Source organism: Cygnus olor, chromosome 8, assembly GCF_009769625.2.
Source record: "Cygnus olor isolate bCygOlo1 chromosome 8, bCygOlo1.pri.v2, whole genome shotgun sequence".
Taxonomy (NCBI): Eukaryota; Metazoa; Chordata; class Aves; order Anseriformes; family Anatidae; genus Cygnus; species Cygnus olor.
This window is the reverse complement of record NC_049176.1, coordinates 29,762,065-29,996,333: the sequence shown is the minus strand read 5'-3', so window position 1 is coordinate 29,996,333 and position 234,269 is coordinate 29,762,065. Positions and strand designations below refer to the sequence as shown.

Below are 234,269 nucleotides of genomic sequence, written 5' to 3'. Positions count from 1 at the left end.
TCTGCATGGCTTATCAGTACAGCTAGCTCAGCAATTATGTAAAACTCGAGTGTTGTATCAAGGAAGGGTAAAATTGAGCAGTCACTTTTTGTTTTCAGTTACAGCAAACCACGGGTCACGTGTAATGCAAGACACCAGCTACTGTGGCATATTACTAATTCAGGAAGGGCAGCGAGTGCTTTATTTGAATAAACCTCAAAATGAGGAGAAAAAAAAAAACTATGAAAGAACATTTTATATATCCTCATGCCAGGGGACTGGTTTTACTTCAGCATATTCTAGCTGGTGACACTTTGCCTTCAACCACTTAACACAGACCATTTCTCTCAAGCTGTATGGTGTGATGGAAGGCAGCTGCATCTACCTTTGTTTGCACTGTAACCACTATTTTGTTGCATATAACCCTATTTATTTCCATGGAACATTTCCTGTTCCTATAGCTGGGTAAGAAAAAGATGTCCTGGGTCAAGTGTGGAAAATTCAACTTCTGTTTGGAGGCTGAAATTCAGCAAACTCCCTGTTGCAGGCAGGAAAAAAAAAAAAAAAAGCATTCTTTAATGTGATTTGGCTATCCTTGCAAGGTAAGATTCCAGTTATTTTGGGTGATTTTTTTTTTTTTTTTTAAGTGTAAGTACGTCTTGTTTTAGACAATGAAATTAGTTAGTTAGTATGATTACAATGTTCTGGTATCTCATTGCATTTGTAATTCAAGAATTTTCTCCTCTGCAGAAATTATTAGAGACAGCTGTTCAGCATGAGTTTTTATACGCAACTCCCAGGGTACTCCAGCCTTTTTTACACTTAATATTGAAAGTACAAGTTCTCTAGGCTGAAGCATGTTTATCTGTTGCAGTCAAGGCCTGTACAAAAATCAGCATTCCACCAGAACAAAGATATTTTTCATGAGTTATCTCAGTGTTTATTACATTATAATAAAAGATTGTCAAAAAAAAAAAAAAGATTGGAGAATAAACCAGGTACAGGTTTCTAGGGCTTTTCTTGTAAATAATTTATATCTGAAAAAGCTTGAATATATTCTGAAAAATAGAGTGTACTTACACATTGGGTATCTTTCCTTGTCTGTGCAGCAGCACTCCATGTCATGTCAGCCACACTCTGACAACAGAACTTAGCATATGTCATGCCATGTATTTAAGATTCTAATTGTTTGCAGTTTACAGGATGCTGCTCAACATTTTAGCGTCTAATATATGAGTTTGGATTTTAATCTCTAGTATTTAAATGTCAAACATTTCATTTGTTTTTACGATCATCTTGGTTTTCCTTTCCCATTGCCTCCAAAAGCCTTACTCTAGTCATGAAGTCCTTTCAGCTAGGATGTGTGGTACAAGGATCAGTTAAAAACACAGAATGCTACTTCTTTAAAGCACTCTCATCTTCTCTTTCAAGGTGGATCATTTCCCAACCATTCTGTAACGGTGCCCAACCACTCCCACTTCCCCCTTTTTTCTCTCCAAAGACAAAGTCTGACTTAGTCATCTCTGATGCATATCATATTTTTTTTATTTCATATATACATTCTCAACAAAGCATCAAGCCAAATGCTTTCGTTTTCTCACCTCTCAGTGAGCTCGAAGTACAAATTGACTGTTATTAATATCACCACTAAATTCCAAACCCACCCAAACAGATATGCATATTAGAGGGCTTTACTCTTAAGAAGTACAAAAGTATTTTAATTACACTACACGCTCCCTGTTTTGAAGTATTAATCACACCTATTTACACTTATGCCCATTTAACACCTATGCAACAAGATGTAAATTAGAACATCAAACATTTCTATTAAGTTCAGCTCCTTCCAATACACTAAATAAAGCTGTAAGCCCCTTTTCTTGTGCTTTGGGATGCACTGAGCGGTACAGAACAGGGTAAGGAGAATGCCATCAGCAAACCACGTCTATTACTCAAAGACTATATATGAAGTATTACTTCGCAAGTTACAAAAATACACAACTTCTGCTGAAATCTGCTAGTTAATATACATTTACTCCAGAATATGAATACAAATAACTTTTATTAAAAAAAAGCTAATAATACAAGAGGCATGTCTGAGAACTAGAGCTGTGTTAAAACCACTACCGTGTATTGTAGGCATCATTCAGGAACTATACAAATCGGTACTCCTAAAAGATAATATCGCTATTTTCCAGCATAAAAGTTACTATGTGAGTTAAGTTCTAGGTCATGGTTTATTAATTCAAGTTGAGCCACTTACACAGAATGCAAAGACCAGAAAATTTATGATCTAGTAGCTTCAAAAAACCAAACATCTGTTTCTTCCAGGTAGTCCTGATGCAAACCAGACAATAGGTGTATGCAAATCCTTAATATTTACAGTCAAAATACAGTATCACTCTACAATTTTCTTATAAAACAGTAAGTAAGGAGTTGATGTAGATGACGATGTCGGAGAAAGAGAATTCAGAAAGTCCTTTTCCTCTGTGACCTTCACTTCAGAGTCATCAAAAAGCAGCCACTTTCCTTCATACTCTTTCAGGCTCTGCAATACGTACAAAGCTTTGTTTTCTAGTCCACTGGAAGCAACACCATTCTGATCGCTGTGTTCCGTACTGCACTCCACGCTTCCGTTAGTATTGCTAGACTCAGGGTTTCTGTTTTCAGTAACTATATTAAGAAACTTCTCAGCGTTAGCTGGTTTGTTATTGTACAAGTCACAGTCAGACTTGCTCTTCTGTCCCCCCAGAAGTCCAACAGCTTCCATGTTCTTTTTGTTCAGAACCTTCCCTGGCTGTGCATTCCCATTGACTCTAAAAGAGACTTCACCGTCATCGTAGTCTTCAGCGACAGTTCTCGCTTCCTCCTCGTTCAGTGGTTCTGGCTTAATCATTTCGTACATTTGGTCAGTGATGAAGTTTCCCTTGTCTATCTCTAGGCTATTAAGATCTGTAATTTTGACAGAGGCTGTGTAATGTCCACTGCTAATTGTAATGCCACTGTGCATTACCACGGCAAATAATCCATAGGTGTCATTAGTTGGCTTCGTGCTCCATTCTTCTAGCGACAATTTGAGAGGCGTCAGCAGAGGAGTGTTTATCTTGGACAGTCCACCATAGCAATCAAACCTTCAGAAGAAAAACAAAGTTAGACGTCTTGCCCCCTCAGCACACAATAAATCCTGCTTTAAGTGGCCCATACATTGAGCCTATATTCTTTTTCTTCTATTAGAAACATAGAGAGATGAATTACAGACATAGAGATATGAATGTGAAAAGCTGCTGCTTACTTTTTTTCTACTTGCTTATCATGAGCATCTGCCCCAGGCACCCGTTCAGCAAAGAGATTTTTGCAAGGATGCGAACTGGTAAGTCTTACAGCCTAACAGCCGTGTATTCTAACTATCTAAGAGACTTCCCTTTTCAGAAGTTGGTACTTCTTTACTTAAAGTAAGTTTTAAATAATGACAAAAATGAGTTTTTAATCGTTATCATTCATGCTTCTGTGATTATACGTCTACTACTTTGCAGACATCAGCCCGCTTACCAGCTTTGATAAGCTTCAGCATCCAAGGTACAGAGTAAGCAGGACTTTTTCCCTAAAGGTTTTGAAAAATTTACTTACTAAATGCCACCCAGAGAAACTGACTTTTTACTATAGTAGGTAATTTTTCTCAGATCACCTTAAAGCCCTGTAGTGTATTGCCAATGGTATGCAAAGGACAGTTACCTAAGGATAATTAAGTAACTTTCTTATTGCTAGGGATTGGTCATTAACTGTCCTATCTTAGTCAGTTTCAGTAATCAGCTAGCTGATTCACTTTGGAAAAGCATCTAGCATTTCTGTAACTATATAGCATTTTGTTCTCAGCTCACAAATTTACAATGAGCAAAGTTTAAGTCCTTTCATTTAGGATCTTCTAAAGAGTTTGGAAGGCAAAAAAAGAATCGGGACATAATCAGCTCTTTTGTGTATTAGCCTCTTTGAATCATTCAGCTTTTACATGATTTACAGACTGCATAGCCCAATATAATTAACCCCTTTATTTAACAATATTTTCTGGTGTCCCAATAGATTTCAGTGATGTTTCAGTCTTGGTCAAACATTAGGGTGTTGTAGGGAAAAACAGTGCGGAATACAGGCAAACTCTACTTTTGCTTCAAAGAGCCAACTACTATTATTCACCTTTACTTTTCCCATAATAAGGAATCGTAACTACTTTTAATTCAAGGGAAATGTGGATAGACATAACAGTATAAGCATGATTGGAGTAACAGAATATTACTTTGGTTTTACTGGGTTTAGTTTTGATTCTGCTGTACTTTTAAATGTTTTGCTGATGTTCCCAGCCATAAACCTTCATAACCACAAACACATTCACACATACACAGGTACCCTCAGTCACTCAAGTGGAATTAACTCTAATCTCTTCACATTGTGGACCTAGGTTTATAGTAAACATTTAACTGCACCAAAAGAAAAAGAGCAGATCATCAGAAATAAAACTTAAATTTTCTGGAAATCCCTATTATTAGCCAGAAAGAGATACTCGAAGAGAATACTCAGAAACTGCTTACTGATAGCCTAAGATCAGAAATGCAGTCCCACTCAAACACACTATGACAATCATATTAAAATAAAACATTAAAAACAGGCTCTACCTTTTTTCTGAATGAGATCCAGCATCAGAAAGATTTGGAGAGGAGGAAATAAGAGAGGAAATCTTTTCCTATTAGCTTTTTGTTCTTCTTAATGATAATCTGAAGACAGAAAAATTGCATGCCAAGTACTCTGCCTCCTCTGACTGCTGCACAGTAGTTCATACACAACAAACCTGACTTCTGCAATGATATCTTTTGAGGCCATAAATTCGTGGAACTTTACCCACTGTACTGATTTAATACCTCAAATTATTATAGACCTTAGAGGCTTAAGCTATTTTACTTCGACTCTTCTGACACATAAGACATTAAATAATCCAAATAAGGATTCTCCAGGGCATAAGCACTACTTTCACTGATTAGCAAATGTGACAGTTAAAAAACCCTACAGTAAGACTTCATTGAAAACAGTAAGTCACCTGGTCTTACCTGATACCATTTCACTAGTCAAATACCTCATTTTCTCTTCGATGCCAATTGCACATTGTGGACAGGCTTAATGGGATGTTACCGGGTACACGTTTCACTTAATAGCTTCCTCATCTGAGCGCAGGGCTGTTTACCCCCATGACCCAGTACTTCCCCACCCTTGCCAAACAGCATTACTCAGCCCCAGGCTAGTGGATGTTCACACTGGGTGCTTTAATTTTAAAAGCCACTTTGCAGGCCAGTCTAGAAAACACGGCGCAAAGCCCTCCTAACTGCAAATATTTATTTACAGTACCCTTGCTTTCCATTTTATTTTTCTTCACTTCTTTTGAACTCAGTTGTCAGAAAACTCAGTAGAGCATGACTGAGAAGCAGACGAGATTTCAAAGATTTTATTGGAGCTAGGAGAACAGTGATATGAACATTCTCAGTTTAAGCGTCTTAGTTAAAGCAGCAAAACCATCTGGTACTACTTTTTAGGACAAGTTACTGCAGTCTTGTCCATGGAGAACAAGTTTTTTTTGTTGGTTTTGGTTTTTACAATAAATATTACAAGTTAACTGAACTGGGGGAAGCTCCATCAAAGCTTATAATGCAAAACACGCCGTAATAACAGCAACTCTAGATACTATAGGGGAAGCCAGCATTTTTATTTACTAGCCTTGGCTCTTCTGGCTCTTTCCCCATTTGATTTGCAGCTGTGCGTTATTACTCCAAATCAATATGTTTAGAAATGACATGGTTTTGTCCAAGATAAAAAGTCCAAGCCAAAAACTGAGAAGCGATCTTCCACGCAGTTTGGTTCATCACTGACTCCAGGACTATGTTCGATTTTTCCACTTCTACTTCCTCAACCTCTGGCTGCTAGAGCTTGGCAGAAAATACAGGACACGTTCAAAGGGCACAGGAGGAAGACCACAAGAGGCTGGATTCACTCTGACCTGGGTACAGGTCTGAGTATTTTTGGAGCAAGGACCTGAAGATTGCCAGGACAGAAGAGGTAAGTGTCTCAGCAGATGGCTGGTTAGCCTGTAAGCTCCAAGTGCTTCCTAACAGAAACAGAGAGGTAGCAGATGTAGGCACAAACTGCCAGTAATGTCCAGGTTTTCTCTCTCAGGTTGTGTTTTTTGAATAACCTCTAATGATACCAGTATTCCATCTCACATCAAAGGTTATTCAATAACATTACAGTTGTCAGAAGAAACGTTAGCAGACTTTACACAGAGGAAGTTTTTTGCTTTCTGCTGAAGTCAGAAAGTTAATACTCCTAACAACAAGCACTAGAAATTGAGGGTGAGAATTCCACTTTCAAAAATCTTAGCAAACTACCAGTAAAAAATATCTTAATACGATCCCTGAAAATAGTTCTTCACAAATTGGATTTATATTGACCTCAGTTATCAGCACTTGTTTATCGCGTGTCCTGTGACAAGTCACTCAACTCATACTTTGTGTCTAGTGCCAAAGGTCCTATCCACTTGCAGTGGTGACACAAGTGTTAGAAAATGCCACTGAAGGCATTCTAATGCACGAAGCATTAGATTTCCTACCATCAGGATGGCTCTGAAGGTCTAAGGCCAACCAACAGGGAATGGCTGAGCACAAGGAACTTGGTGCATAAAAAAAGCCAAGCTAATTTGTGCCTAAATAATGTACTGTAGGTCACAAAGGAGCTCTGTTAAGTCTCAAAAGGAAGCTGTGCCACCAGAACACTCAGTTTATGCAGGGTTATAAACTGCGCAGGCTGCAGCACTGCAGTGTGCTTGGCTCTCTGAAACAGATGCCATCGGGGGGATACTCAACCAGCACAAGTTTCTCTTCTTTTGCAACATCCAGCAAAGTTAACACAGTGTGCAAAAGCTACGTTTTAGTGAGTACTGGAAAAAGTGGAAGGAAAGATCAAGTCTACAAGTGTTACTAAAATCATCTATCACTCAAAAATGCAAATCAGTCGGATACCAATTTTCTAAAGGATCTAGGGGAATATCGTATAGTTAAAGTTCTCATTTCTCATTATTTGAATCTCATTGGAGCTACTGCAAAATGCTGTGCCATAAGTTGTCTCGGCATTGTTTTATTTGTGTATCCTATTGGGGTGAGGGACAGGACTATATCCCTAAATTCCTAAGTACAAATAACGGTAAAAACCAAGGATTTTCATAGTACATAAACTGATTGCTTGGCAGTTGAACATGAATGACATTGATCTATTCCTTTAAAATAGAGTATTAGCAATTTGTCTGTAGGATGTGTTAGATCTTCAAAGTGTTGATCTACCCCCCCCCCCCCCGCCCCAGTTTTAGTACTGCTGTTCAGTTAAAGACCACAGCACCACGAGCTGTGAGCATAACGTTCAGTTTTGTTCTCATCACTTGTTCTGCTGAAGTACTTAAAAATGCCTCTATACTCTCACACATAGGTGATGTTCAAAATAAAGTTTTAAGAAGCATGAGAATATCGAGCTGTTCTAAGCACAGCGGTAAAGCTTTTTGGCAAGAAGCCTCCTAAGAGTCTATTTTCCTGAGGATAAATTTTTGTCACTGCTTGTAACAATAAAAAGCCCTTATGAAGCTACGTCAGTGGGACACAGCCCCTAATTTCAATCTAGAAACTTGCTTTTGGAGAATTTAAGGCATCTTCATCCCCCCAGTAAGATTTCCCTTTCAACAACACACTGTTTTGTACCATAGCGTATCAGCATACTCACTCTAAGCCACTAGCAGCAAAGCACTTCAAATGAATTGTTATAACTTCAGGCATTTTATCAAATAAAAGACTGCGTTCTGCTTCTGTGTAATGATGACAGTTCTCGCAGAAATATTTATCCTCTCCCACAATCCTTTCCACGGATGCAAACTGTGAAATTGCCCACTTAAGAGTCTTCATTTCTGTTTTTGGCTCTGGAGAAACTGAAAGAGAGTCATTACATTCATAGATACGTGATTATTTATACTTCCAATGCACCCCACCAGAAGAAAAACAAAATGAGATTTATAAAGTTAAGACGTGTTCAAGAACTACCAACAACGCTGTGAAGAATACCCAATGTGTGTGAAATAGAAAACATATTCAAATCTTTGAATCATTTCAGGAAATTATATAAATACCAATCAATGGATGCTCTTGCTTGAAATATACAGACCTACACCACCACCTACATTGCCTGTTAGCATTTAACATATAAACACCACCGCGTACACACGCTGAACTCGGGAGTGCTTCAGCAAAACAGGGCGGGCAAAAATAGTGAAAGCTGCTCTGAATTAAGTCTATGAGCACTAAAAATGATTTATTTAAAATTCTGAAATTCACAGTGTCTTGCTGCCACACTTACTGCTTACTTTTGAGAGTCGCTAAAAGTTAGGCATGGATTGCTACCAGCTGTGGCACACACCAGAGGACTAACATTTCCAAATGTAAAGCACACAGTACTAGGGTAATGACAAAAATGTTTTCTAAAAATAATTTTAAAAATAATTTTTAAAGCAAGATTCATTTATTTTAAGAAAAACAAAGAAAAAAATTCTTCTGCTTAATCTTGCATTTATAAGAATCTCTTACCAAGGAAGAAAGGGCAGACCCAAATCAAAGAAAATACCCATTTATAAGCAGGAAAATATGTACGTGAGTGAACGATTGTAAGCAGCCTATCATATGGTAAGATCTGAGGTGATTTTAATAGTGTCTGGATCCGTCTACGTTAACTTTAGACTTTGTAAACACAACACTGATAATCAGGACAAGAGATAACAGAACAGCCTCTAATTTTAACCAGCACAATCAAAGGACAGTGCCGTATTTATCAAGGAACAACGCCTTCCTCAATGGCTGCCTGAAACAGAAACAAGCCACAACCCTTTTCGGTAATTACTTACTTTCAGAACTTTCTTCAGTTTTAGAAAGTTCATCTTCTTGCACTGGAACGCTGATGTCCTGGAAGTCTTCTCTTCTTTCAGTGAAGCACTCGCACTCCAAGCATCTTGTTCTCAGTACTAACTGGCCCTGGAACAATTTCTCCACTAGTTCAAAAACAGCCAGCTCCGTACCTAGAGAGAGTATATGCCACATCACTTACCTAGCGTGCTTTGTTCAAAAGACTACAGAACCTGGCGACTCTTTATGGATAAAAAAATCAGTGTGTTAGAGACATGGTGCCTTAAGGATTCTACATAAGAATAATTTTTTTTTTTTTTTTAAAAACTGCTTATCACATGAGTTTTCACAGTATTGCTACTTACTACTGAACAGGAAGCCTCTTTCTCTTTGCTCTCAAACTTCTAAGTTCTAAGATTAGATCCTTCTTTTATAGTTGAAGTTTGTGTCACATTCTAGACAGTGTGTTTGCCATCAGCGCACTCGCTACCTTCTTTGTACGGACTGTCAGTCTCCTCAAGGAACATCACATTGTATTATTGCCTGCTTTGTATTGGGTCTCAGCTCCTCTCCTCCAATATTTTCCAAATTAGTTGGCCAATTTTAGTCAAATCTGATGAAGAAATGGGGATCTCAAAAGATTCTGCATTCCTTCAGACGTTTTCATAAAAATCGGTGGTTGGATAAGAAAATTCCAAACTAGTAACTACTAAGGCGTACTGTGCCCCTTCCCTCAACAGTTACCTTGCTCTGCTGACACAAACTTCACACCTGCCAGCCAATTTGCATACATCCTGTGGCTTTCCTAGTTCCTGGGAAGGCTGAAAATATGGAAGGACTAAAGAATAGGGAGGGAAGGTGAGAATATTGTTTGTAAGGGCTTAGGACACAAACCCATTGACCGTGGGGTTTCATTCTGTTTCACTCTTTGAGTAACCTCCCTTTATGTTTTGAATTCACTTCCTATTTCTATAGGTGACAAACGTTAGTGGGAGTATAAACCTGGTAATATGCTTCTTTTTTTATATATATATTGAACAACGATTACACAACATTAGTGAAAGGCCTATTTAGATCTAAGCTAAACAGACCAGGGTATAACACAACAATTACAAATGTATAAAACAAATTCAAAAAATCTTTTTCAATTTTTGAAAATGTAATTTTGTATTTAGAGAGCTCTGCTTGCAATGCAGTCTGAACATTGACTTCCAATGCACAGTAATTTCCTAACCATTCTAATTTTAAGCCCATACGCTTGTTCACCAACCTTCCTTTTTTGGTTCTTTTTCAGTTCCTTTCTCATTATGGCTTTCCACAGGAAATGCTGGTTCATGACCTTCTTCTTTAACATTATTACCATTTTCACACTTTACAGAAGACTCTTCAAGCTCACAGTCATCGTATTCTTTCGCTGGGTCTTTGGATCCCAAATTTGTCGTTAACTTTCCCAGACTATAAAATTTGGACAGAATACTGGGTTGTTTGCACGAAGATTTTAACCAGTTTAATCGAAGTCGTGACTTCTTCTGTGTTGGCTTTGCACTCTCGTTTTCAGTGGAGCACTTGGCAATGGCCTCAGTTTGATTTTCTAGCTTTTCTCCCGTTGCTTTCCTCTTTGACCTGGTTTGTCTCTGATTTTCTTCTGCTGCAATTTGTTCTTTTGATACTTTAGATTTTTTCTTTGCGTTGCCACCTTCGGCATCACTTTTTCTTTTCCCATTTCCTTTCAGCAGCTTATCTTCGGCCACCTCTCCCACAGGGCCACTTGGCTCACTGTCCTCCTCCTCGGCAGAGTTGCCGGTTCCACTGCTCTCGATATTTTCGTCAAGTTTTTCCTCCGGTTTAGCTGTAGGCTCTTCCAAAGGCAGTTTGTTCAATTCTTCCTTCTTCAGTAGCTGACACGTTTCTTGGATGTTACCTAGGATACACTGCAGAACCTCCTGGGCATCGTGCTGCAAGTAGCCTTCATACATAGGGTTGAGCTCTCTATTAAAGGCAAAAGTAAATGAGCAAAGTAATGACGAGCAGATGACTAGCTAGCTAACAGGACCAGATACTTAAATTAGAGAAGTTTTGCTATTAAAGCAGGGGAGGATCCCCTCCAGGCCTAGAGAGGGGTCGTCTCCCACAGATTCCCATGGGAAGGTAGTCACAGCCTTACGCCGAAGAGCACTTAAACACACGTTCAGCTGCAACCTCACAGCGGTACTTCCCAGGACAACAACAATACTTACATACTTCAGGCTAACCACTGCTTTAAATCCACCGTGGGGCTGAAATTATGTTCTGACAAAATCAAAATTTACTTCCAAACTTATGATACCACAGAGGTAGCAAGAAACACAAACCTCCCCTTTGATGTGTAGGGAAACTTCCTTCCTACGATCACATAATGATGCCCCAAATTTAAGATCATCTACCCCCCAAGGCTGTACCGTACAATCACAGCCGCCTCCAAACTTGAGGTGAAAATTCTGACAGTGTTTTAGATAACCTGTACCTCAGGGTATTGAGTAGCCTTCGTGGCTGAGTAGCAAGTTCATCGGTGTATTTCTCTGGATTTAAGAGAAAGCTGGCTTGAAGCTGCTCAATGGAAAGAATCAGGGAGTGCAGACTGCAGATCAGCTCATAACTTGCCAGGGGATCTTCTTTACAATTTCCCTGCAGTAACAATATAAAAGGAGAAAAACACTTGCAGTTTTGTCTGTAACAAGCAGTTAAACTTTTTCTCCCGCCCCCACTTAAGTTTTCTAACAGACGTGACAGATTTTCTGTCCAGTATGGGAAAGACGCAAGTTTAGGTCAATAGTCAATATACCGCTCTTCTGCCAGTAGAGAAGAAAGATGAAAGCCAGACTATACATTATGAAAACCCAAACCATCCCTGCCCAAACTCCGATTTCCGTCCGTTCAAAATACTGCACCATCATTATCTTAATTTCAGAAACGGGGCATGATAACTCCGCTAATTTCTGAGAGCTTAAGGCTTGCGCTTACAAGTTTACAGACACTCTGAGCACTGCCAAGTTCGAACACAAGTTCAAAACTTCTCACACTTATCTTTTACCTGAAATAGCACTACAGAAAACAATACTTCAAAACTTATTACAAACAGAAGGAAACAGCTCTACTTTCAGTACCGTCCTGGCACGTAGCCTCACCTGCACAAAGGCAAGTAAAGGAACACGTAGGGAGATATGTTACCTTTTCTGCTTTTTGCTCTCCTTCTTCTTTCAAAGATTCTTTCTTCTTTGAAATGATATTATATAAATGCTTTACTCCAGTTTTAAAACCAGGACAAAAATATAACACCTAAAAGCAACAGTTTAAAACAAAATAATAATTGGTAAGCTAAGTTATTTGACATCACACGTCCACACTTACAATCCAACTAGCTTTGCATCCCCCGAGGCTTCTGCACAGCACGCAAAGATGTGGGATTATTCAGGGCAGGGACGTGGCTGAAGTATGTAAACTGACAAATTAATCATCAAGGCAATCCGTGGTGCACACGCTTCTTGCACTATCGTCTTTTTTTCCCCCCACTGTAACTAGATTCCCTGTATACAACACCCAGACATGTTCTATACAATGTTAAACTAAGAATCTCATCTATTTGTGCTTAACTGAAACAAAAGGATCTTTTTTGAGGCCCCAAAACACGATCTTACCTGAAGGATGCTGTTCAGGTAACAAGTGTTACCAAGATTATTCAGGCCCACAAAAGGCAACATGTTGTCTTTCTTCTCACAGCTGACAAGCGACGGAGGCTGTGCTGCAGGAACAACCTGGTCACTATAAAACAGTGAAAACAGAATTAATGACTAACGAGCACAGATGAAAACGGTGTCAAGGCGTTTCTGAGAATCTCTACATGGCTACTCTAGGCACTCAAAAACAGGCCAACTCCACCGTAACCCTTCTTTCTAGTAACCTACTCAAAAAGAGGCAGGTTTACGAGAGGCGAGCGTGTCTGCCATTACTCCCAACGCCCACCTCTCAAGAAGCAGAGTGATTTAAGGCATGAGGAAAGCTCTCTTTACAATACTTTTGCGTGTTCTTTGTTCATTCCTAGGGCAGCACCAAGAAAAACGCGACGTGCGTAGCACATATTTTCTATTACTGTCCCTTGCTCCAGGTTCACATCACTTCATTGCTGGGAGCATAACAAGAAAATAAATATAGAAGGGGGGAAAAACAACAAAAAAACCCGGCGCATTACATACAGCGCTGATGCACTGTACTGATACAACAGAACCACATCTCAAAGCCTCCAACACGTTTATCGCAATGAGGCAATTTTCTTTCTCCCATTTCATTTCCTCACTAGCTGCAGGGAGACGAGTTGCTGAATTCACCCAGGGCTCAAACACCCAACAATAACGCCCTGCAGCGAGCAGTGGGCTCGGTGCTTTTACTCCCAGCATAGGGGACCTTCGATACCCAATGTTTTTTCTGCAGGATTCATTTTGTAAAAGCGACAATTTTAAAGTTTGGATACTTCAGCAGAAGGGGAATCACTTTCTATCGAGCTGAGCTGAGGGAAACTTTGCCTGTACCTCCCGAGGCAGCCGCCAGCAGCCCGGCCGTGCCGCCCCCCCCCGGCTCCCCACGTACACGTCGGCTCCCCGCGGCTCGGGGCTGCTCCCGCCGCCGTCCTGCGGCTCGGCGAAGTCCAGCGCCCGCTTGGCCTCCTTCTTCTGGAACAGCTTCAGCGACAGCCGGCTCCGCTTCGACGGGCTGCCCCGCAACGCCGCTCCGCTCTCGCTGGGGAGCACCCCGGGCATCTTCCCGGCCGGGAAACGCCACCTGCGGCGGGCACACACGGGGGGGCGTCGGACCGGCCCCGGCACCCCGGCACCCCGGGAGCGGCCCCGGCCCCTCGGCCCCGTCCCTCACGGCCCCGTCCCTCACGGCCCCGGCCCCGCCGCCCCCGTGGCCCGCCCCGGCCCCTCAGCCCGGTCCCGGCGCTCACCGCTACATGGCGGCCCTGCCCGTCCCGTCACGGCCCGGCCCGGCCCGTCACGGCCCCTCCGCCCCCGCCCGCCGGGGGCCGTCGCTATGGAGACCGCGGGCCCCGGCCGCGCCGCCCGCCCCGCCACGGGAAACTTGGCGCGTTTGCCTTGCCGCCAGGACCCCCGCCCGCCGCGCTGCTCGCGCCCAGCCGCTGCGGGCTGCCCGGATCAAACGCCCGACACGGAGTCGAAGGCGAGGCTCGCTGGCACCGCGGGGGCATGGTGGCCGTCGGGCTCCACCCGCCCGCTGGGTGGAGGAGGCAAAGCGATGCCTCAGAGAGCGCTCCGCCGGCGGTACCGGCGCCGAACCGCTGTCTCCGCCATCAGGCAGCGCGGCGGGCAGCCCGCGGGGTCCTGCCTGAGCGCGCGCGGGCGCTGGCAACGGCCTAGCCAAAGGCCCGGGACTCGCACCGGGGGAAGAGGAAGGGGGGGGGGGGGAAGCGGCTGGGCCGAACCATTCCGCAAGGACACCCCCGCCCCCCCCTCCGGAGGCGGAGGTGGATTGGTCCAAGGGAAGCCCCGCCCCTCCCCGCCTCAGCCAATCACAGCGGGAGGCGCCGTGAGGCGGCGGCCGGCCCGCAGCGCCCCCGCGCGGCTGGTTTTGGGGGGGGGGGGCGGCAGCTGCCCGCTGTGAGGAGAAGCCGGGCTGCCTCAGCGGCGGGGAGCGCGCGTTCGGGCTTTTTAATAAAAATAATTAAACTGTCTCCAACCCAGCGCCAGTCGTACACGAAACGAACATCTGCACAACACAGAACCGCCCTGTTTATTCAGTAATTCGTCCGTGGCTCCGCTTGCTGAGAATCACGAGCTCTCGCCCGCACATCCATTGCTGCTCTCATACTTCACAAATTTGGGGGGCTTTGAGAACTGGTCCATATTTACTCCTTATAAGGTCTATTTTTCACAGCTATTCTCTCGTGGGACTTAGCGTGAGATGGGAGAAACATGGCAATGTCACCACAGTAAATACTTCTTATGAAGCATAAATTGGCTATATTAGGTCTGTACACTACAATGCTATGTAATTGAATATTGCTCCAAAATGTCAGAAATCTTTTAAAGGTTCACCGTTTATCTGAGAACTAAGGAGTTCTGTGTGGCAGGCAAAGTTTTTAGGCACTGGTGTTACCAGTTGCGTTACGAGAAAAGCCTGGTAAGCCAGGACACTTGTTCATTGAGATCATATCTGTGACTCACGGGAAAAATTCAGTAAAAAAATCCAGCCTACTCACTAAGATATTTTACCCGTTTAGCTTCATAACTGACTTTCAGCCATGCCCAGGCATTGGCCTTAGCTCCACACCATTTTCCGAAAGCTGTTAGTGCTGACCCCATCCTCGCCACGTGCCTGTGTTTTACTCCCATCCCTTCAGGCAGCTCCGCAGTCGCTCATGTTTATGTCTTTGGGTTTCCTGCACAGCAATGTATAACTTTGCAATTTGCTGTGTCAGATGTGTAAGTGATAGGACAAAATTGGAAGCCTCGCTCTTAGACTAAAGAGTGTTTTTAAAGCAGTTTAATTTCAAAAAGTTCTTGGCGATCTTTTTGGATTTTTTTACCTCGCTACATGAATTAATTATTACTGTAAATCAATTTCCTTAAATATACATTTGAATTATGGCAGAAGCGATAGATACTCTGACAGTCATGCGCATACTTGCTACACGTATTTGGCTATCACTTACAGGGCAAAATACACTCATATGCCTGCATACGGACAGGCCCATCACCTGAGGAACCAAGGTTCAGAGTCTCAAGGTACATATTGAGCTAAAATCTTATTTACCTGTCCAGTGGGACTTACAAAGCCTCAAAGCTGGCTGGATAGCAAGCTCCCAGTGGAAGTTAAATGGATTTCGCGTTTGTCCAAGTGCCTCAGGGATCTGGGGTCCGCTGCCCTGCACTGCACCCGTGGGCAGATCCTGTATGGGTTCTGTTGACCCCACCAGCTAATAGACACCCAGCTCTGCAGAGGTTCTCTCGTATGAGACAAGAAGTGTTAGGAAGTCTTGTCCAGGTGGGTAGTGCCCAAAAGCCACGTTACTGCTTGGTTCCTTAATAACGTGTTTCATTAAATCTGCTTCATGCTACCTGTTTGAGTGGCCAGCTGAGCAGCCCCTTCAACAAGAGCTGGGAGCTGTTGGGCAATTAGGACCATGGTAGTAACAGGGCCATGCGACTGGGATGGGGTGAAATCTGTCAGCGTTTGGACCTTGAATCAATCCTGGGCTGGAGTAAACTCCAAGGGCAGGAGTCCGGTCGTTCCAGGCAGCCTTGGGTTTGATATGGCAGCGCTCCTGGCACATCTCTGTCAAATGGCACGACTGAGGCAGTTTATTACTTATTTGTATTGCATTTCAATAAAAGTCTACCCTGTCAAGTGCGTGGTTTGCTATCTGCTTTAACAAACACGATACAAGACCATTTACGTCCAAAGATTTTACAATCTGACAGCCTGATCCACATGTACCAGTGTTTAGGTGAGTTTTAGGCACACTTGTGAATACAAATAGCATCAGTGACTTCAGGAGGCTTAGCTTTGGGCTTAAAGGTAGGCTTGTGAACATTTACATGGTTTTCATTTCACGTGCAGTAACTGAGTGAAACAGGGAAGGGAGACATTAGCAGAAAGTATTTTTTTTGCAGAGACCGGAAGTGTCCACAGTTTTGCCCATGGTAATTCTGGGCTTTTGTTTTATGTATTACATTTTATTTGGCTGATGAAGTTGTCAATTCGATTTTAATGAGTATAACGGTTATCTTAATCAACAAGTGCATCTGTCACACAGGCAGTATTATCTGCTGAGTACAAGAAATAAGGTACCTCTCCAGATATTCAGATATATTCAGCACACCTTTAGAACAACTTTACCAATCATTTATTTCCCAGTGCGTGCTCTGTTTTCAAACACTCCCATTCAAGGATGCTTCTGTGTCATGCTTTGATGAGTCTGAAGTGCAGCCTGGTAGATCTCGGTGTCAGGTCTCCTCCTGAATGTGTTGGACTTTTTTAGTGGTAATTCCACGCCATCATTTATAAACCTTCTCCTGCCCTAAATAATTTCTCTCCCTTAACATGCTTACAAATTGCTAGCTAATTCCCCATCATCATTATTTTGACCAAACCAAACATAATTTTTAATCTTTACTTGTAAGTTAGTTCTGGTTTCTAAAGTCAATATAATTAAAAGAGATATTCTGGATGAATTATCTTTAAGTTTCCCTCACTGTTCATGATACAAAGAGCATCTTTTTAAACTAAATTTTGTATTCATTAAAACATTAATTACTATTGATTTTAGTGGATTTAATTTTAATTCTATGACATCAAATGATGATTTGAGGTCAGTGCAGTTACTGCATTTTAGGATTTGCTTCTTTAATCTCTTTATTTATTTATTTTTAACCATGAAAAAGGACAAGGGAATGTTCAGATGGATCTTGAGTAGGAATCAGCAAGATGAAGAGAGATGTCACGGAGATGAGTTTTTTTTTGGGTGGGAAGCCAAGGACAAGAAATTAAGGACACAGCGGAGGTGGGCTATCTGCACCAGGTGATCAGACCAACTACAACACCACCACGCTTGAGAGAAACCTCCTCTTCGCCAGCCTTTCGCACAAATTTTAATGCACCCTCTTAATATATGGCTCGCTGTCACCAGTTAATGCGGGGAAGTCTCTCCAGCGGGGTGGTGTTCTGTTTAAATGTAAGAAAATTGGTTTCTTTTCTGTATCTCTCCAAAAATAGAGCAACACCTAATTAAATATTTATGGCGGCTTAGCAAGCTCAATAAAGGAGCTGTTGTCTAGAGCCTCCACAGCTCAGGCTTCTTACAGTGAAGGAGTGTTTCGAACAGGGCCCAACGAGGGAGCAGGTGCAAGAGGTAGTAACTGCGTGCGTATGGTCCTGAGACACTCAAATAGGCAAGATTAAATTATGTCTAGTGCTATCGACTTTGCAGCCGTGTGTTATAAAAATGACTGCACTGGGAAACTAGAAATCTCCACAGACACAGCCAAAAATAACCAGATGAAATGCCTAGAAAGAACAGATTCCCACGGGATGGGATCTGGGGGACTCCTGGAGGAAGGCTCCGTTACAAAGCACTGTCCCCCACAGGGGAAAAGCCCCACAACCTCGAGTTGTTGTTGAGCTACATGAATTAGAGGTCCGGCATCTCCTGCCCTTGGCTCTCCAGCGGTCATGATGGCAAAATCTATTTCATTCTTGAGGAATACAACTCTTAGATAAATGCCCTATGGCTGGAAAAATAAGAAACCATTCACAAGAATGAGAATACTGACCAGAAAATACCACGTGGGTACACATGGGAACAATCTGGCCGCTGTAGAAACACAGAGCCTTTGAAAGAGGAGACTCACCAGGGCTTTGCCCAGTTTCCAGTAACTCAGGAGGTCCAGTTTGTGCAGCTTGGTGTCTGCAGGAGCAGAGCTACCGTCTCATCCTGGCGATGGGATTTTCCCCACCAAATCTGGCTGATGCTGAGGGCAGAGCCGCTTGTGCAGGGCATAGGCACCGGGAGGGAAGCAGGAGTTACACCAGCTCCAGTCCCTTCCATTTAAAACCTACCCAGAAAGTTTGACCTGAGTGTGGCCAGCTGTTGCCTAAAGAGCTTCAGATTAGGCACCCTTAAAGATACAGACTTTAGGAAATGCAGGAAATCATAAATCAGAACTTGCCACGGTTCTGTAAACTCCACAGTAAAGCCTGCAGCGAGCTCCTGTTTGTTTCAGCTGCCAAACGGCGAACTTCAGCTGGAGGCTTGAGCCACAAAACATCAGCTTTTCTGTACACAAACATCAGCTTTTCAGTAATGTGCTCCTCCGTGCTGCAGTTTGTCGTCGCTGAGATCAGGATCCATTGCTCCTGATAGCACAGGCAGTACGCGGCCATAGCTCTTGTTTGTCTCTTAGGAGAAAACAGTTGGATGAGATCTGTGAACGTCCTCGAGTCGCATGTGCATCCATTACACCTAAGAAAATAACAGCGTTGACACCCATAACATAGAGATAAAGCAGGTTACATCATAATAACACGCATGTGGGGTTCTGTGCACTGAAAATCTGCCAAACGCAGGAGGGTTTTGTGAGCAGGTCCCAGACAGATCCCCTCGCCCTGAGTCTTTCTGAACGCTAAGTCCTGTACTGCAGGGAAAAAACAGAAAATATGTCCTATAAGCAGTCCCGTTGCATTGTTAGGAGTATTTCCCCCATCTTTTGTCTGCCTAGGCATATTTTATTTCACAACTTGCAGGCTGCTGCTCAGATGAATGTAACATCTGGCTCCACAGCTCCGCTGGTAGCAGAAGTGCCGTTCTCCGTTATGGGCTGGAATACAAATGAGAAGCCAGGTGCTGTATTGCAAACCGTCATTAAAATAGAATAAAAATAAAATCTCTCCTTGTCTCTTTTTTATAAGTCGGGATAGCGTTTCCCCGAGCTGTAACTCGTTTCGGGAAGCCGAAGCAGGAGGAAATAAACCCTGCAGAACACAAACCCGAGCGTTCTTGCACCATCTGCTGGCAGCGTCTCTGCGCACGGACCCACCTCGACCAGATGCCATCGCTCGTCTCAAACCTGGGTGGTACATCCACACGCGGAGGTGTGAGACATCCAGGTGAGCTGGATTTGTTGGTTTGTTTGTAAAAAAGCAAACTTCAGGCACTCAGTTTGTTGAGAGCCATTTCTGCAGTTTGTGAGGAAACCACAGCAGGCCCTCCAGGAACCCAGCACGGCCGCACCACGGAGGGGACCACAGAGGCGGGCAAAGCCTGCGGTCTGAGAAAGTGCTGGGCCAGGCCTGGTCCCCTTCCCCATGCAAATCCCTCCCAAACGATTCCTGCAGGAATCTTGCAGCCGGGGTGGGATGCAGTGATGCTCGTTGGGCTCCTTGCCCATCGCGGACACTTCAGGTACATTAAAACACAGCACAGCACGATGTTACTGCCAAAGACACCGTGCTTGAGTGAGGTGAGATGAACCACCCCGGTAAAAGAGGAACTTTATTAAAGCATTTGTGATGGGAAGGGACGTAGGAGCAGCTCGGTGGTGATGGCATGGGCTCGATGACATGGGCTTGCGTGTCATCCTTTGGGGTGGAGGATGGAAACACAGGGGGCAGGAGGAAACGCTCTTATGGGAAAACGGCCCCCGAGCCTCCAGGTACCCAACCTGTGTGGTCTCTTTCACATGAAGGGTGCACACATGTGAAGCTGGATTGGCTTCACCCCAAAACCTGGGGCCATGGCCACACACGTGCCCACGCACTAAATGCCTCTCCCACTTGGTCACTGTCTCCAGCACAGCCGAGCCAGCCGGTGCTGTCCCCTGCCTGGGCGTCCCACCAAGCTGCCCTGCTGACATTCCCTGTGCCTCACAGCAGACATTTCCTGCTCAAGTCATCTAAATCCAGTTATTGGGTATATATTTCTGTATTTTCTACCCTTGTTTTAGTGCAGAAACGTGAAACGCAATCACTCCCTAAGAGACAAGCAGCGTTCAGAGATTCAGACTGATAGAAAACAGGAACAGAAAACAACCATAAAAGTAGATTTATGAAAAAAAAATGATTGTTGTACTTTACAAGATACATGTTTAACTGAAATAAAAATTTCCCTTTCCCTAAGTAGATTTGGGGTCTGCAAATGGATGTTTTCCAGCTGCACTGATGCTGACCATGCTCTGCGCAATGCCATTTATTGGCTATGCTTGCAAAGACAAAGCAATTTCTTTTAGGGCTGCAGCAAATTGATTTGACAGGCCGGCTCACGTGTTTCGGTTTGAACAGTGCAAGAGTCACCCATGTGCCGTGAGGAAAAGGAGCCTTCTCCATCCCTGCCTGGGGATCAGCGGACGTGCACAGCCCAGCACTGGGCTGTCGGCGTTTGACGGAGCACGAGGTTGGTTCCTGGTGGTTTCACCTTCTCCTACCAGCCATGGAGGTCACAGCTGCCCACCAAGCTTCTCCCCAGACCATAAAAGGCAGAGCTCGTGCGCACAGGCGAGGGGGAGCAGTTTGCATTTTTACTACAAAAATGGATGTTGGCACAAGTGCAGCATGCTATAGAACAGTGATTTGGGACTGCCTTGCCAAGAGGACTCAATCACATCAGCCCCTGGTCCCGTCGTTACAGATGGTAGAAGCCACATGGAGAAAAGCTCTTCCTCCCAGCCTCAGCCCGCTCCTGTCCGTTTGCACTTCAGCGCTGCCACAGAAAAGCCCACTGCAAAGCGGGCAAGGGCAGGTCTCCTGGAGGAATGAATCCCACCACCCGAGGGAAAACAATTTCCCTGAGGAACCCCTTCCCTAGCATCCAAACCGCTGCTGCTTTTAAAGAAAATTGCGAGCCACGGCTTCCATACGGGCAAAGGATGTGCAGTTTCTGCGTGGCACATGCTGCACACCGGGTTCAGATGTTAGCACTGCTCATGCTGAAAAACACCGCTATGAGCATCCGAAAGCTATTAAAGAGCTTGGAGCTCGCCCACAGCTTCCCCACCTCTGACCTCCGCTGCTCCTGCCCCGCCTGCTCGCTCCCCACCCGCAGGGGATATGGCCAAGCCCTTAAAAAACACACCTAACAAAAGCATAGCCGGGACTTGAAAGACCCTAGGGACGCACGGTTTGGTTGGTGGTGTTTTCCCCTCTTAGATCAACTTTTGAGAGGGGGCTGCTAAAAACATGGGCTGGTGCCAGCCATTGGGCAGGATCCGGCCGCAGGGTTTGGGGCAGCAGGGCCGGCAGGGGCCGGGCTGACCTCTTCCCGTGGAATTTCACCCAGCATTTTCTGCAGCAGGAAAAAAAATCCTCTGAGAGGCTTGTCTGGCTCCAGAAGTAATGTGAAGGGCCCGGGGCTTTGACAAATAAACATCCCGAAAGCCCTGAATGGCTCCCAACCTTTCCTAGGAGTGGGCGGCCTGTCCAAGACAAACGGGACAGGGGTTTTTTAAAAACTAAGTTTTACACGCATACATTTCCACTTTTGATTGCATACATGGAAGAGAGGTTCTTTGTTTCCGAGATATCGGGCGAGTAAAACCTAAATGACTGAAAAGGGGAACTCATTTTTATTTGGTTTGCTCAAAAGCACTTTTTTGGGTATCTGCTGTCAACCTGCTGGCCTCGCAGGGCCCGCTCGCAGATGCGTGCAGAGCTGCGAACTGCCACCGCTGTACTTCTTCACCCAGCTCCCCCCCGACTTTTTAGCATTTTAATCTAACCCCTGGGAAAAGAGAACAAAACACAAGCTCAGCCGAATGCCAGCAACCACAAGAGCTTCCTGTAGGTGCCCAAAGTGCCTGCTGCACGAGCCTCATCGCTCTCAGCACGGCTCGGGGACCCGCCGGGGCTCTGGGCACGAGCCCGGGGCTGGGCGATGGCCGAGCAAACTCAGGGCCCTGCTGCACTGCCGGGATGTGTTTGTTTGGGAACAGGAGGAGAAAGTGGTGTGGGAGTCATCTCCCACCTCCACAGACGGCGATGCTGGTGAAAAAAAACCTCTTTGCAGCTATGGGGAGATGGGAGCACTATTGCCAGCTTGGCTTGGGAAGCCCTGACCATGCTGCTCGCCTGCAGACGCCTTGCCCTGGGTGCTGGCTCTCGTCCCCTCTCCCTTTTCCATGGAGGTGTCATGAGGGCCAGGGGCCATATTCTGCAGCCCATAGCTCCAGCACTGTGGGGCCCAGCACCACGGGGCCCAGCACTGTGGGGCCCAGCACCACGGGGCCCAGCACTGTAGGGCCGAGCACCATAGGGCCCAGTTCCATAGGGCCCAGCTCCGTAGGGCCCAGCTCTGTAGGGCCCAGCTTTGCAGGGCCCAGCTTTGTAAGGCCCAGCTCTGTAGGGCCCAGCTCCATAGAGTCCAGCTCCATAGGGCCCAGCATCATAGGGCCCAGCACCATAAGGCCCAGCACCATAGGGCCCAGCACCATAGGGCCCAGCTCCGTAGGGCCCAGCACCATAGGGCCCAGCTCCGTAGGGCCCAGCTCCGTAGGGCCCAGCACCTTGGCCCAGTGGCCAGCTGAGGACGAGCAGCTGACAAGCAGGGAGATCACATGGAGTGAGATAAATGCCTGAGGAGGCTCAGAGCTCATGTCGTGCTGCCTTTAGGTTTTCTCCATGTTACCCCGTTAGGGTGTTGGTGTGGGACCCAGTTGGGGTGGGCGGTGCTGGATGGGTGCAGTGCGCGCAGATGCAGCCTGGCCCCCGGTTCCCCTTCCCGCTGCTTTTGATCTGCATCTGTGCAAACAGGATGGGTTGCTGGGCTAGAAAAGTATAAATAAAACATAAAAAAAAAAAAGGAACCCAGCACAATAACACATTCAGAAGGGAAAAAAAAAAAAGACGGGGAAAAAAAAGGAAAAAAGGAAAAAAGAGGGAAAAGGGAGGGAAAAAAAGGACGAAAAGAAAAAAAAAGAGGAAAAGAAAAAAAAAGTGCGTTTCTGTCCTGCTCCCCCCGGCCCCCCCCGGTGCCCGCCCCCGGCCCGCCCCGCTCCGCCCCCCCCGCGCCCGGGGCCGCCCGCAGGAGGCAGCGGGGCCGCGGCACGGCCGCTGCCAGGTAGGGCCGGGGCCGGGGGGGGGGGGTTAGGGGGGCGATCGGGGGGTCGTGGTCCCGGGGGGGCCGTGTTTGGGGCCGGGGAGGGGCGGGGAGAAGTGCCTGGGGTACTTTTTGGGGGCGCGCAGGGGGATGCGCAGCGCGCGGGGATGCTGCCGGGGGGTGTTGGGGTGCGGGGGGGGGGGGGGCCTCCGGTGTCCTCCAGCCTCTCCCCGTTCCCCACAGCAACTCCTGGCACCGTAACTCCTGGCTGCCTCCGGTTCCACGAGCCTCCTGTCCCGCGGGGCTTGGCCGTAGGTCCGGTACCGCCGCAGGCATCGCATCCTTGGGGGGGCCGAGAGCGGGGTCCCGCTCGTTGCACCCCACAGCGAGCGGAGGCACGGGCACAGCCTCCCCGCAGCGACCACCCCAGCACTCGCTTCGGGGTGCTCAGCTCGCCGAGACGCCTGGCTCCCACCGCCGAGCGTGAGCAGGGCGCTGCCGTGCGGGGCTGGACCGCGGTTGGGTCACTGAGGTCCGTGTGGCAGAGGCCAGGCGCTCAGATCCCCCAAGTGCCTCGGGCAGGCATGAGGTGGTGGCAGCAAGAGGGTGGAATGACTGCAAGAGCCACGCGAGTGGGCTCGAGGCGGTCGGCAGCGGCCCCGCGTGATGTGCACCTCCCCAGGGGCGCTCCCGCACGGGGCTGTCTCCGGTGCCTCCGTTCAGGACACGCAGACATAACCCTCAGCACACAGCTATGGGACATGGCACTGCTGGGAAGCGTTTCCTTTGTCCGCCGGCTAACCCAGAAATAAAATATTTAGCTCCGAGTGAAAGGTTGAGCATCCGAAACTCCATCACGCGCAGCGCAGGGACTGCAGCAGAGGGCAGGGCGAAGGGCAGCCCCGGGGGAAATACCAGCGTCCGCCTTTGCGCCCGTTTCGTAGTGCTCCCAGTGTCTCGCGTTCGATTTGGGATGGACTTGGCGGAAAAATCTGATCTCTTCCTCGAAACGGCAACTCAGAGGGGGGAGCCCGTGCCCTCAGGTCCGTGATTGATTAGCTGTCGCTTTGGCTGTAATACTTCAGAAATAAATACATCTGCCAGAATGACAGCCTGAGTGATGAGCAGCTCGCTGCATGAGAATTTGTGGTTGAGGAGCGATCAGGTGGCGGATAAATTAAAATAATCCTGAAACCGGAATACGAAAGCGAGTGAGCCTGCCTGGTGCTGTGCTCACGGGGGCCCTCCCATTCCCCGCTCTGAGAGTTTCCAAATTATTTGTGAACAGAAACAGCAGCAACAAACCCCACAGCTGGGAGAACCTGGGCCATGCCCTGCTGCTTCGGCCGTGGAGGTTTTGTACAGATTCCCCCTGGCACGTTGCGGTGCCGGGGATGCTCCTGGCTCACAGCACGTCTTTGTGGCTCTGGGTCCAAAGCAAAGGGATCGGCCAGCCCCCAGGGACGAGGGGCAGGGACTCGCCCCGCACACCACCCGATTTTGGCACCCGAGCGATGCTGGGAGCAGCGAGGTGCAGGTTTCGGTCGGTCCTGAAGAACACGTGAGCCTGGCTGGGGCGCGGGAGCGAGGAGTCCCAGCTCCAACTTTTTGCATGCGGCCGTCTCCGAGACAAAGCAACGGGGAGGAACCAGATGCAGAGAGCTCCTTCTTAATCCATATTTATTTTAGGCCTCGGTGGAATTAATGTTTCCGGAGTCTGCAAGTCCTACGCATCTGAGGTTTCACATGAAAACGAAGCTGGACCAAGTTATTACGATAATACGCTGCCAAAATGAAGGGTTGCTGGAGTCAGAAATGTGAAACATGGGGTGGCTCCGGTCTTCTGAATTAGCTTGGTTTAAATCTATAATTTCAGCCCATTCCTCCACTGAACATGAGCCTCAGCACCAGCGAGGGGAGCGGCAGTGTGAGCTGGGACAAAAATCTCAGCGCAGAGCCCCGACTGCTGCCCCCCTGCCCACCGGCACTGCGGGGCGGTGGCACGTCCGTCCCCTGCTGCCCCCATCAGCCTGCAGAGGGGTTTCCAGTGGCCGGGGTCCTGTGTAGCTGCAGAAAGGGTTTTAAGACTGCTCTGGGTTTAATCACCCTGAAGCTGATGGGACGTGCTGATGGAGGGACCTTTATCAGCGCCAGCCACAACAGAGCCCGGCTCCACAGCTCGCTTTGGGCAACCACAAGCGCGCTTTTTTTTTTGAGCTTTCTCAGGCTGTGGGGTTAGGAAGTGTTATTTATGTATCGCTGCGGGTTTGTCCAGTTCCACAAACGCAGAGTTTTCATCTCTGACTAAGCACCGAGGGGAGCGGACGCAGCAGGGCACCCTCCCTTCCCTTCCTCCTCCACCAAATTTGGGGGGCACCAAATCCTGGCCAAGCCGAGGACAGCCCCTGCTGTCATTGAGTCGCTGCCAGCTTCTCTGACCCCATGGATGGCCACACCTGGTAACAGGGCAGCGAAGGACGACATGTCCCCGGTCAAGGAGAAGGAAATCAGCAGCTTGGGCAGGGCCAGAAGCCTCCAAAGTGGGGGGATTGAGGCAGAAAGAGGAAACATGAGAAATGAGAAACTTCCGAATTTCTTTGCCTTCTGACTTTGGAGCGCTTTGGATTCATGTTTTCAGGTGGTTTTCTTTTTTTTTTGGGGGGGGGTTACCTGGCTCTGGGAAAGGAGACCTCAAGGAGAATGCCACAGGTTCAAGGAACGTGATAAAACCATGAGAACAGACCAAAGCCTTTCTGAGACCGTAGCTGGAGCGAGCTGAAGGTCAGCTAACAGAGGTTATCAGAGCAGGGGATGGATGTGATCATTTTCCCCTGCCAGTGAGCCATAAAAGAGGGGGAGCCGGGACATCTGATACTCCCCGTCTCGTCCTGAACCGTCCCTAATGGACGTGCTGGCAGGGAGCTCGCTGCTGTTATTAAACAGCAATAAGCAGCTTAATAAAATCGGGATATCCGCACCTTCAGCGCGCTGTTTGACAGGACGCCTGGGGCGGCCGTTTGAGTGCCGCCGGACTCAGAGGGCTGCACAGTTACCCTGGAAGCGATCGGGATGTTCAGTAAGTGGTGCTGGGCGAATTATTTGGCTGCCAGCATTCCTGCAGGCACGTCCATCGCTGCTTCTGTTGTGAGTCCCTCCAAGCGGGGGCACGGGGACCTTCACAAGCCACCTTCTGGCCGCTGAGGCTGCAAATGGCTTACACTGGAATCCTGCTTTCTCGCCCTTTGTGCGACCCTTTTTAATTACACCAACAAGCGAGGCAAGCCAGGCCTTCAGACTGCTTACATTTAGTTAGTCCCACGGAGTTTTCAGACTTGTATTTCTCCACCTGGAAGGAAACTCCTTCCCGTGCCGGAGCTCCCACCCGTGCGGGTGCCCCCGGCCGACTGGCAGCGCGCCGCTTTTCCTCCCGTGTGGTGAAACCGAACTGAAAATCCCTCCGGGAGCAATTCCCCGGGAGGGAGGCCGTGTCCGTGCTCGGTGTGCCCGCCAGGCGCTGTGCAACCCCGCAGACCGCCTGGGTGCAGCGCTTCCCGGCGGTGCCGAGCGGTCGCAGAGCTCCCCGCCGCAGCATCCGGCACCCCGGGGCTGCGGCGGGCCCGGCGGGGACGGGGAGGGACCGGGGGGTGTTTCGGGGACGTCTGGTTCCTGTCGTCCGCGGGAGCAGCCTGCGGAGCAAACCCCGTAACGTGAGGCAGCAGCGGTTTGAGACCGCCGTCCCCTGTCCTGAGTGAGCACAAGGTGAGAAGCGGCCGAGCGCGGCACGCGGGAGCCCTCTGGGTGTCCGAACACACGACAGCCCCACGCTCGCTCTGGCGGGGCTGTCGGGACCATGGCCCGGGAGAAATGCTCCCATCTCCTGTTCTGAGCAACGTACTCAGCAGGATGGCGCATGCAAGCAGGCAGGGCTGGGTGCCCTAGGTCCATCAAGTGCCAGTCCGTCGTTAATTCATTTGCATTTTTGACTCCGTTCAGTCGCAGTTGCCGCTTACATATGGGGATGCAGGCCTGAAGACCTCCAGTCCCATGGGGATTGAATCTGGCAGAAAACGTAGGTCTGATGTGTGTGACTGCAACGAGGAAATGCTACAAACCAAAGTTTCTTGCTAGGTTTTTTCAGTGGAAAAAAAACAATTCTATGAGTGTTACTTTAAAGTCGGTGCCGTACAGAAATGCGTTTATTTTTCCGTCCTGCTGCTCTGTATGGTGAAACCCCCGTCAATATGCTCAGAAAAGATGTGCAAGTGTAACTAAACCAGAGGAATCCGCCCCAAAATACTTGCAGAAAGCACTCGACAAGCCAGCGTGCTCCGAAGCTCGCTTTGACCCATGGGTGCTGACGGTGGCGGCGTGGGAAGGACGGCGCTTGGCAGGCTCCGGGGCTTGTCCCGCGGTTCTTCAGTACAAGTTAACCCGTCCGTGCCTCGGGCAGCGCTCGCGAGGCCGCGCTGCTTCCGTTTCTGCACGTTTCCTGGCTGTTTGGCTTCCTGCAAAGGCAGAGCTCTGCTTTTCTTGAAGCTGCGGCTGGCAAAGTCCCACTTTGCAGTCGCGTAAGAACAAGCAGACGGAGCGCCGGCAGCGCTGCCTTGCAGTGCCTCCAGGCATTTTCCCTGCTCACACGACTGCTTTGGTTACACTGTGTTATGCCCTAGGGAAGGGCGCTGGCCCCGCTTCGTGCTGCCAGTCCTTGGCGAAAGCCAGCACGTGGAGCAGCCCCGCTCCGAGCATCCTCCGTCCCGGCCCGTTCGCACCCTGGGTCCACGTGGGTGCGGGCACAGCTGGCATCAGCGGGCACTGCTGCCCGAAACTCCGCCTTGGAAAGCGCCAAGCTTGGGGAACTTCAGAGCAGAAGCTGACTTTATTTCTCTGTTGCCAGCCTGGGGGTGCCAGCAATTCTGCAAAGCCCTACAGAAACCCCGGGGCAGGAGCTGTGGGATGTGCACTGTCACGAGCAGGCAAAAGCACGCCGTGTCTGCCCTGTGGGCTGGCTCCCCACCCGAAATCTAAGCTGGCACCAGTACCCCCGATGCAAAAGGGTGGCTTGGTTCGTCTGGCCCCGGCAGCACGGGGCTGTGCCCCTGCCTCCCTGCAGCAGGGCAGCCGCCGCTCGCCCCGTCCTGCTCCGGTCGGCAGTGCCTGGGAGCGGGGCTGCAGCAGGACTGATCGCAACGCCGAGCCCGCTGCGGCTGCTAATCGAGAGGCTGCCTTTTAATTGTGGCAGCTGCTTGCGTTTCCGCGCCCGGCGCCGAGCAGAATAACTAATGCCTGCAGCCTGCGAAGCGCAGCCGGCGGAGAGCCAGCCCGGGGCGCAGCCTGCAGCATCAGGTATAATAGGAGGGGTTTCGTTAATAATTGACCTTTTTATACATTATTTTTCCTGATAAGGGGGACAAGCCGGTGGTAGCCCAAGCACCACTCGGTGTTTTTGTGGAACAGATAAACGCGCCGTGAAAAGTGGCTAATTTGGTGCAGCAGGCTCGAGCTGTCCTCAGGAAGGTCATGCGAGATCGATGCGCTGGCTTGCTGGAAAATTAATCCCTCTTTTGTGCTCCTTGTCGTAAACTTGTATTTGCTTTTCCAGCAAGGTCACCGGTCAGCTGACCAACTTTCTAACAACTGGAGCCGCGCGGCTGCGGCACGGCGCGCTCAGCCGCTGCCTGCAGCGCGGGGACGGAGCCCTCGGAGGGCGGCACGCGTGGTAGGGGCAGCACGAGCAGGTAACGGGACATTCTCCTTCTGCAACAAGGTGCGAACGCCGGTTGCTGCAGTGCAGGAGAAAACGACAAGCAGAGCTAAAAAAAAAAAAAAAATGTTGTGTTAGAGCTAATGAGGCTGTGTTAATGCGCTGCTCAGCGGGGGTGAGTTATCTGCTTGCTGTAGTCGCAGGGTTAAATGGTTCTCATTTCAAACCACCAGCAAGATGCTCACAGCGAATGAAATCTGTATCTATTCGTCTCTGCGGGTCAGTTAATTTGCTCTGTAAATCTTGCAGGCTGCGATGCTGCTCTCGTCTCTGCTGGCACGGGGGGTGGGGGCTGAACAGCGAGGGAAGGGTGCAGGGGAAGGAAGGGTTAAATGTGGCTGCAAAGAAGCAGCATCAGGCACGGCTGTGTAAAAGGCAGCGCACTGCCACTGCGAGCGGCTGCCCGCAGCAATGAGATGCCTTCGGTCAGTGCTGTTGCCTTCTTGATTTCCCTTTTTGTGTATATATTTGTGCTGCCTTGAGAAAGGGAACACCACTCATACCTGGGCTGGCCGTCCCCGCTGCCTTTCTGCCCAGTAAAGCTGAAATTCAGCGCTGCAGCGTGTGCGATGCTGCCTGCCCGGAGAGCAAAGCGGTGTCCTTCAGGGGGAGAGCCAGCAAAACCCAAAACCTGGCCCAGGCTCAGCGGAGCAGGATGGAGACTTACTAGAAAGTGCTGTCCTTCCTCGAGTCTTGGCCAGCCCCTCCTGCTGGATGGGTGGCGGTGAGGACGAGCGCTCCCAGAGCCAAGGGGGTGAGGAGAGTGGGTGAGGACACCGCCGTGCATGAGGACGCATCCATGCACGAGGATATCACCATGCACGAGGACATTGCCATGCACCAGGACAGGTACCGAGTGCACCCATGAGGGCCAAGGTGCTGCTGCTGCTGCTCCTGGATGGCTCAAGGGGGACACAGGAGCACCAACGAGCTGGCCGGGGATGCTCCACATCCTGTTATGAGGCGATTTTGGAGTAGATCGGTCAAAAGAGAAAAGTCGTAGCAGCAATTTGGACTGCAGAGTTGGGACCCAGCCAGTTCATAAAGGAACCAATTAGGTGTAATTATCTAGATATTAAGAAGCGTCCTATTGCTTGGCTTTTTTTTTTTCCCCTCCCTCTAAGTAAACGACCTAGAGGAGTGAAATGTGGCTGGTCGGACCATAGCTGGGATTCCTAATCGCTCCGTAATTGACTGTAATCAGAAAACTTAAAAAAAACAACATTTGAGGAAGAGGTTAGTGCTCGTTTTGGCGCCTGCTATTTATTGGCAGGAGACAGAAGACGTTGCCTTTCACAGCGAAAGCGCCGTTAATTCAGGAACGCACCGGGTGTCTGTCGGTCCGCGCGGCGCTGGCTCCACGGGGCAGGAGGTGCCGGCCCCGGAGGTGTTCCCGAGAGCGCTGGTGGTCTCCTTGCCTTGGGGACCCTCCGAACTTTCCATTTGGGCCATAAACTGGCCATGAACTTGTCTGGCGTAAGGACAGAACTGATGGTTCCTCTGACAGGTTCTGATCTCTCCAAGCATCCATCCCACGCTAACAACGCAGCGGGATGTGACGGCGTTTTCCCGGCTGGTCGCCGTTGTAGTTAAAACATCATTAAAACACATTGCAGTTAAAAAGTCATTTCAGTGCTTCCAGAAGAGAATAACAGCAGCACCTCTGTGCTCTGTATACCCTTACCCATTTACCTCGCCGTTTCCATCAGAAGAAAGCTACAAAAGGAGTTACAAAATGCAAAAAAGATCATGTAAGAAAAAGAGAATTGGGAAGACGCAGGCTGGAGAAGGCCAGCAAGGCAGAGCTTCTCCTGGGATGGGGAATGAGCCAGAGGTCTTGAAAGACAGTTCCAAACCAGGAAAACGAACGAGACCGGGGCCAGACACGTGCGGCATCAGGTGAAGCGAGGGGCAAAGGCAGCCTGAGCCCATTTATGGGGAGCCCGGGAAGGTTGGCCAAATGCTAGAGGTTATGGAGGCAGAACACGAAAAGCAGAAAATGAATTCAGACCCTGCGAGTTTGGTCAGTGAGGTGAATGTGAGCGGGGCTCTGAAATGAGCAGCCCCGGCGACCTTCCCAGCTGCCTGGCCAGCCTGGCGTGGGCTGGGGGCCGCGTGGCCCTGCCCTGCCATTCCCCTGGGGCCAGGGATGCACTTGGACAAGAAGCTTTCCGGCTGCTGGGAGACCGTCGCTGGCCTGGAACCGTGTTAGATGCTCGAAGGAAAATCTCCAACAGAAAAACTCACTTTTTGCCCCGTAGCAGGAATAAAGGCAGATCTCCACCTGAAGATCCTCCCTGATGGGAGCGTAATTTGTCTGTGTTTCAGTGCAATGTGGTGAGGTCTCAAGCTCTTTTTTTTAAATTTTGTTATAACATTACTTTAAATTTTTGGTTGTTAAGCATTTCTTTTTAAGATGGCAATCCAGTCACTTCTGTGTGTCGTTTATGTCCCTTGCTGTTTTCAGAGGAGATGATATTTTATGTAGGGTATCTGTTGCAGACTACATCCAGCTTACAGCAATCAGCAAAGAGCCCCTGTGCCATCTCTCAAACCCAACAGAAATTCTCCTGAACACCTCTCCATTCTCTTTCACAGTGAAAACCACCCATAATGCAGGGATATTTCATCAGAAGGAGCTCCCTGGGATGTGGCTGTGAGTGGTTCCCGCTGGCGAAGGAGCTATTGATTCGAGCACGCTCGGAAGTGCTGAGCAGGCACAGCCGGGCTGCAGAGCACAGGAAGCGAGGGGGGTCCTGTGAAGAAGTGGAAGGCTTTAAGGATGGATTAAGTTCAGATGATGGGGCTTTTTTACATTAAAATTGTTTCTTTTTTTCAAGGGCGAACCAGCTCATCTGCCGCAGCTTGTCAGAGGATGGGGCACTGACAGCCTGACCAGACCACATCATGGAGAAGACAGATGGTACGGCCGTCATGGGATGTTTGTTTCCTCGTTTGTTTCTTGAAAAACCCACACCAAAAAAAAAAAAAAAAGCCCGGAAGTAATTTTCTTACCAGAAATACCGTAGATTAACTGTTTTCTGTAGATGCACACTAGGGCCAGGAGTGTCAAAGCGGAACTTGTCGTGGTCATTTCCCTCCTGCTCTGAACACCTAGTTAATTCATGTTGTTTTTGATCTAGCAGCTTTCCAAAATTCAATCTTTTTTCTTTTCCCCGTGGTTGTTTCAGCAACCGGCCAGCCGCCCCAGCCCGACGGGGACGGGCAGCAGCCCCGAAGCCTCCCCTACTCCGTGGAGACGCCGTACGGCTTCCACCTGGACCTGGACTTCCTGAAGTACGTGGACGACATTGAGAAAGGGAACACCATCAGGAGGGTCCACATCCACCGCAAAGCCAAGCAGCCGAAATTCAGCACGCTGCCCCGAAACTTCAGCCTGCCCGAGAACGGCTCCCGCGGGTATGCGGCCACTGCTGGCCCAGGCTGGCTGGCCACCTCGTGCCGCGCACAGCGCAAGGCTTCGCTGGGGGCGGAGGAGACGCCGCGGTCCCCCGTGCCCGGCGAGGAGCCCAGCTACCGCAGGAAAGCCCTCCTGGCCGAGACGTGGCGGCACGCCGAGCTGGTGCGCTGTGAGGACGAGCTCCAGGGGCGGCCGCAGCTGCTGCGAGCCTCCAGCATGCCCGCGGCGCTGCCGCCCGGCCAGCCCCTGGCTGGGGATGGGTGCGGGCTGTGTCCCCTCCGGTCACCCTCCCAGCCTGGTGACAATGAGAGCTGCCCTGAAAGCACGTTTCGTCCCGCGCTGCGTTCACCCAACGGCATCACCTCGAGCCTGCCCCAGGACTCGTTCCTGCAGCAGCAGGAGCAGCCAGGGAAAGGCAGCCCCGTGCGGGAGGGCTGGCACGGGGAGGTCCCCAAGGAGAGGGCACCCACACAGCCCCCATGGCAAGGCCAGCACGCCGCAGTGCAGCAGCTGCAGGTGGTGGTGGAGAGCGGGGCCGAGGAGGGCGATGCTGCCGACGCGGTGTCAGCCTCGCCGGGTGCCCCCCAGCTCGCAGAGGGAAGCGTGAGCCTTGGGAGAGTGGAGGAAAGCATAAGTGAAATCGCTCCAAATGTGCTGAAGAAAGATGAATACGGGGGTGCCCGCACTCAAGAGGATGAAGAGGAGGGAGGAGATGCAGGCGAGCCTGGTGGGATCGCCGCTCTGAAGCAGCAGATTGCCGCGCTGGAGGAGCAGCTGAGCAAGAAGAAAGAAGAGCTGGAGCAGATTAGAGCAGTGTTGGAGCAGCAGGATCATGAGATCAAGGAAAAGGAGAAGAGCATCAAGTTACTGGCCAGCTCCAAAGCCCAGCTGGAAGAGCAGCTGTGCCGGGAGAACACGCAAGTGGCCACGGCACCGTCTGGGCAGCGCAGCAGCACGTTGCAGTACTACGATGCTGCGGTGAACACCGAACCCTCACACGTGAATGGCTCCAAGGAAGCCCATGACAAGGGTGTGAATGTAAATATCCCCCTCTCCACCAAATCCATCGGGTGCGGTGTGCACAGAGCGGACAACATGAACTCACGGGTGGTGGAGGTGAGTGCTCAGGGAGAGCAGGGATGGGCAGGTGGTGGCACAGAGGGACCTGGACATTTTGCTGAGCTCACAGAGACCGAAGCTGACCTGGGGCCTGGCCTTCATGCCCCGTGCTTAACTGAGCTGAAGATTGACGAGCAATTCAGCGATGACAACCAAAACCAGAGAAATAACTACGATACCCAGAGTCTCGCTGCTCATGCAGCGACTGCGGCAAGCTATCGAGCAACAAAAACTGACTCAAACACAGGCAAAACCAAGGCAGGCTTCGATGAAGACAAAACTGAAGATGGGATGGAAGATGACGGTCACCCTGACCACAAAGATTTCCCTGCTGTTGACCCCATAGGCCAATATGTAAAGAAAATCCAGGAGCTGCTGCAGGAGCAGTGGATGTGTTTGGAGCATGGCTACCCCGAGCTAGCAAGCGCTATCAAACAGCCGGCCTCCAAGCTCAGCTCCATCCAGAACCAATTAGTTAATTCCTTAAACTCGTTGCTGTCTGCCTACTCTACGCAGAGGCCAGCAGATAAGGAGAATTCGAACACGCACTATCAACAGTTGGGTAAATAACATTGGCATAGGTTTCAACGTGTCCGGGCTGAATCTCTCCCCATTTAATGGAGCGTCAGGCAGGTGCAATGCAGTGGAGCTCAGAGGTGTAACAAGTATGCAAGAGATCAGAAATAGCCCCTCCTAAAAATGTGTGTTTGAGGAAGGCAAATCTCCTCTCTTCATAAGCCATGTGACCTTAAAATAAATAAATTAAAAAGCAAACAAAAACGTGTAAAAGCTGATAAAAGCTGTGACTCAGTCATACAAAGGATCACTTCCAAAAGTGGCCATCCTTGTGGCTGTTCCATCAAATAACCCCGCTTGCCATTTTTCTCAACTGGACACCTCAATTTGCAAGCATGCAGGGATCAGATGCTCTGGGGTAAATCAGGAGTTCACCAGAAACAGAACCAGTTCAAGCTAACTGAGCAGCTAGGCTGGGAACAGACCTGTCCCAGTCACACAGCTGTTCAAATAGAATAATTTTAGCTTTATAAAGCTGAGAATCCAAAACTGAAGGCTCCCTGTTCACTGTCAGAAGGACCTCACAAATAGCTGTGACCTGTAACAGCAATACATAGTGAGACGATTCAAACTCCGATGGAAAGATTCATCCATATAGTATTATGGGCGGGGCTGTAACATAAATATTGGGAGAAAAATATTACAAGAGTAAAGCCTACTTATATTCGCAGAACACATATATAATTCCCAGTCACTTTCTATTCCCAGCCACTTGAAGATGTTTGAGACCTGTACTTTTAAGGTGTCAAGGCAGATTCAGATTGTGGCCAGTTGTATCAGCTTTTTTGCAAGGTGTAAAAGGAATCTTGTAAGATGAAGTACTAAGATGCTTACGGTTATGATTTGTAGTTTGTTGCTACAGGTTGGGAATAATCATTGATAATTACAGCACATCTGCTTAATTAATCTGTTATTTTGTATTTTGCTAGAAATCTCTCCAACCACAAGTCTTAAATCTATCATGAAAAAGAAAGGTTATGGTTTCCATGCAGGAGGCAATGGGACCAAAAAGAATCTTCAGTTTGTTGGGGTAAATGGTGGGTAAGCATCCGCTGAGAAGATAAAACTGCCTTTTAACATGTAACGTCCTCTGTATCGCTGAAGAAGTCATTCTTTTTCTCCTCTTTTCCTCTCCAAACCTCTTGATTAAAAGGCCATTTGAAATGGAGCCTCTTTTATCCCTTCTTTAACCTGATAACCTGTAAGTAACCCTGTAGAAAAGACCAGGATGTTGGTGTTTTCAGGGCACTCAGAGACACCTCTGGGGACCGATACTCTGCACACCAATCTTTTCGGGCTTCATCCAAAACCCAGCTGGGTCCATGGGACGATGCCCACTAACTTGGGTGGGTTTGGAGGAGGTCTGCATTGCCTGGGTGGGTACGCTGCCACTAACCTACCCCTGCACTCCAGCAACGGCCAACAAAAGTTGGTTCTGGGAGAGAGAAAAAATGATTTCAGTAAACGAGGAATTGTCCTGGGGTGAAGGAGATCTGTATTTTAGTTTGTGCTCCAATAAGCAGTTCCCTGTGTATCCAGTACCGAATTCGCTTCGGCCTTTGAGCTAACCGGATCCAACAACATGTGCTGTAGATGCAGCTCTGATTGCAGCACGGGCACCTCTTCTACCAAGAAACACTTGTGCTGGCATTGGAGAGGGCAGAAATTTCACTTTCCCTTTGCTGAGCACACAGCTATGTGTGCAAGTTTAAATGCTGGTTTCTGCTCACAGGTACTTCCCCACCCAGTTTCCAGCTCAGTGGCTATTGCTCTTGGCTTCATCAGGTTTTACTCACTCTCGTTGAGTAGAGCTTCTACTAACAGTCACTGAAATGTAGGGGTAAAATGTGTAGTAAGTAGAGGAATCCTGACAAGTTTGAGAAGGATCCATCAGAGTTAAATGTTCTGTCTCATGGAATATACTATTGTTATTAATACTTTTGGACAATTATATGAGAGATGTCTCTAGCAGGGCTACTTGAAAGGTGGACTCAAGTCCCTGCTGGAGGAGCAAGCAAGGTTTTTGCCTAGTGGTCCTCAAGTTTGCCACCCCCAAACATGCCACCTGCCCATATTTCTGGTGGTGGGTGGGTGGCATGGAGCCCTTGCCTGGCCATGGTGGGGCTGGTGTGGTGGCCATCCCTTCAAACCAACCAAGCAGTCCCTGAAGTAACCTTGCCTGCTGCTAATTAACTGCATCTATTGTGCTCCTGCTGCCTTAAGAAGACAAAAAAAGACTAACCCCAGGTTTGGCTGTGGCTCTAACCTTCTAACTTGTGTATCACACCGGGCTTCATCCAAGGCCCATTGGAGTCAGGGGGTGTCTTCAATGAGTCTTGGTCAGGCCCTGTGGTTGCCGATGGGAGAGGAGTGAGTAACATGTGGTGTCCTCAAATAGCTACGAAACGACTTCAAGCGAAGACACAAGTTGCGAAGACAGCCCATCGGAGGGGGACGCAGAGAGCGAGACTGAGAGAAGAGCTGGTGGTTTGGAGCCCACACAGGAGGAAGGTGGAGGTGAAAGCAAGGGGGCTTCATCAGGCACCTCCTCGGAGGAGAGACGTGAAGATGATGACCTGGAGGAGCCTGTGGCAGAAGCAACGCCTGGCACTGAGCACAAGGCTGACAGGTAACCAGGAAGCCAAGGAGTGAGCGTGCTTTCCATGGCATTTCTAAACCCCCAGGAGGTATGGCACTTTGTCTGGTCACTCCTGCAGGGCTGGGGATGGTGCTTCATGTCCTCAGTGGAAAGGCAGTTGTTGGCTTCTGGAGACACGGGAAAAGGCTTTTAAAGAGCTAAATATTTTCTGAGTTACTACACAATCTAGTGGGGATTGATTCAGGCCCAACAGTTGATTGTGGAAAAGGCGGAGTGAGTCATATTTGGTGAGAATTAGCTCATTTCTCCCTCCTCAAGTAAACTTTCTAAGTCAAGTGCTTTGCAGATTCAGGGATAAAATTTCTTTTTCCAGCTTAAAGATTCTTGTAAAAGATGAATTTCGTACAGATATGAGACTCTGGACTTAAAGACTTTAAAAAGTGCTTGGCTTTGTATCTAAAATCTGATTCAGGTCAATGGGACAACCTGTGTCCCTAAAGTTAAGTGCTTAAATAAGCGTTTAAAGTATTCTGACCTAAACTGCACATTATCCTTCCTGCCTCAATGCCACTTGCAAGTTCTGCTTCATGTTGGGCTTACAAAAGTATTTTCCCTCTAGATGCAAACCCTCTGAAGATTTCCTTGCTGACTGCCAGCTGCTCAGCCAGCACCTCTCGGAAATAAGGACCACAAGCGACAAGCATCTGGTATAGATATTTTTCAATCAAATTTCAAATGCAGTTCCCACTCTCTGTTATGTTTAATTAATAAGATTATCCTAACGGTGCATTACAGGCTGTGCCCTACCATGCCATGGACAGCTTGGTAAGGAGATGGGACAGGATAACCTCTGAGTTGGTTTAGAATAGCCAAAAAGAAAGGAAAAGGGGGAAAAAAAAAAAAAAAAGAAGAAGAAGAAGATGAAAGCTTTCTCTGATTACTCATTCATGTTACCACAGGAAATTCCTTTCCCCCTTAAGTTATAACAGCAATCACAAAACCACAAGCTAAATACTGGCTGGAGGATGCCAGAGCATAGGACAAAGTGGTGCAGGGCGAGGAGCCGGGGCAGCGGCAGGTTTGCAGGATGACAACCCCTCTGCTCTGCTGGGAAGGGATTTTTAGCACCATGCTTCCAAATCCACTCACAGCACCATTTTCTCCCCCATTTTTCTCCATCTGGACAGCAAGCAATTTGCCCCTCTGAGAAGTGATGGCACTGGCAGTACACACAGTTACAGGGAGACTCCCCGTGACTAATTGGTTCCAGTGGCTGCTCATTAAGCTTTAACATATTTTGGACTTTATTTTTTTTAAGGGTGGTTCTCTCATGAGGTGCTTTGCTGTATCAGGTGGAGAAGGAGACTGTCCGGAGCCTGGTCTGTGCCATGTGGGGTGCAGGCCCCAAACTGCGGCCTGGCTGCTCCTGGGGCAGGACAGCCCTGATCCGCCCCTGGAGGGCCAGTGGTCACCGTGGATTTCAGGTGGTGGAGCAATTTTTGGGTGTTTTATTGCTGTTATTTTGATAAAAGGAATTAATTTAAGAGCTAGGCTGGGTCACAGGTAGGTGCTTCACCACACAGTCAGCACGTGAGACACCAGGGCAGGCGGGGAGCGGGTGTTGGCTCGCCCAGAGCCTGGGGGTAAGGTGACGGTGGCATTTGCAGCGGCATGTCCTCAGCACCGTCTGCCAGGAGTGGTTCCGGGTGTCGAGTCGCAAGTCCTCCAGCCCCGAGGCGGTCGCAGCCTACCTCCAGGCGCTGGGGGCCATCCAGCCGCAGCTCCTGGAGGCGGTGGTCAACCTGGCTGACAGGAACGGCAACACAGCTCTTCACTACAGCGTCTCCCACTCCAACTTCCCGATTGCAAAGCTCCTGCTGGACACAGGTAGGAGCAGCAGCGCTCTGCTTGGCAATGGCTTTTGTTGGCTACGGGTGTGGAGGACATTTTGTGTTGCTCTCACTGGCAGGGCATGGTCCCACTGGGCCTGACCGTGGTGGGCAGAGCCAGGTAGCGGGGTCCATCGACACATGGCAAATGGTGAATGAGGTCTCAGGTCCCCCCGGGGAGTCCAGTCAGGAGCAAAGGGAGGTGGGCTGGGGACCAACTACAACCTACATGCCCGGGAGCCTTCCAGCAGACAAGCATGGGGCCATCCATGGTCTGTCCAGGAGATGTGCGTGAGCTGGAGACCAGCACCCTCCTGCATAGCTCATGGGTGTGTGTGAGGGTCCCAGCTGAGGCCCATCAAGAGCATTAAGGCTCATTAGTGTTGAGGGCTTTGGAAATGGCTCAGGGTTGCTGTGGGCAAGGGGAACGGATGGGATGGTTGCACTGCTTGGTCCCTCCAGGGGCTCCCCCAGCATCTTGTAGCAGCCAGTGCCATGTTGTGGCTTGGAGCTGGGGGCTCAGACCCGAGTGTAACAAAGCCCGCAGCATTGCAGGAAAATTGCATTTTAAACTATTGAACTTTCAGCTCGCATTGCAAAGAAAGAGACTTTCAGCTGAGAGTGTACTGGGGGAAAAAAAATGTATGCGCTTTCAGAAAGAATAGAGACACTTTGGCCTCTTTTCATGGGCAAGACAATCCGTTAAATGTTAGGGAAATGGCATATTATCATACACATCTATGTGCCCATTGTTGTCACAGGCTTGCTGGCTTGTTGTCACAGGAGCTTGCCCTGACCCAAAACACGGGAAACAGCGTGCTTCTGGAGAGCATGTGCCAGTGGGATCCTTGTAGCTGGAAATAGGCCCTTCAATTTGAAAAAAAATAATAAATAAAGTCCTTGAGAACAGCACGAGAAAGGCCTCAGAGTAAAAACTGCATTTTGCTGTGAAATTCATCCATGTCTTCAGTGATTAGCTGTGGAGATATCTGGTGGTCAGACTGCCAGCATAAGAGCCTCGCCTGGAAATTAAACAGATTAAAAACCAGGCCTGAAATCCCAGAGTATAAAACACTCTAAGATTTTTGGTGCCGAGAGGCTCAGCAGAGAGTGCTCCTTGTTGGGACACTCTTGGTGGCAATGCACACGATGGTGCTGAGCTCCCAAATCCCCTGTGGATGTGCCAGCCACCAGGACAGAGCTTAGAAAATACTTCCAGAGCTCCTCTGAGCCAGCAGTGCTAAACCCCAGTGATGAGCAAAGCGTGGCAAGATGAGGTGTGCAGCGCCCTTAGGTGACCTTCACCTTTCTGCTGCTCCCTCCTTTGAGGAGGTAAAACAAACAGCTCCACACCTGGTGGGTGCCCAGGGCATAAATTATCCACTATCATTTTTGTTTTAGGCTATAATTTGGTCATCAAAGTTAATTGAGTTGACCTCAGGAATTATAATTAAATGTAGCAACATACATAAAGGTCGTTTAATGCTGTGCTCACAAGACCCTTAATGAATGGATATGCAATGCAGATAAGGCTCAATCCTGTATAACTATGAAAATTGCTGCTGACCGAGCTTCGGTTCTCGGTCGGATCCTTCCCCCCCAGTGCAGGCAACACTGCTGGCCTTGCGGCCACAGCCACCTTCCCCTTCCACGCCGCACATCGCATGTCTCCCTTTTGCTCTCCCTTCCCTCGGCTCCCTCCTCTGGGTGGTTCCTGGCGGGGCTGAACCCTGCTTGTCCCCGCTGTGCCCCCCCTGCCAGGGGTCTGCCGCCTGGACCTGCTGAACCGAGCGGGCTACACGGCCGTGATGCTCACCCCACTGGCGGCTGCTGAGACGGGCGAGGATATGGCCGTGGTGATGAGGCTGCTGAAGGAGGGGGACGTCAACGTGCGAGCCGCCCAGGTGTGTGGGGTGCAGGGGGTCTGCAGGGCTCGCGCGGTTGGCAAAAATGTTCCCAAACCAAAGCCGGCCGAGCTCCTGCTCGTTTGTTTACGACCACAATGGCCAAATTCCTGTTGTTCCCACAGTCGGCTGGGCTGGAAGGAGAGCCAGGAGGTTTGGCCGGAGGAGGTGGCCCTGGGAGATGTTTGCTGAGGGTTTGGTGAAATCTGAGTGGGTGGGCAGCGCAGGGGGCGGGTGCGGCATAAATTCAGACTGTGGCTGAGCAAAACACGCTAGTGAGGGAATAACCCCCCTCAACATCGTGTCCCCAGGCACATCTCCGGGGGGGTGTAATTCCAGTGGCTTGTACTGCATGAACCGCAGGCTGAGGCTCAGAGGTAGATGTTGGGTAGGAGTTGCTGTTTCCCAAAAATTACGAAAGCAACCCCAGCGAAATTGCTCAGTGGCCACCCCACAGCTCCCTGCGAAGTGAGGTGAGAGCTAGATAAATATTAAGAAACAAACAAACAAAAAAAAAGGTTGAAAATTTTGCAAAATAGTTTTCTGGAGCTAGAAATTTAACATCTGCAGAAGCGGTACCAGGTTCAGGGTGGACCTCAGGTACGGGAGCTGGGCCTGCTTTCCTGGCAGGCGGCCATTTTGTTGTAGAGTCACACCTTTGGGTCTCAGCAGTGGCAATGCCTTCATCCAGCTCTGTTTTCAAACAGCCCTAAAAGTTAGTCTAGATCCAAGGTGAAGCGTCCAGTGGGGTGAGGGGGACCCGTGGCTGGGACAAGCTGGGAGCTGGCTGATTTTTTGCTGCTGCAAAGAGCCTCGGTGCAGCTGTGCTGCTAACAAGGAGAGGTGTGTTGCCAGTACCTCTGACAGCCCCAGTGTTATTTAACAGTAGTATGGAATAATATACAATAACGTGCAATTATAACAACATGTAACAATACTGTAACAATACATGGTATGCAATAAGAATATGCACGCTTATAATATAAATACCATAGGCTGTATGCAATAACATGCACTGCTATTATATATGCAACAGGAATGTGTGTTATAATAATATATATGTGGTAATAACAGGCGATATTGTTATATATGCAGTAGGAATATGCACTGTTATAACACCTGTGTGAGCGGGCAGGCAATAGGCATGGGGCAAGTGGTGCTGAGCTGCGGGTGCGTTCACAGGGAGGCCAGACCGCCCTCATGCTGGGGGTGAGCCACGAGCGGGAGGACATGGTGCGGGCCCTGCTGTCCTGCCAGGCCGACGTCAACCTGCAGGACGAGCAGGGCACCACGGCGCTGATGGTGGCCTGCCGGCAGGGCAACGCCGACATGGTCAGGCTGCTGCTGGCCCAGCCCGGCTGCCAGCTCGCGCTGACGGACAAGGTGAGGCGCGCGCGGCCCCCGGCACAGCCTCAGTGCCTCACGTCGGGAGGGCTCATGTGGGTTTGACATCCTAAGTGATACGTTTTAAGTGGGAAACGACAATTTCAGCCCACTTTCTACTGAGGGCACTGCTTTTAGCGGCATGCCCCTGGCTGGGGCACAGCAGCACCTCACATCCCAGCCAGAGCCCTGGGGCAAGGGGCCCAGCCTGGCGCAGTGCCCTCAGAACAGCCCCAGGGCCGCATCACTTGTGGGCTGATTATTTTGGTTGTGCTGATTGATTTTGGCCGGGGTTAATTGACTTTGGGTGGGCCGCAGCCACACGGGTTGCCCATCTTGAGTGCTGCCCACCTGTCCTTCCCTTAGGACGGAGACTCGGCGCTGTCCCTCGCCCAGAGGAGCGCTCGCGGGGACATCGCCGCGCTGCTGCGTCGCGCCCAGCACGGCCCCAGCGCCTCCGCCTGACGCCGAGCGAGGAGGAGGAGGTCAGGACGGAGAGGCTCGGCCTCACGGCACTGAGGGTCTTGCAGCACACGGGGGTTGATGACCCGCAGCCATGCCTGGAGCCTAATTCTCCTCATTAACCTGCTTGTGTAGCCTTAGCCATGCCTGTTGCCACAAGTGGCTCAAATGGTGGTTTGGAGAGTTCGATTTCCAGATTGCCTTGTGTTAATGCTCACCGTGCTCTGCTCTCCGCACGGCTCCGGCGGCCGAATTGAAGGAGGAAAGCCCATTAGAAAGCAACACTTAGTCGTGGTAGCCTTAGGTGGCGGCTGGCCTTTTAATCAAGCACTTACCTGTATCGCATTTAACTTGTAAGTTTGTGTCCTAATATTTATTATTAGCTCTTCCCCATGTAGAAGGTGGCGGTGATTAGTCAGTGTAGGTAACAACAAACACGAGCTGGATGGATTATGGGAGACATAAAATCCCGTTCATGTTTGCTCATGCGGGCCTGATGTAAGAATTAAAAATTAATGCTGTAGGAAAATATTTGAGTACAGCAGACCCAAACACACAGACATTGTTTTGCCTGGATTCATAATAACCATATGGCTCTAATTTTTTTCTAATTAAGCTCGAGCCGACAGGGAAACGTCACCCATCGGCATGCACGGAGCCTGGGCGCAGTGTGAGGAGCAGCGATCCCAGCCAGGTCCCTGCTGGCATCACCCAGCAGCTGCGTGGGGCGACACAGTGATGAGCGGGCAAACAGCCGCGCCGTGCCGTGCTTCCCCTCGCCCTGGGCTGCTGGGTGCCCACCTCAGCCCAGGAGGTGGGGTTGGATGGAGGGGTCTGGTCCAGCCTCACCCCCGCTAACACGTAGGGCAGGCTTTTTTCTTAAATCCTGCTGACAGAGAGCGAGGGAGGGCTCAGCCCCTGCCTTCCAACCAGCTCCACGCTGCCGTGGGTCTCTGCATGTCGCAGTGCTGTGTCATGGTGCCATGTCATGTCGCGGCGCCGTGTCGTGGGTCAGCACCCGCTGGATGCTCCCTGTAGGGCCTGGCTGTGGTCACTGGCCCCTAGCTGACAGCACATAGTACAGCTCCCTGACGGTGGATCTCCTCTGCTGAAAGCAGATCTTCTTTCAGCTGACATCTAGTGTCTGCTCCATTCTCTCTGCTTCCATCATTTTTTTAAGGAAGAAGCGCTCGCCACGCAGAACGTCCATTTGCCTTTTTTTACCCCATCCTCAGTGGAGTTACCTTCTTCCTGTATGAATAAACCCGAGTTAAACTTCACCTGTGGTTGCTCCTGTACCTGTTACCCTCGGGGCAGCACTCGCCGGGTGTGAGGCAGAAGGGATGGACAGACGTACAGGCAGACCTCCAAAAGCAAAAGGGCCGAGAAGGGAGCCCCTGGCGCACTGCACATACACACACTTCATTAAATCTCTCACTTTTCAGTGTCTTCAGGCACAGACAGTTTTTTTTTTTTTCCTTTACCTTTTTCATTTACCCTATTTACCTTCCTGGGCGCTGAGCACCCATTGCCCCTCCATGCAGCTTTACCACTGGCCCCAGCCGCAAACAAAAAGCCGCAATCCCCATTTCGTGACCATTTCCACCCAATTTTCCCTGTGGCTCTGGTGCTGAGGGTGCGGGAGGGATCCAGCACTGACCCCATTGCCCCCCAGCGGGAGCTGAAGTTCCCGGCTTCCAGTGAGGAACGTGGGAGAACCTCCGCAGGGGAGCGGGGTCGCTTTGGAAGAGCTGCCTGCCTGCAGGACCCCTCGGGACGCCGAGCTCACCCCCGCACAATTTGGGGACAGAACACCTGATTTGAGGCGTGCTGTGGCTCTGCGCCGAGGAGACGCAGTGGTTGCAGCCTTTCCCCTGCCTCCCCTCTTCCCTCGCATTTCTGTCCCCGCAGCCCGGGCTTCTCAACGCATGCAGCCCCCGGATGTTTATTTTCATTCCTCGGCCTCATATTTCCTCCTTTCCCCTCAAACTTTCTCCCCGGGGGATTTCTCAGCCTGCGGGACGCTCCCAGGGCAGGAGCAGCCCAGGTGCTACGTAAAATAAGGCAAAACTCATAAAAGCAGCATGCGACCCGGGGGGGCCCTTGGAGCAGCTCCAATTTGGAAAATCATCCCCAGGATCTCAATGTCACAAAGCACCCGAGAGCCAGCCCAAATTTCTGTATTTTGATAGCATGGTGGAAATCGAACTAAATATAGCCAAGCAAAAACACATCCCCAGCACGAGCTCTGAGCAGTACAAATGGAGACAATTAAGTCACAGCAAGGAAAGAAATTAATCTAATGATCTTCACAGGCTCACCAGCGAGCCCGATTAGCTCCAAAGGGGAAGAATGGTGAGAAACTCAACTGCACGTGCTTTTTCCACTCTCCTTACGGTCATTTCGAGCGTGTCCCTTCCCTTGGTGGCACGCAGGGGCGCAGGGAACCCAACGGCCCCATCTGGAGCATCTCCACGGCCGTGGGAACCGCGTCGCTCCGCGCAGTCCTCAGCGTCGCAGTAGGGATGAAACTGGGATGGCTGCCAAGGATTTGCTGTTTTTTCCTCTTGCTCATGGATAACCTTCACAGGAAGCCCTCTGGCACACAGACTTTGTCCCCCAGCCCCACGAGCACGATCCCGTCAGGAGTCCTGGGGGCACCAGGGCTGTCCATCCGTGCACTAGGCATGGAGCGGGTGAGTGGCAGTACGGGATGGGGAAACGCCAGGGGGGCAACAAAGCCCCCCGGGGGCTCGGGGACCAACGCATGGGGCTGCCAGGGCTCCTGCTGGGGTTGTGAGGCGACATCCAAGCCTGTGGGGGGCTGGTGGAGGTGGGAGGCCCCCGCACCGCCGTGACATCAGCCCCGAGATATGCGAGGAATGGAATCGCCCCGGCAAAGCGCGGCCGCTGCGACCAACTCAGGCTCCGTTCGTCCCGCGGGGGCACCGACACTGCTTGCTATCGCCTCGAGACCGTAAATTGCAGGAAAGGGGGTGAAATGATTGCAGTAATTTGCTAACATTGTCCAGGCTGCCTGAAACGTTGTGGTTGGCTGTTGTTAGAGGTTAGCTCATTTCTGGTGCTGCGCCCGCCAGCTCTCCACCTCCCTCCTGGCACAGGCAGCATGGGGCGAGGGCGGCCTCCGGCCCCCAAAAGGGGCCCGGGCAGCTCGGGGAGCGCCGAGCACCTCGCCCTGACCCCCACGCAGGGCTCAGTGCCATTAATTAAATTACTGGGCAGCTTGCGGGCCGTGCCTTGGCTCAGCTCCTTCAACATCTGCGGGCAGCAGCTGGGTGCTGGGGCGAGGCCGAGCTGAGCACGTGGCGCAGACACCGGGCGCTGCTTCCTCCTCCGCACCCGGAGGAAATCCAAACCTCCCCATTTATCAAGCAGAAACTGCCTGGTCAGCAGGCGGGATGTTGGTAGCTTGGTGACTGTCGGGAGAATTTCGGGTTTAATATTTGCAGGGAGATGAGCCTCTCGGCACAGGCAGATTTATTTGCTGCAGGGGAAGGCGCTGCTGCAGCGAGAGGCCAGGAGCATCCCAGGGCCACCCAGTGGGCGCCCCCGGGGCTGAAGGCAGCGGAAATTAAATATTTTGTCAATTGCTCCATCTAGTGACATTCCGGCAGAAAAAGCTGCAGGACCCTGCAGCAGGGACAGACACAGCTTTCCCCAGGGGTTCAGTGTGGATGTGTCCCCCCACACCTGAGCCCAGCAGCGCACAAAGCGGCCAGGAACACGCAGCAAAAACACCAAATGATTTCTTAAAACTTAAAAATGCTCCCAGGGAGTAGTTTTCAAGGATTGATGTTTCTTTGTGAGGGTTGCGGCCCCACGTTGAGACAGGTACGACACCTGGTGCACAGGTCAGCAGGGTAAGGCTGGCTTTCCAAACTCCCCGCCTGAAGCTGCAGCCACCAAGCCAGGGCCCCAAAATCCTGCAAAGGAAGCGGGGCAGGGACTGCTGCCACTGGCCCCACTCAAGCCCAAACGCAGCTTGGAGAAAACTGCAAAACACACACAGACAGCCCTCCCTCCCCCAAATCCATGCAGCTTCAAGCTTTTGTTGCTTTACAGTGGGAGACAGTTGGAGCTTCTGCTTTGCTACGCACAAATAAACCAGGACCTGCAGCAAAACAGCTCCCAGGATGCCAGGAGAAACCCCAAATCCGGCTTCTAACCTTACTGAGTTTTTATGTTAAGCACATCAAAGTGCTAAAAAGGAAGCAAAAAAGCCAGAAAGCCTCATGAGACTGGAGAGACCACTCGTACTCAAAGTGCAAACAAGCAGCCCTCCCCAAAAAACACGTTTTCTTCAGAAGAAACCTATCGCCGGGCTTTCACGGCCCTCTTCTTTTTTGTTCTAACTCCTCCTTGTGGCAGCTCGCTGGTGAGCCTCTAACAGCAGCTGAGCCCTGCATCACATCGTGTCAGGAGAGAACAGAGCTCGTCGGGCATGGCAGAGAGCGCGTGCCGTGCTCAGCCTGTGTGCAGGCAGCCCAGGGCAGCCTGGATGGGAAGCACAGCAGAATAACACACGTAAATGTGGTTTTAATTGGCACAATTACTTTGATAAGGATGTAATTTTTAATTTTGAGCGAGCGCTTACAGAGGCACACCACCTCCAGCAGAGGCCGTGGTGCCAGGGATGAGAAGTGCTCGTGCTGCCGCTGAGCCTTTCTGTGCAGGACTCAGGAACAAACTGCTTGAAGCCCTTTGCTTTGCCACGTTTGCGCAGGGAGCAGAGAGCTCAGGGGCCCATTGCGACGAGGCTGAAGGCGAAGAGGAGGTGCTCCTGCTCCCCTTTCAGCCTGGGGTGCTGCAGAACCAGGGCATCTCCGCTGTCACCACCCGAGGAGGTGCGGGCATCGCAGGGCTGTGAGCCTTAGAGAACAAAAAGGCCCACTGCTGCTGAGATGGAAACAATGACCACAGCAATGCTTAAACAGAATGTAAATACAGCTAAATTATGGATATGGAAGTACGAAACCGTGGAAAAAGTGATAATGGAATTATATATCAATGCTCGGCACAACTGTAAAAACTAATGTTTTATACATGTGTAACGTTAAATTAATCCATTCCAGCTCTTCCAGGCGAAGGTACATTAACTGCTCCATCTCAGCGTAATCGTGTTACCTCAACGGGCTCTCTACGTGTCGTACTACGAGGGTGGTAATCGCCCTTTGATTAATTACAGGGAATTTAGAGGCATTACAGCTATTCCTTACGCAGCAGTACAGTTTGACACAGGCCCCTCGCTACCCCTCTGCTGGCTGCCCGGCCCTGCCCTCCCCGCCGCGATGCATGGGGCTGCCCGAGCCTCGTCTCGGCGCGTGGCAGCGGGGTGATGCCTGGACAGACTCTGCGCCCTGGCATGCAGGGAGCTCACCTGGGGGATGACAAGTCCCAGAATCTAACAGGAGATGTAACTTGTACTTTTCTTGGCAGAATCAGCCTGGAAATGCAAACAGCCCTGACATGGCTCCTGGTACTGTTAAGGGTGTGCTTGATGCTGAAAGGAGGGACTGAACCTGCTAAAAGAAAAGGCTCTGACAAGGGAGTCCTCAGACCAAGGCAGGACGGCCCTTCCACCAGCACAGACGAGTTCAAGCAGCAGTGTTGTAGCACGTCCAAAAGGCTGTGAGCACACCTACAGCAGAGATGTTCCTGCTGCAGGCACCCTTCTCGTCAAGTCTGATCCCTCCCGTCACAACCCACTTGCTTTGGGCCTTTGCCTTCACTCCTCTTTTCTCCCCCCAGTTTTTGCTGCCTGCACACTACGCCCTTGGTCTCTCACGTGAGCCACCTTTTGTGAAGTTCCCCTGATTCAAAACCTTTACCAGGCAGGAGCCACCTGCAAGGCAGCAGTAGCCCTCTGACGGAGCACAGACGCACAAAGGCGGGCTGGGCTCCCTCCCCGTGAGGGTCTCGCTCCAGAGCGAGCCGGTGACCTGGGCAGGAGCCCCCAGCTGGCACCACGGCCTCTGGTCGCTCCTGCAGCTGCGGCGGCTCCTGCTCCCCTAGGAAGGCAATAATGAGCAAACAAAGACATCTCATGCAATACAATTTTGCAATGCCTTAAAAAAAAATAATGCACAGCTACTTATGTAACCGAGATTTATTTAGAATCTTTGAAGTCATAAAATGTCTTATTTTACTGATATATGTAAACATACAATCAGGAGGTTTAATTGCTTTTCCCTTGCACAGAAATAAAGTTTTAAACAAACCAGAACACCTCGACCCAGACAAGCGTAATGCAAATTTAATTATCTAACTTGGTCCTGTACAACAGCACACGCTTCTCCGCATGGTCACTGGTTTATCAATTAGTTGCAATATGATTTTTGGCAGTAATATATTCAAGACACAAAGTGCAAATTACAAGAAGCAGAAAATGTTATCTCATTCTGAGCAATGAGAAGTGCAAAATATCCCAGCCCATAAATCCTATTCTTTATGTGCAGTATGAACAGTATGTGCATAACAGGCTAACAAATAGCCATGTAAAACTTCATCGATTAAATGCAGCAACATCTTAGAGTAGGAATGCAACGGCTATAAAAACGATCAGAGGAATCATTACATTTTGTTCATAAATTCCACACGCTATTTCTGAGGGTACCTCTTCACATCTGACCTGCCTGCCTCAACTTCTGCATGCCTTGGACACTTCTGCCACCAAAAGCAGTCTGTTAAGAATTCCTCGGTTCAATACCATTAACACAACACCCACTAACTGCTCCAGCAGGCTAAATGCACTTTGTGATTTCCTAAGGAAAACTTTTAAATGAACTAAGGAAAACCTTTGCAGTGAGAGCTAATCGCAGCTTGCTTATTTCAGCGTAGTTCATCTCGCGTCAGTGTATGTGCTTTCCATAAAACGAGGGAAGAGCCACCCAGCTACAGCGCACAGACCAACTGCACTTAATGCTAAGCCTGGGCTACTCAGTTATTACAGTACAGCTTCTGAATTCTCCTTCCATTTATTTCTAAGGATTTTTCACGTCAAACAGCCAGTTTTGATCCCTCCCCCCCCCTTTTTCATTTCTCCCAGCTACATCATCATTATAAATTACACCAAATAGCCCGAATCAGACTGGGCTGCTTCCTCCAAAACCCCACCGTTCCTCTGCATGGGAAGATTAAACCACAATGACTGGCACTGCCATTAATCTGCCTGCCAAACTCATTTTCTAAATCGCCAAGGCCGCAGCCGTATAATCACTGCAGGAACGGCTGCGGCACGTAACCCAGTTACCGAATTTTGTCTGAACGCTGCTGCACCCCACCTCTGCCACACAGGGAGCCCCGGGAGGGCTCCTTGTGGGTTTCAGTGTGCTCCCTCCTGGCCAAGGTCAAAGCAAAGAAGTCAGGGGCTTCGACTGCACCGTCTGACCTGGGGGGCAAGGCTGGGAACCACCCCACCCGCTGCGTGCTCTGCCCCGGGGAGGACAGCTCCTCACCCTGCCCCAGCAGTTCTCTGCAGCGACCAGCTCACGGCTGCCTGGTGTTACGTGGTATTACCCAAACCTGAGCTCCGGCACCCCCAGGAGAGAGCCATCCTCTGTGATCCATGAAAACCTCCTCCTGCGCTATCTGTTCCCGAGGAGCCTCCTGGAAATGGTTTGCTGGTTTGGATTAACTTCATCTAGCCTTAAAGACAATGTGCAGAGGGACAGCTCGCCATCATTACCAGAATTATTGGATCACGTTGCCGAAGCAAACTTTTGTCTTCATTAAAGTTTCAGGATGAACAATTATGCTGCAACTTGGCACAACAACTGTCTTTGTATGCAACATGCCTGGCGTATATCAGCACATTTCTTCTTTAAAAATATAATTAGAACGAGATACGTTGTTGTTCATGCTGCTTAAATATCTGAAAAGGCTCAAATGTTTTAAAAGCCTAAAAAAAAAAACTCGCCTCTCCCCTAGTTTATTTTTCATGCTAAAGGCTGCAAATTGACACATCACAGTAATTACCTCTGACTAACTTCCATAGACCTACCCAAAGAGATAAACATGAGAAGTTCACATTTGACTATCAGACTTACTGTGCCGAGCACAAATAATTTCCCAGAGGAGAATTTGATATTTCATCATTTGGAACAGTGGTAATTTAATTACATTGCTAATGTTTTCTGGCATACTTGAAAGGACAATTAGCATAAGTAAATCACGAGTGAGATGACAAGTCACTCAGCGTTTATTTCTGCTCATCAGATGAGATCAGCTGATGATCTAAATTCTCTTTTGTGTGCGAACAGAGCCCAGGTTCAGCAGTTGTATCTGGGTTCAGACCGGTGGGGATAAACTGATGCAGAACGTAAAACTGATATTATTCTTTGAAGTTTCTTAATTAGACTTGTCCAGGGGAAACTTAAAAGCCACCAGAAGTAGGGGAGGGTGGGGTGAAAGGCTGATCGACGGGGAAGGCTAAATGAAGCTCAAGATGCACACTACCCATTCTGGCAATGGGGTGAATACTGATTAATTTTCGCCAGAGTTTGCTTTACATCCGGCTCAGGGCTGAACGGTATTATTATAGCTCTACTGATGTTCTAAAATAATTGTATTTATCTCTGCAAGTGCAATGACATTCATGATAACACCGTTAATGTCACAGTTCCTTTCTGGCGCTTCAGAATAGCTACAGCTTGCTCATGAGTAACACCTTCCAAAGCTTCCCCATTAACTGCTAAAATCTGATCGCCACGCTTCAGTCTGCCATCGTCCGCAGCTGCTCCCTGCAAACGGCAAAAGGAAACGTTAGCGGCTGGTAGCACGGAGCCCTCCCGCCTCTCCTAATGCTGATGGATGAAATGAGGAGGGATGCAGCTCTGGAAATCCCACCGTAGCTGGGTGGGGGACACAGAAAAGGAGAGAGTTGTTGTGCAGTGCCCAAATCTCCTGGAATGCTTGGACATTGCCGTCTTCTGACACTGCTTACCCAGCCCCTGCTGGTCTGGGGCAGCACGGGGAGGAATTACACCCCAGGGAAAAGGGGAATCAGCTCAGTCCCTGGAAACACCACAGTGTAAAGTTTGGTTCTGTCCTTTATAATTCTGCAGACACTTGTTAGAGCAGTATGTCAATGTATTCTGCACCTAGCGCTGAGAAATAGGTTAAAATGTGGGAAGGGAGATGCAGAGCTCGTGCGAGACAACAGCCTGGGCACTGCCCCAAGCCCCAGACAGAGCTGGGCTCGACTGAAGGTCCTGGGAAGCTGCACAGAGCTTTAGAAATGGCTGTTCTCCTTCTGAGCTCCTGAACATGGCTCCTTTGCCCAAATCCTGCCCTGCCCAGAGGCTGGCTCATGGTGTCTGGCTCTGTCCCGCGGCCCCGTCAGTGGCTGCGGTGGATCCCAGCTGTGATTTGGGGGTTTCTCAGCTGTGCTCACCTCTATGAGCCTGTAAATCTGAGCATCCATTTAAAGGCACAGTATCTTCTCATGAGAATAATTGCAAGTGGTGAAAAGACCAGGTATCTGTGGTTTGAACTTCAACACAAGGTTGAAGGTTTAATTTAATTTTATTTTTTAATATCACCTACCCTGTCAGAAATGCTGACACAACTGACAGCAAGTGGGCACAGGACAAACAATTTTGTGTGACTGACTTCAAGTCTCTTTATGTAAACTATCCCTAATTCCCACTGCTTTCTCCCCCCCGTTTCCAGAATTACATCAGTCCTGGTTCCATGAGAGGATGTTGCTGGCACATGCAGAGAGCATTCTCAGCAGCAGGAAGGGGGGGGAAGGGGGCACCTCTCCCTCCACATCTGTGGCCATTTTGGGGCAATTTTCCTCAAGACAAGGCTGTAAAGTACCAGTTCCTTGGTGGCCGGAGCCACTGCTGTACCTGGCAGTCCTCCCCTGACGTTCAGGGCCAGGGACCAGCTGCGGCAGCCGCACCGCGAGCAGCTCAGGCAGCAACCAGCCAGCACAGAGAGGGGAGCACTCCCAGAGGGCTTGAGAGCAAAGCTGGAAGCGGGGGAGAATAACTAAAGCCAGGACTGATGTGGAAGCCAATTCATCATCGAGCCACGTGGTATGGCGTTTTGTTCTTTTGGTGGTTTTCTCATTGAGCTGACCGTCTGAGCACAGGGCTTTGCAGCTGAAGCTCAGCCACAAGGACACGACATCTCTGCAACTGCCTCCTCTCGTGGACAGCAGGAAAAATGATGCCTCCACACTGCTTGGAAGGCACCGAGATTTGCAGATAGAAAACCGCTCTATAAATATTTTAATGTATAAAACCAAGTTTCCAAAGAACACAGACCAATTTTGCTGAGATAAAGTATCTTGTTTCAGCCATCAGCAACGTGAAATATAAACTGAGAAGCCAGCTGTGCGTTCTGGGGCCGCTCACATCAACGTACCTAGACAGTACATTTTGCTTTCAACTCCATATATATTATCCAAGCCAAATCTTACGTTTATTTTTAAAGATAATAAAGAAAAAGGGAGAAAACAAAACAAAAAGAGATACCTTGGCAAATATAGTCTTGACATAAATGGGCAGGTCTCCATGGGGACTTCCATACCCCCCTACAATACTAAATCCCAGTCCATCAGAGCCTTTCTCCAAAGTAATAATCTTAGGCTGAGGTGCTCTGAAAACACAATAAATATCACTTAGAATAACAACGTCTGTCTCTGGGGACTTCCTGCAGAAGGAACGCTTACAGAGATATTCATCTACCAACAAGTTTTTCATACAGTCACCGAGCAGGATTCTCGGCCTTGGGCTCAAACACACTCCTGCACAGCCCTGAGCTCGCTTCAGCTCGCGCAGGCTTCAGCTCCTCCCTTTGAAAATACTTACTTTTAAAGAGCTCACCAAGAGCACTTCTCTCTGATGCAGGAGTGCTGCTTCTCTAATCTGCAGTTGCTGCGCGTACATAAAGGAGCGTTTGCTTTCTTACCAGCCAGGCTGTCATCTTCAGTCTGGGAAAGTGGCAACTGCAGCAGCTTCCTTACAGCGTCATTTGATTTTATGATTTCACTGGGATGAGGCAGAGACAGGCTGCAGCCAGGAACACTCGTGTTTGTAGTCTCAGCTCTACTGCAAGGTCTTTGGGCAGTTTCTAAGAACTTTTATCCCACTCCATCCCTGCGCCTCCTAACCCCAGGGGCTGACTCCGGAGAGCCCCTCACTCAGCGCCTTGCTTAGACCCTGGACTGCCCTTCAGGGCTTTTACTGTCTGCATCGCAAGGTTTTTGGTGGAGTCCAGACCACTCTATCTATATACCTACCTTAAATCAGAAAAAATAATCTCTACATATTTAGAAAGAACTATTCTGGACAAATGCTGTTTGGCATCTGCCTAATTAAAGGCGCAGCTCATAAAGAGTCGTACCTAGCCATTTCTTTAGGACGGACTGAATGCATGCGCCTACCTAATTCTGCTTCCTATTTTCAAATTTAAATTTCCTTAGTATTTTGATATAAAACGAGAATACAGATCTTTTTGTGAAGTAAGCAATTCTCCTTTGAGAGCAGCAATAAAAACAGTTCCTTACACTGTAAGACTAGTGAATGCAGCATAAATAGCTCAAGTTTTATACTCAAAATCCCCCTGAGGTAGGGCAGCAACTTGCATCTCAGCTTCTTAAAGTAAATATAATGAATCAAAGAATGAAAATGAAGAACATAATGAAGCTAATAAACCAAAATGAAAATGAAATGAATTTCAAAATGGTAACTGGAATGCTATGAGCCGCCCTAAAAAGCACGTGATGGGTAATGATGCGTGGCCATGGGAGGGCTCGGTCTCTAACTTTTATCACCGTATAAAAGTGCTATAGGTAGAAAAAATTCAGTGAGACTTTTTAAGAACTGTACATCTAAAAAAAGACAAAGAAAGTTCTTGGACATGTTTTGAAAGATTTGTCTCCAATACCATTTTTTTTTTAATACCTCGTCTTGGTCTGCCAATGACAAATGATTTTGCATTGCTATAATCAGAACTCCTCTCAGGCACAGAGGCCAGCAGACAAATGCAGAACTACCATGTCAGCATAACCATTAGAAAGGACAAGATAAGGCAAGTGTTTGGAAACACATTTTGTGTCCTTACTTAGACAGTTTCTGTCACCAGGTAGAGATGGACACAGGTGCGTAATCAGCTTGGAGAACGTCACAGTTACCATTTTAAAGGTGATGGAAAATTAGAGAGAAAAGCAATGGAAAGAGACCTCCTTCACCACCCTGGCTTTTCCCTTGCATGGGGCACAGAAATCCATCTCACTTATGCAGACTATTACAAACTTACTCAGGATCTTCAGAAGCATGCTCAGAAGAAGAGTTGAGGTTACATCCTGCAGACATGCTCTCCAGCTGGGTAGCGATAGCACTGATGTTGGTATCAGCCACAACCTAAGCAGAAAGGAGGCAATGAAATGCTGTGTGTGCTCACTTAATACCAGAGACACTTTAGCTAATTACATAGAAAACAGCTAATAGGAAAAACGGATGTTTATGTTTTTCAGTCAAATTTCAAATACAAGTCCTACTTTCTTAAATTTCCTACTAATTCGACATTTTCAAATAACAGTGTTAAAAATCATTGAGAGCCACCTTTCTGGGGTTAAATGCAAACTTTGCTCTGGAGCTTTCTGTTGCCTTTACATGACCAGCACTCAGGTGCCCAGCAGAGGGAAATGGGCTTTCTGGATAATGGAGAGAAGGAGGTTCGTCTGTCAAAGAAGGAGGTGTGTCTCAGAGCCAACAGGAGGTGCTGAGGATTGGCAAGGTGCTTCAACGTAAAGGTCCAAATACAGAGATCCAGAGATCCAAAGGCCTACTGGGCAAAGGTCCTGAAACACCTCAGATCGATTTGTTTGCTGAGTGGGGGAGAAATGAATCCTTGGTTTCAACTTCTCTGCAGTTTCTCCAGCATTTCCACTAAACGCAACAAACACGATTCTGAAAACTGCCCAGTTATGGCCCTGCATCATTCTGAAATCACCAGGAATTACCACGACACGCTAATTAACAGAGCTAACAACATTTGATGGGATATGAGGCAGCAAGCTCACTCAGGCTTTTTAAAACAACCATATTGACGTTTCATAGGGTAGGTACAAAGCCTAGCTGGTACTGAGATGTACTCAGACTCAGATGTACTGAGGAAGAGGTGACTTAAACTCCAAGGTTTGGGGTCCGCTGGTCCCAGAGCTGGTCTCACAAGGAATAAATAGCTTGCAGGATGCAGGCCCAATGGGGTTCATTAAAGACAAAGTGTCAAGGCCCGCTCTAGATTTTTTCAACCTTCCCCTGTATGCTAGTTTTTGTTGTTGTTGTTGTTTTTTTCTTTTTTCTGGAAAACGTTTGAGGAAGCCACTTAGAACATCTCCCTCTGATGAGATGCTCATCTCTGCTTGATGTTTATTGTACAGGGGTTTGGTTCAGTGACAGTGACAAGTAGCCAGTAAGTTCATTTTCAGTACTTTCTCTAGCTATTTGTGGCTTTATTTTATTGAAATTAACAGGGACTTTTTCCACTCCTTGCTGGGAACATGGCTTAAGGGAAACATACCTTCCTGAAATTAAAAAAAAAATCCATTATATAAATCCCCCATTTTAAATGAACGTTCACAATTCTGCCACAACAGTATTTCCCTCTCTCTAATCATTTGGAACCAAGAGGGTGGTAGCATTTTCTAGGAAAAAAGCTTAGTTCTAGTGCAAATTTCGCATCCCAGGACTAAGGTTCCAAGATGCCCTTAATGAAAGGCTCCACAGAGGAGACAGCTGCACCTGGCTCAGGCAGCAAAGGCGCCATTAAGTTTTCCTTCCCAATGCAGAAGGGGAAAGAGTGCCAGCCAGTATTTGTCATATTTTGTTGTTAAATAAAATAGAGTAAAATAAATCTATATTCAAAAATCTTCAGTTGGCAGTAAGAATGTATCAGAGTTCAACAACCTTGTAAAAAAGCTTCTCCTTATCTCATTACTACACCTGCAGAAAAGAAATTAAATTAAACCAAAGCATCAAAACAGCCGGAAGGGATGATTGTTCCCCTGAGACCCTAATCTCCCATTTGCAAACAGCATTTGCAAACTCCTTTACCATCCTTCCCAGGACGTACTGATAATAAGCCTTTCCACACCACTGAACGCAATTATCTGACCTTTCAGAGCAGTTTGCCATGAAGTGGTCTAACCCGATAATAAACAGAATTACTTAATGACACATCAGTCATGATTATCGCATCGATAGGATTATTTCATTTAGATTGTTTTAATAAAAAAGGAGCTTGGCGATTGAGAAGTACCTGCAGTTAGCATGTAACCTGACCGTATCGCCACGCTGACGGCAGGGCTTCTCCGCTACCTCCCTGCTGCTATCAAAATACAGCCTGCCAGAGCAGATTTTGAACAGGGGAAAATAGACTCCCTTCGATCAGAAAACCCTGTATCATCTGTAAAAGTATTCAACACATTTTGAGCTAGACAGCGAAATTGTGGAAGAAAAACTGTCAAGTGACAAAACCAAAGACATTTCTAGAACAACCTCTTTGTTTATGTGAGCGAACAACTGACAGCGTGCTTCATCAGGAATATTTTTAAATGCATGATGAGGTGGGATACGCTGTATTACAGCTTTCAAGATTAGCAATTTGGGGTTCTGCAGCAAGCTTTCATTTTCTATTCAGGGAATACTGTTGACATGAAAAGTGAAATTACTCAACGTTAGTAACAATATGATAACTATAATTTAACAGAAAATCCTCAGCTGGTGTGTATCTGTGTAGTTCCTCTGACTTCAATGGAACTACACAAATACACCATCTGCTCTGGAACTGGCTCATCACTTAGGGGGTCAGCAGTTCATGGACAGACAAAACAAAGAATAAACGAGTCTAAAACTAAGTTTATTATCATGTCTTTTCTTCTTTTTTTTTCCCCCCCTCTCACATTTTTGCCTTTTTTATAGTAACATTTAAGTTGTAATGAAAGTAAGAAGCCTGCAAAAATCTCTCAAGATGTGTTCGAGTCCAATATGTTGATGATAAAATTAGAGTAGATTTTAGTGGCATGTCTTAAGCTTATTTTCCAATTGTTACAATAATTCTGCAAATGAGTAGTATTTTGAATTCTCTCTGGCAAGTATTTTTCCTATTTCTTCGTGTAAACATAAAAATAAACTAAAAGACGAATATACCAGCAAGCAGCAATTAGAACCAAAGTGGTAGAACATGTCTTCTTTTCATATAAATGTGGCAGTGATAAACCTCTTCTTCTCTCTTGAGTGTTATTATTCATTACCTGTAGAATAATTAATTCTAGACAGCACTGTCTTGATGATGATGCTATCATTCTTACTAAGTGCTGCTAACATTCTTTCTTCTCCCCCTTTCAAGAGCAAGGAAATTAACACTGTGGACAGTTTGGTCACAGTCTACTGGCATGCATGCACATGTACACACACACAATTTCTTGTTCCTGCTAACTTCAGACGAAAAAAACCTTGGAAGCTTGTTGATTTATCATGTGTAGCAACAAGTTATTTTGTTCTCTTTGTTACGCTTTTATATAATCATGCTCACAGCCTGTACGAGTGGCAATAAATAATTTTTGAATGAAAATTATTTCTTGCTTTCATTCCGTGTAATTCCCATCAGCAAGCACCCTGCAATTCTGTGATGCCTTGTGCCAGTGATGCTTAGTTTTTTTTTTTCCTGAATGCCATTTATCTACCCTCATGCAGCTGCATGTTCAATTTATCACCATACCTGCAGGATAATGCTCCCATAAGCATTCTTTAGTAGATTAACAGCATCTGCATGAGACAGCCCATCCAAAGGTTGCCCATTAATACTGACAATCCGATCTCCAACCTAAAAGTACAACAGTAATGGAAAATTACTAGCATTAAGGAAAATTAAAATTAAGAATGCTTAAAATTCCTCATGAACTTGGCACTGCACAGTCATGCTTCTCTTTTGCAGGATCGCTTTTGTGAGAATTCTACATTGCCAGTGATCATTTACCATTCTTCAGAGCAAGTACAATACGAATTTTTTTAAAATAACAATGCGATCAGAGAAACAAAGGTGGGTTGTATTTTATTGTTTCCATTTGCAAACAGAGAGGGTGAGATTGACTGCTGTTCTCCCATACAAAAAGGGCTTATTTGTGTCCATTTGTGCAGAGAAGTTCTTTTCTTATGGATTATGTAGGCACATGATGAAAGCACTATAGGAAAGCAGGCACCTCTCTTTATACAAAAAACCTGATTTTGACCCTGGCACTTAACACTACTGTGTATTTCTACTAGAGACACAGCATGAATATAGCACTGTTTGCTACTGAACCTCAGGGGCCAAAGTTTTCCTATGTAACTAACTGCACATTAAGTTCTCTTCAATACTAATGACTCCCTGAAATGCTCTCCAAACTTGGTAAATGATCACCGAGGTCATTCCTAGAAATACCCACATATCTTGTGGGTCTGATATAAGCATTTTATTTTTGCATTCCTTTATCAGGGCTTTGAGATCAAACAACTAACTTCTGATGTCGTTTGTCTTGTTTGAGCTCTAAAACAATGCCCAATCTGAAGTCTCCAGAACGTCTGCCGCTTCCAGAGAGCTTGTTGCTGTCCTCCCTGGGCCTGGATGAACATATGCTGTAGAACTTCCAGCTTATTAATTTTTGTTCAAACACATTCAAAGACTACTGCAAATGCATTTATGTTCTCTTAACGTATCTTTGCCATGTAGGCAATCACAATTATCCCCAGATGCAATATAATCAAAAGGGGAAGGGAGAGACGGGGCTTTTTTGCGCATTTGTTTTTAAACAGGGACAGAGTAGCCTATGAGACGTTATCAAAGTGAGGGCATATACAGAAGCACCTGAGGCTCCTTCTTCTCTGAGAGAGACACAACAGATGAAATGGAAAGTGTTGAGAAGACTCCTCTACTCACTCTGAGTCTTTGGGTACGTGCAGCCACACCACTGGCTTGAATCATAGCAATGAAGATGGGAATATCTCCCAAAGGACTCCCCTTCCCTCCTGCTATACTGATACCAAGCGCATCGTTTGGTCCCTAAAAGAAAGCAAAAAAAAAGCATTTTCAACTGGGGCTGCTTACAGAGGTCAATGTTTAGGGTATAACCCATCTGATTTATGCAACATAGTGAAAATAGGTAAGTTTGACATGCACATACAGGTCCCATTACACAGACATACATTGGGCAACCTATTGCAAACAAACAATGCAATTTTACTTCTGAGGAACACTACAAAAATTAACAACTTCAGTCAAAGGTGTCAGCTTTTTGAATTGATAGAAAATAACTCACTGACCCTTGTTATCTCCACAGTCCTTGGGCCCGTATCCGCTCCTACTAATAAAGAAACAAACAATTAGCTTCTGTAATTAAGAGATAATATAATTAAGAGATAACACTGTCAGGTGACAATGGTCCCTTGCTGCCTAGTCAGAGTTATCACCAAGCAGAAGCACAGCCCTTCCTGTGCCAAATCAGGCAGCACTGCTCACGTGAGGAGGACAGGATTGCTGTTTCACCAAGAGATGAATACGGATGCAATCACTCTGCCTGACGGATGCCACTGTGATGCCCATTGTCGCACAGCCACTGCTCTCCACAATCTCTTGAATAGCAGCACTCTGCTGGCCTGAAGAAAAGCCCTATTGTGCATTTCACTCAATTAAAGATTGCCTTATTATTCATAAATCAGTGTCCCCACCACAAAGGGTAGGGCACACGGCTGGTCTGAGACTGTTGAGGTTCCATTGATTTCCTGTTCTAATTTGTGCTGTATTTGTAAATAATAGACAACCAGGAAGTCTGGCTGGCATATATCTAGCCACAGGACATTTAAAAGTACTCAAAACATTCAAAAAATAGAAGAAAAAAGGGACACTGCAAATGAATCATTTGACTGGGACTAAATAGCTTAAAAGCTGACGGTGGAGTCAGGTCCTGGGCTCTGCTGTAATAATCCCTAATTGCACCAGCTTTAATTAACCTGTTTAAAGAATCTTATAGAAGATTTATGTTAACACGTATCAGTATTTCTTACTGCCACATGTGTGCTTGTGCAGCTACCTGTTATGAGTGCTCAAGGCAGGACTGCTGAGGTGCAGTGAGGTCCGACACCGCAGGAAGCCCAGCCTTGGGGACGCTGAACCAGGACACGCAGACATGCACTGTTAGAGCTGCAGGGCCCTTCATCAAAATGGTGCAAGGAAGGCTGCCCAAAAAGCCACACGTGCCTCCTCCAGTGCATGCCAAAAGCCAGAAGAAATGTCTTCTGCCCATGGTCAGCCACAAGCCAAGGTTACAAATTTCTGACCCAGGTCAGAACACACGAACGCGCAGGCCCTCTACAAGTTCCTGCAGGTTGTAGATTCAGCACTTGCTAAATCTGCAAATTGCAATCTGGGCATTGTGACTTTCTCATTACAAAATACCCTTTTATACGCTCAAGAGCAACAAAGATATAAGTGAAGTGGTGGCAGCTTTATTCCCTGAAAAAAACTATTCTACAAGAACCTTGCCTGTGCTAAGCCTCCGACAAGGGCGCTGGGGAATAGGAGGGTGCAAGAATTCTGCATTTAAAATAGAGGAGCCATTACTCTACTACGAGACATGAAAGCAATGTCATCTGCTGGAAAGTGTTAAGGGTCTTAAAACATCAGTGGTACGTCTTCTGGGAGGCTGTGTAGGAAAACCAGACTCAAGTATTCAATTTTGCTTTTGTACAAAAAGAGCAACAGTGCAAGCAACATGCAGCTATTCTGACAGCTGTCCGGAAAATACCTGAGTTTCTCTGAGACACATCTGCTGAAGACCTTTTCGTGCTGACAAAATTCTGCAAGGTAGAGAGGACCGGAGCGAGTGCGGGGTGGAAATGGCTGTGGGCACTCTGTTGGCTCGCCTGAAATTAAACGTAAATCAGAACCTGAGTGTCAAACCCAAACGTTAGCTTCAAACCAGCTCCTGCGACATACGGGCGCAGCTGTCCTCTGGGAAATCAGACTGGAAATGCCACATCAGCCACACGAGTGGAAACCCCCAGCTTCATTTCCACGGATGGAGCCTACCACAATCTGTCTCTGCGTTGTGGGCACACGTGTAGAGTTGCTCAATGGTACTACAGAATGGCACTTGGGGGTTTTGGGGGCAGACGACCTCCAGAGGTCCCTTCCAACCTCAACCACTCTGTGATTCTGTGATCTGCTCTAGAGGTCATACAGAAGCAGGATTAACCTCCTCCATTGCTTACTCCCAGTTTGGCTCCAAACCTAAGGACAAGGGGGAATAATGGTTGCTGATAAATCTGGTGGGCATCTTCCCCGCGACCATTTAACCAGGAAGCTCCCCCTATTTCCAGAATAACAACAGAGGTACAGCACAGGATGCCTGTGTCTTACTGCCAGCAGGAGGGACAAGCTGGCAGACAGCTGCTCGTGCACGCTATCGATTCTGCACTGCTCCCTTCCAGCGCTGCTTTTCCCTATCTCCGTATCTGGCCTTATCTTCAGACTCTGCTCCCCCTCAGAGGAAACATCGTTATCAGTTTAGGAAATGTGTCTGAACAACAGGTTTCACTGCGGCCAGACCTTTTCAGCTAAGCTGGCTTATACAAAACAAAGATCTGCTCCACACTTCTGGGCGCACAGCAGAGCTTTCTTCCTCTAAATGCATTAGGCGGCGAATCAAAAGCTCTGGCAGCATTCATCCTAACTGACCAGTGTGCAGCTGTCAGTGACGAACAACAGGCAGAGCACAATTTCCATGTCTAGTTGCCAATTCATGGGTCAGTTAACACAATTTGCAATGCGCGTGAAAGAAATCACTGTCCTGCACCACGAGGCTTATGTGTCTACTGTTAAAGGTATGCAACAGACCAAAAAAAAGCCAAGTGAGGACAAAAGTTCTGGATGCTCTTGGCCAGCAGCTTCTAACACATCGCTCACAGTTGTGCAAATCATTCAAGCTGATTTGCCGTATTATCTGCCAAGATTTTTATAACTCTTGGAACTGTTTTGCTGAGAAACATTTATTCCGTTTTCAAAATCACCAAGTCACTTCAGAGCAGAGAGATGAAGACTCTCCAATGACTCTGCATTAAGCGCAGCAACTAAGACTTCTCGTATTAAAGAAATACAGAAATTAACAGGTTCCTGAAAAAGCTACAAAATGCTAGAAAGAAAGGGGATGGCATCGTTAGCACTTGATTTTACTTCCTACCTAGAATCACGTCAGATACTATGGCATTTTGCTTCAGCTATGAGTTTACATTGCAATATGTAATCATTTTTAACTATCACTTTTTGATTACAAAGCTCTTGCTTATGCTAGCTGTTGATAAAACAACCCAAAAAGTAATAATCATGACTGCTGTCTTTACTTAATGCAATCAGTATCATTTTCCTCTGTTGCTTCATTTTTCCTTGCCTGAATGCAGATGTTTCTCCAACAATATTTAGGCATTATTTTTAAAGCCGGGCTTAGCACAGCTGTTCCCACATGGCTACAGGTTCCTTAGCCCTTCCCGACACTTCACCCACACAGTCAGCAGACTGGATCACTGCTGACCTTTATAAAGCTAAGAAATCATGCCACATGACTATGATTTTTGGCACCCTTTTGGATTGTTCATGCACGAAATCAAGGACGAGCCTCTTCTCCTACCGACCTGATCACTAGGATTGTTTTTTTTTCCCTTAAAAACATTCCTACTTTAAATTACATCCCTCAGCCTTCTATCGCTCTTCGCCATTTCCAAAATCAAGCCCTTCTCTTAGCATTTGTGGAGGTTGGGCTGGATCCCACTGGTGCTCAGCCTCTGCTGCCTGCTCTCTGCGTGCCAAGGAGAGGGAGGCGTGCTGGCAACATCTTCCATGTCCCCAACAGCTGCCCCCGTGCAGAGAGGAGGCAAAACACTCCATAGCAATTGCATTGCTGTGAACCACAGCTCATCTCTCTCTGGGACATTTGCAACTTCAATATCATGGCAAAACAGTCAGTCTTCAGAAGGAAAAATCCATTAAAAACCAGTTTTCTAAGTCATCTAAGCCTTGCTTCTCCTCCTCGCTGTACTTAGACTTTAATACTAATAGTATCAATGTCTGAGTGGATTGCGGGGAGTCAGAAGAGGGGGAAAGCCCTGCACTGATTGAAAAATGAATTGTTGTCCTTGCTTCAGGTAAAAAGCAAGTGAAGCAGGAAATTGCTCTGTGTTTTCTTTGAGAGCAAAGCAGCTCTCATGTGGTTCTGCCATAAGATAGGCAAAGATACAGTTCAGTTTCATTAACTCATTTTGATTGACAAAACAGCTGCAGCAAATGCATTCAGCGTTTTTTGCAGGTCTAAAAACTTCTGGGCATCATCATTTGAGAAAGATATTACATATTTCTGATGCATTTCGGGAAGACAGTCTAACAAACAAAAAAATCATTAACCAATTCTTCCACTTATTCAGCATTTCAGCACGATGCTTCTTCTGCAGTTGAGCAAATAAAATTATTGTGATAAAGTATTTTGTTCCACATCCTCAGCAGTAAATGTCGATAGAAGAACTGAGCCTCGTGTGCAACCCCGTGCACTGTTCCCATTCCTTGCCCTTCACAACTTCATTTTATATGTATGAATTTGTCACTAACCTGACTGTTTTGGGATGTTTTCCGTGCTGACAGCCACGATCCAGCTCGCAACCTCCCAAGCTCGAGATGCACTAGGCCTTGGGCACACTTGGGAAAAAGCCACAGTGTACAGCATTTAAGTAGACATATAATATTTCACGCTGTCCTGGAGAGAATTGTGTTTATATTCAGCACCACAACCCCAGGAAGAAAACCACAATGCGCTGAATACTAAAAATATTAACACTTTCATTTGGACTACATAAGAAGTACCTGTCCCTGGACTGGGGTTTATCCCGGTTGCTGAAGTCAGTATGAATGTTTCTAGTGGCAAATGGTTCTTAGGTCACACTGCAGATGGCCAATTACACAATTAAAACAAATAAAAAGCCCCCGACTCTTCCACGGAACTATGTCACAAACAATACTCATGAAACAAACTTCAGAGGAAAAAGCCACAGAAAAGGGTGAATTTAACACATATGGACTCAGCTTCAACTACACCCTCATATCACCAATTTCCAGTTCTTAAATAGGTAAAGTACTTTTGGCTAAGTACCAATCCTGAATGGAGAAAACAAGGAAATAATTTCCTTTCCAGAAAGAAAGGAATCATATGCAGGAACGCTGCTGGAGATGGCAGGGAAAAAGCCCTCGCCTCCAGATGCAGTTTTGTATACAGGTGGGTCCGCAGCAGCGCTCCCACCCTTCATTTCACCCTTGGTCCAGGCTGTAGGCCCTGGGAGCCTGATGAAGGAGCTGACAACAGGAATTTGTGGTCAGGGCATCCCGGGTCCTCTCCTCCCTCTCAAGCCCAGACAGCAGCCACATGCTTTCTAACGGAAAAAGGCAAATTCTCCCAGACCACACAACTTCAAAGTATACAACCACTCCTGCAAGATGAAAAGCTGTGCAGAAACGGATTGAAGTTGCAATTTTATAGTTGCAGGTTAGCACAGCAAAGCCAAAGGCATTTTCCTTCAGGGCAGCTCTCATTTGTATGCCTCTCAGGTTTCAAAATATTTTTCTAGCTTATGAAATATACAGTTGCACTTTCAAATAAATGTCTAAATATTATACATGTCTTTGTTTTCTCATTTCATGCCATTCCACTTCTAAATACACATGAAGTGATTTTAAATGAATCTCTCGCAGTAATTTCAGATGAAATTCCTGTCTTTGTAATCAGTCTGAGCTGTCCTGTGTATGAGTAAATAGCACTTCAGGATAATTACCTCGCACAGTGTCAGTAACTGCAATTCCATATCTTAAATGTATTATGTACTCACCTTAAGTATAGTGGCAACAGTCTCTTGTGAGGCATTTCTCATATCCTCTCCATTAACAGACAAAATCTGATCTCCTTGAATTAATCTTCCATCTAGGTCTGCAGCTCCTCCTTTAACAATGTCAGAGATAAACACTCCACTTCCATTTCTAACAATGCAAGAAGCATATGGCTAATTACACAATCCAATATTCTTTGGGAGACCAATTTAGATTACTTGCATTTAAGAGACATTAAAAGAAACCTGTGAGAAGAGCAAGAACAAGTTTTATACCCCATTCAACTATTTGAGTGTAAAAAAAAAAATCTGAATTTTAAAATTGAGGCATGTTTTGCTGCATTTAATGCTGTCTTTCCCCTTTTTCTGTTAGTTCTGTTTAATCCATAAAGATTCATGAAAAATACCATTTGTACAAATAAAAAGCCAAGGATCAGACTAAGAGGGAGTTAAACCATCCCTGCATGTGCCTGATCTGAATTATGCAGCCTCAGATTTTTTTATTTTACTTTTTATATTCCCTCTAAAGGTTCAGCTTGGTTTCTTCTCTAAAACCCTGGAGGCCCCAAACGGAGAGAAGTTTGCAGAGAAGACTTTTAAGTTTGCACTGAGTTATGCAGCAGAAAATCCAGCTTTGTGGCTGTCTGCCTGCAGCGAGGCTTGCGAGAGCCGGAAAGCAGCAGTTGGGCAGACGAGGGGCATCTGAGCAGATTCCCAAGCTGCAGCCTCGGCAGGAGGCTCCCTTCCCATGCTGCAGGACCCTTATGTGCCTGGTCCTAGCTACCAGGGCGCGCTGTGGAGCTGGTTTAGGCTGAGATGCATGCGCTTGGGATCCTTCACCCTGCAGGACACAAGGTTTCACTGGCTGATCGCTGGCCATCATTGGATCAACTTCAGAATAGAGGTTGCCTCGACAGTGGGAACCCCCACAAGGCAAGCAGTTAGCAACAGTACAGGAAGTTTTGCACAGAAGCAATTGAGGGAAGGCTGGAGTCTGTATTACCATCTGTAGGATAATTTACATAAGCTATATTAATTACCCAACCTGCAATCTGCTCACAACACCTGGGTTAAACATCGCCACTCTTGTAAAAGAAAAAAAAAAAACTGCTGTGGAAACTTCACTGACCATACGCAGTCAGGATAATGACATGATGATTTGTAATTGGGAAAATAAATTTTTTTTGGCAATGCAGAAGAGCAACCATATGATTCGTACCCACCAGAGCTGAATGAGTGCTCGCCTGTGTCGTGCTGTAAATCTCTTCTAGCAATGAAAGATTAAATCTATCAGTGCTCTAGTTTGAATGATCTAATAGCACTGGTTTAGAAATATATCAGCAAGAAGTCAGATTTTATTAAGCAGCTGTTACCTACCACAGTATCTCGGATTCTGCTCCTTACTCACAGAACCACTGTCTGTAGTGTTGTCTGGTCACTCAGATATCTTACACGATTTGGGTCTAAATCTTTACCAGCCTCTTACCTTCCACCAAAACTGGTCATTTTGAAACTGAGCAGGCTGTAGATCTAACAAATGAATCAATTTTCAAAGGCACAACCTCGTATTTTGAAATAGGAAAGCTTTTTTTTCTCCCATGTTGAAATCAGAAAAGGCACGGTTAGGGCTCCCAAACTCAGCCACAGCTCTGTTTAAGCCACCAGAACTTTCCCCAGTTCTGCATGTGCTCACCTGGGCACGCACAAAGTGGGACACAGTGCCACAGACTGGGAGTTTTCCCAGGGAAAGAGCAGCCTTTATTACACAGCTCTGCTGTTGTTCTGTTAAGAGAAGTAAGGATCACAACCCCATGACATCCTTGAAGATAATCAGATACAAAATCTTGTTGCTCATGGACTTTTTCCTTTATTTCATACTCCATTTAATGGCTACAGCTGTTCACACGGCGAAAAGCAAAGTATTCCTTGTTTGTAGTGCAGTCTGATCAAAGAGAAGCTCTTACCGTTTTCCAGCTATGCTGAGCCCTAGTCCCCGGCCTGTTTTCTTTTGAATATCTACATGGAAAATCTCTAAGTTTTCTTCATCTTTGTAATGAGCTTCATCTCTATAAACAACCAATTGCACCTTCTGAGGCGTCTGTCTCAGCGCAGTGATAGCTTCTTCGTGGTTGGCGTTCCGCAAATCGATCCCGTTCACCTGAAATAATCAGTGTTTTCTTTCCAAATGACATATGCGAATGATCCTTTCATCACATCCTACCCTTGTGTGACAGGACAAATTTGTCAAATTGACACCTCTTGGCACTCTAATTTAGTGCTCCGATTTGCAGAGGGCTGAGCATCTGCTTTCCTGCTGAATGAGATTGTGTGCGTTCTGCCACCATCTAGATTAGATCCAAACAATCAAAACATTGTGGCTTATAAGTTTTGTGGGCATTCTGTCCTTCTTTTTAAATGCTGGAACCTTGAACAGTGCTTGCATGCTTACAACTAGACAACACACGACGTGCTCCCTTCAAACTTCCTGTACCTCTGCTGCTCTTCCTTACAGGTACCAGTGCTCGAATTCCTCCTCCCCTGGCTAGGTAACACTGTCCGGCCAACAACACAAAGAATCAGAAACATTAGCACGCTTTAGTTAGCTGCTTTAATCAGAAGCATTAGCACACGGTGAAGCCGAGGCAGGACATGTTAAATGGTTATTTTGCTTTATTCCAATAGATGGCACACAAGACCACTCCTGTAGCATTCGATTACATTTCTCTTACAGGAAACGTGGAAATGTTTCAGTATTATCATATCGAACAAGAAGTTCTGATTGAATGCTTAAGTACCTGAAAAAACTATCGAAACTTGAAATCTGATCTCCTAACTTTGCCAAGCCTGATACAGAGATGCCCTGTAAGGTGTTTGCCCGTACTCTGTTAGGCAAAAATCTCTTTTCTTCAAGTATCAACGCATAAATGTTTTCCAAGTCTGGTTAGGAAGCAGCAAGGACTGTAGCTGAATAACAATACAATGGTAATCTACTTATGTAACATAATAAGTTTTAAGGCAATGGAAATATTTCTCTGTAGTTCTAAATATGCAAAGTTATAATCATACTTGATTTTGCATTAAGATAATTAAGCCTAATCTACAGTAATTGTATTTTTTTTATACTAACTCTGTAGACATTTATACACTGCCTCAGTATTGTTTCCTTGACATGGCATCTATGTGTGCTTTATCACACTAATCTGAAACTCATTCAGAGTCATCCTTCTGCTTCATTAGAACAGCTTTTAAAAGCTGAAATAATAACAATATTATGGCACACAAACATTAGCACTTTCCTGTTTGGCCAGCGAAGAATTAATTAACCTTCCCCATTTTTATCCCCTGGCTAATTATCGTACTCTGTTAATACACAGTTATTTATAAAATGAAAATAACAGTCAGCCTTAACGCTAAAAAAAACATTTTCTGTGCAAGAGCTGTAAAGACAGCTCCCCAAGTGCCCCTCACTATTTTTCTAACCCTACACACTAACGCCTTAATGGCCATGCTGGGAATTTGTCCTGATCTGACAGCGAGGCACTGTAAACAGCTGCGCACCCGCTGCCTGACGCAAGTTTCATTTGCGGACCAGCACTTCTTTCTTAACCCCTTCCCACCTCGACTTCCATCCTTGCTGCAGGAACACCACGTTTATTCGCAAAAAGCAGCGCTGTGCGTGGGGAGGCCTGGCCTGAGGGAGCCGGCAGCGCTCCTGGCCGCGGATGGCGGCGGCCCTGAGGCCCTGTGGCCACCATCGCCTTCCTGCCTGGCACTTGGGCCTGCCCCGAGCCTCGCACACGGGCAGAGCAGATGTCACAGCTCCGGCCGCAGCGAACGAAAGGCCTCCGAATGCAAGATTAAACAGATGAATAACGCCGAGCTATTGGACATGACAGTTGAACTATGTAATTCGAGAACTGCCGTGCTCAATTAAATTTAATACATTCTCAATTTGTCCCTTCAGTTTATATGAATATATAAGGAAACATGAATTTGTCGGGATGCTCTTAGTGGCAGAAAAGCAGCTTCAAGTACAGATCCTGCAAAGGATCTCTGTTTTCCCTGAAGGAAACCTGTGCTGAACCGAACACAAATCTACACCAGAAAGACATAAGCAAGCGCATGCAATGACGAGACGCGTTTACCTCAAGGATTTGATCGCCGGCCCAAAGCCTGCCATCTCTGGCTGCTGCCCCTTCTTCATAAACTTCGTGGATCACGATGGCATCCTGAGGGAAGAGAAGGCTGCATCAGTTCCCCCATCAACACCTTGTCCATGCGCTGGCAGTGCCGGGCCCGGGCCACAGCCCATCGATGGCTCTGTGCCGAGGGCACAGTGCGTGAGGAGAAAACGCACTAATGTAGATACATAGACACTTCTAAGAGTTTCCAATAACAAAATGACTGCCACAATCAAAATACGGAGAGCTAATAAGAGGGTAAAAAGGATTTTGTTCCCCACTTCAGGGTAGGCTTGTCTAGAGCTTCTTGGGCTTCTATCATTTTTATACATTGGCATCAGCAATACGTGAACTCAGTGTGAACCGGGGTATTAATATCATCTACTTTTTATGATATTATTTAAAACCAGATTCTTTGGAGCTATGAATATTTTTAGGGACTTGGCATAGAACTCAGCTTTAAGCAACCGCTGAATGCCTTGTGGTAAATAGTGCTGGTTAAATCTGTAAGAAATGAAATCCAGAAGAAACGAACAATGGCAAATGTTAGTTTATTACTGAGGTTGGAAAATGTAGTCAGTGGCAGATGTAGCTTCAGGGAAGGTTTCAGTGATTTAATCTTATTGCCAGCAATAGATGTCCCCGAAGAAAAAGCATTACAAAGAACATACTGTTCTCTTGCTGGTGCTTTCCTTTTGCATTGTTCTTTTTTTTTTTTTCTTCCCTGAAACAAATAGGTGAACATCCTGTTACAGCACTTCAGCTGTGGTTCTGACAACCACCAGCACTTGCAAAAAGATGGGCCGCTGCACCATGCACAGGCTGCTGCCCTCTCCAAAGGCATCCCCGATGTCAGGAAGAACTTTAAAACTGCTCTGGATAAATACTCTGTGATTAGTTTAGCTAGGCAGGTTATCGGATAACCCATTCTCAGACAAATGCAACCAACAAAAAGGCTGCGGTGCGAAGTCCCTTTGTCACTTTGACACAGCAGTCAAACATGCGTCTTTCCGCAGTGTGTGCAACAGAAGCCTGCGAGGTGAGCAGGGTGTGAGCCCGCTGTGCGCGGCCTTCCTGGAGCAGGAGCAGGAAATAGCTGCTGTGGCAGAACAAAGCACGCTCGTGCTTTGCAAACACTGTGAGATACTACATCTCTCATCACCAAGTTAACTCCCCCCACGTTGCCTTGTGATACTTCCCCGGTGCACATGGTGTATGTTGAACAGAAAGAGAGCGTGGATGCCCTAAAGCTAACGCTCTGATCAAGACAACACTGAGAGCATTATTCTCTTTCATTCCCACTACACCTTATTTAATGATGTGGACTTGTATCTACAGCCGCTCTGCTGCCGCTGCAGCACAGCACCACTGTCATAAGCTTCATCTTTGATACATGTACACCAGTCATTGAAAAAAGCCTGAAGGATTTTAATCACAAATGGATTACAGCTGATACAAGCGTCCCAGATGGGGAAAGAGAGATTTCAATCTACATAAATGAAGGCAAAATACTATGAGCTGTGTACCATGGTAATTAAGAAAATCAAAAGAACATTTTGATTTAAAAAAATATACCATTGGCAACCGCAGGGTTTGCTTGAAATAACTGGAGCAGCAATTACCAGTGGGACCAAGTAACACATTCACGTCTGTCTCAGCACTGCTGAACTTCTCTGCTACACATCTGAGATCTTCCTTTTTTTTTCTTCTTTTGTTACCTCTGTTTTAAAAACGATCGTTTAACTCTAATCAACACAAGAAACTTTTGTCTGGGTGGAAGCCAATACGGTGACAGTGATGTATATTTTTATGTATATTTTTTCACCTAAGGCTGATCATGGGTGAGTTTGAGAAAAAGCTGAGTCTTTGGTTTTAGAACTTCAATAGCACACTTCACTTTTACTTTTCTAAACACTTTTGTAATGGAAGACATTTAGAAATCGCCAACAGGATAACACACAATATTGACCAGTTTGCTAAAACAGTAACATCCAAGTAGGGCACACGAGGGCAGTGGATGAATAAGAGGTTCAGAAGAAAAATTGCATGTGACATTGATAACAGCTACCAGCTTCTCCCAGTACTGCATTATTGAATGTAAAACCACATATACTTAAGGCTTAGATTCAGGAATTACCAAGTGTTATCAGTTGAATAACCTGCATCATCGATTTGCAAAGGTAACAATTCAGTACTACTCTGTAGTTCCTGCAGGTGTTAGAAGCCAGACCTAGAACTAAAAATACACAGGGCATGAAAACGTACATTCCTGTTCAGTCTGAGCCTTCCCTGAAGAAGGAAACATCCATCTGACCTGCCAAAACACTGTTTTCTGAGCTTTTTTTTTTTTTAAAGCAGCATAGTTGAAAGAGGCTTATCAAATCAATTAAAAACAGAATGAAGAAATGTGCCCACAATGTACTCTCAAGATTTTTAAATAGTCCATAGCATAAGTCTTACCTTCCTTAGCCTATAAACTGTGACAAAAGACATCTCACCTCTGTTATTTCTGGCATTAGCTCAATATACATTTAACCCACAAGTAATCTTTTTCCATTGAACCTAGTGGGATCTGGGTAAGGCCCTATTAGTTTCGATCATCCATGACAAATCACTAGAAATTACTGACATTATTAAATATTTTTATTGATACCTATATTTTAAAAGGAGCTTGAACATGCAGTAAAGAGATTTAATGTATTATTCCAGCCATCTAACAACTAAGCCCCGATCTGTAATGACAGATTTAAGCTGTAACACTCATCTCAGTGCATTAGAAAACAACCTGGGATCTATCACGACTAAACCAATACAGAACATTTATTTAAAGGATGGGTTTTGGTTACTGGACATCTGCAGCTCCTACTCACTAGCTTCAAATTCAGTTTTGTGCTCAGCATCTTGAGAAGTCGCGTCCTTAATAGTTCAAAAAAAAACCAGTCAATCAATAAAACAGAGAGGGAGGGAAAGTGGTGTCAATGTCCAACTACAGGCTGTGAATTAATGGTGGCTGTGGACAGATTTTCATTCCCATCCCTCACAGCCTCCTCTCACTGTTAGTTTCGTACAGATAATGGCAGTCCACAAAAACTATCAGCACAGAAGGGGAAAATAAAAACACCATATCAAGAACACAGCTATTTAAAGAAAGATATCTTGTTGCTGAAAGCACACACTTCATAAGGTTTACAGAAACATTAAAAAACTTAAAGCTTTCATCTTTGTATATTTTGACTACTCCATCAGTCTGGCACCATTAATCAGGAATTAATGCAAAGTTTAACATCTCCTGTACATGAAGGCAGGATGCAGAATACAAGCTAGGGCTTAAAACCAGCACAATTCTATGCTAAACAAAGCCCATGCTCACGGGTGTGAACATCTGACCAAGAAAATTTCAGTCAAAGTAGAAAGGAAGCCGTCTGCCACTGCTTAGCTAAATCTATGTACGGGAAATACAGCTTGTAAAACAGGCTAAGTGTGATCTACATTGTGTTTTCTTTTAAGGGAGGGGAATAGCCCTGAACTCTCGGGAAACTGGATCTCAACTCCACCCCAACTGTGAATATTTTTTCTGCTTGATTTATAACAACTTCAGAGACCCGGCAGGGGAAGCATATCAACTCACCCATCAGCAGAGAGCACAAATAGAAATGCTCCCATTAAGAATTACATTCAGTAAGAGTGACAGCTTAATCCCTCTATCTTAAATGTCAAGAACTGCTAAGGCAGAGACCTCAGGCAATGACCACATAGCACTGTCTTACTTGAACCTTTGGGAGAAAGGTGGCGATGTCAGCTTCCTATTCAGGAAAATCACTGACCAAGCAAACCTTAAAAGCCTGCAGGACTATAAACAGTGTTGAGAAAGGCTCACAAGCTGTCTGGCTTTAGGCTGGGACTGCTCACACTTTTGCTGCAAGTTTATAGCATCTGAGCCAGTTTATTTTCTTCTACGCAGCTGTTCTTCAGAAGGACAAGCAGCAGTTTTCTGTGCAGGTGCCCTTTTCCACTGAAAATCAAACCCTAGACTACTATGTTATTTGCAAACGCTGGAAGCAGAGGGATTAAATGGACACAAGACAGCAAGAAGGCTCAACATTAAACACCGTGGATATTTTGATGAAGTTGTATCATCTGATAAAAGGTGGAGGAGCATGCCACAGGGGAGATTTCAGAATAACTGGAACAGAGAAATCCCCGCACACCTGGTATTGACTACATCTGAAAGGAAAAAGGCCTGAATTCTGGTAAAGAGGCTTCTTGCCATAGCAGTGAATAGCTACTGCAGATCATTCACATCGAACTATTCCTTTAACTGAACTAATATTAAATTTGTGTTCATCTTTGCTGTGCTACTTCAGCCTACAACACCCAGCCATTATTTTGACAGGATCAAAGGCACTTCACAGGAGTGAGGTGAACCACTGCACAGGGAGGACTGCAATAGCCACCAGCACAAAACAACACTGAGTACTCCATTGGAAATAAGTTGTTTCAAAATCCCCAAGTGCGTTTTCCAAGATGTGAGTTTTAAAGCTGTAAACATCAGACAAAAACCAGAACAGTCCTGGGAGTAGAAGCCAGATCCGTAGCTCTGTCCCCTACAGCTATAAGGCTCTCTCTAGCCCCATAGACACCGCCAGACAGATGAGGAGAGCATTACATGGGGAAGAGCTACCTGTCTCCCTGAATGGACACTTCTGAGCAGTACGGACAGGTAATGCTGAACATCCAGGTCAGAACACAGAGAGAACAGATTTTTAGGAACCTATATGGTCGAGTAGTGATAGAAAGGAGACAGCAAACTGTTGGAATTATATGAATTTTAAGTGGCTATATCACAATTTGGTCTGTTGTTAGGTGGATGCAATCTTACTGCTACCATAGTTATGTATGTGGTGTAAGAAACGAGGCCTTCCGCAAGAATTAGAGTACTTTCCTGAGGAAGCAAAAAAGTAAGCTGCATATAAAAAAAACATTCAGGAAAATATGTTTTTGCAGTTAGTTGACAAGTTGTGTTTTCCTAAGATAATATTACATGTTTCCAACAAATTTCCTATACAGCCACAAACGTTACACTAAATTAACGTTTAGTATAGATAATAAAGCTACAAGGCTTTTTGCTGACTGCAGGATTACAGACTTATCTCTTTCCCAGGGCAAGTAAAATATCATTAGTTATTTCCTTTTTAACTTTTACAATACTTTGTCCGGAGTAGTAAAATTGTCATTTCGTTTTTACAGGCTGGTTCACAGATAAAGGAGAAATCAACTAGTTGCACAGTGTGTTTCGCTGAAGCATTAGTCCCATATAAGAATCTTTCAGTAGTTAAAATAAATCCAGCTGCTGGTTCCTTGTAGGCAGAGGAAATTACAATGGTTCTGTTATGATCTTCCATTTGCAGTTCTAAATGGAACCTAAAAGATAACAGTTCAGCAACAAAATCCGAAGGCCAACTCAAAGCAAATCACTTGACTTCTTACAGAAGTTTACCTAATGCATCATGCTGCATGTACCTCCTTCTAACACTCAAATATTTTGCAATTGCTATCGTTCACAAACCATTAACAGGCACCCAAAATCCCAAGCCAAACACTACTGTAATAAAACAGGCTATATAATGTAAAAATGTATTACTGTGTTAATGTAAAAATGCTTTACCATTGCATGATACTGAAAAACTTCTCTACTCAAGGTCAAAACAAAAGGTCTGTTTCCCATTTAAGAACAAGCCTTTGCAAGAGATGGTGTTCACTTGCCAACTTTCATAAAAAAGATTAATCCACAACATCAATATGAATATAATTTTTCATACTAAAATACAGATTTATTTTAAGGAAGTGGATAATATTTGTATTACATTTTATAGGCCCCTATAGTTACATCTGGTCCTTATTTATTTAAATTTTATTCGGCTTGCATAATATTTTTGCTTACAGTTATATTCTCTAAGATCAGAAAAGCTCAAACCTGAAAATTCAATGGCACTATTCATTAACATTCCTTCGGTCTGCAGTCATAGACATTTGCAAGCTCTCCTTTGATTCTGAAATAATAAAACTAAGGTAATAAGATGTTTAGTGTAAAAATATATGACTTAAGTTAGAATGATAGAAAGAGCTATGTTTCTATGAATCACATGCCAAAGCAAACCAAAGTTTTTCAAAAAGTATACATGCTCATTTTAGAGGGAATAATAAAACACAGAGCTACATATTAAAATGTTAACTCTCTCACTCTCATTATTTTATTAAATAAAAAAAAATATGAAAATTTACAGTGCACAGTGCGTAACACGAGATATAAAGAATGCACAAGATCCTGAACGCATTTGAGATACGAAGCCAAAAGCCAGTGGTTTCAAACTACCAGCAAGCAAGATACCCGTGAAGTCCATTTTGATATGTCCTACTGCTTTTGTGTACTGTTAGCTTAAATTTTATGGTTGATTTACACTCCTGGAAGACACCAGTTTCTTCAAGCAAGACATTGCTAACCATACAGTCAGCTAAACCTTTGCCAAAGATCTATCAAATATACGATTTGCAAAACTTACTGCTTTAATTCCCATTTGCGATAACTCATGTACAAAGCGGTTTGCTTTTTCATGCTGTTGCGAGCTAATGTCCTTTTGGAATTATGATGAATCCACCAGCTTCATTTTTACATTATGCAACCAGGAGTCAAAGCAATTCCCCACAATTTCGAGCTAACTACGTTTACCACTGTCATTAAGTTGCCTTCTCTTTTATAAACGTCAGTGATGCTTAACAAGTGATTGAATGTTTTTCCCTCCCAACCACAAGCTTTTCCCCTACAATACCCAAGTCATGATTAAAAACTTCGGACTTCTATTACCATTTTTTCTTCTATTGTTCCATTCATTGTGCAATAGATTTAACAGCATCAGTATCTATAGCCAATATACTGCTAAAACCCTCCTGAGGCCAATAGCTTGCTTTTCATTTGTAGTTACAAGGTAAGCATATTCCACTAAAACAGTTGCAGTCTTAGCTGTACTCGATGACTGCATAAAAAGTTGCTCAGACCTCAGCTGTCTGTAACTGATGGAGTTATTTCTTGCCTGAATCTAAATATAACTGAGGTGGGAGAAAGCTCCGCCGAGGGAGAACCTGTTTGTTTAGGAAGGCAGGAGCCGCACCAGCCCTCACGTTCAGGTGTGCCCCCCCTGCTGAACGTGCAGCACGGCACAAAGCACAGATAGCTCACTTGGCTTCGGTGTTAGCACCAGCCTGGCTTTGGCAGCGCCGAGATCCTCGCAGGGTAATTAGCCCTCACAGCTCCAGGGGCAAACAGCGGGTCCTAACAGCTGCAATTTCAAGTCACAGTTTTCTTGATTATTCCCTTGCCCCTCCATAACAGATGGGGTTTATGCAAGGTCTGACTCACCTGGACTGACAGAATAAATCTAAATATGCTGCTGTCAAACTGCATCCCAACCACCACGAAGCCCCCCTGCCCTGCTGTAAGCCAGAAAGCCTTCTGGGCTAGCAGAGGTGATTAGGAAAGATTTTCCTCTCACTCCTGTGCGACCAGCTCTTGCACCAACCAGCGTTAGAGCTGAGCGCAGGCATATTCTGTTACTTTTTGGAGCACTGCTTGAGTTTTCCAGTTCCCTGGCTTTGTGGATCACTTTAATTTACAGATGGAGTACCTTAAGGTTTGTTAATTGCCTTAGAAATGCTTTTTATTAAAGCCAGCTGAAAGCAAAAGTAAAACATTTTTATATATCCCATTCAAAGTAGACAGCCCAGCACAAAAATTCTACACAAGAGGTTTGTTGTCATTTTCAATACAAAAGACACAGGATACAGGATGCTTCTTTTCGTTCTTTCTCTAATGTTCACATCTCACACTTGACTGCCTTCCTAGCCACTCTAGCTCCAAAGAGCCCCCAGGTTACTGCTCCCACAATGTGTTTTTTTCCCTTTTATATTGTAGGTGCCTCTTCAGCACTTAGCTGTGGTCTCAGGCCCCACCTGAGTCCCTGCGCTCTCCTCCCCTCCCGAGGTTTTGTAACTCAACCCAGAGGGAGTATCCACGCACCAGCCTCCACCGACCCCAAAATCCTCAAATGCCCTCCGGCACATCCAAGCATCACAGTATTTGCCCACTGTGTGGTGACGATGGAGTTAGGATGAATTAAACCTACACGCCATCTGCAGGAGCACACAGACAACTTTTTCAAACAATTCCTTGATGCCCCGCTCTCAGATGATTTAAAATGAAAACCTCCTAAAAACTTTCTGGAAAAAGAGTTTCAGAGGAAAAAGCCCGTTACTTGAAACCAAACCATTTGCCTGGAAACAACTTGTGCAGAGCGCCCCGAAACAAAAGCGGGATAGCTAAGGAAGGGCTCCTAGCTCCATGGTGAGCACCCGGACGGTGTGGTGCCGCTGATGCTGTGCCCCAGGGCTGCCCCTCTGTCCCAGGGCAGCCGGCCACGGAGGCTGGCTGGCTGCCGCGACTGTCAACGCCTGAAAGCTCAACTCTACATCCAGTCAAGAGTCCCGACATGCTCCTGCTCAGAGCTGGACGCCCAGGCACGAGGAGAGCCCTGCCCAGCTCCCGGAGCCCCCCTGACGCTCCGGCAGGCCTGCTGCATTCATGGGGCCCGAGCGGCGGGCGTCCCGCGGCTGGAGCTGTGCAGGTGCCCTGGGAGCGCTGGCAGCTGCCGAGTGACAATGACACTCCTGTCAGGTTTATGGCTGCCATTAGCAGTGGCGGGGCTGACAAGCTTTTATAGGGTCGTTCAGCAAGCAGGGGGGCGGGAGGGCAGGATGGTGTCCTGGGGAGCGGAGTTAGAGCCCCAAAACCTCATTTTGGGATGTTACTGAAAACACTGTTTTTTTTTATTTTTTTTTATTTTTTATTTTTTTAATTCCCACTCTGAGAGTTACTTTTACAAGTTTGATTGGACTACAACCAAAAAAAAAAATCTTCTCACAAATTGAAAGCCCTGTACCCCAGCCAGCTCCGCTCCGCAGTTTAATTGCTTTAAAGGAGAGGCCATGTGTTGTGTTCTCCCTGGGGTGCAGGAGAAGGTGAAATGAAAGACGCTGGAGAAAAAAATAATCAACCCTCAGAACAAAAGGAAATAGGACAGCTTAAGAGCTACAGCAGTCTAGATCCCAACAACATGAAGACAACTAACCAGGCCAGTCCTTTCTTCCCTGTGCCTTTTCTAGGAGCACATCCTTCCAGCTGATGCTCTCCAGCTCCCATAAGTATGCAGCCACAATCCTTGCTTGCAAATACAGGCAACTCGAAACGTTTTGCAAGTTTAATGGGATGGTCATCTTCTCAACAACAACAAAAAAAAACATTTTACAGGGGGTAAGACATCACTTTCCCACCTCCTGAACAACCTTTACTTGGTGATTTCTGATGGGATTCCCAAGGTTACGATTTAAAAGCCACACTCCGTGTTTCATTAGGAAGCGTCCCGTTAGCAGCCTGCCAAGTTTATTCCAAAAAGCTGGGACTAATTAAAAAAAGATCCAAAATATTCTGAAGTGAGCCTTCCCATCACATGCGAACTGCTGCTGTGTATCAGCGTTGACTACCAGCAGCCAGTTCAGCATTTTTAGATGAAGTGCATTTTATTACCACAGCCTCCCTCCGGCCCCAGGGCTGATAAATGACTTCTGAGCTACTAGGGACTGGGGTTCAGGGCCTTCGCTTTTAGCAGCCACTTGCACACCTCTGCAGGTATGAAATAAATAGCACAGTAGGAAAGGACAAAGACACAGGTGTGAGCGTCCTGTTTTCTCACAGGACAACCAGGCAGAAGAACAAGTTTCTGCAGCCATGTGGCACACACAGGCACCAAGCCACGGAGTTGCTCCTGCATTGACTTTTGTCTCCGGGGGAACACATTTCCATGGTCTCATCACAGCATCTCACCTCTGTGGTCTGTGTATGCTACCTCAACTGTATGAGCACGGAAGGCAGTAAATTCCTATCTCATGCCTGCAGAAATAAGCTATGAGTGGTTCTATTCCCATTCCTCTGACTTGGATTTGACAACTCCCATTCCAAAAACAGCTTTAAAAAGAAACAAAAAACATCTCAGAAAAACAAACAAACACAAAACTGCTGAAACCAATCACATCTTAATATTGAATTAATTAATAATTATTAATTACAGCTTAATTAATATAACTTCACTGCACTGGAGAAAACAGTGGCTCATGGATACTCAACTTCTGCCACGTGACCAGACCTTTGGAAGTGATAAACTTCTGTGGCATCTGGGCATAATACATGCATAAGCAGTGAAGCTGTAAGTCAGCCTTTTTTGAAATATGTCCATCTATATCATAGTTAAAAACAAATGATGGAGAGTAAGAAAAAAACAATATATCACTGTGCTCCAGGTATATAGGTATTTTATTTCTCCTCTAGTCCAAGAAACCCCAAAAGACAGGCATTTTCTTACGGTCCTAAGTAGCATCTTCTTTCACTTGTCCTCATTCTGTTATGTAAACTATTTCAGATCTTTTTTCTTTCATTTTTTTTTCCTTTTTGCCTTCATGGTGAAAAAAAGCATCAAAATAATTTGGGAATAATTTGAGGGAGATCACTACTACAAGACAGAGTGATGTTGATCCTACCGGCTGAAGACACTTCACTGGCTACCTGCTGTAAGGAGAACAGTGTGCATGCACTGTGTTTTGGTTGGATAAGCAAGTTATGGAGAATCCCAGAGATGGTCTCTGCACATGGTGAATTATTAGATTAGACTGTGGTCTCACAAATGTAACTTGTTTCCTATGAAATAACATTGTTTGCCTTTGAATGAGCAGATTAAGAAATATGACAAGAAGCAGGGACTCATTTTGGTAGGTCCAAAATGCAAGGATTAGAAATGTTGGAAATCAGACCTCCCTCCCTCCATGAATTTCACGGTTACTGCAATCAACTGCATAGATCATAAACTCCTACAAAGACACTTTAATGAATAAAGTAATGAAAGTGCAATACTTAACCAAAACCATTTACTCAATTTAAAGAACAAAATCCTCTGCGTTTTTCTCATCTGCTCTGTAAAGTAGATATTTATAATTTTCATTTATTTATATGAAAATCTCATGAAAGACATGCACCAGATTGTGTCTGACAGACTGCCATGTATTATTTCCAAGTTCCAGTTAAATGAAAAAGCAGAGAGATGACTAATACTGAAATTCCTATTTGAATTTACTCAACACTGAGAAGCTCGGAAAAAAAAAAGGACTAGACACAAACCAGTGCATGGCTGGACATAGTGAAAACCATATAGGCTGATTTAACCTTTGGCATAACTCAGATCTATCTCCATGTGAAACAGAGCAATTCATCCAAACTCCACACATCCAGAGACTTGGATAAGTGGGATAGAAAGCTGAACCTTTTCCAATTTCAGCTTTAATGCTGTAAAAGATACAGCCTGTGCTTTGCAAAATAAAACCACCTTATTACTTCCACTTTTTTTCTTGGTCTGGAAAAAGATTGCTACATTGCAACTGTTTAAAATCTCTGGCTGCTGACACTCACAGCACTTTATTGTTTAACGATGAACAACCATGATATTTTTGGGAACAGAACAATTGCACGTAACAGAGCAGGCTCTGTTGTCTTACATCTCTCTGCTGCAGTGGATTCAGGAGAATGCAGTAAAGTCACCTCTACAACAGACTAGTTTACTGACAGAACTGAAGTTGACATTTAAAAAATAAGCTGACATTCTCTTATACTGTAATACAGCATCTCTTAAATGTAGAGGAGTGAAAACAGCAACAGCAGAGGTAGAAATGGCGTTAGCATAACTAACTTGCTGAGTTTACACTTGAACTGATATATTTTAAGGTAGCTGAAATTAATTTCTTTAAACAACATAGCCAAGGGCAGATTAAACTAAAAGACACAGAAAACAATAAAAGATTGCCTTTGATTTACCTCTCTTAAGCTGGATGGGAGATGTATCACATTTTGTTTAAATATCTACTAAACATTTATATTCTGAAGATGTAGGTGTAACGTTGCTGAAGTAGTTCTACCTCTGTGACACTCTCTTTTAGTCTAATCGTTCTGGTAACTTACCTGCATGAAACTCTGAATTCACACTGGTTAAAAACATAACATATATTTGTAAACTCTGACCATAGCTGAAAGCACTTCTGAAACACAGACCTTTCAATTTAAATGCAATAGAAAATGACTGACGAGATACGAGGCAAAATTAACCACGTGTTATTGAAGATTGTGGTTTCTGGTTTCTCCTCCCCATACTGACCAATGCAGTAGGGTAGTAACAGACTAGTGGCATAATTAGTTTCATTACCTCTTATTCTTTATCAGAGACATTAATATATTAGTTTAAAAGAAGCTCACCAGGGGAGTATCTTTCCCTCCGACAATGCTGAGTCCAAGCCCTGACCGACCCTTAGATATCTCTATAGTCATCTCTTGCCCAGGAACAATAGGACATGTTGCTGGATCCACAGGCAACAGAGGTGGAAAGACACCTAAGAATGTGGAAAAGGAAAGAAATAAGTCACACCATCACATGAGAAAAAAAAAAGGAATCATATGACAGTAACTAATTAAGCTCTCTTATTTTGCTCTTCATCTTTACAAACCTAAACCAAACTTGACAATTACTCCGAGTCACTTCTGAAATCTCTAAATTAGACCATCTCCAAAGCTCTAGGAGTAAATACTCAGAGTAAATGTGTGGTAGGACACTGAATTCAGATACAACCTATACAATTCAGATCACGATGGCAATGTGTATTCCATTCAGGGTAGATAAGGTCATGTCCCAGATTGCCTTTATTTCTGTCTTTATTTTAATTAAAAAGAGGAGCAAAAGCCCTCTGTATACAAAAGTCATGAGAAGCATGCAAAGACATCTTCAGGCTCTCAAAAATTATAAAAATGAGAGAAAAGTACAAACATTTTATAAAATAAATTAAAATAGTACATTGGATGCTCATGGTAAAAAATCTCAGCAAAAGTTATCCACACACACAAAAAATATCCTGGATTAGGGTACTTAATTCACACAATAATGTTGAAAAAATAAAAACTGGTTCATACTGCGGCTGGTGACTTCTGTGTCTGGAGGAAGATAAGTAGGTGCTGACACCAGGGGTATCTCCTGCAAGTTGACGGGTACATTTGTTGAAGATTTAGATTGCTTGATCTGGTTGAGAACCTAAAATTGAAGCACAGCAGAAGCAAAACAGATCAGTTATCGAGCACAGAAATGCATATTATGCATTAGTTGTCAATCAGCATTAGTTGTCAATTAGTGCACCGTACTAAATCTACTAAGTCAATAGAAGGGAAACATGTAAGAAGCATAGGTGATGAACTGAAAACATTCACTTTGAAAATAAATAGCAAATCAGAAGTCTGAATAACTGTGCTTCCAGCAATCATGCGTAGGAAGTAGGAACAGAACTTCACCTTTTGTCAGTGGTGCCTCTCATGCCAAACAACATTTTTTTCTTCTAAAGAGCAAAGAACATCCTTGACATTAGCCTGTAGGACTATTTTTATATACTTAAAGAGAAGTAATTTTTGAAGTTTACCCCCAAGAAAATTATTTTAGTATTTCTCCAGTTAGCCCCTCTACCCCATAAATCACACAATCTTCAACTAAATACAACCCCCTTAATGGTCAACAAAAATACACAAACATTTTCTGGGAGCTGCTCCTCTGCTTCCGACAGATCCACCAATATTGGTTTGTCAGCTTTACATTTCACATCCTAAAAGGTCAAAAAAAGAAAGCGAGGTGTATTGAAAATGTTATACTAGCTTTAATAAAATATCCTCCAAAACCAGAAATTACTGGCCTGGTTAAACACAGTGACATTTCATCATACAAGTACACTTCTAGCACACGAAGTTGAATTCCAAAACTTAGAATTACTTAGAGTTACTTAGAGAAAAACTGAGAGTTACTTAGAACAGAACTTAGAATTACTAAAAATTAGTATGAATACAGAAATTACCAGGAATTACTGAAAGCATACAATTTAAGGAAGAGATTTTCTGGGAGGAGACTATTATGTATTGTTTATATAGCTCCTAAAAATATGAAGTGATAAAGAAGATGGAAGGCCATTCTCCAGGGTGACCAGGATGGCAATTCCCATACTATGTGGAAACAGACAGGTACTCGTGTGTCTATCTTCTGACACACCTTTCGTGGTAGTCCTCAGCAGCACTGAGCGTGCTGCCTGCACTTCAAGTAACTGCTTAAATGCATCACCCAGCCTCATTATAAGCATCTCAAACAATGGCACTTCAATCATGGGCTTCACTTGTATCCTAATTTCTTTCCATACCTTTACAATGCACTAAAGAATATTTTTCTCCTACAACTGCCTCCAGATAGTTAGTGTCTCTTTTTTTTTTTTTTTTAACCTCTATACCAAACTTAGGCCACTTTGATCACAACATTAGATTTAGTTATCTTACTTCATGTTAAAAAAAAAAAGATAAACAGCCTAATTTCAAAAAAGCTGATTACCAACTTCAAAAGACAGAGATATTCTGCACCTCAGAAGAATGTCTAATTAAGATGACAATTCATACAAAAGAAAACATAAATCAAAATTTAGGTAACCAAGCTTGAAAATACTGGCCTTGTTTCCTGAAGTTTTATTACACTGAAACATGCCAAGCCCCACAGGCTTTTTTTCTGCATTTTTTTCTTGCTCTAAGCATACAATTGAAACTATTATCCAAACGGATAACAAGAAAATATGATAAAGTGATCTCATTGTATTATCAGAAGTGTCAGGGGAGAAGTGGGAAGATTGCTTTGTCACCTTATGAGATAGTGTTTTGATGAGCAATAAAAAATTCCATACTTTCCTTTTCCATTCTGATATGTGCCTAAAACTTCAACCTGCACATCAAGTAAGCATTGTACATCACCTTTAAAGCCCTTTAATCCTTTCTATGATGGAGGTGTCTTGATAAAATGAGAAGATTTGCAGCCCCTCAAACGCCGAATTGTGCACTCAGCTTTCGTCATAGGCCTGTGACCCAACTGGCTTAATTTAATTCAATTCCCCCAAGCACATCCAGAAGCATTTTTGTGAAGCTCCTCCTCTTTGCCAATAATTCAAGGACATCTTTTCTGTTTGTATTAAAGACAGATCATTGTTCCAAGTTCAAATCTTGTAGGCAAAGTGAATCCGTTCTCACCTAACATGAGTTTAAGTATTTATTATTATTAACAAGAATACTATAATTATTAAGTATCTACCTACAGGACAGCAAACTACGCATACACTGCCAGGACATTAATGATGTGAGGTGCTTCAGAGCACATCCAATGACTCTTCAAGCCATTTTTCACCTCTGTAAAGTTAAAAGTGTTGAGTCTCCCCCAAAGCCCCCATCTATCAATTCTTTTCCAGCAACACCTTGTAGAGGCCAGGACAGCAACCGTCCTCAGAAAACCACCACCTGCCATCAGGACATCTCAATGTGGCAGCTAATGAGCGTGCCGACTTTGCCTAACACTTCCGTTGGCTCCAGTCCAGAAATAAAGTTGTTTTCTTTCCCCGTCTTATCATCCAAGTCTACAATGATGTCCATTATACAACTTCATACTTTTTAAAGTGATGAAGTGACAACAAAAAGTATCTTGGGAGAGACTGACAAATTTATCAGCAACACAAAGTGACTTGAATTTTTTATTCCTGCTGTCATTTGGTGAGCCGTCCTGTCCGTGCTTTGAGCTGTGTGCACTTGCAGAAGATCTGCTGATAAGCACATACATTTTATTTACTCAGTGAACTTGATCTTACATGTTGAGTTTCACATTCCTGATTTCTCCTGACATATGCCTGAGAAATTCAGTAACAATGGTGAACTAATGTTAGGCTCTGATAGCAACACACTGTGGAAAATAAGGCATTATTTTCTTTTGCCTCTGTCACTAAAAGATTGCAACAGAAATCTCTTCTCAAAATAACGAGCTGCTGAATGTCGCACTGCAGTGTCGAAGCCTTAATGCCAGTATGACCCATATCCACTGAAGGGACTGATTACAACCAAATAATAGCAGCATTTACAAAAATAAGATACCATTCTTAAAAATGCTTGCCATGTAACTTTAAAATCTTGATCGAAAGCAATATCTGAAATTCTGAAGCTAGCCTCAAGCATTTTTCATCCGTTTGTGCCTCCATTTTGAGGGCTGGCCCAACTGAAGCCACACGGAACTGAGCAGTTGGATCTGCAGGCATTCAAATACTTTTCTAATTCCACCTCCTAGTACTTAACTTTTCAGTAGTTATTTATCTAATGGAAAAAAAATCAGGAAGATCCCTCTAAGCGAATAGCCACTGAATAGGGGCAGGGCAATGCAGCAGCCAGAGGACTGACGCATTCACTGCCTCCTGGTACCGCCACTGAGCTGGGACAGGTTGCCTCCCCTCTGCACCTCAGCAGGGATAATACTATGGGCCTGCTGGACACTGTGTTTTGCATTCCAAAGATAAATGGCAAATTGTAGCAGCTGGTTGCTGTTATGTGAAAAATTTAAGTGGAAAGATAAGCTGGTACAGAGAGTCAAAACAAAAAACTAAATAAAGTACTATGCTGATGCTCTCCACAAACATATCCCTTTGTCTTCTCTTACTTTTCTGCTGTCTTATACAGGACCACTCTTACCACCAACACTTTTTCATTTTATTTTTATCTTTCAGTCTAAAATACTGAAACTGCTACTGTTTGGCTCAACAGTTCACTTCTTTCTTGATTCATCACATTTGAAAAGACGCTGCCAATATATTTTGTCCTCTGTTGTCCCAGTGGCATCTTCCCTCTGTGCCTATCTTGGATTGCTGCATTTCTTCTTCCCATTTTTATTTTTTGCATTAAATTCATGCTCCCTCTATTAGCTTCCAAAAAACTATACAGAACATATCCTATACCAAGTTCATTCTTTACAACATATTTTGTATCTTTTTATCCACTTTTGTGCAGTTGTTCTCATTACTTTGTAACCCATCATTTTTTTTTGCCAAGTTGAGCAAGAGCAGCAATAAGAAAAAGTGAATTACACCCGTAAACAAATACAAGAAAACCCTTGATACATTTATGTTCCAGCCCATCAAGGGAGAACTCTGAACAAGGCAAACGAATATGAACACAAATAATTAAACTTCTTTGTAACTCATTAGGAACACAAATCCATTTTACATGTTTGGTTAATTCTGATGCTTGAATACCATGTACTACTTCCTAACTCTTAGAGTTCATGGACTCATTAATTAAATATTTACTAGTTGCAGGACATCATATATATTCAACTCACATTTGCAAAAAAACATGACGGAGCAGGAAGAAGAAATTGGGAAAACAAGTATCAGATTTCCTTCGTGAAGGCCTGCAAACAAACTGCGCACACAGCAAATCTCAGTGAACCCACTCCTTGAAAAAAGAGTGGACTGTTGGGCAAAAAGATTGTCTCAGCAAATTTTATGTACCTCTAGGTTAGTCACTCTTCGGCATGTTTAGTGGTTTTCCATTTCAAACTTTTAATACAGAGTCCAAAAAAAGAGATTAAAGCTGAACCCTGAAGGACTTTGATTTCTGATAACGCACGATCCTGACATACTAAACAACAAAAACCCTATTTGTATCAACGAGAAGTTCAGTATTTATTACAGTGCATACTGACAGTAACACATTAAACCAGAAGTTATGGGCTTGATGTAGAAATTACTGAAAGTAACTCTATAGCTATGTTATTCAGGAGGCAAGACTAGATTATGATAACAGTCATTTTGGCCTTAGAATTTATGAAGCTATGAATATAAAGAAGAAAATAATTTACAGACCATGCTTTTTTCTGAAGTTTGTCATACATGGATAGCAAGAGTAGAAACTGAATCCGCCTAACTGAGAAAGCAATCGAGAGAGAGACAAAATGCTACATAAAAACACTTAAACTCAGTATTTTTACTAATTATACTGAGGTCTTAATTCATGAAAATACATGAAGAGAACTTATGTATGTAAAGCAGGAAGCTGGATTCTGCTCTTACATGCTCTGGATATTATTCAACAAAAGTATGCTGTAATACACCAACTGAAACACAGGTAAAAAGAAAATCAAGCCAATGAGCTGGCATTTTCTAAGCTGTGATTGTTACTAAGCAATGCTGTAAGTATTCACTTACAGCTTTATTGGATTCCTCATCAGTCAGGCTTTTCATGACAACATCTAGACTTGGGTCTTCTTCACTGCTTCCAGTTTCGGCACCACCATGATCCTGGTAGAAAGGATTGATAACACTTTTTAAACAGAGCTATGATCCCCCATAACAGCTAAAGAGAAAAAATAGACAATTTTACCTTTTCTTTTGTTTTTCTAAACAAGTAGCAGCATGAAAAAGTAAAAAGATCCACAATTAAAGCATCCTACTGTCAGGAGACAAATAAGCGATACAAGTTTTGAAAGACAGACCTCAGTCTCCAGCCATCCCCAAGTACCAGGAGGTGGTCCAATACCATGAGGTAGCACTTTGGAGCAGATCTGGGTCAATTTTCAAAGCCAGACCAAACCACATCGAGTGTGAAAACCATTGAGTTTGGATTAAGGGACCCCCGCCAGACTTCTGCAGAGGGAATGAGTTTCACAAATGTTCAATGCATTACAAAGGAATCTAAGTTTTCCTTCGTGCAGTCCAAGCGGGTTGGTACCAGCGGGACTGAGGGCTCTGCCCTGGGGGAATCGCCGAAGCCAAAGCTCCTCTAGACAGAGCGTGTGGCCACCAAGCTCTGCAGGCTGAAGCCAGCACTGGAGCACAGCCTCCAACCTCAACTGCAAACGGGACCTCAGGACTCAGTTTCTTCTGCATATTACGGCAAGAATACTGCAAATAGCATTCAAATACAACTAATGGAGAACAAATTATTGAAGTTAGTGGACCAAAAGACATCAGTATTTTCACCAAGATGTGCTCCAGAACCACCTCCTACATGAGCTCTGGCTTTGAACCTGTGCCACACGCCTACACTGCACCCAAGGTATAACAAGTTTCTCTCTTTCTGAAGAGGATTCCAAACAAAAATGGCCTTTAGAACATAAAATAGCACCATACAAGGTAGAAAAGCTTTTCTGATCAGGACTTTCTGCTATTTTCTCTATATAATAAGAAGCATGTAGTTAAGCAAGAAAAAATATCTTTCCCGTACCAATAATAAAGTTTAGATAGAGAAGAAATGGCATCTTTTCACGAAAAGATTGAGATAGAATTTAAAGTTTAAATTATCACTAATTTAGCCACATGCAAAATGTAAGGTGGTAATTTTCCTTCCCTTTTGAAAACTGACCAGGTCCTGAATCTGATATTTTTGATATATTATTTTGATTTACTTTATCTTAAAGTAGTTTCAATACACTCAAGCCTTTGATCCAACTTTGGAGCTGCTCTCTCTTCCAATGCAAGATAAACTACATACAACAAATCAATTTTTAAGATCTTCCGAAGAAAAATTATTGCTGAACTGTCATGAGACATTTTACCTTATAGTGCACAATTGCAATTATGCAAATGTCTCGACCACTGCATGAGGAGTAAACCACCCTCTGTCCTTACAAGGCTTACTCTGTCCAGGACAGCAGCAGAACGTGTCGCCCCCTCAACTAAACAGGTTACGGTGGGGTGGCTTTCTGATCGATGAAACATTTTTCAAACTGATCTTTTAGCACATCGAATCATTACTCTGCTTTTGGTGGTATGCCTGTAACATCACACCACAATGTAACCTTATCCTGTCTTGCAACTCCATGCAATGAAGCAAGACCTTGTTTTAAGGCACATTTACTGTTTATCATGTTCTGTATTAAAATGCCTTGATGAAGAGAGAAAGATAAGATGAAGATTAACACAATAGCATATGGTAACTATGGCTCCCTGATATTCTGTTACTTTAGCTAGGCTATTTAATACGATCTGACAAGATTCATGTACAGTATATGAATCACAATGTTAAATATTTATTTGGTATTTCAAGATATAAAGCACAGTTTTTTTTTTTTTAAGCACACAAATAGCTGACAAAGGAAAGCAATGTCAAGTTCTATACAACATCTTTTGGTTACATTTGTGTTATGGAATAAAAAGGTTCTAGACTAGAAGTAAAACCCAGCATTTACTTCTAAAACCAGACACAATGTAAATAATAAGAGCTTGCCAGTACAGCATGAAACTCAACTCAAGAGCATCTACCTTGAAAGGCGAACGTTGCACATGAGACCGAACTTTTTGGTTTCCACGTGCTGGTGGAGTCTAGTTACAGTCATTTGACCACAGACCAAAATGTGACTAAACAAAGCTTAGTACGACCCAAAGACACAAATATTAAACAAAGCTAGGAACAAATGCAGGTATTAAAGAGCCAACAAAAATAGAATGAACTTGGGCTCTGTTAATTGTAATTTGCAATCCCTGAGCTGCACCTGGAGCATGCTGCTTCGATGGGGGAGAAAAAGAAAAGCCAAAGCACTGCCCCCAGGTGACTCAGATCCAAACAAAAACCAAGCAGCTCTCACCCAGCACAGTGCAACTCTTGACCAGAGCTAGGCCTGGACAGAAGCAGCCAGCAGTGGCAATATAATCCAACAGAAATAGCAAGCGTGTGGCCAGGAAATGCATCCAGCACTAACCAGGGTGGCCCAGTGCTGCAGGATCACAGCGATGCCTACTGAAATATCACGAGTTTAATGCACCTGAATTCGTCAGTTCAAGGCAAGACCAAACCCCAAATGAATTATAAAACATCTTTTGCTTTACTAGCTCAAATAGAAATAGAGTTGAGAAGCAACAACAAGGCTAACCATGTGCTTTATCTAGAAAATGTAGTTACACTGTATTGAGACGTCAAAATGCTACCAGCATGGTGACACCGTGACAGCCTACACTGGGGCTGAGACAGCAAGCAGAGTAAAGAACACTGGTAACGTTACTGGACTAAGGAAGGTTTTGCATTAGATTGCATGTTACAACACCATCTACAAGAGCTCCCCGCCCAACCAGCTCTCATCTGCTCCTACAGAAAAAATGAGCAGGAACATGCGATACCCATGCTGGGGTAACACAGGACGGAGATGTGGCCAAGGCTCTCGGTGAAGCTGGGATTGCCTCAAGATGCTCTTGTCATGGAGCCACAAATACAGTGACCTCCTTACTACTGCTAGTTGCTGGCACCCCTACTTCATTTTTAGACATGCAAACAATATTTTGGGGGAAGTGAAACTTAGAGGGAGTGAGCTTTTCTCTGAAAAATGTTTATTTTCGCTAGGAGGATATCCACATTCCAGGCAAAAGACCATGACAATTCTAACCTGTTGAAAAAGGCGCAGGATAGGAGACAGCAAAGTTTGCATGCAGAGACTTTTTCTCCTGTACAGCAGTAACCTGTTTAATCTCTGTCATTAATGCCATGCCAGCCCTTTCAGTGATGATGAGAACAAAGAAAAGTGACAGTGAAATACAACTATTAGGTCAAACTCCTACCCAATGCATTTCATGATTCAGAGTTTCATTACAGAAGATGCTTGAATTTATAACGAACTGCTAATGATGATTAGTCTAATCTAGCAACCCCAAATTAAAAGCAAAATCAAGAAACCAACAACCCACAAACCTTACCTCGATAGAAGAGTGGGAGCTGGAAGGCAATGGGAAAGGAGTAACAGCCATCTGATTGACGGCATCTTCATTTCTGCAAAACAAACAAACAATGTATTACACAGTTAACCACAATGACCCAACTTCTGTCCGTTAGGAAAATATTATTACTGGCAAAAGAATTGCTTCTTATCAGAAGTCAGAGCTTAGAAAAGCACTTCATCTTTGCTTGTGTTTTCTGCTAGCAGATTACATCCCTTCCTGGGACCGCAGTAGTTTCATCTGGGAGATCTTGACATTACATACTTCGGAAATCTAATTTAATGTGGATTATCAGAGGATGCAGCTGGAGTTTATGCCCCCCTACACACCAACAGACGTGTTAATACTTTGTTAGCCTCTTCTAATAATGTCTATACTTGTTAACTGCTTATTTAGACTTGTCTAACATTCACATTGCTGAACTATGAAACCTGCTTTTGACGAAATAGATTGCTTTTGCTTTTTTGTCCACATTTGCAGTGGTCTTTTGTACAAAATTCAATATAAAAACTTGGATGAATTTTTAGAAAAAGCAGGAGAAAAAAAAAGATGAACACTGATTCCCTCTATGCATAAGCACATTATTTTTCCAAAGATGCTTATCATGTATGGCATCTTTTATTCTGTCCTCTTTAAAACTCATTCTTAAGTTGACATTCGATTACTCTAACTTTCAAAAGCCTTTCTTATTAAAGAGCATTCTGCATTACCGATGTTTTTCCTCAAATGTCTTTTAAATTATTTGGCTCTTGAAATTAGCTCTGCATTTTTTTTAGCCTCTGTAAAACTGAATCAAGTAAAATATGACTTCAGTGATATATATTTTTAAAGGCAAATATGGGGCATATTAAAAAAAAAAAAGACTCCAAAGTTTGCTTCAAAAACTTTTCTAGCACGCCTTTTTATCTTTGGGTTGAACGCCTCTCACAGAACACAGAAGTCAGGAGCATGATGCAAACGCTATTTTGCCAAAGATTCAGTAACAAGACACAGACTGCTTGCCAAAACAAGACAGGAGGAATCAGTAATCCTGGTGCTCTGCAGATACAATGCCTTTCATCTCGAGTTATGGCAGTCCAGGCAGTGCATCTTCAGGGTTTGATTTCTGGTTGCATCTTCCAGGTTAATGTAACACAAGCACAACTTTTCCCTCTAACCTCTAGAATAAAGTATTCAACCAGTAAGTGCTTAGAAGCACTTCATAGAAATGCCTGTAAAAAAGTCTCATTTTATCTCTTAGGAGTTAAATACATGAAGCCAGTACATTTTGATTGCTGAAGGACACCACCATAAATCAACAGCTCTCAGCTGAGCAGCATGTGGGAAATTCAGTCACAGGCTTTTGACATGACAAATCCTACAGGCAAATGTTGGTGAACTCATTTACTTATCTTCAACCAAACAGCCAATTCCAAGGAACTGGTTCTATGCCACTCATTTTTGTGCTCGCTCCCAGCCTCTCCGCCTGGCCCTGCTTGTAGCTTTGCAAGAGCAAGAAGCCCTGCTACGAGCAGAATCAGAGTGCCCTGTTACACAGAAAACGCGCATGAAGGACCAAGACAGAAAGAAATCCGAGGAATGCACAGAACCAAGAATGTGAATTTTATAATCATTTCCCAATTTTCAAGTTTGCTTTATAAAACACATTAGACAAGGACATTTTTCCTCCTCTTATCTTCATAAGATACCAATTTGATCACATTGCTGTTCTAACCTATACGAATAAATCACCAAACGTAAGGTGTCTGTGAAACCTAGCAATTTTGGCTTAACCATAGAAATTTTTCAGACAGTGTTTTACGTGAAGCACAGACAGGGTGAAAACCAACCCTTGTGTAGCTTACAATGCAGGCTGTATACCTTGCAATTAGGAGTAAACTTGGAAATAATAAGTGATGTATAAACCTTTGTAAGAAATACCACTCCAAGAAGTGCTAGACACAAGCTTCGTGAACTGCATTACAAAGGGGGGGGGGGGGGGGGGGGGGGGTTGTGTAATTAATTATACAAATCAGTTTCTCTTTAGTATGTACACACAAAAAGCTTTGTGGTTTTTTTCCTCCCATCACTGGGATAACATTTTTATGCATTTTTAAATGGATGGGCAATTTTATTCCAAGCAGTAACAAAACGCCTTACGGTTATTCTCCTGAAAAAAAAGCAATAATAATAATAATAAAAACAAGGTTAAGAAATGTCTCAACTTGTAATCTCCCCCTGCTAGGGCTCGTACATATTTAAATACTTTAATGCTGCTTCAAAAGAGAATGCTTCAAAGCAGAATCAAAGAGGGAACATATTTTAAAGTGTCAGATCTAATAATAAATTGCTCTTTCTGCTCTCCACTTCCATAAGTGTCCTCAACTAAAACATGAATTTATTTACAACTAAAAGGAGCAATCATTTTCTTTTGATGCTGGAGCAGACAGCTTAGAAGCCTGAACATCATATTCAAATTACAGTAACTGCAAATGAACATCCAATTTATTTGCCAATAGCTGCTACAGAACCACCTCCGAGAAAGCTGTTCTCAGTTACCAGCACTCGAGATTGCTCGGGGTTAACATGTCTGAGCCCCTCGCAGTCAAGACACGGCTTCGTACTCGCAGGGTCAAAGCCATGCACGACGCAATTCGTAGGGCAGGGAGGCTCCATCGCTCCCCCTCTGTTATCTGCAGGAAGGATAAACAGCCACTGCTCTCGCTCCAGCGCCACCCGGGTTTGTGGAAGACGCCTTTAAAGCTCCTTGCCGAGCCTGCGTACCAGAGAGCTGTTTGTATCTCATCAGCTACACAGAAACTGAGCGGGAAAGGAATTCCTCACTCCTCCCGCAAATACTTTTATTGCTTCTAACCCCTACAGATGAGTTTGAGTGAAAACCAGAATTGGATCTGGTTGGACGTTAAGTGCCGACTGCTTGCACCAGCCTCGCTCAGCACCGACGAAACAAGTTGTCTTCATTGCAAGAGGTCGCAGGAAGCAAGATCAAAGCAATGCATAAGTGGCAAAGACCCTTTAAAGTTTAACAAAGCTTATACGCTTTCAGATTTATTTGATTAAATTGTCATATTTCACTACATTTTTCTTCCTTGCTAGTCTAAATAGACCCCTGGACACTCCCTGTCCTTCCTCACCGGCCGATGAGCAGAACTTGGGAAGTTTTGCTCCAACATCTGCACCTCTGGTGAAGGGGGAGACGTTGGGGCTTAAGCAAAGACAAATGATGCCGTTATTGACTAATGGTTAACTACCATAAACACGTGGCACATAAAAAACCTAAAGAGATCAATATGCAAATATAAACCTTTAGGTTTATCATCCCTTTAGGAGATGATTCATTCCACACAGCTGAAGGCAAGCCTGAAGGGAAGCTGGCGCTGTGCAGCTCCACAGCTGCTCTGGACGCTGTGCTGCACTTATCAGAAGCTGTCTCTGGCACTTCGGAGGAATGTCACACACGGATGGAGTGGTCTGTGAAGCATTGCAGACAGTTATCTTTCTAAAGATGGTAACCAGAAGCTACAGGCTGAAACGCAGGTTTCTTTATTTGCTCAGCCATGTCTCATATCTGTAATTTTTGTATTCAGGTTCCCTCCCTTCATTCAAGGACATTTGCTCTTTTTCGTTGTGACTACTCGTACGTCTCCCAGACTTGTGATAGTACAGCTCACTGTCACCTAATGCTAAGGAAATACTTGGTGAGCATGCTGAATGAGATTCATCACCTGTCTAAAGCTGAGCATCTCATGTCCAAACCTCCCCTATAGTCAGCAACAAAACAGGACTATTCCAAACCCAGACCCACTCAGAAGTGCAATCATCCAAGCACTGAATGACCTGATGTAGACTGGGAAGAACTCAATTCCTCTCCACAGGTTCCTGACAACTGCTCACTTACCACAGAGGTTCAGGTGACTTCTAGATATCTCAATGAAGGGAGATGAACCTCTTGCCAATCCACCTGCAACTACAGGGTTTGTCAACACTAAAACGATCACTTCACAAAAGCTCTGTAGGGGGTTGGGGATGCTCTTCAGGAGCATAAAGAATTCCGAGGATCAGGGCAAAAATCAGTAACTTGTACACAGTTGCATGACACCTTAGTTGGAAGAGATCTGGAGAGCAAGCAAGTGAATGCTGTTTGCCCCGTAGCCTTAGGACTCCCACTGGCTGTAGCAGCTGGGTGCACGAACTCCTGCAAGTTATTGAACACATCTTTCTGTGTCTGATGAACAACTGTTCACATCCTACTTGTTCAAAGGAAAATGATATCAGTCCAGGATCTCCTATTTTCTCATCTTTGTTTTCATCCAGAAACTCCTTGGGAGAAGACGAGCTGCAGGAGAGTTGAATGCTGGAAAGACACACTGAGTGTTTCCTTCAGATAGGTCAAGGCAAGACCTTTCTATTGTGCATCATCTTGAAAAGATCTCTCCTACTAGAAACAAGAGCAGTCTTATTCTCCATTTCCTCTCCATCTACTCTTAGCTAGGTGAGATCCAAATGCACACTGCTATTTTAAGTGAGTAACTCCTCATTTTAATGGCAGGTTAGGTGATGAGAGGTTTGAAAGAGACCAAACTACGTAACTTCCTCAACTGTGTACTTGTTCACATCTGCGTACAACAGCAAGGAGGAAAAAGCTATGAAAAAACACAGGACAGTTCAAACTTGCACACACAGCATTTGACAGCTTATTTGAGTTTTCCCAAACAGAAGAATCTAAACAATTAAAGCAACTAAAAAACAAATTTATATTACTAAAATATGAGCAAATATGTAATCTAGAAAAAAAAAAGACAGCAAAAATTATTTCTAAAGGATGAAAATGTCTAGACTGACTGGTGTACAGTACGCAACGGTACCTACAGAGCTCTGAAAGAAGAGCAAAGATTCAGTGACAAAGGTGCAGCGACGGCAAGCGTTAAACAGCACCGAGAATGGGCCAACCCAGTCACTGCCCTCGCATTACCAATCCTCAGACCAAGCAGAGATCCCTCTCTCTTGCATGTCACCATAAATAACAAGAGATTCGTCTTCACAATTGCCCCTGGAAAGGGAAGGAGTGGTAAGCCGACAGATTTGTGGGCTTCCCTGAGAAGCTGCAATCCCATCATCAGAAAGCGAGTGTCATGGGACAAATGCCCGCAGTGTGGGAAAATGACTCCGGACCGTCAACAGATGCTACTGAAATAGGCAAACACCTACAGTACTGTATTCTTACAGCGTTGTCATATTTTATTGCAGCATAAGACAACTTTCTTTTAAGGAAAAAAAGGTATACCAAATGAATCAAAGAACTAAGCACAATAGGACGAGGGTTTGAAATCAGCAGCATTCACTTGGATTCAAGCCTTCAAACTATGTTTGATCTACTTATTATACCAACACTGGAGCACCAAAACAGATTAAAGGCAGTTAATTGAGCATGGAAAAATCATTGAATGTGCTGAATCTTAGAATTCTCCCTGTATAAGAACATTCTGATATAAACTGGATTTCCTCCTACAAATGTAAAACCCAAGTGTCTTATTTTGCATCTTAAAAGGATGAACATTTAATGCATGAACCAAAAATACAATGGACAAAACTCATTCTATTTTGGGAACTAGGGCATAGAGATTCCTACAAGAAACAAGTCTCTGTCTGATTATTGCAGCCTGTATTAGCCATAGTAGCTTGGAAGTAGCATCTGTAGGCCTATGAGGTCAGGTAAAATGCTACCAGACACTGGTCAGAGGAAGCACGTGGACTGAGCCATTTTGTCTCGTGAAGACCGTGCTGTGCTTGGGTGATTGGTTTGTCTGCTTAACTGTGTAAGCAGGTTAAATGTTTCAAATTTGTTACTGTAGAAAGCCACAAAGCAGAAGATGCACTGAATCTTAAAAAAAAAAAAAAAAAGTGACACTACAACTGCAAATCTTTTAGATGCTATTACAAGCTTACGTGATTAATGAGAGCACTGGGAAATGGTGCTGTGTTAAGACCTACATTTTGGAAACCAGCCAAGATCAACTCTTTTAAATAATCATTGTCAATTTAGTCGAAGAAAAGATGCTCATGAAGCAGAGCAAGAAACCTTCAGATACAAGGGACTGTGATTCTCACAGCGTTTACTGCACTGTCGCATCAGCAAAAATTTCAGGAAAGTGTGGGAATTAAATTGTAACACTAGCAGGGTATCAAAAAAAAAAAAGGGCAGATATTTATAGTGCAGATCATCAGTTAGGATTTTACTAAAAAGTAAAACAGACTGAGGAGGACACCTATTTTCTGTTCCACCCCCCAAAATAAATTCACAAAACACCAAGTTATTTAATGACCATATTACGCATCTCAAAGAAACTTTCTTGTGGCCAGGAATTCCTGGGCTTCTTTTCTAACTGATTAAAGACTTTATGGAAACATCCCCCTGCCCTGCACGTGAACCAAAACACCAGGAATAGGAAAACCTTGATGTAGTTTCCTGCTTCAAAGCAAAGCAGCAGCATGCTCATCACCGAGCATCCTTCATTCGAGAAAATAAGGCCCCAGGATATCAAAGAGGACACTTAGTAACAGAGTCCAAGAGTCCCACCAGTTTTGCTTTTATGTCCTAGATCGGCTCAGGCAAGCACAGAGGAACATTTTAGGCTGCAGAATAATGACTTTCTGGAAAACCATAACCTACTTTCCTGCGTGCTCCGGGACACACTGTGGCTATGCCACGCTATCGGCCTTCTGCCTGCACAAGGAGGTTGCATCAGTAACAGTGCTCAGGAGGAGGGAGGTATTTCTGTTGCAACTGGCTCCTCTGCTTCTTCAGTGCACAGCAGACGTAACGGTGCCCTGCTCCTTCCACGTCGGACAGCCGAGAGGCACTATGTGAGATCAGCCAAGCAGCAAACCTACCAGGAGAGCTCTCAGTCTGCTATGCTCAGCGCTCTGTTCTCGTCTGGAAAAGCTACTGTACGTGCACACAGGAGATGGATGGAGATTCAAGATGCCCGTAACTCTTCATATTTGGTAGAGGTGGCACCACAATGCATTAAGCAGTGCCATTTCAGTACCTCCATCTTATATTATGGTTTTAAAATAACTGATAAAGCAAGCGAAAACTTTTCCTACTAAACTGCACTGTGGACAAGACTTCTGGGATTGGCACAGCCTCTTGGCTTGTGCATTCAATCACATCCACTGATTTTGAGGTCTAAAGTGTAGGAACTGGAAGCACCAACACAGAATGGGCTAATGGAATATATTTTGCATGGGAATATTACTCTAATTTCTCCTTTAAGAGACAGCCTAATCTGGCTTTGGTAAAACTTTGAAACGCCCTTCTTACTAAAAGCAGTTGATCTCAAAAAAAAAAGAAGAGAAAGCAACATTTGTTTTTCCCAGCATTATAGACAGCGTCCTAGTTGCTGATAACATTTTCTCGGTGGGAGAATTTCTTTTCTTTGCGGTTTGAACGGCTGCTTGGATCAAGAGAACAGACGCGTCAGTTGTCAGTACACTCCAATGCATGGCAGAGAGCAGGGACAAGATGTGTTCTCTTTGGAAGTGCAAAGACAAGCTCATAACCTAAACAGCAGCATATAAAACAGACTTTTTGTTTTTAAGCCCTAGAGGGAATGACAAGAATCATCCAATGATATTTCCAGTATCTATTAGTTACGATCATCATGACAACTTTTTGCCTTGAAATCCACTTCTACACAAATAACCTGAAAAATGGGAAATACAGGTAAGAACTCACACAGCTTTTATTCCCTTCCATACCCATGGAGACTCGAGCTAACAAGCACACACTGTTACAGCCCCGCAGAATCTGGTCCTCGGCAGCCAGTTGTGGTGCTCGGGGCAGCAGGACAGGCTCGCCAGAAGCCCATGCTCTCAGTGCTGCCTGACAGCACTAAATTGAGCCCTGGGTTTTGGTTTCATACATTCTGCTTCTGCCTCTGGAGCTTCCATACCAGGCACATTTTCAACATGCAATTAAGTAACGGTGAGTGAGTTGTCGTACATGACATTTAATTTTCAATAGCTGGGAAAAGTAACACGGGAGCTGCAGGCAAGACCATTAATCTCCTCCAGATCCTATGTGCTGCCAAGTATAGCAACTCATTCTTCACGGAGCTAATGCTGCTCTTCCATCATTTCTGCGTGTGCTGTACCAGACAGAGCCATGAGAATAAATGTACACATTTATATGCATTCACCCACAGATTATTACATTGTTCACAGGTAAGTTGAGTATGAGCAGAGAATATAAAACAATATCAAGCATGATGTATATGCTGATCAGAAGACCACATTAATAAACTGGCATGGTTGTAAGTGCCAACAGAAGTCACAGCAGGAACACTGGCACCTATGAAGTTCCAGCTCATCAGTGGATATATGAATTCTGGGAAAGGGGCAGCTTCTTCCCAACCCCCTGTCAAGGGTCATAGCAGTAACGTCTCCTGAACTACAGTGAATGAATTGAGGTATCCTTAAAAATTTTCATACGTGGAGTAAAAGAAAAGATGCCCACATGTAATTTTTATGCAGATGAAAGATTGTAAATGTTTTAGCATATTCCCTGCTACGTAAGCCACCCCAGTGCTCCTTGCCAAAATCAGGTTTCCCCTCTGTACAAATAATAAGCCCCATCTCACCTTTTAAATCCTCTTTTAACACCAATGCAAAGCCATCCTTCATGTGTCCGTGCCACAGCTGCTCCACATACTCCATCCACACTTGCCTGCTCCCCCACAGCAGCTCCCTCTCCAGCTCCCAGCCTCTGCCCCGTTTTCACTCCCTTCTGAAAGCCCGGCTGAAGCAAGTTGCCCACCCGTCTTTGTGCTGACAGAACTAACCCAAAGCACTTCAGGAAGCTGGAAGGGGAAAGGCCTCATCCGTCAGGGTCATCTCAAGCCTTCAGAAGGTACCCCAAAATAAACAAATGATTTTATATATATATATATATATATACACACATAACATTAAGAAGAATTCTTGAGCAGTCCTAAGATGAATAGTCAAGGAAGAGGATTATATCACTCCACAAAGAACTGAGTAAGTTTGGCATTTTCAGAACAGGCTAAATGTGTAAATTACATACGTAAATATGTAACAAAATAGGCAAAATTATGAACAAATGTTTTGATGAGAACTGTTCTTACCGTATGAAAACTAGCTTGACCTTTGATGGGGCGGTCTTAATTACTGCAGAAGCATTCTGATGACTTCTTCCATACAATATCTGATTGTTTATCTGTTAAAACGAAAAAGAGATTTTCATTTAAATGAAGTTCAAAATGAAGTATGCATTGTTCTAATTCACACCACCAAGACTTCCATATTGTGCTGACTCCTCAATTCCTCTGAAGGAAACAAAACTGACAGCAAAGGAGATGAGACAGAGAAGGCAATGTCAGGACATACCACATTACTTTGCCTGTGAAGGATCAAACGCTTAATCACAGCAAGAAACACCAGGTACTACTTTGGACATGTTTTCTGAGTGCAAGGCAATCCTGTAGTTTTCAGAGGGAAACAGCACGGCTTTAACGCAGTACATGCTCCAGGAATTTTCTGTCTGTAGGTACCAGAAGTCCTTTCCCAGTTAGAGGAAAATATGATGCCTGATGCCTCCCAGTGCCACGCTCATTGAGTGGGACCTTAACAAGCACAACAGGACCTCTGAGATCAATAGAGTACCTACTCTCAAGCCAACCAAAAGCATACTCAGTAACCTATCACAAAAATAACCCGCAGGGTAAAATTTAAAGCATTTCACAGGCAGCTCTGGTGTTTAACACCCTGCTGCACCTCAGTGACTGCAATATTCTGGGCTTCAGCCCACCTTCTACTGCCCTTGCCTCAGAGGTACCCCAAGAGGATGCTCGCTTTTCAGCTCAGGCTTGCACAAGCTGCAACCACAATGATCGCACGCAGAAGATAAGGCAGACAGGCATACCACAACAATTTAAACAAAGGGAAAACTGTGCTGAGTACCATGGCAGAAAGAAGATTATGTCAAGGAGATTGCCAAAACCCTTGAGCAGTCTATTAGCCATACCCTGATGATTTTCAGGTTTAAAACTCTTAGACTTGAAGAGTTTAAAATGCTGAACCAAACACACAGAAAGGTGGTGAAGGAAAGCATTCTTTAGACAGACTACCAGGTCTGTCTTCAGCGTTGACTCTTCCAAGCTGAATAAACATCAAGAAAACAATGATCTGTGGAAGAGCAATTATTTACCCGCACCCACGAACACCTCTGCTTGCTCTGGCGTTTGCCACCAAACCCAAGGCAAAGCATTTCTTTGAATAACACGAAATCAAAAGGACTAGCATTTGGAGCTGAGATGTTAGTTCAGGTTCACAGTTCAGCTCGCGCAGTGTCCTGGCATCTAAGCGAGCATCAGATGCCTCCAAGCAGCACAACAGCTTGTTCATCAGTTAAGTAAGCAAGACAAGCACAAGAATAAAAACGCCAACGTTTGATTATTCATGAGGGTGGACACGCAGAGAGTTTACCTACCCGTTTGCCTGCTGTAAGCAGGCAGAACCAAGAGAGGTGCATGAGAGCCTGGGCTGGCACAAAGCGGTCGACGCCGAGGCAGCAGCATTGAACCCTTCGTGAGGCCTTCCTGAGGCGCTGCTTGGGCCTGGAGGCTGCAAAGGCAGGGCAGGGGCAGCATCCCCGGCCTCGCTCCGATCATCAAGGGCAAATTTAACATCTGGTGCCAAAACTGAATACCTGCTCGCATTCTGCTTCAGGCCAGACTTACAACTTTCAGTAGGTTTGTTGACTTAATTCCTCTAGGTTCAAAAATAACTTGTTCACTGGGAGTACTGGATGCCTTACAAATTGTTTGGATTTAGTTAAATTACCATCAATTTTTCTAAACAGCAGACTTAGATGAAAATTTATAGTCTTTGCTCTGGCTAAATTAATTCTCTTCAGTAGATGTATCAAGTAGTCCAAAATTTAATTAACTCTGAGCTAAGTCTGTAAGTTATAATTATTTAATTATACCAAAATGAATGGGTAATCAAAGTAATATATCTCTACAATTTTGGACTGGCCCACACAGTTATTACAGCCAGTATTATTATTTTTTAAAAAAAAGGTTACTTTCTTTTGCAAAGTAAATTAATGTTACTTTGGCTTTGGATACCAAAGTGATGAGCAAAGCACGAAAGCCTACTTATATAAACCAAGAAAGTACGTTTAGGATTTCATAAGCAACGTCATTTTATATCTTTCAGATTAAATAAAGGAATATGTCACATTAACCACATAATACTCCAGGAGTCAAAACCTGTAAATCTGTGCTTTATTTCTCTCGTTACAGATTAGAAGAGCAAAACAAAGCTTTGACCAAACAAAAGAAATGAAGAGACCTAAGCCAGCCTCAACTCTTCTTTGAGTGCCTCTTTGTAAAACATCTTGGGAAGACAAGAGAGCAAGGAGAAAGCTAAAAGCAAGCGATAGGTGTGAGGTCAGGTCAGCACACTTAAGTTGGATCCTTGATACAACTCCACACTGCCTTATTGCGGATTGTATCACATAATGCCAAACTTATCGTTGCCTTCGCATACAAAAGTTTTGTTTTACAGTTTCACACACTAAAGTATCAAAGTATAAACTCAATGAAATCTGAATTCCTAAATTAAGAGAAAAACATTAAAAAGGATCGTTTGTTTCTCAAACTTTAATTTGTTGAAGAGAAACATTACATTTGGATAATTTCCAAAATAACACTTTGTCCTGGTTTCAGTTAGGACAGAGTTAATTTTCCTCCTAGTAGCTGGCAGGGTGCTATGTTTTGGATTAGAATGAGAAGAGCGCTGATAACATGCTGATGTTTTAATTGTTGTAGAGCAGTGCTTACACCAAGCCAAGGACTTTTCAGCCTCTCTCTGTCCTGCTAGCGAGCAGGCTAGGGATGCAGCAGGAGCTGGGAGGGGACAGACCCAGGACAGCTGACCCAAACTGGCCAAAGGGGTATTCCATACCATCTGACGTCATGCTGAACAATATATAGGGGTGGCTAGCCGGGGTGGAGGGGGGGCCGGCTGCTCGGGGATAGGCTGGGCATCGGTCAACGGGTGGTGAGCAATTGCATTGTGCATCACTTATTTCGTACACATTATTACTATTAATACTATTATTATTATTATTGTTGTTATTCTTTTCCCTGTCTTAATAAACTGTCTTTATCTCAACTCACAGGCTTCACTTTCCCATTTCTCTCCCCCATCCCGGAGAGGGAGGGGGGAGGGTGAGCGAACGGCTGTGTGGTGTTTGACTGCCAGCCGGGCTAAACCACAACACACTTTTTTTTTTAAACAATGAGGCAATAATGTAAATATGTAAAATTAGTATCATCTGATTTTTATGAAAATCAAGTCAAATGTTATCCCAAAGAAGCAGCACAGCTTTCTATAACTATTTTTTTGTAACAATGCGTAAATTTTCTTCTAATCACAGGAATTGTAACGTTTTGAGATTTAATCAGATTCTCTGAAAAGTTTCCAAAAGTTTTTGGTCAAACTGCATAAACTGAAAACCCACAAAATGCACCAAAACCCAAAGTAATAAGCAAGAGGAAAACAGAGAAAAGATTAATTAATTAATTTGAATGCAAATTCTTCTTTCCTGCCCAGATTTCTCACCTAGCACAGGCTCAAACATGTGCCTCATCTGGATGTACAGAACGACTGTGTACGGACAGCCTCCTGCCCTGCTGCCCCGGTGGCTCTGCCTCAGCCCCAGCTGCCTCCTGCGGGGGAAAAGACGGGAGGAGGCAGAGCTGCAGGTCGGTGCTGCCCTCAGGAACACCACGCTTTCAGATCACAGCTTCAGAAATTACCTCCTAACACTAACCTTAACTGATAACCTGTATACTAAGTACATGAAAAAGTGAGTATTATGCTGGAAGTAGGAATTAAAAAAAAATTACCACTACTGGGATTAATCATTTAAGATGATTTTTTTCACATGGAAACCCTTCTTTCTATGTTCAAGTCATTGCTGTGCTGGAGGGATATTGCTACTTGCCTAATCCAGAGTCACAATTTTGGAAGCGGACAAAAACAATAATCCCCCAACAAAAACTGAGAGCAAAGCACTAATTCCCCCGATTTTAAGACAGACGTGACGTGATTTTGGCTGAGTCGTTCATTTACTTGGGCAAAATACTGACTTATCTGGTATGTTATTATAGCGTCACTTGCATTTCCCTAAGAGTCTCAAACAAAATCCCAGTAAAGCCACGTTTAGCACGAAGGCCCCCAGCACTGGGGAACGACAAACACGAGAGGAGCACGAACTGCCTCTCGCTGCCCAGCAGGGACATTGGGTAACTCGCATGCTGCTGCTGGACTGTGAAGGCTCTCTCGGTCCTTCAAGAAGTGCTGTGGCCTCCTTGTGCAAATAACCCGAAAAGAAGCTCCCTTCTATCTCCTACCACACTTCCAGCAAGACAACCAAGGACAGCCGGCAGAAAATCCCAGCGTGGGTAACTCAGCCCGGCAGGGCTCTGTACAGCTCGCTCCGTTAATAGACCAGTCGGCTCCCTTACGGAGTGACAACGACAATAATAATAATAGAGGGATTAGTCAGTGTGCATAAAACATACCAGAAGGACAGAGCCACACAGTGCTCAGGAGCAGTGGGGCTGAACAGCACGGGTCCAGCACCACGGGGACGTGCCACAGGCCATGCTGGGCACCGTCAGCGGCAGGACGGAGCCTGAAGTAATAAGACACGAAGCAGGGCAGACACCTGCACTAGAACAGCACGACTGCCAGGCAGGAACACCACAGATGGCTTCTTTACTTGGAAAAAGAACAGAAAAGCAGAGCTTGTGCCACGGTAAAAATACATCCTTCTGTGCAGGGACCAAATTCTGCCCTAAATACTTTTCCTCCATGAAGGGTATGAGAGTAGGATGAAAGGACCTTCTCCTTCAAATGGCTGCTCTCTCCAGCCACTTATCCATCCAAAATACATCACAGAAGACTTATTAAAAAATAAAAAAGGGAGATCACGTACTTTTTTTTTTTTTTTTTTAAATTATTATTTTGACCTGCATTTCACCCAATATATAGGCCGGACTGACTTTGAAAATGAGTCAGGATCATGCCCCTAAAAGACTAGGCTTGTTTGGAGAAGCTAAAAGTAAGATAATATGTCTTTAGTTCAGTGACAGCGGATTTCATGAATAAGGAGCAGAGGCGGTTTGGCAGCATCCCATAACCTTCAGCTAAGTTCAGTCAAACTCCAGTTCAAAGAAAAAACCAGGAGATAAGATCCATACACAGGTACCAGTTAACCTTCCCCCGGTAGCCAAAAGGAATAACCTGCACCCGCTGCAACAGCATCTGCTGCTTTAATGGAGCAACACTGGCCAACAGGAGTCACTCTAGAGGCTTCCTAAGATGTGAATTCTTCCCTTGCCGATGCGTTCAAATATTCAAATCTGATGAGCAAACAAGGTTGCAGATGCAAACGCATTTAAAACATTCAGTGAGAAGAGAATTGAGGGTGGTCTATCTGCTGCCAAACAGATGAGAACACCGAGGATAATGGCTTCAAATGCTTATGAGGTTGTTGCGAATTCCAATAACTTTTTTTTATTAGTGGGCAACAAGCAGCAGCTCAGCCTGCAGGCAGAGCGATGGAAACCTTGCCTGCAGGGCAGCACCACCCAAAGGACCAGAGGCTGCTTCCTCAGTACCAGACTGTCCAGGGCCCTGAATGAGGTGAGGGTCCCATGGGGGACACGAGTGCTTCTGTACTAACGGTCTAATTTTAAGTCTTTAAGCAGAAAAAAAAAAAAACAATCTGGTTCCTGTCACATCCTAACTTCTGAACACTTTAAGTTTGCTGTTAGTGCTCCTCCAGCAGCCTTTGATGTTTCAACTGCCTCTGCAAGTGAAGCCAGCTGACTGCCCTGACCCCTGCACGACTGGCAGGGAAGAAGCACGAAGTCATATTCCTACCTCCGTGACCTGCATATTTCTCAGATATGGGGATTCCTAACGGTTACTGAAATGGATACTGAACCTAGTGCTTACTGAACAAACCTGCCAGTGTAAATGCCCATTAGTTCCATCTCAATGCTGCTCACATATAACACTGAAATGCTTTTAAAAGGCAAAAAACAGAGCTCTGAATAATTGACCGCTGGTGTGAACATAAGACATCTGTACATGGCTAATACACAACCCGCTCCTTTGTAATGCAGGATGTTTTGACACGGGATACATGCTCACTGGGGACTGGAATGAGATCACCACATCCTTTCAGAAGTGCTCACACTTCTGCCCGCTAGTGACACACCTTTAATTTGACTGCAATGGTAAACACGAGAGGTAGTTACTGAAGGCCCTTTGAACTTCGTTTATTTGAAATACTGCATTTTTGAGATAACAAACATCGCTTTTCTTCCACTGAAGGAAAAAAAACATTTCATCTCCAACTTGGCAGGGAGAGGAATTAGGGCAACGCAACAGTTTTGAAACTGCTGCTCATAACATAGTGCGTGCATGTAAATCCCAAGCCTTGAGATACATGTGATTAATCACAGATGGTACATCCTTCATGTACAGCAACGTTTAACGTTAGATCAAACAATCACCAGAAGGAATTACTCATGAGATACATGAAAACCTCTATGAATCCTTCTTTGTAGGGAAGCATACCAATACAAAAGATTCTTTCAAGTTTCTCTTTAACTACCTGGCCTATAACATACAGAAAAACAGACAAGTCCTTTCAACTGGTATATGCCAATACTCAACAATTTAAATTTTTTTTTTCTACCATTAGAATCTGGTGCCAGGGAAAGGAAGCAAATTTGAAGGAAAAAGTCATTTACCTACACGACTTCAGCAAGGTACAGACCTTCATGTCATTTATCACACTTAAGAAGAAAATAATAAGCTTCAGATGGTGCTGTTATTCTAGCAAAACAAACCTTTCTTGTACCACGTGCATTGAAAACCTGTAATTATAGAACTGGTAGACAATGACAAATGCTTAGAAAATTCTGAGTACTCCCAAGGTATCCCCAGGCAGTCAAATTGCTTTTTCTCAAGTCAAGAAACATGAGAAAATAGTTCGTTCTCTGATGCCACAGCGAGTTGCTGAAAGATCAAAAATCACCACCCATGGAGAGCAGTTGGTCGCTGTATACCTGCTCTTCTGTGAAAGCTTCTTTCTAAATGAAAGATTCCCAGGGACAGCTGCTTTTTTAAACTGCTGAAGCAATCATGACATGGGGAACCGCTGCAGGTACTGCAGAAAAGCAGCATTTTGCAGCAGCCAAAAATCAGATGAAGTGCAGGAAATGTGTGTTTGCTATCCGAAGGTGAAGCAAGGAGAAAGCAGAAAAAGAGAAGACAAAATACGCTGCTTGCTGATGAGCTCTTTTCCCTTGTTGGTGAACTTGTGCCAGACACGACTAAAGAAAATAAGTATTTTAAGTTACAACAAATCAAAACAGATTACAGCATGAGATTTTATTTTCAGGATGGGGGATACCCCTGTCATCTGTAAAAACACATATGGTAACTTTGAGGGGGTTTAGTTTTTTCTCTTTTTTAATGTAAGGTGTGAATTTCCCTGCAAAACCACATACAGGCTACAAGGACAGATTTACTATTCCCTTCCTGCCTTTCAACAGTCCCTCCCTGAGCATAGCTTGTGAACATGCTGAGAGCACAGGCCTCACTGACAAGACATTAGTTTTCACAGGCCGATGATTTTTGTTTCACTGAAAACACATTTACCTGCCAAAGGGCAAGTTCTCAGTTGGCATAAATCAGTGCAGTTCCTTGCCTCAGTCACCCAATTCCACTCGAAGGCTTTATTTAAGGCTCAAACGATAGCCTCACATATGCCTCTCCCTCTCTCCATATGAACCTTATTTAGTAGTTAGGGAAGACACTTACCTCTAGAAGCTCATCGCCAATATGCATCCTCCCATCTCGTCCTGCAGGTCCGTCTGGATTGATCCCAACCACAAAGATGCTCATACGAGATCGGTCCTTGTTGCCAGCAAGGCTCAGTCCAAGCCCATTTTTGTCTTTCTCAAGCTCAATAATGTGCAACTCTCCCGGTAGATCTGCATATCTTTGCCTGATTTTTTCTACAAAGAAACATAAAATAAGTTGTAATACAAGATAACTTACAGGCAAATGCTCACGGACACGCACAAACGTGCTAGAGATAGATGACTTTGTATAATCTGTATTTTATTAATAGAGGTCTTTCCAGCACAGAATCTGAGATGACGTGTTGTACCTAACCCCTGCATTCCCTCCACTCGCTTTTCAAAAAGCTAAGGCCACAAAGAGAGACAGGACACTGCTCATAGTGATACATCTTTACCCTGGGCATCTCTGGACCACTGCAAGCCACCCGGCTGTCCCTGTAGCACTAACAGAACAAAATGCAGTATCAGCTGCAAGTTCTGCTCACATGAGAACTGCATTATTTTAATTATTTATAAAATAGACTGTTTCTAAAACAGAAATGTTTTGAAAAGAGGGTAAACAAGGGAATTCTAGAGGTACCTCTATCTTACCTTACAAAAACTACCAATTTCAGGAAACCCTCATAAAGTTGGAGCTGGTTAACTAACCCTTGTAGGAAACTGAAAAGCTTACATTACGAACGTACTGCAAACTCACATCTCGAGATAAAATCTTTTATTTTGATTCTTTCTGGTGCTTCAGGCATACAGTTACGATGCTCTACTTAGCGTTACGTGCTACTGTGCAGATGATTACTCAAAGCAGATGTCAGTGACAATGCACGTGAATGATTACGGCTTTAAACTCAGCTTCACTTTATATTAAGGCCGTTATTTGTCTTTCGTCTACATTTCAAGCATTTCTGTGACAGAATGCAATATACCCACAAAGTTATTTGGAGCACATTGCACATAGTGGAACAGAGCATGCTGACAGTTTAACCTGACTGTCTTTTCACCACCGGCATACAGACATCTGTAACTTTGGCTTACAAAGGTCAAATGCAGCAAGGGTAATTTTTTTCTGTTTGTCCTCTGTGGTTTTTGCAGCCAGCCCTGTAACACCAGCTGCATCCCCCATTACAGCTGGGCCACATATTAAAAAAGAAAATCGTGGTGTTTTGCTGTGCCTGGGTATCACCTTCAGTGCAGAGCCCAAGGTGAAAGAAACTGCTGCATTATGCATTAAGAAGAGCGAGAGGAGATGTTATATGCTCAGCCATATCCCTGAGTCAGCAGCAGCTAGATCAATATTAGCTATTACCATTCCACCACGGGAAGTGTATTTCGATAGCACGATTTAACCACCGTAGTGTGTTTCCATGACAACAACGAAGAGGGGAAAGGAGCTGGGGAAGGTGAGAGGGAAGCACCAAAAAGTGAATAAAAAGGGCTGCAAGGGCTGGCCGAAGCGGAGGCGTGCGTCGGGCAGCCCACGCGCGGGCTGCCAGGGTGACAGCGCCAGCCCTGGCCCTTCTCCGAGGTCCTTCTCCAGGCTCAGCAGCCCCTCACAATTTGGCAGGGACACCCAAGCAGCCCCCATCTCCAGCCCCAGAGGCACCCAAGGGCAAAACCCACAGTCAGAGCAGCAGCCAGCTCTCCCCTCGCTGTATTTCCAGGCTGGCATTTTCCTGCCTTGCCCCAAACCCCTGGTGGCCCGGAGCCTAAGCCTAAAAGCCTGGGAGGGTTACATTAAGGGTTAGACACTTTCCCCGGAGAGCTGAGCTTGTAAAGCCCTACAGAGGTCTGCACAAACTCAGGGTATCATGACAAATTAGAAACCTTGCTCGTTACTATCAATTACGTGCCAAAAGTTCATACAAGTGAATTAAAAGGCAACCCGTGTAGCTGCGCAGCTCTGTAATATATTTCCTAACTAATGGGGTCAAAAAGTAATTAGCGGTGTGATTTGCTACTTGAATTTGGGAAGTGTGATTTTTCTGCTTGGTATGCGGGATGCCTCCTGCCAAAAAGCACCAAGCAAGGAAGGTCCTGAAAGTGGTGCTCCTGAGGTACAGCGGGCGCGAGCAGCACCGCAGCTGCGCATGTTTCACACAGCACCAGGGTTTAATGTTCTTTTTTTCCCCATTAGATGAAGTCCAGGCTTGAAGACCACCAAGACCACCATTTTCTGCCTACCTCAACCTGACAGCAAACCGAACTTGTTAGAGTGAAAATCAGAAAAGAAAAGGAGAACACGCACACTTCAACGCCATGCAGATGAAGCAGCACATCTTTAGGGACTGCTTCGAAAGAGATTTTGCTTCAAAAGAGATTTCTCTTTTGACAGAAAAACTCCCTGACATTGCCCCACACGAGCCTGAGGCCAGGAGCAGCGTGGTGGCACGGTGCACGGACCCCTCGCTGCAGCCCCAACCCGCAGACAGGAACCTCGGCACCTGTAAGTCTGTGAGCTCTGCAGGGCTTCCTCCTGCTGCTCTTCTCACGTGGGAAGAACGCTAGCTGTTCACAAGTACACGTGTGTTCCTGTTCCACCTTGGGCTGAATCTAAGAGGAAGTGTTAGCCCTCCAAAAATTAGCAGGTGGAGCCATTGCCGGGGTGCGACACAGCCTTGCTTTATTTTTATTTTTTTTAAGGGGTGCCCCGCCGTGTGTTTCTGTTTGGAAAATCCATACTTAGAGGGAAACCTCTGCCTGTACTAAGCCTTTCATTGAATCATCACATTCATTTACGAAGCAATTATTTGGAACAGCCGAGGCGATGCCGCGAGCACACCCGTTCCAGCGGGGCAGGAGGGCGCCGCCAGTGCATGTGGCCGCAGGAGTGTGCGCGTTCACACACTGAGGGACGAGAGGAGACCGCCCTACCCTTAAAACCAGGGCTCCCCTAGCCAGCACGCCGTCTCCTCCTGGAGCAGCAGAAGGTTGTGGCTGGCACAAGCGCCACCTCCCACGATAACACGCTTCCAAGGACTGTCCTCAGCCGCCCGCCTGGCGGTGTGAGCGGCAAGGCGCTATTCCCACTGCTGTCGGTGCCTTCCTCCTCCGATCTGCACACAGCTTTCCTCTGGGCATCCCGCTGACTTCCTATAATGGCGTAATCCTGTTCTCAGTTTGCCTCTTAATAAGAATCTCGTAAGATTATTTTAAACGAGTATTTACTGCTTAAACAAACGTGGATCCAAGGCATCTCCTTTTTAATGCCTTTTTCAGCTGTTCCCCCTGCCCCCAGCTGGTCTCACTTTCCAGTTCCCTGCCTAGCATCGGGAAGCCAGTTAGCATCTGCTTTTGCAAAGAATTCCATTATCTGCCTTCATTACCAGATCCTTTACACAAGGCAATTGTAATTTGGTTGTTACTGCCGTGCCCATGGGACACGGCGCTTTTTGTGTTGGCGCTACGCGGAGCAGTTTCCCCGCTCGGTGACAATGCGCCCATCGCAACTTCTGCAAACATAGCTCGTCAGTGGCATTTAATTAGCCAAGGTTGTAGGCAGTTGCTTTTAAAAATACTATCCGGATGCAACGTGAACCAAAAGCAGAGGCATGCACTTCAGCCATCGCTCCTGCAGTAACGTTTCCCAGTTACATTAGCAGACAATTACATTTCAAAAGAGAAACCCTGGAAATGGAAGACAACCGCTTTCAAACAACGTACTATTATGCTGCTGCGTATGTTTCCCTGCCTCAGCCGCTATCCCTATTATATTAAAGGGAGAGATAAAGGAAATAAATGGGGAAGGTATGGTCAGGACATTGGGCATGCATGATATAGCATTGCAACAAACACACAATTTATCTGCGCTGAAAAATCAGACCACTTCCCAGGAAGGCAAGAGGCTCTTTACATTGCAAAGCCACACAAAACACTTGCAAAAGGCTAAGGAGCCCGCTTCCCACACCTGCTGAAACCTCTCGCTCAAGGAGCTGAAAGGGAAGAGGGATTTCTCTCTGAACAGTGCCTCTGCAGGATGCAAATCAGAGCCCGTCCAGGAAAGTAAGAAGAGAGCAGAAGCAGCCCTGGACTCAGCCATCTGACTGGTGTTGGGATCAAATACCCGATATTAAAACTGCCAATGCAAAACAAAAAGAGGGGGGGGAGGCAAAACACTACAGAAATAAACAACAGCCGATATTTGTGTATAAGAGGTGACAGTGAGGATTTTCCATTCCTCTTGCGCCGCCTCAGACAACTATTAGCAACATACGCTGGCTTCTGAAGACTCGACAACGGTCCCATTTATCAGCCCGGGTTCACTGTAATGGCGGTAGCTCCCGTTTCCATCGCGTGGCACAGAGCACGGGTACAGCCTTCGCCTTTTCCGAGACTCCTCCGCTCCGCCAGCAGTGCTGCAGCACCGCCAGCGCTGCTTTGCCTTCAGCAGATAGCTATCAGGATGCAGCCAGCATCCACCACCCGGAGCCAACCTTGCATATCAAACAACTAATTCCCTTCTTGATTTCACTCTAAACATTTTTTCAAAAAAAAGTAGGAAGTCCCTTGAAAGCTAACCCTCGAGCTGCGAGGGCAGCGTGTCTAATTTACTGATTACAATTTACAAGAACCTAAATAAGCATATTTAAGGGACCATAATTGAACAAGCGGGGTTTAGAATTCTCCCACTACTAATAATATAATAAGCTTATTGTTTTAATCTTCCCGCTAGCTCTCTATTCAGCTCCAAGGAGGCAAGCAGTTCTCCAAACCTTATCTCAGAAGCGATGCACTTGTCTGTTTTCATAAGCTTTAAACCGATAGAGGGAAAAAGATTTCTGTAATGCTTTCTTAAATTCCGTAACATAATTTGCATTCTTCTCTCAGTGACCAGCACACAAGAGAAAAACAGGGCAGTTATATTCAACGCTGGCAACCCTAAATGGAAGAGCCAGACTCCCGCTATGCCCCATCCCCCTCCCTGGGGTGGCGAGAGGAGAGGATGGTGGCTGCTGGAGCTCGTACCTTTGTAGGTGCTCTTATCTCCAACCAGGCAGGCAGGGAGCACCTGGGGGTAGGATGGGGCAGCTGTGGGGTTCCCTTCGTATCCCGAAGCTCAGCAGCTCTGACAATCTCCCACTGAAAGCCACAGCATCCCTTTGGTAACACTTTGCTTCAGGTACGCCGTTCAGAAGTCATTTACCAAAATGAAGTGATGACTTTCAGAGCAGAACGAAGCCCAGCATTTCTATCATTCTTTGGCAAACACTTCCACTTAACACTCATACACATACAGGGAATTAAAAAAGACTTTCATGGCTGTACCTTTCTCCTTCCACCCCAAAACAACCATGAGCCAATGGCACAATGGCATAGCATTACTTTTAAATGTATAGGGGAGGGAGCGTGCACAAGGTGCCAGGCAGGCGAAGCCTTCTCTGATCGAGCAGCTAGCATGGGCTTTCCTACCCTCACAAATGCAACTCGCCCAAGCACAAGCGAAAAACAAGTTACACTCTCCCAAAACAGTATCCTTACCCTAGCTTGAAGGCTGCCTCTTTTCTTTTGTGTGTGAAGGGACTCAGCAATTATTTGGTACCTCAGATCGCTCCCATATAACCGCTGCCTTCAGCTCAGGTTCCCATTCGGGTTTGCTCCTCTCATGCCAGGCAAATGCTTGCACTGCTTTGCAGCTCACCAAGAAAACTTCCTGCCTCCTTCAACACTTTCCTTAAATCCTACTTGTCCCTCGCATCACCCTTTCTACAAGAGAAGGTAAAAGTTTCTCCTAGTAATCTCTTACTAATCCAGGAACAAGGGTATAATGAGAATCTCCATAATCCACTTCAATACCATTTTGTTTTGTTCCCAGGAGCAGGTGGCATTTAGATAGTTATCTCTTTTTTTTTTTTTTTTTCTTCCTACAACCAAGGAACCATCACACCCAAGAGAACGGGATATCTAAAATGGCATTTAGCCCTGGCTGAAAAAACAGGTCAGCTGCAGCCCATACCACCATGGACCTGCATCACCACCTTATTTTGAACAGACAGACTTCTGCCATCTACTTTTCCCCCATTTCAGGCCCAAAGCTTCCTTCTGGAAGCTGCAGTTTCTTTATACAGCATTTAAGTTCTCTGAGCAGGGAGGAAGGGATATTGCATCTTTTTCTGCGGTTTTAGTTAGATGAGAGGGACGTGACGAGACCATTCATACTGATGTGAGATCCTGAACACTTAAAAAGAAGATTTAGCAAAAGCATGCTAAACACAACATCCTGATGCTAATAACTGCTGATTATAAGGGAATCTCCTCTCCCCTGCACACAACACTTCCACTCATTTGCCTTTCAAATTATGCATTAACCCTCATCAAAGCGCTCGGGTTTACTCAGAAGTGACCTCCTCTGGGTGCTGTGATCTAGCAATCAGTCACTCCCGCGGAGCGCTGACTGCTGAGCTCCAGCTGACGATGCCACCACCTTACAGACTGTGGTGGAAGAGACTGGCAAAAGCTGCCCGCGTGTTTCTTGCCTACTCCTCGTGTCTGAGAACTGTTTTATCTGGCTAGGAGACGCACAGAACGGGTAGCTGCTTGAGCTTCGTACTGCCACCCGGTTGATTACATGCAGTCAAACAGCAACAAAGACATTTTCCCTTTGATAAAATCCTCTTTGAGCATGCAAACAGTTATGCACAGAAATATATCACATCACAGTTGATGCTCGGGCCCACAAAAGGCGTAGACATTTTCATCTAACTACAGCCTTAAACCATGGTGTAGCCTCAAAAGACAGCTGACGCAGACACCATTTTTAGGCTGTTGAAGAGGTAGCTGAAGAAATCCCACAGAAAAATACCCTGCTGTATAATATTACACTACATTATGTTGTTCCATCAGTCATTTAAGGCCAAAATACCAGAGCTGACAGCTGAGACAGCGGTGATAGCAACGAGCAGCCCAGAGATAAGGCTCGGCTGTTGGAGCCAGCGGGCTCGCACGCTTCACCTCCTGAGAGGAGAGCTGAGGCTTACCTAACACAGTTCTCTGGGAGCCAGGACATGTTAACAGTGTCAGAACACTCAGAAATACTGATTTCCATCTGCTAAGTCTCACGGAAATTTGAAATACCTCTACACACGTTGCTTATTCTTCTGGCCTCTGCACTGTGGCTGTTGCACCCGATTGTCAGAGTGACCTGGAAGGGTGCACGACGTGCACAGACAATGAGATTCACAGACACTGTGATAGAGGATGTTTCAATGACCCATTTTACAATGGGGTTTTGGAAAAAAAAACCTCACAACTTGGACAGAAATCTCTTTTCTAAGCAACTTTTTAGTAGGAGCAGGCTTTCTGTTTTGCTCCTGCTCACATTGCTCGGCTCCCATTTTGCTCCTGCTCACGTTGCGCGGTCCATTTTTCTCTACGCCTGTATCTGAAAGCTGCTTGCTCGTTAGAAGGAAGATCAAGTGTGTGTGAGTCTGAACAAGAAATACTGGGAGAGCTCTAATCCACTGCTTTTCTGCTTGGTCTCCACATTAACAAATTAATATTGTGAAATTTAAATTCTTCCTCTCCTGACAGCAACAGAGTAACTTGATCTGACAGTGTTTCATCTTTAAATAATGATGTTCCCACAAAAAGACCAGCACAGTCATTATCTCAGAATCTTTCTGCACCAAGTCTCATTAAAGCGAATGGCATCAGAGTATGGTCAAAACCTGGAAGTTTGTTACCTAATGAAGGCTCCCATGGACTGAGCCCCTACTTTCCCAGCTGTAAGTAACTGGAAAAGGAAGCACAGAGAACACCTCTCAGAAGCCAAGACAACGAGACTTCTCTCACACAGTGATTCACTCTGAATTTATGAACCTGCAATGGGGTCCTGAACCTCTTCTATCTAGAGGTGGACGGGATAAAAAAAAAAAAAAAAAACAAACTTTTGGACTTGCAATAAAGACTCTTTGACCAGAATACACAATCTGTACTGATGAGCCTGAAGATCTAAAGGAAGAGCTTCCTTCAGAGGAAGTGACACAACTGGTGAAATGTAGACCAAAAAACATAAAGCTTCCATAAAAGCTGTTGCAATAGCAAGCCACAATACCACCCACTCACTGAACTGGCTGAAAACTGATACTAGGAAAAGGACAGAGGGAGAAAAAAATAAAGAAAGACCTGGCTGTGGAAAGAGCAGGCTGGAGAGGGATGACCCTGACACGATCGCTTGCTCTGCTGGGGAAGCACAGCCTGGCAAGGCAGCAATGCTAGGTAACAGACTTGACATAGGCTAAATTAAATTTTTATATGTATAAAAAATACACCACAGTAGTCTAAATCTGTTTGTATAGCAATTTTTAAATATGCTGTGACAATGATTAGAAAAGATTAAAGTTGGATGAGTCATCTAGGAGCGTAAAGCCATGGAAAATACCCACACGGCTATATGACAGAAAATAGAGTGAGAGCCTGAACAGTGAGAAGACCCAAGGAAGACAGAAAATGATCAGATATTTTAGATGTGATTTAATGCAGTGATCTTAACAACAAGTTTTAAACCTGTTTAGCATTTTCTTTTTTTCTTTTTTTTCTTTAACTTTTCATTCTTCTTTGCTAAAGAATGATTGTTACTGGTTATTGACCACTAGGATACATTTATCTGTGACAAAAGATGGTATTTACATAGTCTGTGCCTTTTTTATGCCAACTACGGAGATAAAATACTACATGAGTACTTAAGGAAACAACTTAATATACATCTGTTGATGCTCAATATTTATCATGTACGTCAGATATTTTGAACTACGTTTCTTCTACAGTATATGTATTTCCTAGTGATATACACCATTTGTATTCGGACAGGAAGTAGAATGCTATTAAAATACAAGCAACAGCTTTGTAATAAAAATATTACATACAAATATGCCGATTTTGACTAATAAGATTATTTATTTACTAAAATACATAGTCATTTAAAATTGGAGTATTAAACAAATGTTGCCCACAGCAGAGACCGAATTGCACCAAAGGTTCCACGGTGATAAAAAACATTTTTAAATGGTCCAATTCCCACTTTGTCAAAGATTTCCTTTTGTCTGTCTTTGGGCCTTCACCAACACCTAGTTAACGAAAAGCGCCGCGCAGGGACCTCAGAGGAGGTTCTGCCATCACGCCGTGGCCACAAACACTTCCATAATTTTCAGACTGACAACTCGCAACTTCACACTCTTGGTTTTTATTCACAGACTTGAAAAGAAAAATATCCTTTTCCAGCTTCTAACAATTTGTTCGAGGTCGATAAGCTATTTTTATTCCCACTGAATTAGCTGAATAAGCTGTGGAGAGAATAGGTCTTTGTTTCAGGCAGCTGAAGAAAAAGTCAAGAGCTGGTTTCTTACAGTCAACTCTGGGTCCAGATTTCTCCTAATTCTCTGGGTGAACGCATACATTTCCCAAATATGTACTTTTGTCATTTAGGTTACGTTAATTGATTAGAGTATGCTCAGATCTTTATGGAAGTTGCTATTAAAAACTTACAATGTGCATTTAATAGCAGAAAACAAGTTCAAATACAATTTAAATAAAAACCAGCTTAATATTAATAAGATGCATATCCAGCTTTGAGAGGACTTAATGGGATACGGTGTACTCGCAGACAGAGCAGACAAGCAGATCCGACCATCTCCACAACACTTCTTAGTATTATTTGTCTCCTCAATTTCTATGATTCAGGGAGCTATTAAGAAACAGCACTTTGCTAGGCTCACACATGGTAAGTCTTCCATCAAGATGATTACGACTGCTCAAACACTCCCAAACTATCTGATGACTTTTAGGATCCCCTGCTTTTGCAAAGGGCACTGAAACTATGGTCTCCCATTCCCCTTTCTTTCTGAGAGGCCTCTCAGCTACTTAAAGCCGTCCCTGCACTGTGTTTTGATGTGCTATGTGTCCATCTCATCACTGCACACTGCTGGGTACGCAGCCAGGAAGCAACGTGTTCGATAAGCAGTAGAGACAGCCCACCCTGCACCTCCCCACGTCAAGCAGTGCCCCCACAGAGCCCAGAAATTTCAGAAGAGTAAACCTGGGTCAGTTCTAGGTCCTGGGTCTTTGAGCTATCGAACTGCACTTGAGTCACATTTTCAAGGTTTTTACAACACCAAGGAATGCTCAGAGTTTTTGTTTGTTTGTCTTTTAAGCATAATGTAGAGTTTCCCAATGTCGCGGCTTGCCTTTGATTGCCAAGGTAAAATGAAGAATAAAGACGAAAAATGACTGACTGCAACATCTGACTGTGCTGGAGACTTCCGATTTGTGTGCCTTAGAACAGAACAAATGCACAGCCATAACTTCACTCTAAAACCTCTTCTGTAAACGAAATTACCCACTAATAATTATTCTACTATATCTTTCCTGTCTTCAGCTACGATGTGTATATCCTGCTCGTGATGTCTAATGTATTCGTCACAGCACTCGGTGTAAAACAGAGACACAAGCTGATGGCATAGCCAGCAGCTGGCAGCTACTGGCTCCTTACATAAAGCTTCAAGTCCAGGAGAGGCACGCAAAGACAGGGACCCACTTACCTACTTCCACATTTCTGAACGAGATTTTTAATACCCCACTCAACTGTCCTGTGGTGAGTGATCTTACTCCACAGGATCCCCTTCCTGAGCCAGCCACAGAGCTACAAGGCTGGCCAAAAGCAAGCGTTGGTGCCTGCTGTGCCCCCATGTTGAACACAGCGCCTCTCTCCCCTCCTGTTTCGGGAGGGCTGAGACAGCACAGGTCACTAATCCACCAGAAAACCAGTCCTGCTTAATGGTGGCGCAGTTTTCTGCTGGGTGAGTGAGCTGAACAGGCTGGGGAAGGGGAGGGCAACGATCACCCCAACACCGTAAACAACTGGAGAAGGTGGGAGTGGGGACATGCGAACAGCAATCCCCCTTTTTGCCTGCAGTCATATCACCTCATGTGGTGGAGATTCACCCTGAGAAATAACAGAACATTAAAGGAGGATGACAAGGTAAAGGTGAGGGGACCTGGACAGATGAATAGATAACAATTCCTCACCACACAAAAAACCACAACTATTTAAAATCACTGTGAAATGATGAAAGTTGTATACTCTCCCCAAACAAACCATACATCTTAGTTAATCAGCTGTCTTGAGAGTCTATTCAAGCAGTTAATCAGGTTTAAGCTACACTTATGACATCATACAACCTAATAACTTGATTAAATAAGAGAATATTTTGAATCAAATTCTATTCTGACTTTTTTAATCTCTCCAAAGGACATAGTATGGCAGACCTATTTTCTGTTCCTCAAGGAGTAGAATGAAGTGAAGGATTAGCAGACATCTTTGCTTATACCACATTTCACATAAGCAAAGTTGAGCACAGCATTCACTTCTCTGCAGAAGAAAAATAAAATTGCAAACAAATGAACAGAGTATTTTAACTTTTTTTTCCAGTGTTAAAATATGCCATTAGGTAACAAATAGCTTCACTTCAATGTATTTAAAGAAATGAAGATATTAATGCATTAATTCTTGGGCATTTTAAAAAAAGAGCAATTATAATCACGAAATTGATGATGTATTTCAAAAATGCTTGCAATACATCGACGTGTCAAGCACTTTCTTTTCCTCCTGGCAAAAAAAAAAAAAAGAAAAGAAAAAGAAAAAAGAAATCCACCTCCAAGGATTTATCCAAAGGAGAAGAACTAAACGGATAAACTTGACCATATGAAATAGACTTACTTTTTCCACTCTGACTGGAGGAAGAAATCAACTCAGTGAGAGAGGTAAAAAACAAGCACTCCAGGGAAAAATAAGAGTGGGGTATGGTAGTTTTTACCTTTTTTTTTTTTTTTTAGTTTATATTCAACTGATTTTTTCATTTGCATGAATTTAGCCTTCAAAAGGGATGATCCAGAGGCTTCCAAATCTTGGTCCTCACAAATAAACAGTGTCTTTCAGGTAAGCTGGAACTCCATGGATGCCGCCTTTTATCTATTTTTAAAATTTAAATGGCCATCTAGCCTCCAGAACCTGTGGCATGATGCTCCGGATGGATCAAGATGCTTTGTGTATCTCACTACACATGGCCAACCAAGACATCTAACACATTAACCAAGCTAGAACAGATGGAGGGTCTTCCCAACTGCAGTCCAAGGGTTATGGTCCAGTGTTTATTCATTATATTTTAATCTCTTAATTTACATTAAGTTAAATTCTAAGATGGTAAATCATTTTATTCTGCTTTCCTATAGAAAGGAAACTTATGCAATCACACCTTGTACATCCAAGCTCCTGTCCCACAACTTTTGAACCTGCTAGCCAATTTGATGCAATTCTGATGGTGGACTAGAGGTCTCAAAGGTACTATAAAAGGTTCGTGAAAATAGGCAGCTGTGCAGAGGAGAGAACGCTGATAAATTCCCTGACTGAGGGAAAGGCTTCAGTGTGAGATCACACTTTATTAAAGCACCGAAGAATTCACATGAGAGAAAGCCCTTAGAAATGCTCCAATTGCAGGAAAAGCTTAAATCAGAGCTCACACCTTCCTCGAAACCCAAGTCAGTCAAGCAGGAGACACAAATCTGTAGGAATCCAACTTCATTAGCTGCAGTACCCACAGAAGTACTCGTTAAACTCTTCACAACTCCGCACTCAACTCCTCCCTGCAGGCAGCACGGAGAGCACCCAACGGGTACTCCGTCCTCAACCCCTCTGCGCAGGGGGCAGACAGCAGCTGAACTGGAAAAGGAGGGGTCTGCCGACACAGCTCTTCGGGGACGGGGAGGAAGGGCCAGAGCAGATGTACCGACTGGCTGCTGTAACGACCCAGCAAGGGATGCCAAAAGGGTTAGCCCTTCGGTTTGCTCCGATGCCAAGAGCCATCCGCCCGCGCTGCCGGCAGCTGCCGCTGGCTCAGCCCTCGGAGGAGGCTGTCTCCCTGCCTCATGTCACTGTGCGAGTCCTTCCCATTTACAACGCCACAACGTGCCTCCTGCATGCACAAAAGCATGACTGCATCATTCTGTGGCCGACAGGCTTTGCTGCACTCCCCATTCCTCACGAAATCCCTTTCAATGGCATTCTTGGCCCTTGCTCATAGGCTGCCCGTGCTCATCCTTGCATACAGCTCTACTTTACTCCCTCGTCCATCAAGTCCTGGTCTCATCTCATTTCTTTCCCTTCCACTCTTCTCTCACCCCTCCAATGACACCTCACTGACTACTCGCCACTCTGTCAGGCTGTTCACTTAATGGATTTCTTCCCTTGAAAAACAGTATTTCAAAAAATCACATCTTCTGCACCTAACAACTCAATCCCGAAATGAGGTCTCGCTGTAAAATTGCTGCATTGCCTATTCAAATACATCAATGATACACAACAAAATGACACTGTGATAATCCTCAAATAACCTGTCATATCCCTAAGAGAATAACAGGTTACAAAATGGAGGAAATTACAGGCAGACTTCTGCGTGGTTTCAAATTGATTTTATTGCCGAACACCTGAAAGAAACATACTTGTTGGTTCAGAACACAGTATGCAGTAAGGTTTACAATCCAGCACAGGGCAGACACCCAGGTTTGAAGGGCCGAGTGGCAGGGGCTGAGGGATCTCCTCAGGATCTCCTCCCTGCTCCTTCCCAACAATGGCTGCAGCTGCGCAGCCCCACAGGCCGGGCCCCCAGGGCTCTGCCAGGCCAGCTGCAGGCCGCAGCGCTATGGGACGTACGCTCTGGTGTCATTTTAAGGTACAGCAAGTGCTACTGCTTGCTATTTACTGCCAAAGCACTGCACGGGATGGAAACTACATAACATAGTATCTTGGGGAATCATTTAGATGGAGTAAAACCTCTCTGCTCTCACAAGCACGTAAACAGGCACAACTGAATGCCACGTGCACACACAAACGAATGCCTTGTGCCTACACACTCTATGGCATTTCCCTCCGAATTACTCCTAATTTCGGTATGCGGTTCCACCCTAAGCAACCAGGTGTTACAGATACGAGACTTATGTTCAATATCTCATAATATTCCCAGGATCATCATGCCACGGAAATGGCAACTTCCCACCCCACTTTACAGAGCACCTGGTTCAGTATAATACATAAGTTTAACACTGACAGGTCAAAAAACACAGTTTAAGCTTATGGTTCTGAATTTTCAGATAAAAGACAAAACATTTATATACACATGATAGCTAATGCACTTGGTTCTCAGGTAAGTGATACAAAAAACCTCTGAAAATACCTAAGGCATTAAACAAAAAAAGTTGAAAGAATCTGGTATCTACAGAACAACCACAAAATGGTACAATGAAGTCAAGGTTTACCACATGCGTAATCCACCCGTAGCTCTGTCACCTGGCAGTACTACTCTCATTACCTGAACAGGAATTCCCAAATTCAGTTTGCTCAGGCACTGCTGTTAGGAACAGCAGGGGCTGCTGGCTCTGTGCTGGACTATGTGCACACAAAGACGTGCAGAAGACTGGGGTCCTCCTCCACACTTAAGCCTTGTCCTTCCCCCAGACGAAGACCCAAACAGTCCCCTTACCCACCCTACTCTCCTGTTGCATTCTCTACCCAACAAACCCCATTCCTCCCCCTTGATCCCCCTTCCTCCTTACCTTCTCAAAACGACCCCAGCATATGACGCCAACGCTGACTCTGCTCCTGGATCTTGAATTACAGTTGTGGATCCTGGCACTGGCTGGCTCCCACAGCACTGGCCGCAGGCAGGGCAGTGGGAGAGCAGGGAGCACACAGCACCAAGAAGCCGCTGGTCAGCATACCTGATGTGCCACCCACCCATTGGAAACGCTTTCCAAAGGTAAAAAGCACACTGGTAGATTGGGCTCCTCGTGTGCAGGCACCTATCAGCTCACAACGGCACTGATGGGTCTCTCGATGGAGGCACTCACCCCTCTCTGCCAGCAAGCACTTGCAGGCCCATGCAGAATGGGAGCCAGCAGCCACAGATGCTGCCCACGCACACAGCTCTCTGCAGAGGGATGCCAGCACAGCTCTGGGTCCTCAGCTTCAGAGGGCTATGCTCCTCAGACCTCCTCTCCACCTCTGCTCAGCAGACACTCACTTTTTACGTTCACAGCAACAGAAACCTGTTGCTTCCTTGATGATTCCCAAAAGATCGATGCTTTAACATTGCCCCTAATAACTTTTTGTTATGAGACAGAGAGTGAAAAGCTCAAGCTGCAATCGCTAAACACTGACAAGGCAAACAGACATGCCTATAAATATACCACTAATAAAAGGCTCATTATTACTTCTAGGACAGCGGAAAGAACTACCTGCCCTTTAGCCCATCACCAGAACATCTCTTCTAATTTCAATATAGCAGAAATATTTCGAACTTGCTAATAAAATAGAGATGTTCAGCTGATGCAGATACTAAAGGCTTTCATGCACACCCACACATGTGCATACGTGTGTGTGTGTGTGTGTATATCCTTCCTCATGTCATTAGCTTGCAACTGGTTTTCAACATGCATGTAGCCACTACATGCCATAAAACAGTTTGGTAGTCTTGTGGTGTACTATAGCTAGCATACCTACAGATAAATATTCTGGATCGCTCTTTAAATGCCAGCTAGTCTGATAAAGAGCAATTATATATCTGTACAAAGCAGAAGGCAAATTGATGACTAGCCCCTAAGCCACTATGTTGAATAAGAGAGAATCAAGACTTAAGACTGAGGAGGAAAAAAACTTCAACTTTCTCAAACAGTTAAAGAAGTTATTCTGGACAGCTGTCTCAATTAGTATAATATTGCAGAAAATTAAGTAACATCTGTAAAGAATAAAATTATTGTCATTTCACATTTTTACTTTCCCTTCTGTTAGAGGCTTGCTTCCACTACATATTTGGAGGAGTTACTGTTTAAACCAAACAGACCATTTTGGAACAGAGCTATTATGCAAATAATCTATTCTGTATTCCAACTAAAAGCCATTCTTTGCTAGTCTGGACAAGACACGATGCACAAGCAGAGGTTTTTTTTTTTGTGTGTGTGTGCAGTGGAGCAACATAATTTATGATGGTAATGATGAAAGGTATCTTCCTATCTCAAAACCAGACGTTCAAGAAGATAAACACATAACCACCTTTTATGGGCTAGTATTTGTCTTTCATTTATTTCTTTAAATATTTGCATTCTTTTTTATATATCTTTAGTTGCAAGTCATTGCAGTGATATTGTTCTTCAATGAGAGTAATATAAACATCTACCTGTATTATTATCCTCTCTTAGCAAGTTTGTACAGTGATACTTGTGTATGCAGATTTATACCACAGACATCATCTTCTATCTATGATGGGAGTTAGATGAAATTGCTTATCTGTACCACCTGCATAAGATCAAAGACCCCAAAAAACATAAGCTACCTGCACCAAGCCTGAAACAATTTAATAACCATAAAATATCAAATCAGTATATTTCATGCCCAGCATTTTAATGCTATTCTCTGGATACCTGGCTTGTGTTGGTAGAAAAGATCATACCTAAGAACAAATGCAATCTAAGGCAATATTTAAAGATTAGATTATCCTTCATTGCAAATAGCTCATTTGTTTACTACCACATTGCTTTATTCTTGTTTTCCCTCCTTATACCATGAAAATGCTGAATATTCAGTTTAGATTCCCCAGCAGCTTTTTATTTTAGTCTAAAAACATTTACCTAACACATTCTTAACAAGCAAAGTGAAGAAAATTCAGCCATCTGTCTCTACATTACAATAACAGTTATGGAAGAGTAGATTATTCTATACAGCAAGAAATTTAATGCTAGGAATTCTTATACTTTAAGCACTGGCATGCTCGCATCAGTTTTGTATATAACAATGTTGAACACCCACCTACAATGAAACAGTGATTTATAAGGAAACACAAGACAAAATATTTTAAAGACATTAAATGCATTCAATATTCTAATCATGCTAAATGTCCACGCTTTAAACTGAGGAAAAAAAAAAAAAGATCTGTGCTATTATTTTCTAATCACCAGCACTTCACTAGTTCTAAAATATTACCAAAAATGCTTAAAATGACTTGCCGGAAACAAATACAATATAGAGATAGATCCGAATCCTTACCTGGGAAACCCCCTTGTACCATTGCTGTACCAGCATGTACTTCAAGATATCTGCATTCCTGACAAACATTCAATGCTGTAAGCAGCTCAAATCCTCATCATACACAGACTCAGTGCTTGTCTTTCTTCTGACGACCTTGGGCCTATTTTTCTGAGATTTTTCTCTCCTTAAGGGCAAACCGTCTGTCTGTTTCTATTATGAGATGCCATCAATTATATTAATTTCAAGCTACCCACAAGCTAACAGTTACATCTGCCAGCAGATGAAAGCTGCCTATGAAAGTATGCAGGGAGAAGCAGATCCCTGGTTTCCCACATCTGACCCACTGATGCTCTACGGCTGCTGTTTGTGCACTGCCTTGCTCTGCTAGCATTCGAATTACATCTCTGTCCCCAAACACGAGTCACCTCAAACGTTTGTTTATGTCACTGTTCGCTGCAGGTACTGTCATGCTTAATGACCCACTGCACGGCGAAGTAACAGTTAATAAACAGTATTTATCTAAGCATCCTTTTCATGCAAATACAGGGGTTAAAAAAATGAATTTCTCAGTCAAATAGCTTCACTAAATGTGTTGTTTTCCAACGCTGCAAATCTTGCAGTTTCCCAACACTGATATGCATTCATGAATTTTTGTTGTTGTTGTTGTTGTTTTTTAATGTGTCAGAAAACAAAACCAATCTGTTATTAGAAGCCTAAGAAAAATTCAAACTTCATCATAACTCGCATTTTGCTGCAACTCTGAATAAGCAATATCAGTTTTACAGCAATGAGTGTGTTGAACCAAAATATTGAAGAGAAGCAAAATCCCTCATTTAGTAATTAAAAAAAGATAAAAATCTCTCTCACTTTATAAACATACTTATTCATTTGGGGAAATCCTTACTAATTCTCTGTGCCAAATGGTACATTTGAACAACTCAAAATACTCTAATAGTTATTTTGTTAATACCATTAATTTGTTCATTTCTAAAGTTCATTGTCCTTTCTTTAGAATATGTATCACAGCACACACAAAGCCATCTGTTCAGTGCATTATGTACAAGCACACAGTAAAAAAAAATACAAGAAGTCCCAGCTGCAATTTTACTATTAATTCATCAAAAATGTAATTTCCTTTTGCAATACTTCATCAGATGCTGAAAACTGTGCATGTGATTCACAAATAGAGTTAAAAAAAAAGAAGAAAAAAGAGCCCAATAACAAAAGCCCAAACTCACCCCCAACCTCTAACTACAGTGACCAACACTGATCTATCCTCATGTGGCACAACGGCTTGCGAGTCTGCCTGGAATGCAAAGCCCTTCTGGATGCTACTTAGGCCTGGTTACAAAACTTCAATATTTTATCTAATTAGGGGTCAGAATAAGTATGGGAATAGAAGATTAGCAGTACAGAGTCATATTAAACAGAGATTAACATGAAGCAAAAAATGTCACCGCTCTATTTGTCTAATCCTGGCTCTTGCATGATCTTTGGAAATGCAGTGTACTAAATATCCTTGTTTCTAGATTTCAGAAAATTAAAAATTGCAATTATCATGTTTTCAATATTTTATTTTCATAAAGCTTGAAGCATTTTTCCAGGCTACCTCTTGCTCTTTGAGCATCATCTCTATTTGCTGTTGATTGCAGTGACATCTATTGGAGAGGCAGTGTTTGGCTACACAAGCTGCCTCACCTGAAGATCCCAGGTTTGGGGTTGTTTTCTTCACCCTCCCCCCAAAATTAAAATGAAATTAAAAATTGCTTCCGCTCTGTTGTAGCACTGCTTTACATAATGCCAGATTCTCAAGACTTAAATTGATTGATTTTTTTTGTTTTTATTTAGTTACTGTTAATAACTCTGTAATTTTTCCAAAGCGACAATGATAGTTTTGTCATCTTCACCCACAACAGGACACGGAGACTTCCTGAGGTCGTATTTTTGCACCTAAAGCACCCCACATACTTGACCATACCCTCCATCACGTCTCAGCTGAGCTCTATTGCACTTCTTTATCTGCTGTTTTTAATGAAAGCCCTCATCCTCACGCAGGAGTACGGGCATCCGTGACACTATGGAAGCTGCTAAAAGCCTTGGGTCTGAATGGTGAGGGTGCCCTGCTGACATACCCACGTGCTCTCTAATCCCAACCCAACCCCAAGTGTGAAATGGGCAGAGTGGGTTTGTGTGAACCCACCCACGCACTACTCACCCGTTACACCCTAAGCAGCCACAGATTTATCACAATGGGAAATGCAGAGTCAAAACACTAGAGAAATTTTAAAACCTGTTGTTTTGGTAGAGAAGCCACCGTTCCTCAAAAGTGTTTCAGGAAGATTAATCATTATGCTTTCTTACAGCTTCACTGATTTTTGCATTATCTACAGACAAAATAGAAGGAGGGGGCATTATTATCCCCTTATTAGATACAGTTAAATATCCCTGCAGACAGGAAGTCTGAGCCTAGAAGCATCTAGTCCATTGTCTAAGTCACCTTTCACAAATTTTTATCTATTTTTATTATTTTAAACTTATTTGAAACCAACCAGATCGATCTCAGTCTCTTAACTAGACAAGGAGTTTTACCAAAAAATAAAATATCAATTGAAATTACGGGGTCCAAGTCCTTTCAGCAGTTGTCTTTTTAGTTTTCTATATATTTTTAGGGTCTTTACCTATGATTGCTTCAACTCTATCACAAAATATATCTAAATTGTACAGTTAGGAATGCCCCAAAGAAAAGCTTACAAAACATTCCATTACCAACTCCTCTGCCCATCCATTTCCTCCGCTTCTTTTTACAGCTAACCCCTCATTACAGCAATAAGCCACACCAGGGTGCACATTAGTCTATTAGCAGAGCCTTAGCGCACACCTACAGCCATCCGCCGCCGAAGGAAAGCACACCACTGCCTATTGACACAGCCTGGAGCACAGCTGCTTGCCAGTACAAATAGCTCCTTTGTGTGCTCTTCCCTCCTTCGCTTGTTTTCATTTTTTTTTTAATCCTATTCAAAACGTGATGTTTTTAAGGTTTAGGAAACCTGAAAAAAAAGATCTTCTTGGGAAGTGGCCTCCTCCAAAATAACCTCTGTTATTAACTCTTATTAACTGTTATTAACTGTTCCTTATAGAGTTTCTAATATGGGGAGGAAAAAACTCTAAACTTACATTGTAATATTTCCAGGTCTATAGGATGAAGCATTTTGAAGGCTCTTTTTTTCAGCAGGATGAAGAATTAATAAGCTGATCTGACCAAGAGTTAAATAAGAAAGCAAGGAAACAAATTCTGTCTTCTACAGGTCCCGCAAGCTTAGTCTTCCTTCTCCAGCTATTACCAATGTAACTACCATTCCTGCTGACATGCTTCAAGTTTTACAAAACTATTTTAAGGCTTCCAGTTAACATTTCAATACAGCATAGTCAAAGGAAAAAGTAAACAAGAAGCACGCTACACAGTTGGAGCTGAATGCTGACAAAGATTCAACAGTATCACTAGAAAGAAAAATAAGACAAGAGGAGATGATATTTTCAACTTGCCCTCAAAATCTGGAAAAACACTATTTAGGAACTTATAATGATCTTGAAGGTAATGGTGGCTCAAATTAATTTGAGATGTAAGGAGAAGCAGGTCTGAAGCTAAGGGCCTTGGATACAAGAAGACATTTGAAAATAAATAAAATGCTGGAGCGTCTTTGCAAAGTTAGCAGAGTTCAGCAATTAAACCACGGAAACATGGAGGATGTATGGGGTTTCTCTAAACCAAGAACTATGTAGTAGTTCTATATCCAGCAAGGATTCACTCTATTTGGATCAGAAACCTCCTTCGAAAAGAAAAGGCAGAACATTTACAAGAAATGACTGTTTGTTACAAGTCAGCAGTGAACGCTACAGTTTCAGCGCTGGAAAAGCAGAAGTAAAAGGGAGCACTGCCAAAAGGCAAGTGGATTTAGATCCCACAGGGGAAATTAAATCAATACCAAAAGGTTATTCAGCCACCTTAAAGGGAAAACAGACAAAACACGGAGACTGCGATGCCATATGGACAGGACAGAAAGGAAAGAAAAATTTTCTCTGTTATGGTAGGAAGACAGTGATTTGTTTTCGTTTTCAGCATGGGGAATGATGAAGAACATGAGGCAAAAGATGGGAGGATGGGATGGAACAAATGACAAGCAAGGAAAAAAACGTCCAGTGTACCAAGTAAACTACTTCCAGAGTATGAAAGAAATTGATGAGTAGGTTCACAACACTGAAGTTACATTAATAAGAATGCTAAAAATAAAATATCCACGAGGAGAACAACCAGAGTACACAGCTTTAACAGCTGTCCCACCTCAAAATGCCTCCTAAGACCTTCTACACTATTGGCACAGACTGAGAACCATGGAAAGTAAATGAAGGAAGGAGGGACTATGATGTGAATTTACCTGAGACAACACTTATGCCTTTTAAGATACCTAATCTTCTAAATACGGAAGACAATAGATGTAATTCACCTGTTGTTCGGTGAAGCTCAGTAAATTATTAGTTAAATGTACAAAAACAGTAGAGCTAATAGATTAAACGGGTAAGGAATAGACCAATATGAACATGCAAATGGATACATTGTTAGAAGGGCAGGTACAAGCCTGGACTGAGATTTCTGGGAATGGTGCTCAAGAATCTGGACAAAATTCAGCAACATTAAGTCAGTCACAAAAATACCATTGTACTGGAATTTAGAGAGAGGACTTTTTCAAGTGATCACAGAAAAGAGACTCTGTAAAACCCATTCCACAGCTGCCAAGATGCTTAATATCATTGCTAAGCACAGTTAGATTGTTTCTAACGTGCTTGGAAGGCTGAGGTACAAATTCAGTTGAAGACTCCGTAGTCTGTTATTTATTTTAAAGAAACAGAGAATGAGATGGGGACAAATAAAGTGGTAAATGCACATCTTGGTTTTCCAGGATTCATGGCAAAGTCAGTTACTGCATAACATTCAACTTCAGTGAGTAAAAAAGGTAGAGAGAAGGAGAGTCATCTGAACAGATCTGCTTGCTGCTGCCAAATCTGCTAAGATTGATGAATTTAGTATCAGTAGTAGCTTTACCTTTTCAGCTGCTGGTCTCAGCTGGCAAGATCATTAGGAACTGCAGAACAGCTAAAAATGATCAAGCCCATTAATAAGAAATTACTTCTGTGCAAAGTATTAACTTAGGTCTATCAAGCACACTGACAGAGGAAGATCCTAATTACATAACTGGGTATGAGGCTAGTTATCAAATATAATCTTTAACTGGGAATTATAAATAATTAATAACAAGCTGAAATCAGTTTGCTACAATTGGTGTTTAAGAAACAGAGTTGGTTTGGAAGTACAGGATACATTCAACCTGACATTCACAGAGTTTGTAGTCAAATGCTCCTCGTGACTATCATTTACACCCTAAAATAAAAAAAACCTTCTTGAGGTAACTAACTTCCATACAGCAGATGGGATGGCAAACTCAGTAAAAACATTCTGGAAAAACCTCCATTAGTTCAAGAACTATCAACTTTCCCTTAAATTAACAGAGGCTGAGATGAAAACCCTGCGTCTGTGCCCTCATTACAGTTTCCATGAGAAAAACCTTTCAAAATCCTTTTCACTCCCACCAATAAAACCTTAAGAGTGACAAACTAACCAATCTCATTAATCATCTCTGCTGCTTCAATGGCACACCATTGCCAGCAAGGAAGAAGAAATCCCACTCTGAGTGGGAGCCACAGTTGCTTCAAGGTCAAAAGCTACCACAGCGTCCCTCTGCTTTGTCTTGCCCATACTGGGGCAAATAAAAAACAGTCCAAGGCACAAGATGAGGAGAAACACCACTGTTGAAAAAAAACAAACAAAAAAAACAAGCACGTACGTATGCTGTTTTGGTACAATAATGTGTAAAAAAATAGAAAAATCAAAAAATCAAAGTGACTCATTAAAAACTAATTTAGGATTCCTAACTGCAACTTTAATATCCCTAAATATTTCATTGGAAGACAAGCTATAGATAATAATATCCCATTTATCCAAAGCTGGAATTAACAAAGCAGTATCCTGGAACCTCACTCATGCTGCGGGAAGCTCTCAAATTGCACTACATCCTACTTTTTAGGTCCCTAAATAGTTGCAGAGTGATAATCATTGCGATTCTCTGCATAAACAAAACAGGCTGAAGAGCTGCAGAACTTTTCCCATAAAAGACACTATAAAAATGGGAGTTTCTCTCAGAACAGCACTGAATCAATAAATTAGCAGATTTTCCTTTTTAAAGGGAAATATTTAATATGAACAGCAATGCCAGAAATCAACTGCAAGCTTTTAAGGGTGAGGACTATGCACCTGTGGTTCTCAGCCTAGGCCTGACCAACTGCCACCCCAATCCTAATAGTAAAGCATAACTTTTGACTTCCACCGCTGACACCACTGCCAAAGCAAGCCCTCTAGACCTCACCTAGAAATTTTTAGACTGAAAACAGATTACATCTCATTACAGAAGAGAGCTACAGGAGCCTGGCTGGTAAGAGAAGACCATCTAAGTTACAAATCAGTAGCCCTTGGTAAGAACAGCTTTGAGGATTAGAGCCTATTGCCACACAGCACTACTTCCATAACACAAGCAGAAAATGGCAGATAAGTTTATCACATAATCCAACTGTTTCCCACAAACAATCTGATGTAATGATTGCAGCACTACTCACTCTCTGCAGAAGGCTCTTCCTCCTCTTCATCCACGTTAGCTTCCTCCGAGGGCAGTCTTTCACGTGCTCTATAAGGAGGCGGCAATTTCATTGGAGGTGGAGCCCCATACTTTCTCTAATGGATTCAAAATAAAATAATTACATGCTTTGTATCTTCCGTGCACAACAAAAGAAGTCCTAGCTACATGTGTACTTTCACAGCACTTAATTACAAAGCTAAAATCTGCAGCATAGGCTTTCTATGCAAGAAATCAGAACAAGAAGTGACACTGAACCTGAAGAAAGAAAATACAGCCATGCATGCACAGTTGTTGACAGAACACCTGTGTACCACAAACATGAAAGTATGAACATTAATCAAGGGTTAAAAATAAATATTAAATTATACCCCATTTTTCAGTAGAGATGCTTGACAACAAAATATCCCGGTACTGCTTGAAGCCAACACACTTTTAAATACAAAGCAAGAACTCAATGCAGCTACAAGAATATTTAGACATATTTCACCTCCATTTTAGCTAAAATTTAAAACATAATTTGAATTATAACTTACAATAAAATTCTATTACCTCACATAAATACAGGCAGCTCCGATAATGATGCATATAGCGGCGCATAACAGGCGTAAGGAATAGGCTCTGAATCTAATGAAAACAGCCGCTTGTTCGCCCGAACAAGTGTTTTTATAGCTCAGGGTAACTGGAGATTGCCTTAGTTTGCTATACGGTTTCACTAAATTACATTCAAGTGTATCCCATGCAACCCCACTACTAATAGCAGGATGCACTTTAGAAAGGGAACACCGAGTACGTTACGCCATTAGGGCAGCCAGAACGCTGTAATGAATTTCTGCTATAGCCAGGAATTACATCTCAACACCCAAACACCAAACCTACAATCAAATTTTCCATTGTGTACGATGAAACGTAAACCTGCATATAGATTTCTAAAATCCTGAGCCTAAACTTGTACAGAATAGTCTAACTAGCCAGCTGCAATACCAGCTTATATAGTGCATTTTCTGAGCTACTAACACTGGCATCGTCCCATTGGTTTAAAAAAGGCATTACAGAAAAATGCTGCACTGAAGACAGCATAACATTAATAAATGAAATGATTTCTATCCAATGGTAGTTAAAGTGTATAATAAGAGCACTTGGAGACATGACAGCTGTTTCCCCTAAGTACACAATACACCAAACAAGCCTTCTGCTTTTTGTTTGATCCCAGTAGAGGCAGAACTGTACAAAATCCAGAAGGCCTAAGAAATCTCAGAGGACTCCTGTTCTGTGTTACCAGCAGGTAAAGACGGAAAACCTGCAGCCCTACTTCCAGCTGCCTATGATGAACCAGTATCACTGCAATTTAATAACAACTCAGAGTCTAAAATTTGACCCTTTGTCTTTGTAAGACCTTAAACGTTTGGTAGAAAATCTGTGTGGAATTACACAAGACACCCAAGCTTATCCATTAGCTTGCCATGGCTCAGAAAGTCAAGCTTCTCTCGTCCCACTTAAAACCCGGGTGTGTAAATTGTGCTGAAGCACCCTGTTACACCATGTTTTTGAATTAGCACAGCTCCTTCCAGCACAAAGGCAAAAGCACAGCTTAAAACAGCCAAACAGCAAAATAACTTCAGTATCTGATTTGTCGATAAGAAGCTCAACTGTTTTAAGTGTTTAAATAGAAAAACCTTCAGTATTGAAAAGATAATTCATCACGCAGGAACAGGCAGTTTTTTCAGCTCGATATGGTCGCTTTCAAACCCAACTCTTTTGTGCCACTTTGAAGACAGGACTGGAAATATCAGTGATTTCCCATAGGGAAGCAGACTAGTAATCCACTAACAGCAAATCTTTCCAACTCAGAGATGCCCTTACTGCAGCACAGTGTGAATGCTTTGTGAATTAATGTTCAAAGCTAAAAAGGAGCTGCGTATTTAGGCAATGAAACTCTTCTATATTCCACCCACCAGTTTACAGGACCAGTAGACTAAAAAGGTCTGAAAAAGATTAGGTTCCCTCTTTAACCTCCAAACGCTATAGAATGCGACACGCTGGAGTCCTAGAGATTAAAGGTAACACATTGCAAGTGGATGAGCATTTCTCAGATTAGAAATACAGATAATAAAACCACAAAAAATGGACTGTAACTGCTTCATTATAACTATTATTCACTGGCATGAAAGCACAACTTCAACACCTTTCTTGATTTTTTGGAATAGCTGAGCCTCACAGCATCTGTATCTGACAGGATCTGAAACAAGTCATACAAACGCTTTCAGAGACAGAGGGCCTTCTCGGTTGTACAACGAACACTAGACAGAGTTGGATCAAACCAAAACTTCACCATATTCATCGTTGACATTTAAACCGCACCAAGCAAAAGTTATTGTCCACACTAACTGTGTCTCTGCTCCTCCAGTCCGGATACCCTCAAAGTCGTACCTGACCTACACTCGTAAGCACAGTTCCCAGGAACAAGGCATTGAGGAAAATACTTTGGCCATTAGAGCAACCTGGCTGGGAATGAAAAAATATTCTTTCCCCTTTTTCTAGTGACTAAAACAAATCCACTGGTTTATATTAAACATATTTTTTTTCCCTTTTAAAAAATCTGCTGTGAGGTTTTTCAAAAGTTCCTGTGCAGTAATCGCTTCACAATTAGCAGCCCAGCTACAGATCACTTGGTCATTTCCTTGTTTTACACAGCAATAGGAAACATAAGAGACCTGGCTGATTTAATTATCCTATAACATGATTTTACTGAATTTCAGGCAGCCTCACATTAAGGATATTATTTGTTACATGTTATTATTTCTCTATTTCCACTGCACAAGGAGAATCAATTTGCCTCCCTACGGAGCAAGACAGGTACTTCCAGAAAAATGCCAACGAAGAGCTGTAATAAGTGCAGGGTTTCAGCACCAGGGGAGACCACAGAACATTAATCAGAATCCTGCCGTGCATTTGGCAGAAATTTGGCAAAAAGGTACTTGAATCAAAGATATTTCAACAAAGCACTTCAAATTTCACTTCAGACTTCACTGGGGCTCATCATACAGTTATAACGCGTGTTATTTCGTAAAATTTGGGTGTAGCATTAAATGAAATACATACCTTTTCACTCTTATTTTCTTTGTTTGCATCCTGATCTTTGCTGACTTTGACTCCCTTAGGCTGTACAGCAGAAACCACCTGAAAAAAACAACATATATATTATATACAATTAGCATTATAGTTGCAAAACAAACATCGAAGGTAATGACACCAATAAAGCTCTATCCAGCGCACTCTCTTCATTTTGTCCCATGTAGAAGTACATTGCAGTGCAGTTTTGAGTTACATGCTTTTACTGAAGTTATAAACATGCTCTGTTTTTTCAGTGCTCACTGTTTGATACCTAGACCCATCTCTCCATTCAATTAAGTATTACTCTGAAGTCAACAACATGAATGTACACACTTGATATAAACCTCAGTATGGAGTCAGTTCTTAAAATATCAGTTGTTAATTATTCAAAGCTGATTAATATGTTTGCCCAGGGAGTCAGGAAATAGAGACCAGTGTCCGTGCACATAGACACCTTATAAAAGAATACATTTAGCCACTACATAATATTCCTCCTTGCTGTTCTTTTTTCTTACAAGGGGAAACATTTAGGGTAGTTTGATTACAGCTGGTGGCAGGCACACAGTTTAAGTGCCACCAAAATACCCAAGTAATATCTCATATTATATCGAAAGTATATAGAAGTCTTGTATTTATTTATTTTTTTTGCATGTACTTCAAGGCATATAGAATTGTATGCCTTTTCTTAGGCAGGCTTTAAGAGGTTTCTTGCCTTGAAGATGAGGAGACGCCTAAATCTCTTGTAATTTAACTTGCTCTGAAAAAACTGCTTGAGGTTTCTGTGGTGATACATTTTACATGGAGCTGCTAGAGGGAATCTGGCTACTTTTCATCATGCTTTTGTTCTTTTGGATAACAGACCATATTTTTAGATGATGAAATGCAAACAAATTAAAGCACACAGGGCCAGAATCAATTGCACATATGGGAGAACCGAATTAACACCTAGTCAACAAATTTGTATCTACCCAACTTACATCAGAAGAACATGGTTTTGAATCGGGCCAGATAAGTGATCATATGGTCTATAAGCAGAAACTCTGGCAGGAAGGATAGACATAAAAATTGACAGATCTTGCAAAAAGAAATTTATCCAAGTTTAAAAGAAGATGTATAATACACATTTATTAATTTTTGGAATAAAAAGTAGGAATAAACTCACTTTTGGTAAGTTAGACAGACTCTGAACTACGAACACAACAGGATTTCCTGCATTCTTGATAGCTTCTACTGCTTCCTCGTGTGTGGCATTCTGTAGGTCTATCCCAGAAACCTAAAAAATATTGTTTATTTTCATTAGGTAGCTTGTCTGTTGCACTGAGCCTTTACAAGGGATCACAAACATTCACAGGTTAGTGTGTATGAGGAAGGTAACAAAATCAGTCAACAGAAATTATTTTTGAAGGATTTTTCCATGATACTTCAAGGAAAAGCATATTGCTTAGAATTTATTCATAATAAAGATGGCCATATGTTTCACAATAATTCTAGACAAAAACATAATGAGTAAGACTCTCACAGAATGCTGGGTATAGTACAACTCTTTCAGACTCTACTTGTTTGTGAACTAAATGTGTTTTGAAACGGATTTTCAAAACACCACACACAACCCTGAAGCACATACAAAAATGGCATTCCCAACTGTCATCTCTGACTGTGTTGATTTTCACTTATTTTTCTCCAAATGAATACTTCTGAATCTGGGCTCCCCAAGGCGATAATGCCATTCACACCTAAGCCACTTCCCATAACCAGGATTTTCCCTTAAACTGTGGTTAACCAGACTGTTAACTACCCCAAATTAATGGACAAAATAACAGCCCGAATTTCAGTATGCACTTCTATATTTATAATTTAGGCCTACAAGTTAGGGCATAAATTATTAGTTATTATTCATTTATATAAGTTTTTTTTCCCCTTTCTCATTTCCCCATCAGATAGCTATCTTTTCTTAAATATACGGAAGAATGTTAAAAGATCTCCACAGCTTGACATTTAAAAAAGAAAAGATGACACTAGGGATATATATTTTTTTGGTTTTCAAAACGCAGTGTCATCAATACTTCGCGTAAATGGTGGCTGTGTTTTGTTCTTCCCTCCATTCTCCCAAAGCCGAGACAAACTTTATTTCTTAAATTGAAAAGGTAGGTTTATCTGCATTTACCTCTAGTATTTTATCTCCAGTTTTTAAAGCCCTTGTTCTTCCTGCTGGGCTGTCTTCCAAAACTTGTTTGATAAAGATCCCTTTAAGTTCCTCTCCATTCTTCAGGCGCTTTATGACAGTTTGTCCACCAACAATACTGATTCCAAGAGACACATGTGGGTCTCTGAAGATCTCAACACTGAAAAAACACACGCAGAAGTCTAACAGCTTGAAACAGTTTTTTAAGCTATTAAATGCAAAGCGTTAAATAAATGTAAGCTTTTGGTCTTTCAAGGCTGTTTAATAGAGCAAAGGGATGAAGCCAATAGCCTAAGAATGCTCTCAGCAGAGGTGGCTTTTTACCCTCAAGCAGTCTTCACCCCACAGAAAGAAAAAAAAAAAACACTGTTGCCTGTCCACGCCCACTGTGCTTCCAATAGGCTTTTAGTTTAGAGAAAGTCATGGTAAAACAGGCAGGTCTTCAAGTAAACAAACTCAGCCTCCTTTAGTTTGAGGAAATTGACTGGAAATGGCAAAAACTGCAAGTGGTATGCTAAACAAATGATAAAATAAACAAACAAAAAGTTTCATGCAACTTTCCGAACACTGGCTTCTGTGTATTAGTTGCATATTCATCAGCTAAAGCAGAATTTATTTAATATTGTACTTAAGACCATAAAGTCAATTTACCTAAAAATGTTAACAATACAATGAGAACGTGGTAAGAGCTGGATGACAATTCAGATTACGCCTCAAAGTTTAGTAGAAGACCCATGGAAAAGGAGACGGCAGCATTATGTGCATTGTTCACACCTAGTAGGTACTGAATGAACACAAACTTGTAGAACATCCAATATGTAAAACCACCAAGCTTTCCCAAGTCAGCTCTATAAATAGAAGGTGTAATTCTGTTGAACATCTGTTAAAAATCCACTGTATCTAAGAAAGCCCAAGGTACACAAGTACCCTAAGTTACCGAGAGAGGAGGGAAGAAAAAGAAGAACATAAGAAATAATCAGGCTCACAGAAATAAAGACATAAGGTAAATGGGGAGAAATGATGTAAACATATCAACATACGTCCGTGGTGGTCCCCAGTGGCTGAAGTTTGGAGTTTCTTCTCCTTCTCCTTCTTCTCTCTCAGGCAGTTCACTAATTGGGGGCAGAGGGAAGGGAGAATAAAAAAAAAAACACATCAGCTATGCCAGGTCACAATTCCTTGCATATTTTGTATCTGGCAGTGTGACAGCAACGCCTTCGCAGAGTGTCCAGTTTAAATCAAATGTGCACGGTCAAAAGACTAGACAGGAATTTTTGTATTTAGGTTTAAATGTACTTAAGGAATGCACCAGAAATAAACATGATGGGCAGGCCAAATTTATTAGCTGTTCTGCGATACACACACTTCCACTGCTGTACCTTATTCTAAATGGCTGTTTAGGCAGTTAACATTTACTTTCTGATTAATATGCTGTGATACTTACAGAAGGATATAAACATGATAAAGCCAGTCTAGCTTACCAGAAATCTTAGTGTGATGCAACTGAGAGAACAGATCCTGGGCGTTCCATTAAACACCCCAAACAGGGTGTAATTAAACTTTTATACTACATATGACTCATCTCTTCACGGAAGAGGAATGGGAGTATCAAATTGCATGTCCCCACAGAACGGTTGAAACAATCCATCCTTGCACGTATTTTTGGTAGACCTGAGAGTTGTCCCGTAGACCCACTCACCCAAAACTAGTGGGGGAAGCAGGGGACAATTTACAGGTGTAGCAACTGCCTGTGACCAGTGCCAGCTCAAGGCTTCCCAGCAGCACTGGCAAGATTAAACTTTTCCTGCACAGGCCTGAGGACCATGGCTGAACTGCTCTTCCCAAAAGGAAGAGGGAGAAGAACAAAGGAAAAGAAAAAGCAAGAGGACGGAGATCTGGCAAGGAACTAAAGGGAAAGCTCTTTAAGAAGTAAAGACCAATGCTGCCAGTGAAGGCTACATCCCTCTCCTCCAGGTCACATCCGTTCTTCTGGCTCTCCCCTCTCTGTGGGAGAAGTGAAGTAGGTGGCCCAGTACTCAGGAAGAAATATGGGAAGTAAGGATTCAGTAAGGTTTTAAGTCACAGAACTGGCCCCTACCGAAGTACATCTCAGAGCAGCACAAAGATTTCAACAATCAGTTAAAGCAAAGAAGGAAAAAAGTTATGAGTATTAAGCAAAAGTCATCTGAAACCTGAAGTGTTTCTCCATACCTGTATGACACTGTTCTGGGCTGAGCTAAGGTGGTAACTCTCCCAGATTGCTGGTTGTTGCAAAAACCAAAATCCTCCCCTTTTAGTTCTTCCTTTTCAATAGCTTCTAGGTCAACAGCAAGCCCAGTTACTTTAGAGTCGATCCAAAGCTTCGTACCTGAAGAAGTAAAGGTGTAGATGTAAACTTTTGCTTCCTCTGTCTCTGCATCTTCTTGTCACCTTCAGAAATAAACCCCTTAGCTCACCATGTTCCAAATGTGGATGGTGTGTGATGATCAAGAGACTCAGTGATACAGAACACAATACAGAACATTTATTTTGAAGGAAATTTAAACCACACTAAACTCTTTTTTATAGCAGCTGGCTTCTGATGTACCTTCTGTAAGGCAATAACAGGAAATGCCAGATCTTTGTGGAACTGAGACATGCTTAGGTACAACTTATGTGACAGATGTTTCTCACAAAAACACGATTAGGAACAGTGAATCCATCCTTCATGCAGGGAGAGCATTGCAAAGCCCTGCTCCAGCACGGATGACTGATGTCAATTTGGTGCCATAAATATCAACGTTAATTAAACCACCAGAGCTCCTTGCCAGAGTCATTAGTCTGCCATTGTGGTTAACACAGCTCCTGCTGTACGTGATGCAGGTGACAAAGAAAGGAAAGAACCTCCTTTCACCCAGTGAGTGCTTTCTCAGGCAGGCTGATAAATTAGTTTGCTGTTGACATACCAAATCCTAACCATTGATTGGGAGGGTGAGGGAGAATTGAAAATTAATTTGGCCTTGAAGAGGTACCTCAAATCATACATACTGACGCGATGAAAAAGCAGCAATTCAGATTAAATCTGAAGAAAATGCATGCTGAAATTTTCACCCCAATCCTTCTCCCTCCAAGAAGTCACTTCATTCATTTCAGTGCATCCATTACCACTCGTATTTCCTGAGTTCCTCACTGCTGCTCTGAGGCAGCCTGGAGAAGGTAAGAGTTCTGCCAGCAAGAGTCTGGAGACCACACATAAACCCAATAGGGGAAAATCCTCACATGCAGGGACAACCACCTCACTCATTTGAGACACAGTATGGAGACTGGAAAGGCAAATTTTCATGTCCATTCCAATGCACATGAAGCCATCAGAAAAAATAGACCAGACTCACAGTTTGTTGGGCTGCTGGGAAACTAAAAAGGTTGCTACAGCTTCTCGTACTGCAAACAGGCCCATGAGCTGCTCCAGGAAATCTCCTCCACTGAACTACAAAACTATATTCAGAGCTGTTGCTGAGTACAAGGTCTCCAGCCACCTGGCAAGGAGAAACTTTGCTCCTGAGTACAGATTACAAAACCAAAATGCAATCATGTACCATAGAGTTCATTTGCATATGTTGGTTGTGGCAAAGTTACCTCTGAAGTCTGTCACATCTATCATTATTATTATTGTTAAGTGTGAAGATCCATAGAATCAGCAGTCAACAGTAACTGAGACAAATTCCTGACAGAAATTACATGCGTAAACAAAATAGCTCAAGCCTGGAGTCCTCCTGGGGATGTAGCTAGACAGAGGAAAGTGATTCTTCGCAGACAGGACAAAGCTGCAGCCACTTTCAATATTACTTGCGACAACTGTAGGTAAACATTTGAAGAAGCAGCAAGAAAACGAAGCTGCAGCCTATTAAAAGCCAGACTGCCTTGAGCCTGCAGAGCTCTTCATTTGAATATTTTATCATTTGAAAGACTGAAAACAAATTTGCGCTTTGGTATAAAAGTGAAATTTCTAAATACAAAATTACAACAAATGAAAAAACTTTTTACGAACCTAAATCCATCTGTTTTTCTGTTCCTGACTGGGTAGCTTCAGTATCCAATCTGCCTTTTTGATAGCTGCTGTGTGCTGTAGTTCCAGAAGACAGCGAACTTACGCTAGCATTTTCTTCATACTTCACCGAAGAGAAAAAAGTAATTAAAGTTAGAAGGCAATAGCAGCAACTTATATAGAGATATTTAACATGAGCATTGATTTTACAGCAAACGTTCACATTTCCTCAACTACATTCATATTTCCGTATTCAGATAACTATGAAATACTAACCGTTCATCTAGGCACTATATTAAGGAGAGGTGTGAAAAATATATTACGCGATTGCGATATAAGCAATTGCATCTTTCTACCTGCCTGCAATCCAGGCAGAAAGTTGTTTACTTCTTGTTCATTTGTTGTTTTTAGTGACAAATGTATAGACTGAACATTGTGCACTGTGGCATAAAACTGCCAGCAGAAGCTACAGTGTTAGCCTGTTTACGTACATAGCGCATAAGGAGATAAGTCAGACAAAACCTGAAACGCTCTGTTGCTGTGACATTAAATCCTTTTCCGCTTTAGTTTCTTCCTATAAAAGCATGGAGCTTAGAAGCTGGTGCACGGAAGACTGAGGTTATCACTTTTTTCATTAGCGAGTGAATGAACAACAACTCAGAAGGAAAAGATATTCTCAAGAATACTTGAAGTAGTCATATGAGTTTTGCAATTTACCCAAAACTCTGTCTCCTCCTGCTCCTTTATCTACCAGAAGTAGATATAAAAGGTATCTTTTTACCATTGCTTCTGCCATATCATTTTTCACTCAACTCCATCATCATCTAGCTCAAGGAACTGACTGGGTCTACAACTAATGAGGAAAAGATGGAGTTCCTTTCACTGACATTGCTGCTGAGGAGCCTGGCCTACTAAAACCATAACCTGACTCCAGCTGTTACTGAAATGCATCAGGTTACTAGAGCTTCCAAAAAAAGAAGTGAGCCCAGGTGTCTGAGATGGGAAAGAAGAGCCAAGTACAGGATGCCTGTAAATGGACTAACCAGAGCGTGTGCCTTATTCAAGCAGGTCAACGTACAGACACTAAGGAACTCAACAGAACCTTCCCAAGTATACAAAAGGATAGATGGTGTCCACTAGAGGTACCCAGATCTCATCTAGTAATTAAAACAAGAAAGATTCCTTACAGAGTTCAGATCTGGAATTTTCCTTGAGGTGTACAGGCCTCACGGTCAGGGTACAGCACTGAGCCCTGCGCAGCACTACTTACCATTTGCTCCTTACTGAATGGGTATTCCAGGGACTGCTCAGGACTTAAGTTAACGCCAGATCTGAAGTCTTGTGTTTTAGCTGCCTCAAGTTTCTCAGCCCATTGGTCTGTATTGAGGTTCTTCTCTGAGCCTGCTTCCTGCCGATGCGAGGCACTGTATTTCAGGAAGTCTAAATGGTCTTCATACACATCATCTACCAACATCTCCCGTTCCTCATCCACGTCTTCTGTTCTGGGTTTCCAAAATTCACGCATCTCCCAGGACTCCTTCTCGTACTCATTGTCATTTTTAGAAAGCTGGAATGACCTTCCCAAGTCCAAAATTGGTTCATCAACAGCTTCTTCTTTAAAAGGTGTTTCATCTCTGAAGCCCTGCATAAAACATTAGAGGAATATAGATTTTTACATTTGGTTTCTTGCTAACTCTTTTAAAGCTGTTTTATGTTAGAACTGTATTAAAATTACATCCTGATTTTTAAAGTGAAAATCTTCTACCTTATGCATTTTTTTCTCAAAGAAAATGCACTCTCTGACTTATGATTTTAATAGCAAAAGTAGGCATTGCAATTTCCTTTAAATATAACGAAATGTAAGTTGGACAGCTCAGATATTGCTGCAGCAATATCAATCAGCTAACCAATCTAGACTCAAGTTAGGGAACGAGGATTATTAAATTTCACTAAAAACTACAGGAAAAAGCACATACAAATCCAGCTAGTGTCTTTGTGGCTCGAATTATTGTCATTGCTCTGTGGATGCACGCACATTTCTTACAAAACAACCGCAGCAGTTAAATACAAGAAGAGCCTGAGAGCTGGCTGACAGTAGGACAGATGACCGTATACTCAAAAAAAAAAAAAAAGACATAATTGGCTGCTCACACTCTAATAAATAATTTGCTGTTTAAAACAGTAGAGAACTCAGTTTTCTACTGAGTTCAAACCACAGAGCAAGGTGCAACAAAACCAAAAATACATTCAACCCTGCACCAAAAGATCTTGCTCAACACTTCTTTTTCTGTCACTTGTAATGTGCCCCCCAGTTTCCAGTGCTCTGTGTTTCTCCTAAATGGAATGGGGAGCTACTCAGTGGCTCATGGGGTGAGTCTGACTACAGCTTGAGCCTGCACAGGTGTCTCCAAAATTTTACACCTTGCAGAGCGACCAGAAAGCTTGCCACACATTGAAAGCTCTCCTCAGGCTACCAAGCACGTACGCCCAAACCTGATCTTCAGGGCACCGAGACCCCAAATACTGAAACCAATCTACAGATTCAGGGGTCCTGAATCAAAATATTTTTCTTTCTGCTTCCTTCCCCTTACCATGCTCCCCAAGGTACTTCACTATTTCTGACCCTTAATGTCAGAATTCTGTGTTGTTAGAAAAAGCCTCAGACACTGCCAGAAAGTGCTCATAATTCAAATGAGAGTCAGGAAAGAAAGCAAGAGACAGACAAGAGCATAAGGAAACAACACAGTAATGCTAGCTGGCACGAATGCACCACATTAATAGTCTAGAAATTACCCCATATTCATAGGCGTTAAGTGTTCCTTTTTGCCCTGTGTACCTTGATCTCACTAAATACCTGATCTGAAGAGATTCTGATTCTCTTCAACATTACTTCTTTTCATTTTGTTTCTGCAGCATCGTTCTCCGAACACTGTAGGCTTGTAAGAGGCACCAGCTTCATCACAATCTAAAGCAGTTGACTTTGCTCAGAAACAAGACAGCGATTTGTATTGCCATCTCCCGATACAGCACGTAGGTACGTATAACCACACACTGCTGCACTGCAGTACCAGGCTCTACCAACGGAACAGGGAATCCTGCTAGCACAATAGTGAAGTCTACTGTTGGAGCGTATAAAATGTTTAAGATTTTTGTTTTGAGTCAGCTTCGTCAGCACTGTGCTAGAACACCAGAGCACAAGCCATCATGGCACACCACTCTTGGCTCTCATATGAGCAGATAAGGTAATAAATGGATGGCATTTTTATAACACTTCTCCATGCTACCATCGATTCTGTCACACATAAAACAAAACCAAACACAAGCAAATACCCCTGCTTGTATTTTGTACAAACTGATTATTACAGTTCCTATATTCACCAGGACTGAGATTCAATACTCTATGTACAGATACTTAATAACATTACCTTTATTTGGGAAGTAGGGAAACAATCTGAGCTGGCAGAGGACTGATTTCTCTGCCAGGAACTCTTCCTATACACCTCATGAGCAATAAATTCCATTTTGCCTCATGAAAATCAGTAACACGTCCAAGATAATTTCTATGTAGTACACCTACATCTACCCCATAATAGTGCTCCTTTTGGTGGTCCTAAAACATTATTTCAGCATTAAAGTTAGGTTTGTGTCCACAGAGAGGTAGACAGGTTTAACAGTATGAAAATCTAGAATTTATTTTTATCAGGGTGTTGTAGTTCAAGATGATCCCTTACATACTCTCTTTTTCCGTCTAAAAAGAACGCATTTACCAATGTGAATTAATTCACATTTGTGGAGCATTTGGAAACAAATGACAAAATCTCTCCCCCTCTCTACAAGTCAGTACTGCAATACGATCGCCTATGACCATGGTATCTGAGTTTCTCTCACTGTCTTTAGTGCTTCATCCTCCCACAATCAAGTTACTTCTCAGAAAAAAAAAAAAAGGAAGAAGAACTGAAGAAGAGACTAAAGAAATTACTCAAGACAATACAGGAAGTCTATGAAGGAGAAATCTCAAGCTTGCCTTGTACAGCAGACTAATTCTTTGTTTTGCTTCATTGTAATACAAAAACTACTAGTAATATAGCATTCCTATTTCATATCCAAGGTATCCCAAGGTATTTTAATCATACAGTAAATTTGATAGGGCAGTCCAGGAACTGCATTGGGAAGTACAACGTATATGCCTGGTGTTCACAGCACAATTAGCATACAGTTAGCTGTTAGAATCTAGAGGGAAACTAACCTGAAGCATATCCAACACTGAAATCTTATCTGAAGGGCACGCTATCTTCTGACTTTAAAATGTTATTTCCTGTCCTATAAACTTCAGCTGAACCAAAAGAATAACCAAATACCTGTGGTGCTTCAAGTATTATTGAGAAATTATCTGTTGGCTCTGGAGATCCAGGGCTGGGTTTAACGCTTCTGGTATCCACACCGTGCATGTTCTGTTCCTCTTTGCTTTCTCCCTAAGAAAGGTGATCAAAACAGTAAGTCAGTAAGACAAAACAAAGAACTAAAAGCTCACATTTCTCAATAAACAAAAGGGAAGAAGGATAGACAGCTGTTGGAAAAGAGGGCGAAAAAAGTAACAGAATGATAAAAGGGAAAGTCACCACTGGAGAAGATGATAGAATAATACCTGTTCTCTTCAGGATATTAGTACGCATACAGTTAAAAAAAAGATGCAGAGGAAAGACAAAGATAAGAACAATGACATAGCACTTTTTTTTTTCTTTAGAAAAGGAAAGAATTTACTTAACCTTCCTACATTTTTATTTCACCCCTCCGCTACCAGTTTGAATTACAAGCGCTTTCTATTGGATTGTGCTTTACTTTAACTAATTTTGAATGCTTGCCCTTGATCAACAATACCGCAGTGTTCACAAGTAAACTACTGCCTATTCCAAAGCCCTGATTCCAGAAAAAAAGGAAATTCTACTTAAATTTACAGTCTGGATTCCAAACAGATTAAGTTTCTCTGATGTGATTGGAGCTCAAGCAAGCACTTAGCAGTGTCTCAAGAGTGAAATGGACTTTAGCACATATTTGATCAATTTGCCAAATTCCTTGAACCACATTACGCCTATGCATAAGGCCAGTTCACACCCAGGTTTGCCCAGACATGTCTTCTGATTCCATTTGGATGGTCTTTCAGATGAATTTGACAACACCAGTTTCCCCATCAGACCTTTAGGCCTTAGAGCTGCCCATTTGCCAGCTACCCAACACATATCCGAGGTGCACAAACAGCAAATAAGCAGCTTTCCACCTGCATATGAATTTCTCCCCCAAAATACAGCAACCCGATCTACATGTCACAGAATGAGACAAAAAAAAAATTGCAGTTCTTACCACCAAAGGTTTGCAGATTCCAAGAGAAACTCTTCCTGGCGGCACAGATTTCAAAACTTCCACTGCCTCTGCCAAAGTTGCACTGTCCAAATACTTCTCATTGACAAACACCAAGCGGTCACCCGGTAAAAGCTCACCACCACGTTCAGCTACTCCACCTGCCACCAAAGAGCTGATCACAATGGCTGTTCTTGTTGGATCTAAGGGATCCTGAAAAAAAAAAAAAAATCCCCAGAAAGGCAATGCTTATTTTGAACAGGTAAAAAGAGCAGTTAAGCATGCTCCTCATCTTATTCTACACAATAGAAGTTTGCTAAGACATTAAAAAGGACTGTCTACTAATACAGTCATGGCTTGCAGATTGCAAAAAGAAAGGTTTGCAGCAGGGAGATATTCTGTCACTTGCCTAATCCATTAAGAAATTTTTAATTCTAAAGCTGACTGATGCCCTGCCTGCCCTCTTCTTACATACGGAGAAACAGCCAGGCCAACCTGCAAATAAAGAAACAACACTGGCACTCTTCCACAACCCTCCATCCAGCCTGCTATGCGCTAGTGTTACATAAAATAACCATTCTGCATGCTATTTGAGAGCTTCATAGCAGCAAAAATGGTTTTAAAGATCACTATAAGATTAGAAACTTAGTTTAAAATATTAGTTTATTAAATTTAAGAATTAAAATTACAACATACAAGAAACAGCACTATGCATTTACTGAACTACTGCTGTATTGGTGCTTTGTGAAATCTACAGGACAACTTCCAGAAATTTTCTCCACTCATGAAGCTTCCTTAAGAAAGAGCAGAGGATCAGCACCAGAAAAGCAACTAAGCTCTTTACTGAGGACACAGCACTGCAGTGATGAATACAGACAGAGCAATGTGAAGCAGACAGCATCATACACATTGGAGAAACTAAACTGATGAAAAGAAATTCACTTCATCACGTTTTTTCCAGTATTTACCTTTGCATTGTTACTTCTATCATAATTATGTCATTTCTATCACACATTCAGCCATTTAAAATTTCATCCTCAATCCAATGAAACAATCAAAAATTATTACAATATGGCAGAAAGACACTCAGAAGTCTTTTTTTTTTTTTTTTTTTTTTAGATCAGAAACCCTCCTTCTCCTCCCCCTAAGTGCTCATAAAGTTCAGAAAAGTTCCTTGTATGTATGCACTGTGTCTTCAAAAGCATAACCACGAACTATTATTCCCTCAGGACCTGCATCATATTCAGGGCATGGGAGGGACCAAAAAATGCAGAATCCCAATCATAAAGACCACCATGAATTCACACTTCAGTGTTAATTTGAAAACAGGAATGTTTTTTTTTCACTCCTTATTTTTATACAACCATACACTACTTTCCAAGAGAACATTTTTTAAGGTATGTACAAACATATGAGGCAATGAACATAATATCTGCAAGTGGCTGAAATCAGAGGAGTGAAATTAGAGTTCAGCAGGAAGAGCCATGCTGAGGATGGATTCAAGTAATACGTACTAGTAATAATTCTCTGTTGTTCTAATGCTTAACCCCATCATTTTATAAACTTCACAAACACTGGGTGTCAGCATCGTAGGAAGAGACTTCCTTGCTAGCATCATGCCACGATAACCAAGCTTAGGAACTTCCCTCTGCTGCACATCGCTGTTCTGCCTACTGAACGAGTGCCAGTTTGCTCGGCTGTCCGACGGCTTGTACCTCGTACAACGCAGAGTGGAAAGGATTTCATGTGTTTCAAACACCAAGCTATTCGCATTGTGTACACTTCAGGAATTACTAGAAGGCAAAAAATAAACCCCAACAAACGCAGGAAGTCCAGAAAAGTACAAAAGGATTCCGAGAAGTAAAAACAACAACAAAAAAGTTTGCTTTAAAAGAGCTGAATTTTGAAAATGTAAAGTTACTGCTGCCCTTTGTGTCCAGAGGCAGCTTTGCCTGGCCTTACCAAGAAAACCACGTGCCCAACCATCCTGAGGATGGCTGAGCACAGAAGAAATACTCCGTTTGACACAGAATCTTGAGAGGTTTTCAATTCTGGGGTTTGCTCCAACACATAAATAACCTTTTGGACTTCTTTGCAAAACCAGGATCATGTTAGGACAGCCGTTTTGAAGCAAGGAAGGCACTGCTTGCACTAGGAAGGCTTTGCTGATAGAACCAAACCAGCAAGTTTTCTTATCATCGGCTCATCTTGCCATGGCAAGCAAGGTTTATGCTGGCTCCCTAAATGGGTGAACGCTCTCTCAGCAAAGCTGCACCTTTGCTGACACAGCAGCTTTCATACTATAACTTCTGCTGGCTTGGCTATATTGATTAAAAAACCTGAACAAAACAAAACCAGCACTCATCTTTACTGATGCACATAAGCTGACAAAGGTTTGCAAGCGAATGGCTGGCCCGGTAATTATGGCACTGGCTGAGAACGTAGGAGAACCAAGCTCAACTCCCTGCTCTATCTGATCCAAAGCTTCTCTCCTTTTGGTTCCAGATCAGAGGCACTGAAGCAGGACATGGGAATCCCACCATTAGCTTCTCCTATACAGATATTCAAGGCCAGTGGCCGAGCCACCCCTTTTCTGATGACACACAGTCCTGTTTCAATGCAAATTTTCACTGAAATCAAAATATTTTGGCATGAATAAATCAGCGTGTTTTGATAAGATTTAGTCTAGCTGACAAAATGTTCCAACCAAGTGTAATCCTGATGTTAACAAGGAGAACGGTAAGAGCTCCTGCAAACACATGCAGCTGCCGCGCAGTAAAGGTCTGAGAGCAGCAGGGTTAGCAGCACCGCCGCGCAACATCTCACGGAGAGCCTAAGTCGGGTATCAGAACTGCTTCACAAAAAGCAGTAAAAGAAATCTGCTCAAGAAAGGGAACTGTATCAAAACCCATTGATCAGGCAAATACAAAACAAAGGTTATAACTCCACTGCTGGTTTCAAGCAGAGGGAGCTATTGTACAGGAAGAGAAGAGCAATGTAGGCTGCACGGTGACAGGGTTAAGCCCGTAATGCGGGCAGTGCTGTAACAGCCCCACGTGTTCGTTACCAGCACCATAAATCACAACGCGACTGCCGAGAGGAATGCAACAAAAGCCACATGTGGAGACAGAGACCTACCGAATTTCAAGGTGCAATTACTGATACATATCTCTATGACTTAACGTGAGGGTGACTGCCACTGTGGGTCGCACCGTGCTTTTCTTACGAAAACAAAAGCAGCAATGGTTTTTGGGAACCTTGCCTTACAATTTCAACTCGAACGCACCCTAAGGAACACCACCTGCTAAAACAAGACAGCAGCCGTTAAATTCACATTCATGTCTTGTAAACAGTGAGTACAACTGGACAAGCAGTGCTAGCAGCCAGCTGAAAACCAGATTCTCACTTTCTGTACTAAGTGCAAGAGACAAGCTCGCCCTGGAGTGCCCTGACGGGCTTTGGGGCCACCTCCACAGTAAGAGACCCGCCAGAGCCATTCGAGGTCACTGACCGACGCTGACTGGGACTGTACGCACCTACCCTGAGGCTCTTGATTCACTTGCCTTCTGTTAAGCCAGATAATAGTGATTTTTAGTCACTAGCAGTCAAGGTCTGCACTTCAGTCTGCTTTACAGCAAAGAGCCCATTTACTTGGACGCAGTTTCCAGGCAGGGAAGAACCCCCGTCCCCAAGCCCAGCGCTGAGATGTTGCAGTAATGGCACATTGCTGGGATACAGCAGGGACTCCAGGTGGATAGCTGAAGCAGTTATATTCCCACAAAACCCTGTGTTACAGCAAGGAGGGAGTGTGCACAGGACAGCCCTGTGCACGCCGAACCAGGGCTGGTACCTTTAGCAAGGAACTTGTAACCTCGGCGTACTGCACGAAGGAACCCTTCGTGAACAATGAGGAGAAGGAATCGCACTGGAAAGTAAGGCTGTCCGAAAAAACTCCTCACTCGCAAGGCACTGATACAAATTCAAAAGAAAGAAAAAAAAGGATTACACACAAAAAAACCTGCAACTTGTATGAATAATGAAAGCTGACCACTGCTGTGCATCAGCAGCAGCCCTGGATGCTGGCCTCCAGGTTACCCTCGGAGAAGGCAGTACGTTGTGGCTGTTGTCTTTCCCTTTGTGCTCGAGCCAGCCACGGAGTATATGAACTTGTTCAAAATAGTCACAATTTATTCACACTTAGCACACCGTATATTTAACTGCACTGAACCGGAGTTTTTCCCTTCCCCCCTACCGCTCCTCATCAAAATCCACCAATGTTTCCTGGAGGCCAGGTGTCAAATTTTTCTCCTCCTTTTTAGAGCCTCATTTGTTCTGGCTTCATTTAGCAGTGCAAAGAGTCAGGCAGGGGCCACTGCAGTTGCTGCCTCTGGGATCCCTGCGTTTGGAGCAGTACGAAGTCTCTTAAAAACCTGAGATCTGCTAAAACGTTAGGAGTCCCAGGAGGACGGAGTTAACAGAGTCCTACGTGCACCGCTGCCGGTGCGTAACCCCGCTGCGGCTCCAAGTCAGGGTCCCACCGGTGACGCTCGCTGCCAGCACCCAGCATCCACGCTCCGTGAGCTATCCTTCGGAAACAAGTCTGGAAATACAACCAACACGGATTACCTCTGTCCATCACACCGGAAAATTAAAATGATACCAATCTCCGACAGCAGAGGTTTCTGCAGCAGCCCCCAGAGGGCACTGCAGGCCGGCCCAGCCCAGGGCGCCCACCCCGAGCACCCAGCCAGGAGCAGGGCGCCGGGGGCCGGCTGTGCTGCGACTCGACTGGATGTAAGCAGCTACCACATTTTCTGGGGTTTTGTTTGTGTTTTTCCTCTTTAAAGGCTCATATGAAAATGTAAGACAAAGCCGCGGGTGACTGACATTTACTGCACCAAGTCACTCTCACTCACTTGCAGGCTATATTAGTTTTGGCACCGTGCAAGATCTAAATTCAGCTCGCCTGACTTCCTAGAATATTTTAGCTTTCTTCAAGCAACAAACTGCCTGCTGCCACACAAACACTCCTCTGAAAACACACATCAAAAATAGCATGGCAAAGAATCCCAAAAGAAACAGTTTGAAACTTTTTTTTCCCTGTACCAATTTTGATTTATCTGAACAATTTTACAAGTGCCAATTTGTATACTGCAGGTTTTTGCGAGAGAGCCAAAACAAACACATGTTAGAGCTCAGAGGTCAGAGCAACCCAGCTTCATTACATTTTGCATGGGACCACTTCCAGGTCTAACATACATATACATATTTAAAACTCTCCAGTCTGCACTTGAGTACGATAGCAGACTGAAAGACTCCGCAGCACAGCAGTGCAGCATGCTGCATGAGGAACACACAGACATCAACAACCACGAGGACCAGACGAGTGCCTTCGATGTTCATCTTACTATCAGGCAGAACGAAGTGCATGAAATCATTTACCTGTACGCCCAGTGTAATGAAACTACTCCCAGTACTCATCCAGGCCCTCATTTTGCCAAGTGCCACTCACTGCACTGCAGAACCCCCTCCACAAACACACACCGACAGTCAGCTGGGTGCAGGAGTCCAGAAAGAACCAACCTGCACCTTTCTCCAAGCCTTTAAGTACTTCCATACTGGAACAGAGAAGAGGTGGAACCAGGTGTGAGTGAGGTCCAATCCCCTCCTTAACGTGGCCTCAATTTGGGCTTGAGACCCGCAGTTCAAACCTTCTGTTCATTCACTTCTGCAGATTTACAGGAGCTGGTCTTCAGAACTGCCAAAGGTACTCAAAGCCTAAAAAAACCCCAAACCATCCCTGAGTAAGTGCTCAGCTAGTTTTCGTTACACCCACCGTGCTTCACACTGCGGCCAGCAACCATTGAATTCAAGATACTGTGGGCAAGCACACAGAAACACAAAGTGTTTAAGACTTGTTTCTGCCACTTGCACTCGCATGAGACTGAATCGAGCAGGACTGCTTTGGGAGAGGCCCACGCAGCGCGAGTGGCCGCTGGCTGTGCCACAGGAACACAAGCTGGCGTGCTGTGCTCACACCGACACAGAAAGGCAGCCAAGGAAGAAGACTGAACTTTGTTGTAATGTAAGGCAAAGCACTGGAAATAAAACGTGTTTATTGATCTGCAGAGAGGGAATAAGGCAAAGTATTGCAGAAGCTCTAGGGGACAGCCAGCATTAATCAAAACCTCCGTTGTGGGAAGTGTCAGCAAAGAAGCAGGAATCCACAGAGGGGGAAAAAACAAAAAGCAAACCCGAGCCACACCCAAAGGAGAAGAGAGAACAGGAAAATAGGAGTAGGTGGCTCCAGGGGTTTCCCACAGCAGGCTTTCACCATCAGTGACCTGAAGTCGTCCAGGTGCTCTGCAGCAAGAACGAGCACGGTGGCCAGGGACTGCTCAGCACGTCCGTCCGTCTGTCCATCCATCCGTTGGGGCCAGCGGGCACGGCGCAGCCAGAGCTCCTCGGCAGTTCACCCAGGCTGCGCTGCAGGCAGCCAGGACGAGTGTCCCGGGGAACGGCCAGAAGAAAGAGAGCTTGCTCACTGCTGTTCTTCTCGGATAGAAAAGATGAAAGATAGGCACTGACTACGGCAGTTTTGAAAGCGGCACTGTGCGGTGGGCTCATGTGCACGTCGCTATCTTTTAATATATCAAACTTTTCAATCAACCTGGGGTTTCATCCACCTTTCATACTTGCTCTCAACACAGCTAAAGTCACAGGGATTACATTCATTAGTCTCCTAATACCTCAGACTTTCAGACTTCCATCTCCAGAAAAAAAAACAAAAAACACACTGAATGCTGACTACAGGGAAAAGCCATTGAGATAAGGGAAAAAAAAACCCTGAACTCATAAGGAAATGGAAGAAAGCCACTGTGTGATGAGATAAAAGGGAGAGAGATGTGTGGGAATAAAGAAAAATACCACCGTGCCAAGGGAAAGAGTCGTAACCTGCATAACCTGCAGCCAACGGACTTAATGCACGCTCTGAGCTTGACCAGCTTTTGGATTCAAACAATCCCTGAACTAAAAATCCACCTGGATAGTCTAAAAATCCACCCAGACAGCCAAGCAGGCAGCTCCACAGGTAGGCACAGTGACCTCAGCTCCGCTAACAGCCCGTGGCAGCGCAACACGTGTTGTCAAACCAAGCAGAGCTCTCCACATGGAGACCTTGCAACCTAGAGAGCAAAAAACATGAATTATGGAAAATGTGCTACAGAAAGAGCTTCAAAAGAAAAGTAGGGAGAGAGGACAGGCTGGTGGTGGTAGGCTTTGTTTGCGGTTTTTTGTTTGTTTGATTTTTTCCTCCAACAAGGGGTTGCGGACAGTGACAGTGGCCAAAGAAGACTTGCGACAGCATGGATGGTGGAGAAGACAGAAGGGTGGGAAAAAGGCTGCAGGGAATTTTAAGGCTACTGAGAAAACCAGGGGAGGACAGGAAAAACTCTAAGCGCAACAGTACTATTTGGATTTGTGGAGCAGCACCTCCCAGAAGGGTGAGGCATTAAGAAAACAGAATACCTCACAGCTTCCATGAGCTTTCAGAGTTCTTCACACTTATCCATCGGCACCAACACACACCTCGATCTCAGAAGTTCAGAGCGAGACTCTGAGCTGGCTGGGTTGAGCTTTTACGTGCCCGCTGCTCCACCATCTCCACATGCTTACTTAAAGGCTAGCACAGCTTTTAGTTAAGCAGCCCTCCATCACATAGTTTCCCCTAGTTTCATCTACACTACCTTACCCTTGGTGAGATTTGCTAAGTGTTTTATAGAAACTTTAACTACAGTTTTGGCCCTTTAAATACTCTGCTTCTCTTGCAGGCAGAAGACATCTGTGGAATAATAATGAATTTCTTTGGTTTGGGGTTTTTTGTTTTTATTAAACGCTATTCTTTCTAGCAGGAAATGAAAAAGAACAACCAGATTGGTAGAATTCGGGGGAACAGGGAAAACATTTCTAAAGGTTAATAATAATACTGCTCAGTATTTACTTCAAGGATATGTGACAACCCAAAGAAAAACAGATGTTCTAAGTAACACTCTGCTCTCTCTGCACACTCAGGTATTGTTCCCAGCAGTGGCTGTTGCAGCTCACAACAGACGGGCTCTGTGCAGGAGCGTCACCCCTAGGACACGCCACACCGCTCCGTGCACGGGATCCCTTCCTACCTTCTCACCCAAAATCAGACTGAGGATTCCCTCCAGCCCAACTTCAGGGCATGCCCAAGCCCTAACACGCCTTCCTGCATCCCAGTTCTTCAGCTTCTCTACCTACCTAAGCAATGTATTCCTGCGCATCTGTCTGTATCTCACGCTGAGATACACAGTCTCTTTGATTTCTTATTAACGTGGTTTCTGCTCTCCCAACGCCTTCAGTGCTGCTGTACTGAGGTTTGGAAACCACTAATCACGAACATCCTAGAAACTTCACCAGGAATGTGCTCAGCTGCATTCACCAACTCTTCAGTCCTGAAAAGTAGTATTTAAGCTGAACTCCAAGAGAATTTTTCAAAAAGCTACATCGAATTCAATACATGGCACACTATTAAGAATCATTTTACAAATGAAGCAGCTTAATATGATTTAAAGGATGCAGAACTTTCCCATAGGAGGAGAGAAGCAAATCCTCCGTGAGATGAGTACCAACACAGTTGGTACTGAGGCTTACAGAACTTTGATGTTAATGAATGTGGATGGGTTGTAGAGATGGGAGAAAAGCTGCCTTTATCAGTTTCCCCAGTACCAAGCTGATAGCCATTGTAAAACTGCTTTTTAATACAGCTGTGCAGCTTTTGCAAGTGAGCCACAGGTTTCCATCACATGATCAGGTGAAAATGTGCTTAACAAGGACATGAATATGCTGCTTTGTTCATGACAAACTTATCACAAGACAGACAAAGCTCAAATTATCACAAGAGGGCAAATGTTTAGGCAGCGACTTGTCCAAACATTCCAGCCTGCATCTCGCTGTTGGACGGTCCAAAATAGGAAAAAAAATCTGGTTGGATACCACCTTCCACAAATAAATCAGTTTGCTTTTTTGTAACTCTACATCTGGAGTCTGTTTGTTTGGGGTATAAGAAGCAAAAAAAGATATTTAGAGACACTTAAATTGCTTCACTTCCTGTTGTGAATGACTGCGCAGCGATTTTGTTGTAAAAAGAAAACGATCGTTTCCCATGCTCCCTGGGAAAAGGGCAGGACAGAACCTGCTGAATGTGCAGCGAGAAAGACTTCAGTTCGACAGTACGAAAAAAAACATGATAATGAAGACAACCCCAGGAATAAGGCAGCTGTGGAGTCCCTGTAGTCAGATCACAGTAAAAACCCAGTAAGCACTGACCCGGGAGGTGAAGGCAGGCGCACTTCATGCTGCTTCAGGTCTGGGTAGCACGAAGCCCATGGTGTGGACGTGCCTGCTACTGCCGGCATGGATGTGCAGATATTTACACCCACCTCAGCATGGGTGACCCCGTGAGCTCCTGACCACCAGGTCTCTGGGGCAGCCGGGTACTCGGGGACTTGCCCTCCAAGCACAGCATCTCCCAAGCGATCCTACAAGCTACGGCAAATGTCAGCCCTCTCTACTCTGAACCTCGTCCTCTCTAGTTTCACACACTTCTAAAACAGCTGCTTTAAAATACTCTCACTTCAAAGCACAGTAAATTAAGCTCCACATAAAGTCCATTCAGCTTTTTGTTTAATTTGATAAAAGGTCATCAGACCATTCAAGTTGCCTTCTGGTCAATACTGCCTCAAGAAATCTGTGACTCAGCTACCTGTGGTTTTTCCAATATTTCTGTAAAACATCACTGACGGAAACCGTTTGCCTGCGTGCACCAGGTCTTTGCTAAACACTATTTCAGGGCTACACAAAGTACCCTTTATACTAATGGGATCGCTTTTCTCTCTTAAAGTCTTCATCTTGTGTGATTTTTCTTCCCTCTCACTCTAACCCCCTGGGACCGCAGCCATTTTTATCCGGCATTTCTCCTGCATTTAACCTGCCAACACACCGTGCCCTCTTCCATTTTCACTTCTTTCTACAAAAAGGGGTTGGTCTCAATAACAACAGCTCAGCTCCTGACTTGCAGGCTCGGAGGTTTAGCTCCAGGCTAGACAAAGTTACCAACAAGCTGGAAGCTTTCAAACCCGCTGGTGTAGCCCTCTGCATCACAGATGATCCCAAAGCACTCTACAAGCTGCGCACTGGGTCCCTCACTCACCATCAAAACCCGCTTGCCGCTAACTGTGCCAGCAACACTACATAAAAGTTAGTTAAGAGGTGAAAAAGAGAGCAACTTCTCCAAGTGAAATTACAAGGAAATTAAGGGAGGTAGAGTATATTACTTCAGAGAGAAGTTGGCCCGAGGACCGAACAGCACACCTTTTTAATGGCCGGGGGGGGGGGGGGGGCAGGTCCCTGCTCGAGGTGGAGCCATACCAGGAGGCTGCTGCTCGGTCCCCAGCGGCACGATGCGAGGCCTTATCACCACAGAAAGCGGGCTGCAGGCCGAGCCTGCCGGCAGGGCCTCCCTCAGCGGGCTCAGCAGCCAGGCTTTATCAAGGAAAAGCAATGCCCTGCCTGAGAGCTTTGACAAGATCCCAACACAGCGGTGACAATAGAAAAATACACAGAAGGTTTCATTCTAATACCTCTTTGACGCTCGTTATTTAAATAAGCCATCACGGTGGGAAGGAAAAAAAAAAATCCATTGAAAGCAATCATTTCAAGAAACACAGCCCGAGATCAGCCCTTCCCATCTACCTCCCCCCTCAGCAAGTATTAGCCTCGCTAGCAGGACGCCAATTTCAAACATTTTAACACTTCCTGCTAAGTATTTAGAAATTCGGACATTCGGCAAAAAGGAAAAGAGATCTTTTTATACCCAGTGATCCTGTGAAGCTGAACAACACAAATACAACCCTGTCATGACAAAAAGGCTACGTCTACTCCAGGTCCCTAACGGCATCCCAAAGTTTTAGGAACACCTGAACAGTCCTCTGAAGAGGGCCTTAATTAATAAATAAATAACGGAGAAAGCTCTGTTTTGAGCACCTAAATCGCTCAACACGGACAAAAGAAAACACAGGACAAAGTAGCAATACCATTGATTTAGCATAATTGGTATAATTAATTTGTAATTAGTTCATTAAAATATATAGGCATTGGAATTATGCTTGTGCATTTCTGGGAATATCCTGTAAGCCACTTGGGACATGCTTATCATTTGTTTGATAGATGAAACATTATTAGAAAGACAGCCCATTAAAAATTCATATACCAGAGTAATAATTTCTCGATCTCAGCACTCAGTTTTCTAAGTACTCAGATGCCTCTTCTACCTCACTAAGAGTTTTCATTAATACTGTTTGTTCGGAGCATGACATGGGAACTGCAGCGTTTCAGACAACTGAAGCACGATATCCTTTACACCAAGCACGCCGCCCGTTTTGAGAAAACAGACGACAGAGTATAAATGGTATACCAGGAGAACATTCAGCACCACATCATGTTCTATAATCAAAATTAAGATGGAAAGGTAAAAAGCCTTGTGCTTCAAAATGCTTCAGAGAACGCAGTAGTAAAATACTTGCAGGGCACCCTGAGCACCCCAGTGTCTAATTAGCATTCTTCCACTTCTGCAGCACATCTGGCATTGCTCACTGGCAGAGCAGACCCCAGCACAAGCACGTCTGGAGGAGCAGGCTTCAGGGGTTCTTAAATACTGCAGGTAACAGTCACCAGTCCCTCACAAGCAGCGACTGAAATGGGCCGGTATACAGCGGTACTGCAACAGCATTTCAGAGATGGCATCATCATGACTTGATGGGAGTGAGAAGTAAGGCAGAATAATAGTGCATCAGTTTTTCTCCTGTAATGCTACTTTAAACATTCCTACCTATGTTTCTGAAGTCCTACTGCTATTTCTGAAGTTCCATTTCGACCAACAGCTACAGAAATATTTTGATCTTAAAACCCAGAATACTCACACCCCCTCCGAGCTGGGTACCCAACACCAAAGTTTCCTTAAGCTTCTGTAACGGACTGAGAGAATCACTTTGAGCGTAATTCTCCGCACCAAGAACAGCCCTTCTGCTCAGACTCACCTCTCAGAAAGTCGTTCCCTCCCAACCCTGCCTCCACCAACACTAATGGGAGCCTAGAAGGGTTGGTTTGTCACTGATGTACCTCATTTAGACGCATGAAGCTAAGCCGTGTGCATATTCATCTTGGATTTGCTCATCGAGTAATCCTATGATTCTTTTTAGATGAACAGTGGATATAAGTGCAAACGGTGTACTTGCCACTTGAATCTCCTTTCACAAAACAAAGAGTATGTGGCTCAAAGCTTTCATTATTTTTTAAAAGGGTAATTAAAAAAAAAGTCAAAAACAGAGTTGGATATCCAAATCCTTTAAACCACAGTTATAAACTTCACTGTAATTTTGTGCTTCTCAGCAAACTTGCTTTAGCAATTCTGAACAGTCTCCCAGTAACCACACAAATTTTTCCTCCCCTCTAATCTAGCATGGACAATTACTTGTTTTCTTTGCCCTGCACTCAAGAATATGATGGATATATTTACGTAAATGCACACACAACCACAGATATCTATATAAAAATTAATCTGCAGATGATGAAAAGTGTAAAAGATCTAAGAGGCAAATCCCAAACAAAAGAGCATACTTTATACACAAATATCTTGTCTTGAAATTATAAAGATCTGAGATTAAGTGGTTTACCACTCATTTAGAATTGATTAGAATATATTTAAATTTAGCTGAAAGTATCACAACATTGCTCATGTATTTGCATCTGTGAATAAGTAAATAAAAAGCCTGTTATTAAAGCCTTCATTAATTCTGATTATATGAGAACTTAAAAGCAAATCTGTGTATTACTGCTCTGTAAAGACTCCTAGCAACTCTCCAGTAAAGCTGGCACTGTAACACAACATGTGTCAGTGAAAATGATTAACAGGATCTATTTTCAGTAATCTTAAATCACACTGGTAAAATATAGAATTAATGGTTTTGCATAATACTTCAGATATTTTTTTTATTTTAATTCACCCCCAATTCATGTCCTATTGTATCAAAAATATAATTGAATTTTATATCACTTGACATTTATGCAGAACAGTTGAATACATTTTATTGAACTACAATGTTAAGGCAGCACTCAGATGTGATGTGTATATTATTATGAAGAGTGATCCAACTGTTTTATTTCCTTACAAGTATGATGGTTAGAAGTTAAAAAATATATCCTGTTGACTAGAAAAATTAAGAACATTTCATTCTGACTTCAGATTTTGAGTTTCTACACATTCAATTGAAGCCAATATTTTGGAAAGATTAACTAACTAACTTTGGAAGAATTTTCCCCCAATTAAACACTTTTCTGTTGATTTCTAAAGAATTTAACAATTAAGCATATAACCTGCCAAAAAATGTTTCTTCTTGGAGAAATCACTTCTAAGCTATAAATGGCTACTAAAAGTCTTTTTTTTTTTTTTTTTAAATACTGAAAATTCTACCTTCATCTCCAGCATGCCAGTTTAATAGTTTAAGCAAGGAGGCATAATTGAAAAATTTGTTAATTAGGTTCTTAGATCTCTATTCTTATACTAATACATTAAAGCAATTCATTAAAGCAAATTTATATTTTACAGAAACTTGAGTTTGCAACACAAATTCACCTGTGAGCCCCGACATTCCCTTTTGACTGTGAAGGGCAGTCATGGTAAAACTTTAACTCCATAAACTCTCCTGAGAAATCAGATAGTTTTGCTTTTATGGCTTGATTCAATGTCTGAAATGGTGAATCTTTCCATGGCTTGAGTGGGACCACAGATTGCAGACTAGCACTGCATTTATAAATAAAAGTGATTTGGGGCAGCAAGGGCAGAAAGAAAAAGACTAATTAAATATGGTACATAGGTGATATTGCAATACCTAAGAAAGTTTTTTTGCACTACACCTGAGAAGTCATTCCAAGTTAAAACAAAATAAAACAAACTAAAAATCATACCCCCCAACATTTAGCCATTAAACTCAGAGTTATGAGGTAAAGTTTGATTAGAAATTTTGCACTTTATCACAGTCAATAATCAGACTAGTTTTGAATATAAACTATAGTGTACAGCTTAGAGTTGGCCTAGAAATAAATTACTTTTCCCTACAGAGTTTCGGGGCCCAAGCACCAAGCTGATGACTTGACCCAATAATCAACATCACAAAACACTTTAAGGCACCATAGAAGACAAAGGATCAACGGAATTTTTAATATTTAGTGATATAGAAAGTATACCTGATAGTCTAAAATGCTGAATCCTAAGCCATTTTTGTCTTTCTCTAGTTCAATAACCTTCACATCAGGAGACCATAACGCTAATTCCCCTTCTTCTTCAGGATTAATGTCTTCCTCAGGTTTCACCTGAAAAATAAAAACTCTAGTTCAAATACTATGCTTCGGAGTTCTTTACAAGCACTATTAAAAGTTTGATTATTATTAATGGCTCATACATGCCCTAAAATATGACCTTTTATTGAATTACAACTTCTTTGAACACCAAATCCAGTTTTAGATAGCGGTACCTTCTGCAACTTGCTGCCTTGCACACTCCCTTGCTCCTATGCCTACGTGTTCTGAGCACTGGAGCCCAACCTGGCATATGAATACCTATGTATTAGACAAACTAGTTGTAGCAATACTACTAACCTGTTACATGTTGATGAACCTCAGCTGTCCCATTAGATGCATAAAGGAAAAATAAATGTCTTAGCATAAAAGATTTAACCAGTCACAGTCAGCTTATGGAAAGACCAGATGTTAGAGAGATGATCGGACACTTGTGGCAATAAATATGTAGACAACAATCTCTTAAATTGTAACTATACAAGTAGTATTTAGTATGAAAAAAAAGTTTCTTTTACACCTCATCACAGAAATTGAGAAAGAGGTATAGTTACACAGTTTCACTGTTTAAGGAGAGCTTCATAAACACATCTTCCAAAAAGACATCTTTTTTGTCTAACTTAAAATGCATGTTTTAACTCAAGTGATATTTTACCAATATAATCTTTACAAATTATCAATGTATGTCACGAGAAAAATGTTACAGTCGTAACTTCACGCATTTAACTTCATTTCTTTGGACAGATATGCCTAGCACACAGAGCACTACTATGAGGCAAAAGGAAGGAATTTCCCCCACACATGCACTCTTTCTTGTTATTTTGTCAAAAGAAAGCAGAAATATTGTGAAACTACTCTATGGAAAACGCGACCTCTGTTCATCCAGTATTGCCTTATGGCAAAGATATGCAACTGATAGTCTGTACATAGAAAATGTTTTTTAACATGCATGGTCAAAAAACTGCGATGGATCAAGTTCTATTTGCAACGGAGAGGGCCTTTTACAAAAAAGCATGACACTGTGCACCCTACTCTTCCATGAAACATCCACATTTCATGTTTAACTCTCCTCCCAGAAATCCTAGCTTACGGGAAATTACATCAGAAAAGATGAGAAATCAAGGTGTAAATACTTTTTATAAATAGGAACAACCATTACAAGCGTCAAGCTTTAGTTTGAGACTTTAAAGCTTCTGCAATGGAAAGAAACATTAAATTTAATATTTTTCCAGTTCTATAAAAAAAACTACTCAGAACATGGAAGTAATCAGCTAATGGTGGCAAGGATGTGATTTAGTATAATTCAAAGCTCTCACTCACCTATTAGGTGAAAGAATGATGAATGGGATGTACACAGTCAGCATGCTAGCTTGGTGATTTACCTACCTTGTATTTATAGTACAATGAAGTTTCTCATGACCAACCTGTATAAACTGCAGTAAAAGTAACACTGTTGCAAACATGAACCATCTTTCACCCAAACACCAGCAGTCACTTACAAGCCCAAAGGTAGCTGTATATGACAACTGAGTACAAAAATGACTTGTATAACTACAAATATATTTTAAGAAATGTTGTTTAAGACTGTTGAAAAGTCTGGATCAAACAACAAAAGGAAAACAGAAACGCACTTTCCCAAAACAAAAGTTGTTGTCCTTACACCCAACTGAATGACATGAGAAGTCTACCTTTTGTTCTGGAGGTGAAACTCCCACAATGGGTTCATCCAAAAGAGACTCATTGCCATCATCAAAAAGTCGCCGACAGCAAACCATCGTAAATGGAGGTGGCACTTCTTTCAGAAAAGTGATTGCCTCACGGCGTGACTTTCCATACAGCTGAACTCCATTTACCTGCACAGAAGGGAAAACACACATCCGCACTAAGTTATTTAAAAGGATGTGAACCAGATTCTTTTATTAATTTTTTTGTGTATTTGTCTTTCCCAACTGCATATGAAAATCTACTTTTACCGAGGAATTACAGCAAAACTTGCATAGTGTTATTAACACATGCTTCTTAAGTACACGTGCATTACTATAAACGTTGAACTTCATCTGCAAGATCTTGTGACTACTGCTACATCATGTCTCTGCTCTCTTCAGCTTCCTACAACTCCTCTTCTGCTCACCACATTTCCTACTCCAAACCTTTCCTGGCATTGCAATTTCATTTTCACCTGTTTCTCTGATGGGCTTCTTTTTTTTTTTTTTTTTTTTTTTTTAGCATTAGGCTCATTTGTTGGACTTTAAAAAGAAAAATTCAATTTTCCAAATTTCCAAGAAACCACAGATCTCCCTATGCTTTAGATGGGCTCAGTTTTGTGCAAGACCACACAGCAGTCTCACTTTAGACTTCGTTTTTCATATTCTTTTTTTTTCCATCTTTTCTTCCTACTTTTTACAGTGTAAATGTAGCTTATACTGCTGAGAAACACGGAGTTCCTCTCCTCCTAAAAGCCAGCTAAGGAGAAAATTCAAAGTGGTGTAGCTCACCTCCAACATGGTAAGATGAACTGCCACGTTTTTTTTCCTGTAAGAATTGCAGCAACTGCTGAGCTATCAGGCTAATCCATTAGTTAATTATTTAAACAGAAGTATCTACGCGTAAGGATTTTTTAATGCATGAGAGTGGCAGTGTGGTGGAAAGTTACCAGCATTTCTCAGCATATTGTGATTGATGGAGAAGAGCTACTGTGCATTCCCAAGCAGACTTGGGGACTCCCATTTCTCCTTTTCAAGCTGCCAGAAATAAGCCTCTAAACACACAAGGTGCCAAATACCCCATTCAGTTACCACAGCCCTGTAGTTACTTGCACTATCAAATAGGAGTCGGTGAAATTCCAACTAGCAAAACTAGGACACAAGGAAGCAATTTACTCCTAAAAAAGAACACCATGAAATTAGCTAAAATTAGAGAAAAAAAGAAAATACCATGCTTTCTATCATAATTCAAACACATCATTAAAAATAATCAGCATTCAACCTTCTGCATATTAAAGAAAATTCCTGTACTGATCACATTTTAATCCCGACTGTATCAGGCCCAGGTAGAGCTGCTTGTTTGGGGAATGTGGCTGTCACTTTTTCCATTGCAAACCCGTACTTAAAGGGATTTATAACTTGGCTGCAAAAACACACTCTGGGCTAAACCTGGCGTACATAGCTTTAGCCCTGGAGCACATTTTTATTTTGTTGGTTATTTTTTTTCCAGCTACAGAGTAGAAAAAAAATGTATGCTCACTAGGTCTGAACATATCTGTGAACTTAATTGTAAACACACAGTAATAAGTAAAATTGTTTAAAATATCTACAATTAATGTTTCCTAAGTTACTCTGCAGCACTCTTTAGCATATTGCTTTTAGTATACAATTTTTTGTTTAGCGGCCAAGAAATTTAAACAACACTTTCAGCATTCCATTAATCCCTTCCTTCAGGAATCAAGATTTCCTCCATTAAGTGATAACTGAAAAAAATGTTTTAGGTCTTATATCAGTATAAATTTTTGATGTTAAATGGTGAACAACAAGTAAAGGCAATAGAGCGGTGCAGCTACCAAATTAATCTTTCAGAAGGCCTAATTCTGTTCCCACTGATGTCAATTAAATGTTCTTTGCATCCACTAAAAAAACTCAAATTCAAAATATTCCACTAAGAGACAGTGTTCAACAGGAAATGTTAATGACTATTTGCAGTCTGAGACGTTGATAGATATACATACACACACAAAACATAATATTTTTAATACTACTAATTTCATATTTTTCCTGAGCTGATGGGTCCAGCCTGATTCTGATAACTTCAAAGCTGTCCCAATACCTCTTTATACATATTTAAACAAAGCAATGTACTACCTTGAACACGATTGTCTTTCAACACTCAACCACCAAGTTATAATGCTTAACAGGAATCATTCTTTCTGAGACTGCTGTAATTTTTTTTAGAAGTGACAAATATTAAAAAAGATTAGCCATCATGTAAAGTGTAAAAGCTAATGCTAAATTGCTCAAAAGACTGAAGGATCACAGATACAAGTACATTCAATACATTATCTCTACCCTTATGACTCTTGATAATCATATTAAACTCTTCAGAAAAGAGGTCACAGGAAGTCACCGTTTTGTCCATAAAGGAGGAATGAAATGGTGAAGAAAATGACTGTGAGATTTCCAAAGCACTGCTCTGCTTCCACAATCAACTCTTTAATACAACTATTTCACACACTGCAAACTAAAAATTAATACGAGCCTTTTAAAGAAGGATTAAAGAATATATTAGAGGTTTTTTTTTGTTTGTTTGTTTTTTTTACCTCTAGAAGTTCATCTTCCAGTTGCAGAAGACCAAGTGTTGCAGCAGGACCATCTGAAGCAATTGATGATATGTAATGATGCCCATCAAACGTGTCAAGCTCAACTCCTAATCTCAAAGTGTGGATGGGTAATAGCTGTCAAAAAATGAGACAATACGTATCTGTATCTACCATAATATAAACACATTTAGGATGCAACAGCTCACCAAATGAAACAAAAAAATGATTAAATCTTCAACTCACATCATTTGTGTTACACCACAAGGGTCTATCATTTCTCTTTGTAAACCATTTGCACAAGTCAAAACAACCGGTCAGTCCTTTGGGGGAAAAGGCAATTTGCACTGTACTCTTAAATAATGTTAGCATACCGAAAAACTGCAGGGAAGACAAGTACCACCTGAAGTCTATCCTACCCAAAAGGTGAGTTTCAACAAAGCTGACAGAAATTCTGTCATCACCATTTTATACTAGATCAATAATAACAGGATCAGCTGTCTTGTTCCTTGAGGATCTACACTACTTTTGAGGTAGAAAAAGTATCCATGAAGAGCCCCCTGCAAACATCTAACAGTACTGGCATCCTTATTTCTGCAATGTAAAAATCAATCACTTTGTGTTAGCCTTTTCTCAGTTTTTTTTTTTCCCCTCCAGGAAGCCTCCAATCATGAGTGTCTTTGTGATAGTATTAGGAAGACTAGCATAAAAGTGATGCATTATCCAGAAAAGACAGCAGGAATCATGGCAATCTGGGGAGAGGAGGTAAAAATAATCAGTAGCATCTGCTCCTTCAGGTTGGCAATTTTCTGACTTTTTATTACTGAAGTTGAAACACTGACTCTCCTTCGGTTTCCCCAGTTTATTTTGAATATTCAAGTCAACTGAGTAAGCCATTGATCCTTGGCATTTCCTCACAACCACGCTTGATTATGAGTTTGTGGCCTTTCTTCACTAAGACATCTCCACGAGCATACAAATACATCACTTATAAAAATTTGTTTTGCACAATATTAACACACATATCAGGAACGTTCATCAAAAACTTCAGAAGACAGAAATTAATTTCAGCTCTGACCATTCCAACTAAAGGATGCCCCAGCCTAAGATAGGATCATTACGGCAAATCCCTCTGCAGGACCACAACACTGTTTAGCAGAGTTACCATCTCTGCTCCATTCTGTAGTGACTTTCAACAATTATTCCATAAATGAATTTTAATACAATTAAGTGCCCGACAATTTGAGTCTTACATGCGTACATCTCTTTTATGCCTTTCCTTAAGCTTCACCTTAATTTTTCCTTTTCTTTTTTTTTTTTAAGGTGCATTTGCCCATGCTATGAAAAAGTATTGGACCAGTCCAGAAAATATGCAGGACATGGGCAGCCTCTTTTGGAAAAGCAAGAGAGCCAGAAAGCTGGAATCTCTCAAAATTTCTGAAATACACAAGTCTGGAATTTTGAATCATGCCCTCCTGGAATTACTCTGCCAACGTATACCATGAAGAAAATCATGCAAGTCATACCTTTGAGTACTTCTGGAGTTCTGAGTCATCCGTGATGGGCATATCCACATTCACAACCTAAAAATTGTACAGCATAACAATTTTCAACAGCAGGACAATACAGACTTTACCAGAATTATCAATTCTGGACCAAAAAAAAAAAAAAAAAGCAAAATAAGCTGTATTTAAACAATCACATTGATGCAAAATAATTTTAAATAAATGTCAGATAAGTCTTTTAGATGCACAAAAGTTTACATCTAGGAATGTTGTGATTATGCACTATTAGCAGACTCCAACATTATCCTATTCTTGAAGTCTGAACGACGATTTTAGCCAAGTCCAGTAATCTTGTATAAGCACAAAATGCCATTATGTTTGACACAAATACCCACAGTGACTTGCCAATCAGAGTTTAAAAAGTATGATAGCTAAAGTTATTACTTCAGGCTACAGTACAGCCATCTAACATCTAGACTAAACCACAATCTCTTGCAGCATGTTTCTAACATGGCTTGAAATACATGAGTTTAATTACCAAATTTGAATGGAAAATGGATCATTTAGAACAGGGACAAGAAATCCCTTCAGTATACCTTTAGTTTATTTATTTGAATAAAATAACCATAACATTTACCACCAATTTTCTTGTAATGCTCTTCCTTAACAGAATTTATCTGTAACCTTAGAAGGTTATTTATTCAAATTTAAATTGTAATAAGATGAAATCTATAGTGATCCATGGCCCAAGGTTGGAGCTTGGGACACTGAAATGGAGCATGTCTGGGATGATTGCTACACTTGTTAGAACTGGAAACATATATAGCCTTGCAAAAATCAGGTAACTGTTTTCCTTCAGGCTCCTGTTGAAATTTCTAATTTAATATTGTTTTGTAGATACTTTGTTAAGTCTCGGCTTTTTCTTTCAGCTTAACTTTAAACAAGGCTCCCAGCATCTTGTTTTCCAGTACCTAGGGTGTTTTTCCCAACAGACAGAATCCATTTGGTGTCCGTTCAGTTGTAACTAAATGAATCTATGACTGATAACTCCTCAGTTTGACTCTTCACGGTTAGGTACTTGGCAACAAATACCACACGGCCATAAATCCCCACACAGGCTCCTAGGGCCTCCTTCCATTTCTGCAGGATCTCAGTTTCGTTCCCTGAGTTGGTGCCACAGAGGATCAGAAACACGGAGGCCACGAGTGACACTAAATCCTCTCGTCAAACAACTGGGGAATACTGGGGAAAGGACTCCAACTTGTGGTCACCTTCAGGGGAGGTTCGGGGAGCTGAGTGTAGGGGTGAAGCAGTGTGAACAGGGGCTGAGCAGGCTGAACTCAAGCTAAACACTGTTACGAACAAAGCCAAGCATGACCAGAGGGAGGCTCAGGTAACAAAAACCGGAAGAACCAAAAACCGACTTTCCAACCAGGCTGCCATAACAGTTTCCTTCTATTATTTAACAGGCCCAACTATTAACATTTTAACAACCGTTAACATTAAATGGCCTCAACTCCTGCCAGGGGAGGTCCAGAATGGATATTAGCAAGCATTTCTTCACAGACGGGGTGGTTAGGGGCTGGAACAGGCTGCCCGGGGAAGCGGTAGAGTCACGGACCCTGAAGGGATTTAAGAGGGGCATGGAGGTGGCTCCTCAGGGCCACGGTGTCACGGCGGACTTGGCAGCGTCCGGGTGATAGCTGAACTTGAGCTACAGGGTCTTTTCCAACAGAAACGATGCTATGATTCTCACTCCTGCCATTTCACTGGCGGCAGCTCAAGAAGAATTAGAAACAGACAGTTTCACACACTAAGCAGGTTTTCGTCCTCTGTGGGAAGCACGATAGCGCTAAGGGAAGAAATATCAGACTCTTGAAATGCAAGGATGGGAATATCAAGCAACTGAAGTGGGCAGCCAAACAGATTTATTACATCATGTACATAATCTTATACGAACTTCAGATCTTAAAGGAGTGCTAATGGAATGAAGAGAAGCAAGTTTCTCAAGACAATTCTTAAAGCTCCTTTAAATCTTCCAGCGAGCAATTGGAATGATGGCTACTCCAAGTAGTAAAAATAAGTGTCTCTAAATCAATTGGACAAGCCATGCGAAGACAAACAGGGCATTTTGGTGGTGGCAGTGAGAATTTCTTAAGGCTTCAGAAAGAGCATTGGCTGCAGACTTCTATCTGTACTCCCTGACTAACGCAGCCCTGAAAAGCAGTACTGAATTACAATTTCAGTCAACTCCTTATGACAGTTCATCAAAATAATCTTTTGCTTGGCAATCATTTAATACGAGGTGAAGAAATATCTAATAGGCACTGGCACCATAAAGTTACACTACCTTGAATTACTTCCTATTTTCCCAGTATGTTTGAAAATCATTCTTTCATTCTTCTAATAAAATCGTAAGATTCTTCATGAAACATGGGAGCTCTGTTCTGAGCCTTTTTTTCCCAGTGCACAATAAAACAAACAGATCATAAATGAAATCACAAAAATAACACATCTTTTAAGTGGCTGCTGTGATGTAGATTTAAAAGGACAGCTGATTTTTTTATACCCCTGTTTCTGTCTAGTTTCTATATAACAATAGTATCCATATAAACAGATTTTAAAAATATATTAATTTTACAATTTCTGTATTTCAGCCTTGATGTTAATGGAAGCAAAATTTGATGTTACTGATCTGTTCCAAACACTGAGCTGTTCTATAAACAGCCTGTAATGATAAGCTCACAGATGTGTAATTAAAAAAAAAGAAAAAACAAAAAAAAAGCAACACATACATGAGTGTAGTTCATTGAAAGATAACATACCATAACTTCATATTCAGGTCCCAGCAGGTTTTCCCACTTGGATTTCAGCTCATATGCTGGAGGAAATGGGACTCTTCCTAAATATGAAAGCAAGTATTAAATTTACTAGCACATTTTACATTCAGAAGTACATTTGCTTCTAAATACTTCAATAAAAATTCAGTGTAAATAAAAGATTACAGGGAATAATCACAAAAAGGAAATTGCATTAAGCTGAGTCTATCAGTGCAAATCAAAAATGACGCTCTTAGGAAAACAATGCAAAATGTCAGCTAGTGCTAAAGTGTGATTTATTCAACTGAGTGGCAGAAGAGGTGATGCTTGCGTTGATGAGATGTGAGTTCTGTACCATATAGTACTGTAAATAAATCATTCTTTCAGGCTGCAAAATAAATTTCACACAACTGCATAATTTGTTGCTACAGAACTGCTTGCCACCCCAAGGGAGCATTATCTCCCACCAAAACGAAGCCCCTTAAGAAGTAAAACACCTGACAAGATACTGCGGGTATCAAGGAGCTGCGTAAGCACAATGCAGTCATACACTTTATTTATACATTTGGCAGGTATGTCTAGTTTAATTAGGCCAGTAAGTAACATGAGCTTTAATATAAGCTCCAGTTCTAAACCAGTCTTCCGTGGGAACTTGGCTATCTTGACATTTATATCTTTTCAGCTTTCTTACTTATGCAACCAAGGCAGTATTACATTCATGTAAGACAATTTGACAGAGCTAGACAGCAGAAAATGACTGGCTGCCCCGCATTTGACCTCATCCAGAAGCTCAGCACACATATAAAGTTCCACGCTGAAGCAATGTTTAACTGGTAAGAATCAAACTTTAAAACAAATTCCAGCTACCAGCCACAGCAGCAGCAACTGGGGTCTGAATTACTGAAAACTGTTTTTTTTTCTTTCCCCCCGAATGGCTGTAATAGTTTGTCAGATGTCTAGACGAGGCACAGACCACTCAGTATTGCTGATGTGTCACTGAAATTTCGGATTTAAATCACCACCTCACATTTTGCACACAAACTAGCAAGCAAAATAGCTCGGGGGGGATTCTGAAGACACCAAGAAGCTCGGAGCCTACCCACGAGGAAAAGCCAAGACAAACGGGATGCCTAACTGCCTTTGCTTTCAACACCTTCGTAGATTGCAAAGATAAAACACGTGAGCTTTGCAATAGAATCCTCATTACCTCATTTTATAACTTTGAAGTTTTCCACTCATTAAAAATAAGGATTTAAGTTAACTTATACAACATAATTATATCTCTTCCATCACTTTCTGTCATGCCAGATAGGCAAATTCTGTTTGATCTGTGCTGAGAAACTACTTTGCAAAGAGCCTAACAAGTCAGATTTCTCTTGGAAATATCCAGTGCACCTTTAAACATTAGGCTCAAGGAGATTCAGATATCCAAGATTTCCAGCAATTCAAATAACTATTTGCTGTCACCAAAACCAAAGCGCACCAATAATAAAACCTTGGGCTTTTAAATACAAACCACAGTTCTCTTTGAAATAAATTATCTTCTTTAAAAAGGAAATGACGAGCTGTCCTGAAATTCTGGGCTTGAGGCTTTTTTTTTTGTGACTTGAGGCTTTTTCCTCCATTTGAACTTAATTGAAGTTTCTAAAGGGAAGTCATCTTTGTGAGCTGTTACCAAGCACAGGCTGATCACTATCTTTACTTCCCAACTGTAGCAAAGACTGAGCACCAGCACATCTTTCTACTCCTTCTATTTGCAAAAATACATAGGGACAAAGAATCATTGATTTCTTTTGCTGCTCTTACAAAGCTATCACATGGAAGCACAGCACCTAAGCACCTGCAGTCCACTGTGTAGTCAGATATGGATTTTCAGGTTCACCAGAAGTAATGAACCTTAGGGTCAGGCTCACAGTTCAGTTCAACAACTGTAAGCTGTGTTCAATTGGCTGAATACAGATTTCTCTGTCACTTCCTAAACACGATACCAAAATCTACAAGTTGTTCAGAGCAGCTGTTGATGCACATCCCCATCTGAAGTTTCCCCTTTTCTTTCCTTCAAACACACTCTGAAGTCTTTGCTTGTAACTTCCTCTGAACTGTGTAACGTTGGATGAAGGGACTTGGATTAGATATACTTAATTTCAATGGTATCACCCAAGTCACTTCAAATGCTCCTTTTTCCCCCCAAACAGCTTTTTCCACATGGCAGTTAGTAGCAAGTTGCTTTTTTAGCCCCTCATCCAGCTGGATTTCTCATGACCTGAGATATGTACATCTTCTGGAATGTATAAGGCTTCAAAAATTAAAACACTTCCCAGAGACAGCTTTCATTCGCAACAACTTTCAACATAATTACAGTCCTGTCCCTCTGCCTGCACTTCCATACAGTTTTTCCCTTCTTGTTAGATAGTATCAAGAATAAAACATAAGCGTATTGTAAAAATCATCTTTACTGGTCAAAATTCCTGGCATCTTCAAAACTGGAATATTTTCTTCTCGCAATCTCTTCCAGATTTCACAAACTCATAAGGGTGTGTCCTGTGCTCTACCACCCTTCACTAATGCATCACCTTTATCTTCCCTACCATTGGACGTTTTTCTCCAGACATCTTTAAGCTCTTGGCTAGCATCATCATATCTTCTGGTTTTGAGTACTGCTGCAAGGCAAAGGGAAGCAGTTCTGCCCAGTCTGCAGTCTTGCAGATGCAGCTGTTAAGTTAATTGCCTGTAGTCTGCTAGCAGAAAGTTTCAGGCCTCATGCACACTGCATCCTAAACCATGTTGCCTTTGTAACAGCACTGTTTAATCATGGTTTTGCCTGGCCAGAATTACTATTTAATACCTCTCCAGGAAACACAATTTAATAAGAATTTCACACAACTGGGCTTAAAAGGAAGTAATACATATTTTTATAAAACATACCTTTTACATTAAACTTTTAAAAGCATTTCCAGAGTTTAGTCAGAGCCTTAAATTAGCAGTATTTACTTTAGCACCACTATAATGAAGTGTCCATCACCATGTCCAAAATAAGCACCTATCTTTGGAATTTAAACTTGGCCACTATATTCTACTCGGAAGTGAAATCTTATAGGTCGTATTTCAGTATGAATAAAATTTGCAACTAAGTATTTCAACCTTTTAACAAAGATATACACACACCTATTTTATAGCTGCAAAAAGCTTTTGCAGTACTTTGTTACTTTAAGGGTTTTTTCCCCTATGAAAAATCAGTTTAATCAAACAACGATACTTGCATATTGTTTCATTAAAGGCCACTGATTCCTTACTTGGTTTGAAAACCATGCCCCTTTCATATCCTGTAGGTCCAAGGAGGACCAGCACTACCAGATGGTATCAAGGGCAATATCCAACTGCAAACCAACAGTATCTGCAGCATTTAAGTGTTGGTATCCCAAGACACATTCTACATATGAACACCTTAACCTGTATTACCCAGGGTAAGGGGAGCTCGGGCACACAGGAGAATAGAAAAATCCGTAGTATCCTTACTACGTGACACACTGGGATGCAGTGCACATACACCACGCTGCCTCTGCAAGCAATCAGGAAGGGCCCAGCCAGGAGCTATGAATTCCAGGCAGCGAAGTCCTTGCCAGACGCGGGTGCATCTGCACCATACTCCAGAGTGCTCCAAGAAAAGGGATTATGAGATTGGCACAATGTTAGAAATAAGGGGGCGCCACACATATACATATAACTTGGTTACAAATACCTTTAAAAATCAGGGGCTTTGGAGTATTTATGGAGAGGCAATGGATCCGTATCGGATCCATATCAAAAAAGTCTGGGTATGCTATGGAAAAGGCTCAAAACTACAGTTAGATCCAAGCTGACTATTAGGAGCACAGAGATCACTAAGGCATGTCTAGATAACGTACCTTGAGACTAAGAGAGTTTGTTAGCTTTAAGCCAGGTAAAAGCAATTTCAGTTCCCCACATAAACTGATCCTGGCATTGATAGACCGTATTTGCACAGCGCAAGGTATTAGGTAACAAATTCCTCCGAAAGTTCTCTTTGCATCAGGGCAGACATCTGCCGCCTGTGACACAAGATAACCCAACCACAAGTCGTCAGAAACTGACTACAGAGATACTGCTCACTCCAGTAGAAAAAGAAAAGACTTTATGCACAGAAAGTTCCCCTGTATTTGAAGCAAGAAAAAGACTGGGTAAGTGACACAGGACAGTGTGTTCCTCTTCTAGTCTCTGGCATAGTGAGCCTAAGTCCTCCTGGCTCTTTTGCCCCTAAATACATCCTACTTCTAAGTCCTTAAGTTTTTCCTCCAGTATAAACACAAATCAATATATGCTTTTCCACTCACGCAGCTAAAACAATGCTTTGATAACCTTAAATCTTAGCTACTCAGTCACCTCTGTTTTGGCTTCCTATTTCTGGGAACACACAGAAGTCACAACAAAGGATGTCTGGTTATAAGGCTTGGACAGAAAAGCAAAACAGAATGGAGCATAGGAACTGCTAACATTTCTCTCATTTCCAGGTTGTCTTTAATACTGACAGATCTTCCACAGTCATAGCAAAATTGTTATTCATTGACAGCCATAATTTAGACTCCTCTATTGCATCTACATATCTAAGAAACAAGGCATACGGATAATTTATGCTGACTTCAACACAAGCTGTAGAAATTCACCCAGAAGTTCCTGTAGATGAGGCCAGAAATCTGTAGAGGATTTGAAGTATGCCTTCTGGAAAGACCTCCAGCCTTGATTCCCAAGTCAGCTAAAAACCAAAGCAAGCCATGCCTTTGTGATCTGTCGCTACGCCCAACTGCCTTTTACTGCTAAAAACGCATGCCTAATTTCAACACCTATCCGGCCTCCAATTCCAGCTATAAGGTTTTATTATGCCTTTGCCAGACCAGAGATTCTCATCCTCCTACATAGGTACGTAGTCAGAAACTTCCCAGTTCAGCTAAAAAGGTGGGGACAAGCAAGCCAGAAATTGCATGTCTAAAGACTGAACTCTAGTTTCCAACACTAGCATGGGAGGAGGCAGAACGCAACAATATCGGTACTACCAGATAAATCAGTTGGGTCTCAGAACGAGCAGACAGCAAGGAGAGGCTCACTGCCAAGTGGGAAATCTCACAGGAGGTGGACATAACTTGTGCTAGGCTTCCTGCTTCTCCAGCACTCCAGGAAATATCAGCGACCAGCAGCGCTACAAGCAGGATAAGCAAAAAGGAGTGAGGCAGTTATGTGGCACTTGGTACATGGTTGAAACTCATGCTCCTCATCGAAAATGACTTACGAACGGAGATGTCACAAGATGTGATTCCCCATCCCTGCTGCTGCAGTCCTTCAGCAAGCCCTACTCAGTCAAATCTCCTGAGAGATGCTGCTGCAGCCCAGGCCACAGGCAGCAGGAGGCCAGGTCAAGAAGCTCAGGAGGTGGGTTCTGATCAAGTTGCTGCAGTGCCAGAACAGGGAGCAAGTGGGCATCAGAGATGATGTACAGGAAACCAAAAGAATATTTTGAAAAGACTCTGCAGAGGTGGAAGCCTAAGATCTGCGAGGGCTAGAAGGAAGATACGACTGAGGCAACACTGAATCACAAAGCAAATGTGAATTCCCAAGAGGGTAGAAGCTGACTCTGACTTCTGGCAGAAGGAGAAATGCTTCGTTGCCATGCTGTTCACCTTGTAATTTGGTTCAGGGGCCTGACAGCAGAGGAGGACGACAGAAAATTGCAGGCAGAACACCTCACGTCAGCAGAGAGGGACGAGGGATAGAAAGAATTGGTGAACTGGAGGAAGTCAGCTCTGCAGAGCTGATGAGATTCATTCCAGAGTACCGAAAGGGCTCCAACACCACTGCATATAATCTTGCAAATGTATATGTATATAAATACACACTGGATTAAAGGCAATTCCAAAGAATCAGAAGAGATGCTGCAAGATATTCTATCCACCTGATTTATGTAGGCTCTGCTTCTTTTCAGTCTGAAAATTATCCTTCTGTTTTTGGATTTCCTCATTCTTACTGTCCACACTAGTTTCAGTCCCTACAGCTCCAGGGGATACTAAGGCTGGAACAGTTGGCTGCACTGTGAAAATAGATGGGAAAAAATAAATCAGACAGATGTTGCAAAATATAGGAAGTAGTAACAACATCTCACTAACTGCTTTTTTGTTTGCTTGTTTTGGCTATGCAGGAGTTTGGCATGCAGTTTTCCAGCAGCCCTCGTTTCTCTCTCATTCCTCATGAAGTGTCATCTTCTACAGCATGCCCTTATGAAATCTAGGATCACGCGAAATTTAGCCCTAATTATTAAATCAGGTCATTGTAAATGGAGCAGAAAATAAAACTTATTACTGAAAAACCAAAGGGGTGGCTAAAAAATGAGAATTACCTTTATCTGAGCATCTTTCTGAAGAAATGGTAGAAGAAGGTTTCCTTCTAAGCAAGGTAAGGCGTACAACCTGTCCTGTGTTACGCAATGCCTCCACCACTTCTTGGTTGGTATAATCCTGTATATTAACTCCATCAACCTAAATCATATCATATAACAGTAATCGTGTTACATTCCTATGCTGTACCATACATCATTAGCAATGTCCACATTTTGTGCAGGAGTTATAAGGCTATTCACCCAAGACATTAGTATTTGCAAGCCAATCTTATTAAAATCTCTTACATTTCAATAATCAGATAAAATTTTCAAAATGCATTTTAAAAGGAAACAACAGTCACTTCTGTGTTCATGGGCCATCATTAGAAAAGTAAAAAAGTGAATAGGCTAATTCTTAAATGAACTCAGATGTTTTAATTTACACCCAAAATAATCTGTTTACCCACGCCGCTAGATCATACATCAATAGGGGTTTCTCCTGCAAAGCTGCAGATAAAAGCAGAAGGTTTTATCAAATTTTGCTCTCATAAAGGTGAAGCTGACTTTGGAAGGTCCAGCACAGCACCTATGATTTTAAACTACTTTTTATGTTATCTCTATATTATTTCTTAAAACAAAAAGATGGTGCGGTTCATTCCTGTTTGTACTGTGAATGCAAAATTGGCCATTATTCAATTCATTCCTATTCAAAGGTTTTTAATTTTTCTACATATAAAGCTTGGGTTTTGAAACCTAAATTGTGACTATTAATATTTTGATTGTATCCACACTATGCTACACTCTAATTAAGGACCATAAACAGCCTGCCACATCTTGCAAAATCTTAACCACCCTCAAGTCCCACTGAATTCAATAGAAGCTAATGCTTCTCTTCTTTACTTTAGGCCAAAAGCCAAGATTCTCCACTCAAACATTTTAATCCAAATGCTCGCCTCTTTCATAGTTAACTACTGTTTAATACTTCTTTGAACAGAAAAAACAGTATTTTAACCAAAACCAAAAAAAAAAGTGACTAATTTCTGTAATGATTCAAATAGAACTCTAAGATTTTTCATCTATTCTACCTAAACAAATATGAATTACCAAATTCTGTCCTCTGCAAAGCGGAGAAAGTTTAATTAACTTTAGAAAGTCTTTACTAAGTTGTTCTTCTAATACTGAGACACGTAATGAACTATCAGTTCCACAATACATAAGCAGAATGTTTACAGCACCAATTACTTACCGCAACAATTTTGTCATGAACGTGAATTTGGCCGTTGTGGTCAGCAGCACTACCAGGAATTATGTTTTTCACAAAAATCCCTGAAGGTTCTGTTGCGGGTGGAAATGGAGAAGAGAAACAAGTCACTAAGCTAACCTGTTCCTTTTCTAATTAAGTTTTTTTTTTTTTTTACTTTCAGCATTTTTCACACACTTTTATCCACAGTTATGATCCTGCAAACAACTGACATTTGCATGTTACCACTTTACACAGCTTGACACAGAACAACTGAGGATCTCTGATGGGAAAAAAAACCAGCTCTGGTACCAGCACCTATAATACATTGACCTCAGTAATTTTTCTTTAAAGGGGCTCGCAAAAGGCCACCTCCTCCATGGATTCATCCTTGTGCTTACAAAGCTTTAAGCCACAATCACCTGAATTCCATGCTGCATTTGACTTCAACAGGACTACCTAAGCTAAAAGTAAAGTACTTGCTTAAGTACTTTGATCAACACTTCAATCATCCTCTTCTAGCTAAAGAATTTAGTCCTTTAAATCTTAATGAAAAAGGATTTAAAAAAAAAAAAAGAGAAACATGGCAATCAGGAAAGCTGTCCTTTGTCATGTTTGAAGTTTGATTATTAATTATAACTTCTAAGTAGGAAATAAAACAAACAGTAAAACCAATCATCAATTGAAACAGTAACCCTTCCCTTCCACCACCAGCACCACCACTCCCCTCCCCATCCCCAAATAAATAACAGTGATCTTTAATCCTAGCGAATCTTGACACTTCATCCATCCTTTTGGGAACACTGAACACTCAGACACCTGCCCAGCATGGTTTGTCCGTGCTCAGGAAGCTCCTCTGCTGGTGCTCCAAGGCCATCTTTTCTCTTTGCCTCACACATGCACCTCCCTGACCTACTTCCCAGTTCTCACCACACCGAGATTCCTGAGTGGCAAGCCAACAGGATCTCCTGGGAATTAAGAGGGCAGCAACGCAACCCCAGCTGTGTCGCATTCCCAGGATACCTTCTTGAGTCCCATGAGGAAGGGGAAGGAAGAAAAAGCGACACCCCTTCGTCTTAAACCACACATTAGTGAGTCAATTCTGAAGATAGTATCATTTGTGGAACCAGTAATTGAAAGATGAGTGAACAGCTCTAATTTAAAGTGGATTTACAAAAAAAAAATAAAAAAATAATTCCACGTTCCAATATCCTAGCACAGGTATTTTCATCTGTTCCCTGAGTTTAGAGACTGGAGCAGTCATCCACCAAAGAGAGGTAAATCACCTTGTGAAGGCGGCATACACATCACACACATCTGAGATTCTCTGCATCTGCCTGGCAGAGGGATGGACTATTTAATCTGATTGATCATTTCCATTCTAGCACCTACAATTCATTAAATAAATGAAAGTGCATATTGAGCTATTTTGTAACGATGCCATTTGAAACTGGCTGCAAACCGGGAACGTGACACACTGGTTTTGATACTCTTCTTATAACGTTCCATCTGAATTATGTTATGTACCACAGGGCAAAATAAAGGAACAGTGTAGGCAGGAACCTGACTACGTTAGTGTCTGTACGTGCAAGAACTACCAGGTACAGTTTAATGTCTTGCACAATAACAGCACAAGTATGTAAAATTCACATTTTACATGTGAGAATCATTTTATAACGTAATTACAACTCTTTAAAAACATTTTGAGGGTCAATTTCACTTTGAAGCAAGTTCTTCAAAAATCTTCTGAGTTTGTAGGTTATACTGTGCTCTCTGTTTTCTCTGTAGCGAATAAAGAGTATTTGAAAAGCCTCTGTCCTGGACTTGACTAAATGCCACAGAACTCACCTACATCACATGTGCCAGCATATCCAACAATTGTTATGCCCAGGCTTTGCCCATTCTTTTTTATAAGTTCAACATCATAGGTCTCAAAAAGGTTGGCATTATCCTATAAATAAAACACAAGACAATTAAAATATATATATCTCTCATCATTTCTTGGTACCACTACAATATTGCAGGTTAAGATCTTTGTAAGTAAGCAGTGGTTTCAATTTTCCTATTTCAGAAGGCATCAAATTTGCGAGGAAGATGCATCTGAGATTTTCTGAAAATATGGTGTCATCCAAAGTCATCAATTGCTTTCAAAATTCTTGGCTACTATTTTCTCCACATAACTGTCAGAGGTATCATATTCATATTTCATGGAAAACAAAAGTTTTTATTACGCTGCGCAGAGGCCATTTCCCCTTGGATTCCACTGCCATTTGGTAACAACATACTTCCCAGCCAATCCCAAAAGACAACAGATCCTGAGTGCCCTCCAAATTTCACCTCTCCCTTTCATGTGTTAGTCCAGATAAACAGCATCATGAATCCACTTGCCCACACTGCTCCTGCTGGACAGTTAAGAAGCCAGAAAACGGGTACAAATACACGGGCTTATCACATCGCACATTCCTGTCAGAAAAAGTGATGCTCGTCTCTCCTTGTCGTTGCCTACTAAGGAAGCGAGGGGCAGCAGGAAAGGGATCTCAAAGCAGACAGGTTTGACACCCTGACACGAAGGAACTCACGTGTGTATGCAGCAGTCACATTTCTACTGCAGCAGCAGCTGCCTACTTAAGTGCAAATATGTGAGACCACGTAGGTGCCTGAGCTTATTCATGGTTTTTATGCTACTTCCTAAACCACAAAACCATACCAGAAGTCAATCTTGCACACATCAGTTTAACAAGTTTGATTTGATCTTACTCCAATTTGAACACCACCAAACTGCAAAGAGCACTAGAAGCCTCCAACTACCTAAACGAAATGAGAAGCAAAATATTCATTTGCATTCACTGAAAATTATTTTAAAGACCTAACTGAAGAGAATATTAATTTGTAAATGCTTTGTTGTTGAACTGATGAGAAGACTTCTCATAACAAACAATACTTAAAAAGAGAAGCACATAACATGATCTGTTCTCTGAACACTCTGCTTACTGCAGTTACCAAAAAAACCCTAAGAGGCACTACCTACGATTAGAATGTGATTTGGTCTTACAGTAGAGAAGGGTATGGAGAAAGCCCCCTCCAGAGCTGGCTTAAGTCCTACTCTTCACTGACAAGTGAAAATCAAAACTGCAGGATAGCATTCAAACAGGAAGAGGCCACACCAAAGACATTGGTGATACCAAAGAGAAAAATACTCAAGCGCATAGATCTGCGATTGCAAGTGACAAATTAAAACACATAAAACTGTTTGTTTTCAAGGACTAGTTACAGTGCAATGGGACCAAACATAAGGAGATGATCATAGGCAGGTCTGTTAAAGTGATGAAGTCAATAGGGACAGTACCATTGCTAACAACAAAAAATGGACCTGGAAATCAGAAACCATTTCTTAAGAGAACGAACAAAATAAACTTAATCAAATACTTGCCAAATGTCAGCTCTGGAAGGACCTGTGTTAAAAGTAGGCCGAAGTTACAGCTGCACGTATTTCACCTTTCACTGAAGTTAATAAACTGCTATCTCCTTTCTTATCACACACACCTTCACTAGCCAACTTATTAACTGCTTTCCAACTCTCTTGCTCCATAAGACACTGATGGGGATGAAGATAAGTTTTGGTGCTCTGTCCCTTATCTTTAGGAGAGGGAATCAAATCAGCAAATGAGCCTACAGCAACATCTGAAATGGAACTAGAGTCTTGAGAGTCCTGCTGTTTTGGCAATCAGAAGTCCTTCATGGTCATTGCTCTGGTGCTACAGAAATTTTCCCTAACTCATGTTACTGGCAGAACACAAAACATCGAAGTGTAATCTGGAAAATCAAAGTGCAGAGTGGTAAATACAATCAGCTCCGGTAGGCTGCTAATATTGCCTTCAGTATCTTTGAGAATATAGATGATAACAGTTTTCTCCTATCCATGCACAGACATTAGTAGTTTCAGTTACTCTCTCCTGCAGGAGAAGGAAATCAAATTTTAATACAGAACTAGGGAAAAAAAAAAGCACAACATATCATGTATTAAAAAAAGCCTTTCTTCTGGTTTGTAAAACAGAAATGGAAAATCTTTTCTATTTCAAAGCTCACGGCTAGTGAAAGTACTCAGAAACAAGAGAGAAATTAGATAATAGGAGAAAGTTCTATTGTGAATTAACAGAAACTGAAAGGTAGACCATAAAAATCATCAGTAAATTAATAAATACGTTCAGATTATTAAACAAGCCCACTTCTAAGACTCTGACCTTAAATTATGTAGATTACCTCTCTTTCATTTCTCTGCCACTCAAGTTTCCTACTACACTTCTGATAAGTTTGAGAAGGACTCAAATACTTTCACGACAGCTTCAGCCACAATAGTGTATCAGAGATGCAAGACGTGCTCTTCCCAAAGCTGATGGCTGCCTTTACAGTGACTGCCCAGTAAGCAAGAAGGTGAATTTGTAACAATGACTGCTAGTCTGACATTTAAAGATGGTGTTTTAAAAAAAAAAAAAAAAAAAAAAGCAGCTCTCTTCACTCATATTCAAGAGACTAGATAAGAGAGAAAAGGCTACTCAGATTCTACACCTAAATCTAAGCAGCACAGTAGTAGCAGATGGCGCACAAGCACAGCTTTGTTTATGTTTCAAGACCTACTGTACACTTAGTGTAGCATTTGTTGATTTTAATTACTCAAAACTGAAAAGAATGACTTCAAAAACAAGAGACTTTGATATGACCATGTTAAGATTTGCTAAAACAAGTTTCAAATTTTTTAGATATATTTCCTATCACAGACAGTAGTGTAGACTATGAAAACATTACACTTATGTTTCATAAAAAGATGATAGTGCTGAATAATTCTGGTTTGGCCATGGCACTCTGGATTTCAGACTAGGGAAATTCATATTCAGGTTTTAAATCCACTTACAAATGATTGATTAGCAAAAATGTAACGAGCTAAGAAGGAGAACTAGAAGTGCCATTTATCGATAATGGTCATGGTCTTTGTAATTAAATCAGCCACTTTGAAATAAATTCTATAAAGCTGGTCATTCTGATCCCAAAATTATAGGTATTAACAACATATAAGAAAAAGGGGAAAATTAGAGAAAGCAGGCCTAACATAATGATCACTTAAATACACACATATGATATCTGGGAACTCAAAAGAGGAGAAGCATGAGTGTCTTCACACCTGGAAGTGCCAAGCTTGCTCTTTTCTCCTCCCTTCTAATCACAAGCCACAAACATACTTAAAATCGCCATAAGTAAACATCAGATACTTACGTTTCCATTCTGAAAGGGAGGTAACGTACTAACGGGCCAGCTCACAGGAGCTGGCGGACTGTCCGTAATTTCACACTTGGGGTCTCTTGCAACTATCATCCTAACAGAATTCCCACAGTTTCTCAGCACTTGTGCAACTTGTTCGCTGGTCATTCCCTGCACGTTGGTCCCTCCAATCTGTAAGATGTGATCTCCCGTTCGGAGCCTCCCATCCTTGAAACACAAATAACATTGTAAAAAAAATTTTCCAGGCTGTAAATAAAATCTTTTCCATTACAAAACTGAAAATGGCTGGTATTTTCCTGACAGCCAATGCAGGAGGATACTGTGAAATTGACCACTACCACAACATATTAAATAAGTGTTCACATAATTAAACACTGTTTTTTCCACAGTAGTAAACAGTGATAAATCAGCCTTTCCAAAACTAAGATACATAGGCTGAAAAGCACTGTTCCTAAGAAACTGGTTACTTTTCTCATTCAGGAGAAAATAAAGGACATCATTTTAGAATCTCGTGGGCTGTTGTGTACTGAATTTTCACAGAATAATCCACATAGAATAGGGATTAGAATAAAAATCACAGCACTTTGATTTAGGACTACTTAGTTTCCCAGAATACTTCTATATTAACCTGGCAATTACTTTCTTACATGCCTAGCTCCAACTCCGAGAAACTCCACTGAAGGTAACAAGACTCCACACACACAAACCATTTTTAACCTGATAATTATAATTCATGGTCTACATCACCATTTCTAATATAAGCTAGCATTCATAGGACCAAATCTTCAGCTGGTATTGATCAGCACAGTCCTACCACCTTAGGTGCACTGATTTATACAGCAATCACAGTGGAATTATTCCCAGGACTGACTCAAACTCATTTACAAATTCATCCATTTTAACATATATATGCCCTCATTATTTCACATGTTCTTAATGATGTCTCATTCAGCTAAGAATGATGTGGTGAGTTCTTAACTTATATGCTTCATTTGTAGCCAAGACACTTTATTCCTTACAGCAAAACAGGTGTTACACAATAATTAAAAAATACTCATTTACACATGACAGGTTCAGAGGGGGGCAGTCAAGCAAGAGCCAACATTTTCCATTAAAGCTCTCTGAATCTCCAGTTTTTGTTTCCATCCTTCACTAGAGGAAGTACCTTAGCCTGTCTCTTTTGTATGTTACTGGATCTTGTCTGCATGGGTTCCAGACCTCAGATGCAGTAACTTGTTACGACCAAATTCACATTAAAAATCCAAACTCTGCATGCAATTGCATGTGCTCTGCTCCTGAAATGTAGCAGCAATGAAATGTAGTGATGATTCTTTAAAGAGCGGCAGGCAAGTTGCAAACAGAACATGCACAACTTTAAAGGATATCAGAAACTTCAAAAAGTCTTGCTGAAAGTATCAGAAGGGCTGAATATTAAGTTCCACAACTTTTCAAAATTTCTGCATGTTCAACGATGTTCTAAAAGCCAAAGTGCGTCTGAGAAACAACTTAATTCGTATCAGGTGCTGACTTTTTCCTCAATCATACCTTCAACATATTTATTTATAAAGCACACATTGGGATTCAGCCTTTGATGCTATCGGCTTCCTTTTGTTTAAGTATATTAGTTTATTTTAAGACTGTCAAAAGCAGTTAATTATACTTTACAATCAAACAAGAAGTGACAAAATATAACAAATTACCCGATCTGCTAATCCCCCAGGAACAATCGTTCTTACAACTACACCACTCGTCTTTCCTCCTACAATTCCAAAGCCTAATCCCGAGCCATCGTTAATCAGCTCAACGTCTTCAACATGGCCCCAGTGAATCTGCAATTAATAAAAACAGGAGGTTTTAATTTCAGTCCATCTTTAATGTTTCTCACTTTCACCTGTACCAGGAATGACAAGAATTAATCAGTGCAAGTTTTTTTCTCTCTCTCTGCCACATATTAAAGATCTGGTGGATTTTGCTCCATCAGCTTCGTTTCCTTATAAAGGCTCAGTGGGATTTCTCATCTGTTTTCAAACATACATTTTGTCTTTTACTTTCATAACAGGATACTAGGAAAAAGCTTGACTAAGAAAAAGAGATTTTAAGATTTTCTTGCCAAAATGAAAACTATCCTTCTAGTTTTTCAGAAATCAAGACTAAGGCAAACAACAGAGAAAAACAGCCAGGAAGCTTGCACTGGCCTAGTTTTCACTTAGCATTGCCCAAATTCTTCTATCTGTTATGTCACTTACACACTCTAAACACCACCAGTACATGCTGAATTAATAGCGCAGTATAAAATTTTGCCATACTGAATTGGAAGTATGTTTCTAAGCTACACTGTACTATGACCTTATGTTCTACAAGACAATCTGAAAATAACAAAGCTGTTAAGTAACCCCAACCCAGCCAATGTTTCTGTCAGATTAATATCTCATAGAAACCAAAATGGAGCAAAGTAGGCAGATTTAAGTCTTCTGTGAATAAAGGATTTATTAGCATACTGAAAGTCTTTGCCAAAGCCAGTTAAATATCATAAAAGAAGTTTAAAGACCCCCTGTAGAGATATATATTTGTATTTTATTTTGTTAGTCTGTTCAGTGCAGATCTTTCAATGAAAAAGCAGTTAAAGTTTAATTCTTTAAAATTTTCAGAGCAATAAACAATATTGATTATCCACTAAAACCTTCAGATTTCACTAGCTCTGTAATAATCATAAGGGAAATAATTACTGAGTATAAAGAAAAGCACTGCTCTTAACCAGATTTTCATCAAAACCTACTCGCATAATAAATTAAGATTCCAATATTGCAAACCCTGAATTTAGGTGTGCAGTTCAACCAAATTCAGCGAAGCCACCTGGACCACATGGTTTGAACACAGATGCGAGTTCAGCCCTAGCCTATTGCATCTGAGTGACAATCTCTCCTTGTTAAAGAAAACAAAAGGGTTCACAATGAATGAAATCTGCAGTTTAAAAACCAACAACTGATAAACATGGATTGAGTGGTTAACAGATTCTTTTTTTTTACTTATTTTTTTGAAAACTTGCTTTTGAAAGCAAGACTTTTTGTTTTGAGTAGCTTAAGTTTAAATTGCTTGGGATATTTCAAACAGTGCTCATGATAGGTTATGTTTACAGTCATTTAAGATGTAATCAGAGCATCTTTAATTGCTGAGCACAAGTAGTTTTCAGCTGGGTATACTCATAAAACACTTTACCCAGCCTACCCTGAACAGACCCTGCTGATAGGAATATGTTGATTTACTAAAGCTTCTGCTAGCCCATAAAAACCCAGGATCTATTTTATAACAACTTCATGCAGCTTTGCAATGGAAGCATTATACTTACTGCATGATCAGTCTAAATCAAATGTCACTGCAGATAAAACCTGATTAAAAAAAATCCCTATACATAAAGCTAGCTAATACAAACACTTACAAGTACAAAAAAGTATCCAGCATAGTTCAAAATCAGATTTTGACAGCATTACAACACTCACGGTCTCAGGTGGATTTATATCACTTAATAAGAGAGACGAAGTTCTGCTGTTTCCTTGAACTGGCTCCCTAGCAACAACCAGATGTAAAGATCCTGTGGCTTGCTGGAGGAGTGCAATAGCGTGCTGATGGGAAATGTTCTGATCCAATGGGGTGCAATTAATGGCCAGTATGTGGTCATTTTCCTTTAGTCTTTGATCCCTTAACAAAACATTAAAAGAAATTTTTAAAATGCAGCATAGTGACTTCATAACAGGCTTGGGTAATTTAAACACGAACATGCAAAATAGTTACGCAAGGTTAAATGATTTATACAAAAGAAATCTGCTCATTAGACTGTCTTCACCACCTTACAAATTACATGCAGCGCACATTGTACTGAACTGCCCAACCAAGTTTTGTTCCAACTTTATCACAGTTTGTGTTTACTCAATTTCTTCCTTCCACTATTCAAATTCAATGAAATTCCCTCGTTCCTTCTTGATTATATTGAATTATAGGACAAGAAAAAAACATTTTTGTAGTTATACAGTCAACTAGGAACTAGTCTTCAATTGTTTTTAGCACTACGTGACATCACCTCCAAGTACCCAAAACTCAGGCTACAATATTGTTTCGTATCATCAACTGATCTAAAGATGGTCAAGCTGCACACACACTTCACTCAAAATTTATATCATCAAACCTCAGACATCAAACTTTCTTCAGGCAATACACAGTTCAATTTATATTATACCTTAAGATAACATAGATCTCATAGTTAATTCATCCTAGTGATGAATTTAGATTTGTGACAAGGGAGAAACTATCACTCATCTGCTTTGTTCAATATTCATTCTGAGCATGAGACCAAACTGTTACATAGACAGACACTGCCTTCAAAGCTCTGTAGGAATCCAAAAAAGTCTCCAGGAGATCCTGTCTCAGAAGCAAAATGCGACGCATGCTGAGGAAATTTATAAAAACTCCCAAACAATATAGCTGTACATCTCCACTAATGCATTCTACATTTCATTTTTATCATGCGATATTTAAGATGTTTTCCTGAAATCTCTTTCTTCAGGCATTAGCCATATTTTAGATTCTCTCATCAAAGAAAGTGAGCAGCAGGTCATCAAATCCTAAAGTGAGATATTCACCCTCCTTTGACATCCGGATCAGTCCATCTGTCTCCACTTTGAAAGAGCCTAATATGCTTCTCTTTAAGTGTTCTCTGGTGTGTTCTCTGTGGGCCCATCGCCATTATCATTCCAACCTCTCCCCACTCTTTTTGTCATCCTGTGTTGGCACTTCCTGACATGTGTTATTTAAAAAGTGACACCAATGACTTGAAATCTAGACACATTTTCTTTAAACATAATTCCAAGCTCTGCATTTGTCTCATGCCAACTCTTGTGGTTTTACAATCACATTTTATTTTTAAATGATTGCTCTGTCTTTTGTTGTTGGGTGAAAACCCACAGACAATACGGGGAAAAAACTGCCTGAAGCCTTGATTCAATGATGACATCTGTGCAGGGATCTGTTGGGAGGACTGGATCTAAATTTACACAGGAAACAAACAGTAAACCCAACTATAAATAGAGCATTGTCATAGGCACATAAATAAAGAAACAAGGGGAAAAAATCTTGCAGGGACACAATGGATAAATATTCAAACAGAGGCTAATTTTTATTTTCCTTGTATTCTTTTCTGAGTTGTCTTTGTTTTTCAATCAGTACTCAAGATTCTCTTAAGTGAGTCATGATTTCTGGAAATTCCATTTGTGAACAGCTTGGATATTTGAAACTCATCTGAAAATCTGATCCTCAGAACGAGTCCGTTTAGTTGAAAAGCCAGAACTCAAGATACCACCACCACCAAAACATCCCACCAGAAAACCCAGACAAACATGTTAGCCTGACAGAGTTTTCAATGCGGAAATCATGACTTTTCCTGTCACGGAATTGCTGCAATTTTCCGATACAATTATAAAGATCTCACCTGTCAGCTATGCTTCCTGGCTGGACTTCCTTGACAAAGATACCAACTTCTCCCAAGCTGTGATTTTTAAGGGCAACCACACTAAATCCAAGACCTCCAACAGAAGGCTTTTCAATCTTTATCGATTCTATTTGTCTCCCCTAGTAAAAGAGAAAACATTGATTTACTAATTTTTAATGCAATAGAATGAGCTACTTCAAAATTTATGAACACCGGGAGAATTACTCTCCTCCTAAGACTAAACAAAGGCAAAATACTGAATATGTTATTTCTATAAAAGCTCCTCCATTTATTATTTTTAATATAACAGAGTATTGGCTATGCAAGCACTCTGAGGTTCTGAAACCTCAGGGAATTTAAGAGCTGCTTTCACACTTCATTCACATTATGAGATGAATTCCAAACTGGATGAAAACTATGAACGAAGTGCTGTCTAGAGCAATATATTTGGGGTTTCTGGAAATGCTGCATAGCTAAACTAAATTACTTGTCTTTTGGCTCCTTTTGCTTTTAATGCTGATTTTTAGGTGCATGTTCAAAAGACTGCAGCTTTTAAATAAAGAAATTAATTTCCTTCCCGTTCCTGCAACCTCACACTGAATGCCAGAAAGTTTGTTTTTGCAACTGCCTGCTTCTCGGCTCCAACACTGAATTTCTGGGGTTGTTTACTGGGAAGTATTACTTAGAGAAAGCGCTTCTATCACAGCTGTTTTATCCAAAATAATGTGCAGCCTTTACTGTTAAATCTTTTATCAGATGAGTTAATGACACACTAACGAGAAGAGTTATGCTCAAAATATTACAGCTACATTAAGGTAGTCAATTAGCAACAGTTACTTAATATAGAAAGGCACAACCAACCAATTAAATTAATGGTTCAAAGTAATACAGAACAATGCATTCATGGTATAAACGCCAATTGCACATGGGTGGATGTCTGCACCTGTACAACTTCCATAAGCATCTGGTACATGCTATATCACGTTAATGAAATCAGCATCTGGCTGGCAAAGTTAAGACATATTAAAAGAAGAGTTAAATAAAATATTACATGCCAGCTCTTTTAATCATTTGCACTGTTCGTATATCAACAAAGCTGGTACATTTCCAATTCAAAATGTACTTGATAAAAGTGTCTTTCCATCAAAACAAGTTTCTGCAGAAAACATCCATTTTCAATTAAGTGTCAACAAATACCAAAAAAAAAAAGTTTTCTGGCAACTGACATTTCATTTCTACATCAGTGTGCTTGGTAGAAAATAAAAAAAAAAAAAAGGCAAAGAAAATACTTTCCATATTACTTATCTTTCACAGGGAAAACTGATCCTCAGTAACTCTGCTCTCTTAGTGGCTTAGGTGGCATCATACTCCAAGATACAAAACAAACATGTTTGTTTGAAAAAGTTTTTTTAAAAAAAAAGCATGCAAGAAAAGGTTTGACATTCAAGTTTGGTTCACCGAACCTGAGAGCCTTACCTTTGCCATCTGTTGGATGATTGCGTTAAATTCATTAACTCCCAGGTTGGGAATGAAGGTAGATGCTCTGGGTTCAGGTGAACTGCGAGGCATACACACGCTTCCAGCAGCAACTGATTTGTCAGCAAACACTAGTAGTCCTCTCTTGGTAAAATCAAAATCTACTGACCAGTCAGGAGGCATATAATTGAGCTGTTGAAAATGAACAAAGGTGTAGTAAAACTACTAAAACATAAACAAGGATTTCTACACTTCCCTCTTGTATGAAGACTGCCAAAGAAGCAAGCTACCATATCAAGTTTCTCTCTTCACCATGACATTCCAGAAACAAGACACACAAAAGCACCAAATATTAAAGAGGCGCTCAAACACTGGTGCAACTGTCAGGGCAAACCTGGCCAATTTTCGCACAAGTATCCAAAATTTTAAGAGTCGCTTAGCCACAGAGGAGCCAAATGTCTAGTCTGTGCTTTGTTGTCCTAGGGCACAACTACCTACAGTTTAACGTGCTACCATTGCTACAATTTGCAGTTCAATTTCTAGTCTTGACAGATAATGGCTTAGCAAGCTATGGGATGAAAACTCTTTGTGTACAGTTGTCATCGACACCCACGTCCAAGATCTAAGTGTCAACTGGCATTATAAACCAATCCACACAAGTCCATTCCACTGCCGGAGCTAACTCACTTCAAATCTAGCTTGGGTTTGTCTGTATCGGAGCTTGGCAAATCTTCAGGGTGATTTTCTAGATTTTATTTCCCAGTGTAGGGTAACCATTGTTGTGCAAGTCAGCAGGAGCTAAGTGATGGTGTCTTTTAAGGGAGAAAAGATGCTGCCAGTCAGCTCATAAACAGCATTTAGCTTCTGGGAAAAGCAGTGAGTCCTAGTTCCAACTGTGTTCAGATATCAAAGTACTAGAGCTGATGTCTTTTGCAGAAGCTTTTCTCAGACTGATGTGGTTCTCAGTGCCTGACTCTTCTGCGTCCCTTTCAAAGTGTTCTGCCCCATGACTGGTTTGTTGCAAGACCACTTATCATTTCAGTAGTGACTGCGCAGATACCAGCTTGACAAGAAAAGAAAAAGGCCAACATTCACTCATACCAAGTCACAGCTTATTAATGAGCGTCCTCATTAACACATGCCTACATACCCTGTTCTAAGTTCCAAGCGCAGCATTGTTATCATCACATCAACAATTGTAATTTTACACTCACTTGCTCCTTCAGTTGCTTGATGGATTGCTGGAGGGTCAGTATCTGGTTAAACAAAGGGCTCCTGAGTGTGTTACGCAAAACAGTCAGGTTTTCATTATGCTGGGCATCTCGTTTCTCACGCAGTTTTGCTTGCAGACGATCAAGGATCTGCAGCACCTGCTGTTTATCTGCACCACAAAGTAGTACAAGTCAGGAATGGAGCTTCATTTCTCACTGCTTAACAGAAGTAATCACTTTCAGACTACGTACCTGCAGCCGGATTTTCAGGCATGTTGGATAGTATTTTTGGAATTACTCAGAAAGACCTAGATGAGGTTTTAAAAAATAAAGGAATAAATTATATCTTTGAGCAGAATGCTAAAAGGTACACCATCAATAAATGCGCTAATAAAATACTAAGTTAACTATAACTAAATTCATAAAAAACCACTAATATTCCCTTCTCAATATAGCCTGTTGCACAGCAGCCCCATCACATCCAGAAAATTGTCCTTGTTCTGTGTGTTTTTTCTTTCACACACAAGAAGAACAACTCTTCCAAATATGAGGAATAATGCAGGTTATAAAAACACATATTTGCCACAGAAACTGAAAGGCAGCTGCGTTCAACCAAATTAATTTGAATGTGGGCATTAAAGTTGTGATAGTTGTGATCTTTTCAAACACACATATACTTAAAATCTTCCTATTATTTAATATGTACTTTTCCCGCAATTACTTTAATTATTTGTAGACGGTGTTCTTATCACAAGAGCTCAGCCCTGCCATACGGCAATATAGGTGAAACCTTGTATCTTCCTATAAAACAGTGATGAGGTTCACCCCCCTCACAAGACAGCACAGCATTAAGGTCCCAAACTGGCCAAATCAATCCCTTGTCCAACAACTTAATCACAGCTCTGGTGCCAAACAGGTGAAAGAAACCTGCTCCCTTCTCCTACACGTGCTTGCCTTTCTCTTTCCTGCGTACAAGACAGGCTTTGAAGGAACACAACATCCTTTATCACCCTCAGTACAGTGCCAAAGAGAACAGGTCTCCAACTGAGGCTGAGGCCTAGATGGCAGTATAAAAACAACAGACTTGCAATTAACAGCGATGATAAATTCATGCTGTCACTTGTGTGTTATTATATTGATGTGGAACTTGTCATTCTGAAATCTACCAAGGCAGTTATACCAAAACACACACGAGAAACGAGATTTCCTCGCTTTGTACAAGCTCCTCTGAAAGAAGTCAGCCATTTAAAAGCTCAATTTACCAATTTCAGCTCTGCCCTGTATATAACTGCGTAGCTTCAGAATAATATAAATTTGGAAATACTCCGGAACAAAAATAGCCATATGTAAAAAAAAATGAGGTCTATTTACTTCGTTAATCTTGCAATGCAAGGGCAGGAATGGTCGTATGCTCCTGAATGCAGCACCAGGGTAAGCGCATCCCGGGGCCCCCTCCCAGCAGAACCTCTGCTCCTTTCAGCTCTGCCTCTGACGCCGTCTGCGCTCCAACCGAAAACGTCTCGAGTTCTGGGAGGACACTGCAATGTTTAAGAGACTATTAAATAAGCGGGTGAAAACGCAGCAGTATTATAGCTTATTATAGCTTCTCTTCTCCTGAAGAGTCAGGTTAAGCCAATTTACCTAATGCAAAAAAAGAGAAAAAAGAGGAAGTATGTCAGAAACCACAATGTCTGATTTATGCACACTTCTCTGTATCTAAACAGTTTTGGCTCCTGTAGGAATTCCTGCAGAACCTGGTGGGTTAGCATGGTTTCCACCCAGGGCCAAGCAAAATGAGCAGCTCTGCAAGACTATTAACACATTTAGGAGGTCATTTTAAAATCAAACCCATAGCAAGGGTTGAGGCAGCGTCCGACCCCTGAAAGATTTTCAGGAATGCATCTGAACTCGTGTAAGGGCTGCAACTTTATTTTCTTTTCCATTTGAAATAAAACACTTCTAAGAGCACAGCAGCCTTTGATTCTGGGCTGAGATCTGATTCCGAAGAACAGACGAAAATACCATTTCCTTGCACATTCCTGAGTCTTCATCTAAACCGAAAAGACAAAACTTCACCTCCTCGACTAAAAATATGGCATGAGCCTTAACAAAACAGGAATACAGAAATGTTTTCTTTCTTCCCACTTTAACTTCCCTGTTTTCCCACTTCACATCAGCAGTTAAAACAACAAAGCAAACCCTCGACAGAACGAGATGCAAATTAACTCCTACGAGGAAAAGTGACTTGAAACACCTTAAAACCAGCAGTAGGGTGAAGGAAAGATTAAACCCAGAAAAGAAATCCAGTATGGCAGGAAATAATGACAACCTGACAGCACTCTGCACGTCTAAGAGCTGGAGCCAAGAGGCTGGTCCAGCTCTCCAGCCATCTTTCACACGTTTTGTTCCTCTTCCCTTCCATCTGGGCTTGCACTCACTCATTCATCTGATCCCACAGCGAACTGGAACGGGGAGCTGAGCACACAAAAACCCCTTCCCGTTTTGGTGGGGTGAGCTTTCTGCCCAGTTAGGGCTCGAGTGCCAGCAGCAGCACGCGGGATGGGGCCGGGACCACACCTTGCAGCAGCAGCTAGCGGCTGCAGCAGCTCAGCTGCACTGGCAAACCGCACCGCGAGCAATAGCCTGCGTCACTCAAAAGCAGCCTCAAAGAGCCGCGCTGACAGTCTCCAAGATGAATCTTTTTTCCATTACGGCGGCTGTAACAATAGCAATTATGACAATGGGTACAGATCCAAGAAAGAAAAATTAAGAGCAGAAAAATGTAGGTAGGACATCTAGGCTCCATCTAACATGCAGAAGTCCCCTGGAGAAGGAGGTGAAGAAAAAATAAATAAATTAAAGAAATCCTCAGCTTCCTGCTCGAGCTGTTCCAAAGTGCTGCCAAGAGCCACTGGAGACCTCTCTGCTCCAGCAGATGCTGGAGTGGACCTCAGGTACAGTTCGTATAAAAGTGAAAGTTTACACAGCACTTCGGGATTCCTCGTGATCACACCTGGCTTCCAGCCAGCTTGCAATGGTTTTAATGATTTAATTTTTGTGCAGTACATTAAAACCACCCCCAGTGTTTCTTTGTTCTCCGATCTTTCACAAAAAGAGTAGGAGAAAAAAACTGTGTTTTATTTTAAAGTAGACAGCTCCTTCTGGTGTGAGGGCACCCCTGAGAATGTAAACTAACTTCAAGTTTTCAAGTATCATATAATTGAGGACAAGTCCCTATGACTGGCTTTTGGACTCCAGGGAAACACACAACTCCATATACCAGCAATCTGTTTATGTTTGGGGACCCAAATAGGTTATCCTTAATCCATTTCCAAACACTGATGCTCGAGTCTGAGCAGGGTGTCAGCAGACTGTTGCTAAATTAGGAGGTCCATTCTTAGACGATAATTTTGAAGGGCGATCCCAAAACACTACGGCTTGTCTCGTTAGAAGCAGTTCCCCCACTCTGCGTTCAATTTCCTTAGCTCCATCCTCCGATTTCTACAGCCACTTAATTATCCTATTGGTAGACAAAACTGCAAACCTCAAAGTTCAAAATTCATGTCCCAACTCTCAATATAATCGTAAAATCATTGTGAAAATCATGAATTTCAGGAAGCGTAATGTTTTCCAATACCAGGAAAAAACAAAACAAACAAAACACTTCAGCACAGCATGCATCTGGGTTTTTACTGTCTTCACTTTTGAAGAGCTGAACTCAACGCATCATAGGGAGCGGGAAAGTTTCATAAGGTTTTGTATGAGATCCTAAGACTTGGATCTTCTTCAAAAGCAGACTAAGAAAACAGGAATTCCCCCATGCTGATGCCAGCAGAGGTCATCAGAAGAGCTGAAAGGTTTAAGTCTTCTATTGCCATGGCCCCCCAGCCGCCTGCCACTTGCATGAGACACGGGGTGCTCATCCCCAGCACGTCCCAGACCCAGGGAGGAACACGACACCTCTGGCAGCGGCCTTGACAAGCACTCACCCTCCGCGAAGAGCTGCTGAAAGACAAAAATAAGGGGGTTTCTGCCGGGATTGGGAGGAGGGCATGGTTTAGCCAGCAGTTTCTTCTGCACATGCACCCCCTTGCCCTAACTACAACTGCTTGTGCCCTGCGTCCTTCAACTCGACCTCCAAAAACCTGTACCCTTCCAAGAGCCACGCTCGTAGGGAAAGCCCTGCCTCGACCGTGGCTCTCCCCGCTCAGTGGTGGTACAGCCATTTGGGACATTAAATGCTGCAAGTCCTCACTGTGCAACTGCTAACTGCTGCTGTTTTCCAAAGGCTGCTAACAGGGCCAGCTGAGCAGGCTGCTGTGGGAACAGCCAAGGGTACTTCCCCATCCAAAGTCACCTTTCTGCACTACTGCAGTTGTAATTTCCCCTAGCCCTGTTACCAGGAGCGACTGGTACGGCGCATGTTTTTCCTTCATCACTCCAGGAGAGTTCTCTGACTTGGAAAACTTCAGTCCAAACCACTTAAAATTTATTAAAAGGCGAAAGCAAAAGAAAACAGCATTTGTTAGTGTGATCTTAATCCTAAAACGGTCCTAATGCAGCATCACTTCTGACTTGTGGTATTAAAAATAATACAATTTACAAGACATTGAGCAGCTATGTACTGTTAAAAACAACAGTATTTTGCATGTACTTTGCTGTTCTACTTGGTTTTCCACCCTAGTAACGCACAGAAAAATTCAGTCCAACCAAGCCTAGCGTGTACACGCCTTTCAGATGAGACCACCAAAAACTGCTGTTCTGCGTCGTGTTACAGTTTTTACAAAAGTGCTGTAGCGTGCGTGCTGACTGCTCCAGGCACTTGTAAGAAGGAAACAATTGAACAGCGCTGTGAGTACCTAAATAAAAATGCACCATACATCTCCAGGGGAAACCAGGTCAAAGCTAAACATTGTTAAACATCCAAAAATCTACTCCGGGGACCAACTGAGTGTGCTGCAGCATACCATTAGTGTCTGCGAGATGAGGAAAGCAGAAGAACCCCCTGTACCTGTGATTACCAGTCTCCACACTGATCGAGAGCAGCCTTACTCACTCTGAAGGCATGCTAACTTCCAACAAGCAGAACCTGAATTCCTGCGGGCTGGAGCCTGGAGGGGAGCGCTGTGGGCTCTCTGATGTCTGATAGGAGGCTGTGCTCACACCGAAGCCTCTCTCAGAGGAGCAGCAGGTGGTCTCCACTCGGAAACCTCTTCTCACAAAACCTGTGGGAGACTTGCTTCCGAGACGCGCACGGCGTCCTGCCCTGCTCACGTTAGCCACCAAGTCCTAAAGTTATGATGACGACAGCGCACCCGCCTAGCAGCCCCCTTCATGGTGGAGGAGCGCTCCTAAACCTGGCAGCAGCTCGATTCCTGAGCTTCCAACCCTGCGAGGCACGCCAAAGAGCCGCTTGCCCATCAACCAGCCCCTAAGGAACAACACCCAGAGGGGGCTCCACACGCTCCCCTTGAAGACAACACCCGCACAGGGCGGCTGTGGGGCGGGGGCTGCGCCCCCAAAGCCGGCTGTCGCCGCTCGGGGAGGCGCCCCCCTTCCCTCCCACCCCTCGGGGCCTCCCCTCAGCCCCCCGCAGCCGCTCAGCGCCGGGGCCCCGCCGCCCGCCGGTACCTGCGGCCGGGGCCGGAGCGATGATGGCTGCCGCCGGCTCTCACCTGGGCGGAAAAGGGAAGCGGGGGGGACGAAGGCGGCTCACCTGCGGCAACGGAAGCCGGGGCGGCGCGGCGGGAGAGCCGGCCTCCCGGGGGACGGACGGGCCGCGCCGCGCCGCGCCGGGGGCGGCCCGGAGCCGGCGGCCGTGGGGTGGGGGGGGAGAAGCTTCGCTGGCGTCCCCTCAGCCCGCAGCCTCCCTCAGCTCGGGGGTGAACCCTGGGGGTTGTGGGGCTGAGCGGGTGTCGTCGAGCTGCGGGCACCTGGGGGCATCCAGCGGGGGGGACACGGCGCTGAGGGGCTGATTTCGCAGCGCTGGCAGCGGGGACGTGGAGTGCAGGATCGGGGCCTGAGGGGAAAGGCCCTGGGCTGGGGTGTTACTCATGGAGATGTGACCTTCGGTCTGGTCGCGGAGATTAGAGGTGGCCACCCTGTGACACGCACGGCTTAAGAGGCAAGGAAGCTTTCAGGTAATCCTGACCTGGCAGTGTTTGTGTCACAGCCTGTGTGGCACAGCTGTCAACCCAGCCACCAAACTCCCCAATGAGAGTAAAATGTAGGTGTAAAACTTGTAAAAAAAACAACTTTATTTGTGCTTATTTGCAGTAAATCAGCACCCAAACATGAATTAAGGCTGTCTGCTGTGCACCAGAGTTGTTCTGAGCCGTTATCCGTTATCTCCTGCAGAGAGGAAGCGAGCTCTGCTCGGCCTCAGCAGTACGGGCACTGCCACTTCCACTGACAGAGAAGGCAAAAGCCTCGGGAGGACCGGGACTTGGATGGAGTTTAGCAGTTGTGACACTTCCCCTGGGGAGCACCAAAGCAGCAGAACACAACTGCCTATCACCACATTCACCACAACCAGAACTGCTCCAACAGCGCTCCGAGCCACACTGTTACCTGTGGCTACGGAGAGGTGGTGGCGATGGCTTTGTGTGCGGCAGCAGCGGCTTGAGTCCCTGCAGAGGCAGTAAGATGGAAGGCGATAAAAGCAAAAGAGGTTTTTGTACCGCCAGTCTCAAAATCCTGAACGTGCACCACTCACTGAAGTTAAAGGGGACTGCGGCTGCTCTCCACCTCTGACTAGTGTACGTTAGTCTGTTTCAGTTATTTTATGTAATATTTGTTTTATATACACACATATAAACACCAAAAATATCAAAAGAAATCCCCCCAAAAATACTTTTTATTTTGCTACCCACTTCCAGTAGCTCACATGGAACAAATCTCACACAACCCTGCTGGTTGCATGGGATACGCAGTACAAAAGGTACTGAAATTAATTTTCACCTCCTAACTAGGAAACAACTTCCCTTCTTCCTAATGCCCCCCCCCAAAAAAAAAAAAAAAAAACAATAGCAGTTGCACTAAAGCATATAACATGCTAAGGACATATCATTTCATTCTTAAAAAAAAAAGATTCCAAATGCCGAACTTCCCAGTCCTTACTCTCAATTTTAATTAATGTAGTGCTTGTGAGAAGTGACAATGTTTTTGACAGTGATGAACAGCAAGTGGGGTATTTATCCATCCAAGATATACAACGTAGACAAAAGAGCAAAGCACTTTTCTCATCAGTGCACCTCAGTCTCGATCTCTCGGAGGGCTGAGTTCATTATAGAGTGCACTCTGTCCCTGGCCTTTCTTTTCCAATTGCTGAAAGGAATGTCAATTTTCATTTGCATACTTTATCTGCTGAATTCTAGACTGCCAATTTAGTTTACACAAATCTCCCAAAAGCTGTTAGACAGCCAGTGATGTGAAATATTGCTGAGATCTTTGTCAGACATCCATATATTTTAAATCAACATTTTTACTGATTCTTTGAGCACCTGGGGCCATAACAGACCTTTCATTGGTACTGACAGACTCATACATAAGTCACCATTCATCCACAAAAATAATCACTGGTGAAACCAGAAGACTTTAGGAAAGGCTGGTTAATAATGACATTCTCTTAAATACCACCTGGGAGTTGTTTCCAATCTTTTAAAGTTTCTAGGTCCCCATTTGGTTTTCAGGAAATGCTTCTAGAGCAGATGAAAACTTCTGACAGTAGTGCTGCCTTTCCCAAATTCGTTCACCACTGAACGGTCTCTTCATCTCAAACAGTCTGCGATCCCCAGCAGCTCACAGCTGAAAACTGATGCTTTCAGAAACAAGCACTAGAAAAATATGGAATAACCTTTAAAAAAGTGAGAAAAAACAAAGGTTGGTAATCACCACAAAATACCTTACAAGGAGCAAACACTGATGAAGATAAAGCTCTCCTGCTCCAGGTATTTTGCACATATTTCAAAAAAAAAAAAAAAAAAGAGAGAGAGAGAAAGAAAAAGTAGAGAAAAAGAAAAGAGAAGAAAGTGAAAGTACTCTAACAGTATACAATCACAATTTCACATGAAAACACAGGCTGGCTCAAGGGCTCTCCTAGCCGGGCCTGGCAGAGACAGGCGGGCACAGGCCAGCCGCTTTACCTCACACCTTGAGGAATTTTCTCTGACACTCTCGAAGCACCCACAGCTCCCAGGACAGCGTCCGGGACGCTCCCGGGCACCAGGTGGGAGGTTAGGCCTGCCATACCCGGCCCTCACGCCGGTGATCGCACCCCGGCCCCGTACTCGTCCTCCAGCCGCCTGCCCACGCCGCTCTCACCCGGCCGAGCCCAGCCCTCGCCAGCCTTTTCCAGGCGACTCCCGGAGTGGAGGACGCCCCCAGAGAGCAGCCCCGGCTCCCCTCACGGACCTTCACCGCCCCATGTCTCCCCGCACCGCCCCGCTGAGGCGGGGCCGACATCTTGGGTAAGGGCAGGTAGGCGCCGTCCTCGCCGGCGGCCATCTTTGTTCAGGGTACCAGCCCAGCAGGGCTGCACGGGCGCCATCTTGGGTAGGGGCACGCTGTGCCCTCACCGCCGCCCCGAGCTGCCTCAGGAGCCATATTTGCTGAGGTCAACCCCTGAAAGAGCCAAATAAATAAATAAATAAATAAATAAATAAAAGCGGCACCTGCGGCATCCTGAGGGCTGCTCGCAGAGCCGGCTCCCCCGGAGGCAGGGCGGCGGGGCCGCTCCTCCCCGCGGCGTCACTGACGGCAGCCGCAGCTCCCAAGATGGCCGCCCGGCCGGGGCGGTGGCCGGTGGGAATGGGGCGTCGGTGGCGAGGGGTGGCCGAGGCCCCGTTCCCTTTCCTCCTCCTCCTCTTCCTCTGGTTCGCAGCCGTGAGGGCAGCGGCGAGCTCGGAGCCGCCGCTCAAGTGCGACGAGCTGCGGCTGGGGCAATATCCTGAGCGCGGCCGCGGCGGGGGGACAGAGGCTGTGGGGATGATGGGGCTGGCGGCTGTGGGGCACCGGGGGCAGGGACACCCTCGGGTCCCGAGCTGGAAGGAGCGGCAGGGAGGATGTGTGTAGTGGCACAGGTTTATTTGGGGCTGGCGTAGCGTGTGGCTGTGTGCAGGTCGGGGTGCGCCTGGTTTTCAACGAGAAGATCCCGTGGGATGGGAGACCCTCCTGCCCCTTCGCCTTCTTGTGTTCGTTTTCAGGACACTCAAGTGAGAGCCAGTGGCTTCCCAAAATATCGGGTCTGCCTCCCCCAGCCAAGCGAGAAGGTCTCAGGTGTTAGCCCAAGCTGCAAGTTGTTTCCAGAGGCGTGTCAGGCCTTCCCGAGGAAATGGCTGGTGAGGGCAGCTGGCCGTTGGCGATGTGGCTGCAGATCAAAAGTGTCAGGAAAGCAAAGCTTGGAAAAAAAGCAAACTTCATCTCCTGCCTTACTTGACTGTGGGAGTTCAGACCTCAGAAAATTTGTTCCTGCTCACGTTTTCTTTAGTCCAAATTCCTGGCATTTCCGATGTTTGTTTTTAGGTGTTCTTTGAATTTTGTTTGTTATTGTAGCTTTAATCTTCTCAACCAAATGCCTTGGTTTAAAGGTACTCCGGTATCAAAATAAGGAAGGAAGCATAGGCTGGGGTTCTACCTTGTCGCCTTCAAATACAGAGACTGTGACTGATAAATATTGTAGTTCCCTTAGGTAGTGCTGACTGCAGCACTAATTAAACGTGGAGCTTATGCAATATATTGATGTATTAAATTGGATTAGCAGATTTGCTCTATGGTAATGTGCTGTTCCTATTTTGGGGGATGGGGAGGGAGGAAAACTGACATCAAGGTACATCTTTAATCCTCAGAGGTTAAAGAGGGTGGAATAAATTAATGTTAAACCTGTTGTAGTGTTTGATATGAAAAATGTTTTCCTCAATTACCTGAACATATATGTGTGATGAGCCTAAAATAGACAATAGTACACAAGAACCAATGAATTGTACAAATCACACGGCGTATGGTAAGGATTTCTAATTTCTAACATATATTGACAGTAATTACATTTTCCAAGGAAGTATTTAATTCATGCATTTATGTATCTGCTAGATGAGCTTTTAAAACATGGGATTAGTAATGTCATTAGTGTGAAAGCCTGAAACATTTGCGTACATTGGATACTTCACTGAAAATGAATAAATACGTTGTTTCTCATTGGTACCTTTTTAAGTGAGGTTTCTGGTAAACCTCTTCAAAGTATGTTATATCTTCTAGGCCCTGTCCTTCACTACTGTGATTAGAGCAAACCATTCCTGTCCTACTCAGTTTTGCATATACTTAGAAGAATTGACATATGGCAGAGCAACCTCAAAACCTTCAAAATCTTAAAAATTCTTTTAAGGAAGGATGGTGCCTTCCATCATCAAGAGTTTTTGGTGACATGAGGGTCTCTTTTGAAAGCAGTTACGCTTATTTTGATGTTAAATTCAGATTTTCTTTGGAGTACAACAGAAACGCAGTTAAATTGGTCGCTTGCTTTATTACATACGTTTAGTTTTTCTGGTGTTCGCAGGCATTGAAGTAAATGGTCTCTTTGTTAGCTAATTTGCTTTATGTACACTCGTTTAAAATGCATGCGTATGCTTGTTGTCTTTCAGATTTTACTGTGTATAAACACTAAATAATTTTCTTTATTGGGATGCTTGGGGATAGTGGAGGTTTTCCAAGTACTTTTCAGAGACTGGATGAAAGTACTTTCCAAAATACATCCCCCTGTAAGTTATTCAGTCCTTTACATCATCTTTGATATTGTGTCCCTGATTATAGACAGGCAGTCAGTGAGCCAAAGAATATTCTGTAGTTTGATCACAACTCACATTGGTAGTTGCGTCTAACCGTATGATTGTATTCAATATACCATACGTTTGCTTCAGAGTGGGGGAGGTTGCTGAATTTATTAACGTGTTCATTTCTATATCTGTATAGAATTTTTACACATACAGCAGTCTTTAGATTGTCCTCACAGTATGAGTCATTTCCTCTATCAGTATTATCTAAATAATAAAAAGTTGGTCTTAAAGCTCATGCTTGAAGCACTACAGTCTCTAAGCATCTTTCTGGATTTCATCATCCAAACAAGTAAGGGTTTAATTCAAAGCATCCAAGTAGTCTCATAGAGTAGCGGGTTTGGAGCCGTACTGGCATGACTTTGACAAGAAAACAGTGTCCTTCCCTGTGTCAATATTTTAACTGCTGTGGGCTTCTTCTAAATAGAAAGCACTGCTTTCTTTGCTTAATTTTTGGAAGAGAAAGAATGTTGCTTTCTGTAGTTGTGTTAGATGAGGCACGTTGATCAGTAACATCCATGTATGACTTTGACAATTAAGTCCAGACATAGCTTTTTTTTTTTTCCCCTGTTACAGATACTGACCATCTGAACTTAATTTTTAACTTAATTTTTGGGATGGTCCTATGCAATGTGGATAGATATTTTAAAAAATAAATAAATCCAAATCCTCATCTTCTTTCCTTTGGGTATTACTGGAAAATCAGGAAAGAAATGTTGAGCCCATCTAGCAGTTCAGTTAGAACTAATCAACAGGTCTCACAAGTACTGAAAGCTACTACAAAGTGTATAAAGGACTGGAATTCTCCCCTTTAAAACAACTCACTAAAACAGTAGAGAGTGACTAATATTGTGGTAATACATCGCAGGCTTTTACTAGATGTATTTAGTAATATACTTTAAGTATCATTCCTGTGTGCTCTGTGCTGTGTCTCAAGACTGTTGCACAGTATAACTTCATTTGTTTATTTTACCTGTGTTGTCGGGAAAATGCCACAATATCCAGTCGGCTGCTGCTTAATTGCAAATAATTTTTTTTGTCCTCAGTTCAGTGTCTGCCAGCACCAAATATAACCTGTAAAGATCACCTTGGCGTAGAAAAAGTCTTTAGTGGACATGAAGTTGGATTTTACAAGCCTATTGCATGCCGCAATGTGTAAGTACACTGTTATTTTTTGTAATAATTTATCTTTGTTTTCACATTGAATTTTTTCTAAAATGGTACGATGTGTTGGCTGAAGGAGGAAGATAGAGTTCCGTACGTGTGTTACTTCATCCTCAAATAAATATTATAAAGATACAGCATGCATGTTTGTAAGTAAATCTGTCTCTGTGCTGGAAACTTTTGTTTGTTTAGTTATTTTTCTGTCTTCACTTTACTTTAGTGTGTACCCCAGCAAAGATTTGCCCCAAATTCTAAGGCCACACTTCACACATGCTTAAGATCAGCGCAGGGACTCCTCTCCATCCCTCTCCCTGACATCCCCTCCTGTACACCAAATCAGAGAACTGATGTGCGTTTGAACTAGATTGGATCGGTTCCCCAGGTTGAGTCACAGTACAGTCCCTTCATGTGCTTGTGCCAGCACAGGGATGAGGGCGACTCAAGGATAAGAGATGGATGGAGGAGGGCTGGAAGGGGCTGCACTGCTCAGCAGCAGCACTGGTTCACGCCAATTAAAGTGTGCCTGTAGCTGCACCCTAAGCTGTAGTATGCATAAATACTGGGGGAGCATAAGTCTCTCTTCAGTACCCTGAAAATCTCTTTTACAGGAATTGTTCTCTATTTTTAAATAACTTTTGTATTTAATCAAGTCCAGCATGTCTTTTAAGAGCCTGTTTCTGTAACTTGAAAATGATGGACCTGTTTTTTCTGAGCATGTTGTGAGCGATGGAAAGCTCTGGACACCAATAGATGTTCCAACTGGCCAGTGCTAATGATCAATGAACACCTGTCAGTACCATTTGTCTCTGCTTATTGTGGCATTCACACAGGAGCCTTTTCCTTTTGTCCAACTGTGGAATCTTTGGAAATTACAGCTCCAGTTGTAATGTTTGCTGAGTATTCCTTATCACCCTAGTGATGCGGTACTTACTGCTCAATAATTTGCCTAGCTCAGAAGTGCAGCTCTGCCTCTTAGTTTCATAAATATTTTCTTTGTATTTTGTCTTCTCTGCAGTCAAAGCTCAGCAAATTGAAGAAAACATATTATTACATCTAATCAAATTTAAATGCTAGCAAACTAGACTTCAGTCACATTTTTGTCCAGAAACAATTGCGTTTCAGTCCCATCTGTGATGGGGACTGAGAATAAGATGAGCTACACTAGTTTAATAAAATTGCCTCCTCTTTAGAATAGAAAGTTATTCTTGTGTTTGGATTTTTTGTATATATTTTTGGTTTAACGTACTTTTTAGAAACATTTTAAAATCTGTGTTTTCTTTATGAAGTAAAAGAAAAAAACAACACACAGATCTATGTAGGCAGAAAAATGTTATTCTTGTGTTGTCTATTACTTTATGGTGGCTATTATTTGTGATGAAATCACCGGTGGTTAAACTACCAAAATAACTTGCCGTGGCTTTTCCAGTCCCATGACTGTTTGCATGGCACAGGGGTAAGAGGACCCTTTGTGGGCTTGCTGAAACCTCTAGTAAAGTTCAGCTGAGAACGTAGGAGGAGTTATGCAGGCATGCTGTTGATAAACCACCAAAGCCAGGTAAAAGTGGCAGCAAGATTAATATTTTAATATTACCACCTTTCATATGTATTTGTGTTTAAAAAGTCTAATCACTGTTCGATATAACAGCATTTTATAAAGTATTTTGAATGTTACCTAAGTCTCAGAAATGTTATTTAAAGCAAGAATATCTACCCTGATATTACACCAATAAGCCTGCGCTTTTGCATTTTGGAGATTTTTCCAACATCTGAGTTTTGATGAAAACTATCAGTCTTCTGTCAAAAATGACTGCACGTCATTTAACCAGAAAATTGGTTTAAGTAGGCATTTTCCTACAGCAGGATTGCCCATGTGTAGGGACAGCAGGTTAATTTCTATCCCTAGCTTTAGGAAGGGGCAAATCAGCATGTTGTCCTTAGCCAACAACCTAATTTAGCAGCAGTCTAGGTTGCAGGTCTAGGATCCTGCTCTGTCTGTGTATGAGGATGTGTTCAAGTTCATTTGCTCCTCAGTTGGTCCTGGTATTTGTTCAAGGAAAAGCTTGTAATTACTAGTGAGGTTGCAACAGCAAAGGACTGGGGTTTGGGATTCGTTGGGTTTTAATTTAGTGTTTTGGAGGTAGATTTTTGCCAGGTTCTAGAATTCCCCAAATTGTCGCTGTGTCGTGCATTTTGCTTAATATGCACAGGCCCTGATTCTGCAGGCCTGAAATGTCCCCTGTTCCAGCAGCATTATTCCAAGCAAGGAGTCCATAAAATGGCAGTCTGCGGAAGCCCTGAAGTTCTGTGTGGACAGGTCTTTGAGCAGTGCTGAGACCCTGAGAGAGCACAGAGGCCACTGACACGTGTAGCAGTACTACGCGTAGTTTCAGTTGGCATAGCGAGCAGGAGGAAAAGGTGTTTACGTGTCAAATGCGAGAAATGTACAAAAAAAGGCTGGATGAGGCTGATAAGCAAGAGAAAAATCAAGGAGCAACTGAAAAGAAATTGCACCTTTTACCCAGTTGTAGAAATCCCTTTAGATTATCAGGAAGCGTTATTTTCCTGCTTGCTGGTTAGTTCTTCAGCATGTATTTTTATCTGAAAGAATGAGTAAGACAAAGGACGAGAGTGGAGGCAGCCTTGTTACAGTGTTAACGTGCTTCCACTTCACACTAGATCTCTTCTGCCCCTCAGGTTGGTGTTGTTGGAGTTGCAGACTGCTCTCCCTCTAACAGCATCTCAATGCAGACGCAAGTGCTAAGTTTACTTTCTGACTGTTTTTGAGCAGAAGCCTCTCAGATTAAACTGTGTTCCCACCTTTTATGCAAAAGCTGTTTCTAGGCTTTAGTGTCCTTGAAAGGTTTGTTGACACTTTTTGGTTGATAAACATTTCCCAACAGTTTACCTCAACTTCTACATAAAACAATTAGTGTTCTTTACAGGGGAAACATGGCAGTTCTAAAGCTGATAATTTGCATTACATCAGGTTCCAGAAATGCCTGGTATGTTCTGTGTTGCTAATAAGCAGTAAGTAACAAATATTGAGGTAAGAGTCACGGTTTAATCACTTAATGTTGCCATTAAGTTTTAAAGTCAGTAAATCTAGATAATAAGCAAAAATGTAGATCTTTATTTGGCATTGAAAGTGCTTAATAAAGGTGCTTGGAGCGTTCTCAGCTACTGTCTTTTGTGAAACTGTTTTATTCAGCTGTCAACCGAGAGTTTAATTTGGGCTTATTAAGTAATTGCTGGCACATATTAGTGCACATATCAGAGCAGTGAATTATTGATTATTTTTTTTAAGTTCTAATTAGATTTGGGTTTCTGTTCTTTTCACAAGCTAGCTTTTCACCAGTGCAGCAAAGGATGGCTCTGGAATTGGTAGCTCGATGTTCCTAGCTTGCTTATTAGTGCAAAGCCCTGATCAGTAGCGACTGAAGATTACTAATGGTTAGGTGGCCACGTCCCTCCAACCGGTGGCAAGAATGGTGCCAGTCAGTACAAATCTCAGGAAGCCTGTTGTGTCTGTGTGTTGTGTGTGGCTAACCACGGGACGTTTAACTTCAAGGTGTCTGCCTACTACCGTGCATCTCTGAGCAGTTCGCAGTTCTTTTCATTCACGAGTGCGTGCCATTTACTGCCCTCAGTGTGTAGCACAGGGATAGTTACATGTCTTACCCTCTTTGTTGAATCCTTCTGGCTTCTTCAGCCGGTGGCCATGGTTCATTTCTCCTTCAAATCTCATTGCAATTACTGTCTCTGCTGACATCTCACCTGTCTACCCTGTTCCTCTCTATTTGGCTGGGTGTGGGACTAATGCCTACAGACAGTACGCGCACATCTCTCAGCTTTCCAGGGCTGAATGATTGGGAAGTGCTCTGTAAAACTGGGAATGGATCAGCAACTGAATTATGTCTTTCTTGACAAGAAATGATGATTTAATTTCAGAACAAGAGTCATAAGAATCGGTATTCTGCAAGAGCGTACTTGAGTTGTGACAGCTGAGGTTGCTTTATGGAGGATGCCTAGCAAGTTTGAAAGCGTAACATTATCAATTCTGTCTCTGTTAATTAAAGATAAATAACAAATCTGGTTTTTTTAACTGAAGCAGCAGGCAAGTGAGTCACTGCTTTAATTCTCAAAACTATGAGTGAATATATCTTGCAGTTACTGTCTACATTCCTTGTTTCTTTTGGCAGAAATGGATACTCCTACAAAGTGGCAGTGGCTCTGTCCTTATTTCTTGGATGGTTGGGAGCAGATAGATTTTATCTAGGCTATCCTGCCTTAGGTAAGTTTATTTCTTGTTTTTTTCTTTGAGTTAAAGCGTATTGTAATGACTGAGTTATTTGTGTATACTGACATTTTGAATAAAAAGTGCTGACTGACATAGTTTTTGTATTTACAACTAGAATCCTTAGTTCATTGCAAATAAGATGAAGTCCTGGATTATATACCTTTGCCTCCCGTGCTGTTGGAGTGAGTGGTGACAAATGGATATAGAGTTGCCTCACAAGCAAACATGATTATTGTCATTCATTTTGCTTTACGTTTGCTTGACACTGATGTTCAGCGCTGCATTCTCTGTGAGCCACTGCAACAGTAGTGGTTTTGACTGATGTGTCAGCTACTTAATGGTGCTTGATTTTAACAGGAAAATAGAGGACGAACTTTACAGTAAAGCTAGTGTTTTGGGATATGGAATTTGTTCTGGCAAATGCATACCTTCAAGGTAGCTCATAGTATTAATAATAGTTCTGCAGAAGCTGGGACCTATAATAAGAACTACCTCTGCTTACTGCTTTTAGGACCTGATTCCCAGGGTGATGGTGCCAACGGCTTTTAAATAATGCAAATATCTTAGTATGTTAGAACTACTTTTACTGTCTTAGATTTTCTTTGTTTCTGAGCCTGACAAATGGAGTAAATTTAAAGTCTAGATAGCGTGGAGCAGTGAATTGGACAAAACTATACATGTTACTGTCCCTTCAGCTGGGAGATTTGAGTTTCTGCCCGTCCAATAGAAACCCTTGTGTTTTTTAATAACATTATCTGTCTTTCCAGTTAATCTTGTGTTAACACCTGTGTCTTTTTTTCCTTGAAATTCTATAATTAGCACTTATTTTGTCCGTCTGTTTCACAAAGAGGTATATTTTGGGAATCAGTCACTCAGGTGCACCTTTTGTTATATCACTGGATTTGGAATAATAATTAGCAGTAATTATTTTTGTAATATACTCCAGTACTGTAGATTTATAAATACTCTGTTCTTATATAGAAGTTCTGTATGGCTCATGTTTGCTAACTCCGCTGGCATACACTGTAACCAATAACCAGAGTTAACAGACATAAAATTAAACTCCTCTAAAGAAAAGTTTTCAAGCTTTTGAAAGCCAAAGAAGAAAAAAGCAAATAGGTCAGAGCAGAAAAGAGAAATAAAATCAGTAGATTGGATTCCTTGACTGTAGTAAATATTTCTGTAGGTCATCCATACTTTGGCAAAAATGATGAAGAAAGGGAATAACATTGAAATATTTTGTGCAAGAATAACGAAGACTGTAAATGCTCCGTCTTTTTTTTTTTCCTTCTCTTTTGGTTAAAGAGAGCACAAATACAAACACAATACAAAAATACTGAGCGTGAAGAAGCCAGGAAGGCAATCTCTTCCTCTCCCACACACTGTGAACTAAACCAGAAGTTATTACTGCCTAAGAGCACTACTTTTTCCCTCTGTGCTTTAGAGCAGTTTATTTTCACAATGTGATCTGCTTGTGGGGAGGAAGGTGAGGAGGAAGAAAAAAATCAACTTTACCCTGCACTCCAGAAATGTATGCCAAGTTCAGAAACAGTTCTGCATCCAGTAACGTACTGCAGAATGGCTCCGCGGGATGCAGCCAGTTCCTCAAGTAAACTGGAGCAGCTGGGACCAGCAGTGGAGGGAGGTCTGCTGGGTTCCTAAAGTAGCCAGCTGAGGGTGAGGTCCAGGACCGAAGCTTGAGAGGAGGTGGCAGAATAAGCGTCACAAATAAGTATTTTAAATGCTGACTGCGCTTGATTCAGAGATAATAACAACAAAGTAAACGTGTTCACCAAAGATTTGATATTATATATTTAATTGTCTTAACTGCCGTTTCCTAAGGCTAGTATTTATTTAGCTGGCTGTTTCCCTTCTGTTTTGTTACGCTATGCCAGTACTGATAGCCAGGCAAACCATGTCTGGCTGCTGCAAGTCTCACACGTCAGCCTCTGGGAATGAGGTATTTTAAACATTGATACACTGAGGTTTTGCACAGTTAAGTGACATGACTTCAGTTGTAATATGAAAAAAAGCACGTAGGCTTTTCTTTTAATCAGCTGGAAGACCATCCTGCTATTACTCCTTCATCCTCTTGGTCATTAGATGTATGTTCACTGTTCTGACTGTACTGTCAGTCCATGGAATGATGGTAAACGGCCTCCTTAGAGTTTATAAATCAGCCAGCTTCATCTTGTCAACTATGGGAGCTATCTCCAGACAGCAGGATGCTCTTCCCACAGTGTGCAAGCATCTACCCCGCCCCTCTCCTCCACGTGCAGCCACACAGACAGGGCACTGGGGAGCGGAGGTGGTGTGCTGGGCAGATTGCTGCTTCTGAGAGAGGGGGAACCAAGAAGAAGAGACAGAAGTCAGGAGACCTTCGGGTATTTGAGCAACAGCAGGCTCATCCTTTGGAAAACTGCTGTGCTTTTTCATTGTCAGGCACTATGCAGCACAACACAACTTGTTGCTGTGCCAGCTCCCTTGGGGAAGAGGTGCCATGAGATGCTACGCTGGCCGATGGTACCAACATGCTTGTTTCTTGCCTCAGAAGTGTGCTGGTCCCTATAAGCACAGTAAGGATACCCTTTTTAGTAGGGAACTGTGTTTCCCCCGAATAGTGTAGCCTAGAACTGACTGAAGTGCAACAGATAGGCATTCCTCTTCATACTGGCTGTTCCTAGGTACAGAGACGAATGCCTTTTAATCTCTAAGTAACATCAATGTTTGCCTAGCTCAGCTAAGTGTTATCTTGTAATATATACAGTACTCAATGTGTTATACTCAGTGTACAAGAAACTACTGATACTAAATAAAAAAAAAAGTTAAATCAGTTGTCTTCTGAAAACACCAAAAGTAGTCTGCCTTTCATTGCAACTTCCCATGAAACATTTATCTGTTAGTTGCTATTCCCTTATATTTTCTATGAATCTTTCATTTATTTGCACAAAAAAAACCAAACTTTTTGAATACTGCTTAAAAAGTGTTTCTGTATATATGTGTATAAATAAATTCAAAATAAATTCCTATTTCAGCAAAAATATGAAAGTGATACTAAAATGGTTTGCCAGAGTAGCGTGTTCTGAAATCAAATCACTGTGTACAGCAACTCATGAGGTGATAAAAAGTCTCCCTCTATTCATAAGTAAATTTTGTGGCTCAAGTTGAGATTCTTTTCTCTCTTTCTGTTTGATCAAAGAAGGGAAATTTTCCAGTAACTTGGTTATCAACTCTTGCCTTGTTTAAGAATATTTATCTGTTTTAGGAATTGTTGTTAGTTTAAAATCTTTCAAGTGTATTCAGGATACAGAAATAAAAAAAAAAAAAGTATATTCATAATTCCCTGATAATTAATGATCTTTAACTTCAGTTCTATTTCTAGACCTGTATATATAATGGAGGGTTGGAAGGTGGTTGCAACCAGCGACATACAGACTTCATTTTTTCTTTTTTTAGGTTTGTTAAAGTTCTGCACAGTAGGATTTTGTGGAATTGGTAGCCTAATTGATTTCATACTTATTTCAATGCAGGTAAGTCAGTGCTTTCAAAGCAAGATACAAATCTGCGTTTGCTAAAGTTTTGATTGATTACTAATTCTTTGTTAGCATTTTAGCCTTAAGAACTTTTGTGCCTTGAAAAATCAAGGTGTTTATTTTAGCTGTGGTTATAGACTGATGTTGTAAAATACAGATACAAAATATATTTGTTGTTTGTATTAAAAATTAGATAGATTAGCTATCTCTCAATACTTATAACGAATAGTTTGGAAGCTGTTTCACCGTAAATTGACTTTGTCAGAGCCTGTGGGCTCTTTTTGTGAGAGACAGTGTTAAACTTTTCAGGAGAGGTGTCCTGGTGTTCCCAGAATCCTGAAGTTCTGCGTTTGCATGGGCTGATGGAGCCCATTGTTGGGGTTTCAAGACAGTGTGCAGGAGAGAAGACATTGCCACTTTTTTCCCCCTGCCTCTTCAAATATAAGTCCTGTGTCACGCAAGAGCTGTTACTGTAGGATTTTTGGAGGCTAAATCCCTGGCTGGGGTGACCTCTTGTGACATCATGAAATTGCCAAATTGTCTTACTTTACAATGCATCCATATAGCATAAACGATGCATTTCCCATGATGAACTCAAAATGCATTGAGGATATAGAAATTGTTTATATGGGTTTACAGAAAAATATTTAACTTTTGAAATAAATGTATCCACAAGTTCCCTTTTATACTATCATTGTGATTTTGCCTCATGTCGCTTACAGACACAATTGAGAGTATCGTTCATCTCCCCTTATTCATCTCCCTAGTGACTCTATATCAATTTAACATTCCTAGAACAAAAAAGCCATGATCTTCTCTCCGTCTCTTTCTTACCTGTGCAGTACTTCAAAGATACTTGTCATCAACCTAATTATCTCCTACCCACCTTCTTTGTTCAAGAAAAGCGGTTTGGAGCCCACTCATTTGTAAGCCTGATTTTGTGACTCAAATCCTCATCAGCTTAACCTAGTACCAGCGCCTGGCTGTGTAATTTGGTTGATTAGAAGCCCCAGGGAAATGCTCAGCCTGAGACAGTGCTCTCTAAAATAGTTAAACTACAGCATAACTTCAAAATAAATCTAGTTTCTGTTTGACTAATTAAGCATGACTAATTTTATGATGGGAAAATTAGCAGTAATTGAGACATTAGCACAAAGTGTATATTTTACTTTATATTGAAAAGTCTTGGTTCTTTTTCTCTTGTAGATTGTTGGACCTTCTGATGGCTCTAGTTACATTATAGACTACTACGGAGCAAGGCTCACGCGGCTCACGATTACCAACGCAACATTCAGGAAAATGCAGAGCTACCCTTAACCCCGGCAGTAAGTGTCTCGTGTATGCATAAGTACATTTTATTTCACAGATGGATCCAGTCGTCCACTGAAGTCGCTGATGACTTATTAATTACACTTCATCAGAACTGAATATTAAATGTCCATTGAACAAAGATGATAAAAGATGAAAATTCATCAAGTGAATGAGTTTACCACAAAGGCGCCAAGTTTCTTTGACCACTCTATTTCTGTGAGCGTGTACGAGGTTGCGAAGTTGTACCATTGGGAAATGCGCAGACTTGGGCAATTTGCACTAGTGTTGTTCTGTGTCTCAGTCAGTATAATTTAGAGGGTTATAGTGAGGCAAAAGATTGTTCAGAACAACTATGCTGATCTTTACTCCATTGAAACTGATGAGAGTTTTAGCATGGACAGGCCAGGATTACACTTGGGGGTTGTTTTTGGAACTGTGTGTGTAGCGGTTTGGAAGTGAACCGAAATATCCCAAACCACAGAAACTGCCTTTCTTTGTACCCTGTTAGTTAAAATCCAAGTGGCCCTAAAATTTGCGCCAGCACATCCTGTGAAATCCTATTAATTGAAAGTATTCTTTCTGTAAAGCTTGAAGATAAATTTTGGTGAAGCTGAAAAATCTGGTCAATGCTGATGACCAGTACGAATAAGTGGACGTAAAAAATAGAACCATGGGTGACACATCTCAAAATAGGAAGGTGAATGAATGTTGGGCTGCACAGAGGTTAGAATAGGACATAAATGCTCTGATTATTTTGATTTGTTTGTCTTACTCCCTTGCAACCATCCACAGTGAAAGACATACCTTCTTTTTCTTGAAAAGAAATTGGTATGTATGGTTTACAGAATATCAAAAAAATGAGTTCTTTGTGTTAATAAAGTCCTTAAAATATTCTTCTTTTTAATCGGTTGTGTTCCAGTGAAATAAATTTTGTTATTCTTAAGTAATTTCTTAATAAAGAATAAATTCTTAAAGCATTTAAACTAAATTCTTTAGGACAACTAAGGTTTACATGAATGTTCCTTCAAATAAAAGCGACAGGAAGTATGTTAACAGAATCTTGATGCTATTTGACCAACTTTAAACATTGCCTTCATCTTCTTACGGAAACTGGCAGTAACTGAACGAGAAATCCATGTTATATAAACTTTAGTGTTGATTTTTTTCAATAATTTGGGCTATTCTTTTGGTTTTCTGATGAAATGTTATTAATGTGTCCGCAACAAGTATTTCTGAGGGAATACAAAAATCAGATTGCTAAATCGTTTTTTTTTTTTTTTTAAAGTGCAGTTCATGTTCTCAATCTCTTTTAAACCTACATTAAGACTTGGTGCATTGAAAGCTTTGTAAAGAAATCAAGTTTTTTTTGCAAATCAGTGTAACCTGACACATCACATAATGAGAATCAACCACTTGCAGTACTTTGTTTAACATTAATTCTTTCCTTCACTCAGACATAGTTTTGGAACACTTGCTAACATGAATTCTGCTTGTGGACTCAGAGAGACAAGAATACTCTGTTAGCTTTGTTCGCTTGCCTGATATTTGTCACATCTCCCTTTTTGTCTTTCACTGAATGCTCTTTGTGCATGTCAGATTTGTTTCCTGAAATACACACTTGCAAAAACAGACAGGAAATGGATGGAAAATAAATGTTTGAATCAAATAAAATCCCATGGCACAGATCATCCTGTGACTCGTCTGCTTTTTGTTTTTTAACCCTGAAGCTGATAATATAGCTCTGAAAATAGGAAGACACTATGCAATTCAATTAAAAAACAAACAAAAAAAAAACAACCCTTGGGGAACTTGTCACACAAGATTTCATTTTAAAATGCATCTCCGTGTGTACAAGTAGCAGAGGGCTTGACTTAGTGACTGCAGCAGTCCATCTTGTGCTTCATTATCCGTAAAAGAATGTGGGGGCTATTTTGTGAGAATCAGATGAAAATATGATTAGTTAGGAGGTCCATTGGATAGTTTGTTAATTCCAGAAACAAAGTGACCAGCAGAGAGAGGAGTGGTTATTCCAAGTTAATTTACAGTGTTTCTGTAGAAACAGAACATGTATCCACAACCAATCTAGGGAATAAAAAAACTGTGGGCTTCTTTCATCCCAATCCTTTGCTAGAGCTACCAGTGCCCGTTCTGCTCCGGACTGCCCTGTTTGGTCATAGCAGTAAGAATGGAGCCACGGGTGACCAGACAGAACAGTATTTTAAGCCTGAGCAAGATTTTATTTTAATTCCCTTTAGATGGCATTCCACTCGGTCCTCCGTCCTGTACTAACACCTTTCCACTTCTTTCACAACCATCTCCGTTTTATGTGAAGTCTTAGAAATCAGTGTCACAGATGGCACGAGCTTTGCAACTTGGATTGGATCCGATACGAATTATGTTGTGTATCTGAACACCCTCGTTTCGTTGCACAGCTGAAGTTTAGAGAGGGTTAACTGAGCGAGTAGATAGTGCTGCAGGGCCAGTAGAGAGTTAGTGAGGTTTTTGTTTTCATCTTGTAATTGTCAGATATGGCATGTTTACCATAAGGACTGTGAAAAGTGTGATGCAAGATGTAAAGCTGTCCCACTGTGTTAATAATAAATTGGCTACAGTAATATTTATCAAAATGTCTGTCCTATGATGATTTCCTGTGTTGCTGCCTGCTTTAGTGTTCACCTGTCAATCAAGTTGTCCATCTTAGTGTTTCTGTGGTTCTGATTGCTCTTACTGCACAGGAATAATCTCTCTTGGTTGTAGCTTTTCCTCAAAAACAGTTGCAAAGCACTGAAAAAAATTAGACAATGTACTATGTCATCCTCCTGCCTTGTTCCCAGATAAAATGGTATCTGCTTGCCTTGCAGATATTCAGGAATCTTTTCAACATTCCAACAAGACAAAGAAGTATTATTCTTAATGCTCTTTTTCTTTTTTTTAAGATAAAAAGTAAAGGCCAGAGTTTAAAAAAAGAATTTTGAAGTGCCTCACATTTAAAAACCTATATAAAGCCATTCAGTGAAGATGCTGCAGATCCAAGCTAGGAATTAAATCCAAATCTTCCCAAAGTACCAGTGCAGTTCAGTCATTGCAAAAATGGCTCCATAAACCTTTTTTTTTTTTTACTCAGTCTAAGTTTTAGGATTTTCTGCAATATGCTTAACCATGATGTGGAGAGGCAGCAGCTAGTAGGAACGTTTGGCCTTGGGCACTTTGTGTACTACACTCACACAGTACAAGTGGTTGTACTTAGGTGAAACTACATGATTCATAAATTACTCTGCACTGTAATTATTCCATTAGGTCAATCTGTGTATCTTTCACTTGAGTACAGAGCGCATTTTCAAAAGGCTATTCTAGACCAAGGTCTCTGATTAGCTCTTCCTACAGCCATTTAAATCAAGACTCTGCTATAGCAACTTCCCGTGACAGTATTTTGTTATCTTAACTGTTTCCCTCTCTACCACCGCCCACCACTTACTACATGAAGATGTCACTGCTGCTTTCAGGACCTGATAGCACCTCAAATGGTAGGGTTTGTTATGTTTCCGAAGATGTATTGCTGCATGTCTGCCAGTAAAACTTCTCAGCTCCACAGGAAGGTCTTTGTGTTTGAAATGCTCCGTTAGAATTTTTTTGGAGAACATCTGTTGTCACCCCATCAAGAATTGTTTCCTTTGTTCCTCAGGAGTATATTCAGTTGTATTTGCTTACACGGCTCTGTCTATTCAGTCTTCTCCCATCTCTTCTCAGTGTTTTTGTTTTTTATTATTATTATTTTTAGATTCATTAGGTGTTTATTCCATTTGAGAGCCATTCCTGTTGCTTGCTCTGCAGTTTCGGAACGTGTTTCCTCCAGAAAATGATGTTGGCTACAATAAGGTTGGGTTGGGTACTTGCGCACCCCTTTGGGGAAATGCCAAAGGCAAGATTTTGCAAGCAACTGTACATTTCCATTGCCTGTCACTAATTGGGTGATTTCTTGTTATTTCACTGATAACATCATAGTCTTTCAAACTCAGTGTAGCCTCATCTCTAACTACTTTGCCATTTTCGTCATTATAAATGGTCACTATGTGGCTTTTTTAAAAAATGTGGCATTTTAATTCATTTAAATCACACTTTTTAACCAGCTACTGTGTTCTGGGTGTTTGTTATTTCAAGCTGCATCAGTCTGCTGATGGTGAAATACAAGAGATTAGTCTGTTTGCATCTTCTGCAATTGCTGCCAGAATCTGGGGAGAAAAAAGCTTAACTTTAGGCGTATGCTTATGTGTTTTGCTAGACTGAAATGTGATCAACTCTTCAGCTTTCTTCCTCTCAGTCCGTCTGTGTTACCCAGAGAACCTTTCCAATCTCTGTGAATTCTCAGAGAAAACTTCATGCTCCATGGAAACCTTAGCACCGAGAGTGTAAATGGCTGATAATATTTGAAACAGGACTACAACATCCTGTGTGTGGCAACTTTTTTCACACCTCAAAGCAGCTTTTCTTTGTCCTTTGTTCATATCTCAGCTCTATTTGTTCACGTATTGGCTGTTTTTGGACATCCTTCCACAAGTTCTCAAGAAGCTGTAGGAGGAGCTGGGCTCTTCAGAGCTGAATCAGATGTGTGGAAATGTCAGGGCATCAGATCAGGGAATCTTTTATATGTATGAAACCAAAACACGTTGGGGAGGAATAGATGTCTATAAGAGGGGGTTGTAGGCTTTAGTTTCAGCAGAAAGTATGTCTGAAACTTAAAACTATGTTGTCTCTTTGCCTTCTGCTTCCTGAAGGTGGAGCCAAACCCCCTATCAGATCTCCAAATCTCCTGAAGTTGTTCTTTACCGTACGGCAAAGACTTAGCACTCCTGCATTTTTCCTTGCACGACAGAGAAAACTGGAAAGAGCATGGGGATTGTGTCTGACCAAGGTGCATTTTGCACTGTGCTCTCACTCTAGACCCGAAACTGTACCAAAGGAGAATAAAGGAAATATAAAAATAAAAGGGGCATTCCCAAAACTGTTTGTAGTATGGGCGATGAAGATCTAGTTCTGTAAACTTTCAACAAAATGAACTGTTTAAAAATGCTGCTTTTCTCAACTATGTGCTCCTTGCTTTTCCAGGATTGCAGCTTCTTCGTGGTTCATTATATCTCAGACGTCCTCATGCTCTGATAATTCTCCATTATACATTTGAATGGCTGCTTTCAAGACTGCAGTGCTTCTCTCCGAGAAGCACAGTTCTCGGGCTCTGCAGATGTATATGACACAGCAGAATTTTAGGCAGTATAAAAATTATAAAGATCAGTTTCCATTACTGTAATTACTATATAAATCCTATCTCTAAGAGGCTTAGAACAGGCCTATTTAACCTTGGTTTGAGCTGAAACTTGGACCAAGTTTGATAAGTTTAACAGTGAATTCTTTTTCTTCTCTTTTTTTTTATTTTCTCTGCAGCATCATAACTTAGTCAGGCGTGGGGCGGGGAGGGAGAAGGATTCCAGTGCATCCTCCTGCACTCTGTCTCAGATGGGGGGGCTGTAATTGTGCAATGTACCTGTCCCCAACCAGTGGCAGGACTGAGCAAGATGCACATTTTGTTACCTCTGGAAAGCACCATTTCTCCCCTTGGAACCTGTGGCTGCTTCTCTTACACAGCTGTACTCCAGAGCAGGTGTGTGAGACGTCTTGGAGGCAGCTGATCCACGGAGTGCAACCAGAAGCACTCGGGTAAACCTACATTCTTCGGAGGGCTGTCGCAGTAATTGCCAGCTTTTATGTCATTTGCACCACCTCAGCTAAAGCCAAGGTGCTGGCTGCCCTGGTGCTTCCCTTTTGGGGAGCTGAGATGCCCGAGGTGCTGGGAGAGCTGCACAGCCTCCGACTGCCTTTCAGGTCGAAGCATTCGAAAGACACGGAAGTTGGCAGCGCCCCATGCAGCGGCTGGGGTTATCCTGCCCCACTGCTCAAGTGTGCCAGGCTGCCAGGTGTGGGCCAGAGAGCAGCTCTGGTACGGCTGGCCACGACTCGCTCAGAATAAAGCCTAGCACAAGGCTCCTTGTCTTGAACCTGTTCTGCAGTGGGTGCTTTGCCCCCGAGTCAGGAGAGTGGTGGGAATGAAATTATTAATGCGTTCTGTTTCCTTTACACAGAACCTTCTTCAAAGTTCCTTGGATTTGCTGTGGGGAAAACAGCAAGAACGTGTAAGAGGAGACCACTGACTGCAAAGAACTGACTGGGTGTTCGCCTTGAGCCCGAAGAGACTGCCCAACATATGGATTGTGTTGGCAGAGGCAGAAGCCTGGGGAATGCAGAGGTGGGGGGTAATTTTTAGGGCTTTCATTCCATGGTCCCATTGATTATAACCCTATTAAGAGGATGATGCATGCGACTTTTAAGTTATTTTGTTAACTAAGTGTAAGCAATGGATGTGTCATGCTAACAAACATAATTGCTGGTGTGTCTAATACAGTATGAAAGTACAGTATAGTGAATTTAAAAGGTTGTGGTAATCTAAGAATGTTAAAAGGGAAATGTGTGCCTGGGGGGCGTGGGGGTTGGGGAGAAAAACGACTTACTTGACATTCACTGTCTTCCTCCCAGCTCCTTTGGTAAAGTAGGAACAGAATCGGAACAAAAAAATGTTTGTTTTACAGCTGTACCAAGTTACGGCGTGGACTCGTGCTCCCCCCTCCTCTCCCACTTGCATCAAGTACATCCTGTACTTTTGGCAACATGTTGACTGGATATTTAAAAGCTGTGAACTGTTCTGAAAGTTTCACATACTGGGTTATGGGCCATGTGTGTTTGATCAAAATTCAATTACTGCACTGTACCATGCTTGGAAACCTATCATCCCAAGTTATGAAGTATGACGAAATAGGCTAATCTAATTGGTTCAGTATGGGAGCAGTATCAACCAAGCTTGTTATGATAAATAGCTTCCTGTGTTAAAGGTTCTCTAGAGCTTAAGTATCTTGGCTCACCTCCCTCTACAAAATAAGAATAGTGTTCCCTGGGAACAGTTACATCACTGTCCCTCTTCTACATTCACAATTAAAGGTTTGTGGATTTTTTTTTCATCTTGCTGTTCCTTGAATAGATAAACTGTGGCCATCTACCCCGTTCCCCACTTCCATCTCCTTCCCCTTTCCTCAGGTTAGCTCTTGTTGGGCTTGCCATGAGCCTACAGGTTCTGTTTCAGGGGTAAGAGGAACTTGACCAGGAAGCCAAAACCCACCTTGGGCTGGAGGATGGGGTTTGCGTGCCAGGGTGTCAATGCACATGATGTGTATGTTCATACAAAGATTGGGAATTTCTGATGTTAAGTTAAATGTGGAAGCACTTGAATCTTTCTAAACATCTAATAAAAGTGAATTTCATGCTTATGGATGTGCTATTATCTTCTGGAAACTGAAGTTTTAGTTCATCAGTGGTTAAACACAGTTTGCAAGCGCTGGATTATGTCTAGGGAAGGACTGTGTTCTAAGCCTGGATTTGTAGTGACTAAATTTGTCACTAAAACAGTGAGCTGTCTCCCCTGAGATGATACTGGCTCCATGGTGTTATTTGGTCCATCCTTGGCAAGAAGTGCTTAGCTTGGATTTTGATGTCACAGTAACAGACAGTGTCGAGGGAAAAAGCCTGGAAAAGTGGCTCCCGATGCTGCGGCTGGTCAATTTTTTCCTTTCTTGAGCCACACCCCTACACGTGTCTTCTAATTCAGAAATCCCCTGCAGGCAAAATAATTGTGTGATGACCATTTTACAAAGGCACACTATGGGCCTGGTCTTGCAAGTGCCTTTAACTTTGACGAAATTTCTCCCAAGAATAAAGTTATCCACATATTTAAGAGTTGATAGAATGAGTCCTTATGCAAGTGAGTCTTCATATTAGCCCCAAGACTGCCTAATACCTGGATTAAGCCTGTATGGTGATTAATGCCTGTTTACTGTATCTGTTATCCCACTGCATTTTGCTCTTCAGCCTTGATTAAGCCCTTTGCTTTACCATTTAAAATGTCCTGCTTAACCTTCTGCTTACAAACGTACATAGTGCTGAGGTCTGCATTTTTAACTAGCACAAGTTCTACCATAAATAATAGCATTTAATTTTAAAGTGCAACAGCTACAGTCACCACTTGATCAAATGACAAAGAACAGCAACGGCAAACCAGGGAACACGGAATTTTTCACAACAAGTATCTACATTCGCCTAAGAGAAAAAATACACCTTCCTGCTCCTGATAAGCACTTTCTGTGCAGTTCTTTATTTTATGTGTTTATAAAAAAAATATTATCACGAACCTAAACACTGATTCTGTCATTTCCCCAAATATCTTTTGAAGGAGATAAACTAGATTAATCTCTCTTTATAAAGTTCCCACAAGCAAGCTCACAGACACAGTAGCGTTACCTTCAAAAATAGAATGTGACTGTAGGCACTTATGCTAATCTCTTTTTTGGCAAATCAGCTTTTTTGTATTGAATCTTGCTTGATTGAATAGCACTGGAGCTGCCAGAGTAAATGCTATTATCAATGTACAGTAATTAAGGAAATAGTCCTTGTCACTCCAACAGTGTCCAGGCAGTGCCTTCTGTAATAAATGATAAAGAAATCTCTCCAAGGTGTAGGTGCTGTGGTGGGGGGCTCTTAACGTGCAGGAAAACCATGCAAGGCAGAGCTACAGGTAATGGGGAGCTGTAAATGCCCGTGGAACTCATGTTAAATGCATGTTTGGCGCTGAGCGTCTAAATAGACGCTCAGCACTAAAACACATAATTGTTTAATTTGTCGTGTAATTTCCTGACTCAGGGCAGTTGAGCATCTCCCAGTCTCCACCCTTAAAAAATGTGTGTGAGCGAGAGCAGGGGGAGACCCCCTTCCATCATTCAGAAACTTCAAAGATCTTTTCCCCCTTCAGGCAGCAGCCTGCACAAATGATAAACCTTGCTTTAAGATCAGCAGAGTCGGGCTCTGCCAAATCCATTTGGGGAGAGAATTTCAGTAAAAAGGACTTGTCATTCCTTCCCCCGCCCTTCCGTTTCACTTGAAACTTTACAGCCTCGAAGTACTTTGGTGGATCGCAGTTGTTCCGGCAGCACTGAAGAGAGACATTCCCTAAGGAGAGAAATAAAAATCCGTTGGACATCTTCTGTATTATGGCCTTATCACATGTACCAAGAAATGTAAAATGTGGCAAAGCCGGGTAATTCTCAGACACCGGCGGTGCCACTTACTAAGCAGATAACCGTGCTCTGCAGTGCTGGAGTTCTCTCAGTGCTCTCAGCTGCAGCCCCACGCAGAGACCATTGCAGTAAACTGCTCTGGCCTAAGACATGCTGAGGTCTGCATTTGATAGCGAAGATCTTTGTCTGGTGAAGGTACATGCCGAAGATATGTTGTTTAATAGGCAATAAATATCAGGGGAAGGTATTTAATCAAGTATGCCGGGAAATAGTGCTCGTGTAAAAATGCATGCGTTTCCAAAGGTACAGGCAGGGAAGTGCGCACTCGAAGGGATGTAAGGGAAAGGCAAAGGAGTCTGGGGAGAGGCTGCTAAATTTCACCCCTGTACTTGTAAGACACACACAGAAGGATTCTGGCCGCTGTATTCCTTTTCCTCAGCAGTCTGGATCTTATCTAAACTGTGTAAGAATTTTCATATTTCAAAAATCTGACAGTTTTGCTTGGGCGTACGTTACGGGGATTTTAACATTCCCTGCAATGCTCCAGTTTAATGCATTGACATTCCGAAGGCTGGGCATCGTAACCTCTCCATTAAATCTTTGACACAATGAAGTGTCTTCTAAATAAAATAATTCAGAGGGATCGATCCAGTGAACTTCAGGGTGCACCTTTTCAATTATTTTTTAAAGATGGAAGTGTTTTGTGCATATTGAGCACTGGCTTCGTGGGAATGGGAGGGAGGGGAGCCACGTTGTGAAAACAGACTTAAACTGCAGTCCAGCAGGAGCCTGCAGAAACACTCCAAGACGAGCGAGCATGTGAATCGGTCCCTGGATTTCGGCATGACCACGAGCTTAGCTCTGCTGGTTCCGGGCCTCTTTTCTGTTGTATGTAAAACATTAATGTTCTAAGCATTGTTCCAAAGGATTTCGTTTTAAATACCCCTAGCTCGACCTTCAGGACTGTCTGTTTGAATCTGAGCAGAAGTGCACTGGTCAGAATTCAAAAAATTATAGCGCAGGCAGCGGGTTTTTTAATTGAGGCATGCCAAATACCAAAGGCAGATGCTTTTTCATTCTGTAGCTCCTGGATACGCATTCTACTTTTCGGTTTCAAGGACAAAGGAAACACTTATCCAATTAGATGAGGCATGAGATTGTGACATACGGGCTCTTTCCTTAAATAAAAAAATGTTGGAAAAAGATATTTGACCCTAAGTCAATAAGTGCTATTAAAATAATGAATAGTCCATAAATCCAGCCGTATATGCAGCTCGTATTAAGAGCCGTTCTGTTTTTGTCACTGAGAGGTCTGTGAGACTGCCCAGGGTAAAGCCCTGCACAAGTTTCTTGTCCAAATCGCATTTTAAAGGCCTTACTTTTAAAATAGGATATACAGAAGTGTAAGCCAATTAAATTGCAAGGCAGACTTCTGCTATCTTTTCAAACTTGACATCTCTATCGAGTCAGCTTAGATGATACCAGACACGATGTGGCTGTCGGAGCTGCCGAATTGCCCCTGTGCACCCAGCAAAGACGAGCGAGGCTCTTGCACCTCTTCAGACGTTTACAGAAGCCAGCTTTGTAACAGCAGTGGGGTTTGCCCAAGGTAGTGCTGCTTTTGGGTGGTGTCGAGGGGAAATGGTCGATGCTTTACATGGATCACACCTGAATCTTACACGTGCTGGAATCACGGAGCGCCATGCACCTTTGTCATAAGAGAGATGCGCTGAGGTCTGCGTCGTTCCCCCCGTGCGGTGAGATGAGGCAGTAGTCAAACTTCAAAACAATTACAGCTCTTCTGTTCTGAGCTTAGAGCCACAACATGTTTATTTTACTCTTCATACTTTACCAGGCAGTTGGAACTGCCAGCCAATAATTGCTGTGTTCCTGATGCACCACAAGAGTGAAGAGCCTTCTCCATCCTCAGCCTGCTGGTCAGAAAGTTTGCTTTGTCGAAATTATTGAAATCAGTGTTATCAACGCTGCACGGAGGACGTGAGTCTCAGGTGCTGGGAATTAGCATCGCCTGCTGAAATTACTGACATCGGTTTGCAATCTGCTCTGCTGTTTGTCCTGTCTCATACAGCGCTGCTTAAAGCAAAATCGCAGCATCAAATCAAACTGGATTTGGGCTGAGTGATACTGGAACAAATGAAAGTGACTGTAAAAATTGCCATTGTTCTCCTGGCCAGGTCCAGCTGCCATTTTGATTTCACTCCACCTAGCTTGCAGTCTCTGCACCTTTGCAGTGTTCATCGCACTCAGTGGTGATGCAGCGCGCTCAGAGCCCCACTCAGCCCTGGCCTCGCGGTGTGGAAGCCGCCCAGCCCCAGCTGCGGCGCAGACTGGTCTGGAAACAGCACCTGTGCCTGCTGGCAAGGTCCCAGCAGGAGGGAAGTTGCCGCAGCACCGAAATGAATCCCCACCGGTGGGAGCATCCCCAAAGGTGTGGTGGCTGGGGGGCAGCTCCTCAGGTCTCAGGGTGAGACGCCGGCGCTTCTCCTCTGTCTGCTGGAGCAGCGGTGTGCCAGGTGCAATTCCATGGGGCCAGCCGTGGCTCTGCTCACCCATCACTGGCCCAAAAGGTGGCTGGAGGAGGCTTGTGCTGCCTCCCCCCTGACCAAGCCCTCCTGCATTCACACTTGTGCTGCTGCCGGGGCTTTGGAGAGAGCTTTTACAGAACTCGTTATTTCTGCGGCTCGTACGCCCCCAAGAACCACTCGGAATACAGTGAGGTGAGGAAGAATCCCCATGAATTTTCATCACACTGGTATTTCTGGCACAATTTACACTGCTTTCGTGACTGTGTCCCTGATCAGTAGGAGCAATAAATATCTTGTGCAAAGCTCATATTGCGATGGCTGGGAGAGGAAACAGCAAGCTGAAAGGTGTCACGTTCTGGAAACCTGACCTGGAAAGAGCGATCCACAATTAACAAGATGGGTAAAGGAGTCTCTGGGACTTAGCAGAGCCCTCTGATTATCATGAAGGGAAAGCGGGTGCCAAATAGTTTTAAAGCATCCCATGTATCATCGATGATTTTTCTGTTGATATTAAGAATTCAAAGGGATGCTATTAGCATTCTGGGCAGAGAGAGAGCAGATCTATAGCATGCCTCTCAATAAATATGATGCTGCAGTAAACTTCTTTGGCACTTTGCAATTCACATCTGATCTCTGCTGACCTTTTATTTTCTCCTAATTAAACCTTTAGCTTGCAAATGAGCCATTTCCTACGTTAAACCAGTATATGGCAAAGGAGGAAATTCTACCCACAATTTATAGGAGTTGCTGGTGACTTTAACTGTCTGTCACAACCTTTTCTAATTGATCCCTGTTTGAATTAAATTTGACCAATGACTTTCTCTGAGGTGAACAAAACTGAGACTACGCTCAGAAGCCATTGTGCCCACGGCACCACAGTGCAGGGTGCGCGTGCTGGACAGCAGATAACGGCGCATTTTGTGCCCGGAGTGAGAAAAACATGAAGGCCAAACGCCTCCAGCACCCAAACCCACTGGTTATCTCCAGCAGCTGCTGTCCCAGGGCGGTGTTTGTTTTAAGAAGCTGACTTTGAGGGAGTGCTGGGGGTGGCCTGAGCTGCTGCTCCCACCAGTGCTGTTCAGACTCCCACGTCCATGCTGGCCCTCACGGGGTGAGCAAACCGAGCCCAGCCCAGCAAAACCCTCTGCCAGCACGGTGACCTGGCAGCCTTTACATTCCCTTCTCCAGCAGTTTCTTGTGACAAGACACCCCCATGTCGTGGGGCAGCCGTCCCTCTGCCTTCTGCCTCAGTGTGCAGGAGTTGAAATTCTCTGAGACGGGTGTAGCAGCGCAGTGCTGAACTGCTGCCTCAAGGGCTTGGAGTGGGCCGGGCTGCCCTCTGTCATGTTTCACATGTCCAGATGTGTCCCTTCCCTTCCCTTCCCTTCCCTTCCCTTCCCTTCCCTTCCCTTCCCTTCCCTTCCCTTCCCTTCCCTTCCCTTCCCTTCCCTTCCCTTCCCTTCCCTTCCCTTCCCTTCCCTTCCCTTCCCTTCCCTTCCCTTCCCTTCCCTTCCCTTCCCTTCCCTTCCCTTCCCTTCCCTTCCCTTCCCTTCCCACTGGCGTTTGACTGAGCCGAGGCCGGGCTATGTCCTGCCACAGAGGGAGTGAAGTCAGTCCTGTGCACTAAAAAGTCACGAGTCTCACCTCAAAATCCTTTTCAGAAGTGTATTTTATCTGCTTCTTCCTCTTCCTCCTGGCTCCGGAGCTTTCATTTTCCAGCCTTGCTTCCACAGCTGCTCTGGTGGGACATTCCCTGTCCGGATCCTGTCTGTGCTGGGAGGAGAGCTGTCCACTCCACGCTGCCCTGGCCATTTTCTCCTCCGTTGTGTCAGACAACAACTACCTCAGCCCTTTTCTCTCCCTTCGTCTGGGCTGACCCCACTCAGTGGGACCGCGTGCCACCTCCCCATGAATGTCGTCATGCTGAATTTTGCTGTTCATCATGTCTTGTGGTGAGACAGAAGGCCCGGTTTCGTGAGACAGCAGCATGGAGGAGAGCATTGCAGGGGCCTGACACCACGACAGGACAGGGGTGTGGGTGCAGGCCAAGCATCTGCCCCCCTTCCAGATCCTCTTGGGAAAGGAAACGAGAACACCCTGCCTACTCCCAAGTGGTGCAAAGATGTTATTTAAAAATGAGAAGAATATCCTCCCAAAAACCAACAGGGAGGCTGTAAAGGAGGGGGCGCAGTGCAGTGAGTTGGGATCTCTACCAGGGGAGCATCCCAGATGGGAAAATGCTGGGAGAAGGGCTTTTCCTTGGGGCAGGCGGCGCTTGGGAGGGCTCAGAACCATGGTGCTGAGGCAGGAGGGGCCCCTCAGGAAGATTTACGCAGGATCTTGGTGTTATCCCTCCTGTCCTTTAGCAATGAGGAAAATCAACCCATTTCCCTGCCTGGAGAAACTGAGGCTGCTCAGCACCCACCAGGGCTGGCACAAGTTTTCCCCATGAACATGCACTATGCTGTGGCTCATTTCCCAAGCATACACCTCCATCCTCAAACCTCCCCACTGTCTCTGGACCTCTACCGGCCCTCATGGGGGTCCTGCTGCCTCCCCCCAGCCCCGGTGGCCGCGGCACAGCCCGGCGTGCGAGCTGGCGCGTCGGCTCGGGAGGGCAAAAGCGATTAACCGGAAATCAATGGAAATAAAGAGCCCCGTCTGCCGCAGTACACAATTCACTCCCGCAGACAGCCTTCCCTGCACTGCAGGGGAACGAGCCACGGCGCAGGAAGGCTCTCGAGGCGAGCTGAGGGCGCGAGCCTTCCCTCTGCCCTCCCTGCGCTTGGGCTGCTCGGCGCCGGGATGCCGGCCATCGAAGTTTGCTGAGGCTCCGCCGGCCACGTGAGCGAAGCGGGGAGATGAATATTCCTCTCCTTCCATCAGCTGCTTTCAAACGGGCTGGAAAGAAAGAAAGAAAGGGGGGGGTGGGGGGTGGAATTTCCCCGGCAATATCCAGCAAGAGGACAAAATAATGAGAAAGCAATGAATCATGTTGCTTTTCTGGACTTCGATACAAAAGGCCTTGTTCTCCCCAAGAGCCGCCAGCGGCGTGCGTTTTGTGGCACGAAATAAAAAGTATCCTTGGGGGAAAAAAAGAAATCTCTTGCGAAGTAATTTAATTCTGGCCGACTCGACGGACAAAGCCCCTATTTGCTAGAAAAGCGATTAAAAAGTGCAACCTAACAGGCTATCACACCCCGTGAGGCAGGGCCCCTCAGCACAGTGCTGCAGGCCTCAGAGCTGCCAGTGGGGCCGGTCCCCACAGCCGCCTGTGCTTGGTGCTGCCCAAAATCCAGCCTGGGCCCACTGAGGTGAATTTTGCCCTGCCCTAAGCAGCGACGTTACCTGAGAAATGTGGTTTAGTGAAGCCAAAGAGCTGACACTGTTCCATTTGCGCTGCTCTGTTGAGAGTGCCCTGCAGCGAGCACAAAGCCCAGGGGAAAGAGGTGACCCTTGGGGTGTGTCGGGGTCCCCTTGTGTGTGAGGCACTTTCTGATCATCATTGCATGAGGACAAATCGTGAACCAAATCGTGTTCGTGTGTACACACAGCTACGTGGCCGGGGACCCCCCCCCTTCCCCGCTGTGTTCCTGCTGACAAGGCCGAGAGCCGTCACCCAACGAGGAGCAAAGCAGGCCCAGAAATGAAATCCAGAGATGGATATTTTATGAAAACGGGCAGCTAGGAAGTGTTCAGCGGCGGCTTTGGGGCGGGCCGGGCAACTCGTGGGTTGTGGCGTGGCGGTGCCGTGGGGCTGAGCACCCGCGGCCGCTGGCCTCGTGCCTGGCTTTCGCTGCAGACAGCACCAAATGCTGCGTGTCGTTCATCTGGCACATTTTAGCTGTAATTGCAACAGCCTGAACTACCACACGTTTTTATGTGCTGATATTTCATGACATTTTATGTACATAATCTGCATATGTTATTTTTAGAAAACTTTCTCCCTGGGACAGCCTCATGTGCTCCACATCTTGTTTCCATGAGCATGTGCTGCAGTTGGGAGCTTTTGGATTTTTTTTTTCCCCCCCTTCTTTTTTTCCCCTGTCAAGACTGGTTTCTGACTCGCAGAAGTGACACACGGAACATAATATTTTTCTTTCTTTTCACGAGCCTGCGTTCAAGGGAATAATAATGAAAAAAAGGCAAGCTAAGCAGGCCTAATTCCCATTGCCATGGCACCAGGGGCTGGGCTCTGACCCCCAGAGGAGACCCGCTGGGAATCGGGCTGTGGATATCGGCATATATTGGACGTGCTGGACGCAGGCTGTCTGTCCGTCTGTCTGTCTGTCCGTCTGCTGCTGCTGTTTCAGCTGAATGACAGGGGTGTGAGGGAAAAGCAGCCACTTGCCTGCGCCTGAGGGCACAGCTCCTTGCTCAGGCTCCTCGGGCCTGAATGACTGCTACGCCCACAGGATCCTGAACATTTCACTCATTAATTAAGACGAAGAGCAAAGCGTTGTGGGGTCGGGTGGGCTCAGCAGGGTGCTGGGGTGGAAATGGCATCGGTCTGGGGTGTTTTAGGAGCAAGACAGTGTGGAGACACTTGGCTGCAGCTTGTGGAGTGCCAGCAGTCATGGAGCCGCAGCAAGCGTGGCACTTATGGGTGTATCAGAGAAATGCAGGGCTGTGTGTGTGCATGGGACGTGCAGCCCTTGTCTGGGTAAAGCCCCTTGGTCCCTTGTGGGGGATAAAAACCTTGAAAATTAGGCCTGCTTTACATGTTTGGTGGAGAAAACCAAACCAGCTCGGTGTCTTGTTGAACTGAAGACTGTGGTGGAAGCTGCCTGGTGCGAGCGCGACTCGTGGCCTTGGGAGGACATCTGAGGCTGTGTTGCTGCAGGCTGGTGTGGCATGGCATGGTGCGGTGTGATGGGGTGTGATACGATGTGGTGGGGTGTGATATGGTGTGGGGGGGTGAGATGTGGTGTGTGGGGTGATATGCTGCATGGGGACACCCTTCAGGTCAGCACCCAGGGCCACGCAGGGCCGTGCGGTGAGGCGTGGCGTGGGATGCCGCGGTCCTTGCAGAGCTGGCTGGAAACCACTTGGAACAGCGCGAGCCCTTCTTCAGAGCCCGCCTCGCGTCCTGACGAAGAAATAAAATAAACATTTGGTAACACACACAGCATATGGTTATTGTTTGCTGCAAGGACAGGGGAAAACATTACTCCACAACGTGGCAAAAAGGCTGCAGCTGCAATATCGCATTACAGCGCTGCGCTTTATTCAATAAAGGCCGGGGCTGCGCGGCTGAGCACCCCCCGCCCCCAGGGGCGGTTTGGGGGCCCTCGGCCGCCGTGCTGCGGCGGGCGGGCATGTGCCGTTCGTTAGCGCCGGGGTCTGGTTTCAATTCGGTTGCTTCAGATTGTATTTTCACAGTGACTCATTAGTCACCAAATGTTGACAAGCAGTTGTAAGGGTGCCATCTCCCTCATTGTTTATAGGCAAGTGCAGCACCCAAAATGATTTATTTATGCTTTAATTAAAATTTGCGGAGAGGCCAGTGAGTTTTAGCAGCGCCGTTTCTAATTTGTGGTCTCGGGGAAAGAAGAAGGAGAAAAAAATCAATAACCTTGCCCTGTTTGTGTTTCAGTGTTACCTGGGGCACCAGGTGGTCCCAGCGCTCACCTCTGTGCCTGGTGTGGGCTGAGCACCTCGAACTCAGCCTTGGCCCCTCCTGGAGGGCTGCACGCTCCCAGGGCAAGGAAACGGGTGAAAACCCGGCAAAATGAGGGCTTTGCTGCGTGGTGGGGCCCGGGAACGTGGCGGAGCTGGGAGTTCGCCTCCCCAGCACCCGCAGCCTTTCTCCTGATGGCGCCTGCCCGTGCAAGTAACAGCAGCAGCAATATATCTGCCGTTACCTTATTTATGGCCCTGAACAGCGAGGGGAAGGACGAGGGGCTGCGGCTGGCAAAGTGCTGGGGGTTGCTCCCTGTGTGCCCCCGTGCCCGTTCCCAAAGCACGGGGCCGCCTGGAGGAGGACGGAGATTTTCTCGCTGCTCGTGACAACAGACGCATTTCTGTAATTTGCAACAAAGCACGGAGAGACTAAATCATGCCCACCCCCCCCAAATTATGAAAGTTAGGAGCCTCTCTTGGCCTCATACCATGGCTCAGAGAAATCCCTGCTATTACCTGATGTAAATATGTATTAATTAAAGCACTTTGGAAATGCAGAGTATTGACCTAACAGGCCATAATGGCTCTTCTTGAGCAATTACAATCTATCATAGCAATACACACTCAGGGAGCTGGTTTTTAGGAGGTGCATTATTGACCCGCTGCTCCTCGGCGGTTTCCTCCCGTTGCACGAACCCTTCCGTGGCGCTGGGGCCGCGACGCGGGCATTCGCATCCTTCCCCCGCCCAGGGAAGTAACGGGGGCTGGAGGGGGGTTATTAATGGACATAACAAACATCATGCAACGCATCATGCCCCCTCCCCATCATCAGTGTGGTTACAGGGTGAAGACGAAGTCTTGGTACGAGGAGGACTTTGGGACACTTTTTGGATAGTGCACAGGGTCCAGCTGGGGACCAGGGCACAGCCTCGCCCTGCGGCCAACCCTGAGCCTTTTCCTCCCCAAAGCCTCCATGCCCCCAGGAAAGAAAGGACCGACCCCAAGCCAAGTGTGCACTCGGGAGCAGAGCAAGCAGGGAGGACGCTTGGTGGTGACAGAGCCAGGCTCATGACAGGACAAAATCCCCTCCCGCTGCCACAAACACAGTTTGGGGATGAGCGAGGACAAGCATCATCAGCACTTCCCTGCCGGACCACAGCTGGGCACAGTAGGTGCCACCTCCTGGCGCCCCATCCCCATGTGATGGCAGAGGCTTCACCCCCAGGTTGGGAACCAGGAGCTTTTACTCACACTGCAACAGGAGTTTTGGCACCACGCTGGGCAAAACCGAGGCACTTTTTAGACTCTGAGTGATTTAACGTCAAAGAAGCCTTTGCCAAAAGCCTCCCACCTGCCCCAGCACCGGGCTGCAGAGAAACAGGCTGAGTCTTCTGCTTCCTTCCCACCCACACACCAGGGACACCGGGAGCAAAATATTTATACGTAAAAGAAAAACTTTGTGCTTTCCAGTGGTGGAAACCCTTTTCAAATAAAGCACTCGTCTCCTGAGACTTACACCTTCTAATTTAATTTTCTCCTAAATCAAACAGTGTATTAAACCCCGATAGAAAACATGTTCCAGTTGCACAAACAATATTTAAATGGTATAATAGGGACATCTTTTATAAATACTTCTAACAAATCCCAGGGAAAAAAAAAAAAACACACACACACATATAAAAAAAAAGGAGTGTGTGGGACATAATTAATAGAAATGCCAAGTGCCAGCTAACCAGGAAAACTCCAACATCATAAATCTGTCCCGAGCTTTCTCACACATGCTGATGGATGGGTACTCGGAGCTTAAATATTTAACAATCAATAATTCAAATACCTTTCCTACCCTATTAAATTTGTCACATTTATAAATAAATGCAACATTTAGCTGAATTTTCTACGAAACGGGTGCATCTCCCGCCTGGTAACAAAATGCACTATTTTGGAAGGAGAGCACATCGCTCGTGTTTGTCTAAAGAGCGGAGACATCCCGGGGGACCCGCAGTGCCCCCCCCCCAGCCCACTGCCCACGTGGCTGCTCCAGAGCTGGGGGTGCCACCCTGAGGCCCGGCCCACCCCCCCCCCCATGCCCCCATTCAGCACCCCGCTGCTGACACCCCCCCAGCAGGTTTGTGCCCTCTGCCCACAGCACGCAGATGTTGGGCACTTTTTGGGGTGTTTTGCACTCATTTCAACCCACTGGGATGGCACAAGGGAAAAGCCACAACTAGAAGGGGAAAAAAAAAAAGATGCCAGGTTATGAAATTTCTGTAGGGTAATAATGAACAATGGGGAAAAAGATTAAACCCCATATAACAAAATAGTTGGCTGCATCTCCATTCTAATAGGTTTGGATAATGCAATATGGGGGCAGGTATTATGTCATATGAATCACATTTATAGGAACATTTTCCAATTTCTTCTCTGCCTAAGGCAGGGAGTTGCCATTCATTTTTCACAGATTAATATTTCTTTGTCAAAAAGGCGGGTTATGGACGGCGCTCACGAGAGGCTTTATGTCCTGGGCGAGCAGGGTTTGTGCCAGGGCCGGGGCTGCTTTGGTGCCGCAGGTGCCGCAGGCAGAGCGGGTTTGCTCTCGGCTTGTGCATTGATGGCCGCGTGCAGCCAAAACCTGGCACATCCTCTGGCCTCTGAGAGATGGGATGCAGAAAAACCCCACCTGAGCGAAAGAAAATGTTGGAAAATATCCCAGAGAAAGGGGTGGGCTTGGGTTTGACCTCGATCACAGCCCTGGTTTGCTTCTGCCTCTTGGAAGGGAAGAGAGGGACGGGAATCAGCAGACGCTGGTCCGGCGTTGGCAAGTGAGAGGCTACTCACCAGCCAACAACAACAACAACAACAACAACAACAACAGATCTTGCAGGTCTGCAGCAACAGCAGCCTAGCTCCCTGTTTCTAAGGTTTTGGGGAGCATGGGAGGATTTATTTGGGTGCTGTGGCATGGGCAGGTCAGGGACCTGGTGTAATCAAACCAACAACGTGGGGCATGTGGTGGTTTCAGTCCTGCGGGGCTCCCCACTCTGCTGGGGGCTCTGGTGTAGCTGCCCCCAGCAACGTCGGTTTTAAAGAGCACCAGAACTGACCCGAGAGGTCGTGAAACTCCTGGGCCCGAGCGTCTGCTGGGATTTAAGGCACCCACAAAGCTGCGTGGAGGCATGGGGGCGACGAGGGCCCCTGGCCCCCCGCGCCATGGGAGTGTGCGGTGCCATTGCATAAATCTCAGTCGCGAATTTATTGCCATAATTTATCAGCTCATGTTGCTGAATGGCCAAGTTGTTAATTTTAAAATGAAGTGGTGCTATTTTCATTAATACCCTTGTGCTAACTACCTATCAAAACACTCGGCGGCAATTAATACCATGTTGCTGAAGGACTGAACCAATAAATATTTCCAGGCTCAGCTTGTCTGCGGCAGATAAAAGACATCAGACGAACCCGCTGCCTCGCTCACGCTCCCGAGCCTCTTCCTTTCCATATCATCGGGAACTTTTACTTTTAAGGAAGAGATTAAGTAGCCAGATCCGCCACTAATATGAGTTTAAAGGGCCGTTGCTTCGTGACGTGTAAGTAATACCTTCGGGATATCTTTGTAATAACAATAAGCTTGAGAGAAGTGTGAGCATTTCTGAATGTTATATAGCATTGACGCAAACGCAACTGGGCACGGCCCGGATTTGGGGAAGGAAAGGTGAAAAAGCCAAAGGTCGAAACTCGGCGTGATAACCACCACTGCTCCACCCGAGGTGCCGCTGCCCGGCTGCGCGGGAGGGGAGAGGCATGATCAAATGGTGATAAATGAAACCTCATGTGTGTGCATGTGTGTGTGCATGTGCATGTGCAATCCCACCCGCGTGCATGTGCATGAGCGGGATAAGCCGGGGTGTGTGCACGTGTCGCCTGTGCCCTGCAATGTGCCTGCGCCGATGGGCTTTGTGCCCCGCAGGCCCCTCAACACCTCCGTTGCTTCTCCCCCCAGGTCAGGGCAGCGAAATTTTTCTCTGCCTGAACACCACTCGGTGATTCTCCCACCCAAAATTTTTATTTTTTTATTGTCGGGCTATTGTGTATTCTTCTTGCACTCCGATCCCAGCTGACACTTTTTCATAGCGATAAATAATGAATGGGATTTATTTCCTTAGGTGCTGATGGAGACCTTTTTTTTCCTGCAGGAAGAAAGAAGGAGAAAGCGAGAAGGAAAGAGTGCAAGACAAGCAGCAAGCAAGAGGGAGAGGGCGACCAAGGCCAGGCCCCATGGGTGGCTGCTCCCCTACAGCTTTTGCCCTGTGTGGGGCAGGATCCGGCCGACCTCCTGGAGCCCCTCCTGGTTCCCTTTGAGCACCGCCAGCGTTCGGGCTCTCTCCTGCAGCCCCGGGACGAGCTTTCTTCCCAAATGCTGGTGCCGTGTCTGGAGTAGTGACCAGGCACAGAGCTGCCACTGGCCAGATGAGGCCAGAGGCATGGTGAGGGGCATGGAGGGGGCACCAGAGGACAGTGACATTAGATCTGTGCACGGCCCAAACCTCCCATCCTGGCCTCGAAGCCCAAAATGAAACAGGTGGGGGGGGTGTCAGAAAAGAAATACCCGCGCTTTGTGAGCTTCGGGCACTTAGTTATTGGAAAACACTAATTTTCCCCAAAAGAAAAAGGAAGAGCTGTTTCACAGCTGGTGCTGCCCAGGGAAGGGGTGTGCACCCAAGGGTCCCCACCTCCTGTCCCTGCAGGGCCACCAGCACAGCTGCCCCAGCCT

The 234,269-nt window shown here is 43.6% G+C and overlaps 4 protein-coding genes across 17 annotated transcripts; 2 read left to right on the top strand and 2 right to left on the bottom strand.

Moving 5' to 3' along the window:
• Positions 1-2,220: 2,220 nt before the first annotated feature.
• Positions 2,221-14,210, bottom strand: USP1 (ubiquitin specific peptidase 1). 2 transcript variants are annotated; one of them, XM_040565923.1, is made up of 9 exons: positions 14,068-14,210; positions 13,563-13,754; positions 12,617-12,740; positions 12,150-12,257; positions 11,446-11,606; positions 10,213-10,931; positions 8,945-9,115; positions 7,777-7,978; positions 2,221-3,107 (listed from the first exon to the last, which is right to left on the bottom strand). In XM_040565923.1, exons 2-9 carry the CDS (start codon positions 13,730-13,732, stop codon positions 2,375-2,377), a joined length of 2,388 nt encoding a protein of 795 aa, XP_040421857.1. In that variant the 5' UTR covers positions 13,733-13,754; positions 14,068-14,210; the 3' UTR covers positions 2,221-2,374. The 2 variants fall into 2 exon arrangements, with proteins under 2 accessions (XP_040421857.1, XP_040421856.1); XM_040565922.1 differs by lacking the exon at positions 14,068-14,210 and adding an exon at positions 13,921-14,051.
• A 9,263-nt stretch (positions 14,211-23,473) lies between these two features.
• On the top strand, positions 23,474-43,911 carry KANK4 (KN motif and ankyrin repeat domains 4). 5 transcript variants are annotated; one of them, XM_040565863.1, is made up of 10 exons: positions 23,474-23,538; positions 32,119-32,201; positions 32,470-34,380; positions 35,324-35,435; positions 36,793-37,023; positions 37,613-37,700; positions 38,661-38,880; positions 40,644-40,786; positions 41,969-42,169; positions 42,536-43,911. In XM_040565863.1, the coding sequence occupies exons 2-10, from the start codon at positions 32,186-32,188 to the stop codon at positions 42,632-42,634; spliced, it is 3,021 nt and encodes a 1,006-aa protein (XP_040421797.1). In that variant the 5' UTR covers positions 23,474-23,538; positions 32,119-32,185; the 3' UTR covers positions 42,635-43,911. The 5 variants fall into 5 exon arrangements, with proteins under 5 accessions (XP_040421797.1, XP_040421801.1, XP_040421800.1 ...); XM_040565867.1 differs by lacking the exon at positions 23,474-23,538 and adding an exon at positions 25,228-26,155; XM_040565866.1 differs by lacking the exon at positions 23,474-23,538 and adding an exon at positions 27,182-27,276.
• A 3,299-nt stretch (positions 43,912-47,210) lies between these two features.
• PATJ (PATJ crumbs cell polarity complex component) lies at positions 47,211-199,670 on the bottom strand. 8 transcript variants are annotated; one of them, XM_040565857.1, is made up of 46 exons: positions 199,330-199,670; positions 192,413-192,579; positions 191,294-191,349; positions 191,045-191,211; positions 189,831-190,022; positions 188,355-188,494; positions 186,373-186,571; positions 184,576-184,704; positions 182,870-183,082; positions 179,450-179,552; positions 177,608-177,696; positions 176,383-176,521; positions 175,942-176,076; positions 169,989-170,065; positions 167,185-167,241; positions 165,662-165,796; positions 163,041-163,205; positions 161,245-161,370; positions 146,923-147,132; positions 145,923-146,036; positions 142,835-143,206; positions 141,568-141,688; positions 139,752-139,908; positions 138,581-138,652; positions 137,523-137,700; positions 136,521-136,631; positions 135,347-135,424; positions 132,228-132,342; positions 108,402-108,598; positions 100,613-100,704; positions 91,443-91,515; positions 87,966-88,058; positions 83,454-83,525; positions 82,849-82,966; positions 82,141-82,274; positions 69,705-69,788; positions 67,524-67,717; positions 65,563-65,710; positions 64,295-64,381; positions 61,446-61,563; positions 59,965-60,005; positions 59,582-59,704; positions 58,385-58,489; positions 54,920-55,023; positions 53,134-53,257; positions 47,211-51,390 (listed from the first exon to the last, which is right to left on the bottom strand). In XM_040565857.1, the coding sequence occupies exons 3-46, from the start codon at positions 191,313-191,315 to the stop codon at positions 51,244-51,246; spliced, it is 5,670 nt and encodes a 1,889-aa protein (XP_040421791.1). In that variant the 5' UTR covers positions 191,316-191,349; positions 192,413-192,579; positions 199,330-199,670; the 3' UTR covers positions 47,211-51,243. The 8 variants fall into 8 exon arrangements, with proteins under 8 accessions (XP_040421791.1, XP_040421792.1, XP_040421789.1 ...); XM_040565858.1 differs by lacking the exon at positions 199,330-199,670 and adding an exon at positions 196,758-196,802; XM_040565855.1 differs by lacking the exon at positions 199,330-199,670 and adding an exon at positions 196,673-196,798.
• A 79-nt stretch (positions 199,671-199,749) lies between these two features.
• On the top strand, positions 199,750-219,536 carry TM2D1 (TM2 domain containing 1). 2 transcript variants are annotated; one of them, XM_040565870.1, is made up of 7 exons: positions 199,750-199,983; positions 200,968-201,041; positions 202,911-203,019; positions 207,228-207,319; positions 210,782-210,855; positions 212,065-212,183; positions 218,301-219,536. In XM_040565870.1, exons 1-6 carry the CDS (start codon positions 199,817-199,819, stop codon positions 212,173-212,175), a joined length of 627 nt encoding a protein of 208 aa, XP_040421804.1. In that variant the 5' UTR covers positions 199,750-199,816; the 3' UTR covers positions 212,176-212,183; positions 218,301-219,536. The 2 variants fall into 2 exon arrangements, with proteins under 2 accessions (XP_040421804.1, XP_040421803.1); XM_040565869.1 differs by lacking the exon at positions 218,301-219,536 and having other exon boundaries at positions 212,065-213,854.
• Positions 219,537-234,269: the final 14,733 nt, after the last annotated feature.

What these genes read in the sequence shown, in the direction of transcription:
- TM2D1 (XM_040565870.1), top strand. Translation starts at nt 199,817, where the DNA reads ATGGCCGCCCGGCCGGGGCGGTGGCCGGTGGGAATGGGGCGTCGGTGG. An exon ending in CCTATTGCATGCCGCAATGT is followed by an intron (nt 203,020 to 207,227) that starts GTAAGTACACTG and finishes TTCTTTTGGCAG; the next exon opens with AAATGGATACTCCTACAAAG. An exon ending in TCTAGGCTATCCTGCCTTAG is followed by an intron (nt 207,320 to 210,781) that starts GTAAGTTTATTT and finishes TTCTTTTTTTAG; the next exon opens with GTTTGTTAAAGTTCTGCACA.
- KANK4 (XM_040565863.1), top strand. An exon ending in ACTGAGCACAAGGCTGACAG is followed by an intron (nt 37,024 to 37,612) that starts GTAACCAGGAAG and finishes TTTTCCCTCTAG; the next exon opens with ATGCAAACCCTCTGAAGATT. An exon ending in AAAGCTCCTGCTGGACACAG is followed by an intron (nt 38,881 to 40,643) that starts GTAGGAGCAGCA and finishes CCCCCCTGCCAG; the next exon opens with GGGTCTGCCGCCTGGACCTG.
- PATJ (XM_040565857.1), bottom strand. Translation starts at nt 191,315, where the DNA reads ATGCCTGAAAATCCGGCTGCAG. An exon ending in TGCTGGCACATGTGATGTAG is followed by an intron (nt 177,697 to 179,449) that starts GTGAGTTCTGTG and finishes CACCCGCAACAG; the next exon opens with AACCTTCAGGGATTTTTGTG. An exon ending in AGAAAGATGCTCAGATAAAG is followed by an intron (nt 176,077 to 176,382) that starts GTAATTCTCATT and finishes CTATTTTCACAG; the next exon opens with TGCAGCCAACTGTTCCAGCC.
- USP1 (XM_040565923.1), bottom strand. Translation starts at nt 13,732, where the DNA reads ATGCCCGGGGTGCTCCCCAGCGAGAGCGGAGCGGCGTTGCGGGGCAGC. An exon ending in ACCTGAACAGCATCCTTCAG is followed by an intron (nt 12,258 to 12,616) that starts GTAAGATCGTGT and finishes TGTTGCTTTTAG; the next exon opens with GTGTTATATTTTTGTCCTGG. An exon ending in AGGCTACTCAATACCCTGAG is followed by an intron (nt 10,932 to 11,445) that starts GTACAGGTTATC and finishes TGCCTTTAATAG; the next exon opens with AGAGCTCAACCCTATGTATG.